General features: G+C 43.7%; 4 protein-coding genes and 1 long non-coding RNA gene across 16 annotated transcripts; 1 reads left to right on the forward strand and 4 right to left on the reverse strand.

Moving 5' to 3' along the window:
• Nucleotides 1-31824: 31824 nt before the first annotated feature.
• Nucleotides 31825-71649, reverse strand: IL1RL2 (interleukin 1 receptor like 2). 4 transcript variants are annotated; one of them, XM_073239169.1, is made up of 12 exons: nt 71275-71516; nt 70694-70763; nt 69630-69864; nt 66766-66961; nt 58002-58164; nt 54965-55039; nt 48078-48207; nt 47227-47363; nt 42583-42726; nt 34600-34761; nt 33026-33403; nt 31825-32356 (listed from the first exon to the last, which is right to left on the reverse strand). In XM_073239169.1, exons 1-12 carry the CDS (start codon nt 71464-71466, stop codon nt 32331-32333), a joined length of 1908 nt encoding a protein of 635 aa, XP_073095270.1. In that variant the 5' UTR covers nt 71467-71516; the 3' UTR covers nt 31825-32330. The 4 variants fall into 4 exon arrangements, with proteins under 4 accessions (XP_073095270.1, XP_036875926.2, XP_036875929.2 ...); XM_037020031.2 differs by having other exon boundaries at nt 33022-33403; XM_037020034.2 differs by lacking the exons at nt 66766-66961; nt 71275-71516 and having other exon boundaries at nt 33022-33403; nt 70694-70936.
• Nucleotides 71650-79481: 7832 nt separating this feature from the next.
• IL1R1 (interleukin 1 receptor type 1) lies at nt 79482-206213 on the reverse strand. 7 transcript variants are annotated; one of them, XM_017672430.3, is made up of 13 exons: nt 149833-150158; nt 146393-146663; nt 107490-107636; nt 102890-102956; nt 93428-93662; nt 93129-93318; nt 92025-92193; nt 90094-90159; nt 86427-86541; nt 85510-85658; nt 84237-84380; nt 83309-83476; nt 79482-82775 (listed from the first exon to the last, which is right to left on the reverse strand). In XM_017672430.3, exons 4-13 carry the CDS (start codon nt 102948-102950, stop codon nt 82360-82362), a joined length of 1713 nt encoding a protein of 570 aa, XP_017527919.3. In that variant the 5' UTR covers nt 102951-102956; nt 107490-107636; nt 146393-146663; nt 149833-150158; the 3' UTR covers nt 79482-82359. The 7 variants fall into 7 exon arrangements, with proteins under 7 accessions (XP_017527919.3, XP_036875931.2, XP_073095286.1 ...); XM_037020036.2 differs by lacking the exons at nt 146393-146663; nt 149833-150158 and adding exons at nt 114250-114324; nt 116659-116776; XM_073239185.1 differs by lacking the exons at nt 146393-146663; nt 149833-150158 and adding an exon at nt 206089-206213.
• LOC108404709 (uncharacterized) lies at nt 109901-146385 on the forward strand. The gene is made up of 6 exons (XM_073214948.1): nt 109901-110108; nt 114592-114691; nt 116643-117268; nt 121543-135341; nt 136028-136390; nt 137068-146385. The coding sequence occupies exons 1-4, from the start codon at nt 109901-109903 to the stop codon at nt 121554-121556; spliced, it is 948 nt and encodes a 315-aa protein (XP_073071049.1). The 3' UTR covers nt 121557-135341; nt 136028-136390; nt 137068-146385.
• Nucleotides 206214-224568: 18355 nt separating the features above from the next.
• On the reverse strand, nt 224569-258017 carry IL1R2 (interleukin 1 receptor type 2). 3 transcript variants are annotated; one of them, XM_017672434.3, is made up of 9 exons: nt 257807-258014; nt 243117-243241; nt 242285-242549; nt 235441-235621; nt 233225-233399; nt 231170-231232; nt 229163-229298; nt 227513-227655; nt 224569-225615 (listed from the first exon to the last, which is right to left on the reverse strand). In XM_017672434.3, exons 1-9 carry the CDS (start codon nt 257818-257820, stop codon nt 225440-225442), a joined length of 1278 nt encoding a protein of 425 aa, XP_017527923.3. In that variant the 5' UTR covers nt 257821-258014; the 3' UTR covers nt 224569-225439. The 3 variants fall into 3 exon arrangements, with proteins under 3 accessions (XP_017527923.3, XP_017527925.3, XP_073095317.1); XM_017672436.3 differs by lacking the exon at nt 257807-258014 and adding an exon at nt 248640-248802; XM_073239216.1 differs by lacking the exon at nt 231170-231232 and having other exon boundaries at nt 257807-258017.
• A 15599-nt stretch (nt 258018-273616) lies between these two features.
• LOC118972678 (uncharacterized) lies at nt 273617-276007 on the reverse strand. Its single transcript, XR_005061749.2, has 3 exons — nt 275859-276007; nt 275308-275403; nt 273617-273704 (listed from the first exon to the last, which is right to left on the reverse strand). It is a non-coding gene; the product is annotated as an uncharacterized lncRNA (long non-coding RNA).
• Between the last annotated feature and the right edge of the window lie 12351 nt (nt 276008-288358).

Raw genomic sequence — 288358 nt, forward strand, 5'->3', positions numbered from 1 at the left:
TCTTTTTAAGCTCCCAGGTAATTCTGTTGCATAGCCAGGTTTGAGAACCACCAATGTAAGCCAAACCCCGTGTTCTAGGTTTAGGGAAACTAAGCGCCAGAGAAGGTGCACAACTTGCTTAAGTTGACCCATGCAGGGAACAAAAATGAAAATGTATCCAAAAAATAAACGAACAGAAAATGATGCATTTGGGTGGAAAATTAAGTACCAATCATTTATAGTTAATTATTGGTCAGAGAACTGGTAGTTCCCAGCCCTTTATATTCGAAATCTCATTCTAAGTCTGTAGACTATTTAAGAACACAAAGTAGAGCTAGAACTCTAATTTTTCTCCATTCTATGGAGAAACTATTATTAAAAAATCATTTCATAATCATTTGTTCCTCTTAAAATTGGTATTTTTCAAGTTTATCCTTAAAGGAAGGAGGGAAAAATGCATAGATTCCTATAGACGAACTAGGCATGAGTTATAATAGTCATTATTTTTACAAAGCCTCTGACAAGTAAATATGGGTCAGAACACAAGAATACATTTTTAAACAAAAAAATCAATCCTGATGGTGTAAATCAAGCAAGTGTTTCTTTGTGGGGAAAAAGTGCCCTTGCAAATTAAGGCACTTCCCAGTAGCCACAGCAAAACACTGTATCTTTGTGGCTTTAAGAATCTTTAGTGAATAGCAGTGAGATGCAACTGGGTTTTGTGTTTATTTTTTATTACATTTAACCCAGGGTTAAGTAAACATGTAAACTGTGACATGTCCTTGGTCTAGACTTGAGCATATAGGGAAGAAAAATTGAGTGTGTGTGTGTGTGTGTGTGTGTGTGTGTGTGTGTGTGTGTGTGTGTTTGGTGAGGAGTCATGGAGAAGCTCAGATATCATGCCGAAGATGCAATGTCCTTCAGAGACCAGCTGAATTAGCAATTGCGACCAATGGGGGCCTCCAGTTACCACTTTACAAGAAAAAGTGATGATAGCACCTTTTTTTCTGAGAAAGGAAGTATTCTCAGAAAGGTAAGAAAAGTTTTTTGCTTTGTTATTTACTGTTCTCAGGAGTTACCCCACTTGTGGTTTTGAGAGTTCGAATTGCCTATCACTAAATCTACCTCACCACTCCCACTGGTGAAATGAAGAGTCATTTCTTCAGTATTAATCAATCAGTGAGCCACTCTTCAAATAAGCACCCACTGCTGCATTCACTGGACAAGGCCTGAGATCCCGAAGAGCTCAGAATGAGGAAAGGGGAGGGAGAGGAGGTGTGCCTTCCTGGAGCATCTCACTCTCCAGGCAAGCCTCTTACTTCATTTAACCTTCACCTAGGAGACAATTGAAGAACAGTGACATTCCTGGAAGCTATTTAGTTGTCGGCACAATTAGGCCAAAGGAAACAGCAGCCAATAGTGTTTGGAGAAACCGGAGCAGCATCATTCAGGAGACAAGCTTATCCTGTCCTAGGACAGTTTTACTGGACCTTCTGGTTTATGCTGCCCCATTTCCAAAGGGCATTTCAGAGTCGCTAGGTGGCCACCCCTGGGAACTCTCTAGGTGGTTGGGAGGGTTTCTCAACCTCAGGACTGTTGGCTTGTGGGCCTTGTAATTTTTTGTTGAGGGCTGTCTTTTACATTATAGGGTGTTAGCAGCATCTCTGACCTCTACCACTAGTTGCCAGGTGCACCCAAATCTCCCGTGACAATGAAAAATGTCTCCAGACAGGTCACATGTCCCTTGGGGTACAATCACTCCTCACCCCCAGTTGAGGACACTGCCTTAGAGAAGAGCTCTGCCCTGGAGGAGAACACACACAGGCAGGTGAGGGATGCTTCAGATATGGGGGCCTGAGCAAAGGCACAGACCAGAGAAAGGAGCATACTGTCTGCAGCATCATGAGGTATCCGGGCTGGCTGGTCACAGTGGCCAGTACCTTGATTAACATGGAGAGAGGCCTGCGGTATCATCCACATCCCCAAATATGTTAAAGGCATTACTATGCACTACAGAACCAGAAAATAAAGGCTGAACAGCATTGTTAATGTCACCTAGACACTATGTCACCAGGTTGGGATCCGAACCCCAGGTCACCCATGCTCTTTCTATTTGCTATAACAAAGAATTGAACTAATGATCAACCATGGAATTTTGAACAAAATTAGGAAAAAGAGGTCATGTTAGAAAGGGCCTTGATCACCAGGATGAAGAGGTAGCTTTCTTAAATCCAAGTGACATTTTTCTCACTGATTTTAGGCACTTTTTCATAGGCAGTGGATATTAGCTTTGAACAGGAATGCATATTGTAGGAAAAGAATGTCCAGGCATAATTAAGAAGGCACAACCAATAGCAAAGAACAGAGTAATAGCAGAGCAACTAGTTGTGGTCTGGTTAGAAGCTTAAAGCTATAAATGTGAAGCTTTGTTAGTGGTCTGTATATGGAAGAGAGAAAGTAGGAATTTAAGGAATATTACTTTTTCCATACCTAATGAATGGCCCTACAGAGGGACACCCAACCAGAAATTCAGTGTGGGTATATGTGCAGGCAATGGTCCTCTTAAATGAGAGAAGTTTCCACTAGATCATAAGGTAAGTGAGGATGAGAAATCATTTGGGACCCCCTAAGAGGGCATTTCCATTTAAGAAGTCATATCACCTTTGAATCACTGCCAGTGTCCCCTTGTAGAAGGATAGATAGGGAAAAAGAGGTCAAAAGCAATGATTTTCTTGGGGTAGAAAGAGTGACCCCACATTAGAGAATGACTCACGGCCAAAGAGACCGAGCAGTAGGTGGCTCTGATCCATAGTGTGGAGTGCACGAAAAGGACACCTGACCCCATGCCCTCTGTAGCTGCCAAGACTGTGAACGTGGCCTCCACCATGATATTCTGCATGTGCCCTCCAGCGGCAGCCTTGCTTGTGTTTGAAGCATCTTACCTCCCTGCAACTCTCTCCCTGTGTCTTTCACAAAGGAGACTGAGCCACCCACTCACCTCAGCCACCCTGTACTTACAACAGAGCCTAACACATTGGTTTTCTATAGCCCGAACACCACCATCTCATGCCCCTGACATGACAGCACCCTTACCAGTCCCTGAACAGTGAGGGGCCCAGGGGGACAGAGATTAGAGGTCAGGTCCCTTTCACATTTGCACTCTGCAACAGGTATGCTAGCTATACTTTGAACAGTGTCCCAGTTATACTTGGCTGGACAGAGTACTGTTGGCTTAATGATTGGTGAGCAGTGATTTCAGAATGGGCAAATGGTTACCAATAGAGCAATCACAGGAAAATTATCAACTTGCTTCTAATGCCAATGGAATTATAACAGTGTGTGCCAAGAGATTATTTAATACTACATTATGAATGGAAAAGAATAAACTTTCTGGCCATAATGTAATAAAGGTAGAAATAATTAACAATGTTACATGCAAACAAAATGAACCACTAGGAAAAAAGAAAGGCAACAATATTGTTCAAAATGGAAACCAAAACTTAAATATCCCCTAATTAATAAAACAATACCCAGAAGAATGTCACATCCTAAACTTGCGTAATGCAGCCGAAACTGTACTGAGGGGGCAATTCTTTAATTCTTAAAAATAAAGTACTTGAATGAAGTTATTAAATACCTTGAGAAGTAGAGAAAAATGAACAATCACAAATAAATCAGAAACAGAAAGGACTTAAAGATAAAAAATAAATCAATTGATTAGGAGAAAATGTCTGCATTAATAATTCCAAGTAGAATGGGCAGTGGAAGGTAAGAGACATTAGTGCCTAAGCAAATCACAGGAGGGTAAAATGAAAACAAAAGAAACAATGTTAGAGATGAAACAAAGAAACAACTTTAGGACATGAGATGCTTTTAGAAGGATTACATTTTATCTCTCCATGGTAATTAACTGAAAGATCCTGAGTGTCCACAACTTCTACATAATTATAAATTATTCAAAATAGAGTAAAGAAAAAAATTTTAAACCAAATTAATCAATTAATGTTATAGAAATAACAAATGTAATATAAGAATCACTAACAAAGTAGCACTGTACTCTGATGTTTCACGGGCAAAGTTTTCAAACTTACAAGAAAGAATAGTTACCAGTCCATGTAAACACTTCCAGAGTTTATTAAAAGATAGAAAGCATCATAATTCATTTTATAAAGCCAGTAAAATTTCCACAGGACAGAGAAAAATTTTAAGGATCAATTTCACTTGCAAATATAAATGAAAATCCCATGTAAAATTTGATACGTGAAATAGATTAACAAATAAGACTACACTGGGAACTCAGGAATGCAAAGATGGTTTAATACAAGGATAGCTATTAATATGTTTAATCTCATCAAAAAGGCAAAAGAGAAAAAATATATAACCATTTTAATGCATGCCAAAACTCATACAGCAAAATTCAATGTACATTCTGATACAAACTTTTCGCACATTAAGTCTGAAAGATCATTTAGCTCAAAACTATTTAAATCTAAAATAATTTTTTAATTTTAACAACAGCCAACATCACACCTAAAAGTAAGACCATAAATACATATTTACTCTCATTCTTATTATTAAACAAAACTCTAGACACTCTAAACAATTAGACAAGAAAAAGAAACTGAACATAATGGGAAAAAAAGACAGGCTGATTACTAATTTTGGTTATGGTCATCTATGTAGGAAAAATAATTGAATCTACTAAAAATACTAAAAATGAATAGCAATTTGCCAGTTACAAAGTTAAAGTATAAAAATCAGGACTATCCCATTAGCTGAGAATTAACCATTAGAAAAAAAAGAAGAAAAGATCCCAGTAACAGTGCCAAAAACAACAAAATAATGCCCAAGAAGGGACTATTTCAGAAGTTTAGGCAAAGAACTTTAAGAAAAAACAGTAAACTCTATGAAGAGACATTGAAGAAATACTGAATTGAGAGATTATTATGTTTTTAGAGATGCAGAATATTATAAATTAATGCATAAATCCAAAGCAATTCAAAAGCAATTCAAGTCAAAATAACTTTAGAAATTCACTGAAATGTGTTGAAATGCATGAAATTAGTGAAGAAATGGAGGTCAAGAAAGAGTTGAAATGAACTGTAATAATAAGGGGTGGTTTACATTTCCAGATTTAAAGTATATCATAAAGCAAGAAAATATTAATAGTGCTTGTGTCTATGTGCCAGAATTTTGATTATTCTTTCCTTGTGCTTTTTGCATTTGCAAAAATTTATTCAAATATCAGAAAAACCTTTTTAAAATGTGACATACATATAAAATTCTGAATCTTTCTCAATCTGTGCCCTGCTCAAGGCCCCCATACCCCTCTTCCCTGTCCAGGTTTTTGAGCCATCACACACGTACACACACACACACTTGCCTCTCAGCCCCACCTTCGTTCTAGACTTCATACTCCATCCTCAGGTCCACTCCCAGTCACATTTTCCAGAAAATTCTCCCTGACCTCTTGATGCCCCATCCTCATTGCTCTTCCTAATATCACCTTAAAATAATGTGTAAGAAAACTGATGAACAATGGACATACATAGATCAGAGATGGTATTTCACTGAACGGTATTCCACATATTTTACCTTATGCTGAAATTACCTCATTTCTTAATCAGATTATTTTTAAGATATGTGTCTTAGTCATGCTTTAAATATGAAAGGGAGGAAAAATAATTCTCCTGCTACCCTTCTAGGTCCTGTGGCTGAGATCCCCACAGGATATTTTAATAATAAAAGATTAACGAGAGAAAAACACGAACAGAAGTTTAACAGCATGCACATCTCCTGCATGCAGGGAGACAGCCAGGAATAGTAAAACTGGGTGAAATGGCCCAAGCCACCACCTTAAATATTATCTCCAGCTAAAGACAAAACAAAGATGTGGGAAAGAAGGGGGAGGCCCTTATGGGAGGTTAGGAAAAAAAGCATAGTAGGCAAAGGTAAGATTTAAGTAGGTGCCATCTCCATTGGTGAGTGAGTCAGTCATCTTCTCTTCCTGGTAGAGAGAGGGGGATCCAGAGATCTCTCAGGAATGCATATGCACGTTACAAAAGGACATCTTCTACTCTGTTCTCAGAGCTACTTCATAAAAACAATCAACTCAAAATAATTCTGTGCCATAGAGAATTTGGGGTGGCATATTCTGGTACCCTTCAGTCCTTAGACTTAAGACCAGTTTATTGATATCAACTCAAAATAGCTTTTAAACACAAACTGGTTATAGTACTAGGAATGTTTGTAATTTTGTTATTCAGTCAGATTTCAATTGACAGTCTGCTTGAAAATAGGCATAAAGAAACTTAAAACATAGCTTTTTCAAAGTGTTTATAAGTAGACCCTCTATTGAGATTGCTAAGGCAGAATGGATTCCCTTAAGTGGGCTTTGCTAAATTTTTTTGTTTTATTCTTCAAAGTACCATGTGTCTCCAGCCTGTTCTACTTATCTCTCGAATCAGTGATCTGCCCTTTCTGATCATCACCGGTTTCCTTTTGAACTCCCTCAGTGGGTATCTCATGATTCTTCTTTCTCCTCTGCAATGTTTGCTTTTTGGTTTTATTTTTTATTTTTCTTTTTTAGAGAAAGGCATCTTATTAGTGAGCCCAGCAGTTTTAAGTCAAGCCAATGAAAAAAATCAACTCTCCTGTTCAGGAACAACTAGGAGTCAACACTTTTACCTCTTGACATGGGAATTCACACATGGTAATGGTGGTAAGGTTGTAAGCAAATCAGGGCTTCCTGGCCAGAAGAAACAAGGGTACATTACCAGCAGAATTTGCATTTTTTTAATGGTTCTATATATTCATGTATGTATTAGGCAGCAACATCAAACAAAGGGGAAGGAAGGAATGAAGGAAGGAAGGAAGGGAGGGAGGGAGGGAGGGAGGGAGGGAGGGAGGGAGGGAGGGAGGGAGGGAGGGAAAGAAAGAGAAAAAAAGAAAGAAAAGAAGAAGGCAGGACGAGAACACTTCACTATGCACTGATAATTCCAGCTCATGGTCCCAAAAGGCCACTACCGTCAGCTCCCCTCCTTTGAACCAGAGCAAAACAACACACTAAGTCATCACCATTATCAGAATGTGATTCATTATGAGAGCCATCGTTGTGTAATGCTTTTCCTAAATCCATCTACGTGGAGTAATTTAAGTAGTAACAAGTTTTGTTACAGTGGAAAAGTAACAAGGTCTGCTCACACAGCCTTCTCAGCTACGAATTTCCTCTCTCCAGTGAGAAGGTGCCTTGTACCCAGCTTGCGCAGGGAGGGAGCCCTTCACATGGGACATTTATTTCCTGCATTCAGGGGGACAAAGGAGGGTCATGGTGTCCTTCTGGGCATAGCTGTTTCTCAAGTAACTTTAGTTCAAATTAATCACCATGCCAAAACTGGCATCCCTGGGGGTGGCATAGGCTGGTCCCCTTCAGTAGTCTTTAAACTAGGATTTAGAAACAAAAGAGAAAAAGAGAATTTTCCTCTTTACTTGGGCAAGTCATATATAGGAAGACAAACCTTCAAGCCTTAAATCCCCAGTTGTCCCAGTCGGTGCCCAGATGGGCTGTGCTCACAGTCTGGCCATTCCCCTCAAGACAGATGAAGGTAGAGAGGCATGCATGCAGTCACCCCCTTACACCAAAGTATGCCTGTGCCTGGCCCCCAGCTTTGTGGCTGCTTTTTCCTGTGAGAAAGTGTTGTGACTTGAAGCATCATTTGGACATCATGGAACCCAAACGTGCCCTTCCCCACCTGGGTATGTCCTCATGAGCCCACCAGGCCCCCAGAAGGGACCCGTTGATATCTGTTTCAAGCTACTATATAAGAAGCAGGGATCAGCCCTCATTCATTCACTTATTCCTGAAACTTGTGGGGAGGTGGTAGTGAGGGAGGGATAGAGAAGCATGCCACTATTGGTTCGACTTTAATTTCATCTTACTGACTACTGCAATCATTTGTTTGGCTAGGTTACACCAAACAGATACATGAAAAGTTGCTTCTTAGCCATTGAGCCATATTGTGATTCAAACAATGTTCATCACAGGAGCCCCAAACCTGATATGGTCTTCCGTCCCTTTTCCAGGGGGAAAACCTTAACAACATTACCCCAAAGAAAAATTTGCATTGCTTATGTTTGATATCAATTGGAAAGGAAGTCTGAGGGGAAAGACCAACATACTGAGGAGGCTCCACTTGTCAGAACTGCAAGAAACAGAAAGCCAACCTAAGCAAAAGACAGAAAGATTTAACTCCCAAGCTTGAGAATCACAAGGGATTCAGGCATGGCAGGCTCCAGGGTCACCCATAATGTCTCCCAGGGTCCTGCTTGTTCTTTCTAGCTCTGTTTTCTTCTCTGATTGCGCTTCTCTTGATAGCTTTTTGTTTTTGGCACAATTCCTTCTTGATTTTAACAATTTCTAAGATTGTAGAAAGAAAAATTGCTACTGGCAAATCTACTTCTGAAAGAGAGAGAAAGGATGAGGGAGAGATAGAAACTGTCCCCACTTATTCTATCTGAAAAGAATCTGAAAGATTCTGGCTCACCTAACCTGAGTCACAAGGCTATCTTCAAACTGTGCACAGACCTTCCTGTTTCAGGATTGGCCAAGCCTGGGTCATGGGCTACAGGACCCATGCATACATGAAAGAGTTTCCAAAATGAATCAAAAGAATAGGAAAATATATGGGCCAGACACAAAGAGTAGTCCCCCACAAGCCTGGGCCCTAGGAGCAAACTGAAATAGAAAGGAAACCATCACTTAAGGACATCATGGCATATTGAATTTTGGAGTCAGCAACCCTGGGTTCAAATACTACTGTGCATTTGGGTTCATGTATTTAATCTCTCCGAGGCTCATCTTAGGCACCTGCAAAACGCACCTCAGAAGGGTGGTGTAAGGATTTGTACATTAAGCACTAGGCACAGAGCAGATGTTCAATGAAATGTTAATCCCTCTAGTCATCAGAAGGTCCATTTTCATATAGCAAGTGCAGTTTACAAATAGAGATACCAAGTGACACACTTACATGTTTGTACAAAGCACCTACATTCAACTTTGTCATGCTTTCTCCTGGTTACAAAGAATGTGCACCACCCCCAGTGTGGTACCCACTTGTACTGCTTTCCCATAGCCCATGCTGAATGTCAATTCTTTGTTCCTTTCCTGTAACAAAGCTTCCTTATATCCCCAGTTCAGCTCAGCTTAGCCATCCCTTTGTAACCCAGTCATTGAAAGTTTCCCCTGCAGGTGTGTGAGTGAAGTTATTGAGGACATTTTCATTTTAAGAAACTATTCTTTCTGATATTGCACACACTTAACTATGTTTCCATTTCATTTTCAAAATCTCTGTAGTAGTAAAGTGATGGAGGTGTTTTGGGAGCAACATAGCACTCCAGAATCCCTAAAATGTTACTAAACAGTCAGCCACCTATATAGAAAGCCAGACCTAATTGAGACACAGCACTAAGTAACAGGCATCAAGGGCCATTCAAGTCATTGACAAGCCTTTATTTGGGACATAGAATCAAAGGTTTTTGGTGCTCAGTGACATGCTGTTTCTAAAAACTTGAGCCCAGAATGACATGTGACTATTAAAAGATCCTGTGTTAGAGCTAGAGGTAAATAAGATTATGATAAATACACAACTAAGATTACCTTCTGTTTTGTCTCATCAACATAGTACAGGAATTCAAGGACCACACAGAGTCAGACAAATTTCAAGGCATTTTTATTATGGTAAAAGAGACATATCATAAGGTTTTCCATTTTTAAGTGTAAAATTCTACAGCATGAAACACTTTCACATTGTTACACAACCATCACCACCATCCCTCCCCAGAATCTGTTCATCTTCCCCAGCTGAAACTGTGTCCCCAAACTTAGTTTAACAACAAAATGTCCATGCATGTTAAAAAAATACAGAGAATGATGTAAGGAACACAGACACACACCTACCACTCAGCTTCCCCAAATTACAGTGCAAACATTTGCTTCAGCTCTCCTCCTATTTCTCCTTTTATTTCCTTTTTTAAGAAATGAAACACTTATTGATACAACTAGGCACCTCCATGTGGCCCAGCCAGGCCTATTTCACTGTCTTCCAGCACCACTATGTTCACAATTGTATGACATTTCTGCCCAGCCATAAAGAGTACGTAGTACTGTTTTGTAAGTTATTTTACTACTTACAGCTAGCATCAACACGGTGTGCATTCTTCTGACACTTTCCAGCAATATTTGCTCTGAAGTTTACCCATGTTCATACATGCAGGTTGAACTCCTTTTTAAACTGGAAATACTAGTTAATTTGGGGGATATACCACAGCTGATCTGTTCCCCAGTCCATGGATATGTTTAGTTTGCTTCCAAATTTTCACTATTACAAACAATGCATCAGTAAGTACTTTACATGTGTGTCCCCGCTCTCCTACAGGAGGATTTCTGTAGGCTCTACTCAGACCGCCATGGGCATCTGCACACTGCAGCTATTGTCAAGGGCTCTCCTCAGGGACCTTACCCACTGCCCCATGACCTCACCAAAGCTGGCAGTTTCTTGAAACTGGCAAGTCTGATGGATCTTAAACAATACATACTTGCCTCATTAGTAGAGAGATCGAGCTTTTTTGTGTGTCTGGGTGTCCTGGTGTCCTGTCCTGCTTTGGTTTTCCTGTTTATCATTTGCCCATTTTTCTATTTGTAACCATTTCCTCCTTGATATGCAGACTTTTTTTCATATTTCAGATATTTATTCTCTGTTATTATGTATAGGTATCATCTTGAGGTCTCTGGCCTGGACTTTGAGTTTCTATATTGTATTTTGGAGCAAAGAAGTTTTACATTTTAAGATGTAGATTTATCAAGATGTCTCATTTAGAAATGTCTCCTGATCATTTTTTTTAAATATGAAACTAGGAGTTTGGAGAATCCTTTATGAATCCATTTTTTCTCTATCATGACTCTATGAAGATTATTAACACCTTTGACTGAGTATCAGATAACATGCATGTCAAATCTCATCCCCACTGGACACATTACAGCTTCACATGTATTACTGCAATGCATGCTATCTGTCCTCCCATGGCAGATGAGGAAACCAGTGTTTGCCTGCACTAAATGATTAGCCCGAGGTGACAAAACTGCTAAGTGGTGACCCAGAAGGCAGATCTGCATTTCTGATTCCATAATTTGAAAATCTGGTTATTTTCATTCACAAGCTCTCCACTTTGTCTCTTCTGAGGTGCCATCCCATTAAAGGCTGTTCCAGTCATGTCAGGGCTCTCCCCGAGGCAGGTTCTGACTCTCCTGGCCCTGCCTCTTCCTTTCCTTGTCCTTTGTCTCCCCAGCAATGAGCCACAGGTGTGTGGGGTCAGAGCTGGGTGGGTAGCAGGGGAAGAGGTGATTCAGATTAATGTCAATGCCTGATCAATGCAGGGCCTCACTGGGCGAGCACCAAGAACACTGGGTCACAGGACCTAACATGTCATGAAGTGCCAACCATGTTACCCAGAGTCTTCTGTTCTTCCTCATCTGCAGATCCAGGAAGCAGGAGCTCAGGAAGACAGAACGTGTTGATTCCCTGTAACCTAAGTGCAGACAGTGCCAGCTAAGGCCCACTGAGTGGGGTATTGGAGGGGTCTGGTCCCGTGCCCCCACCCCACCCCAGTGAACCACCACTCCACTTCTGGAGAGAGGCATGGGTCACCTTTGGCAGGAGTTTTTGGTTCACGTAAGAGCCTGTTTCTTCTCCACTGTCCCGGGGCTTTGAGGGAGGACCCCAAGAGGATTGTCCCTAAAGCTTGGAGTGCCGGCAAAAAAGGGCCTGGATTTCAGTTCCTGCAGTGTGTCTGCTTGGGTGATAGATTTCCTGAACTAGAGGAAAGCAGACATGAGAAGAGGTGGCTCGGGGGACACTGCCAGCTGGAGTGAGCATGGGCACATGCTCCCACTCCCACCTGTACGCCTACTGTCAGAGGTCCAGGTTTCTAAGAAAAAAGAAGGCTGGATCCCATGTGTGCCTGCAGACCTGCACGACCAAAAGCTGAGCTGGGAGCTTCAGATGCAAAGAGCACAGACATCACAGGTATGTGGCCCGAGGCCTCACTGCATGCCAGCATGAAAGGACAGTCAGGCGTGAGCTCCTTATAAGTAGGACATGGAGGTGCCACCACCATCTGAGGCCTGTGGGCAATGAGCTAGGACGGGGATGGAGGGGCTGCACAATGTGCCGTCAAGGATGTAGACCTCTCTTTTTCATCTCCCACTGCTCCAACTAGGGTGGGAGGGACAGAGCAAGAGGACAGGTGTGGGACAGCACCCCATGCCACTTTTACTGCAACCGCTGTGGGCTCAGCACCATCCCCCATGAGAGGCGAGAGAAGAAGGGCTTTGAATCAAAGGATTGGTGTTTTAATATAAACTGGGTCTGCATCCTACAAACCCCAGATGGCTCCTCCAGGCACCAAAAGTGGCTGCAAAACTATAAAATCGAGCCACATATTAAAATCCAACCATGTTATCATCAAGAGAGCTTCTGCCTGGCAGAAAAGGGGGTTAGCACTGTGGAGAATCTATGTTTGTACCCACTCCTTGAGCTTGTTTACCTGGCTACACCCCTTCTCTATCTGCTGCAACAGTCTGATGTTGGGAGGATACAGAGAGATTTCACTTTACACTCTCTCCCCCTCGGCAGGGCATACCTAGAAAAGTCTACAGCAAAACACTGATCCACCCAATCACATAAAAAATCTAAGGATAAGTGTTATGTTTTTAAGGGAGTTCTTGCATGTTTCTGAGATAACAAAGGATGCAGAAGCTGTGTAACAGTCCGCTCTGGCCCCCTATGACTCGTCAGCATAGATTTTTATTGCTTCGTGTCAAATCAATTCTTTTCAGAAACACTTTGAAATACAAGAAAAAGATGTCATGGCGCCCCCTGCAGGACACTTGCAGCAATCAAGGGCAACGTTTAGGGGGCCGGCGGCCTCACTGTGTTTATGGGTTTGGGAACATTCCTGCACGGGCATTTAAAGTTCCTGTTGTTGAGGCTGGACGAGTAGATACCTCCCAGGAAAGTCGGCAAGGTTCACAGAGTGGGGGTCAGACCCTCCGGAGCACAGTTAACTGCCTGAGGTGATTTGGGGCAGGGCAGGGGGCTGCAGGGGTGCTCTGGGGCAGGGAGGCCACAGCAGTCCAAGGACAAGCCCATCTTCTCCAGGTTCTGCTCTGTCAGCACCGCATGCCACCATACCCCTCCCCCACAGGGGTCCCAGGGAAACCACCCCCACCCCCACCAGGCCTTCTATGTTCATATCAGGATATTGCCCAGTGACAGTGTCCCCAAGGGCTACAGGAAAACTACTCTAAATGATTTATTATACAAACGACCTCCAAACTGGACGTGGCTGGTGGAGGGTTTAGCCTCGGGTGTAATTTAAACCAACTAGCTTGACAGAGAGCACAGCCCTGTTCTGAGATCCCAGACGGCCTCTGCCTCCTGCCCTTTCCCAGCTCAGGCCTGATGGGAGAGAGGAGCCAGCCCATCACCCACGGGGCCCTTGGCCAGAACAGCTGGGGCAGCTGCAGCCTCTTCCTTCAGCGAGATCACATCCAGGTCAGTCGCATTCCCTTGTCACAGTTACTGCTTCTAAAATATGTATAGATGGTTATAGATAAAGACACAGATATTGATGCAGATGCAGATACTGACGCAGATGCAGATACACATGCAGATGCAGACAGACTCAGATGCAGGTGTAGACGCAGATGAAGATATAGATACAGATGCAGACACAGATGTGGGTGTAGATACAGATGTACGTGCAGACAGATATACATATATAGATGCAGGAGTTAACACTCAAAATACATAAAGAACTCATATGACTCAACACTCAACACCAAAGAAAACACATAACCAGATTAAAAAATGGGCAGAGGACATGAACAGACATTTTTCCAAAGAAGAAATACAAATGGTCAACAGGCACATGAAAAGTTGCTCCATATCGCTAGTCATCAGGAAAATGCAAGTCAAAACCACAATGAGATACGACCTCACCCCAGGTGGAATGACCCACTGTCCAAGACAAGAAATAACAAGTGCTGGCTAGGATGTGGAGAAAAGGGAACCTTTCTGCAGTGTTGGTGGGAATGCCAGTTGGTGGAGCCACTGATGAAAGCAATATGGAGGTTCCTCAAAAAATAAAAATAGAAATACCATTCAACCCAGTAGTTCCACTTCTAGGAATTTACCTGAAGAAAAAAAAAATCCCTGATTTGAAAAGATATACTTACCCTTATGTTTATCACCACATTATTTACAATAGCCAAGATATGGAAGCAACCTAAGTGTCCATCAATAGATAAATGGATAAAAAAGAGGTGGTATATATATACAATTGAATATTACTCAGCCATAAAAAGAAAGATATCCTGACATTTGTGACAGTGTGGATGGGCCTAGAGGGTATTATGCTCAGTGAAATAAGCCAGGTGGAAAAAGACAAATACCATACGCTTCCTTTATTTGTGGAATCTAAAAACAAAACAAAATGAATAAAATAGCAGTAGACTCATACACATTGAGAAGTGATTTGCAGTTTTCATGGAGGAGGGGTTGGAATGGGTGGTTGGGGACGGGGAGGAGTAAAAGGGGCATAAAAATTCTCAATTGTAATATAGGTTGGTCATGAGGATGGTAGTACAGCATGGAGAATATAGTCAGTGATTCTGTGACATCTTTCTATGTTGACAGATAGTAACTGCACTAGTGGGGGTGAGGATTTAACCATGTGGGTACCTGGTGAAACACTGTGTTCTATACTTGAACCTAATGTAAGATTATCAACGATACTTCAACAAAACAAATAAATATATAGACAGATGCATGATCTCCAATCAATTCCTCCTCTCGTCCATGGTTTTCTTGTTTCCTACCTCTCTCTGCTCTGCATCCCCCTGTGCCTTCTGCCCACCTCCACCCACCTTTCTTTTTGCTCCTTCATCTGTCCCTTAGCTTGTAAAGGCCATAGGGACAGAGACTGTGCAGTTTTGCTTCTCTGTGTATCTACACAGGAGGTCCATTTGCTGAATGAATGAAAGAATGAACAATGAAAGATGATAGTAAAACAATGAAAGGCCAGTTAATGGCATTTCTCATAGCACTGCTAAATGAACACACAGTCCTCTCTTTCTGCCTCTTGAAGTGACCATAGTACAGGACCCCCACCTCTGGAAGGTGAAGGCTGGAGCAGGAGGGCTGGGGTCAGGGGAGGGAGCTTCCAGGGGCTAGGCAAAGCACATCTTTAGGTGTCTCCAGCTTAGGCCATGCACTTTAGAGGTGGGACAGGTTCTGCCCTGCCTGGGGCTCCTGCCCAACTCTAGGCTGCCCTCAGTCTCCCAGGAGCTGCACTGAATGAAGTGCTGAAGGGACGAGGCACTGCAGCCGTGGAACAGAATCTGCCACCATTTGATATTTGTCCTTTAAACTCTAATCTCAAATTGTAGATACAAATAAAATCAACAGATTATCCTCACTTTGCTTGGAGGTTTCACAGATCAAACTTGGACAGGAGGGAGACCAGAAGCCAATCTGGCCACTGCTCCTGCAGCCCACGTTGCCATTGTGCATTCACTGGGGAGCCCCCTGTACAGGGAGAGCTCTGTTGGCAGCCACGCTCAGAAAATAGCGCCCAATGCAGGGCAGCCGGAAGGCCCCGAACTTCCTAATGACAAATCATCCCACACCACTAAACTACATGCTAATTGCGCCTTGGCATAAGGACCAATGAGACCCACCAAATGGTTATGCTAATAAGGCATATGGAGCCGCACCAACCAGGTCAGAGCATGAGAACTATATAAGCAAGCCTCTCCTTCCCCTCTGGGTCCTGCCCAACTCATTTGTTTCACAAAGAGCTGAAGAATAAAGCTTTCTGCAGAAGAATCCTGCTGTTGTTGCATGCTGTTCTTGCCGGCGAGGACAGGGCACGCGACAAGTGGTGCCGAAACCCGGGAACCAGAACATCACCGGCACAGGGAGGACCCTTCAGACATCTGGAGAGGATTCAGAACTGCAGGTCAGAAGAAAGCCCGGAGGGGTAAGTTCCGAGAGGCCCCTGCCTTTTAGGATGATGGTTGATGGTTCTCTGTAAATAAGGAGGCACCATGGGGAATGCACCATCATTAGTCATGGCGCTGCAGACAGCTCTCAAAGAGCGAAACTTGAAGGTCTCCAGCAAAGTCTTAGGATCTTTTGTGAAGGAGATAGACCGTGTGGCCCCCTGGTTCATTTGTTCAGGGTCCCTCTCAATCCCGAGCTGGGACAAACTGGGGAAAGATCTTGATAGAGAGGAGGAGGAGGGTAGCCTGAGGGGAGGCACCAGGCCCCTCTGGAAACTGATCAGAGCTTGTCTGCAAGATGAGAGATGTGAAAAGGTAATAAAAGAAGGTCAGAGAGCATTGACAGATATCCAAGAGAGCATGTCAGAAACGGAACGGGAAACAGAGAGCGCGCGCGGCCGAAAAAAGGCCACAAAAACGAAGGTAAAGAAACCTCAGAGTGAGGGAGAAAGCCCGCCTAGGGCAAAAGCGAAAGAGCCCCGAGAAGCGAGTGACGATCGCCTCGGAGAAAATAGTAAATACCCCTGGAAAGAGTTGAGGGACCTCCAACTCTCCAATAGGGAATCTGAGGAGGAATTAACGTCCGCAGAGGAAGGGGAAGAAAATAAAACCGCAGAGTGCAGAAGTAAGGGAACCAGCAAAGTTGAAAAGCGGACCAAGGAAAAAATGAAAGCAGGGTGTCCCCCGACGCCCTTTGCCCCGCCACCTTACGTGAGTGGCGCACTCTCCTTTTGCCACCCAGATACTCTTCAGGCAATTAGACAAATGTTTCCTGTATTTGAGGATAATGGCGTACGCTCTCACCAGCCCCTGAGCCATAAACAAGTTAAGGAGTTAGCAGAATCCGTTCGGGCTTATGGAGTCAGTGCTAACTATACCATAGCACAAGTTGAGAGATTAACAGAGACAGCCATGACACCCGCAGACTGGCAATATGTAACTAAGGCATGCCTTTCTAGTATGGGGCAATACATAGAATGGAAGGCATTGTGGCATGATATCAGCATGACCCAGGCACGCGCAAACGCGTCCGAAGGACAGCCTGCGTGGTCATATGATATGCTGACGGGCCAAGGACAGTGGGTAGCCAACCAGACCGCCTTCCCCTTACAGGTATATGCACAAATAAACACGTGCGCCGCCAAGGCATGGAAAGCCCTCACCAACAAAGGAGAAGTATCAGGCAATTTGACAAAAATTATTCAGGGGCTGAGCGAGCCATTTTCTGACTTTGTCGCTCGTATGAAGGAGGCCGCAGGCAGAATATTTGGAGATCAGGAACAAGCAATGCCCCTAGTGGAGCAATTAGTATTTGAACAATGTACCAAGGAATGCAGACAGGCGATAACACCCTGGAAACAAAAAGGGATACATGCCTGGTTGAAAGCCTGTAGAGAAATAGGAGGGCCACTCACCAATGCGGGCCTAGCCGCAGCCATATTACAGAGCCACAAACAAGCCAGGATCACTAACAGAAGTATCAAATGCTTTCAATGCGGGAAATTAGGACATATAAAGAGAGAGTGTAGGAGCCCAGCTTCAGAACAAACAACCCAAAAGACTCCTGGGTTGTGCCCTAAGTGTAAGAAAGGCAGGCATTGGGCTAAAGAGTGCCGGTCTATTAAAGATATAGAAGGGAAACCCTTAGAACTGCCAAAAAACGCCCAGAGGGGCCCCCGTCACCAGGGCCCGCAAATATATGGGGCAACCAGCACGCAAGTGTCATTCGGGAACAACCAGGCCCCCCAAGGAGAGCCACTTCAGGTTCCGCGGGATTGGACATCCGTGCCACCACCAGAATAGTGTTGACTCCACAGATGGGAGTTCAGCCTATCCCTTCAGACTTTAAAGGCCCCCTGCCACCAAATACCATTGGGTTACTCCTAGGGCGCTCTTCTGCTGCATTGAAAGGCCTGGTAGTTCATCCTGGAGTTATAGATCAAGATTATGAAGGACAAGTAAAAATCATGTGTTCGGCTCCCAGAGGAATCTATCCTATATCCCCGGGAGACCGCATAGCCCAGCTCTTAGTTTTACCTAGTCTCCACGCCAATTATCCTGCTACCAACACGGAGAGGGGAGAAAGGGGCTTCGGCTCCTCTGACTGGGATTCAGCCTTCATAGTATTAGATTTAGCAGACAGACCAAAATTAACTCTTCAAATAGAGGGAAAGAGCTTTGAGGGAATCCTAGACACTGGAGCAGATAAAAGTATTATCTCTGCAACCTGGTGGCCCTCCAAGTGGCCTGTGACCCAATCCTCACATTCATTACAAGGTTTAGGATATGAGTCAAGCCCTTCAATTAGTGCCAAACCATTGAAATGGCGAGCCCCTGAAGGACAAGAGGGTACAGTCACCCCTTATGTACTCCCTCTACCGGTCAATTTATGGGGGAGGGATGTCATGAGAGACTTAGGCCTCAAACTCATTAATGAATACTCCACCCCCGCCCAAGGCATGATGATGGACATGGGATACATCCCTGGCAAGGGGCTGGGGAAACACCAACAGGGACACATAGAGCCCATCCTGCCCAAAGTAAAGAATGACCGTCACGGCCTGGGTTTTTCATAGGGGCCATTGAAGATGCCATGCCCATACCTTGGCTCACAGAGGAGGCCGTATGGGTTCCTCAGTGGCCCCTATCCTCTGAAAAATTAGAAGCAGCTCATTGCTTAGTGCAAGAGCAGCTCCAAGTGGGACACCTAGAACCCTCTGTGTCCCCATGGAACACACCCATATTTGTAATCAGGAAAAGGTCAGGATCATGGAGGTTGCTTCATGATCTGAGAGCAGTAAATGCTCAAATGAGAATGCTTGGACCCGTACAACGGGGACTGCCACTCCTCTCTGCCTTACCCAAAGAATGGAAAGTGCTCATAATAGATATTAAAGATTGTTTCTTTTCTATACCTCTAAGCTCCAAGGACAGGGAAAGATTTGCTTTTACTTTGCCAGCTATTAACCATGAACAACCCAATGCCAGATTTCAGTGGAAGGTCCTCCCTCAAGGAATGGCAAATAGCCCCACCATATGTCAACTGTACGTTCAGCGAGCGCTAGACCCAATTCGTAAGACCTATCCCACGCTAAAGATCATCCATTACATGGATGACATCCTTCTTTGCTCCCCACAACCAGCGGAAATAGAAGAAGCATATATAGATCTCACTAGATCCCTAGAAAATTGGAGACTGAATATAGCAAGCGAGAAGGTCCAAAAATCTAGTGTTAGCAAATTCCTAGGAGCAACCATTTACACAGATGTAATTTGCCCCCAAAAGTTTGAGATAAGACATAATCAATTGCGAAATTTGAATGACTTCCAAAAACTCCTAGGGGATATTAATTGGTTGCGCCCATACTTAAAGATACCCACCACTGAATTGACTCCACTATTTAAAACCCTAGAAGGAGACCCACAACTAACGTCACCACGCTCCCTCACACCTGAGGCATTACAAGCCATTCGCAAAGTAGAACAGGCTTTGATGACAGCACAATTAAATAGAGTGCAATCGAATGAACCCTTTGAGTTGTGTGTCCTTCCCACCCCAGAGCTGCCAACAGCAGTCTTATGGCAGCACGGCCCACTGATCTGGATTCATCCCCAAGCCTCTCAGGCTAGGACAATAGAGTACTATCCAGCAGCCGTGGCCAAACTTGCTTTGAGAGGAGTAAAAACCTCCATGACACATTTCGGAGAGGCTCCAGCTAAAATTATAACCCCTTACAGCGTAGAACAGATACAAGTATTATGTGCTATGAACGATGATTGGGCCATACTTGCTTACAGTTTCTCAGGAACCTTTGATAATCATTTCCCTAAACATCCCCTCATCAACTTCGCCAAAAATCATCTCCTAGTATTCCCTCAGGTCACTAGCCTAACCCCGCTGCCTCATGGAAAAACAGTTTACACGGACGGGTCTAAGACAGGCACAGGTGCCTATGTCCATGATGGCAAAGTTGTGACAAAAGGCTACACGCCTGACACTCCACAAATAGTGGAATGTCGCATAGTCTTAGAGGTCCTACAAATCTTTCCTGAACCTTTAAATATTGTGTCTGACTCCTGTTATGTAGTTAATGCAGTCAAATCTCTAGAAGTGGCCGGGCTAATTAAAGCGTCCAGCCCAGTAGCCACTTTGTTCAAACAGATACAATCAGCACTACTTCATAGGCAATCTCCTTTGTATATAACTCATATCAGAGCACATTCAGGCCTTCCCGGGCCTATGACCCAAGGCAACCACCTGGCAGACCTCGCAACCAGAAATATAGCTTTTCCCCTGCTAGACCCTATCACCACAGCTTCAAAATTCCATACACAATTTCATGTCACTGCCGAAACACTGCGCAAGCGGTTTAGCATAACCAGGGCCGAAGCTAGGAACATTGTCCTTAGCTGCCAACATTGCTGCAGCTTCCTTCCCACACCTCATGTTGGGATCAACCCCAGAGGTATTAGGCCTTTACAAGTTTGGCAAATGGATGTGACGCATATTTCGTCTTTTGGGAAACTGAAATATGTACATGTATCCGTGGATACTTGTTCAGGAGTCATCTTTGCCTCCCCATTGTCAGGAGAGAAAGCTTTCCATGTCATCCAGCACTGCCTTGAGGCTTGGAGCGCATGGGGGTTACCGCAGATTCTGAAAACAGACAATGGCCCAGCCTATACCTCTACAAAATTTGCTCAATTTTGTCATCACATGGGGATAAAACATATCACTGGCCTTCCCTACAACCCACAGGGTCAAGGGATTGTGGAACGCGTGAACCGCACGCTCAAATCCTATTTACTTAAACAAAAAGGGGGAATTGAAGATATACCCCCCACACCAAAAACTGCCATAGCCCTAGCACTTTTCACTATAAATTTTTTGAATCTGGATGCTCAAGGCCATACAGCAGCGGATCGCCATAATCAGTGGCCAAAAGACCCACAAGAACTAGTAAAATGGAAGGACGTGTTATCTAACCAATGGAAGGGCCCGGATCCAATCATAATCAGATCCAGGGGAGCTGTGTGTGTTTTCCCCCAGGGTGAAGAAAATCCCTTCTGGATCCCGGAGTGCCTAACGAGGAAAGTCCTAAACAAAGGAGATGACTTCGCTGTGCCTCCTGACCCTGCTCCTGACACTGGAGACCCCGACTCAGGGAGTATTGAGATGGGGAATCCTGTCTGCCTTTCCTAAGCCTATGCCTGTCCGTTTCAATGCAGCCGTTTTTCCCCGCTTTTTCACCACCAACTCTAGTATGAACTTGCCCTACCTAGAAAAGGACACCCTAACAGCTCCGTTGGGAGAAAACCGATCCTTCATAACTAATGGGTCATTATGCTTCACCACTCAGAATCTAGCTGGCTGTATCTCCCTGAAACGGAGGAAATACGGATGGTTCAGTGACATAATTCTAGAGGCCAGTAGCCTCCCCGTTATGTCAGCTAAATTTGAAGGGCCTAATAAGGAAGGGAGCCCGCCCTATAAGAACATGACTATCCACCAGATGGTTCTCTAGATCAATGGCACATTTGTACACTCTCCCAGGAACAATTCCACCGACAGGCCTCGTCAACCCAAATATGCCTCCCATTGTGTGGGCGACTATGAGGGAGAGCTGTGGCCCTGGACTGACTGTCAGTCAACTGTAGTAACGTGGGCAACTGAGAGGCAGGAGTTTACCATCTCCCCAGATATGGAGGGACGGCCAGCCAATGAGGCTTGGTGGCCAGTAAAGGTGCTCGAAGGCGAGTTTCGTCAGCAGCTGAGCATGAACCCCTTCCATAAATGGATGCTGTGTGGAGTCAATGACTCGTGTACCGACCTCTCCCCCTTTTCCGCCCTCCAGGGTGGGGGAATCGGTGTAAAAAATATCACCTTTTGGTGCGAGAATAACCACATGCGCGCACACTGGAACATGATCATGACCCATAACAACGAGAACTACACGTGTTCAGCAAAATCAGGTCCAGAGTCACCTAATTCCCTTTTTCCACCTTCTCCAGTATGCGTATACCCCCCATTTCTGTTTATCTTATCCAATAGTAGCTTTGACTCCTGCTCCAATGAAACCTGCTTTCTGTCTCAGTGTTGGGATGCGCGTAACTTTACCAATGCTTTGGTAGTCCGCATCCCCCGTTGGGTCCCTGTTCCCGTAGACGCCCCTAACACCATGACTCTGTTTCGAGAAAGGCGCGATTTCGGTGTTACAGCCGCCATAGTGCTCCTGATCTCCGCGACCGCGGTCGCAGCCACCGCCGCTGGTATAGCTTTAGACACCTCCATCAAATAGGCTACAGAGCTCAATAACCTTGCAGCCTCAGTAGCTTCTGCCCTGGACCAACAGTCCACACTTGATGGCAAACTGAAAGGAGGAATAATGATCCTCAATCAACGCATAGATCTCGTGGAGGAACAAATGGAGGTGCTCTGGCAAATGGCCCAATTGGGATGTGAGCGGAAATATCGTGCCCTCTGCATCACTAGCATTCAATATAAAAATTTTACACGGGCAGCTAATCTGTCACGAGACCTGTCCCAGTATCTTTCAGGAAACTGGTCCCAAGACGTCGATGGGACACTAGAAGAGCTGCGGCAAGAAATTATCCACATCAACTCCACCGGTCTAGATATCTCCGTAGCGGAAGGACTCTCTTCCTGGTTCCTCAGAGCTCTCTCCCACGTCAAGGAGTGGGCGGGCATGGCTGGGATGGGCGTGTTCCTGCTTGGAGGTCTCATGCTCTTACTCTGGTTGTTATGCAGACTCTGCAACCAACATAAGCAGGACAAGGTGATCCTTGCTCAAGCCCTAATGGCGATAGACGTTGGCGCCTCTCCCCAAGTGTGGCTCAACATGCTTAAGAAGGAAGCTCGGCTTTAGCTTGAGGTAGCTCTTGCACCCTGAGCCCATGTGGCACTGCACCAGGCCCGAGTACCTCAATGCTTAATCACAGCTTTCTTTAAGAAGCTCATGGTGCAAGAGGGTTGAGAAAAAGGGTCCAAACCCTTTGTACCAAGCGGTCCCAACGCCAGCCAGAGGATGAGAGCTCCAGACCAGGCAACAGCTGTACCTTCTGGAGCACATGCCAGCTATTGCAAGAACTGAGAAATGCCCATGCTTTACTTTCCTCCCGAATAAGAGAGATGGCCTGTCTATCAGCCAGTCAGTCATTTGTGGGGACTTTCAAATTGGATGTTGTTTAAAACAGAAAAGTGGGAAAACTGAGATGGGAATCTTTTTTCACACATGTGGGCTAGGATTAAATTACCAGCTATTGTCCATCCACCCTTAAGAAAGTATTTGGTATTGTTGATTTATTCCAACAAACAGATATTGAGAACCTAGGAAGAAGACCCAATGCTTTCTCAAGGCCCCAAGCCTCAGGAACATCTCAACAAACTTCTCAAGAATATCTGCACCCCATCACCTGCAGAGACAGGTGACAACACAGTAGTGCCAGGAACATCCTAAAAACCCCAAATCTTCATTTTAGAGGATCTCAACTTCTTCATAGGGGAGCAGCTCACCACCAAAGCCTGCCTGTCCACCTCTGCCCTGTCTTCTTCACCCCCTTATTCTTTCCCACTGGGTCCTAAATACAAAAGACCCCAAACCCAACACTGACCTCTGCCTGAGGGTGGGGTGGGGGAGAAAACACAGTCAGGCTTGGCTGTTGCTGTTGTTTAAGTCATGTAGTCAACCACAGTGGTGAGTGGGGAGACCAGAGCTTTGCCCCTTCACTTGGAGCCCTGGCCTTTTCCTCGCCCCTGTTTCAATCTGCCCAGTGTACAGATGGAGCAGCAGCGGGGCTCCAGCTCCCATGACAAAGCCCTGCCTGGACACACCCTGGTTGGCGTCACAAGCAGCACAATGTCGCAGGTGCGTGAGACAGGAACTACATAACCAGCCCAGGAATGGAGAAGTGTGCTGCTGGGTCCTTCAAGAGATTTCCCGCTGTCATTACCAAAATAGGAACTTAGACGTGAGCCTGAAATTCTTCACTGGGACATCTTAGAATACTTCACTTTCTGGCAACTTCAACCAATATGGTGTGAGTCACAATGAGTACAATTTTTTTGAAGGGGAATTTGTAAAGGTGCCACATGTCAACTTGGAAATTCTATTTCCAATAATTTATCCAAGGCAAATCATCAGATGAATGCACCATGTTCGCAAAAGTAACAAATTGGAAACAACTTAAACATCCAAAAATCAAGGATAGGTTAAATGAATTATAATATTTCTATCTAAAGGAATCCTATGAGCCATTCAAAATGATGTATGGTGACTACAGGTAATAATACTGTATTATGCATTTGTAAGTTTCTAAAAGAGTAGATCTTAAAAGTTCTCATGACGAGAAAACAATTTGTAATTGTGTGGTGACAGATGCTAACTAGACTCATTGTGGTGATCACTTCACAATATATACAAATATCAAATCATGATTTTGTATACCTGAAATGAATATAATGTTATATGTCAATTACACCTCAGTTTAAAAAAAGATGTAGTTCTATATTTATTAGCTTGTAATTATGTCCATAATGCATTGGTATGTTGATATATTAGTATTTTATTAGAGAACAAGTAGGTATGTATTGCAACATGAAATCTATGTTATAGGCTAATAAAAATTAGTTTTCAAAATAATTTCCTATTTTTATGAGTTTTTCCAATGAGCAAAGAGTCAGGAAAAGAAACAGCTGTTTATATTTTGAAAAGAAAACCAAATTCCTCCTCCCCAAGCTCCATCGTACTATTCAGAACACTTGTCTTTCTTTTGTCATAGGCAAATTTGCTCAAGTGTCAAAGAGTTTTTTAAAAAATCTTTTTAACCACTTTAATTTTCAAATTTATTTTAAAGAAAATGTCAAACATACATAAAAATAGAGAAAATATTTTGGATCCCGTGGACCTCCTCCACGGCCCTCTTAGCTCAACAATTCTCCTGGAGGTTTCCTCTTTCCCTGCACTGGATTATTTTAAGGCAAAGCTCAGACATTATAGGACTTCACCCATAAATGCCCCCAGCATACCCCTTCTAAAACACAAGGACTCTTTATCTTGCTACCATTATCATGCTAAAAAAAATTTAACAGTAATATTACAATATCATGAAACACATAATCAGTGATACATTTCCCTAGGGCTAATTCTTACAACTGCATTATGCTTGGGTGGGCTACCTACTCTCTTACATCTTTAATTTCTCCACTTTTAAAATGGAGAAAACATGGGGTCATTGGCAGTATTAAATGAGATAAGACACTTAATGAGATTAGCATAGACTCCGGCACATTGTAAATGTCCTTAACTAGTAGCATCAGATGTATTGTGATGTTATGCACTTTCTCATTCAATAAGCATTTGTATGAATTAGCCCTTATTTTGTAAATTTCCTGTTCATATCCTTTGGCCATTTTTTTAGTGGGCATCAAGGATATCAACTCTTATCTTTCACACTTTTGCCCACATTTTTGTAGTTTATTCTGTGCTTTTCCGTTTTACTTATAATTATGTACTAAAATATGTCAATCCTTCCTCTTTTTTGTTCTGATCCAATATAATACATATTTTCTAGTGTCACATGTTTTCATGTTTTTTATTTAGTTTATATGAACTTTGAGAATCATTCTTTTAAATGAGCCCTGTAATTCATTCTTTCCTCAAAAGCCAAAAACATAATCACTATCTAAGTTCATAAGCTTCTATTTTCCTACAGAATCAGATTTTTTCTTAAGAAGAAACTACTCTAAAATTAACTCAGTTGTATTAAGTAATCTTGGGCTTACCATTTTCACAGTTACAGGAGCACCAGTTTTCCCCGGGGTTTAAACGTGCTTTTGACATATTGCATTTAATACTTACAATCTCCCTATCAAGGAGATACTATTCTCACTTGGATTCTGGCGATGGAGCCCTGTGGCTGATGGAACAGAGCGATTGGACACCTCGAACCGAGGTTCTGCACCTCGGAAGTCTCTAATACCACACCATGCCTCTCTTTTCTCATAGGCAAAATGCAGATCCTTAGCGCTCCTACCTCATATGTCTGATAACGAGTCAATACATGTGAAACGTAGAACATCTGAAATGTTGTAAGTGACCCATAAATATTAGCTATCATCATTATCATTAAGACAGCAGTAAAAACAATAAATGCAAAATAATTATTATAGTAAAAAATAACAGTATAGTAAAAACAATATTAATTCTTATTATGCAATACAATAATAATAGTAAGATCAAATGTATATTGAGGTCTTACTACGTATCAGCAGCATTTTACTTACTAGCTATCCTACAACGTAGCTACTGTTACTATCCCCTTTTTACACATGAAGAAACTGAGACACAGTTTACAAGTTACCTAAAGGGTGATGACATCGTGTTTAGCAAGTGGATCCAATTAGTAGGTGGTGGCGTGTGACTCGAGTCCAGGTAGTCCGACGTCAGGGCCACCTTTTCGGAAGCCCAATGCATAGACCCTTGTCTTGTGGGTACATGAGAAATAGGACCTCCTGCTCCCCACTCACAGATGACCACAGTCTCAGGAATACGGTGACAAATTAGAAAATGTCGTTGTCTCAACCTTTCTCACAGCATGAGAAGAAAGATATTCCTGGCCTTAACCGTGGATACCCCTGCGCGCTCATCCAATAGATCCATTCTCTGCCTGGGTAGGTCTCAGCCTCCGGCCACCAGGTGGAAACCTGCTCCGCAAATGGACAGCATTGCCCAGTTCGCCAGCAGAGGGCACAATGCACCGCGAGAATCCCCTGACTCAATTTTTTTTTTTTTACCAAATTGAGGCATGAACTTAGGTCTCCTGTGTCTCCTGAGAGGGAATGCTTTTCTTTCTCAGGATTTTTTACCCACGGGGCTGCCTTCTTTTCCTCTTGATGTCATCCAAAAGCACAGGCAAGAAATTAAGTTAACTTAAAACTGCTGTTGAGAAGACTTCTGTGGCCCTGTGGTCATTTAATATAACAAATAAAGCCAATGACCCAGAACTTAGATAATAAAAGAAGAGCCAACATTCTTGACAGAGGCTTGTTGATTGAAGAAAGCAGAATACCAGGATGGATTGAGTGACCAGCAGCCAGGGAAAGACATAGCTATGTTTTTTCAAATTGCTTGGAAACACATAAGTTGGTCATTAAACAAGCTGGGGTGCTGTGACCCAAATTGTGAAAAATTGGATGAGAGTAGAACAAAACATAATAACATAAAACAGAATGCTTTTTCAGTCTCTGTGTAAGTGTGTATATGTATATTGAACGGCAGTGTAAACTGTATTTAGTCCTGCAGTTTGCAGTTTAAAACAGATAAAAGCCATTGGTAGTGGATGGCAGCATTTCAGTTAAAATCTGGGAGTCTAAGTTCTACACCCCTGGTCTGTCCTGCAGATGATTCATTCTGGGATGAGGAGAGAATGATAGTGTGAATTGGCCACATTTGCAGAACTGCAAGCTGCTCATATTTGATAGATACATTGAAAAATCATCCAGCACTTGCCAAGCCTCACTCCTTACCATTTCTTTTTATTTTCCAGAAAGATGCTGTGGTGGTGCAGGTGGTGATGGCTGGGGAGAGGGTGAGCAGATCCTGCTGACAACAACAAAGAGGAGGGAGGGAAGTAAGGAGAAATGAGGGCCAGAGGGGCTGGCAGGACACCAACAGCATTACAGTGAAAACTTCTGGTCTCCAAGGTTCTCCAGATCAGTTAAGGGACAACCTGAAAAAAATTTAAAAAACAGTAGATCTCAGTGATTCCAAACAGGAAATAATACATCCACTGAGTCAGAGAAAAAAATAACTTCACATCAGTCTCACATTTTTCTATAACTGTGATCACAGTCTTGGTTTTGCCCAATTTTTCAGTTGACACCACCACCGGGTAGTGTAGTGAAGGTATACATATTTAAATGACGACAAACTGGTTACTTGACTGTAATAAAAACAGGTTTCCATTTCCTAGACTGATAAAAATTTTTGTCATTTTTGCATGAGTGCTAAACAAATAAAACTATGATTTATATGTCAAAGTTAAGACTGAAATCTACCTTGTGGACTTCTGATATTTGCAAGAGTTGCAACTCAATATTTCACGGCAGACAGAAAGGGAAAGGAACACCCTCTATGCAGGCACAGTCTTCTGTGTAGGATTCAACCTGCCACAGCCCACAGTGACACCCCCACAGCTCTCCATGACTGAGCTCACCTTTGTGTCCATAATCCCAACCCACAACTCACCCTGAAGCAAAAAAAAAAAAAAATGTGGCATATAGAAGAGGCAGAATAAAACACAGAATGCTCCAGAAAACATTTTAGGGCAGCGTTTCAGCTGGCTATGAGAGTAGATTCCTACCTGCCTTGATCTCATTCCAGGCCTTAAATAGAAAGGAGGTGTTTTCTCCTCTTCTGAGGTGGGAAGAGATGGCTGAGCAGACTCCAGAAGTAGAAAAGGAAACCCTTGTCTTAGAGTCAAAATAACCTGATGTATATCCCTGTGGATTTATTCTCTTTTGTATCCTTTCTCCTCCCATAAAGCCTTTTTGGTCCTTGCAGATGTCAGCTGTGCTCCTAGGAATTAGTCAAGGATGGTTAGGCCAGAGCATCAAAGGTAGGCAGTGGCCACTGTCATTAATGAGAGCTCCGGGGAAAGGTGACTCTGCAGGACAATGGCCAGAGCCATAAGGTTCAGTTTTCCATTCCCAACTGGAAAATCTCTCTGTTTGGAGGACTAGCAGTTAACTTTATTAAGGTGATTGGCAGCATCTCTTAAGACACCACCTGGGTATGTGAGCATGGGAGCAGGGAGGGGATGTGTGCATAGGGAGTTCCCACCTCAAGGGCCCTAGAAGAAGTCCACCTGAGATCTGTGACTTCCGGCAGTTCGAACCAATGTTCTATGGCTCTGAGAGCCAGGGTCACCCCCAGGCACTAATTCCAGAGGTCATGGATTTCTCATCTATAGACTAGTCTCTATTGTAAGAAGGAAACAAGGGAGGAATTTTCCATTTTCCTAATTTTCCAGACACAGCCTTGCCTAAATGTGCCAAACAAGCGTACATTGGAGGAAAGTTTATAAATATGGAGCAGGACTGAAAGCTGAAGGAAGGTCACCTGGTTGGGACACAGCAGAAAGCCCTCTGAGTTTCTGCAGGCTCCTGGCAGGGGTGGAAGGCATGGAGGGGCTCCGGCCCCCACCCAGCTCCCGGCAGCACTGCAGAGCAGGCCAAGCACTTGGATGTGTGTGTTTTCATCTCAGATGGTTTTCTGGGGAAAGATGAGACCTTCCTGGGCGCTTTATTTGATGTGACTACCTTCAGCTGGCACTTTCTCATGGGCAGACTCGTAGTATTTGAGCGCAGACCAAAGGAAGTGGTGTGTGGCTGACAGTCCTTCCAGGAAGGTGAGCTGAAAGGTAGTTGAGAGGCTCCTCACCTGTATTTCAGCTTTTCTCTCTTCCCCTACCTCCAGGTCAGTCCTTGGCCCCTCAGGTCATAACTGGGCCCACCCCCAAGATCTGGTGATAAGGCCTCCATTACCACACCCAACCCATTTGGTGAAACAGGAGAGAGCTGATTAGTGGTGGCCTTTGGCTTTCATATAACCTGCCTTTCTGTCCATTATCCATTGAAACCTAAGTCTTTCTTAGGCAAATTTGGACATGAGCCCAGCAGCTGACAAAAGAATACTTTTGAGCCCTTAACTACTAATGCACATTTCAGGGACAAAGCCAGGCTAATTTGATTATTTGTATTTTTGCCACATTATATCCCTTTATTTCATTAAAACTAGTAGAAATGTAAAATGAAAGTGCCAAAACTATCAGTAAAGTAACTGAGAATGAGATGGGAATCACTGAGTATTCAAAATGGCAAATGAAGCACACCTCTTGATCTTAGCAGCTTAACCATGTTGTTGAATTAAAATATTAAAGAACATGTACAAAATAGTGGTAATGCACATTCTGAGAACTGCATCATGGATAAAACTGAGAAACTTCGGTGGTTAGGGGAAGATTTCCAGCACCTTTCCCCTCAAATCTCTATTAAGAATCAACCCTTTCTCTGCCATGAGTAATGAATGGTTGCTCCCTCTTAGGCAAAGGGTTTTTATACAAAAGCTACTCTAAACCCCTCTCCCCCAACCACCCCTCACAAACCAAAGGGTGCCTCTGATGCCCTGCTCCAGAAATTCCAGAAGGCCGCGAGGGAGGCAGCATCTTCATGGGGAATTGTCAAGTCTCATTTCGGGAGTGCTGGGATGAGATAGATGGCAAGACGTGAATAACCTCCAGTGCCTTACTGGGTTGCTTGGAATCATAGCTGCCAAGTGTTGAAGAGAGTTGGGAGGTGGTAGGATGGGCTGGAGGCTGGAGGAGGGTGACACAGTGCTGTACTCCGGAGGCCCGGAGAGTGATGGCACCTTCAACTGCATCTTCCCATTTCAGTGGCTTCCTTCAGCTCCTGAAATCACTCCGAAGCCTTAACTGTATACTTCTAGAAGTCAGGTTCCATATGTTAGTTCCAACCAGTGTTTGGTGTCACAGGACTAAATGGATCAGAAAAAGTTGCTGTGGTGTAAGAGTCACAGCACAGACACCAAGGACCCTGTCCTGGCTCTGCCATGAACTACTGTGTCTCTAGTTCAGTCCGTTCACCTCTCTCAGCCTCACTTTCCCCCATGGTAAAATGGGACAGACACCTGGACTAGAACCAGTGTTTCCCAATCTTTTCCACATCATGGCAGACACAGAAACAGCCCTGGAGTGAACAGATAAGGCCCACAAAAAATAGCTCAGGAATAAACCTCCGCAGAGACTTGTGACTTATTTGTGGTAGAGCAGTAGGGAGCTCTGGGCTAATGATGGAAAATTCCACGAACCTTTCTAGTCTGTATTACTTACCAGATGGTTTTTAGGAAGACCCTGAATGACTCACTTACCCAGCATGGTCATCACTGGACCTCTACATAGAATCTTACAAAATTCTGAGATCACATCCCATAAATATAGAAACAAAAGACCTTCTAACCTTCCTTAGAGCCTATGGACCTTTTTAAAGTCCCTTTGATGAGCCTGAAAAATTCTGTCAGCCTCAAATGGCAGCCAAAAGTTGGGGTGTAAGTACATTTTTTCTAGGAAAATATCTCCATCTTTCCTCAAATTATCAAAAAGGGCCACTATTTAAAAGGACAGGATTTACTGCTATAAGACAAGCCTTATCCATCTTCTAAAATATGGATCTATTTTAAAAATCCCGAATCAAAGCCCAGAGTCTGACAACAGGAGTGTATATTCAAATACACTCAGTGAGGATCACTGAGAATACAGCACAGTGTCCGAACATGTGAAGCACAATTAAATTATTTTTAAAGAGCAAATACTAAAAAGATAAAGAGTGGCCTGATGTCAACTCAGGACCTGATTATGATAAACAGATGTGTAATGCCAGGTCACCTTGGATCATAAATTTGAAAAGACCAGAGAGGGCTCCTCCTCACTTAAGAACCCACCAGACCCTCACACCACCTGTGGACTGTCTGCTCCTCCCTCCACACCAGGGCGACTGCTCTCCAGCTCGGTCCCGGTGTCCCTCCCCTAGGCCTCGCTCACATTTCCATCCTGCCCACTGGCCGAACCCCTTCCAGCCCTGACTGGCTTCTTCAGTCTATTTATGCTGTAAAGAAAAAAATACTACAGTCTTGAGGGGTTGTGAACAATAGAAATTTATTTCTCCCACTCCTGGAAGCTGGACATCTGAGATCAGGGTGCCAGCATGGTGGAATGAGGGCCCTCTTCCAGGCTGCAGACCTCTCCCCATGTCCTCACGTGGCAGGAGGGGCAGGCAGCTCTCTGGGGTCTCTTTTGTAAGAACACTCATCCCATTTGTGAGGGCTCCTTCCTCATGGCCCCCCCTAACACCTTCACATTGGGCATTAGGGCTCCAACATGTGAACTTTGGGGGATGCGAGCAGGCCACTGTTTAAGGTTGGGCATGGTGACCACAGAATGAGAGAGTTCTACTGTGTATCTAAGCTCCTTAATTCAGGATCTTCGAAAGTCAAGATAGTCTACAGCTAATTTTTAGTATCAAACATCTTTGTGACTGTTACCTCCTAAACTGATGTAGCTAACTGACAGATTACTTTGTTTTACGTGGACTAGAATTCCACCATCTCAGTGTGGTGACTCTTCTCTCACATGTTGCTCAGAATCCTGGCTGACAAAGGCCACCTGGAAAAATAAGTGAATTATTACTTATTTTGATTTGACAGGCCAAGTCTTTCAAAACCTGGGGCCCCCCAGGAGGGTGACTAATTGTGCCACAGTTGGTGTCCACTGATGAGGATGACCTCTAAGGTGCTTCCAGTATCAACGCCCTAAGACTGTGGCCACAGCCATCTGTTTGCACTAGAGAAAAGGGGCTCACAGACACAGCAAATAGGACCAGGGCCCTGTGGACACTGGCCAGGCATGCAAACATTGCCATTACCTTTGCCAGCCCTCCCCAAGCCCACAGACTGCCCGCCAGCCATCTGCTGACCACCCAGTCTCCCATACCATGGGTGCCATGCCATGTGACCAAACATCCCAACATCTGAAGCTGTCACTCTACAGCCCTCCATCTCCCCCTCCCCAGGGGCCCAAATGTTAAATCTACTCCATGTTCAGCAATCATTCAGAGCCAATAGGTTAAAGAGGGTTTTCTAGAGAGGTGATGTCGTTCCCTAAAAAAATAATTCTGATCAAAACAAGCAAACACAGGCCCATTGGCAACCAGCACACATGGGCAACTTCAGGTGGGTGGCCCAAACACAGTGCATCCTTGTCTGGCGGTGAGCCGCCCATGACAACAAACTCTCCAGCACAGGGTGACGACCCCCGAGTTGGCCTCCTACTTGCCAGCCAGGAGGTCACAGGGCACGTGCTTCAGCAGCTGGACAGCAGGCAGTGGGCGCCTTCTGGGAGGCATGTGGTATCTCACTTTCTTCCAGAACTTGGTCTTTGCGCACTGTGACCTCTCTGTGAAGTCCCCACTCCACTGGACAGCCCCGTGCTTCTGTCTGATGTACTGAATTGACTCCGGCATGGCTGTATAGTCCTTGACTTTCTCCAGTTCGATCAGAATGACCTTCATCCCGTCCTGGATGAGAGCATTGTACACTGCGATTTGTTGTTCTGACATGTTCTTTAACAGGTCGAAACTCGAGGATGTGGGACTTATGATGATGATCAGTCTCCTACACAGCCTAATGTTTTCATCAATGACGTTGGCCACAGCTGAAAATAAAGGCAATGTAGAAGAATAGTTCTTAAAATAGATAAACTTGGTCTATGGATAAAACTTGGTCCTTCTTAGAAATGAAGACCAAATTCTATATCCCCTTCATTCTTAGGATGTAAGACTAGACTGTAACCTTCCCAGGAGCAGGTTCTTGTCTTTGGTTTATTTTCATGTTTCTGGTGCCTAGAACACTACCTGACACATAGGGGGTGCTCAATAAACAACTGTGGAGTAAGTGGAAGAATGATATTCATGTGCTTATGAAATGAGAGCTCTTCCATGTGTTTATGACAAGCACTGGATCAAATTTTCACTTCCTCATGTAGGATTATTTCTTAACATGAAAAGTTCTGAGCCAAGATAGAGTTGTTGTCTCACTACAGATAGGAACAGCCTTCAAATCCAAAGTATTTAGACACCTTGTTAAATGACCCAGAATAGGCCACTAACAAATGCTACAATGTAATAATTTTGGTTTCCTGGTGACTAGAAAATATGTTTTTTTCAAATTTCAGTCCTCTATGATACAGCCTTCAAAGAAGAAGAACATGAATTAGAAGGAAGCTTTCATTTATTGACTGTCTAATATATACTAAGCTCCATACAGGTCCCTGCTCAGGTTTTAACTATACTTAATTCCTCAGCTGAGTCAGGGAAGCATTTTTATCCCCATTTGACAGATGAGACAACTGAGAAGTTAATTGCACTGCCCAAAGCTACAGTCCTATTAAATGGGAGAAGTAAATAAATAACTTCCATCTCATGTAGGTAGGGGAAGATTGGGGATTAGTTGTGGGGGGAGGGTATAAAATCAGCTTTAAACATGAGCTAATATATATATCCAAAATGACAGAAAACACTCAGCAGTTAGCCTCAAGGATGTAATGGCAAATGACTGCTTGGCTCCTTGCAGTATCTTGCCCAAGGTTGTATTATCAACCACCTATTCATATGAATGGGTTAACCATGTCCTTACTCGAACTGAAAACCATGCTATTTTAACCAGGAATTCCACTTATCCTCTTGCAGGAAGGAGCCCAAGAAGAGAAGAAAGCTTGGTCTACACTCCTTGGCTCTGGTGCACAGGCTTCAGAGGTGAAAGACTCCATGTGGTGCTGTGGTCGGAAAGCAAGCCAAGTCCCTACCGTTTGTGAAGTGAAGTTGTTGTTTTTATAACTCATTTAAAACATACCTTGTCCAGGAAATTCATCCCTGCCAAATATAAATAACTTATATCCACATTGTCTCTCCAGCACCTCGGGCAGAATCTTCAACACCAGTGTCTCCACGTCATGGCTCTGGACATCTCTGTGAGGCTTGGGGTATAAGACATATGCATCATATAGCTTCCCATCTGAAAAGGAAATGGGACAGCTCACAGACTGACTCCTACCAAATTCTCTTACATTAATGAAGTGAGAATCTGAGATGTTACCATGAGGTGCTTCTACTTGGGTTCAACGACTTTAGAGTGCCCAGTTGGCTGGCGTGGTGCCCAGCCCTGCCACACCAGGCATCCCATTCTTCCAACACTTTAAATACTCCACTCTGCTCTCTTCCTGCATGCATGGTTTCTGGGGAAAAGTTGAATATAATTCATACCTTTATTTCTCTATACATCAGGTGTTTTTTTCTCTGGCTTGTTTCAGGATTTTTTCCCCCTAATCTTTGATCTTCTATAGTTGAAAATGATTTTCTGTAGGTGTTGTTTTTTGTTTATATGCTTTGGTTTTGGTATTTATCCTATTTGGTGTTCTCTGAGCTTCCTGGATCTGTGGGTTTGTGTCTGACATTAATCTGGGAGAAATTCCCAGTTGTTAAGTGGTTCAGTATTTCTGTTCCTTTGCCTCTTTCTCTCCTTCTGGTATTTACCTTACACATACGTTACACCTTGTGTAGTTGCCCAGCAGTTATTGGAAGGTTTGTTCTGTTTTTTCCTTTTCAAACTTTGTTCCCTTTGTTTTTTGGTTTGGAAGGTTTCTATTGACATATTCTTAAGCTCATAAATTCTCTCCTCAGGCATATCTAGTCTATTAAGAAGCCCATCAAAGACATTCTTCATTTTTTGTTAGTTTTTTTTTCAATTGTTAACATTTCTTTTTGGTTCTTTCTTAGGATTTTCATCTCTCTGCTTACACTGCCCATCTGTTCTTGCATGCTACTTTGGCATTAGAGCCCTTAGCATATTAATCACAGTTTAGATTTCCAGTCTAATAATTCCAACATTTCTGCCCTCTCTGCTTCTGATGTTTGCTCTGCCTCTTCAAATTGTGTTTTTTGCCTTTTATTATGCCTTATAATTTTTCCTGATATCCGACTATGATGTTCCAGGTAAAAGGAACTGCCTTAAATAAGTCCTTAGTATTGTGGTGACGTGTGGGAAGGGGGGAAAACTTCTATAGCCCTATGATTTTGTCAGTCATTTAGTGAGCCTATGTTTCTGGACAATGACTTCACAAGTGTTTCTCAGCTTTTTCTCTCCCCATGGGCAGGCAGGATGGCTAGGGTGGGCTAGAGTTAGGTATTTCCCTTCCTCCAGGCCAGTCAGGCTCTGACAAAGCCCTAACAGGCAAGGCTCTGGTTAGCTAGTTCATCCTGGGGACATGCCTCATTAAGAACAGAGTGCTCCAGCATATTTTAGAATGGCTTTTTTTCCCTCCACTTGCTGGAAGCACAAGGAGATTTTTCTCTGATATTTACTGTCAGAACCTGGTCAGGCTCCTGGAGGTAAAACTCACAAAAGTGTGGGTTTTGATCCCTTAGGACTGTCCTGCTGAAGATCTTAAGTCTCAGATCTGTCCACACTGAGCCTCCAGCAATTTGTCAATTTTTCTACCCCATTGACATCTCTTTCTCATAAATTGGCCTTTGAGGGAGATGGTCTTATGGTCTTATCCTTATTACACAAGAATGAATCTGAGACTAGAAAGACTGCATCATTTCTCCAAGGTCACACACAGCCCCAACTCCAACCCAAGTCTCTCAGCTCTATGCCGGCCACTCCTTGTGGTGTGGCTCAAAATGAAAATGGAAAACAGGAGCCTCCATCACCATGACCCTTGACAGGTTCTCTGCCACAGAGGGCTGTCCTAAGTGCACCAGGAAAAATGGGTGGAATCTCTTGGAATTTAGACCCACCAGCGCATTCCCTCATTACAGTTGCACACCGCATCATAGAGAAACCAAGTACTGAGCCGACTCTAGGACTCTGCCGTGAGGTACTGGGAAGTCAAACACAACAGCACACGTCATCATCAACAGAGTGAGCAAGCACTGACCGAGCAATACAAGTAACAGTCACCATGCTTGCCAGTGTGCAGAGGAACAAGTCACAAGATCTAACTGGGATGCCATTCGTTGACTTAGAAATAAAAGCAACACAAGGCACTATAAGATAATGAATGGATAAAAGGATGGAAGAGACAGAAAGAAAGGAAAATCCCCCTCAGTCTGGAGCTCTAGGACAAAAATTCACAAAGGACATTGGGCAGCTTCTGGATTTGAAGTGGTAGGGAGGGTTTAGGAATAAATGAAAGGCAGGAAGGGAGGGTAAACAGGCCATTGAAGGGGAGTGGCTTTGAAGGGCCTGAAATTTATGCCCTACTCAAGGGTTATACGAATGAGGGCTGGAAGGTTTGTGGGCACCTCATTGGAAAATGTGTTTTTCAAGCTCTAGCCTATTTGGAAATTCAAAGCAAAACTAAGGGGAACTGGAGAGGGGAGCTATCCATTTTTATTCCCTTTTCCTGGAGGTTTGTTTGATGAACAGACTTGAAGAAAAGCAAAAGCAGGCAAAATCTTGTAGTCTCTCCTATTTGTTTTGTCTAAATAATAGTACAGATGGTCCCTGACTTAGAATGGTTTGTTTGACTTATGATTCTTGACTTTACAAAGGTGTGAGCAATATATACACTTTCAATAGAAACCATACTTCAAATTGTGAATTTGGACCTTTTCCTAGGCTAGTGCTGTGCAGCGGAGAGGCTGGTGATTCTGGCCAGCACCAAGATGCTGCTCCCGATTGGCTGCCTGACCCTGAGGGTGAACAGCCCACATGCTTACATCCATCCTGTACCCATACAACCATTCCGTTTTTTACTCTCAGTACAGTATTCAATAAATTAAGTGGGATATTACACACTTAATTATAAAATAGGCCTTGTGTGAGATGATTGTGCACAACTGTAGGCTGATGGGAGTTTAAGCATATTGAAGACAGACCAGGCTAAGCTACACTATTTGGTAGGTTAGGTGCATTAAATGCATTTTTGACTTAATGGTATTTCCCATTTATGATGGGTTTGTCAGGATGTAACCCCATTATAAGTGGAGGAAGATCTATAGTTAAAATGTGTACAGAACTTGGGTGTCTACATGCAGCTTTTTCTCATTCTATAGATTCTCACACCACCCACAGCCAACCTTCAGTTCTCTGCTCATCATTCCTGCGTATCCTATGGAAAAGGGTAACACACGCATGCACACACACTCACGTATGCACACACATGCACACTCTCTGTCAGTCTCCCCACCCCCTATCATGACCGGGAGCAGTGTGAGACTGGGGGTTTGTTTAGCTCCCACTTGACCCCCAGCACCCAGAACAGGACCCAGTGAAGAGGACGTCTCCATCACTACTTGCCGAATGTCCGCATGGAGCTTGATTTTACAGAGGCTCAAAGAGATTGTATCTATGTGGGGTGATAGAGAAATTCTAGATCATGAGCAGCTTTTAGGAAATTAGAGTCATAGGGCAGGTACTAGTGAGAGGATCAGTTTGTCTAGAGTTGGCAAAAACCCACCCAGCTAACACTCCTTGTAGAATGCCTTACATGTCACTTGTCAGGACCACCACTCCATAGGTGAGTATTTTTCTAGGTAAAATTTAATGTCATACATTTAACTTTCTAAAGTCAGAGAATTTTTGTATATGTATATATACATACTGGGGAAAAAAGATTTCACAAAATCCTTACATTTCTAAACCTTTTAGAAAGGAATAATTTTTTTCCATTAAAAAATATGACAGCATATGCCCTCTTATGATAAAGGGTTGGTTGGGTTCATCCTCTATTTACTACATAGTGGAGCCTCCCCAGGAAATGCGGTATTTCCTGGGCTCTGAACTACAGCCAACTCTGTCCCAGGTGGTGCCCCTGCTGTCTCTCTTCTCTCAGTCTGTTTTTCTTTTTTCCCTCTGATGAAAAGAAAGAAAGAAGAGAAAAGACAACAGAAAACCATTTTTGCTAAGCCACCTCTCTCTTTTGACAGTGTCCCCGGCTCCATGTTTTTAAGCAAGTATCTGAGGGCACAGCCACTCCTTCCTGAGCAAGATGCAGACCCAGGGACAGGAGAGATTTGGGTAGCAAGAGAATCTCATACCTTTGAAAAACTCAAAATATAAAAATGTTCCCAATTTTTTATCTCTCTTTTTCTTTCTAAGTTTTTGAGTTGAACTGTATCTCCCTGGCTTGTTCTCAAGATGCAGTGAGTTCTTGTCACTTTCAAATGACAAGTTCGTAATTTACTGATCAGTATAGCAGAAGATCAAGCAGTAGCCATCTGGCTTTGCTTCCACCCGCTGGTTTTGAAGGACCCTCTCAGGCAACCGCACGCCCACACTTCATGGCTTTGCCGCTCACAGTTAACTGTGAGGGTCGCATTTGTACCCTTGGATTTCCATAGTTGGAACCTCAAGGCTGCATGGTTTCTCCTGGCTCCCAGCTGGCAAGGGCACCATCTCCATTCAAAGCCAAGTCTACCACTCCTTTGGGGTGGCTCAGTAGACAACTGGAAGCTGGAAATTTCACAAAGCTTTTCCCTGATTAGTCTTGTGCAACTATGACGAGTTATATTTTCAAAAATTAGCTCAAGTAATTCTTCTGGTCACACGTGCTCTTGAGAGCTTTCCCATGCCTCTCCAAAGAGGGGGAATCTATTCCCACATCCTTAAAATCGAGTAGGACTCTGCAGCTGCCCTGACAAATAGAATGTGATAGAATTGATACTAGAGATTCAGCATCTGAGACATGAGAGAAAATAATGGCCTTTACTCAGCTGTCTTGCTCTTGAAACACTAGCCCTCGAAAGCTAGTCACCATTCTGTGAGGAAGCCCAAAGAGGCCCACACAGAAAGACTGCCCTTGGTAGAGGAGCTGGGGCCACCAGACAATGGCCAAAATCAACTGCCAGTCTTCCAGCAGAGACACCAGACATCACACACCTGAGACAGGCCATCCTCACCAAGGCCGTCTTACACCCTGACCCACAGATTCTATAAGCAAAATAAACAGTTGCTCCATGCTGTGAAGTTTTAAGGTAATTTGTGTCCCAGCCAGAGTAGCTAGAAGAGCAGTTGAGGAAATAACAATGCATAGCAACAAATAATGATGAGTTGCACACCCCCACCTGTTTATTTCATTTTAAAAAATGCAGAAAAGTAGACCTACTTTTGGGTTTTCTGAGAGAGCTGCCCTGTGGGCATACTAACACAAACGTATCCAGCTCAGCTCCTCTTATTTTCTAAGGAGATTCAAACCCACATTTGATGTTAAAGCATCTGCACAGGACTTTATCAGCTATTGGCAAAAATACTGTTTATTTGCATAAATTAACATCATGAAGGATTGACTGAAGATTATTCAATTCTGTACTTTCTCTCCATATTGCTATTGCTGAATTTTCAACCTGATCAAACAGGACCAGTGGAACAATCAGACAGAATCAATCTGGCCTTCGTTGTAAGAGCTTTTACTGAATCACATGAAATTTGTTCACCATGCCCATTAATAATTATATTAATAGTTATAAATAATTATAAATAAATGTATAATTAGATGCATGTAACAGATTTCCATTTTATCAGTCACTGACAGGCCTGGCTACCAGTTCTGCATATTCCCTATGAAACTACAGGAGATACTTTTGAAATTCTCCTTCCAGGTGTGCATGTGTGTACAGAACTATAAGGATCAGTTTAGAAATCTACTAAAGAGATTTGCATATACCTCATCTTGCTCCAGATTGCTTCATGGAGAATGTACTTGTAGAACAGAATGATTAAAAACAACAAGAAAGTAGGCACAGTGAAGGAAAGAAAACAAGTGTAGAACGGTAAAATAAAGCCTTTAAAACTGAGGACTCTACAAAAATTTTCCTTGGAAAACTGTCCCAGAGAAAGTCATGTGTGCCCACGAGCAACTGAAAGGCTTCTGTGAATGGTCAGCAATGAATCTTGCCATTACTTTTGCCTTCATTTCTAAAGCAAGCTCCTCGTCCTTAACAACAGTCCCAGATGCGTCATTAGCCCCACTCCCGGATTTATTTCACCATTCTACACTTGTTTTCTTTCCTTCTCTGTGTCTACTTTGTTGTTGTTTTTAATCGTTCTGTTCTACAAGTACATTCTCCATGAAGCAATCTGGAGCAAGATGAGGCATATGCAAATCTCTTTAGTAGATTTGTAAACTGATCCTTATAGTTACGCACACACACACCTGGAAGGAAAATTTTTAAAGTACCTCCTATAGTTTAATAGGGAATAGGCAGAACTTGGAGCCAGGCCTGTCAGTGACTCATAAAACTGTGGGTTGTACACATCTAACTATCAATCATGGTGTAAAGCTTAACTAATCAAGTTGGAATAAATAATTTATCCTAAGAGGGACTAATTCCTCTACTTCCTCATTTGTATCTACCACCCATTGCTCCACATGTTTCCAAATAACTCAGAAAATATCCTTAAGAGACATAAACTGGCAAGAGCATCTGGGACTAATTTTAGAGTCCCATCACTAGCTCACTGCTAAAGCCAGCCCTCAAAGGGGAATTACGGGATAGTTCTCATAGGTTGAGCTGTAGAAAATTCAATCATGAAGTGCACATGTACTCCCCCGAATTAAAACAGAAAGAGAGAACCCCTGGCTTACTGCCAGCTCCGATGTCCAAATCCCCAGCCCAGCCTCAGCAGAGGGTGGGGCTCCCTGATCTCTGGTCTGCTCAATTGATCCTGCTCAGTGTGAGTCACTGTGCCTTTTTTCTCTTCCTGCTAAACTGGGCCTTACTAACAGGCAGCTTCACTGGGGCACTCAGCACTCACGCTCTGGGAGTCCCAGTGAATCGGGAGTTACCCTCACTGAAGTCAGTGCTGTCCCGTCATCCATCAACAGAAAGCAGCCTTGCCACTCACATCACTGCGTCAGAAAGACACACGGTCATGCACTGAAGTCTCTGATCACACAGACGAGGCCGGAGCAGGGTCCCAGGCAGGCTAGGCATGCTGCACTTGCAGGGACTACAGCCCCGAATAGAAACCCCACGTCTGAGCTGATCATCGGCAGCACTAGAAGAGCTTCAAACTGCATTACACGTGCAAAGCCAGATTTCCATGGTGGAATTTATCATCAAAAAAAGAATTCCTTGCTTTCTGCATTGCTTAAAAGCTGCCGATTCTGTTTTTTTCCTTAATTTATATTTTGTATTGAAGTATAGATGATAGGCAATACTATATTGGTTTCAAGTATACAGTCTAGTGATTTGACAGTTACCTACATTATTAAGTGCTCACGCCAACTAGTGTAGTTGCTGTCAATGTAGAACTATTGACTATATTCTCTATGCTACACTTTCATCCCCATGACTAATTTATATTATGATTCAAGTTTTGTAAGGCTGCCAATTTTAAATTCGGAATTGCTTAGAATAAGATCCATGTTAGGACACTGATGTTTTACCAAACATGTGGACAACAATGTGTACCATGTTTTTTATATGCAAAGCAGACACTTAGCATAAATAATGCCCTTCTCTGTAACAGAAACTCCTAAATCATGCTTGGACACCCGTTTCACCCCACATTCCTGCTCTTGTGCACATCACAAGTCTCTGAATTTGAAAGGTAAATCTGTGCATCTCTATGCATGTGAACTGCTCCTGCTGCTTAGCAAATATTTACTCCACCACTGGTAGCCAGCCACCTTACTGGACTGAACAATGCTGGTGTCCAGGGACAAATCACTTCTCTGAAGTATGACAAGTTCCCGGAAGACTCCTTTCCCTAAATTTGCTAACAACATGAAAAGCAAGCCAGTAAAATGTGGTAAAGAATACCTACAATGGTTATACAGATTCACAGATACTAAGTATGAGGCATTTTTCAGTAGTTATCCACACTTACCTTTGAGGGTCCCAGCGGAATGGAAGGCACTTCGATACCAAAGTACAATGTCGATCTTAAAAATGTTGTAGATGCACGTGGCACACAGAGCCGCACCTGCCAAGGTGAGAAGTCCTCCTATCACATAAGCTTGCAAATTTGGAGCTAGAAAGGACAGCAAAAATAAATTTATTAATAATAATCATAAGACAAGGTCAATTATACACTTTTGTTGCATAGATCCCATTGCAAATGCTGAGTGGAAATGTACTGATGTCAGTGAGGTGACTTCTTAAGTATTTCTTTACAGTTAGATATTAGCTATGTGAGTAGAATAATCTGGTCTGGACTATGAATTTTAGGGAGCAAATGTGCTCTTGGGAACCTGGGGAGGGACATTCTGCAGAATGGTCAATGCAATGTGGCTGCACTTGCATGAGGACTGCTTTTGAAACACACCTGTCCACGGCCTACTTAGCCAGCACCAGACTCTCCAGGGCTGAAGCCCAAGCACGTTTATTGGGAAGGTTCCCCAGGTGGTTCTGCTGCACATCCTTGATTATAATACTGTTATAACTGCTTTCCCAGTTACTCACAATTGAGCAGCAGGATACCTGTCATAAATAAAGAGCCATCAGTTGCCTCCTGACAGCCACCTCTGCTGGCTCCATAAGACCACCTCATCCTCTGCACCAGCCATGTCCGGGCTGGGTACCTGCCTGCAAGACACAGTCTGAGAAAGGGTGTTGACCCCGTGCTCTGCTTTGTGAGCTCATTGCAGAGCAATTATAGCAAAGGCAGTGTGCAAGGGATGACCAGGGCACAGAACTGGTTCCTCTGGAACTCCAGGTCCCTGAAAACATGCTCCTACACATCCAAGAAGAGGAACAGATGCCTTTCTTCCTTACCACAGCCCAAGCCTGTGCTGCCAAAGAGGGAGGCTCTAGGAAGGAGAGAATTCAAAAAGGGGAAGAAGGAGAGAGGAAGAGAAATCCTTCCCATTCTTAGAATCCACCACACATACCACTTCCTTCAACAGCCACCTACCCCATCATCAGTCCCCACCAGAGGGGGAGGCAGAAGGGGAAATTGATTTTGCTTGAACACCCAGAACACTCTCATTTTAAAAAACACTCATTAAAGATCTTATCACCTGGCTCAGGCCACATGATGTTGCAAAGACATCCCTGTATACTACCGTCTGCCTTCTCATACATGGCACGGTAAAGCACAGTAACTAAAGACCCATTCTGTACAAAAAATATCAATCCATGATGAAGTTTCCGGCAGCCAGTGGATCTGCTCTGTGTGCCGGCGCCCAATCCAATACAAACCACTTGTTTGAACCTCTAGTTTCTATTAGATGGAGTCTCCCCCCACTCCACCCCCATCCTGCCCTTCTCTTTGCCCTTTGCCAGCTCGTGGAGCAACAGTGCCACCTCTCCCTTTGGGAGGACCCGTGGCTGGGAACCTTACAGCATACTTCAGAGATCTTGATATTATAATAAATAATTGTGATAAGAAGATCATGTTCACAATACTTAGGAGATTTTAAAAGCCCCTGGTAATTAGACAGGAATGATGGCCTGAAATTCTTGAGTCGATCAGTCATTGCATTCAGGAGTGCTGATAACCTCTGCTCTGCAAATGAGCTAAAAGACAATGAAATTTGAAACAGGAAATTAATGAGTAAGTTCGAAGGGAGCATAGGCTTTGAAACTGAGATAGTGTGGGCTCACTGTTGAGACACCAGGTGCCTGCTGTCGGCTGTGTTAAAGGTGGTATTCACCATTTGGGTCCACGTGGCTTCCAACAGCCTTAAACTGAGATGGTGCTGAGAGCAAGTAATTAAAAGAAATTCATAGAAAGGTGCACCCAATCTAGACAACTTGGAGGTGGCTCCAGACAAGCCAAATAAGATTCAAATCTGGAGATGTCTTCATCAAAAATAAGGAAGTCCAAAGGGGAAGCTGTAACCTTACCTCTGGCCCCAAGTAACCCACCAAGTGGCTAGGATTTAAGACAGTCATAGTCTTAGGAACTTAGGAAAAACAAAGAGCACAAGTCCAAAAATATATAGCACGTGAGATGTGAAATAAGTGTCGATAGGAACACAGATGAATTTAATAAGCACAGGTTTCTTAGCTGACCTAAAACAAGAGAAACCAACAACCTCTTCCTTGTCCCACATGACCAGCAGGTGTTAACTGATAGTAGCATTAGTTCCTCTGACTCTGGACTTTGCTTCAGAATCCTTCTGAATTCAGGGCTTCCAGATAGTCAGCACCTGTAAGTCAATCATTAGCAAGGATGGACCAGTCATCTTCAGTCTAAGTTACTAGACACAGAACTCAAACTTCTAGGTTGAGACAGATTTTCATTATAACTACTCAGGTTTTATGCAGTCTCCACGGCTTCTGTGGATAAAGTGAAGGTTCCTGTGGCCAGGATTCTCACCTGGCTCTGGTCAGCTAGCTCACTACACACATGTGGGCAATACATTGTTATTGACTCTATATAAAAAGCTCTGTCTAGTGGTCTGGATGACATGGTGGTACAGCTGCAAGGCTGCAGGAGAGCAGAGACAAGACTGCAGTGGTGGCAGCACCAAGGACAGAGACTGAGATGGCTACCAGGGTAGAAAGGCCCAGAGGCAGAGACCGGCTTGTTGCATGCAGACTTGCTCTGAGTCGGCAGGATTCTAGTGACTGACCTGCCACCCTGGAAATAAAGTTGGGTATAACCCTTTCACCCCAAGAATGTTCTACTGGCATTTCTTTGGTCACACTGAATCCATAGTGAGCTTGCCCAGGGCTGAAACCCATTGGCAAGACAGCTTCCTACAGTCAGCTTTCCCTCTTTTCTCCGAGGTGGACCCTAAGATACTCTCTCCAGCTGTTTTATTCCTAATGACATATCCCAGAGGAAAGCTTCTACATGAATACCAGGACACTCATACAGAGATTCCATTGCAGCACTGTTTGTTCAGAGTCCCAAATTGGAAGACTCAAGTGACCACATATTTAGAGTAGAATGATAACTGTGGCCTAAGTATTCAGTGGACTAGGATTCGACAATAATGAGTGAACTGCAGTTCCATGCTACATCACTAATGCATCAGTGAACCCCATACACCTAAGAAACGAAGCAAGACATAAAGAAAATATACTGTATAGTTGATTTTATAGAAAGTTCAAAATCAGTCCAGTTGACAGGTAGAAATGCAGGGCTGCCCCCTGGAGAGGGAAAATATGTCTGGAGGTGCAGAATGTACTTGCACCTGCTCAGAGATGACAGGTAAAGTCATGAGAGTGAGGAAGGTTGGTTATCAGGGATAAGAGAGCAGAAAGAGCGGCCCTGATGACCACATCTCAAGGCCACCCAAGGTGGCAGCAGGAGAGATAGATGTGCAAGACTAACTGGGGAGAAAGTGAGAGTGATTTTTCAGGACAAGGAAAAGCCACTGAGGAGGAGAAATGGACAGTGGTGGCTGATGGGCACAAGGCTCCTTCCACCTAACTCAAGTCAAGAGGACTCTCTGTGGGTCCAGAGCAAGGAAAGGACATACTGTGTGCTCACTCACAGGGAAGGCGGCTGGGGACAGACTGACCTTGGCCTCCAGGTCATGGAAGTGAGGGAGAGAATAAGCTCTCCTCGGGACTGCAGGCTGCTCTGGACATACACTATTGATCACTATTGGAAGGGAGGCGATGGACACTCAGGAAGGGGGTCAGGAACTTGGCAGGGGCCAAGGCAAATTTGCCAGCTCCACACAGCAACCACTGAACTACTGTTTTATGGCACATTCTAGAAAAACATTTCTGGTAGGACTTGAGCTAAATGCATGTAAATGCATTCCCAAATCTCCAAATTCATGAATACCATAATATATAATGTCTTCCATTATATTTAACTGATCATTAAGGGCACTGGAAAGTTCAAGCTCTCTCTCTTGCATGTAGCTAGCCAAAAACAAAATAAAAATAAGAAGTTGATATTACTAGAATAAGGGAAGAAAAAGCCGTATTGGTGAACCACACATCAACACCTGACAAGGTACTGTAAACACATCCCCTAATAGGCTAAGCATTTAAAATTGTTCTCAAAACTACGATTTCATCCTTCATTATCTACTCTCTGGCTTTATTACCTCCAATGGATGAATAATCAGCACACTCTGTACAGTAAGTGTGCCACTGGAGGGCACACATGGAGTCTGAGGTCCTCCTGTTCAGATAGCAGAATTCAGCCTCCATGGATAATTTTACAAAATTACATGATCAAATATACATCAGCATTATTTTCACATCAGATTATTTATAACAAACAGCCTAAAACCTGAAAATCATAAGTATATAATTATAAAAGTTGAGCTTTTGGGTTTAAAAAAAGGAAAACTTCTGCTTTCTAGAATTTAGTATAATTTCAATGCATAAAGTCTCCATGTACATTCATCTGGCACTTTCCAAGTACGCTGCAAGGACCTCAGGGTCTTACTCCGAGAGCATCATTAGACACTGCATCAGCTCTCTCTAGATTCCACATTGAGTTTCTCCATTTAAATCCACCCTGCTGCTTCATACTTCAGTGCCACTCCTCTTTTGTATGTGTTTCCTGGCCATCATTTTGAACACCAGAAGAGTGTGGAACCCCCTGGAGCAGCACCTGGCAGCTTTAATATAAAGTGAGCAGCAGACACTCCAGCATGGCATGTGAAAGGACGGCCGTAATCTTCCATTTTCACTTCTGAGAAGGTTATGTTCATCGTGTAAAAATTATGTCTGGGAAAAGAAATGTGGGTTCTGTAAAAGAAAAGAGCCACGCATTAATATGAGTCATAGTTAACTAACACATTTTGTACTCTCTAGTCTGGAGAATAAGGTTCTTTCCTGGAGAAAACTCCAGGCCACCATGTTACCCTAAGAAAGCTTCACCAAGCAGCCTGGGGAGGTGCATGGATTGCATAGTTCCAAATTTACGTTTTCTTCTGGACAGTGACAAGGCATGTGGTTCTGTTCATCACGGACACCATACTTGGCCCTAAAGGGCTTTCCCGAATTCTTCTCCACTTATCCTGACTTATCCACACTGTCCTCAGACTTGTTTTACACCACTAAATTTATACCACCATCAAGTGGGTTTGTACACTCAGTTACATTCAAAGATTATGCACTGTCTCCCGCAGGAGTCCCTGTATGTTGTCTGTTGTGCTATTTAGGCCTTAAAAGCTATGGTCCATGACATGACTAAATCAGAATGAGACTGGTTTTAAGTGGCAGCTTGACCTTGCTGCCTGAAGGACATACTTCAGGTTTTGCCTCATCTGTCCAACTAGGACTTCTTTGAACTGGATGCTTGGCCAGGCAGAGCACTGAGAAGATCTTTGAAGGATAAGCCAAAGGAGGGGAGAAGGAGGCAATGAGAACCATCTAGAAAAAGCAGTGCTGGCACCAAAATAATTTGAATGAAGAAATTCTTGCTTGCTTTTAGGTCAGCCAGCAAAACAAAGCACCTACTCAATTCCTTCTCTGATCCTTTTGGATTCTCCATAGTAGATATCCACCAGGGTGTTATTGACTGTCCAGCACCGCAGGTTCGTGTTCTCCCGTGTGTCTGTAATATTGCAGTCCACAATAAGAGTGGCGCCTACAGAAATCAAGTTCATAAACAGCAAATGAAAACTCTACCAAAACGACCTGCTTAACAAATACACCTTGCTTTTGAGCACTGTATTTTGATTGCCAAATATATACACCCCACTCCCCACCCCACCAAGTGGAGTCAGTAGCAATCTACTTTATTCTCTCCCTGGACAGAGCTCATAAGGGACAACTGACTGTCCAGAATGCCCATTGTAAAGAGATAGGCATATGCTGCCAAATGTCACCAGCTTCAGACCAATGTTTTCCACAATATCAGGGACACAAATAATACTTCTATTATTAGTAACCTTGGCAAAGAACTTTTCAAAGTATTCTACACACATTTTCTCCCTGTGGCTTCATTATCTTCAAAACTATGCTACAAGGAAGAAAAGGGATGGGGGTGCCTTATCCCCATTTTGCAATGAGAGCATTGAACTTCAGATAGGTTCTGAGACTTAGCCAGAGTCACACTTGGAAAGAATGAAACATGGACTCTCGTTTCTAACTTTAAACCCAGTGATATTTCTACCTCGCCAGCTGTGGCCCCTACGCTTTACCCTCTACTGCCCCTTGTCCTGCCTCCACACACATTCACAAGTAATAGTTAGTAAATGTACATTTTCACCTTATTTTGCCCCAGGAGCCTAATGAAGTTTATCTATTTACCACATGTAAAAAAGTTACTGTACTTCAAAACAGCCTGTATCAAGCTTATTTATTCTAGCCACTGCTAATTTTTTAAATAATTATTTTGTGAAATGTAACACATATACAGTAAAAAGTATGGAATATTAAGTTACTGAATTATTATAAGCAAATATCTATATCCCCTTCACCCATTTAGAAGATAGTATATTGCCAAAACCCCAGAAGCCTCCCACATGCCTCCTGCCAACTTTATATTTTATCTCTGATATCTTCACCCCTGAATGCTAGCTTCTGTTGGCCAACATTCTGTTTGTATGTTCATAGATGCTCTGCATGTAGCTATACTTCATGCAGATGATGGAATATACTAGTTCTTCCTCATTTCTTCTACTGTTGCTATATGTGCATTTGCATTGTTTCTAGTATTTGCCTTGTATGTCTAAGGCTGCTGCGAACTCCCCTCTGAGTGCCTCCAGGGGCACATGTGCACATGTTCCACATATACACATGATAACATATTAAAACACAGTGTTCTAAACATTCTCTCCTAGTCTGTCATTCATGTTTTAATATTACCATTTTTCATACATACACATTTTTTATATTAGTCTAGACATTTACATTTTTTATATTAGTCTAATTTTTTTAATCTTTCTTGGTTTCTTCCAGTGATTTTATGTTTAGAAAATAAATCATTCTGAGGGTTGATAAAAATTTACCTGTATTTTTTAATGGCACTTTTGTAGTTTTATTTTTGTTTGCATTTATTTAATTCATCAAAAATGTATTTGTGTATAGATAAGCCTCTAGCCAAACTTATTAAGAGAAAAAGAGAATCAACACAAATCAACAAAATCACAAATGAGAATGGAAAAATCACGACAGACTCCACAGAAATACAAAGAATTATTAAAGACTACTATGAAAACCTATATGCCAACAAGCTGGAACACCTAGAAGAAATGGACAACTTCCTAAAAAAATACAACCTCCCAAGACTGACCAAGGAAGAAACACAAAAGTTAAACAAACCAATTATGAGCAAAGAAATTGAAACGGTAATCAAAAAACTACCCAAGAACAAAACCCCGGGGCCGGATGGATTTACCTCGGAATTTTATCAGACACACAGAGAAGACATAATACCCATTCTCCTTAAAGTGTTCCAAAAAATAGAAGAGGAGGGAATACTCCCAAACTCATTCTATGAAGCCAACATCACCCTAATACCAAAACCAGGCAAAGACCCCACCAAAAAAAGAATATTACAGACCAATATCCCTGATGAATGTAGATGCAAAAATACTCAATAAAATATTAGGAAACAGAATTCAACAGTATATCAAAAGGATCATACACCATGACCAAGTGGGATTCATCCCAGGGATGCAAAGATGGTACAACATTCGAAAATCCATCAACATCATCCACCACATCAACAAAAAGAAAGACAAAAACCACATGATCATCTCCGTAGATGCTGAAAAAGCATTTGACAAAATTCAACATCCATTCATGATAAAAACTCTCAGCAAAATGGGAATAGAGGGCAAGTACCTCAACACAATAAAGGAATAAAGGCCATATATGATAAACCCACAGCCAACATTATACTGAACAGAGAGAAGCTGAAAGCATTTCCTCTGAGATCGGGAACTAGACAGGGATGCCCACTCTCCCTACTGTTATTTAACATAGTACTAGAGGTCCTAGCCACGGCAATCAGACAAAACAAAGAAATACAAAGAATCCAGATTGGTAAAGACGAAGTTAAACTGTCACTATTTACAGATGATATGATATTGTATATAAAAAACCCTAAAGACTCCACTCCAAAACTACTAGAACTGATATCGGAATACAGCAAAGTTGCAGGGTACAAAATTAACACACAGAAATCTGTAGCTTTCCTATACACTAACAATGAACCAATGGAAAGAGAAATCAAGAAAACAATTCCATTCACAATTGCATCAAAAAGAATAAAATACCTAGGAATAAACCTAACCAAAGAAGTGAAAGACCTATACCCTGAAAACTACAAGTCACTCTTAAGAGAAATTAATGGGGACACTAACAAATGGAAACTCATCCCATGCCCATGGCTAGGAAGAATTAATATCATCAAAATGGCCATCCTGCCAAAAGCAATATACAGATTTGATGCAATCCCTCTCAAATTACCAGCAACATTCTTCAATGAACTGGAGCAAATAATTCAAAAATTCATATGGAAACACCAAAGACTCCGAATAGCCAAAGCAATCCTGAAAAAGAAGAATAAAGTAGGGGGGATCTCACTCCCCAACTTCAAGCTCTACTACAAAGCCATAGTAATCAAGACAATTTGGTACTGGCACAAGAACAGAGCCACAGACCAGTGGAACAGATTAGAGACTCCAGAAATTAACCCAAACATATATGGTCAATTAATATTTGATAAAGGAGCCATGGACATACAATGGCGAAATGACAGTCTCTTCAACAGATGGTGCTGGCAAAACTGGACAGCTACATGTAGGAGAATGAAACTGGACCATTGTCTAACCCCATATACAAAAGTAAACTCAAAATGGATCAAAGACCTGAATGTAAGTCATGAAACCATAAAACTCTTAGAAAAAAACATAGGCAAAAACCTTTTAGACATAAACATGAGTGGCCTCTTCTTGAACATATCTCCCCAGGCAAGGAAAACAACAGCAAAAATGAACAAGTGGGACTATATTAAGCTGAAAAGCTTCTGTACAGCAAAAGACACCATCAATAGAACAAAAAGGAACCCTACAGTATGGCAGAATATATTTGTAAATGACAGATCCGATAAAGGCTTGACGTCCAAAATATATAAAGAGCTCACACGCCTCAACAAACAAAAAACAAATAATCCAATTAAAAAATGGGCAGAGGAACTGAACAGACAGTTCTCCAAAAAAGAAATACAGATGGTCAAGAGACACATGAAAAGATGCTCGACATCGCTAATTATCAGAGACATGCAAATTAAAACTACAATGAGGTATCACCTCACACCAGTAAGGATGGCTGCCATCCAAAAGACAAACAACAACAAATGTTGGCGAGGCTGTGGAGAAAGGGGAACCCTCCTACACTGCTGGTGGGAATGTAAATTAGTTCAACCATTGTAGAAAGCAGTAGGGAGGTTCATCAAAATGCTCAAAACAGACCTACCATTTGACCCAGGAATTCCACTCCTAGGAATTTACCCTAAGAACGCAGCAATCAAGTTTGAGAAAGACAGATGCACCCCTATGTTTATCGCAGCACTATTTACAATAGCCAAGAATTGGAAGCAACCTAAATGTCCATCAGTAGATGAATGGATAGAGAAGATGTGGTACATATACACAATGGAATACTACTCAGCCATAAGAAGAGGGAAAATCCTACCATTTGCAGCAACATGGATGGAGCTGGAGGGTATTATGCTCAGTAAAATAAGCCAAGTGGAGAAAGAGAAATACCAAATGATTTCACTCATCTGTGGAATATAAGAACAAAGGAAAAAAATGAAGGAACAAAACAGCAGCGAAATTACAGAACCCAAAAAAGGACTAACAGGTACCAAAGGGAAAGGGACTGGGGAGGATGGGTGGGTAGGGAGGGATAAGGAGGGGAAGAAGAAAGGGGGTATTAAGATTAGCATGCATGGGGGGGAGGGAGAAAGGGGAGGGCTGTACAACACAGAGAAGGCAAGTAGTGATTCTACAACATTTTACTATGCTGATGGACAGTGACTGTAAAGTGGTTTATAGGGGGGACCTGGTGTAGGGGAGAGCCTAGTAAACATAATATTCTTCATGTAAGTGTAGATTAAATATTTAAAAAAAAAGAAAGAAAGAAAGAAAAGTGGGTTACTCCTTGATAGGATAAAACTAATGGTAAATCAACAATTAACGCATGCTTTAAATATCCTTAATTTTGATCACTTAAAGGGTGTCAGATGATCAGCTATGGAGGTATACTTTTCTGATAATATTCCTTTCTCTTAAAAAAAAAAAAAGCAGTTCCTGTGTGGTGACCTCCAATGAGTTCTACACAATGGTATAAAGGGCATATCAAAGTGTGGGCAAAGGGTCTGTTTGTGTTTATACAGAAGATCAAAGCCTAATTTGGCTACCCAGAAAATGAACTAAGATACGATATGAAGAAGAACTTCCATCAGCACTCTCTGGAAGACTCATACCAGAAAATGATCATCAAAAAACCTCTACAAAGATCCAGGCGATGCTGCAGTTGTAGCTGCATCCATCCCACCATTTCCTGGACTTGCCATTGGAATGAAGAAGGAGATATCTAAACTGGCCTGTACATACAGTAAAACAAATTTGACTGGATCTATACTATTGGAACTCAACCAAGAATTAGGAGAAGTGCAAGTTGTAGCGCTCCAAAATCTTACGACTACAGACTATCTACGGTTAAAAGAACATATGGGATGTGAACAGTTCCCAGGAATGGGTTGTTTTAATTTGTCTGATTTCTCTCAGACTGTTCAAGTACAGTTGGACAATATCCATCATATCATAGACAAATTTTCACAAATGCCTAGGGTGCCTAACTGGTTTTCTTGGCTTCACTGGAGATGGCTGGTAACTATAGATCTGCTTTGGTTATGTAACTGTATTCCTATTATGTTAATGTGTGTGCGCTATTTAGTTAGTAGTTTAAAACCTATACATGCTTAAGTTACTCTACAAGAAGATATGTCAAAGAAATAATCAATCCTCCCATGTTTTCTTCCATCTGCTACCTCTATAGCTTTTCTTCTTCCTTCCTAATTACAACCCTTAAATAGAATTTGTGCCTCATATCGAATTTACCGAGTATCATAATTCCTCCAAGTGGTAAAGATACCTCAAGACAAATGCTGGGCATAGAAGCCACAGGGCATAAATCTGCAAAGAAGTAAAAAGCTCACCTTTTCAAACAATATGGCTTCTCTCTCACCTACCAACTTTACATCTCCCTGTATGGCCCCGGAAGATGACTGGTTAGTCAGAGATGGGTAAGATTCCTCAAGGGAGGAACAACCTAAGACAGGCACAGTCGCAGGGGGGCCATCAGGTGAGAAATTGGGGATCAACAGTGGTGAAGCTTAAAACCTCACCCCCTCTGTTTTGAGAGAAATTTTCTGCATCTGTGGATGTTTTAATGACCTTGTCTAGCTTGGATTAACACATAGTCTACAGGCACACACCTGATCATCTACAATTGCTCTCTTACAAGACTAAACTATGTTTTCTACCTTTATCTTGCGTCTACCTACCACTTCAGCATTTTACTAAAAATAAAAATAATAATAATAATAATAAAGGGAGAAATGTGGGATCCACATATAAATCAAGTATAAAAATCAAACAAATATTCGTATTTGACCTGTTTATAGTTCATATTGCGTGATCAAAACCGAAAGTTTCTGTGATGAATGCCCTTGTACTGTTCACCATGTAAGAACTTATTCACTATGTAAAAATTTGTTCACCATGTAAGAACTTGTTCGTTATGCTTCAGAAGATTGGAGACTGACGAGAATTAGGCTTGAGATGGATTAATGATTGTGCATTGAGCATTGACTCCCCTATACAGAATTTTATTGTTGTTAACAACCATTTGATCAATAAACATGAGATGGCCTCTCAAAAAAAAATGTATTTTTGTATCTGACATGAAGTGAAGAATAAACTGTATGTTCTTCAAACTTAATGAGTTTATACTAACATCACACATGTAGTATATCTCACATTCTGTATACATTTTTAAATGCCACAAATCTCTTTTACTAGATTCCTGTATATTCTAGCATGTTTATATTATTTTTGTTATGTTGCTCAGATCTATGTATTTCTATGCAAATATCAATATTTACTTATGTAGCTTTATAATATACATTAATATTTATCAGAAAAGTTCTTTTTTTTCTTCTTTTCAACTGTTTCTCTGCTAAGTCTTTCCAGCATTTTTTGACATGAATTTTTGAAATGCTTTGTCAAGTTTCAGGACATTCAGTTAAATTTAATTGGTATTATATTAAATTTGTTTATTAATTTGCCCTTAGTGATTTCAACAGCTTCAGTAACTTTACTCACCAAGTTGTACTTCAATTGAGTTGTTTTTTGGATAAACGATTTCAGGGATTCTTCCTATATATTGTAATTTTTCTGCTAAGAAATCACACCCACATGAAATTGCATTAGAACCACACATGACACATTCCCAGCTACTGTAATGCAATAATAGCAAACATAATGCAATAATGGCAATAACAGCAAAAGGAAACAAGACAGAGCAGACATTCAATAAATATTAAGTATTGGTTGAGAAAAAGCACCACTCATGGTGTAATGAACTATCACTCCATAAATGTGTATGATTAAATTGCTAAGGAGAAAACCAAAAAACTGGGCAGCCAAGAAGAGCTCACTTCACCATTATCTATTTGGTGTAAATATAAACTGATAAGACCATGTGGTAAAATTTCAGTACCTAATAATCCAAATACACTTGTTGAGCACAGGCTATAGGCAAAGCTCTGGCCTAGGCCTCATAGAGGGAGAAAGACAGACCCTGATGTCCAACCCGCTGCCTGGTCCCCCAGCCCTGATTTCCATGCTCTCTGCATCGGGCCTCTCTCTCACCCTCCAGCTGTCTGACTCCTCCCCCTGACCTGACAACTGTTTCCCTGGTATTGACCCCCATCCCTCATCTCCACTTCCTGCCTTCCCCTCGTGTCCACCAAAACTGAGCAGTCGCCTACGTAGTCCCACATTCCCCCCATGTTTGGGGTCAGATGTGGGAGAGTGACCAGCAGAGTGAGGAAAATGCAAAAATCACACGTTCTTTATGATGACAACAGTATTTGCACATTCTACAGACTATTCAAATGCAGCCTCTCACAAACAGAAGCCATCACCAGCTAACACACCACCTTCCACAAGACCGCACACATCTAAAATCTGGAAGTTATGCTAGGCGACAGCTTTTTCCTCACCCTCTTCAAAGCATCAATGATCAAGTCAAGCTCATTTTACCTCCTCACATCTCTGAGTCTGTGCCTCCTTCCTTACTTCTTAACCCTCCACTGTCTACACTCTCTCTATCCCCAGGTACTGTCATCACATCCACCTCTTTCACTACCACAAAGGCCAGTGATGCTGACAACCCTATCTCCAGAACTTTTTCTATGCTCCTGACCCATGTAGCCTGCCGAACGTATCTGCCTGGACAAAGCACTCAACTTACCCATGACCAAACTCATGATCTACTCCTAAATCCGGTTTTCCTCTAGGGTTACCTTATCTCATTGAATAGTCTGACCATCAGGTCAGTTGCATATGCCCAAAGCCTTAGCTTCCTTGACCTTGTCCCCTCCCTCACTCTGTATGCAATCCAACACCGAGACCTATGGGCTTTGCCTCCTAAAATGCCTCGAACTCATGCACACTTCTTAATCACCAATGCCACCAGGCTGTCTGTGCCTCCCTGATGTCACAGCTGCACCTGCCCTAATGGTCACTCCTACCTCTGCTGGGATCCTTCTGTCCACAGCAATCACGCTGAGCTTGCAGAAATGTGAGTCACACCATGCCACTCACCTGCTCTCAAGCCCTCTGGCTCCTCACCATCATTCTTAGAATAAAATCTACACTCCCTGCTTTGCATTGCAGCCTCCTGCCTTATCTGGCCCTGACTACTTCTCCAACCTCGTGACCTACCACCATCTCCCTCACTCAGCATTGCCCACCTGCCTACTTCCCACCCATCAGGCGTCACAGGCTGTTCACCTCTGCTGCTCTCTGAGTCTGGAAACATCTCTCCCATTCCACCACTGAGTCAATGCTTGACTATCATCAGAGAGCTTTCCCTGACACCCTGCCTTTTCAATAGGTCCTTACCAGTTTGATCCATATTTTCCTCTTCTTCACTGTATTAGCCTCCTTAGCAGGTACCCCCATCTCATTAGGGGATTATCTGTGTTGACTCTGCCTCCTCTCCCTGCTCAGACTTCCAAGCTCCATCAGAGCAGGCTGTTCTCCTCGCCCTTGTGTCCTCCCTGCCTGGCACAGGACGGGTCCCTGTTAGGCACTTAGTAAAAAGTCATTAAATCATTGCCTGGCTCCCCTGGCTCCTCCAGCCAGCTTCAGGTCATCAGCAAGCTTCTAGATATTGCATCTGCAGCCTAAATGGTCTCCAGAACTCATGACTCCCATCCATTCCTGCACAAACCTTCTCAAGACTGATCTCACCCATCACAAATGCAGCCTCGTCGCTCTGTGCGTGCATGCATCCAAGGGCTCGTGGGCGGCGGCATGGGAGAGCCTGCATACACCGCCCACCTTGACCTTGCCCCAGTTTAGCTCTATGGCCTCATCCAAAAATTTCTAAGTATCCCCCAGTGTCATGAAGTCTGGCAGAAATTATGTGTGACACAGTGACAAGCAGAAAGATCCAAGTCAGAGAAATACGCAGGTTTCTGTTCTTTCCGATTAGTTGAGCATGAGCAAATACCTAAAAATGAGTTTAAAAGAAAAAAATGCTTGTCTGGGCCCTGTTTCCAGCTTTCTAAGCTTCAATAAGTCACTCTCTTCCTGGGTCTCTAACAAGTTAATTGTTCAAGCTAAATTGTTTTTAGAGTTTCTTCTACCCCCAAGATTCTGCTTTCAAATCTCCAGGTTATACACTCAAGACCATTGGCATACCTGGGGTGAGCACTGAAATTCTATGAGCATTCAGCTCTCCTGGAAGAGGTCCAGAGACCTTGAATTCTGTAGCACCTGTGGCAGGGTAGGCCAAAGCTGGCATGGCCCACCAAAATCCACCCCAGGGAAGGCAACAATACCATCTACCATTTACTTTGCCAGGCACCCCAAAAGTCCTCTGTATACATGGTCTCACTTAACTTTTGCAAATAAACCAAGAGTTTTGAAGAATTCTGCTTTTTCAGATAAGAAAACCAAACTGCTCATGTCCTTCTGCCTCACTCTTTCTACCCGCTGATTCTAATCGTGACAAGTTGGGGAGCCTGCTCACATTCAGGAAAATCAAGATGGAGAAGCCCTTTTGCCCACAGCTAGCCGTCTCCTGCAAAGCTGAGAGGGAGTCAGGCCAAGGTGCGAGCTTACTTACAGATGTTCACGGCGATGCTGTTGACAACAATGTACTGCTTCCCCGTGCTGTGTGTCAGGGTGGCTTGACAGGCATAGCTGCCTTTGTCCTCTGTGGAAACATTGTTCACTAAAAGCTTTGTTTTCCAAGAAGTAAACCGCTCTCCTTTAATCTCTTTACAGTCCTAATAAAAAAAAATCAATTAAACTCCAAGTCTTTTGGGGTACCCATTACATTCCCAATCAGCATCATCCTGTAACCTGTGGGAAGATACAAAAAACTCTATGTGATCCCTAGACCTTAAGTAATTTATAATTTAGAACTGAAGACTATATATGTATATATATATATATATATATATGACAAAGAGTTTTTAACAGGCTGCAAGGAGTGTTATAAATATTTAGTCTAACAGGAGATGAGAGGAGAGAGGCCAATGGAGGCTGGAAGGAAGACTTCGTGGAGGAGGTTTGGGGCTGAGCCATAAAGGATTCAGTGGGAAGACATGAACAGGCAGGAATGTCCTCCACCTACAAGGCCCTGTCTGTCTCCAGGGACAACTATCTAATGGCACCAAGGCACCCTCCTGAGGCTGTAAGCCCTGACCGGTGACTGCTTCCACCAAGTTACAGGCTCAGTTAGACCTCCTCCACCTCCCGATGGACAGACTTCACATGGGTCCAAAGTCACTCTTCACCAACATTCTATTTGGAGGCCTGAGCAATAGCCAAAGTGTGCTGCCTAGGCTTAAGGGGAGCAGATGTCACCCAGCTTCTATGTCACCTCTGCTTCACCCCAACAAGGTTAGAGCCTCATACTAAAGCAACTTGAACTGGCCAGTGGCAGGATGCCTTTCTCTCTTGGCACCCTCAGCTGCCACCCCAAGGGCATGCTTCAACCTCATCTGTCCTGTCATACATTCACATTCTCATGGGAATTGCTGCTCCATCCACCTTTCAGGCCCACTTCAGACCGCCTCAAACCATTCCCCTTTCTCCAGGAAATGCCATGCTACAGAGTACTTCCTGGATAACTTGGTCCAGATACGCATTCGAACCCTTAAGTTCCTGCTGATAAAGAGCACTGTGAGAGCTCTTGCTAATGCACGAAGCAGAGGCAGTCTCTGTCCTCAGAAAGCTCACAGTCAATATGATGGAAAAGACAAACTTGGAGCCTCTGATGAAATAAAGATTTAATTGCCTAACTCTCAAGCTCTCCCTTCACTGAGTCAGCTGCAGTTCATCAGGCGACCTGATTCTCCACCACTGGAGAAGGGTGCATGGGTCCACCCTGGAAGGTGAAACCCAGTAATACCAGGATGAACATTTGTTTACCTACAATGTGAACTACAACTATATAAACAAACACGCTATATGGGAAGGCAAATTATAGTGGGACAATTGCTGACCAAATAGAATAGAAATTCTAATAAGAGTCACATGGGTAAAGACATCAGACTCTGACACTGACATGTCACCTTCTTTAGAGTAGGACAAACAAAAACCACGAGTCTTTGGACTGTGAAAGCATCTTCCCTGGTTGGGGCTTGAACAGGCACAATCTCTGGACCTCCCTTTCTCCACTTCCATTGTTGGTCAGTCCCTTTCTGGTTGACTCGTTCTTCTTTCAAGATGTCCATGTATTCAATCAGATCAAAGGTTGGCTGTGAGAGCTTAAAAGCCTTCCTGTCCCTTTATGGTCACTAGGACAGCATCCACTGTTATCTACTGGGGTATTAGTTTAGAGTTAAAATCTCAGAAGGCTTTGATTTTTATTTAAAAATTTGTGCATGACAGGGAAAGCAATATAGCATGGATAAGACAAGTACTGACTATGTAGCATCTCACTACACTGATGGACAGTGACTGCATTGGGGTGTTGGAGGGGACTTGATAATATGGGTGACTGTAGTAACCACAATGTTGCTCATGTGAAACCTTCATAAGATTGTATATCAATGATACCTTAATAAAAAAATTGTGCATGAGAGCTCACTAATGAGATTTAAAATAAAAGTAGTAATAATAATGGGAGGCAACAGTGGAATATGTTTTATCTTTAAAGCACAAAGAAAAGCATCTCTGGCTGAGCACGTGCAATAGGTCAAAGGCATCAAAGAGCTCAGGAGTCTGGGGGAAGATGCAGCAGCTATTGGAAATGATATCGATGAAACCAGTCAGGAGCCCAATCATGGAAAACCAAGGAAAGGGGATGAACATCTGAAGCTTTCTGAGCCAAGCAATGTGATTATATTATTTGCCTTTAAGAATGATCTCTCTAGTTGCTGTGTGGGAAAGAATTAAAGATGGCATAGTCCCAAAGACCAGGAAACCACTTAGGAAGTTATTTCCACAAAGACTAAACAAAGCATGAACTAGAACAGTAGTGTAGACAGCAAAAAGAGAACAAAAAAATAATGATCTTAAGCAGTTCCAATTCACAGAATTTAGTAACAAACTTGGACTATGGAGAGGGAATAGGACTTTAGTGGTCCCCACTTAGGTATGCAAACGTCGTCAGATAGAAAAGGGAAAGGAAATAACATAACAGAATAATCATCAGACTTGGGGGAAAGATAAAAAGTGGTTCTAAAAATGGTTCCATGAGCCATCCATTTGAATATAATCAAAACAATAACAAAAGATGACCGTGGCTAATAGTAGGAATCCCAAAGTCTAAGTCCTAAATATAGAGGAAGAGAATCCAGTGATGGTTACTAAGGAAGGCCAAGACCTAAGGACCAGTCAATGGCAAAGCAGCCATAACTAAGGTCACTGGATCTGAGCAGGTGGGACAGTCTCCAAACGGTCCCCTCTCCTTATACTGGCTTGCCTCCTTGCTGCCGCCTCCTAGCTTCTCAAGCCAAGTGGTTATTTTGAAAATAAAGACGCCTGAGCCCCACCCACAGATCACCTGATTCAGTTAGTAGAATGTGAGGCCAAGCATCTGCTTTTTTAAGAGAGCCAGAGTATAAAATTTGATGCCCACTTAAGTTTAATAATCACAGCTCTTAGTTCATTTCCAAATCCTACAGAAACTGAAACATATATTAAATAATGATAAATGATTGTAACACTTCCTATGCTGCTAATAATTACCCAGTTCCTCAAAGTCTGGGTCATCCTGGAATAGGAGAGAATAAATTTTATCCTCAGGTTAGTAATCTTAAGGCTTAGAGAACCTTCTGGTATCATGTAGGCCAAACCCTCATTATATAAGTGAGAAAACTAAGGCTGAACACATCTGTTTCTGACACTGAGATAATGGCAGAGTTGATTCTAAAAATCTACCTCTCTACAAATGTCCAGGGCTTTCACATCGATGACCACAACAGGCCAAGGTCAGAAGGAAAACACTGTCAGAGAATTCTCCTGTCAAGACTTAAAAGTGTCATAATACTGGTGCCAAGAGGCAACTGCTGCACAGCTGCAAGGTGGGAGACAGGATGCTCATGGAATAAGTGCAAAGGAGCCACTCGGAGGGATGTGTAACACCATGTCCTGACAAGTCCAAAGCCGGACTTGGAAAGGGGATGATTTTACAGTCAAAGCCCTGAGACTGAGCAGACCTGGCAATTGATATCCTCTGAGCAGAACAGCAACACTGTTAACAATTAAACTGTGGTCACAGCCAACGCTAACAGGAGGATAATGAAAGTATGCAAAGTACTTATTTTAAGTCCTGACACATATCAAATGAGAAGCTGCCATTGAAATTCTTTTTCATTGGCCTAAGAGTTCATAAGAAAAACAAAAAATATTGGGAGGCAAGAACTTGGAAGCCATTCATCTAGGCAGAAATTTACTGAACATTTTCTAACTGCCAGGTATTATCCTAGCAAGTAGAGAAGGCACAGGTGGCAGCTATGATGTCTATAAAGATGAACTTTCCATTAATGAAAACTAGGTGTTTAGCACTAACTATCCTAAGTGATTCCAAAAGTTATGGCTGATTGATGGATAAAATAGTGTTATGACAGATTTATGGACTTAGGGGACAAAAGTTTGAGTCAGGGCCTGCCAGTGAGGACAGCCCTGGTGAACTCTCAGGCCTTCTGTCGGGATATGAATTGATCCCATAGAGTTTAGTGGAACTTAGAACTAAAAGAACTGCACTAAAAAAGATTGAATCAGTCCTAACTTCAAATTATCTTTTGACCACTGAATGGACTCAAGTAATCAAGTATGCTCACCAGCCAGAAGCCAAGGTAAATCCTCTCTTCAGGAATATTAGAGTACACAGAGCTTCAAATGAACTGTACAGTTTTTCATATTTAATGTCTGTCATTCAAGCAAAATTAAGCATCCAATGAGAAAATAAGACCCTATGATCTAAATCTAAGAGAAATGGAAGACCCACAGGGAAAACAAATAATGGAATTATCAGATGTGGACTCTCTAATAATTGTGTTTAATTTGGTCCAGAAATCAAAAGATAAGCTTGAGATATTCAACACTGTGCCTAAACTACATAAAAGAACAAATAAAAGTTATAGAACTGAAAATTCTCAGTAACTAAAATTAAGGAACAAACTGATGAGTTTAATAGAAGGTTTGACAAGATTGAGGTAATGAACTGAAAGAAATGAATTGAAAAAAAACCTCCATTGAAGCACATATGCATGAAATAATTGAAAATAAGGAAATGCATAAGAGATATAGAAATATGTTTTTTTAAAGAGATTAAGCATTTATATTATTTTGGAGTCAGAAGATGAAAAAGAAAAGGTAAAAGCAATATTGGAAGAACTAATAAGAGAATAATCATGAAAGGAAAAAATGACATCAAGCCACAATTTCAAAAAGCACTACAAAGCTCATGCAGAAAATATAAAAGATATCCATAATTGGACTCACCATGGTACAACTACTAGAATCCAAAGACAAGAAGAACATTTTAAAAGTGTTCAGAAAAAAGACCTATGACCTTGGAGGGGGCAAAAGAGCTCCTTTCAAAATGGTAAGAGTGATGACACTGTTTGCATCTCCTGGAAATCATGGAAGCCCTACGATAATGGAACAAGATAGTAAAAATACAGAAAGAAAATAAATAACCCATCAAACATATTATACAAAAATTAAGATGAAACAAAGACTTTTTCAGACAGATATGAGATAATTCATAATAAGAAAATCCACAGTAAAGGAATTTTTGAGGGGTATTAGGCAGAAAAAATGAGTACAGGCAAATGCTTAGAAAGACAGTAGAATGAAGAGCAACGCAAAGGCTAAATATGTGAATGAATGTAAATTATTGACTGAGAATAATAATAACGTCTTACTGTGTCTAAATATGTAAGTTAGTAACTCCCATAGTATGTAATGCAAAAGACTGCTAAATGGAGTTAAAGAATTCTAAGGTAATAGTTCCGTACTTCTATTTGGAAGTGTTAAAAGTACTAGTCTGTATTAGACTTTAATAAAGTCAAGGATGAGTGCTGTGTCCAAAGTGACTAGTAAAATGATTGTTTAAAATGTGTAGTATCAAGTTAATAGAAGAAACAGTTGATTCAAATTAAGAGAAAAAAAGAATACAGAATAGGCATGATGAATAGAAAATAACTATTAAGAAGACGGATTTAAATCCAAACACATCAGTGATCATATTACACATAAATTTGGTGAGACTGGCTTTATGACCACGCACATGTTCAACTTCTGTAAATGCCCCATGTATATTCAAAAGAATGTAAATACTGTAATTTGGGTTTGTAACTGTGTTATTCAAGTCTACATAATCTATCCCCCCTTCTCTTTTTCTTTTTGTTACTTAGAAAGATATGTTAAAATCACCAGGTGTAATTTAAGTCAGAGGTGGCTTGTAAAGCAATATGCAAAGGATAGGTGAACTATAAATCCATTCGGAAAATAATAAAATTTGACCCTACCTATTACCACACACTTAAAAATTAATTGAAAAGAAAAAGAAAATTCAAAAAGATTACATAGGAAAATACTTTGTGACCTTGGGGTAAGAAAGATTCTTAAACAGACTCTTAAAAGCAAGCAATAATCATAAAGAAAAGTTAATAAATTAGGCACTTTAAAATTAGGATGTCTGAGGCCTCATTACATAAGTAAGAAGGCAAGCCACAGCCTAGAAAGATATATTTGCAACATACACATATAACCAGCAATTACTCATATCCACATATATAAAGAGCTACTACAAACTAATAAGACATAAATAAGAAAAAGGTAGCAACCTACCCTGGGGCCAAATCTGGCTCATTGCCTGTCTTTGTAAATAAAATGTTATTGGAATATAACCACACCCATTTATGTCATTTCCGTATTGTCTGTAGCTACTTTAACTACCAAAACAGAGTTGAGTAGCTGCAACAGAGGCCATCTGGCACACAATGCCTAAAATATTTAATACTTGATTCTTTACAAAAGAAGTTTGGGAACCCATGAACAGGACAAATAAATAGAAAATATATTTAATAGTCACTCTAAAAATATATACATATGTGTGTAAGTTTATATATAATATAGCCAATGACCAATAAGTAAATGCAAAGGAGAAATATTAATTGAACCCAAAATGAGATACCATTACCCAGGTATCCAAATTCAAAAGATTAATAATGCTATATATTGTCAGATAAGTGGAGCAAAAATAACCCTTACACACTGCTGCTGGGGCTGTATATTGGCAGGCCCTTTGGAAATTGGCTAGCATTTTCTATTAACTTTGGCCATATTCCCTATGACCTAACCATTTCACTCCTAGGTAAATGTCCCACTGAAATGCATGCATATGGGAACCAAAAGATATATCCAAGAATGTTCACAGCAGCTGTATTCCTAATAGCCTAAAATCGGAAACAGTTCAAAAGTCCAGTAGTAAGATTGCAACACTATTCAGCAATGAAAACAAATGTTCAAGAGCTACCTGGGACAGCACAGGTGGTTCTCACAAGTTCAGCCAAGGAAGCCAGACACAAAATAAGATATGAACATCATTCAATTTCAATAAAATTCATAAACTGGTAAAACAAATAAGTATAAGTCAGGAGAGTGATTATCTTTGGGAGTTAGGGAGGCATAATGTTTGGAAGACAGCAGAAATGGGCCTTCTGAGGTGCTGGGATGTTTTAGATCTTGACTTGGGTGGAAGGGATCTTTAGAAGGTGTGTCAGTTTGTTAATCCATCAAGTTTGTCCACTTATGATTCATGCATTTTCTATATATGTGGTATACTTCAATGAAAAGTCATAATTTATTTCAAACATTGGTACCAGGATATATAAATATATAAAAACTCCTGTAAGTAAGAAAATGAAAAAAGAAACACAGCAAAGGATATGACTAAGCAGTTCAGAAGAGGATTCAGAAACGGCCAATAAACACATGAAAAAAATTGGTCTGTCTCACTAATAATTAAGGAAAAGCAAATTAAAGCAATAATAATGTAACATTTTATACCCATGAAACTGATAAAAAAAATAAGTCTTACAATATAAAGTCCCACACAAAGTTTTACAAAATCCAGAATACCGCTCGTGAGGGTATAAACTGATATAAAATGGCTTAGAGACATTTGGCAGTATCGATACAGCTGCATACGTTATTCATGTGCTTAGTGTGCAACCTGACATTTTAAGGCTAATTGTTATGTGTACTTAAACTCGCACACTGGCAAATGGGCATTAACAGACAGGGATAAGGACATTCACTGCCAAATTCCTTGGGAGAGAGGAAAATAGAAACAAATTAAATGACATGAAACATAAAAGAGAGGGTCAAAAAGGCCAAAATTGAAAAAGTCATAGAACTGACAAATCTCTTATGAGACTAAACAAGTGAGTGAGTATGTGTGTGTGTGTGTGTGAGAGAGAGAGAAATGTTTGTAATAGGAATTAAAAAATGAAACTTACTATAGAAGCAGACATAAGAGATGGTAAACAATTTCATGCTAGAGTACCCAAAATATTTAATGAAATTGGCAATTTCCCAGAAAACAAACCTCACCAAAATTCATTCAAGAAATAAGAAATTTTTTCAATGCTACCATCATTAAAGAAATTGACTCAGTAGATGAAAACCTTCCCACAAAGAGAACTCCTGACCCAGATGGTGGTACTGGCGAGCGCGCTAGCAAGCAGTTAGCAGGACATGAGCTGCAATCTCAGATAAGTAGCCTGTGGTCCTCTGTGCCAAGGACTGTGTCTTATATGTTATCATCTGCCAGTACAGTCAAGAAAAGAGAATGTTCGAAGGTCAAGACACAAGGTGCAGAAAGGTGAGCATAGGATTCCCAGTTTGCATAAAAAAGGAAGGACCAGGATATATATAGTTTCATTTGCTTTTCTGCATTATACAAGGATCATGCAAAGAGGGCAAGGAGCTAACAATGGTTGCCATGTGTTAGGGAAGGTGTGGTGGACTCAGAGCAAATGTGGATCAGGAGTAGGAAGGGGCCTTTTGTTTAGCTGGTGACTGCTTAGTGAACTGACTCACTCCCAAGCAGTGCCCATTCAAGCAAATCACCAAATTAATCTCTTAGGAAAAAAGAATAACCAAGGATAGTCTGAAAAATAAGGACAACTCAGGGGAAGTGGTGGAATGAAGTAATTAAGTATTACACAGCTCTAATTACCATAAATTTAAAAATAAATAATTAGAAGGGTAAAATTACCAATAGCAGTTAGCTAACAAATCCCTTAGGTATACACATCTCTTTACCAATTCCGCCTTAAAACATACAATTTAAACTTTAAAGAAACAGTGGGTTTTAAGTAAGAAGAGGAAAAACATCAATAGGAAAATTATGTTTTTACCTTATACCACTTTATTGAATCTGAAAAACAGCTCTTCGGGAAGTTCAGATGACATGTGAGACTGTCATCTCTTCCAGCATGTAATATTTGTTTATACTCATCTGATAAACTTGGTTGACTGTCTCTGAGAGTATCGCAGAAGTATTTTTCAAACACAGTTAGGTTTACATTTATTCTGTGACAGGAGTTTGTATCACTGTAAGAAAATGGCAGATTGAAACCTCATAAACTCAAATGATCACAGTGTCAAATGATTCTGCGCATCTTCAAATATTTCCAGATCATCTTCAAGGTCCTGTGAAACCTTCTACCTCAAACCGGACTATATGCATCTGATAAACCATTAATTACACAAGGAAATGAAGTATTTCTATAGTGGAAACATTGGACAACACTATACCAAGCGATTAAAATAAACATCACCAGTGAGGGGGCAAATGGACAGCACATGCCTCTGAGTGTGTTGTTTAAAAAGGACACAAACTACTTATATAGTATTCCAGCCAAGAAGCCTCATCCTGAATCTAGTCATGAAGAAATGTCCTGGCAAACCCAAATTAAGGGACAGTACATCACATAATTGCTTGTGTTTCTCAAAAATGTCAACATCGTGGAAAACAGACTGAGAAACTGTTACAAGTGAAAAGAGACTTAAAATTCGTGACAACTAAGTACAGCGCATGAGCTTGGAATTGCGTCCTCTGTGGGAAAGGAAAAAGAACATACAAAGGTCATCATTAAGATGACTGATAAAAATGAACGGGTTGGGGATTAGATAGAAGTATTGCATGATGGCTCAGCTTCCTGAATGTGGTGACTGCACTGTGATTATGCAGGAGAATGTTCTTGTTGATACACATTGAAATATTAAATGGTAAAGAGCAATGACATATATACCTAAAATGATTTGGGAAAAATGATTTAAAAAGTGTCAAAAAAAGAGAAATTGTATGTGTGTAATATACAGATAGATGAAAATAGAAAGAATGATAAGGTAAACACAGCAAATGTTAAATAATGAAGACTCTAAATAAAGGGTAAATGGGAGTTCTTTATAGTATTTTTGCAAATTTTATGTGTATTTGAAATTATTTCAAAGATATACATTTTACCAAATATGAATCATACCTGTAGCTGCAATTTGTGAGAATTCATCTTTATTTTCTTCCATGACAGACATTTCTGTCTATTTTCCATGAAAGATTATTTTCCCCCATTTCATAGCTCCTGGATGTAAGTATTTTAAATCCAGCCCAGACACCCAGATGAATTTATGTGACATACGATCTCAACTCTAGTTAACTCATAACCTAGAGTAAATCAGGAGAGCAGACTTCCACAAGACATCAGCAGTTTGAGCTCCACAGTGGGTGAAATGGTGGAAAGGGGCCAGGCAAACTGGGGCTCACAACCAGTTCTGCTACCACTAAGTCATTCTGTAGCTTGAGTCGATCTGACATACAGAAATGAGGACTCTGGCAGAAATCAGAGTGGGACATGGCCACCCTGGGACACAGAAATGGGCTGACAGATAACACAGAAACAAAACAAAAGAGGGTGAATGCAACCATATTTCTCAAATACCTACTCCACACATGATCTCAGATAATTTTCCCTTCAATCCTATCAGGCCAGCATTTTTTCCATTTAACAGAAAAGAAAACCAAGACCCAGAGGTCCCAATGCATAAAGGTTATCATTGACCCAACACCCAAATCATTTGTTAAGGTCACACATGTGAGCAAAAGAGGGTAACAAAATTGGGGCTCTCAGGCAAAATCTGGTCCACAGATGTGTTTTATTTAAGCCACAGACACAAAACTTGTTGAAAAGTTACACACACAAATACACACTCTCTCTCTCTAATTTCCAGTTTCCCTCGAAAAAATGGAAAAAGAATTTGAGCTGAATTGACCTCCACCTTTGGTGGGAAATGTATCTGCTTTCCTGTTCACCACAGTCCCTACCAGGCTCAACTGCGTCTCACCAGACTTGTGTCGCTCATTTCCATTACTCTTTTACATGGGGCATTGCATGGGTTCTAAAATAGAGCTGATGCTTAGTCACTGTGAAATTCCTATGGCAGATCCCTTATAGAAGGATGCTCAAAGGAGGTTTACTGTCATCTGGATGGGTCACCTGTCAGAAAAACTTCTGGCATTCCAAGAAAGAAGGCAGCAATATAGGAAAATCAGGCTTTGTGACCTGGTCTGGCTTTTGGCATCATTTAAATAGAACAGATGCCTTTCATGTTTCAACAACTGACTTACAAATCTGTTCTGTTTTAAAAAGTGCTCAGTGGAAACCGCCTTGTAGCAATTACAAAACTATGGTTGACGTTGAACAATGCATGGGTTAGGGGCACAAACCACTCACCCCTCATCCCATTCCTTCCCCCTACACACACTCCTTATCCCCATCCTGGCAATAAAAAATCTAAGTATAACTTTGATCCCCAAAAACCTAACTACTAATAGGTCACTGCTGCCTGGAAGCCTTAGTGATTACATAAACTGTCCATTACCACACATTTTTTATGTTATATATATTATATACTGTATTCTTATAATAAAAATAGATAGAGAAAATAAAATATTATTAAGAAAATCATAAGAGAAAATACATTTATAGTACTGTACAGTATTTATGGATATAATCTTCATGTAAGTGGACCTGTGCATTTCAAACCTGTGCTACTCAAGTCATCTGTATATTTTATTCTTTTAATTGTGTTTTCTACATTTGTTAAAAGTTTACTAAGAGTTTTCCTAAATGAATTTTACACATATAGTAAAAAATATATATAATGCAATTATAAAAATATATACATAAGAGCAAGAAAGTATTTAAAATGAAGAACTTACTTTATAAAACACTGGTAGATCCCAGAGTCCCCCATTTTCAAGGGAAGAAATAAAATCCATTGTTCTTCCTGGTGAATTCTAGACTCTATGTTTTTGGATATAGGCGTTCTGCTAGGATATTTATACCATGTTACACATACTTTTCCTGATGTTATAGGAGGGTATGTGCAATTAAAAGCAAAAGGCTGGCCTATGGCAGGTGTCTCATTTTGCACACCAGTATCCTTGCATGAATCTAGGGAAAATAATAAATAATAATCATGAAAGAGAACTCTAGTGTTATATTTTATTAGTTTTAACAACTGCTTCTTTAATTTTCCAGTGAATTTGAAATTGTTTTGGAGAGTTTTCTCAGTGTGGAGGTTTCCTAAAAATAGCCTGCTGCTGTGAGAGCTTCACTGATGCAAGTCTTCAAATGTGTCCATGGACAGCGTTTACTCCATTACCTCCCACCAGTTATCTCCCCCATTTGAAATGATTTCCCTCTTTCTCTTCTATTCTAAGGCCCTTAATTTCCTCCTCCTCCTCCTTGAGAGAAAACGCTCCTGTTCTGAGCCCTCCACGTCCTGGGTTTTTCTGCCATGCCACCCAGTTATTTCACTCCATCTTGAATAAACAGTGCATCTCAACCTAAAAAAAGGATTCTTAAGTAAATACACTTACTTTAAAGTTCATTTGTACGAAACTGCTTAGTTTTTCTAAGGACAAATTTGTTCTGTGGATAGTTGATTTTACCCAGGGTCATAATGACCCTTTGTCATATAAAATAGTATTATATCCATTTAAGCATTTTACGTCAGGTCTTGACTTGCAAATCTGTCTGTCCTCCTCTGCAAAGCCCCTTTGGAGCTCAAAGGTGGTAGCTGGGGCACGAGCGAGCATCGCCCGCTTGGAACTGAAACCCAATCTCCCGGGTGTGCGGCATTGCGCCTGGCCCACTGCGGAGAGGCGGATCGCGGGCTGAGGTCCCGCGCCGTCCCCGAGGGCCGCAGGGGGCTCGTGCGGAGGGCAGGGTGATTGCGGGGGACGGTGACCTCTGGCACCCCGGGGCAAAGTGAACGTACCTGCTCCGACAAAAAGTGGAAGAGCGATGGACGCGCCGCAGAGCAGTAAGGACAGCATCCCCGCAGCGCGCTGCGAGAAAGAAGGACGAGGGTAGGGGCCCTGCCCGCTGAGCCCCGAGCCCCGAGCGCCGCGCGCCGAGCGCGCCCTCCGCCGGCACTGCGCGGCGGCCTCCGGATCGCAGAGATCCCAGCCCAGGCCACCAGCCTTCCCTTCGCAGGGGAGCCTCCGACGTCCGCCCCACGCGCTCCCGCCACGGCCGCTCCCTCCCTGCGGCTGCGGCTCCCCGCGCCCGAGCTCGGAACCCGCGCACCAGCGCCACCGGCCCGAGGGCTCGGAGGTCGGTGGGGAGGTCGCGGCAGGGGCTGCAGGGGGGTCGTCTCCTCCGGGCCGCGGTGGCAGCCCCTTCTGCCCCCCGGCCGGGGCCACACAGGCGCACGCCCCCCGCCCCCCTCGCCGCCGCGGCCCCAGCCCAGGGCGCGTCGTGGCGCCCGGTCCCCACCAGCGCGCCGCGCGCGCCTGCCTTGCGCCTCGGGAGCCGCCGGGCAGGGGGCCTGAACGGAATCCCCAGGCAGCGACTCACCGGGAGAAGCCAGCGAGGCCTACCGGGCGCGGGCCGGCGGGGCAGGAGGGAGGAAGCCGCCGCGCCCCCTGACGGACAGGTCCACGCGGGCCCCACACCTGCGCGCGAAGGCGCAGTCCGCTGCCGCAAGGTCGCCCAGCCGGTCGGGGACCTGCCGTAAGTGCCAACCTCTGGCCTCCCGGCCGCACACATTTTGCCACCCTTCCTTCTACACCTTTCCTGCCTCGGCGGCACTCCCGCGCTGGGCTCAGCCAGGGGTTCCCGTCCGGTGTCTCCCTGCCTGTCGCGGTCGGGGAGCGCAGGACCTGGTGGAGAGTGATTGGCAAGTCTGACAGACGCGACTGAACCCTGGCATAGCATTTCCCCACCAAGTATCGCCTGTCACCGTGGGACGGGTAAAGCCTACCTGCCCCAGTGGGAGCAGAGAAAGGAACGCGGCATCACACTAGGAAGTGGGTTTAAAGGCTTTTTTGCCTGATTTCTGCCAGCTAACAAGTCATTCACCACCAGTAATTATGCGTAAATCTATTTCAAATTGTCCTTTACATAAATTATTCATTCCCTTCCAAACCCCGTTTGAACAGTGATTACATGCCCTGCAGTGGGCTATAGAGAATGCCCCCCAAAATGTGTGGTTGCAAATGGCTTCCTAAGGAATATCATTTACCTGCCTGAGCCATGCCTTGCTTAACTTCTGAAAAGCAGCGGTCCCATGGTGATCCTCAAATATCTGGACTCTCTTGTCTGAAAGTTCCAAGTAGGAAAATATCGACAAGGTCTCCAGCCATCAGCAGACACCCCAGAGCTATCCCCCAGAGCACTGAGTCTTAGAAAAAAAATGTAAAATATAATCTTTATTCAACAGATTCCTGGCCGAACTATCTCTGGTGGTCTTTGTGGAGCTGGAGATGACCAGACAGCAGCACCCATAGGAGGAGCAAGGAGTGAAGTGACCACTTCATCAGCAAAGCCTTCTATGATAGGGCAGAGACCAGGGCTTTGCATATTGTGACATTCTTAAAATTCACTGAAGATTCCAAAGTGCTTCTGTTTATGTGGGTTATGTCTGCCAATACTTACTATATTGGACATCAAAATGTAGAGGGTTTCAAATGTTTATTTTCTTATTTACTCTAAATAACAATGTGGTTATTGTTTAACATTACATGTTAACATGCATATCATACATTTTATGAAAAATAACTTCCCCAAACAGATGTTTTGAGAAAGGTGATAATTGTTCTACATTTCCCTACATACTGCTAGTTAGTGTTTAGAAATCTTTCTCTCTTTTTTTCCCAATAATAAAACTTTTTTTTTTTGAAATCTCTTTAATGTCTAACTTAACAGAAGACACCTGAATTCTCATATCTGCTTCTGCATCCAATCTCTTACAGTGTAACATAACACACAGCCTCTGAAAAAAGTGATAAGAGAATAAACACTGTAGTGGTCAAAGGCAGGCTGCCCCAAAGCGCGCCACTTTGGCAAACTGATTATTTTTAATTAAAAGTCACTTAAGGCACAGCCTGTGTAAGAACACTTTGGGCCCCTCTTTATCTCCAGAAAGCAGGAAATAAAGCTCTCAGGTAAAAGGTATCCTCTCTACACCTGGAGGTAAAGAGACAACCTTATTCTATGAAGTAACAAACCTTGTCACTTTTACTATTTTGCTACCCCAACCCAAATTTTGTTTAGAATTCCTTTTAATTGAAGCTCCCAAACAGAACTTATTTTTTTTGCCCTGTCAATTCCTCATATTTTTATCACTCTGTCTAAAAAGAATAAAAACTGTCTACCATGGTCATTTCTTTAGATTTCAATGGCATTATTGAGCTTCTGAGCACACATCATGAAACTTTGTTATTTTTCTCTGTTAATCTGCCTCATGTCAGTTGCATCATTAGACCAGCTAGAAGCACCATGAAAGGTAGGGAAAAATTCCCCATCCCACAACAGAATAAAAAAGAAAAAGTCTTAATATTGATTTCACAAATGTTTGTAAAAGGTCTCAGGGCTCCCACACTCCCTCGTTAGCTATAAATGAAGATCCTTATTACTTTCCCTTAGCGCCAGTGGTAAGTAAAGTTCTTCTGTACATATACATTTTGTAAGGTTTATGCCCCCAGGCAGATCAAAACAAAAGCGTTACTACAAAAAAAGTAAAAGGACTCACATACAGAACTACTGTTATAAGCAGTGTTGAAGGTTATTTTTAAATGTCTTAAAATTTTTATTGTCTTTACAGCCTTCACCTCATGAATAGATGAATTTGTGTCCTGTCTTGTTTTTTATAGTTTGAGGATCAGTACGGGTGCCAAGTCCAATCAGGATAGTTGCTCCAAAGACTATGAAATGAAGACAGGCCATCCCAGCCCCCTGCAGGGCCTTTCTCTCATTGGACATTTATAATCTCCCACTTCCCGCCTGAGGCTACTACAGCCCTCAGACTTACACTTCCAAGGCTGGGCTAGCCCTCCACTTGGCTCTGAAGGTAGAAGTGATTTGGCGATTTTAAGTTTTTTTTTTTTTTTTTTTAGAGGGCATCTCTCATATTTATTGATCAAATGGTTGTTAACAACAATAAAATTCAGTATAGGGGGGTCAATGCTCAATGTACAATCATTAATCCATCTCAAGCCTAATTCTCGTCAGTCTCCAATCTTCTGAAGCATAACGAACAAGTTCTTACATGGTGAACGAATTCTTACAGAGTGAATAAATTCTTACATGGTGAACAGTACAAGGGCATTCATCACAGAAACTTTCGGTTTTGATCATGCAATATGCGATTTTAAGTTTTGTAATGGAAAACAAAACGTTCACTGCAGGGATAGCCTGTTGGCTAACAAGAAAGGGGAAGGAAGGAATTCAAACAGCATTTGTTTGTGGAGGTCCCTGTTGGAAAAGCTTGGGTTTGTTTTGTTTACCATGACAAACTTCCTGAATAAAATCACTTTATTTTTATTTTCATTTATGCCAAAACTCCCTGAATGCAGTCACTTTATTTTGCCTTTCTGATTTTCACATTTAAAATTTTCTTTTTAAATGTACATCATAAAATAGTGAATAGCTCGATAATCCAAAACAAGTCAAAAGTCATGTACAAGACTCAGACTCAGATAAATACTAAGTTGCCTGTATAATACATCTCTCCCACCCACCAAATTCACTATCCTAAGCTTAGTGCTTGTCAGCCTGGTATGTATGTGTGTGTTTGTTAAAGAATTTGAAGTATTCTTGACTAGCACTTATATAAAAAGTACTATGTTGTATAGATATGTAACTTGCTTTTTTACACTCAACATTATATTTGTGAGATTCAAATATTTTAAGAAGTGTAGTTCGAATTCATTCAAGGTGACTACTGTATAAGTATCCCATTGGATGAACATCCCCCAATTTATGTATCCATTTTATTTATATATTTTTGTATTTGTATACATAGTATTTATGTATCCTTTGGACATTTAGATTGTTTCATATTTATATTTTGCTCTTAAAAACAGTGCTGCAATGAAGATTATATTTTTCCTCTTGTGTGTGTTTTGAGAGGTTGTCTAGTGAGTGAAAATGCAAGACCATTGGGTAGGTACATCTTTGACTACAGTAGAAAGTAATTTTCTCCCCATTAGTATCCTTCATAGGATAAGGGTTTCATTCCTTCAGGTTCTTGCCAATATTTGGTAATGTCAGACATGGACATTTTGCCAGGTTTACCAGTCCAGTTGCTGCTGGGCATTCCTGTCTCGGAAGCTCTCTCCTTGCACACTAGGTGAAACCTCAACCTTGATTTCAGAATAGGTCAAAGGAGTGCAAGTAGGAAAGGAATTCATTAAAATGAAATTTGGTAAAAATCGCAGTATTTCCAGAACCTCTCAGTGTGGCCTTAGTCATTTTACATAATAATAGCTGTTTATGGCTGCAGCCTCTCACAGCCTCTGGGGACAAGGGCTGGAGAGAAGCTGCTCTCTCCTCTCTGTTGCACAGCTGGTCCCGTACCTGTCTGTCACCAGGGCTCACCTGTGGAGTTTTCTCCCAGAAGGGGCGGGGGGTGGGTTGGGGAGAGGCCAGTGCATGCCCTGACGGGAGAGGAATGACTAGAGAGATTAGCTGCAGGAGAGATTCAGAGTCAGGCCTTTTGTAAACAATAGAGAGCTTCTCCCATTTAGCTTTTCCCTTGACTGATTTCAGCTTCACTAGTTTCCCTGGTTTATTTGCTCAGGGCTGGGAACATGCTTTCCACCCAGAGCTATAGTTGCACAGTGCCAGGAAAAGTGGTTCTTTTATTTGTGCAGCCATTCAGGCAGTAGAAAGCAAGGCAGACCAGAGGGAGAAAAGGGAAGGTCATTGCACTCCTGCTCTGAGTAGAGCAAAACCCTTGCCAACTCCTAAAGCCCAGGTCACCCGGCATCTGATGACCACTTTATCTGCACTGTGTGGGAACTATGTCCCTATCACCCCAGAACTGGAGGAGTGGAGGAGCATTGGATGGAGTTTGTGTTCTGAGAACTTCCCAATGCAAAGAAAGGAGGCTTTTGGGGCAGGTCGGTAAAGAACCTGATGGAAGAGCTGCATTCCATCTGTGTCACCCCAGTGACCAGAACATATAAGATAAGCTGCATCCCTACTTGTCCAAAATAAAACAGAAAAATGAAAAGGCTTGTGGTAAAGACTAGAAGGTTGAATGAAATAGCAAAGTGACAAAGATTCTTAATACCAGTGGAGAATCTCTTGAGGCTGCTTTAGTTCTGGGCTCTTGTCTTTACAGGAAGAAAATCAGAAATAGCTTCCTGTGGGGAAAATGGATATTTCTGACCAGGATTCTACACCTGGCCTTAAAAGCACCCATTGTCCATATATATGACCTGTTTGCATATCTATGGGATGTTTACTGGGACTAAAGTCAGGCTGGTCAGTCACAGGAATGCTGGCCCAGGATAGGGGTGGAGGCAAAGCACCAATTCTCTCCTCTCTCCTATTCCTGGTACATAATTGGTCACATGTCTGCCAATCATCAAGGACCTGCCCACTGAGTTTCTCCCAGGGTGAGGGGCAGGGGGAGGAGACAGAGCCGAGCAAGAGGGAGTTCCCACTAGAGCTGGAGAGACCCCAGGAGTCGGGCTTCAGCGCAGTAAGGTGTGGGAGAGAGCTGAGAGAGCTACCAGTGTGAGTGAGGCCGAGCCATGAGAATAAACCCCTTTAATTCCCAGCTTTATGCTCTTGCCTATCTTCATTCTCAGCAAATTCATAGAGAACTTGGCCCAGGGGAGGAACCCCCGTGTCCTGGAGCCACGCTCCCATATTTCCTTCACACCGTTCTCTGAGGCTAGATCTAAGTGTTTTATTACTTTGTAGTTTTCTCAGTGTCTAGTATGTTAAACACATCATTAGCACTTTTAAAACAATCCAAAAGTAAACGAGAGCAAAAGTATTTCCCCTCTGTTTTGGAATCTGAGGAGCACTTGAGATCCAGTTTTAGGCAACATAAGGGTTCAGGAGTAGTTAAGTATAAGGCAGCATTATGGTTTACCACTTAATAAAGTGTTCAAACAGAGGGGTGCTGTCCACAGCCATGACAGCAAACGAGAAGTGCAGTCTGCCTCAGGCTCGGCAGGGTAATACGAAGTAAAATGGCTGAGGAGAGAAAATGAAGTGGGAGCTAGGCAGGATGGACCTTACATGGACAAAAGCAGACGTGTGTTGAGCACGCGTTACCCTCTCACTCAAGAAGTCTAAAGAACCTCGTTCTCAGGACGTGTTTAATGAAAGGAAGTAATGAACACTGTAGTCACTGATCACTGTGAATGGTATCGGTGCAGCTTGTCCCAAACCCAGAAGTATGAACTAAGTGACACTTGGGACCATTTCCAGGTCAAAGGTCCTGCAAAAAACAAGCTTCATTGACTTTCACTGTGAGTGAATTCATCCTCAACTGGTTGAGCCCAGTGCTACAGAAGTCAGCAGGATCCTGTGAGTGGTACAGGCTCAACTGGTCTAACAGGGGCAGGTCTTAGTGACAACCTCAGATGTGGGCGTCAGACCAAAGGTGAACATACAGGATGTATGTACTTTAGTCAACCAAGCCTCACGTAGAAAACACCTGAGCAACATGGTAAAATGAGCCAGTTTTTGTTTTGAAAGGTTAATAACCAGTTTAAATAGTGTCACCAGTTTCCTGTAACTCTTCCTCTCCTGAAAACCCTAAAATACACACACACACACACACACACACACACACACACACACACACCTTCATATTTTGGTTGTAAAATAAATGTTAGTATACAATGTCCCTCCTACCTGTCTCCCCAAATATATTTTTTCATGTGTAATCTATTTTTCTTATTGTTTTGAATTCCTGCTACTGCGCATTTTAGTAAAAAAGGAACCTTCCCTCTCCCAACCCCATATCATTCTTTCCCCTGCTACTACCCAAGCTCTGGCCTCCATATTAAGCCAAACTCACCACTCACAGATTCTTGCCTCAAGAGGGAAAAGATTTTCTTCTGATAAATTGAGGAAATCTCTGATTTTATAACTGTATGATTCTTATACTGAAAAGTCCTTCAGTCAATATTTGTAAAAACTACATCAAAAATATCAAGCCAGATCCTGACTTGCTCAAACTGGATTCAGTAAAAATTATTATCATTCTCAGAAATTAACACCAAGTTTGCATGTCCTCTTCTCCTTCCACACCCCAGACCCCAAAACCCCAGAATTTGAAAAAGATGTATTTTGGATAAATGAATTTTTTGTTTTATCTGTACTAATCAAGAGGTAAAGAAAATATATTTTGAGATTCTCAAATACGGACAGAGGCTTTCCACATATAAAAACCTTGGAACATAAGAAATCCTATTGTATAGAGGAGTGAAAAAGAGATTGAAAACAACCAACTGCTTTGCTCTAGTTTAAAACCTGTGACTCAGGAACTTAAACTCAGGTCTCTCTCCACCAGATGGCACCCCTATTGAGAAATCATTCCAGGGACAAAAACAAAAAAAAAGGCGAGCGGGGGAGCTATATCTGGTAAAGAAAGGAATTTTTTTTAAAAGATTTTTAAGTGGATAGCTACTAGCATTTTTTTTTTTTTTGCTAAATAATACATTAGTTGGTAAAATAATCAAAATACAGTGAAACACTCTGAATTCTACCAGCAAAAAATTCTGCTGAGGCAAGTATTTTGGATAGCTGATCCCTAAATGTTTTTAAGTTCTTTCATTTTTAATTTTTATCCAGAAATCCATGTTTTTATTTAGACCACTAAACATCCTTTAAAGTTTGAGGCTGGCAGCAAGTCAATGTGAACATCAGTCGTTGGTCCTCAGGGACAGAAACCCCCGGGGCCAAGGGCAGGGCAGGGCCCCAGGCCTCCCTATGGCACTGCTTCAGCTGGTTGTTTTAGACTGGCTATTTTTTTTTTTTATTTCTTGGCTTCCTCTTTTAGGTGCTACTTGCAGTTTATAATCCTCTCTATCCATTCTATTTGCAGATCCTAGTAAGACTTGAAATCACCAAGTTTATCTATCGAATTGCTACTAACCAAGCTGTCTTTTCCTGAGGACCTGCCATATGCTTGTTATGTGCTATGTGCTGTAGTTGTTATAATACATTTCATCTTTTTAATCCTTTTACAACACCATGAACTAGGTATTATACCCATTTTAAACATGAGGAAACTGCAGCTCAAATCGGTTGGCCTAGTTTTCACCCCTGGTGTATGTATATGGCGAAGGCAGATTTATCATGGATGCTAAGCCAGTGGCCACTTCTGCCCTTCTCCCTGGGGAACAGCGGAGCCTACAGCAGCCCCAGCTGGGCAAGAAGGAGCCTTTGATCTTCAGCATTTGTGAGCAGAAGGGTTTGCATGTGGGACACAAAGTTTGCCAATTTTGTTCATTTCTTGGGTCAAAGGAGAAAATAAATGGAAACTTTTTGTAAAATGCAGAAGTCTATACAAATGTTATCATTTTTTGGACCAATAAAGGGTTAATAATAATAAGGCATTTTAACCCATTTTAGAAGCAAGCAAACATATGGAGTACAGTCAAGGCTACAAATGGGGGTCTGGGCTCATTGGTCACCTAATGGCCTCCAAATTCCCAGGCAGAGGGTGCCTGCACCCTACATCAGACCTGGAGTATACAGGTAAGACCAGAGACAGCTGGTGAAGAAACAGATTCTAATGAGAATACTCAATACCAGGTTTGACAATTTTACTGGAAAACAAATATAGTCCATTGATCAAAGATACATGCTACACATGAATCTGGTGTTTTACTATATAAAAATATTTGGTATCTGCTCCAGAATTACACAAACAAGTTAAAAAATAAACCTTCATTATTAACCAGTAAAAATATAATTTATCAATAATGTCATTGAAAAAATTGGCTCAATACCTTTTCTTTTACTACAAATAAAACAGAGACAGGAAAAGGAAAATATAAATTCTGCTAAGCCAGTTTTAACAACTGGAAATGAAACACTTTGTGGCATTTGCAAACTTGCCTTAAACACTGAAGCTGACAAAAAAATTACCATCAAATAATGCAGTAAAATCTAATTAATGGGGAAAGTTGAAAGGAAGAGCTTGAAAGAGGTTTTGGAGAAAACAATAAAACAGAGGAAGTTCCCAGGGAGCTAGGAGTGCAGCTCCTTCCTCCAGAAGGCTCCCTTGGGAATGGGAGTGACAATGGGACATTGCACTTTCCTGTTAGGACTCCTTTTCCACCCAGGCATATCCCTTGGTTCTTGTCCCTCCCTGAATTCCAGGTTCAGTGCCACTGGTAATTCTTGGCTGTTTTCCCCAACTTCTTTACTTTCTTGTCAATTTGTTGCTAATTCTAAATTTCAGAATTGGCTTTCTGGCACTACACAGGCAAGTGTATTTTATTGATAACAGACTGAAAATGATCAGCAACATTCTATGTTTAAAGCATCCAAAAGGCCTTTTTGAGGCAGGACAGCCACCTACCTCCACCCTGCAGACTTTGCTACAGGCTGTGCACGCTGCTTAATGAACACAAGGTACTAACATAGCAGCTTCAGGACAGTGCTATCATTCAAGGTTGTCAGATCAGATCCGAGAGAAAGCAGGTGGACAGAAAACAGTCAAAGTATTAACTCTGTTTCTGTCTTGCTCTGACTACTTTTGGGGGAAAAAAAGTATACAAATGAATGTTGTGTCCACCTATATTAAATAATACAATTTAAGAAACAGAAGTCCCGTCCACATTCATATGACTTAAAACCATGCACGTGTCCTTCAAAAAGTGCATGTTTTCCAGGGATTCTCTAATTATCCCAGGGACTACGATCAGGTTTTCAAACATGTGTCTCTAACCAAAACCCAATTTGCTTTCATTCTTAATTTACTGAAAAATTTACCTTTGGAAAAAGTATATGAGATATATGAAAGTAGAAGAGTTTTTCATAAAAGCTAAACATAATTTTTGTAAATTCTAGCACTCAAAAATTCTTAATTTGGTTTCTTAAGTAAAAGCATTCCTGGACTCAGCCACCACCCTTCCTAAAAAAAAAAAAAAAAAAAAAAAGAACAACTACCATTTCTTCTCACTAAAGTGCTGGGGTGTGGTGAGGGTGATATTTACTGACCTGAAATCAAGTATTTTGAACACTGCACTAGAAGGCAGAAATGGAAAAGCCAGCAATAGGAAACAGACCTATCCTTAGGTCCGAGAGTACTAAAGTGTAATTTTTTAAAACAGGTCTCTTACTCTCCCTATAAAATTAAGATGATTGCAAAAATGAAATAAAATAATCTTTGGACATTTTTAAACATAAAGCCCTACACAAATCTATGTCCTGTGTGAAAATTACTTGAGCAGGTAGCGCAGACAAAGTGAGACACCCCACAGTCTCTCCCTCAGACAGCAGGACTCCCAGCTGGAGAGAAGACAGCCTTCGCAAAGCCATCCCCAACAGAAGAAGCATTGCCCAACCAAGAGGGCAGAGGCAGGTGTCCTAGGGCAGATGCTTAGAGAAATCCCTTGGAGAAACGTAGTCGGAATAAATTGTGAATTTCAGTAAAAATAAGGAGAAAGCGTTCTGGTCAGAGGAGACAGGAAGAAGAGGCAGAAATAGAGAATCATGCGACAGGTGTGAAGATACAGGGGTGGAGAATGGAGAAATCACACAGCAGGATGGGGAGAGGATGGCCATGTGGACAGATGGGGGTGGTGGTGGTACGGGTTGGCGGGAGAGCTTGGGCTTCAGCTCCTAAACCAGAAGGAGCCCGAGGAGGTGCTGCAGCCAGAGCAGAGAGCAGTGTTTTATGAAGGGCAGTTAACCTGTGCACCCTGTGGGGGACCGAGAGAAAAGAGGAATGACTGGGCAGTAGTCCTTCCAGAGAAGTGATGAGCCAAGCGCAATGCAGAGAGGAAGCACAGAGTGGCAGTGCCAAGGGGCAAATGAGGAGATGGATCAGTTCTCTACTACTCTTCCTTTGGGAATTCTCTCTCTCTCCCGTGGAAAGCTAAGGCTATTTCAAAACTCTGGCATGCTGAAGAATTCCTTCTTTCATTGACATGCAGTTTTAAAGGGCTATGACATGAAAATTCAATCTTTGGTAACTAATTGCTGGCTGTCGACATACATGGAAAACACAAGGCAGGTGGGAAGTTCTCCAAGAATGCACGTCTCACTTCATCTGCAGTGCTACCGAAGAGAGCAGCTCAAGTGCCAGCGAGCCTGCAGTCCCCAGACAAGGCCACAACCCCCTCGGACTGTGGACACCTTCACAAAACCATCTGCAGATGGCGAACATTTCCTGCATGTTCACTCCTCCCATTTGCTGCCTCTTCTCAGCAGTTCCAGCATTCAGATAGGCTTTCTGTGATCTTTTAAAGGACTTCCCAAGCCCTCTGCTCTGAATTGCCTTGGCCTGCTGTTGTCACCATGTCCTGCTCCCTTAACAATCCGATTCCAGGTGACCTCGGGGACAAGGGACTATACAGGTGCATCTTGACTGCACAAGTCAGTGGAAGCACGACGCAGCCCACGAAGCCACTGGACAGGAGTCAACCATGGACTCTTGGCCACAATTCTTTCTCCCTGCTACCCGAGAGGCATGTGTACTTCCCTTTGCACTTTCTCCTTAGAGTCTGGCCTTGTGGTGGGGCACAGTAACTGGGGCCCAGGGGAAGGTAGCTGCTGGACCGGCATGTGGTACCTGACATTCTTCCAGAACCTTGTCTTTGCAGACTGGGATCCCTCTCTAAAGTCCCCTGACCAGCGTATGGCTCCATGTTTCTGCTTAATGAATTTAATGGATTCTGGCATTTTCTCATAGTCCTGGATTTTCTCTAACTCAAGCAGGACAATTTTAATTCCATCCTGAATGAGAGCATTGTACATTGCTATTTGCTCTTCGGATGAACTCCCCAGCCAGCTGAATCCTGATGTTTCTCGGACCAAAATGATAATCAGTCTTCTGCTTTTCTTTACGTTTTCACTAGTGACCTCGACAATGTCTGAAAAACATGAAAACACAGCATAGTAAGGAAAATTTCCATTATAATCATCCTCTCCAGAAGCAAAGCCCACAAGGTTCTCAGCACCTAATCCCTCATGCAATTTTTTTCTTATATTAAGATTAAAGGAGTTTTCCATTTTATAGACCAGCTCAAAAACTGACCCATGGAAGTCGAGTATTTCATTTGGGACTCAGAATACTTACAGTAAAAACTTAAAAACCCTGTTAAACCATTTGCTTTCTATCACTCCTGTTTTATTGTATCAGTTGTAAAGTAACTACTGGATCTAACTAGTTGTTAAGCTTTCCAAAACTAAATTAAACTTGGTTAATTGTTGCTCCAACAAAATATGAGAAAAGTAAATACATGCACTGAGTAAATTTGAAAATCATCATCGTGCACCATTGAAGAGATCCTTAAAATTGTCAAATATGTATACCTATGCTAGCCTTTTAGAAAAATGAAACCCAGCTTCAATGATTACATTTATTTTACAACAGGACTTTTACTTTTTTCCATTACACGCATACCTTCCCCAACGTAGTCATCCCTCCCGTAAATGAACAGCTTATATCCACACTGTTTTTCCAAGACCTCAGGCAAGACTTTAAACACAAAAATATCTGAATTAGAGGTGGCTCCTTCCCCATGGGTCTTTGGATACAGTATGTATGCGTCATAGGTCTTTCCATCCGAAGCTAAAGGGGAAAATGTAATATAATATATTTAGATACAAAAGGAAAAATAAGAGATTTGGTAAAGTCAGTATCACAAACATGCATTTCAGAATGAATTACTAATTCATCTTGTACAATGGTAAAATTGAAGCAGAAATACCCAAAGCATAATACCTTTGTGAAGTAATTGATTATCTCTTACAAGTTGCTATTTATAGTGTTTTACTATGAAGTTGTTCTCATATTAATTGATAGCCTCACATTCAGGATCCTTTGACTCTCAGTGTGGGAACTATCCTTATCTCCCTGTTCTCATCTTCCTGCCCAGATGTCTCAACCCTGGATTCTATCCACTTGGCCTTTTATACATTGTAGTAGTAGTAGTGTTTTGCAAGGTTGAAACAAAAGGAAATGAACTTCCCTGATGTATAAAAATTGAGTTATTTCTTTGATTTGAAGGCAGATCATGGGGTGATCTGCATCCTACCCAGCATGGAGCAGATCCTCATCAACAGCTTCAGAATAACTGGATTTATAAACAGATGCTCTAAGTGCATGTTTATCCCACCATTATGGACACTAATGCAGTGACTTGGGAGGCAATGCCATTTGGTTTATTCCAATATTATGAAACTCTGGTTATTTATAAGAATAACTACTATCCATATATATGCCACATTTCATTTTAAAATTTAAGTAATAACCCTCTCAATTTTCTACTATATTTCTTAACTGTCCCCTCTCTGCAACCAGAAATATTGCATAAGACACAAAATTGTACCTTTTCTTGGGATAAAATCATGGCAAGAATCCCTGAACCAAAGTACTATGTCAACCTTGAAGATTTTATAGATGAAAACACAGCATGTAATTATCACTGTTAGCATCACAAATATGCCGATTACATGCTTCTGGAAGTCAGGGACTATGGCACAAAAAAAAGAAAAAATATATTAGGACCAAAAGAGTTAAACTACTGAGCATAGCAAATTAAACATTATCATCCCAGGGAAACCGTATCTGGGACTGACCTGCAATCCCAGATCCTAGACCATATTAACCCACTCATTAACACCACTTAATAATGGATACGAATGGACAAAGCAATCTAGAACAGATATTATATAAAACTAAGGTACACTGTATTAAATCTCCACCTACATAATATGCTATACAAAAACATAGGAAAAACACCAAAGGACATAGAGCAGAGCACTCCACCATAAAACAAGTCCAAGTCCTTCAAAGGCCTACAAAAGTGCTGACAGGTGGGGCCAGCTGAGGGCTGGTGGAAAGGAGAGAAGGGATTAGGGGTGTCATACAGAGGTTCACACCTCCACATTCTCTTCATGCTCTAATTATTCATCCAATGGTTGCAAAGGAGGAGGGGCCGAGGAGAAAGGTGAGGGGGAGAAGAAGGGGAGGCGGCTGGAGAAGAAAAAAGAAGAAAGCACCCTCTAAATATCAGGGGCCATGCAGGCACCCAGAAAAAGAGAATCTAAAACCTCTACTTTTCACTCTTCCAATTTAGGTCTCGGATCCATCTGATTTGGAAATGAAGTAGAAATTAAGATGTACCATTTTCCAGACCAATATCCAACTGTCCCAACTGATAGTTCATATTTACAGTCTTAATTACTACAGTTCCATAAAAGACCATCATATCTATAGATCTATTTCTTTTTATTCAAGACCATCTTGATTATTCTTTACCATTTACATTTCCGTATGACTTTTAAAATAAATCTGTCCACAACAACACACTACGCAAACAAACACACATGCACGCCTGCACAATACGAGCATATAACAAGGGCCCTGACCTCGGCTGTTCGGGCACAGGGCTGGCTTAAAAGCAGACAGCAGGACAGAAAGCTTCCTCGAAAAAGAAATCATTCAGTTGACAAGTGAAAGAAGAATAGAAATTACCCCATTTAGGAGGAATCCAAGAGTATTTTGGGCAGAAGAAATAGCAGTGCAGACCTCAAGGTAATGGAATCTCATAACAGTCGCATTTCAAAATTGCATTTCAAATAAATAGTTTCGTTGTTTACCTGGCCGTTTCAATTGGACATATGCTGCACTTTTACCATATGTATTCCTAGCTAAACAAGTAAATGGATGTAGATAAAATCTACTTTCCACTGCTGAAATATTAAGCACTGTGAGTATATTCCTTCTTTTGGTTAAAGGACTTTCCGTTCTGTTCAAAAGAGAGTAAACAAAGTTGTTTAAGTACACTGCATCAACCACAAATTAGACACACGTATACATGGTCTGTCTCTTTACTTGCTGTATACACTGTGGCAGAAATAGTCACCAGCCCTAACCACAGGCCTAACAATCAGGTGGTTAGAGGCGCTGATCTGAGATTTTCTAGCCCTAGGACCATTTTCAGTAAAAGACTCAGTACAGAGATCAAATTAAAATTACTAGATCCCAAGAAGAAAAATACGGCCATATGCATCCTAGTCTCCATGGGGCAGAGAGAATATATGAAACAAGAGGAGACTTGGGCAGATGACAAAGGATCATCTGCGGGTGATGGTGAGGAGTTGGCTTATCCCTACAGAGATAACAGGCAGCCGTTAGGGACTTGGGCAGTGGGGGGAGGCCTGGTTCTTGACACCATTTAGGAAGTCTTTTCTAAACTACTTAAAGACACAATGACATGAAGAGTAATTTAGAAAAGCTGCTTCACTGGAATGCTGCAACATATATAACTAAATTTAAGAAAAGCCTTCCAAGTGGTCCAGAATTTGCACCACAATGACATGTATTTTTGCCTTAAATGTCCAAGATCTCACAAATCCTGTTCAGCTTAGCAAAACTCAATATGGGCAGCAAAGGGTTAAGAACCAGTCAACAGCCAGTTAACCCTTGCTATCAGATTAAACCATTAAGGTTATAGATTTTGACATGGAATTTAATAGCAAAATTTCTGCCCTGCATGACTGGCTTATACACTCACGTATACTCTTCCGCCAGCACTGGATCATCTTCATCGATTGATGACCCATTCCACTTCCAGGAGACATAGGCAGTGGGATAGCCAGTGACATTGCAGATCAGTTGTAGCTGGGATCCTGCAAAGCAATGTATTTTAAACCATAACAGTAATTGATTTGTATCTGACCTGTGGATTAATAAATGGCTACTAAATAAAATTTTTAAGCTACAGGAACATACAAAGAAAAAGACAAATTGCCCTTAAACACACCACCCAGAGGTAACCACTACTAGTAACTTTATGTGTCTCATTCCTTATCTTCTCTGTATACATATACAATTTTTAAAATTACTGTCTAATGTTTGTAATTATTGTGCATTGGGAATTTCGGCTCATATGATTAGCCTTCCAAAAACAAGCTGTTTCATGGCTGCTTGGAATTCCATAATACAGATACATACTATGATTAACTTTTTTCCTGTTGCTAAATTTGCTTCTAATTTTCCATTATTATAATTTATATTCCAATGAGTGTTCCTATATATCACTATGTATATCCTATGGTACTACTTTGCATCAAAATCTGGAAGTAGAACTGAGTTAAATGAGGTACCCATTTTAAAAGCCAGCCCCCTCTCTCAGTGACACTATAGCATCATTTTCCCCTAACCCCTGAGATACCAAAAATTTTTGTTTAGTCGTTGCCAACTGAGAGAAGACAAAAAATTCCATTTATATTTTCATCTTCATTTCTTGAAATTATGGTCAATTGACATATTTTTCTTAAGTTTAGTATTCACTGGTCTTTCTTTTAAGAACTGCTTGCTATGCCTCGTGTTCATTCTCCTGTTAACCTTACTGATTATTCTGGGAGTTCTTTATTCAAAAGAGATATTAACTCTTTATCATACATGAAGACTATTCCAAACATCTTTCAGAGTGTGTTGCTTTCATTTTATTTTTGTTTATGGAAATTCCTTGGTGTAGAGATTTTTACTTCTTATATCAAATTTATAACTGTTTTCCTAATCAGTTTTTCATTATTTTATTTCTAAAAGCCCTCTCTACCACCAAATCAGGAAATTATCCATGTACATTCTCATTTAAGTATATAATGTTTTTACTGTTTCATGGTTTTAATGTTTTAGTCCTTTAACCTGCCTAAGCTATAATTAGGTGTGGTATGCGCAGTTGGGGGGGGGGAGGAAGCTTTAACTTAATGTTTTTATCCAAATAGCTGATTGATCATTCCACAACCACTTATTAAATAATAAATCTCTTCCTCCCTAATTTGAAATGCTATCTTTATCATAAAATCATATCTTACTTATTTGGGATTTTCTCAGTTGATCTGAATATGTTACTGATGCCAAAGGTACCACACTCTCAATTACTGCAGTTTCAGGGTAAATAATACCATTTAGAGTCCTTCTCAACAGTATCTTAATAATCTCATCATTTTAATCTCCTACGTGAATTTCAGAATCACTTGCCAATTTTTATTGGAATTCCATTAAACCTATAACTTACTTTTAGGAGTTGACATCTTTATAATTTCCAGTTTTTCATAGAGGGAAAGCATATATATTTCTATTGCACTTTTCCTTAAACTGGTGTTCCTCAAGACTGTTTTCACTGCAGCTCCCTTTGAGTCTTTTTAGACATTTTTATCCTAATTGCCTCCCTTGCCGTGAATTATTAATGCCATAGATATACAGTATATCTGCTGATTTAGTTTTCTTTACCCATTAAGAACCAATTTTCTATCCATTGGAGACATGATTACTACCCTCTGGGAATGTTATGTTTTGATCTCTCAAATGTTCTGCTATTTATATGCCAGGGTTTGCTTTTTCATTTGTTTATTCCTTTCTTATAAATTCCATATACTTTTTAAAAGATTTCACTAAGATATTCTGTAGATCTCTATGACACTTATTGTCATAAATACAATCTCTTCCCCATTATGCATTCTAGTTGGTTATCACTAAGCAAGTCTAATGATTCAGAATAATAATTTTGTACCTGGCCAATTCATAAAATGTTAATTCTGATTTTTTTCTCAGTAATTCTCTTTGGATTTATAGGTACATAATCATGTGATCTGAAAATAATAAATTTCTCCCTTACAGTAAGCACACCTTGGTTCTTTTACCTATGACTCCATTGGTGGGTACTTCCAGAACATTTAACTAATATTAGTTATGTGGGCACCTGTCTTGCTCTTCAGTGAGAAGGTCCAGGCCAGTAGAAGGGCTAATAACACTTAAATGTTTCACCATTAAGAATGTTGGTGACTACTGGTTTGAACTGATGCTATTTATCAAGTTAATGAAGTAAATATCCTTCAACTCTTACCTTTATAAGTCATTTTATTAGTAATTGTTAAGTCACTTTAACAGTAAAAGAGATCCTATTTACCACAATAAGTGTCATACAGATATCTACAGAATTACTAATCAAATGCCTGTTTAACAACCTTCAGGATACAACAGGGTGATGTGTGCATCTGAATGATGTGATATATTAAAGTAATTGTTTAATATGAAACTATTTTTAGATCTGGAGATCAATGCAACCTAGGTTTTAGTGGTCTGAAGTCCACATCTCTCGAGCATGCATTCCGCAGGGAGCCCGACCAACAGGGCAAAAAGTGGTTCTGGAGGTTGAGACAAGAAAATTGTAGGTATTGCAATGGTTTGTGGCCCTCCAGACTGCCAGTGTCTCAACAGATATAAGATATGTCTGTGACATTAAAATTCCAAGAAAGGGAAGAGGATTGGGGGGAAAAATGCTTTTTTAGGTTCTAAAGGAAAGCAATAATGGGAAGAAAAAATGGACTGTGAAACACTGCTGTAGATTCTATTGGCCTATATTTAATTTTGAGTTTCCACATCTTTTTCTTTATGTCACCTTTTGCCATGAATAACAACTTGGCCAAGTACAGAACTGATAGGTCACAAACTTTTACCTTCTAATCTTGCAATTGCTCATTGTCTTCACGTAGCTACTATTACACAAGAGGATTCTGGACGCCAGTCTGATTTTGATCCTCTGATATAAAAATCTGTCCTTATGTTTGGACCAGTGGTTTCCTAGAATGTTCAGTGATGGGAGAAATGCTCTATATTTCTGTTAATTTGGCATTCACTGGTCACATGTGGCTATTAAGCCTTTGAAATATAGCTAATGTAACTGAGGCACTAATTTTTAATTGAACTACATTAATTAACTGAATTTAACCACATGTGTCTTATGGCTACTGTATTGCATGGGGTAGGTCTGGATGCTTATGAGATTATGCCTTTATTCTTGAAACGAAAATGTTTCACTCACTTCTAGAATGACTATCATTTTGGCATGTTGTTACTCTTCAGCCTGAAAGATTAGTTCTGGTCATAAGAAATCCATCCCGCACAAGTCAGATAAATTACATTTCTCATTCTTAATCCTGTCGAAGTTGGCCTTTGGCTGGTGTTTGCATGGGTAATGTGTGTCCATAGGAAAATACAGGTGGGCAGACCCTCAAGGCAAGGAAGCCAAAGAACATGGGAATATATAACCTGTGTCCCTTTCCCTCTAAGTACAGGTAGAGCCAGTAAATGTCTTAGGTTATATGTAGTGAGGTTTATCTTAATCTTGAGTTTAGAATAATGATTTCAGCACATCCTGACTGGAGTGCACTTACCCACATCTACTTCTAATGTGCCATTAACTGGGCTCTCAATCACAGGCTTCATGGGTCTGTTTTCCTCTGAAAGAAAAGCATCCACAGGGCTTCTTAGTATCAGAATCTAAGCAACAGATCAGAATCTTGAGTGATATGACAAAATGGAGCAAAAGAGACTCCATGGCATCTGGCCAGACAGCCCCCCAAGTGCCCACAGCACACAGTGCAAGACGTGAAGGAATGGCTGACCCAGAGGCCGCAGCGAGACCACAACACCTGCTACAAAGCCTGGGCCCTGCTGAACCCACAGAATTTGGTGCTATAAACCCGCACACATCACCAGGGCCCCACCACTCCCAAGTGCCTCTCTTAAAAGAAATCAGGAAAAACAAGTTACTGTGGAAAGGTACTTCCCCGAACGGAGGATGATTAACCAGAAGGGCCCTCAATGCGAGATCTGCTTGTGTTAATAACCTGAGTAATGGCCCAAGAGTAGAATAGAATGCTAAGCAATTTAGCATAACTTACTAAAACTGACAGAAAAATATTAAGGAGCTCCAGAAATGAACCTGACGTTCATTTACTAGAAGTTTGGCTTCACGGGTTCATCTGTAACCAAGCCTGAGAAACTATGAGCTTGAACACCCAGTATTCTACCACAGTCCAATTAAAAAAAAAAAGAAAAGTAAGCTCCATCAGGGCAGAATATGGTCTCTTTTGTTCCTTGATGTATACCCAGAACTGTGCCTACCACAGAGTAGATGCTCAGTAAATATTTTTTAATCTGCCTTTGTCAGAAAACAAAACATGACCTCACCCCTGATTAAGTACATTATTTCTACACAGGGGATCAGAAAGGGCAATGGAGAATATTGCAAACACACTTGACCTATTTAAAACATCCCCTAGTGCCCTGTTTCCCTAAAATTCTGTCCACTGGCCTGGTTGCTGTATCTTAACATAGACAAACCAAAGTTGCACAATGATCAGAGAGAAGCAGCTAAACACTCAAGATGGTTGTGAAACAAGGGCTGTTGAAAATTACAACTTGCTGGTACATGTGGGACCTAGGTGACAAACTAATTTTGATTCAACAAAATTAATGTCTGAAAAAATAAGTTATTATAGTATTGAGAAAACTTAGCTATATGAAAGGCAATCACACTCTGGGTTTACCTGGGATAGCCCCCACCTATAACTACTGTCCCAGCCCTTTAACTTTGAAAGTCCTGGTTAAAGCAACTCCTCTTATGTTACTGAAAGCTCACAAAATCTGGTATTTACTGAAAAGGTGAGCATCCTGCCCATGCCCAGGTAATTTGTAGGAGTGCATTTTGTTGTAAAATAGGTTTTAATATGAAATATGGTTAATAGAGAATTGAAAGCCTCAGGAAAATTAACAATAATCATCATCATATACCTGTTTGTTTCTCATCTATTTTGCACCAGGCACATGCCCACAAGCTGAGCACACTTCCTCAACAACCTTCTTACAGAAGAGGAGACAGGCTTACAGAGGTTAAATAACTGGCTAACAGGAACTAACAAGACTGTAACTTATTCCAAAGCCATCGGTGTCCAGTCCATAGTGCTGGACCCTAGTGCTAGAATCCCCAGGTGAAGGCTTTCAGAACTTCCTCTTTCACCACTGGGAGGGAGCCCCTAGCTCTCTGGAAGAACCACCTTTACCCATGCTAAAGAACAAGCCTCCTAATTCAGTTGGAAAACATAACTCACGTTGCCTGTTTAATTAGCACTGCGTCTGAAGCAGGAATGCAAAACACTCATATAGTATTTAACAAGAAAATGAAACTAAAGCCACATGACCTGTGTTACATCATCAAGTTGCTCTTGGATTTAGTTCCCCCATAGGCAGTGAAGATAATAGTAGAATCCTGGTCTCTAGGCCTTCCTGGGTTCAGCCTTCTCGGATGGGAGCTATGACTCACCTAGAGTAAGAAGTTCTATAACCCGGGTAATATGATACTGCTTTCCCAAGTGTGTGTAGGATGCATGACAAGTATAGATCCCTTTATGCGCTGTGTTCACATTCGCCATGATGAGTTTATTTTTCTGTCCACTGAAGTTGATATTGTCAAGAAGAAGAGGTTTACAATCCTAGATAGCGGGAGAAAAAGGAAATATTGAAAACCAATGAAAAACTTTTCCCAGTCCACCAGCAAAAGCAACTGTGTTTTTTTCACATTGGCAAATGTTATGTGTATATATAAATACATACGCACACACACATATACATATATATATACAATACCCACATTCATATCTATTCACACATATATGAGTATATATGAACCTCTCTCTATATGAATATGTTCCTTGCATACAAGGTTTAAATTTTTTGGCAAACGTCATAATTATTTTCCCAGGATATTTTATTTTTATGCCTATGAGCCTTGTACTTTGAAGACAAGTGAAGGCAATTACTTTACAAGAAAAATATGGTTGAGGAAAGAATGCTACTACTATAGTTTTTAGTAATTCTGTACTTCCTTTCTACACTGATATATATTTTGTATTTCTTAACCTCTATAAGATGATTGCCCTTGTAAATGCCAACAAATTAGGTAGATCAAAGGTACCACAAAACATGGTGCGTTCCATGGAGTGCTAGCCAATCCAGTTACATAGTAACCACTACAGAAATCACTAAGTTATTTAAGGACCACTGATAGCTAAAAATATTTAAAAACATTAAATATTTTTAATAAGATGCAAAATAATATTTTGTAATAGTCATCTCTTTAGAATCTTAAGTTTATATTCAGCTTTATCTCTAAATATCTTCTATTTCTACTATAATTTTCTCAACAGCATCTTACTAAATTAAAGTAACAGAAAGATATCAGTTAAACTACAAATTAAATGGATGCACTCTTAAAAAATGTTTTTAAAATTTCCTATTAAGTTTCACCATTCAAAAGCAAACACTGTAACAAATGAAAAAGTACTTAGCAGATCCATCCTATTGTCTATGACAGAAAAGTATTTCATTTGCTGGAAAAGTAAAATTATCATATTTAATATAAAATTACCTTATACCATTGTATTTTGGGTAATTCATTTTTTTCATCTTTAAGGAAATCCAAAAAAGGACACACAAGTCGCCCATCTCCTGCAAGGGGCAGTTTCTGTGTAAATATGGCTTGTGCATTGTAACACAGATTAGGCTCATGTTGTACAAACTTTGCAGTTATTTTACTTTTGAGGCAGTAAGTTGAATTTCTAAAACAAATCAAAATAGGCGAATTAAGCGCTTTTAAAAGATGTTTCTGTCCTTTACTATTCCAATTACACAGAATACATGTTCGTAACATAATAATTCTTTTCTCACCTTACTGCACAATAGTAATGTCCTGTATCCTCTACCTTAGTAGGAACAAACCAAAGTTTATCTTTATGCTGATGAATCCTGGAGTCTCGTTCCATAGAAATAAGTGTCTTGCTGTCATTTTTATACCAAGTTATACTGCCTTCCCTTGCATTTGTGTTAAGAGGACATGAACGAACATCAATTTCATGTGCAGATGAAACTAAAATTATTGGTTCTTCAATTTCCTCACATTCATCTTTAAAAGGGAGACAGGGAAAATAATTTCAATAAGAAGTTTGTCAATGTTTCTTAATGTATTATCTACATATAAATACATCAATTATAAAATGCATTAATTCATGTTATATATGAGAGTTTTAATAGCCTAGGTTTCAGTGTATTATCCTAGGAGTCTGGAAGACCTGTATTCGAATCTAGTCATGCCAGTTGGGTGACCTCGGACAAGTTATTTAACTTCTCTTATCTCCACTTTATTCACTGCTCTCAATAGCCAAAATGGAAAACCTCACTAATCATGGGGTATCATGTAGAATATTCAGAAGGGTTTTAAAACTCAGTGATAATATAGCAGGAGAGATATCTGCTTCAGTACAAGATGGAGTAACAGGGTCTGGATTCACCCTCCCACTTGAGCAACTCAAAAAATGGACAAAGTGCATGAAACAACAACATTCAAGACACTGCATTATCAGGGAACAAAGGACAGAAATATTGGAAAGATGGGAGACAATGGAGATGAACCCTATTACTTTCCCAAATTACTGCCTAGAGAGAGATTCTAGCTCATAACATTGCAGGGAAGAAACAGAGGCAAAGGCCAGTGTTCAGAGTTGAGGAGATGAAGCTGGGAATTCAGGTAAACCAAGAGTGCTCAAGACAGAGATTAGAGTTGTGTATGTATGCATCTATGAGTGTGTGTGTGTATATACATACATATATACATATATATATATATATATTGTGTGTGTGTGTGTGTATACACCTCTTCATTAATGGGGCATCAGATAGAGTACCCACAAGAGTTTTGCCTCAATAAATGGAGCAAATTAGGCTTGTAATAAATCTTGTTCTGATCCTGACTTATAAAGCTTCAGAGTAACACCTGAAGGGATCAATTATTTCCAAATAACAACCCTGTGGCAGAACAAAGCTGAAGAATATTTTTAGTAATACAAAAATATCCAGCACCCAAAATGGTAAAATCTACAATGTCTAGAGTCAATCAAAAAGAGTACTAAGCATGCCACAAAGCAGGAAAATACAACCAATAATGAGAAGAAAAAAATAAGTCAATCAAAACTGATCCAGAAATGATGTAAGTGATAGAATAGTTGGGGAAATTAAAATAGTTATTACTACAGTGTTCCAGTTGTTCAAAATGCTAGATCAAACATGTTGAGTAGAGGCATGAAAGAAATTACTTAAAAAACCTAAATCAAACTTACAGAGATTAAAATTAAAATACTGACTTAAAAAAATACATCAGATATGACTAATGGCAGATATGATATTGCAGAAGAAAAGATTAGTGAACTTTAAGACACAGTGTTAGAAACTGTCCAAAATTAAACAGAGAGAAAAATGACAGAACAAAATAAACAGAGTATTAGTTAGTTGTAGGACAACTTCAATATATGTAATATGAACCCGTAAAGAAGAGGAGAGGTGGATGAAGCATAAAAAGCATTTGAAGAAATACAGGTTGAAAATTTTCAAGATTTTATTAAAATGATGTACCCACTACCCCAAAACTACAGTAAACCTCAAAGCAAAGATGAAAAAAAATTCATCAAATAAAGACAAAAATGATAAAGCCTTCTTGTCAGAAATAATACAAGCCAGAGGAAAGTAAAATAAAGATATGTACTGAAAGAAAAAAATAAAGCCTAAAAATTCTATATCCAGTGAAAATACTTTTAAAAATGGAGGCAAAATGAAGATATTTTTTCAGATTTATAAAAGCTGTAAAAACTCATCACACACAGAGGCCACACTGCCAGAAATATGTGAGGAAGTCTCTCAGAAAGAAGGAAAATAAATCAGATGAAAAATGAATCTACACAAAGAAATAGATAGTAGCAGCAGCAATGTTTACTACATGGGTAATCATAAAATATTTATTCTTATTATTTAAATCTCTTTAAGATAACTGAATGTTGAAAGCAAAATCATGTATGGTGAAATTTATAACCTATAAAGACATAAAATGTATAGAACTATAGGAGAAAGTTCAAGAAGGGAGAAGTGGATATATATTAAGTGTTTTACTTTATATATGAAATGGTTTAGTTATTTTATATATTTATATATTTCATATATTTATATATATGAAATGGTGAGTTAAAGATAGATACTATAAACACTAAAACAGTTATTTTTTTTAAATGCTATTAGTTTAAGCCAATATGGGAGGTAAAATGAATCAGGAAGATTCTCAATTAATCTAAAAGGCAGCATCAAATTGGAAAAAATAACAAAGAATTGATAGGACAAATAGAAAATAAAATAACAAGATCCTAAAATTAAATCCGAACATGTTAATAATCTTATTAAACATTTTTAATGGTCTAAACACTACAAATGAAAGGCAAGGTGGTCAGATTGGATTAAAAAAGGACCTATCTACACACTACCTAGTATACACATGTGCTCACACATACACACACTGTAAGTATAAAGACACAATTACATTAAAAGTAGAAGCAAGAAAAATATACTATGTTAATGCTAATCACAGAAAATTTGGTTATTAAGAGTACCAAAGTAGATTTACAGTAAACAATATCACCAAAGATAAAAAGGGTCATTTCATTATGAAAAAGGAATCATTCAACAAGAGATCCATAGTAAAGCTAAATGTTTATTCACCAACTAATAGTGCTTCAAAGAACGTGAAGCAGAAACTGATAGAAATGCAAGGAGAAATAGGGAATCCCATGATTACAGTCAGAGATTTTAATACACTGCTCATGGTAATTGATAAAAGAAGTAAACAACTAGACAGATAATCTGTAATGTGCTAAAAGATTTGAACAACACTATCAACATTACAGTCAATATTTATAGAAAACTCTACCCAGCACAGAATAATACACATTCTTTGTAAGGCACACAAAATGCTTACCAAGATATACCATATTCTTGCTCATAACCCAATATTCAATAAATTTAAAAGGATTCAAATTAGACAAAGTATGTTTTCTGATGACAATGGATTAAATTAGAAAATGAGTAACAGAAAGAAATCTAGGAATTCTCCAAATATTTGAAAACTAAAATACACATTTCTAAATAACCCATGAGTCAAAGAAAAAAATACACAGATTAGAAAGTGTTTTGACCTAAATAATAAGGAAAACACAACATTTAAAACCTTCTGGCATACAACTGAAGCAGTACCTACAGAAAAATTGATAGCACTAAATGCCTGCATAAGAAAAAATATCTCAAATTGATGATTTCAGTTACTACTTAAATTGGAAAAAAATTATACCCAAAGTAAGCAAGAGATAGTAAATAATATAGATCCAAGGGAAAATCAATGAAATGTAAAACAGAAAAATCAAAGATACCACAAGTTAGTTCTTTCAGGAAACTGATAAAATTAGTAAATGTCTAGCCACACTGACCAGGAAGAAAGAAAGGGGACAGCTTCTATTAAAATGATCTTAAAAGAGCAATAAGGAAATAGTATAAAGAATGTTATAACAATAAATTCAACAATTTAAATGGGCAAATTCCTTGCGAGGTACAGACTACCAATGCTCCCTCGAGAAGAAATAGATAACCTGAGTAGCCCTATTGATATTAAAGGAATTGGATTTGTCATGAAAAACCTTCCAACAAAGAAAATTTCAGGCTTAGATGACTTCATTGGTATATTCATGGGAGAAATAGCACCAATTTTACACAAAGTTTTCCAGAAAATTAAAGAGTCGGTAACACTGCTCAATTCACTCTAGGAGGTTAGCATTATTCTAATATCAAAACTGAAGACAATAGATGAGGGGGGAAAAAATCAGAATGTTTGGTATGTTGATCTGGGTAATGGTTATATGAGTATATACACATGTCAAAATTCATTGAGCTGTATACCAAGATGTCTGCATCTTAGTGTACGTACCTCAGTAAAAAAAAGTTACAAGAAAACCATAAATCAATCTTCATCACTAACATAGATGTATAATTTATTTAAAATGTTTCAGCAAGTTGAATTCTACAATACATTAAAAAAGGATAATGTATTATGATGTACATAACATCCCAGGAATGCAAAGTTGGAGTCATTAAAAAAAAGAGTTGGATTGATTTTTTTTAATCAATGAATAAACTTCCATATAACAGATTTTAAAAGAAAAAATACATAATCATCTCAACAGATGGTGAAAAAGCATTTGACAAAATCCAATAAATATTCCTGATAAAAACTGCCAGCAAATTAGGACTAGCAAGGAACTTCCTGAACCTAATTAAGGGCAGCCATGAAAAATCTATACTTATCGTATCTGGCAAGACTAGGAGCAAGGCGAGGGTGTCAGGCTGATCACTTCTATCCAGCATCACACTGGAAGATCTAGTTAGCGCATTACAGCAGGGAAAATAAATAAACGGTATTCAGATTGAAAGGGAAAGCAAAATGTCTTTATTTGCAGAGAAGAGGATCATCTATGTAGAATATGCTCTGAAATCTACAGAAGACTTAGAAGGATTGGTAAATTGTAGGATACAATATGAATATGCAAATTAAATGTGTTTGCTTCTACTAACAAAGAATAATTGAAAACTGAATTTTTAAAAGTACCATTTACAATAACACCAAAAGATATTAGTAATTAGGGATAAACCTGTAAAAGATGCATCAGACCTATCCAGTGAAAACTACAAAATACTGCTTAAGTAATTTAAACAAAATTTAAATAAATGAAGAAGCATATACTTTGTTTATGGATCAGAAGACTCAATATTGTTAAGATGTCAGTTTTCTCCAAGTTGATTTATATTCAATTCAGTCCCAATCATAATTGAAGCAGGATTTTTTGTACAAGTTGACAAGCTGATTATAAAATTCATATAGAATTATTTAAAACAACTTAGATTTTAAAAACCTTTTAAAATCTCTTTTAACAAGTTGGATATACTAATGCTAAAAAAAGAACTTCTAAGACAGGATTTCTAGATGGCAGCATGAGGGTCTCCATAAATCCATTCCTTAATAAAAACAACAAAAAGACTAGAAAATTTCCTCAAAATCAAAGGTCTGCAATAACCAGAACATTTATTTAAAAACAACAACACTGGCTGGCTCTCAGTAGAACAGCAGTGTGTGTGGCTTTGTAAGTTAAACTGCTCTGGTCCTCCCGCTTCCCAGCTACACTACAGCCTTGAAAAACCAGTGGCCTTGCAAACACAGTGGCTGTGAAAACCAGCAGGTTTGTAAGAGCAGATAAGGTTTGGAGCTCCTCAAAAAGTCCCATTTCCAGAGCACTGTTATAATTTGGCCTGACTGGCAACTCCATGGAAAAGTCATACTCACAGAATTGTGTTTTTATTGACCTGACCTAGATCTCCACCAGAAAAGCCCTATCTATCCCCAATGTGTTTTGTTTAAAAAAACAAAAATCCATCTATGACAACTGTTCAGCACTGTAGTTGACTGAAGCTGCAATAGTAGTTGGAACAAATGAGAGTCTGAGCAAAAGAAAAAGGAATCTCTGAAGAACCAAATGTCCACAGGGAGCTTTGAAAAGCTCTAACGTATTCCTGGGGAATCTAGAAGAGTGCACATGTATGCAGAACTATTTAAATGCCCAGCAAAGACTAAAGAAGGTACCAGTCTCTCAAATCTGGATGATCTTGAGGTCATGCACAAGCAGGACATAAAGACCGGGGCAGAGTTGTAAACAACCTAAGTGTTGAAGGCAAAGCCATCCCACATTAGAGCCCCTCAGCAAAAGACAGAAGACTTATTGGGTAAAATAATATAAGGAAATCTCTGAGTTGACCAAACAGAGGCCTCAGAGGCTCTACACTACAGGAAACACAGACTTTACAGAATTAGCCCAAGAAAATTATTAAACAAATGAGCATCAGCAACAAAACAATAACAGACCTTGTGTATGGGAGGGACTAGCATATCTGATTCCCAGAGTTGCCACATTATACTCCCTAAAATGTCCAATTTTCAACAAAAGATGCAAAGAAACAGTAAAGTATTTCCCATACACAGGGAAAAAAGCAGTCAACAGAAACTCCCAGAGGGGTCCAGACACTAGACTCACTAAACAAAGGCTTTAAATTGGCAATTATAAATATGTCAAAAAACTAAGAAAACATGTCTAATGAATTAAAGGAAAGTATGACTGCAATGTCTCACCAAATAAAGAACAGCAATAAAAACACAGAAACTATCAAAGAAAACCAAGTAGAAATTCTGGAGTAGAAAAGCCCAATAACTGATACAAAAAATTCACTTGGACACAACACCAGATTTGAACTGGCAGAAGAAAGAATTGGTAAACTGGAAGACAAGTCAACCATTTACTGAAAGATTATGCAGTCTGAAAAAGAATCAAGAAAACTACATAGAGCCTCAAAGACCTGTGGGCCATCATCAAGAATACCAACATATGCATAATAGAAAGAGAGGAGAAAAGAGTCAGGAAAAATATTTGAGGAAATAATGGACAAAATTTCCCAAATTTTATGAAAAGCACTAATCTACACATCCAAGATACTCAAAAAATTCTAAGTAGTATAGTCTGAGAGACACACACCTAGATACATCAGTCAAACTGCTGAAAGACAAAGACAGAGTCTTGAACACAGCAAGAGAAAACTCCTCACATATAAGGAACTTTCAATAAGATTAACAGATGGCTCTCTGAAACCATATAGGCCAGAAAGTCATGAAATGACATATTCAAAGTGCTGAGAAAAAAAGACTGTCAACCAAGAATTCTATATCTGGCAAAATTATCCTTCAAAAATGAACATGGAATGTGGGCTTTCCCCAGATAAGCAAAAACTTATCTGGGAGAGAGTTCATCAAGAATAGACTTGCCCTATGGGAAATGCTAAAGGGAGTCCTTCAGGATGAAATAGCATTAAATAAGACAACAACTCAAATCCACATGACAAAATAAATAAAGAACATTAGCAAAAGTAACTGCATAGGTAAATGTACAAGTCAGTATGAGTGTTTTGGGTTATAATTTCCTTTATTTCCTATATGATTTAAAAAATAACTATAAAATAATGTAAATCAGTTAAAAGAGGGCATAGTTCTAAATGTAAAATTTTAAAATATGAAACATCTAGAAGGAAATACAGGAGAACATTTTTATGATCTAGGGTCAAAGATTTTGTTTAGATGTAATATCAAAAACACAACTTATAAAAGAAAGAAGATTCTTAGAATGGTCTATAAGGTTTCACACAATCAACCTCCACCACTCCCCATTACCCATTACTCATCTCTTAGCATGTCCCTCACCTTTCTCTCTGCTCTCACCACACTGCTATTTTAGTTCCCGGAACATGTCAGTACTCTTGGCCTCAGGACCTTGGCACCTGCTGCCTTTGTCTCCCTGTGACTCATTGAAATTAAGAACTTCTACTTTTTTAAAAGATATCATTAAACAAATGAAAAGACAAACCAGAGACTGGGAGAAAATATTTACAAATTACTTATTTAAGAAAGGTCTTGTATACATTTAATATAAAGAACTCCAAAAACTCAATAATAAGAAACAAATAGCCCAATAAAAAATGGGCAGATTTGGAAATTTCACCAAAGAAGATTCATGAATAGCCAAAAACACATGCAAAAAACACATGAAAATAAGTTCATTATAATTAGCAAAGTGGAAATTGAAACTTCACTCAGATGTTACTCTTTTAGGATTAAAATTTAAAAGGTTGACAATACCGAGTCTTGGTGAGGGTGTGGAGAAACTAGAGTTCTCATCTTTTCTAACTATACTCACTCCCCCACATGACCCCATCTAGTCTCTAACAGCAGCTACTTCTGAGGTCGCCAGTTTTATATCTCCAGCCTAGTCCTCTCCCTCAAGCCCCAGACTGCCTAGTCAACATCGCTATGTAGACATCCAACAGACAGGTAAACCTAAAATATCCAGTCTCAACATATGATGTTCTACCATCTCATCATGGCAACTCCACCCTGCATTTGTTCAAGCCAAACCCTTAGGGTCACCTCTTTCTTTCACACCACATCCAGTCTATCTGCAAATCCTGTTGGCTCTTTCCTCAAAATATATCCAAATTTTGAAGTCTTCTCACTTCCTGCCACCCTTGAACAAGCTACCATCATTGCTTGCCTAGACTGCTGCAACAGTCTCCAAACTGCCATCTTTGTTTCTGCCTTTGTCTCCCTGTGATCTATTAATAATATATGAGCCAGAATGATCCTGTTAAAATGTAAATCATATTACCTCTCCAGTTTTGAACACAGAAGCCTGCAGTCTTTCCTTCTCACTCAGAGTCTAAGCCAAGATTCTTAGAATGGTCTACAAGGTTTCACACAATCAACCTCCACCACTCCCCATTACCCATTACTCATCTCTTAGCATGTCCCTCACCTTTCTCTCTGCTCTCACCACACTGCTATTTTAGTTCCTGGAACATGTCAGTACTCTTGGCTTCAGGACCTTGGCACCTGCTGCCTAAAATGTTTCTACACCCCCAGCCTGGTATCTATATAGCTCCCTCCTTTTCTTTCTCCTCCTCCTGGTTCGACTCAAAAGCCAACTTCTCATTGAGGCCTTTTCTGGCCACACTCTCAGCAAATTTAACCTTCTGCCTATCTCAATCCTAGAACTTCATACCTTCCTTTCCTGCCTTTTCCTCTCTATACTTATCACCATGTGGCATGATATGTATTTACTTATCTACTGTATTGTCTCTCTCCTACTGGAATGTAAACCCTATGCAGGCAAATATGTCTATCGAAATTATTCATTGTATTCTCAGGCCTAAGTGCCTGGCGCACAGGAGGGGCTAAATGCATTTGTAGTCAGGGTGGGAGAGGGGAAGAGAGAAAATGGAGAAAGAAAGCAAAAAACTCTCTCTTAATGATTTTCAGTTGTGGGTTCATAAAGACTACGTTCAACACCTCTTTTGAGTGAAAGCCAGGGTTTCCTGCATCATACTCTTCACTCGGCAATAAAATGGGAAGAGGCCAGACTCTGGAGACCTAGATTTTAACTCTTGCCTGAAACTAGCTATGTGACTTTATGCTCTTAACCTCACTGGGCCTCAGTTCCCCAATCTGTAAATAAGAGAATGAGAGTGCAAAAGCTGAAAGGACCACCCAGCAGGACAGTTCTGTGTCCTAGGATTCAAGAGAAACAGGGAAAAAAAAAAGACTTAGGAAAGGTGCTTCATTTATTCTAAAGAACAGATTGGCTTAGCAGACGAGAACACAGGAAACGCTGAACTTACCAGCCTCCAGAGAAGAAATCAGTAGCGCTATGAAACAAACAAGCCGGAGTAACACTTTCATATTCTCCTGGAGAAACAGAGAAATGGAAAAAGACAAAAAATAAAAATGTGACTAGCCTGGTCAATCTCTAAAACTAGTTACACTGACTCCCCAGCAGCCCCCACCCTCACCCACAGGTCACACTGATGGGTTAGTCTCCCTTCATCATTAAGGTGATCGTGCTTCTTTCTGGATAGAAAATGGGGTAAGAGAGATGATTTTTAATAGAACTGGAGACAAACTCAAACAACCTAAGATTAATAAATCTTCCACCATCTGCCCTAATATTCATTCCTGGCTTGAATCCCATTTAAACTTTCCCCAAATTTAATCTACACTATGTCCAAATTAGACTTTTCAAGAGACCCTAAAATAGCTCGCCTCTACTTAGGTGGGTTTGTTCCCCATCTGGCATGCACCCCACTTGCAGGGACCCACTTGCCAAAGTCACCCCATAATTCCAGGTCCAGCTCCAACACCACACCTTCATTTTATGACACTAAATCTTTGTATGAAATGATACAGCTACAGAAAAATGCACCAAAAAAGACTAAAAGAAATAATAACAATATAATAAAATCAGGGTGGTTCTTGCAGCTGGGTGGTCTCCCCATTCTCTGGCGCTTTCTATCTAAAATTTCTACAATGAGCATGTATTCATCTTATCACAAATTAAAAACAAAACCTCCACAGCTCCTCTCAGTGGTTTAGAAGGGGAGGACATCAGCCACAGCAGGCAATGGTCAGCGGCAAGGCTACATAGTAAACTGAGGTCCTAGTAAACCATGATTTCAACTACATGACACTTTGTCCACATACATGGCACAGAATGTAATCAGATTAGGCACTTGATTGATGCTTAAAGAAAAAAAATTCCATTGCTGTATCTATACTACAATGTCACTAAAATATCAACTGAATGTAAAAAAGAAAAAAAAAAACCCTCTATTTTGCCTACCTCTCTAAACTTCTCAAGCCCAAATAAAGTTCATGTTCAGTACAGGGTCTCTCCCTTTCTGAATGCTTTTAGGTGTTCCTAAATGGGGACCCTACAGCTATGTACAGTACAGTCCCATCTTGTATGCCCAGTGAAGTTTTGCACAGATCTATCTGAGGGCCCGTAAGTATCTCAAACTCAGGAGGCCACAAACCACAAACTCCTTGTCTCCCAGCAAACTTGGTCCCCTCCTCAGTGGCAGGCACAGCACTGCCCAGCACTGACCGTGCACTCACCCAACCCGAGACCCAGGCTCCATGACCCTGTCACCTCCACCCCCCAGTGCCCTCTCACTTAGCCCAATACAGGCATCAGCCCTCACCTGCCCTGTCCTCCAGCCTCAGAGCCTCTGCCTTCACCCTTCCCTGCTTCCTGCACCTGACCTCCTTCCCTGCCCAGGGAACGCCCAGACCCCTTGCCTGGCTGGGGCTCCTCCTCTGAGCCCATGTGGCAACCTGTGTTTATGCTGGTCCTAGCCCGCAGCACATCCTACTGCTGGATGAGGGCCGGCACCATGACTTGCCTACCCCTTAACCCACAGCAGCCGGCACAGCTCTTGGATCCCGGGAGCCCTTAGTAAATTCTCATGGGATGGGTGAAAAAACGAACAGAAGAAACAGCTGTCCCTTCTACCTGACCTCAGGGCCACTGTCCAGAGTCGACCATTTAGTTTCATGCTTTGAGCACATTCGTCTTTTAATTTTTACAAGATGAAATTTGCCTATATTTTTATTAGTAGCTACAAGTTAACTGCAAATACAAAATATTTTAACTAAGATATCACTAATTCAGACTCTAATAGCATGCAGTCATTTGTATATTAACTGAAAAATGTTCTATTTAAGAAATGGTATTAAAATGTGGAGAAAAAAAGACAATTGTACATCTTAAATGCACAGGAAAAAACAACTTTCTAAGCATGAGCAATACCTGTGTTCGTATTCTCCTCCTCTGCTAACTCCCATCCTGAGGACAATGGTCCCAAAGGCTGGTTCAGCCTTGAACCAGAGCAATGAAATTCCTTACTTATTCCTTATATATCCTGTAATTCTGATATTTTAGTTATTTATATAAATTAGCCTTCTACCAAATTACTCTAGCTCAATAGTGTTCTTATCATATTTATCTTTAGATGATACTCAGATTTTTAAGATAAGATAGAAGGATCTGCAGTCTTACAGCCAGGTTTATTGCCCCTTTCTGTTAACTCTGCAGAGTGTGTTTTAAGTCTCTACGATAGAGAATAAAACACAGGGTTAAAATGTTTTCTGATTACCAGCTCCAGGCCAGTCACTCATTCCCCCTCCAATGAAAAGAAAGAGAGAAAGAAGAATCCAAATGACCGCGTCTGGAAGCCCATCCCACCCCCTTTCATCTAGCCTCCTGCGTTCTAGTCTATCCAAAATAAAACAAAGTCAGCATGAAAGTGACTGAACACTGCCAGCTGTTTGTTTATTCCATTACAAGGTCTGGCTTGATTGATTTCTAGGCAGAGAGGAAGAAAAGGAAAATGCCAGACCAAAGTTAATACAGAGTGCATCTCAAGATAGAACTCCTAATTAATTACAGGGAAACCTTTAATCACAAGTCCCAGGCTGGTGGTCGGCCAGCACAGGGCAGTGTGATCTTGGACATGGCCATGCCCCGGGTCTCAGTTTCCTTGTCTGTACAAGCGTGCACTGAGTAGGATGATCTCAGACCCTTTCCTGCTCTAGTAGTCTTAATTACACGGAGCCAAGCCCCAGGGGTCTTAGCTTTACGGCACCTGCCCGGGAACTGCTCTGGGAAAAGGAGGAGTGGGACATGGCCCCTTCCACCAGCAGGGGACTCTGAAGCCATATCCAGCCCAGGACCCTAGAGCAAGGGGGCCAACTCAAGGTCATGGGAGAGCTGCTAAGAGTCACACGACCTTAAGGAGTGATGACAGTAGAAAGGAAGGAGGTAAAGATGCGCCCAAGACTAACATTCTCCTAACAAAAATCTGCACAAATTCCATTAGGCCCCCAAACAGCACAGAAATTCCAAGGGTGAAGCCAAACCTGACTAGCCTTCCTACTGCCAGTAGCTGAAAGGCTGGCTGACCAGGAAGCACCCCACCAATATGAGTTCTACTGGATGGCAGGTAGGGGGCTAGCACCAGAGACAAAAACAATGAAATAAAATAAATTTAAAAATATTAAATTTAAAAACAAGAACCTGCTCCCCAAGATGGCCACAATCTAGGCATTAGCCACATGTGATACAAGCCGTATCTCACATACCCCATTAATGGCACATCGGATAAAAGCTCAGCCTCTGTGCTTCAGTTCCCCATTGACAAAATGGGGACAATGACAATATCTGTGTTGACAGCTGTTGTGAGGATTAAATGAGTTGTCAGATGCACACAGCTCAAAACACTGTCTGTCAAATGGTCACACCCAAATGCTAGCTATTATCGCCCCTCGCCCTGATGACAAATGTAAGTTTCAGATATCCATTCATTTCGTTTTTCCTTCACTGCCCAATTCACCAACCAGACACTGAATACCTCCTACATGCCTGCATCAACACTTGGCCCTGGGAACAACATAGGAATATGACCCAGGGTCTCAGGGTGCTCATCTGCCAGCAGGGAAGGTGGGCACATCCAGAGAGGTGCCATGATGCGGGGTGTCCATGTAGAGAGAAATACCCGGGCATGAAGGAGGGGGACCTAAAGCAGCCTGGAGGAGGGTGCCAGGACGAGGTGTCACCTGAACCTCATGGGGTGGCTGGCAGGGCGTGGAAGAAGCCAGCACTGTCATGTTCTGGAGCATAAACCACAGCGGGGAGGGGAGTGTGCCAAGTGGCAAAGCCAGAGGGGGGAGGTGCTCAGAACACCAAAAGTCTCACTGAGAGGTTGGGACTGCAAATTGTAGGTTGAAAAAAAATCACTTAAAGGTTTTAAGCCACAAGGTGGTATGCAATCAGATTTTCATTTTTTACAGAAATTCTGGCACCCATGTGGAATATAAACGGGAGAGAAGAGGAGAGGTGGGAAGAGCAGGGTGCATGGAGGGGGCGTCCAGCGGAGATCACATGCAGGTGTGAGTGGAGACAGACAGAACGGGGTGCATCTGAGACCCCCTCAGAGGCAGGCAAAAGGAGGGGTGACTGAGAGGCTCTGGGATGCATTAGCTCTGCTTTACCCAGTTGGGGACAGGGAAGGTAAGGAGGGCAGGTTCCACACCCACAGAAAGCCCAAGGTGATGCCTAACAGTGTCACCCACCCTACTGCTGGGCCTAGGGCTCCTGGCACTGGGTGAGTGGTGCTGCCTCCCCCAGAAATGAAAATTCGAGTGTAGAGAGAAAGTTAAGTGAAGTGCACACAGGGCCTGAGTGTTCCAGAACTTGAGAGAGCTACGACACTGCACGGGGAGCCACCATCACACAGGCCACAGCTGCAGCCTTAGGTAAGGTGACCCTGGGAAGTGGGTGAGCAGAGGCTCTTCATGGGGTCACAGACAGGGAGCTGTCCCAAAGAAAAATGTACCAACAAAGATAAAACATTTTGTACACAGTGTGAGGTATTCCAAGACCACCTGAAACTGAGGGTGGAGACTTCAGCTGTTTATGGGACCAGGAGGCGTCTGGGAGATCCAGCCCCGTGACCTGGGAGAAGGCCTTTTCTTGTACGAAGTGGTTCTGCATCTCAGGAGGGAGTCACCATCTTTGAGGGCTGTGTCTACCTGGGGAAGCGAGAACACATATGAGTGTCAGCTTAAATGAAGAAGCTTAAAGTCACCGACCACTGCACAGATTACAAGAGGTATAAAAAAAAACCAAAAACCTAGCATACAAAAGTGAGCCATACATGTAAAGAGTACAGCTTCTACAGTCTTTTGAAACAACAGTTTCAGACACTCAAGTCACAGGGGTGAGGAATAGAGAGGTTGACAGCCACCAGCTATTTTTGATTGACTGCAGGCACTTGGCACTTTGCTAGACACAGGAGGCAGAAACGAACCAAACCACCTCTGGGGATCTCATTGCTTCATAAGCTTAGGGAATAAAGCTCAGAGGAATGTACCAGAAGCCAGGAAAAAAATGAGCAGGCCCGAACAGACACACTCTGAGTCCTTGCTCTTCCTTATACCAAGCATTTTAATAGGCTGCATTCCAAATCATATGATTAGAAATAACTTCAAAAGAGCCTGCTGTGATTGCCCCACTGTTATGTACTGAGGACATTTCACCAGTCAGTCCCTGGCTTTGCAGTTTACTTTTAGTATTTTGGAGGGTAATGTTATTTTTAAGGTCTGAATCACTTCCTTGGGTCTTTGAAAAAGCCTGTAAGCCCTAACCATAAGGACTTTTCATGCCCGATTTATAAAACAGCCTGACTAATTCAATGCTGAACACTTTACTTGGACTAAATGTACTAAATGCCACCCCATTATTCACTTTAGACTTCTGAGAAAGGACACAGCAGAACAGCAAAGTGTCCAAGGCACAGTGGCTCCTCAGCATGAATCATGACATAACATGGAATCATAGAGACGACTCCCGGATCTTCCTGTCCCCAGTCCTAGTCCTGTGCCCTCCCCACCTCTATTAGTGTTCCAGAAATGACTGCAGCTGATGGGAGCTACATGGAGGGTGTCAGGGAAGTTGGCAGAGTGAGGCAGAGAAGCGGGGCAGGCAAGAGGAATACACATACTTGGAAGGCCTGGGAAACCTGCCCAGTGGCCCACACATCCGCCTAACCACTTCACTTTCCCTCTTCCTCTTTACCCCAGAAACTTCTTAAAATTTTTATATCCTCTGCCTCCACTTCCCACACACAGTTGAACAGCATTGCCCTCTGCCTCTTAGGTTCACTGTTCCTCTGAAATGCACTGTCCTATCCATGCCACCATGAGCTTCTTGTTTCACAGTGAAAAGGGCCCCGGTGCCCACCTTCCGGGGCAGCTCTGCAGCACCTGGCCTGCCCACCGCCCCCTTCCTGAGTCCTGACTTCCTGGGAGGAGAGCCAGGCCCACCGTGCTCTCCAGCCTTCACTTCCGGCTTGCTGTGTCCCTAGCAAGTCCTTCTCCTTGCCCAGCTGGGAGCACTGTGCCATGCTGCCCCCAAGGCGCCCCTAGGGTGCTTCCCTGGACTATCACCCATTCTTCCTTTCCTAGCCAGCTGGCTTCCTCTGCACCTTTGGCTAGGTCAGAGCAGATTCTGATCAGAACCTCTCCCAGGGACCCCGGGTGACACCCCCTTCCTCCGCAGCCAGGAGCATCAAGTCGCACAGGTTCCCCAGCATGGTGCATTGCACGTGGCTGGCCTTCCCTACCTGGGCCAGGGGAGACAGGCACAGAGAAGACCCTCTCCTCTCCCATACTCCTGTGAGGGGGCCCCATCCTGCACATCCTGCATGTGGAAATAGCTCAATAAATAGAAAGAAGGAGGGAGGGAAGGAAGGAACCCCCCTACCCCACCCCCACCATCTCTGCATTAAACTGCATAGGGACAAATACCTGGCCTCAAAGTGGGGGAAAGCTGGGCTAGGGGCACAAAGTGAATCAGAGAGCAGAAACGTGAGGGCCTGTTTCCCAGCCTGGAGGTGGCCCAGGACCCTACTGAAAGCGCAGCAGAATACGACTTCAGGGGCGGCCCAAGGCCTCCTACCCTGGGCTGCGGGAGGGGCAGCAGTGGGGCAGGACCAGAGCAGAGAGTGATTCCTGCTGGAAGGAGCACTAGGTTAAGTAAGTCTCCCATGTTAAAAGGCAACTCAGAGAAGTCTGTTGTGATTTTTGAAACTTTGGTTTGTAGTACCATTTAAAATTCACTTTTAGAAAATACTGACTATAATAACAAGTCACAGATGTATTCCACCCTGTTATTCTTAAGATGAATTTTCCACATACAATAGAACAAGTAAGTAAGGGGAAAGGATGAATACCCCCAATAAATTTAGAATCTACCACACTGCTCCCCTCTCCTACCTTGGCTGCAGTGACGCTATATGCCCCGTAGGAAGTTTCTCGGTCTCACTGACACCTTCTCCCAGCAGCTCCCTGAGGTAGTGCACCACGGTGCTGATGCCCGAACAGGACAGCCTGCAGGGCATGATGCTAGTCACCCACCCCCACCAGCGCACCGTGGTGTGAAAACAGGAAGCACAGCTTTCTATGACAATCGCATGAAAAAGCCAGCCACTGTGGACTTTCCAAGTACAGTTCCCATTGCTTTTTGCTCAACAACATGACTACAGAGCACATGGAACATACATACAAAGTTATCTGTTCATAAAAGATGAAAGGAAAATGCAAATTTGAGGCATAAAGCAATTTCCCACTAGACCCAACATGAGAAACAACAGTGCGAACTCAATTACAAAAGCAGAGACTGAGCATGAGAACTAACAATGATCACAGAGGCCTCAACAGAAGCCCCTTCCAGGAAGGACTGACTTCATCTGACTGCAACGTCCTGCCACTCTGCAAGAAATTCCCTACTGAGTGCAGACTCAGGAAGAGTGACAGCTGGGGACACAGGGGCTGTCCCAAGAACCCAGGCAGCTTCCTCCAGGCCTGGGACCCAGTGAAGGGGAGGGGGCATTTGTTCCTACATGGGAGCCACATCATATCTATTAATGCCCTCTTATTCCTCAGGAATTTCCCACAAGCTTGAGGAATTTCCTTCTTATTCTTGAGAATTCCCCCACATTGTGAATCTTGCCTTCCAGGACAGATGCCAGGCACAGGAAGAGAGGTGGCACACTCACACACACACCAACATCATGAAGACCCATGTGCTGTGTGGATCCATTTCTAGGGGGAGTGGTGGTGGAGGCTCCTGGCCCTGGAGGCAGTGTCTAGCATGGCTGCACTGTCCCCGCTGCCTGCAGGGAGCAGTTACAGCATGGCTCGTGCTGTTTCTAGGAACAGAGAAGAGCCCCACCTCTGAGATTTAAAAGGAAATCCTAATCTGGTGTTTTCCACATTTGCACCTCACACCGACTCACTCTTCACACTGAGCACCTCTTCACTACACATACAGAATCATTTAATACAGATAATCCCAAACAGTAATTAACATGTGCATACATCTATATTTGACATGATGGAGAAATAGTCAGAAAATTAGGCTCCAACCATTTGACCCTGACTGACAGGCGACTGTGGCTGAGTCTCTGGAAAAAGCAAGCACAGCAGCAGCTTCTTTAGCTCATGAAAGCCTCCAGGTTCTATTGAAAACCAGTGGAAACATGGAGGGGGAATGATTTTGGTATTAAATGAAGCCCATAATCATGACCTTCACCTGCTATAAGACTTCAGTTCACTATTAAACAGTCTCATTATTAAGACCAAAAATGTCAAGGCATAAAGAAAGTTACTTATAAAGCCACAGAACCACACAACTGTGGAAGCTACTTTAGAATTCTGTACTTACACGTAAGTCCTTGTCTCTTAAACTAGAATCCCCTTCCTAATCCTCAAAGAAGAGCTGTAGACAGCCAGGGGACTCAGTCTGTCTTCCTGGGGTATGATTTTACTCTAAGACTTTCTGGGTGGAGGCAGGGGAGAGCTTTTATTTTTATATTAGAGAAAACAGCTATAGTATGAAGTGGAAAGAAAAATCTCCACAAGATAAGTTGTGAGTCATCAAAGAAACAGCCCTTACGGTGAGCTACTCTGCGTGCGGGGCTGAGCATCTGCTTCTCATTTCCCAAGAGGAGCCCTTTGGTGGTAAATTCTGAGAGGCACTGCCCTACATAAACACCCACAGTCATTTCTGTTCAGTCCCAATCACAAGAAGTGAAAGCATCAGTCACACTCATGGGGCCAGACAGAGCAACTTAATCCTAAGCCCTGAGGAGACCCTCAGGATGTGACAGGGAAGGACACAGATGTGACCACAGAGGAGTCTGGGGTCACCACAGTGTGCTCCAAATATTATGTGACTGTTTCCACTTGGCCGACACAGACATCCTAAAACCTAGCTGCAGGTCTGTGTGGCTGTCACTTAGCTTCCCCCACAGAAAGAGCCTCGCAGAAGTATGAGCAAACAAAACCACCCCCGTGACAGAGGCAACTCAGAAGGCCCAAGAAACACAAACTTTGGCAATCCTCATCTCAGCGGATGGATCTGGAAGACCAGCTCCCAGGATATTTATCCAGCACATTTATCCATACAAATGAGGCAAGGGGAGTTTTTAGTCATCAAAATATCATGCACAAGGATATGGAGATATGAAATTTAAGGTTTTCACCTGTTACAGGTACAAAGCCCTGGACTGGTGGTTTCACATAGGCTTTAAGGGAAAAGGGGAAAATAGCACAGGAGATGTGGTGACTGTCCCAGAGGGGTGTGATGACTACAAACAGGAGTGTGCCAGACCTGAACCTCTTGGCTGCAAGGCTGCAATTTAATGGCCTCTCCATTTCACCCCTACAAGCCCCCTGGGCTCCCAGACAACAGGAACCAGACCCAGCAATGGGAACAGCTCTGGTCGGCTGTCCCTTGTCCCCTTATAAACACTGTTTGCCCTTTCCCACTTCTTTCATCCCTCCAGCACAGCTCCCCAGAGGTTCAGATGCAGTCCTGCATCTCAAGGCTTGTCAAGGAGTTGACTATGAGAAAGACTGTCCCCAAGCACTGCCTTCCAGCCAGGTTAAGACAGTCTGGTTCTGAGTGGGATCTATAGGTAGTTGCTGAGGACTAGGCACTCCCTACAAAAATTTTTAATTGTTTTCACTTCTGGTTTTTTTTTTCTACTGAGACCAAAGACACATAGAGTGAAACACAGGGCAAATCTGAAGTGTACATTAACTGTGACAACCGTGTTCACCAGGAATACCCCATCAAGATGTAGCCTGTTTCCCTCCCTCCTAGAGTTCCCATGTGCCCCTGAGCAGTTACCCCCACTGCACAAGGCCCCCACAAGTCTGATTCCCAACACTGCCTCTATGATCCTTTAACTATCAACATTAGAGCCCTCTATGACCGGCTCATAACCCCTCAGGGCCCTGCCGTTTCTACGTCACTTCCTACCAAGTGATGTGGGGGAAGTAATGGTTCTCAAAGGGACCATCATGGTCCCTAAGGGGCCACTTTGGAGTTGTGGGGAAGGGGTAGTTCGGGTGTTGACAACAATGAACTTAGTAGAGGCCAGGGAAGCCAGACTTGCAGGACAACATGAGGCAATTCCACCCAGGAAAGATTTGTCCCATATCCTGTGTGACTTCCGGGAATCACACCGATAATTCATGCCAATAAAAAACATCCCTCACCATTTTTGGAACCTAACGGCTAACTCCATTTTTATCAATTGTTGGCATATTTTCATACATACTGAATTTTCCAGGAATGCAACCACAGAACCACAGTAAAAACACAGAGAACTGCCCTTTGACCACCATTTAGATCCTGACCGAAAGTCACTCATCACTTAGTGGTATTTGGCCTCACACAGGACTCCCCCATTCTGGACAGCACTTGGAGCTGTCTCGTGCTAGCCTACAGTCAGTCCACATAAACATTTGGTGACCTCATTAGGTCCTAGTTAGCCTCTGCCCAAGCATCCACACACCAAGATACATAATTTTAATACAAACCACTGTTATTCTTTGCATCTAGCTATTATACTTATTATTTGGAAATTACATTGTGGTGAGTTTACTACATCATTTCAGAATTATAAAAGGGATGTTTAAAAATATTTGCATTAAACAGAGATACTGGGTTTTGAGTGAGGTGAGAAGCACTGACCCAAAGTGACAGCATCAAACTCTTAATTTAACTCTTGATCAGGAGTCACCGGCTGTATTTTGAGGGGTCCATAATTTCTCCAGTTGGGGAAGCCAGGTGAGCAGAGCCCAGGAAGCCTAGACCACCCATCTCCAGCTGAGAGTCAGTCTTCCAACTGCACTTTCAATGAGGATCATTTTGAGAGAGCCTAAAAGCTGCTCTTTGCACTGGCTAAACAGGGACCTTGAGGGGAAATTTTCTGCTTCTCTCTGTGCTAGGAATTCTTTTGCTTCTCCTGAGCACTTCTTTTTCATCTTGAAGACACGGACCACTCTGCCCTGTGAAGCTTCCTTTCTCCTACTGCCCACAGAGAAGTATACTGTGGTGTTAACCTTAGCTACAGGTTAGAACCACCTGAGTCGGGGCAGGGGGCTTTAAAAACCCCAGCGCCTGGGCACACCCCCAGAGATGCTAGTTTGTCTGCTCTGTGGTCCAGTCTCAGTTGCTTAGGTACAGGCAGGCCTGGGCACCCAGGCTTTCCTCCGTATCTGCAGCCCCACTTGGCAGCTTTACAAATACATACTTCATCAGGGGTTACATTTTACCCATTTCAAGACTTACGGAAGGCTTCACTTCCTCTCCACTCTTGCTTTTCTTTTATCCTATTTTTCATTTACAGCATCTTGCAAATCTTTTCTGAAACAGGTAGGAGTGGAAAAAAATGTCTCCATTACTTTGCCACATACATGAAAAGAGGAAACAGCGCTGAAGCCAAACATGTGCAAGTGACCAGGGTCCTTCAGGAACCCCAGGCCCTTTCAACACTCAGCAAGAGCACTGGGGTACCAGTATCCCTCTGCATGCTCCCACTTGATGGGCATGGATGGCCAGGAGGCTGCAGCAGCCTCTTCTGGAGCCACAGTAGGCAACCAGGGGCAAATAACAAAGCTGCTGACTCCGCAGGTCCTATCAGTCCACCTGACGGCCTGCAAGAGAAGCATGCACAAACCAAGCACCTGCTGACAACAGCAGATGGGGAAATTATGGGGCCGGACCGTGGCCTGTGAGTCACAGTGCCCCCTATGACTTCTGTCCTTCAAAGTGGCACGTTCACAGTGGGTCTGTCATGTAGCATAATAACAATAATGTCTGTACTTCCTTACCCACTATGCTGTAGTAGTTTCACATTATTGTCCAGCCTTACCACTTTGATTAATTAATGCTTTAATTAATAATAATGATTAATTAATGTCTCCAGACAGACACCCACCTCCCACTGGTGCATTCCAACTCAAAGTTTTCCATCTACCCTAGTCCAGGTGCACAGCCAAGCCAGGGTGTATATCTCAGCACCCCTGCTGTTCTTCAGGGAACCCAGGATCTGTTACCCTTGTCCATCATCTTCTCATCCTCTCTACTACTGACAATGAGGGTGATCAAAGGGGCACAATTCAAAGAACCCCCTTATGCAAATAGACTGCAGATGTCCTGTGCCTTCTCCCAGGACCCAAAGCCTTCAGGGGGCAAGGATTTCATCTATCTTACTCACTATTCTATCCTCAGCACTTGGAACAGTGCCTGGCACATTCTATAAACATTGAGAAAATAAATGAATCTATTATTAACAAGTGCTTTGCCAAGAGGAGTAGAATTACTCAAAAGATGTTATGCGTTTCAAAGCCATAAAGAAGCCTGTTGTCACAATATGCCACATGGGGCTCAGCAGAGCCCGTTAGAAATGGAGGGCTTGGTTCTGGCCTGCCAAGGTCATGTGCAAAGTCAGGTCAGGTATCCTTTCTGGAACTACACAAGAGCCACCCAAGGGTGGATGGGCACAGGTGGCATCCCTCATGCAGCAGGACAGCAGCCAGGCAAATCAGTCTAAAAAGAAATTGGGGGTCCACATGCTTTTCCCCATCAAACCCCACCCCAAAGACCCCACACTTTTGTCTAGCATAATATAGGATATGAATACAAAACATAATAGAGGGAATGAATATAAAAATTAAAATGAAAACTTAAATAGGATATTAAATAAATAAATTGAAAGGAGGAAAGAGAAAAAAAGATGTCCATCAGGCACACAACTGGGTGGGAAAGGGGGTAGCAAATACCCCACCACCACCCCTGACTCTCCTCAGATCATCAATTGCCTGGAAATTCCACATTTTGCATTCACTGGCCAGGAGCTTGGCACTGAGCCAAAGGGACCCAGGCCTCGTATTCCAAAGATGGGCAGCTCTCAGCTCACCTCTTCTCCATGGTGCCAGAAATGTCCCTTACCTCAGTTTCTAGGTTGTGGAGCGAAAACCACCGGACCCAGCCGTTCTGACAGGCAGCCTCTGCCACCCGGACACACCCGGGACAGCTTCCCTGGGCAGGGTCCACCCACCCTCCTCCGCAGCCTTCCTCCCTCCGCAGTGCCCATTTAGAAACCCTGGCAGGCAGGGGCGGCTGGGAGCCATCATGGGCTAACGTGGAAGGGGAAGGGTTTGGAACCCAGAGGTTTCTCTCCTTCTGGGCACCAATCCTCCAACAAGTGGGTCGGCTCGTCTGGGCTTCTGCCTCCTCCGTGGTAAACGGAGGGTAATAAAGCATGTCTCCTACAAGACTGTTGGAAGAATACAAAAGCAGTAAGTGTAAAGGGCCCTATAAACTGTAAAACGCTGCATATGCCTTTTGTGAATCGGTGTCTTCTTCACACACACACACACACACACACACACACCTGAACAACCTTCTTTACTCCTGCAGAAGCATCGTCATGTCATTCCCTCTCCCGCCCCCCAACACACACACACACTCCTGAACAACCTTCTTTACTCCTAATTCGCACGGGAATAAAAACAAGCCGACCGACCGACCGACCCACAGCTGTCACCGCCACCACCTTCTCACACAACGAACCGACGAGGGGTAATTTAGGAAGGTCGCTTTCCGCGCGCTGCCGCGGGAAAGGTGACGCCGCGAAGGTGTCAAAGCCACAGTCGTCCCCACCGGCGACCCGCCCGCAGGCTCGGGCCTCCCTACCTGGGCGGCGCCGTCGCCGAGCTGAGCGCGGGGCCCGGGCGGGGCGGCCTCACATGCCCGTGGCTCCGGGGGCGCCCGGCACGCCGCGCTCCGGGCTCGGGCTCCTGGTCAGCTGCGGGCACGGGCACGAGCAGCGCGCGCCCTGGTTCGGGAACTGCGCGCGCGGCTCCGCGCGGCTCCGGCTCCAGCGCCGCCACTGGGCGGGGAGCGGGGAGCGGGCGGGCCGGGCCCGGCGGCGCGGGGACGCGGGCGAGCTGGCCGGGCGGCGACCCGGAGCCGCGGCGCGGCGGCCGGCCCCTTCCGGACGCCGCCCGCTGCGGGTCCCCCTGGGCGCCCGGCCCCGGCCCAGCCCCGAGGGCAGCGACACCGCCCCGCCCGGAGCGCGTGGGGGCCCCTCGACCTGACCCCGCGACCCGGCTGCCCCCCAGCCGCGGCGCCCCGCCGGGCTTGCAGGCCCCGAACCGAGGCAACGCGCTGGCGCGACCGGAGCCTGACGCCTGGACCCAGTTCTCTGCCACTGGCTCTGTGAACCTGGACACGTCGCGGATCTCTTTGTGCCTCCGTTCATCTTCCGTGAAAAGAGATCAGACAGCACTCATGTCATGGAGAGGTGGGGAAACGAAGTGAATTAGTACTGTAAACCAGGGCCAGGCACAGGATTGGCACCACACCAGCTACTTTCATTGTTACTTTAGGCGCCGGGATAACCAGCAGTTTACAGGTTTTTTTGGTCGAGCAGGTTTTCTTTAAAGCTTAAAACCCACCAACTCCCACCGGCTCATTTTGCAAGTGAGAATTTGTATTGAGAAATGCAGTGAATGTCCAAGGTCACACCCAGACCCCTGTGCAGGGAGGGAAGGACGCTGGGGTCCTGGCAGCTGCTGGCTTGGGCTCAAAGCCCAACAGCCAAGACCATGAAGCCTGCTCTTCCCTCCAGGGAGTGATTGGACCCCAGCTTGTTTTGAAGACCTAATAGGCTGTCTTCCCAGGAGACCTTGAGTAAATAACTATTGCTTCCTTCCTAACAGAACACTACCCCACCCCCACCCCTTCCTGTGTCCCTTACAGGCCGGGCAGGCTCTTGTTTCCCTAACCCATCCCTTGATAACCCCGCCCTCAGCTGCCCCAGATAATTCTGGGCAGGCAGAACGCATAAAGGAGCAAGCAGCAATAATTCACCATCCCTAATGCTGACTTGTGGCCTAATACGATGACAATTGGTCTTTTTTTTAAATCATTTTATCTGGTTCCAGAGCTTGTATGGTTCTTCTTTTTCAGTGAAACAGGATCAGATCTGGGACTGGTGACCTAATATTATGAGAATTCATCATATGTCCCATCTCTTAGTACTCCTCTTGAATGTGGTGGTTCTCGAAACCTTGACTGCAAATTAGAATCACCACGGAGATCTGAAATGCTGATGCCCGGCTGAGTCACATCAGAATCTCTGGGGCTCAGGCCCAAACATCACTGTTTAAGGCTCCCAGATGATGCCAATGTGTAACCAGGGTTGCAAACAACTGTCCCCCAAGCTCTTGTAGCGATGCCCTTACACTAAGTCCTCCACCTGAACACACGTGCCCAAGTGACAGTTAATGAACACTAAAACAGGTGGGCCTGGCTGGCTGCTGAAGAACGAGCCCAGAAGCTGTATATTGGTGATCATACATTCGTCTTGCTGTTTCTATAATGAGGACCTTTAAACAGCTTTAAGTAGAAAGTAAAATTAATTTGTGCAGTAATGTAGAAATGAAAATCACACTTTCCTTTTATTTGTATTTACATTCTAACACCTCCCACACATCCCTACCTCAACTGTCCTGCTAGACACGGGGCTGGCAGACAATCAAGTCTGCCAAATGATAAGAGTTCAGAAGTAGGAGGACAGTGAGGGAGGCACACTCCAAAAGGTGTCCCAAGGTTATGGATATTATCTGTTTCTCCTGAGTTTTTGTCAAGTACATCTGTCATCATCTTTCTGAAGCCGTATGTCTTATACTAAAGCACATGCTTGAGTTCAGAGCATTTGTGTAGTCCTGAGAGCGGAGCAGATAGTGACATACGAGAGACAGTGCCACCACCTCGTGAAGCCTCCAACCCGGGGGCAGAGAAGGCAGGCGGACACAATTACCTAGGAAAGGAAACACAGGGAGGAGAGAGGCAGGGGGAGTGTCCACACTGCTGAGTGAGGGAAGAGGGGAATCAAGGTCCCAGATGGAGTGGTGGTTACAGGTAAGAAGTGGAGGTCCCCATGGTGGGAGTGTGGGGGTGTTTAAGAGTCCCACCTGGGTCTATGGGTGTGTGTGTCCAGCAGGACAGTGGCAGTCAAATCCTCTGAGCCACCTTCCTTAAGCAAGACCATATGCCCTAAGGATTTTCAGTTTGTCCCCCCACCTGTCCAGCTGCTAAGATCATAGGCCCCCCTTTGGGAGGAATGTGTAATAATGCACATGAAACAAACTCCCATTGACCAGTACAACATGATCTGAAAAAATAAAGCATTTCCCGTGGCCTGTATGGAAGGACATTTTGAAGGTCTGTCCATTGTAAACATTAACACAGGGCTGGAAAGATTTAAAGAGGAAGGAATTTTGTGCTTCTTTCCTTAAGGACTTTGAGCACAAAGTTTACACCACCAAGTTCAGAACAATGGATGGGATGGAAAGATATTTTTTCCCACCTGTGGATAAAGTGAAGGTTCCTGTGGCCAGGATTCTCACCTGGCCCTGGTTGGCTAGCTCACTACACATGTTGTTATTGACTGTATAAAGAGCTCCGCCCAGTGCTCTGGGCGACATGGTGGCATGGCTGCAAGGCTGCAGGAGAGCAGAGACGAGACTGGAGTGGTGACAGCACCAAGGACAGAGACTGAGACGGCTGTGGGGACAGAGAGCCCTAGAGGCAGAGACTGGCTTGCTGCATGCAGACTCATTCTGAGTGGACGGGATTCTAGTGATTGACCTGTCACCATGGGAATAAAGTTGGGTATAAACTCTTTCACCCCAAGAACGTTCTACTGTCATTTCTTTGGTCACATTGAATCCATAGTGAACTTGCCCAGGGCTGAAATGGATTGGCAGGACACCACCACCCAAGGAGCAGAGTTGACCAGCAGGTGGGAAGAAGAGCAGAGGGGAGATGACTGGTGTTTCTTGACCCTCAAAGGTCTATGTGAGGTGGCCCTGCACACCCATTCTCCAATGGAACAATAGAAACCTGGCCTCTAGAGGTAGGAGATTGATGGGAATCCTGGAGAAAAGGTGCACTGCGGGGCTCCCCCGGTTGGCCCTGGACACCTCCAGTGTCTTAACAAAGTCTCACGTCTAGCATGGTCTGTGCCAAGGAGCAGCCTTGACAAGCAGAGCTGCCTGGGCCTCAGAATAGGTGCCCACAAAGTCCAGTGTGTCTCAGAGTAGTCAAAATCCCCACACGTGACCCCAGCTAAGCCCAGAAGATGATCTAGGGACCAAACCCCTCTGCAGATCCAGGACAATTCTTAAGCAGTTAATGCTTTTCATCTCCACCACCCACAAAGAACTCCAGTTACCAACCAGAGAGAAAAAGGGGTTTGGAGAGAGAAGAATTCTAAATAGACTGTGCTGTTACCGCAAAGAGACAGAGACAAGCCAGTGGAGAAAAACAAACTGAGTTGGCAGGATTTTTTTGTGTGTGTGTGGCATCCATGGAAACGAGGATTCACAAACTGTTGACTTCAACTGTGGAAAATGCAAAAAATGACATTTTAGCCTACAGAGCCTCTGTGATTCTTGCTACACCTGTTTTTTGTTGTTTATGGAACCACCAGTAACCAGTCTCAGAACCACAAGTTCCCTGAGATGATTTAAAAACCACTGTCCTAGATGGACTTCCTCCTATAGCCTGGGTTTTTTGCTCCCTTCACACATTTTCCATCCACTGACCTCCAGATAACCACTTTTTCTACTCATCTCTCCTTGCCACTCATCACTGCCACTTCTCAGTTTAACTGGCTCAGTGCCTCCCTTTCTCTAAGCAGTTGTACGTCAGCTTCTCTGATTATCTTTCAAATCAAATTCCTCTGATTACACACGAAGACTGTCACCAATCAGAGTCACATGTGAACTAGAGACGAGAGTTGATGGGAAAGTATAAATTATCCTAAGGCTGCTATGGGCAGGGAACCATTTCTTAACCTCCCTTAGATGAGGAGGATGTAAAGGTGCACATAGCAGGCAGCCTGCCAACTTTTTCATTCTAATTGCAGCTTTGGTCTTGCTCAGTGAAGGCAAGTGACTGAAAGAGGCTTCTTGTACCTGGTTTTTCTCAGGCCAACACAGAAACGGTGCCCCAAGTCCCAGAGGCTGATAACCTTGGCAACAGCTAGGAAGTGCCACGCCTAACAGAACTGGGCTGGTGGCGCCGTTTGCCGCCGGCTGGCTTTGATTGGATGATTGCTTCAACACATGCAACTGAAGCCCGGTAACCAAACCACCCACCACCACACAAAAGGCAGCCATTCCCAGCTTCCATGCGTCATCCAAGAAGGGGTCTATTGAAACCTTTGTGTCAATCTTATGCAAGACACATAACAAAAGTACTGCCTTCCTTAACTCATTTTTAAATCTCATAGTCTTCCCCTTGCCTTCCTACCTGGTCCATTCTCTGCAAGTTTCTGTAGTTCATCTCTAAGTTTGGTCACTTTCCCTTCTCCACAAGCACCCTCCAAAATCATAGATTTTCGTGTTGCAGCCTTTCAACTCTTTGTCCTTTCTGAATATAACTACCACTTATTTTCTCTGAGGGCTTTCCTTTTAATATCTCTGTAGTAGATTAAAGATGACTGCTAATTCCTCACTCTTCCTCCAATTATGAGGTAAAGTCTTATTTCCCTCTCCTTGAATCTAGGCTGGCCTCAGTGACTTACTCAACTGATTTCAACCAAAAGAATGAGGTGGAATTGACTTTCTGGGCCCTCTCAGGACAGATCATCAAAAACCTCTCACCTTCATCTCAGGCCTCTTAAAACGTTCATTCTCAATGCTCAAAGCTGCCCGGTAAGATATTACTATCCTGAGACTGACATACTATTGGAAATCCTATGCCACGTGGAGGCCACATGGAGGCACAGCAGCCCCACCTGACAGCTAAAATCACCTTCAGCCTTGAGAGGGAGCCATCTCGGCTGCAGAAGGCAGTCAGCTCTAGTCTGCTGCTCTCTGACGATGTCCGCAGGAGAGGCTCCAGGGGAGAACCAGCTAGCTGAGTCCCATCAACTCACAGGACCGCGAGAGAGAATAACGCGGGGCTGCTCTAAGGCCCTGAGTTTGCGGCTATTATTGACCAGCTAAGCAAGCAACAGCCACACTCAGGAAAGCATCATGCCTCTTCCCAACCCTCCCTGTGCCATGCAGAGTCAGCGTCACATGCAAGGCCTCTCCGTATTAAATGGCCCCTAGCCTCCCTTCTTCAGCATTGCCTCTGAACACTGCCTAGTTACAGACTTCCTTAGGATGATTGTTATGACTATCTCACCAAAAAATAAAGGAAAATGAAGGTTATGAGATAGTCAGAGAGGTTTAGCTTTAAATATACTACAGTAAAAGTAGCCATAATCTGTATTTTTCAGTACATGCTAATAATGACAAGAATGATTTAGTGGAGAGTGTTGTTATTCAATGATGTTCTAAGAAATCACACAACCCATGAGAAGTTGAGCCTCTACTACCAAAGGCCCTTGGAAGAGTAAAGAGCAAGCCACTGTTTCTGACAATAGAAGCAGAACAAAAATCTGCTCAGTCTTGGGAGTGTCATATTTGTTGAATCATTTCCCTATTGTCCAAAGATTATGTTAACACTCACCTTTTCTTCTCTCCTTTCCTCAGAACAAACAATTTGGCAACAACTCAGAGTGAACTGTTGTCCAACAATACTAACTGTTAACCCTTAACTTTCCTGAGGGAGGATGGGAGCTGGCAAAGATCTCTGCCTGGGTTCCACGGGCTGGGAGAAGAGGCTCTGTGACCACTGACTCCTTTGCTTCTTGTATCCCCATAAGGAAGTCAAGAGCCTGGATGGTGGGTGTGGAGCTGTTCCGATGCTCAGAGAGGACAGTGCCACTTGGACTTGAGTGTCCTGAGAGTGACACTGGTAGAAGCCTATGATCTCAGGAATCAGGCTGAACCAGACTTCGGACGGAGACTTAGAAGTTCCTGACTGTGACTTGTGCATGGGCTCTCAGGAGGTGGCTGCAAGGACTCCCCCTTGTATTCCTCTAGATCTGTGCTATCCAATAGATATAGCCATTTAAATTACTTCAAATTAAATAAAGGGAAAAATCCCATTCCTCAATTGCAGTCACCACATTCCAAGAACTCCAGAGCCACAGGTCACTAGAGGGGACCACAGTGAACGGCACAGCCACAGAACATCTCCATCCCAGCAAAATGTTCTGTCGGACTTTGCTGCTCTGCTGTTCAGACACGTCAGGGCCTCTGGAATGGGGGATCTTTCCTGGAAAGCAATTTTTATTCCAAAATAGGCAATATCCTGATTTTAAATCAGTATACCTGTGCAAGAGTTTTCTTCACACCTTCCCTTTTCCATCAGCCATGTCATCACCAGTCTGTCCTTCATTGCTCAGCTAATCATATCTGCTCACATGTTCCCTCTATATTTTCTGTGCTCAGTTTGTATATTATCATGCTTTACATAATGCTTTGTCATTATTGTTTCATGTCTATATTTTCATTTTTCTAGTAAAAATATATGTAGGCTCTTCAAGAATAGGAACCATGTATTTTTGGGGGTAAGAAGATTGAGGAATCTATTTCCTGTCTCAAAGTACTGATATACCACCCTGAATGTCAGAGATAGCCAACAGACCAGCTAAGGAAGAGAGTGTAGAGGGTTTTTTATGGTAAGTATCCCCACAAACTTCTCTGACTCCCCCCACAATGATTTCTAGCATAGGCAACACCACAGTCTCCAGTTACAGGGTTGTGAAATCAGCAACAGAATATTTATTACCTTTCAATTAACAACAAAAAAGAAGACCAAGGATTTGAAATGCAATTATGTTAGCAAATGAAATGGTAAAATCTTACTATAGTTTACATTTTTGTTATTCTCTAAGAAAAAATAATCATTAATGGTGTTTTCTTTTTTGATTAATACAATGAATTATATTTGTTGACTTTCCAATGCAAAGCCAACTTTCCTGGGATACAGCTTTCTTGACCATGATATGTTAGCATTTTTCTATATAGTTGGATTTGATTTAATAGTACTTTGTTCAGAATTTCTATAGCAATGTTTATGAGGAATATCGGTCTACAGATATCTTTTCTTGCAAGGTCCTGTCTGGTTTTGATATCTGAGTAATTAGCTAGCCTATTAGAGTTGGGACAAACTCATCAGTTGGGAAGTGTTTATTCCTCTTCATTTCCTGGAAGAGTTTGTGCAGAATTTATATAATTTCTTCCTCAAGTGTTTGGTAGAATTCACCAGGACAGTTGTTTGGACCTGAAGTTTTCTTTGTGGGAAGATATACAAATTCAATTTTTTAAATAGGTAAAGGACTATTTAAGTTATCACTTCCTTCTTGAGTGAAGTTGGTAGATTGTGTTTTTCAAAGAATAAATACTTCTCAGCTAATGAGTTGAATTTATCCAGTTTATCTAAATGTCAACATTTTGTTATTATCCTTTTAATATTTGTAATGTAGTACACTATCACCTAAGTACTGCTTTTGATATTTCTGTCTCCTTTCATTTATTCTTGATTATTCTAACTAGAGGTTTATCAATTTTATTACTCTTCTCCAAGAATCAGCTTTTGGGGTCATTGATTTCTCTACTATATTTCTGTTTTCTATTGAATTACTTTCTGCTTTGATCTTTATTATTTCTTGTCTTCTGTTTCCCTGATGTGTAATTTGTTCTTTTTCTAGTAACATTGATTTGACACTTTTTTGCTTTTTTAAAATAGGCATTTAGTGCTGGAAATTTCTCCATACATGATATCATTCCAACATATAAGAACTTTACTTAAAAAATAGAACTACTTCATGACCCAACAATTCTACTTATGGGTATTTATACAAAGTAAAGGAAAACACAAATGCAGAGAATATATGCATCCCATGTTCATTGCAGCATTATCACAATAGCCAAGACATGGAAGCAACCTAAGTGTCCATCAGTAGATGAATGGATAAAGAGGTGGTACATATACACAATGGAATATTATTCAGCCATAAAAAAGAATGAAATCTTGTCATTTGTAACAACATGGATGGACCTACAGGGTATTGTGTTAAGTGAAATAAGTCAGACAGAGAAAGACAGATACCGTATGTTTTCATTTATATGTGGAAGGTAAAAACTAAAACAAATAAACAAACAAAACAGAAACAAAATCAGATACAGAGAATAAACTGGTGGTTGCCAGAGGGGAAGGGGTGCAGAATCACTGAAATAAGTGAGGAAGATTAAGAGGTACTATTTCCAATTATGATATAAAGAAGTTATGGGGATGTAAAGTATGGCATAGGGATATAGTCAATAATATTGTAATAATACTAAACCTATGGAGGTGATCATTTCATAATGTATAAAATATTGAATCACTATGTGACACAGCTGTTACTAATATAATATTTTGTGTCAATTATAATTTAATTTAAAAAGAACCTTACAACACTACAGTTCCATTTCTCTCTGTCTAGCCTTTGTGCTATGGTGTCATTCATTTTAATTTATATATGTTTTAAACCTCAAACTGCACTATTATTACTTCTGTTTAAATAATTTTCTCATAAAGAAATTTAAGTAATAAGTTCATTGCCATTTCTAGTGCTCTTCATCATTCCTTTGGACAGGTCCAGATCTCTATATCATTCACCATTTTCCTTCTGCCTAGAGAATTACCTTTAATATTTTTGTAGTACAGGTCTGCTTATGATGAATTCAGCTTTTGTATATTTGAAACAGTTTCGTTTTGTCTTTGTCTTTGAAAGACATTTTCACTGTGTACAGAATTCTAGGTTGATGCTTTGTTTTTTTTCTTTCAGTACTTCAGAGATAATGCTCTGAAATCTTCTAGCTTACTTTGTTTCTGTGAGAAATCTGTCATATGCCATCCTTAATTCTCTGTAGGAGTTTTTTTCACTGACTGCTTTTAAGGTTTTTTTCTTTACCACATAAATTTGATTATGATGAAACTTTGTGTATTTTTCTTTGTTTTTCTTGGTTTCATTGAGCTTCTTGTATCTGTGGGTTTATAATTTTCACGAGATTTGAAAAGTCCTGGCCATTATTTTCAAATATTTCTAGTCACCTCCCCTCCTTCTTTTTGGGACCTTCAATTACATGTGTATCTGGCTGCTTGAAATTTTCCTACAATTCACTGATGCTCTGTTCTTTGTTTGTTTCTCCCCTCTGTGTTTCACTTTGGTAGTTTCTAATGCTGTCTTTAGATTCCTTAATCTATTCTTCTGCCATGTCTAATCTGCTGTTAATCTCATCCAGTACATTTTTCATCTCAGACATTGTAGTTTTCACCTCTAGAAGTTAGAGATGTGTCTTTTTTTGTATCTCCCATTTTTCTACTTAACCTCTTTGAACATCTGGAATACAGTTATAATAACTGTTTGAATGTCCTCCCCTGATAATTCTAACATCTGTATTGGTTTTTAGTTGGTTTGAAATGATAGCTTTTTCTCCTCCTTATTTTCTTACTTCCTTTCACATATAGTGATTGCTAAACATTGTAGATTTTAACTTGTTGGGTGCTGGATTTTTTTGTGTTCTGGGATGCATTTTAGCTCTTGGAAATACTTTATTTCCAGTCTTGCTTTTATGACTTTGTAGACAAAGCCATGGCAGCATTCAGCCTAGGACTCATTTGGTCCTACTGCTGAAACATGACCCTTTTTAGTCCCCTACCTCATGTCTGTGAATTAAGAGGTTTTCCACTCTAGCTGACAGGGAAAAAATTATTCCTGGCCCTGTGTGTTACCTACTATTTCATCTAATCCTTTAGGATGGTTCTTCTTCTGGCCTCAGATAGTTTTCCCACACACGTGCTGATGGGGAGTCTGCTGAATCCTTATGGGAGTTTGCTGCGGATCTGAAGTCCTCCCTCTTTGCAGCCTTCTCCCCTCTAACACCCTTCCTGTGAACTGTAGCCACCTTAGCCTCCCTTGGCACTCAGCTCTGTCTCGCTTTTTCCTTAGTTCTCTGAGTTATGTCTGGGTTCCCCTTCCCTGTGGAAATGGCTGGACACTCTTCCAGTGTCTCGAAGCAGTAAACAGGAGCAATTGTAGGGCTCACCTCATTTATTTCCTGTCTCTCAGGCATCACTGTCCTTCATTGGCAAGTGTACAATATCTTAAAAACGCTGGCTTCACATATTTTATTCAGTTTTTTTGTTGTCTCTGGTGGGAACATAAATCCAGACCCTAGTAATCAGTCTTGGCTCATAGCAAAATTCAGCTACATAGTTTCCAAAATTCATAAATAAGATACTTGGCCATGAACATGTCCACAATATTTACATATCTCAAAAAGTTTTCTTCTGGTTTTTGTTGGGAAGGTTTTTTAAATATTTATAAAACATAACCCAGAATTAATAAGTGTTAGCCAAGACCAAGACTTTTGAAGAAGGAAGAAAACTGTGAGTGATGTCAGATAAAGAACAGCCTGGCAACTGTCAGGTCCTAGAAGCAGAGACACCAGCTCTGAAGAACCAGCCTCAGTGGAAAAACTCCCAAGGTTGTGCCACAGTATGTGGAAAGGAAAGAACAGATGGAAAGAAGGATGGAGGGAAGGAAGGGAGATGTACGAAGTCCAAAGAAGCCAATTCTCTATCTCCAGAGTTTCCAAACCAAGAATTTTGAAGGAAGAATTATTAACAATTATGAGGGGTTGAATATGGGCATCATGAGAGAGGAGTTGAGAGAAAATTCAAAGAAATTCAAGGGTCCACAGGGTCAAACTACTTTGATAAAAATTAAAAGGTGTTTGTTACATGCCTTCTTCCCACACATTCTCTCACAAGTGTAAAGTGATTTTCCAGAGGTACATGATGTATATCTCAAAGATCAAATGCAGAAACAGATACAAAATTCATCTATCTTCTGAAAAATTAATCAGATATTAAAGAGATTTCCGGAACAATGTAAACAATGCAAAACTATGCTACTTTTCTAATTTTTTGTTTCCAAAATATAATTCTTTTCATAAAAAAGATGTAGTTAGCAAGTAATTAATTTATTTTTACTTTTAACTGATCAATGAACATTCATTTTAAAATTTGTTTTAATTTCTGATACAGTTAATATCAATTGACCTAAACATCTAAGTAAATCTCTTTAAAGTTCTCAGTAATTTTAAAGAGCATAAAGGAGTTCTTAGACCAAAAGTTTGAGAATTGCAGCCATATGGAGACCACTCTGTAGTTCACGGAAGTGTCTTCCCAGAAGCAAGGGCAAAGGGCAGATCAAGAAGTCAGAAGGGAGAATCACCCCCAACGCCAGCTGCCTCACCTATTACCCAGACTCTGAAGGGGTGTTTCACAGAACAGAAGCCCTGTGAGCCCTGCCTATGAAGAACCGAATCCTACCTCATCGCTGACGTCGGAACTGCTCTTTTAGGTAGCACAAGTCCCACCCTGAATTTTATGCAAGATCGCCAATGCTGTTCCCGATTTACTTCCCCACAACATTCCTAACTATTCATCTGGCCCATGCTGAACAGTTGGCCATGTATGTAGGATGGAAATGTGTAAGTATCAAGCACCTTTCCATGTCTGACAATGAGTCAGATGCCTTAATCGGACACCACATCTAACGCTCACCACACTGTAAACTCGTGTTGTAGACAGAAACAGGAAGCTCAGGGAACTTGCCTGAGTAACCAGGGAGTGAAATAACCAAACTGGGACTTGGCTCACTCTCCAAAGCCGATGGCTTTTCCCATCTCACTGCCGCATTTTACCACTCCATCATTTACCATGGTTGTGGTATTGTTGTTTGTAAAGTAAATACCGCCCTAAAATATGTGGGGTCTGGGAGAACCACTCTTTACCACTAGAGGGAGAATAGCCTGGCCATTATAAATGTAGAAAATGGGGCCCAACCGTCCCAGCTGGATCCCAGCTGGATCCCAGCACTACCATGTACGAGCTGTGTGGTGCTGTGCAAGTCACTTAACTTCTCTGTGTCTTAGTTTCCTTCATAGCAAAATAAGGTTGTTAATAGTCCCCACTTTATTGGGTTGTTGTGAGGACTGAATAAGTTAATATGTAAAAAGCATTTAAACATTTTCTGATATATAGTCAATGGTAGAAATGATCACTATTTGCCATACATTGATTATATTTGGATAACACACTCAGGTTCTTTGATCATATGAAATGGGTATAAACATACCGACCAGTCATACCAGAAAGTCACTGAGAAAATTACAGATAATGAATTACAGTATTTCTGAGTAATATTATGCAAATGAGCAAATATTACAGAAGCTCTGTTAGGCCTAAGTTCCTATGGAGTAGGGATTTTTCTGATAAAGAGTGGATCACTATTTCTGGCTCAAAGAGTATATACCCGAGTCACCACAGCTGATAAATTCTTCATTCCAAACCACCAACCAAAACCACATTTAAAAAGTGGGGTATTTCTGCACAAACACTCACATCTAAAGTAACCAAGTGTGAAATGTATAAATACCTTGGTCTCTGTGTGATACGACAGTGAACTTGAGTCAACATCATGAAGAACTAGCAGGCACTGAAATCTAAACAGCCCTCAAAGATAATGAAGGACTTAAAGGAAACAAAAGGTCAGTTTGCAACCAGAAGTTTCTCAACATTCCTTACGTAAATGCAGAAATTTAATTATTGCCATGCCAAATGGTTCTGCTTCTCCTCATTTTTCATTGTTAAATTTTACCCAAAGGTGAATCATTTCCTGTCTTAACAACTGCAATATCTCTTTCCCATTCTTCCTACACTACTAATTTGCCTCACCATGGACTGGCCATGAATATGCGTTCTTTAGTTACAGGACAACTTATCTGTCCTGGATCCATTGCCAAAGAAATTCCTCTCTTCATTGCCAAATAGGTATCCAAGCCATTGGCTGTCACATGCACACAGACATGCACACACATCCCTATCTTATCTGGTCTCTACTGCCACTTCATAGCATGTGTCATCGGCCAACTTGCTGTATATATTATTTGCCATCTTTTTCATTAATCATCTATCCCTACTAGAATGTAAGTACCATGAGGGTAGGGTTTCAATCTTTTTTATGCACTGTTGTATTATCATTGTCTAGAAGAAAGCTTGACATGCTGTAGGTACCTTTTAAATTATTTATTGAATGCACTTGACTCTGCACATTGGAAGTCCTTGTGTTTGGTTTCAGTATTTTTCATCCCTTCCACTTAATAATATTTTATTTTCTTTGCCCTGACTCTTTACCACATCCCGTTATAGTTCTCTCAGCCATCTCTGTTTTGCCTCACCATGGACTGGCCATGAATATGCACGTCTTTAGTTTTAGGACAACTTATGTGTTCTGGATCCTTCTAAAGGTAGGTGAGGAGTTGATTAAGACAGTGACACTTCAAAAGATGGAGACTTGGAGCAAAGTGTTTCTCACCCTCAGCCTAGTGAGGGGCCTGAACATGGGAATGAGCAGAGCCAAGAAAGTTGAGGTTCAAATCACAGATCCATCATCTCCAGAGCTGCCACACACAGGGGCCCAGAGAGGGATTCACAGAGGAGCTTAGACCAGCTGCTTCAATTCATGACTTGCCTTTGGGGCTAATAAGTGAGCTGGGAAGAGAACTGACATTAAAACCCTCTTTCTTCAAGCCCGGGTTGGACAGCCTGTGGCCCCAGATATGGGGGAGGGACCCATGAATCAGCTGGAGGGATGGCCGGACCAGTGGGCCCCACACCTGGCTGTGTCCCAGCATTCCTGGACATTCTAAAGCCCCACCTCCTGAGCAGAATCTCTACAGATGGTGCCTGTGAATCTGTGTGTGTGAAGAGCTGCTAGCTGCTCCTCAGACCAATGCTTGGTTAACGACAAGCTGAGAAGACCTCTCTGGGTCCTTCCAACCTATGACTGTGAAATGGTGGGTCTCCAGAGGGGTGGGGCCTGCCCTTGGGGAGTTTTAAATATAGGTGGAAGTACTTTGGGTTGTCTGTTTGGGAGGGTGCTTTATTTCTAGAGAGAAACTGCGATTCTAGAGGGATTGTAACAACCAGCACAGAGCTGCACAACAGAATCCCCCCCATCCTACAAAACTTCTAAGTCAGCCCAGGCCAGAATGTAGATAAAATGTGAGCCTAGAGCCTAGCTCTGTATTTCACAGAAACAAAGTATTTTTTGGTACAGTTTTAATATGTATTGATTTTTCCAGAAATGGAGCTCCCATGAAAATTGACGGGAAGTAGAACTTTTTTTTTCCTGGAACCGTAAAAAATATTTTCATAGGAGAAAATCACATCATCAAAGGCAACACCACTCATGATATTTGACTCTCCAGTGAGACACAGACAGCTTCCATCTGCATTTGCAGCTGCCACATCTGTGCGCAGCTGCAGGCTCTTGATGGTCGCTGTGTCTTCCAGCTCACTCATGCCCATGAGTGTACATATTGGACTGAATATAGAATGACTTTGATTTGTCCTTTACATTACGGTTAGGACAACATAGTTACACTTTGAATATCATGTGTTGGTAGGTTATCAATGGAGGGCTGTGTTATATGTTCTGGTTGCTAAATATGACTTAATTCTGAACTCACCTTTGTGACTGCCTTCCACCCCTGGCAGAATTGCTTCCCTTCACTTCCTGGGGAAGCCCTCGGTCCAAGAAACAATAATAAGGTTACTGGGAGTTTTGGCCAAAGGGAAAAGGAGACCTTCTTTGTGCCAGACTGAATTCCAACTCAGAATTATTCTTCACGCAGAGATGATAAAGGAAATTGCAAGAGTAAATCCTCTGCTGTGGTTTTCCTCCCAGCTTCTTTGCAGGGAGAAGATGCTAAATGACCAATGGGTGCTTGATAGTTGCAGAGTAGCTAAGGAAGAGCCTCCAAGAGTTCCTCCCACCAGTCAGCCTTGGGAGCTAGAAGCTGGCCACTCTGCCATCTCACACACAGTCACGGTCTAGCCTTTCCTAGCTCACTAGTGGGGGCAGCATCCGAGAGCTCTGCTTAGACGATCTCACCCAACAGCCCCACTGTCCTCTCCTTCTTTCCTTTTCCCTCCCTTTTCCTCTCCCTCTTATTCTCCATCTCCCTCCACAGTCTCTTACAAGTCTCATCCCTTGTTCTCCATCAACCAAGAAAGACCTATAGGAAACCCTCTACCCATATTTATATATTTTCTTGGAATTGTGTTGGTGTGCATTATTTTAACTGTAACATTTTACTGATGTGTATATGTAAAATTTTTATATAATTCAGAACTATCCCCTAGCCCTTTCATTTACCTAATATTTAAGGCAAACTTTGATTTACTCAAATCTGTTTTAAGCGTGGAATTCTGGGAATATGTCATTCCAAAAAAGCTTAATGTATTTATGAGGAAACTGAGCTTGCTTCTCAAGGGCTTCATGCTTTTCCCAATAAGATAAAAACACAACTTCATGTGAAATAAAAATAGCATGACATTGGTATACCTGTGGTTAAATGTCTTTGATTGATGAATCTTTGGCATTGTATCATTCTTTGAATCAACACACTTTGGATTGGAATGTAATGTTGCCTCAAGGAAATAGACTGAATATACTTAGATATTTAACTCAAGGCTGTGTTCCATCTTTCTCCATTAAATAGATGTCTTTGGATTGGTGTCTATTCAGTGTATAGCATATCCCTATACCTCAGGAAAGTAAACCAACTTCCCTGACCCCCCACCTCCAGTCTGTGATGTGGGCCTAGGAAGATCTTCACCATAGCTGACTGGGCCAAAGCTAGAGCATTCACTTTCTCTCTCTCAAGAATTTTGCATCAAGCCTGAAATACACAGAGCTATTTTCTATGTGTTGCAGATAGAGTCAAAACAAAGATATTGCTCTGCTTTGAATTCTTCTTGGGAGTTGCAGGTTGGCTACATTTTCCTCCATATGAACCAGAGAAGCAAAGGAAACCAGTTTTCAGAGAAAGACAAAGCAAGAGATGGAGACAAAAAAAATGAAAACATACTCCTCTGGACTCGGACAACTTCCCAGGCTGGTTCCAGCCCTTCCGGAAGTCAGGCTACATACTTGCCCTTGGGTTCCATGAGGCACTCTTAAACGGTGACTACAATTTCTTCCTTTTCCTTGAGCAAAGTTAGCTCATTCTAACAAGCCCATGGTTCATGCAATCACCAACTCCAGTTGCTTGTAATCACCAACCTTTGAGTGCCCCTTGCTCTTAGTCATAAACTTTTCCTTAGATTTAGTTGTTATTGCAAGATTTGGCCCTTCTGTATTTCCTGCCCACTTATTTATTATCACGTGTGTGTATGAGAGAGACAGACAGACAGAGAGGGAACTGACACAGGAAACTCTGACCTAAATGTAGATGCTTTAAAAGAAAAGCAAGGTGGCCTTAACCTGTGGATTCACTTGAGTCTAGGGCCTGGCTCTTACAGACTCAGGAATTCAGACTTCTCAGCGGTTGGCATTCATGATGTTCTTATGAGACAGATGCATAAGTCCAGAATAGAATTCTGACTTTTTAGTTTACGATAGACCTGCAACTGCCAAAGGGATAAGCTGCTTTTATTTATTGACAGCAGGTCCTTTTCTTCCAGGAATGGCACACTGGGAAACCAAGATATGATCTGAAGTGTTTGTAATGATCAAGGAATCAGACAAGAGGGTTTTTCCAGTATTAAATGACATCAGTCTTAAGGGCCTCCATCCCCACCCTGCACCAGGACCTCTCAGGTGGTGAGAATGACCCACAACCTGCCTGGGCACTGTCCCATTTGTATGGGAGTCCTTACATCTTGCTCCATGGCAGATGGGGCCTCTTTGAGATGGACACACATTTTTTCTTTTGCTGTATTCCTGGGTATAGAGTGGAAGTCAGTCCATTGCATTAAGGTGGCCCAATCCCATTTGTGTTGATTCAGGGGGTAATCTTGCATCCTGGGTATTCTATTTCTTGAATATATGACATATGTGTTCTCTCGGGTCACCCTTTAATTGTTTCTGGTTGCCCTCTGGCTTCAAAGCTTTGAAGGAGAGACATCCAGTACCTTGGGGAGAGGAAGAGGGAAGCTAGAACCAGGAAGGCATTGCTCACCTCCGAACCCCAGGATAGAGTCTAAGGCCATGGCCAGACAATAGCCTGAGCGAAAATGTCATGATTGTAGTAAGTGCAATAGGAAAGAATATAAGAGGCTGCCAAGTAACTGTGACCTATCATCTGTCAGATACAAGACATATCTTAAAATATGGTGAAAAAATGGGTCAGGCTTTGTTGAGAGACAAGAGATTTGTTTGGGACCCCTCAAATTTGGCTTTGCATCTCAACAGTCAGGACTCCGTAGCTGGAAGAGTAAGCAGGGCAAGACTGACACAGTGAAAGCCTTTCACTGCATGGCTGGGGACAGTGTCCTGTGGCTGATGGGAAGAGCCCCAAGCAAGAGGAAAAGGGCAGAGCAGGAGCCTAGCCCTACGGTCTGGTCTGGAAGGGGGCTTAGAAGAAGCCGATGGCTGGTGACCTTTCCCAGGAGAACCTGAGGACTTAGCAATTCCCTTAGAGAAGGCGGGTGCAGTGAGACCCGACTTCCAGCTGGCCCCAGGACAATCACAGAGCTGAGAGAGCAGCCCCCACAGGGCGAGAGAAGCGGCCATGAGCCCTTCTTAAAGCCAGCACGAAAGGAAGCCCTGAAGGACGCCTGGCCAGCCTGAGGGAGGGGCTCATGAACAGCAAGAAGGTGAAACCCTCACAGGCTCTTACCAAGAGCCACTTGGTTTCCAAATAAATGGTGACACAGACATAATGCCTGTCTTTGGTAAACACCTTGACTAGAACCAAACACACCGGAATTCATTCTTACATTTTTTCATTCAATAAATATTATTGAGCACATAGGACATACCAGGTATTCTAGGCACTTGATGCATCCAGGAACAAACCAGACAAAATTCCCAGTAGCTATGGAGCCTACATTGCTCAGGGGGACAGACAGTACACTGCAAACATAGTGAGAAGGGAATTAGCGCGTGAGAAGGCAGATGGGGAAAATGAGCATCTGCATCGAGAAGACTGAGCTGAAGAGCAAAATTGTGTTTAGTTATATAACATTTCCCAACTGAGCCCCTCCACTTCCTTTATGCCAGCGTTGCCTCCCTCTGAGTAACTCTGAAGGACAGAAAAATGAACCAGATACTCACGACCCTCAAGGAACTGACAACCCAACCTGAGTGTTTATACAGTGAGCTTCGTGGGGGACGGAATGACGTCCTTTCCTTCATTTAGCAAATATTTACCAAGTACCTGGTAAAATATACGCAACACTGGACACTCCCACACCCATACACACACGACAAACAAAACACCTACACGCTCACAAAACACGCACATCAAAGTCTCCGCGCTAGTATTTTAACGTTGAAGTCTGCATGACCGAGAGGCAGGCTGATGGGGCCAAAGAAGCCTGGGGAAGATCATTATACCAAGGTAGGAAATGAGGGCTTCAAGACCACAAAGGGAGGCTTTACAGGACTGAGCCATTGCAGGACAACAATGTTTGTCTGCCTAGTTCCCAGAGGAGCCATACAGAGGTCTGAGCAGGGATTTATGACCAGGAGACTGATTTGCAACTAAAATCCCCCTGTGCAACCAGGAGCTAAAAGTCTGCCTGAGTTAGGGAATGTCCTTGAAGACGCTCCAAACTCAGTCTGCAAGCCTGGCACCAGGTGTACCTAACAATTCTCTCAATACCTGGTCTTAAATGAACACTACAATTGGATTTTGAAATTTTGTCCCTGGGGTTTCAGCCCTAAAAGTTGATATGATTCAGTTAATAACCTTGGAGTGCATGGAATTTGCAGGGAAGTACAATTTGGTCTCCACAGTAAATATGCCGACTTCACATGAGAGTACAAAGTGTCTTGGGAGGGAAAACCCTCCTTGGATGAAGGCATATTTCTGAAGTGCAGTAAGGAGCTTATGCTTAAACTAGGCATGCTTGAATTATTGCAAGGTTCAACCTAACTTCAGCATGAAGTTGGTTCTTACCATTAACCTCCAGTAAATGCTTCCTTTTCTCCGAGAGCTGTAGGCTTATTTTGAGCAATTAAATACTTGTATATGTGTTTTCTTTTACTGATAATCTGCACCTTCTTTCCCATGATGGAGGACAGATTTTTATGGGAAATTCCCAGGAGGCAGCAGCTTTGGCGTTTCTCCGAGGTCCTTATAAATGAAGGTAACTGGGAACTCAAGTGCTCCAGAGTCAATGTTTTCTGCCCAACAGGTAATGTCTGCCTTGTACAAATGCTGTTTCCAAGAAACCCATATATTACACATCCCTGAGGGGCTGTACAGAACTGGACACACACTGAAACAAGCAACAAGCTGCCTCGAGGCCTCTCTGGAACTGAGAGTCACCTAAATAAATAAATAAACAGGAAACGTGCCAGAAGAAAGTTAGGATGGGGACTCAAAGACAGCTCTTTGAGTACAGAAGTAACTGAAAAAAATGCTGGCAACTGTGTAAGGATCTGGTAAGTGGGAGGTAACTCACAGTAATACACACAATCACTTTATTCTAGGGTGCCGAAAGAGAGCCGAGCAGCAGGCATCTGCCTGGGACTTCCACAAACAGCATCCAGTCTTAGCTAGGAGGGCCCACACTGCCTTCAGCTCTGTCTTCCAAGTTATATGTCATCCACTTCAGTTCTCCCATCTGTAGCATGGGGTAGTACAGCCCCCTTGCCAGGGTGGTGAAAACAGAGAGACAGCCCTCACTACAGTAGCTGGCACACAGTCGGTGCTTTGCACTCTTAGGGCTGGTCTCCCAAAGCCAAGTGGGGAAGGCACTACAGTTTCAAGAGTAGCATAAGGATGTCTTCCCGATCCAAAATTGGATGTGCCCAGTATTTAAAACTAAGACTGTGATATTTTATTTCCTGACTTTATCATGTATCTAAGATTCATATGTAAATAGGCAATTACATTTTTAAAGTGATTTTTTTTCCTTTCCCCCTTACCATTAGATTCTTTCAAACTGGGTCAAACACCTGTGGCAAGGGGATTGTGAATTAATATGAGAATAGTAAGAAACAGGACTGAGAAACAATAGATATGGAAGTTTTATCTAGGATAAGGTAGCCTGGTCATAAAGAAAACACTAGGACCGAGGATAGGAAACCGGCTGACACGATTTCCCTGTTTCTTCCAGCAGAGAAAGCAAACCCAAGAGGATTTTGGAACAATAGTCATCTTGCCTTTTTTTCTTTTTTGTACCTTCTAGAACAAGTGCTTAGTAAATATTTTTTGATGCTTTAAAACTAGACAAGGTGATCTCAACTCTAGGAAGACTGATTTCCTCTGGTTCCTCTTTTAAGCAGAATCATTAGGAGCACTTACAGACTTTCTTACTAATGAAGTGCCCCCAGAACACTGAAGAGGACATAGAGGCAATAAAATGAATCCAGAAACATCATTTGCAGAAGTGTCTTGGCAATTAGTGCCAAAGTCTGGCTGACCTTTTGACTCTATGTTTGTATTTTGAAAAGAAGAAGAAAAAAAAAAGCAGCCACCATATTTACTTAAGCGTTAACGTGGCCCAAAGTTAAGTGAATACCTGTGCTAACCACCAGACCTTTTCATGGCCACACTTGATCTTCTCATATCCAGTTTCACTGTTACTACTTGAGACAACAGACTGCGTGTGTGAGAAGAGGGGGAACTTTTCCAGTTCTTTCTCAGAAGGAAGACTGGGAAGAACAAAGGAGACATGAGAAGTTAGAGGAAAGGAGGTGAAAAAGGCAGCAGTCAGGGAAAGCCTGAGCCACCCCCACGCATTGCACCCATCTTGTCCATGCATCCCTGACCTGTGCAACCGTACAGGCTTCTTCTACACCTTGTCACACCAGAGGCTTGGACCAAAACACACTGTTCTTTTAAACCCAGACTAGCTGGATAAACAGTGCTAGGCAGGCCCCAACTCGCCCTTGCTTCAACCTTGGCAGTCAAAACCCACCGTGCCGGGCTCCCCTCTGCCCCCAGGATAAGGCCCCAGCCACTCCACCTCACCTTCCAGACCTGCCTTGATCTCCACGGATTCCACCTTTTTGAACACATTTCCCTCCTTGCCCAATGCTTCTAGGTTTCTGTCAAATTACATCCCAGTCTCCCTACCAGTGTCCCCAGTGGCTGCGTCTTTCCTGTCACCCAGAATGTCCTTCCTCCCCCCGCCCCAGCTCAAGTCCTCCTCCTGCTCACCCTTCCAGGCCCATTTGCAATACTGTGCACCCTTCCAGGGGCATCCTGGGTGTCCCACCCCTCCAGCCACCAAAGCAGTGACGGTCTACCCCTCCTGTGAACCTTGGCGTTGTCTCCCTGTCTGGTGGCCCTGGCATGCCAGACTCTGTATTGTGTGAGTTCTTATGGATAAAATGAAAGTTCCTGTGGCCAGGATTCTCACCTGGCCATGGTTGACTAGCTCACTGCACACCTGTGGGCAACACATGGCTGTTGACTCTATATAAAGAGCTCTGCCCAGTGCTCTGGGAGTGACATGGTGGCATGTTTGCAAGGCTGTAGGAGAGCAGAGCAGAGGCTGGAGTGGTGGCAGTGCCAAGGACAGAGGCCCAGAGGACAGCTGTGCAGGACAGATGTACAGAGAGGCCCAGAGGATGGCTGTGAGGACAGAGGGGCCCAGAGGCAGAGACCAGCTTGCTGCATGCAGACTCGCTCTGAGTGAATGGGATTCTGGTGACTGACTGCCACCTGGAAATAAAGTTGGGTATAACCCTTTCACCCCAAGAACGTTTTGCTATCATTTTCTTTGGTCACACTGAATCCATAGCCAACTTGCCTGGGGCTGAAACCCATTGGTAAGACAGTTCTGCCCTCCCTGATAGTCAGCCACTTGGTGGAAGGTAGGCTCTTTCTCCTCACTGACTACAGCTTGAACGCAGCAAATATTTCATCTTTGCCCACATGAATAAGGTGGCCCCATCTCCACCACCTGTGCCTACTGTGCCTTAGGAAAGTCAAACCACACTGACAAGATAGAGGGCCTTTGATAACTTCCAGGGACAAGGTTTTCTGGGAAATGGACTTTAATTCCCCCAGCAGGAAGGGTTTGGCAATCACTCAGGACATCCTTGTTCTAGCCAGCTTCTTGTTGGGTAATTTACTAACCTGGTGGCTCTCTACTTGCTGGGTCAGTGATTCTCAAACTGCATTATCCCATCTGCAGGTGTAGTCATCTGGCAAGTGTTTTTAAATCACTGGACAAGGCTGCCTTCCAGAGCAACCACTTCAGAACTTCTGGTGCTGGGGCCCAGGGTTCTGTATTTTTCAAGGCTCTCCAAGTGGTTCCAGTATGCAGCCAGTATTGACAACCACTGGCCTAGACCATGGAGAGGGATCCTATTCAGCAGACATTTGTTCTACTTGCAAGTAACCAAGTGGGTTTACTAACCAACAGCACCTGTTTTCTATCCTGACCCAGCAGATGGGGCCAGGCAAAGGAAGAGAGGTAAGCCTCAGGGGTTTGTTTACACATAGCAGGTTTCCCTAGGACAATGATTTATGATCCAGACATCAGTTCCAGACTAAAGTAATATTGCCAATTTCCACCATGCTCCCCCACTCGCAGCATTTTTCATATTCCTGTGGACCTAGTTTCTGCACACTAGGTCACCTTACCTTACTAAATTTCTTAAGAATTTCAACAGAGAAAAAAAGGTTAGAGCTCTGATCTTGCATTTAAATAAATCTCAGAATTTGAGGTTGATGATAAATATTCACGCAGGGTGAGTGATGCCAAGTGTAATTTCCCACATTATTACAATAGCAAAAATGTAACCTCCCTTTCTCCCTATGAGTCAGTGCAGTAACCCACTATGTTAATCTAGAGAAATCTTAAACCTTGAGGGAAGTTTATTCAAAAGAGGTAGTCATGGCAAGTGCGTATGAGATTTTAAAAACCAATTCAGTCTAAGTACACACTCTTATCACCACTGACTATAATCATATATTTTTCTCTCCAGGAAATAAATCCTGTGAATGCTTGCATATAGTTTTAGAGATTATCCTTTTTTGTTGTTATTGTTTTCCAAGCTTTGATGAAATATAACTGACATACAACATGGTGTACGTTTAAGGTGTACAACATGTTGAAGGATAGATTTATATATTGCAAAGGATTACCACCATAGTGTTAGTTAACATCTCCATCCCCAGAACATAATTTTCACTTCTTTTTTGTGGTGAGAACATTTAAGATCTACTTTCTCAGCAACTTCCAAGTTCATAATACAACATATTAGCTGCAATCACCAGGCTATTCACTAGATCCCCAAACTTGCTGATCTTATAACTGGAAGTTTTTACCCTTTAACCAGTATTTCTCCACTCCCCTTACCCCCCAGCCCTGGTAGCACCACTCTACTCTGTTTCTTTGAAATGAGGTTTTTTCAGATTCCACATATAAGTGAAATCACACAGTATTTATCTTTCTTTTTCTGACTTATTTCACTTAGCTTAATAGCCTCACATTCCATCTATATTATGGCAGATGACAGGATTTCCTTCTTTCTCACAGCTGAGTAATAGTCCATTGTATATACATACCACATCTTCTTTATCCATTCATCTGTCAACAAATACCTATGTTATTTCCACATCTTAGCTATTATGAATAATGCTGCTGAGCATGGGGGCATGCAGATATCTCCTCAAGATCCTATTTACATTTTCTTCAGATACATACCCAGAAATGGAATTACTGGGTCATACTATTTTTAATTCTATTTTTAATTTTTTGAGAAACCTCCATACTATTTCCCATAGTGGCTGTACCAATTAACATTCCCATTACAGTGCACATGGGTTCCCTTTTCTCCACACCCTTCTTGACAACACTTCCCTCTTATCTTTCTGATGTACAGATTATTCTTTAAAAGGCAGATGAAACTATTTATAAAACCAGGTTTCTCCCACCAACTTCAGGCAGGATCTGTTTAATCCAGAGAAATATCTATACTTACACTTCATTATTATATATATACTTAATTGTATTGACTTTAGCTTAAATACTATCTACTGACCATTTCAAAGGATAAAAAATAATGCTTGCACATAATGTCTTTTTAAAAATCTAGCTTACAGATAACTTGCACCAATTTAGATGATATATTTCTACCAGAGGTGATAGAAGGGAGTCATTCTTAAACATGTGCTGCATGTGAACAAATTGAAAAACTTCAGTCATACAAATTCAACTACCTCAGCTACATCTGAAGAACTAGTCCACAAACTAGTGTTTCCCTTCTTTGCACCCCCTTATTATTTTGGCACAATGAAACATAAAGATGTGGGGGAGCCCACAGACCCACGTTCAAATCCTGATTCTGTTGCTCATTTGCTACCATCTTGAGAAACTGCTTGCTATCCATGGGCTTCAGTTTTCCTTGGGACAAAATGAAAATCATAAACCCAGTAAGGAACCCATGTAGTGTCTGAATAGCACACAGACTATGTGGGAAGGAGAGACACAACTGCTAAGTCTCAGGAGCTGCCCGCGCAGGGGGGTACCTGCAAGATAGGACAGCTGGAGAGAAGAGATCAAGGGGCCAGCAAATGAAATTGCAGTAGGAAAAGGTGTAAGAAAAGGCACCCCAGGATTTCCAGTCAAGTTCTCCCTTCTCACTAACTCCGGGAATAGAATTAGCGAAGCCACATCAGTCTTTGGCGGGGGTGCTCAGGGCTTTGGAATGTGCTGGTTTTGTGGCCCATGTTGGAATATGTGGGCATAAATGACTAAGCAGCCACAGTCATTAAAAGCCACACTGCTTAGCTTGGCAGAGAAGAGACTCATCGTCTAGAGGCCCAGCATCGCATGAAAAAAGGGACCATTTATAAGCATGTTCACTGCCAAGAATTCCCCTCAAATGATTGAAAAAAGGCAAACTACCACAAAGACTCAGCCTGCCATTGCCTAGTTCTCTAGCAAAGTCATCTCTGTTCACTCATTGATTCAGGAAATGTCTAGAGGTTTTAGATATAAAACTTGCTAAAATCCAGATTGAAATTTTAGCCTTTAAAGCTAATCATACCATTGTTACAGATCTAGGAAAACCAAGAGCCTAGCCATCTATGAGTCCTAAAACAGTCATCTCAATTATGGTTAGCACAGACACCTTTCAAGTGTCACAAATACGTTTCTGGACTTTTCAAGTGTCACAAATACGAAATGCTAACTATTCCTTTAGCTGCCTCTTTTACCCAGCATTATCACTTGACAACCTCCCCTGGCCTCATGTTGCTTTCCATCGGGGATTCTGTCTGGGTTGAGCACCTGGAATTTACCTGCAGTGTCCCTTCTTCTCAGAAGCAAACCCTACAGTCCTGAACAGCTAATGGCTCACAGTCTCCCACCTCCCTCTGTCTGGCTACAAGCAGCCAGTTAAGTATAGAGAGGGGCCTGAGTGCCCAGTCCACAACACTTGGTCTAACCCCTGTGTTTCTTCTCCAGGCTGGAGCAGCTCTTGGCTTAGAGCCTTACCACTGGGCCCCGAGGCTGTGGTCCAGTGTAACCCCTTCTGCAGGGCCCTGCCAACACCACAGACTCATAAGCAGCCCCATAATAATGGAACTAGAAGGGGCCAGAATGAAAGAGGATGCATAGTAGAGAGAGATCCTCTCCTCTAGGCCTTCCCCAGATGATACAACTTGGGAATTTTGCCCTATTTCAGGGCACAGAGAGCCATGGTCTCAACATTCAGGGCACAAGCCCAGCTCCACACCAGCCCCTCAGGGGTCTTGAGGAAAGTTCTCAATTCTTCACCTCTAATGTTTGAAAGAGAATCACACCCACACCTCCAGAGAAGGACGTAACAGAAGCTCCAGCCCCAGAAGGGCTCCCCAGCACCAAGCAGGCCCCTGGGGCAGTTTTGCAAGTGGCCCACATTCCCAGGCCAAAGTTCTCATCCAGAACCCCGGAGGGACTGGGCCCTCTTTGCTGGTCCTTTCCTGCCTTCCTTTTGACTGTTGATGTTTCGTTCTGACTCAAAACTAGACTGTCAGCCACTGCTCACTTTCTTCATCTCTGTATTCTCCCTGCCACCTTCTCCTCCTCACCACCTGGCACACCCAGCACGGGGTGTAGCCCAAGGGGACACCCAGTAATAACTGATCGAAATGCTCAGTTATGTTAGTGATGCCTGAGATAATGGGTGAGAAAGCCCTTTGCTAACTGAGTTTTATTTCTGGGAGAAGCAGATTCGATTTGTGAGGAATGTCTCCACGGTCATGTTCAGGCAAAGCTTTTGTTACTCGTCACACACGCAGGACCTCAGGCGTGGTCAAGAGTGTGCAGCACCCCAGGTGACACCCAACACTGAACGTCAGCCTGCCACTATCTCTTGTAGCAAACACGACAACGTCCCCAGTGCTTGTGCTTAGGAACCATGCCTCCCTCGCACCCAGGACACATTCACAGCCTACAAGGGGAGACTTTACAGACTCTGGTACCATCCTCCCAGCCAGTGACTGAGGGCTACCTGAAGTTCAGAATAAAATCCCAATGGCTTACCAAGGCCCCTAAGGCTCACAGTGACCTGGCCTCTGCCTCTGTCCCCAAGCTCAGCCTGAACCTGTCTCCCAATCACTTGGCCAGCCATGCAGGGACCTTCCTCCACTCCTCTGGCAGGACAGTGATGCTACTGCTCCCTCGGCCCTCCACCTGCGGCCTCAGACCTCAGCCCTCCTCCACAAGGGCTCCCCGCCACCAGGCTGCCACCCAGCTGTGTTGTGTGTTCCCTGCAGGCAGCAGCCAGCACCCCCCACCACTGTGGTGTGCCATGGAGGGACACCCAGCAAGGCCTCAAAAAACAATCACTGAGTGAACCAAAAGTCATGATCAGCAGTGGTTTTAAAAACAGTGTCAATACCACCACACACCCATGAGAATGGCCAAATTCCAGAACACTGACAGTCAAATGCTCACAAGAATGTGGAGCAACAGGAACTCTCATTCTTGGTTGGTGAGAATGCAAAATGGATCAGCCACTTGGGAAGACAGTTTGACAATTTCTTACAAAACTGAATATACTCTTACCATACAATCCAGCAACTGTGCTGCTCGGTATTTACACAAGGAGTTGAAAACTTACATCTGCACAAAAATATGCACATGGATATTTATAAAATATTCATAACTGCTAACACTTGGAAGCAACTGCAATAGTAGGTGCATGGATAAACTGTAGTACATTCAGACAGTGTAATATTATTCAGCACTAAAAAGAAATGAGCTATTAAGCCATGAAAAGACATGGAGGAAACTTAAATGCATGATACTAAGTGAAAGAAGCCCATCTGAGAAGGCTACACAATCTATGACTCTAATTATGCAATATTCTAGAAAAGGCAAAACTGTTGAGATGGTAAAAAGCTCAGTGGCTGCCCAGGGTTGTGTTGTGGCAAGGGGAGAATGAGTAGGCCCATTAAAGTTCTCTGTATTGTACCATAATGATGGACACATGTCATTACAAACTTGTCTAAACCCATTGAACGCGCAACAGCAAGAGTAACTGAGTGACTTTTGGGTGATGATGTGTCACTGTAGGTTCAACACTTGCAATAAATGTGTCGCCCTGCAGGGAGTGGGGGCTGTACTGATAATGGGAGAGGCTATGCATGCATATATGGCAGGGGGACATGTGGGAAATCTCTGTACCTTCCTCTCAATTTTGCTATGAACCTAAAACTGCTCTTAAAAAAGTAAAGCCTGAAAAGAAAAACCTCAGTCATGATATGAGATACGAAAAATTTCAAAGTACACTGAGTTAACTCTGCCCCTGAAAAAACCACCAAAATGTATTATATACCCATTCACTTGCATACCTTTTTGACAAACCCACAGGCAAACATTCTTTCAACATTCCTGGCAGAAGCATTCATTGGCATAACCTGGTGGTAGTGGGTGTGCAATTGTGAAATACACATTAAAATCACAAATGCACATAGACTTTGACCTGGCAATTCTTCTTCTAGGAATTTAGCCAACAAATACACTTCCTCGCACTTCTGCAAAATGACATAAGCAAAGCTGTTACTCATTGCAACATTGCTGGTAAGAGCAGAAGATTGCAAACAATTTAAAAGTCCACCAGAAGGTTGAAAATGCAGCTCACTAGCTACAGATATGGAACTGGGTACACCATTGTGTGTGCAATGGTCAATTTTATGGGTCAACTTGATTGGGCCATGGGAGGCCCAGATAGCTGGTGAAACATTGTTTCTTGGTCTGTCTACAAGAGCAGTTGTGGGAGAGATTAGCACTTGAACTGGTGGGCTGAGAAATGCAGGATGGCCCTCCCCAGTTACTTGAGCAGCACCCAATCCCTTGGGGGCCCAAACAGAGCAAAAAGGCAAAGGACGGTTGAATTAACTCTGCCTGAATACTCAAGCTGAGACACTGATCTTCTCCGGTCCTCGGGCTCCTTGTTCTCAGGCCTGGACTGGAACCCACACCCTGACTCCAGCTCTCAGGCCTTGGAAATATACCACCTGTTTTCCTGTATCAACAGCTTGCAGACAACAGACTGGGGGACAGCTCTGCCTCCATCATCACTTGAGCCACTTCCTTATAATAAACCTCTGCACACACACATACACACACACACATATAGGGGGCTCTGGAGCCCCCTAACACTGTGTGAAAGAGGGGAAAGGAGCTATTAACAACAGGTACCTACCAGTGAGAAAGAGGGGAATTGGTGGCTGGGGAAAAAGAAGAAAGACTTTTCCAAATAATCTCAAATTGTGGGACACCTATTCAACAGAACACAAACTGTGGTATTTACTGTAAAAAAAAATAAGATTTAATTCCAAAATCTTGCTGAAAAATTTAACAGGAAAATTAGTAAAATATTATTTTATATTACATTCTTATCCCCATTTTATAACTGCAATGATTAAGCAACGAGAAGAAAGGTAAATTGCTCAAGCTGGTCCTAACCTCACTCCGTCCCAGCCCTGCTGGAAATTTTCTTTGGACATCTTTGGTACCAGTAATTCAATGGATAGAAAGTATAAGTAAGGTGTCCCTATGTATTTTAAACATTCATCATTTCTAGGCTGATATACGTTGGGTAGTCCTGCCAGAGAGCAGCCAGCCTAAAAATCAACTCTAGGCACCATTTCACATTGGCCCATGTAGATTCAGACAGATTGAGGCTGAGCATAAACCACCCCACCCCACCCCCACACACACACATACACAACCCCCAAGTGAGGGAATGACTTGGCCGGGTTTTCAGCACTTCCTAATGCAGCAGAACTTGACTCTCTACATCTTTAGTTGAAGATCTAACCAAGGATCTTTGAATGAATCTTTAGATGAACCACCACCCAGTTGTCCAGACCAATAGGCTAGGAAGCTAAACACACTTAATGTAGGTTGATGGGTCTCTCATCACTAGCTGGCACCTTCCTGAGCTTCTTAGAGTCTCAGTTTGCCCCAGAGCAGGAATAATGACACCAACCTGGCAAGGTTGTAAGGCAGATGAGAGGTAGTGGATGTAAAGAATGAAGAGCAGTTGTGTGTTCCTTAGTGGGATCTCTATAAATGGGGACTGTATATCCAAGTGAACAGCACAAGTATCACCAGTGGTCCAAAAACCTCGTGTCATGGCCTCTCAAGTTCATTCAGTCCCACCCTTGTAGCCCGTGGACTCTGAGTCATGCGTCTCGGCTGTGCACTAATTATTGATGTGATTTTCAGCAAATCACTTCTCTGGGCTTCAGTTTCTTAATCTGCAAAATTAGATAAAAACAATGACCACCTCATAGGTGTGGCACTTGGAACCCAGGTCTCACACAATGTAGGTGCTCTGTTAGGTATTAACCATCATCATTGTTTATTCAGTACCAAGTTCAAGCCATTGCTCAACACCAGTCTGGTTCTGATTTGAATGGCCTCACACTGAGCTGGGGGTCAGAGTGAAATTCTGGAAAGCTTTTCATACTCATGCCAAGTTCATGAGACTGGTGCTTACAAAAGCTATGGTCTCCATTCTCCTGGTTCTAACCTTGGCTTGTATTCATTTGCTTAATTACTTACTACTCAGAACTTTAAAGATTTACTTGCTAGAAACAGACACCAACCCAAGTGAATCTAAGCAAAAAAAATAATCAATCTGCCCCAGAAAATCCCTATTTTTTTAAATCTTCTGTAATTCCTTTCTGGAACATTCCTTTCCCTGCAGAGTTGGCTAAAAATGTTCCTCACTCCCTTCTGCTGACTCATTCAGAAAACATTTACTGAGCCCCTGCAGGGTACCAGACTCTAAATCAGGCAGAAAGACAAACACACTTAAAATGGGTTCCTGTCTTTGAGCAGCTCTCACCAAGGCTAACAGCAAACAAGCGGACAAACAGCAAGGCAATATGAGAAGAATGGCGTGTCATCTTTTCTGCAAGTGGTATGCATAAACAGCAAAATAGCACCCTTTTTTACTCTGACGTGTATATGCTAGAACACACTTAACACTGCTGCTGCATCTAAGAACCAAGATCTATGTTGTAACACATCCACCCACACACACACACACACACACTTTCCAAGTTTAGAATTAGAGACATTGTCAAAATCTTCAAAAATAATGCACTTTATAAGGTGAGAATATAAACTTCATACAAACAGCAAGAGTAACAGCACCACTTTGTATTTTTACTTTTTTCTCTATTCCAAGAACTTTCCTCTAACTTATCTCTCTACATTCCCAATACAGTCTAGTGGTGGGATGGCAAGTCAGTCTTGGTCTCCAAGTTTTATAGATAAAAAGGAGGTAAAATCATAAAGACTGAGATTTTCAAGCTAAGTTGTTCAAACAGTAAAAAGGGCAGAAGCATTCAATTCCCTACGCTCTCACCAGGTTGGCTGAGCAACATCAAATGAGGTTAAGGTCTCAGAAATTAGGTTGCCGTAAGTTCCTGTAAGAGGTGATTGCTATGATAACGAGTAACCAAAAAGACAAGAAGCTGAACCCAGGGAGGCAGAATAGGAAGCCAGAAGGTTTTACAAAGGGTTTCCTTAAAGCTGATTAGATAACAAAATAACCTCTCCTGGTTATCAGGCCAGCACATCTTTTTATAAATGGTAAAACCCAGTGTTGGTGAAAGTGTGGGGAAGTGGTGGTCACACAGTGCTAGAGGGAACCTCTACTAATAGCACGTGCCTAGATTAATTTAGTAGCTGGGATCAAGAGGATCCTTTAGCACCACAATGCACTTCCAGAAATGTGTCCCAAGGAAATAATCAGGAAGAGATGCAAAGGTTCACCACAAGCATGTTAGTTTAGGGAATGTTAATAATAGGAAGAAAACAAAAACAACAAATATCTACCAACATGATTTAATAAGTTATCTGTATAATGTGAGTAAAAAGCTTTTGTAGGAAATCAGCATGGAAAGATGCTCACAGTACATTGCTGAACAGGAAAAGCAGGTTATAAAATAGCATGCCCAGTACAAGTGTGTTTTTTCAAAATATGTTTTCAGAGCAGAGCATATCAGAATGTTAACAGTGTTTATCTCACAGTGACAGGTTTTTATTTTTCATCCTTTTTGATTATCTATACATCTTCTTTTTTTACATTTATTTTTGGCAGTGACCATGTGCTATTTGTGTGCATTTTTAAAGGAAATATTATAGAAGTGGATCTCAGCCATTCCTTGACCGTGCTCATCAAGTTTTCCCCCTAAGCTAATAGGCATGTGCCCAAAGGGTTAGGTTAAAAGATTAACAACTGCAATTGTTAAGAGTTGAGAAAGGTCATATGTATCCTTTAAATTCATCACCATATTAGGAAGATTAAATTCATCTCAAGAAGTGTTCCTGCTCTTTTCCCACCAGAGCCTCACATTTGCAGTGAACACAAATTCTCCCTCAGCCTCTCACATACACATCCTGACGTCCAGCTGCCTGTGGGTGAACACTAACTCACCCAACTAGCTGGTCACCAGCTGCGTCATCTGGAACATCCTCCCACCGTCCAGCTTATCACAGCCTCCAGGCCACAGTGCGAACAAGTGTTTCCCATTAGAGTGCAGAGCCTTAAGGTGAAGTGAAGTGAAGTGAACTGTAAACCTCATTTTGTTCTTCTTTTCCTTTTCCCTTTCCTTTCATCTTTCAGATTCTGTCCCATTTTCTTATTATGTTCTTTCCCACAACAACACTATTGATAGGAATTACGGAGGTCAAGGATGTCCAGTAAGAAATACTGGGCAATGTTTATAATCCCCTCTGAGAGTGTATAACTTTATACAGTCTTCTTTATCGCTATAGGTGTAACGCTGGTAAAACCTCTGGAAAACATGCTCATGCTTTTAAGGTTACATTCTAAGCCCTTACTGAAGGAAGCATGTACAAGTCTTACTAATACATTTACTACAATACATTATCATTTTAAATGCAATCAATGGATGTCTGTTAATAATAACGCAATGCCTTCAGTCAAATGCTGGCCAGATTATGCCCCTCTAAAACTGTAGAACCTTAACAGAATATTATAAAATAAGTTTTAATTCTAACATTAGTAACAGCATTTTTAAAAGACTATTTATGATGCCTCACTTAAACCTCATGATTTACCAAAAGTCACATCACTATTTATGGCTTATAAGCAGTATATACTTACAAAGTAGATTCCCATATACTTTAGAGTCATTCTTCCCAAGAGTAAAACACATAAAAATAGGTCACCTCCTAAGGTGGCTCACAGACACATCTTAAAGTTAAATATGTCTACAAAGCCACATAACTCCCAGAAGTCCTTAAAATCTTGTTTCAACAAACAGCATAACACTATTCATGTTATCAAATTCCATCATGCCTCCTAAATACTTCAGTGTATAAGTAAACAAAAAGAAAAGGAGAAAAAAATACAAAAACAAATCCCCAAAGTGTAATTAACCCTCTTACCGTCTCCTTCCTTCATCACTGGGGCCTCCAGGAATGCTGGCCTGCCAGGAAGTGGTAACTCTCAAGATAAGCCCACAGGGTTTCTTACCCAGATGAAGCCAGCAGAGGTGATGCTGGTTATTAAAAACAAAAGTGCATTAAAGTCAGCCCTCACTAGAGCTGCTAATTCTATTTTTCTTTTTGCAAGGAGCTCGGGGTCTGGCCTGCGCAGCGTGAAAGCAACGCCTCAATCTTGTCAGACAGCCCAGCTGGTGTGGAGGCTCAAAGAAAGGAGAAAGTGGGCTCCAGGCAACAACCGTGTCAGAGGCTGCTAGGGCTTTAATCCTCAGCTGTGACACATGTGGGGAACTATGAGCAGGAAGCGCTGAGCTGGGCAGACTGCCAGAATCATTCGGAAAACGTGCCAGACCCTTACGAAATACCAACACGCTTCACCGCATGGTCATTTCTCATGTTTCCCAAGGCTGGGTCTCTCCTCATATGACTTTGTGTTAAAAGCCTAGACAAGGCTTGTGGACAGGCTTGTGCAGCCTGTCGTGAGTTCTCGCCATCCAAGTTCTGGCAAATTAAGTCCAGGACTGGGGTCCCATGCCTCTCCCTCTTCTGCCAATTCCAGTCCTTCTTATAACAATAGCCACAGGCATGAGCCCCTAGCAATACTACAAGATCCTTAATTCAGTTCTTCCCATGTTTCAGACCCAGGGCCTCTGTATGATGTACCCACCCCTGCTGCCATGTGCCCTGGGAACATGCAGGGCTCTCTCCTCAGCGTCCTGGAGGTGGGGAAACCCGCTGATGTCCCCCTCTACCTCCCACCCCCACATCTCAGGACAGCTCTCGGACACCAGCCAGGCAGGAAGGGTGCACAGGTGGGCCTGCAGCTTCCACAGGTGGTGGCCTGACCTGTCTGGGAGAGATGGTGCTATCTGATCGCCTCTTTTATTGCTCTCTTAAGCTCCTGGTTCTCTGCATTCGGATTCATGTTCTTGACATGATACAGGGTCCAGCTTATCACAGTGCTACTCAAAAATCTGCAGCATGGCCAAACCTCTATTCAAGGTCCTCCCTCAGCTGGCCCAACATCCCCTTCTGCCTTGTTCTCACTTTGTGACAGTCTGGATGGCCCCTCACTGGCTTTAGGAGACACTGTTCGAAGCTTTGCTATCACGTGCTCTGCACCACCGTCTGGCCTCTACCTGCCCTTACCCTCTTGAACATGGCACCGTCTGCTCACACACTCCCCCTCTGCCTCACCCACCTCCCCATACTTTCAGTCTTTGCCATGCTCACTGAAGTACACCTTCACTGCATCCTAGGGTGATTCTCCCTGCTCTGAACCCATGTCTTCTCTCTATGATAATAACAGAGACAGCAAGAGAGGGCACTTGTTATGGGTCAGGCATCTTTCTAGGAAATTTAAATTCTTCAGACCTATGTTACAGATGAAGAAATGGAGGCATAGCAAAAGTAAGTTCTTTCCCCAGGGTCACCTAGCCAAGGGGCAGGAGCCCCAGCTGAGCCCAGGCTGGTGCTGCCCAGCAGGTCTTACATGGATCGCGCTGCTCACCTGGGCACAGGGCATATGACTCAGGGACAGGGCCATTTCCTCACGCTCCTTGGCAGCCTTTCCAGACAGCGTCCCAGGGTGCCTTCCCATTCTAGGTAATTACCAAGTGGCTGTGATTCATTGGTAATTGGTAGATTAATGAACTTTAATTGAGAGACCAAATGTACCCCAGTAGCCGTGGACAGGGATTCCAACAATATTAAGAGTAAGAATGGGCCTGCAGTTTAAGGCAACCTTTTTTGCAGTGGTTTTGCCCACATTTTTAGCCTATCTACACTGTAAGTGTTTAGGTCCAGGCCACCTGGTGAATCATCAGAATATTAAAGATATAACCTCATTGAAACGACAGAGAAGACCATCAAAGTTTGGGAGGAACTTTCCACCATTCCTCCAATGTACAGTAGCCAGGTGACCTGGCAGACTAACTCCCCTCCAGCCCCAGGGCAGGCCCCTCTGGCTGGAGCCAACCAGGGTCATCCCAGGCAGGGAGGGTACAGGGGTGGGGGCTGCAGCCCGAGCCTCTGGCTTCCACAGGTGGTGGCCACACCTGTCTGGGAGAGACGGTGCTATCTGATCACCTCTTCTATTGCTCTCTTAAGCTCCTGGGCTCTGCATTCAGATTCATGTTCTTGACATGTTCTCTTCATTCCAAAGAGATCGGGGATGGGTGGATTCAGGATAAAGACAGGCAGTACATAGGGCCTGCCTGACCACAGCAAGGGCTCGGGGGTGGTCCCATCAGAGCAAGACTTAGGGCTTCCCCTAGGCAATGGGGGGAAGCACCCCCAAAAGATAGCTGTACTGGGCACCCCTCTTAAGACAAGGCAGGAAACAAGTTAGTGGGTCCCACACAAACACCTCGTGAGCTCCCAGACCTGCCATCACACTGTTCAAAACATACTAGCAGCTTCCAGGGCTGCTGGCTAGGGCTATGGATGCCTCAGGGTGAATGATATTTCATTCAAGAGGTGCTTCTGGCCTCCTACCTGGGTGCAAGACCCTCTTCTAGGCTCTTGGGAAGAAAAAAAGGGAATATCAGAAAGACCCAGCCTTGCCCCAAGAAGCTGACTCTCCAGTAGATAGGTAGGCTGAGATGCAAAGCTAATGGGCTGAACCCTCCACAGGTATTTGCATCCCCAAACAGGAGTTTGTGACCCCAATTTTTTCTAATCAATTTAGCATAATATCTTTACTGAACCTCTAGTGGATAGTTGAGATTTCATTTGAAGGATTTTTCTGACCCTCTTTTCTACTCCAGACCATTTCTTTTCCCTTCGTCCTTCCTACCTCTCAGCCAGGAGCAAAATGTCAGAAATCTGCACTGTTTAGTTAATATGTGTAAACAAACACACACACACACACACACACACACACACACACACACACACACACACTCCCACCTGGGATTTGTCAGTTGTTCTCCCACAGAGTTCAGGGAAAACAAACAGTCATAGTTGGCAACAAAAACCCAATACCAGAAGCTAATGGAAAATTTCCAGAACTCCACGGTCCTCTATGTGCATAGAACTCCCTGAGCCAAGCCCAGAGCTTTTACTACTAAAGCTATAGAAGATGTCATTATGACATGATTTTATCAGAAACACCCTAGAATGTCTGTATTTATTCTTAAGAAGTCAAAAATAACTCATGTGCTTCCTGGAAGAGTTTTATGGGAAAGTTTCCACATTCAGAATTGATTTGCACTTAAGAATATCTTCAATGTGCTTATACTCATGTGTTTCCTACACATCACAACTGAGGAGAAAGAAGAAACACATACAGGGTGTGTGTGCAAGCACACACACATGCACACCTGTACGCAAGCATATACATACCTGGAATCTAACTTTGGTTCCCCCACCACATGCTGTGAATCCTTAAGAAAGGAAGGAGAGTCTCTGTGTTGGTAGGTCCAGCAGTTTTGTAATTAAACAGTCATTGACCTGGGACCCAAGGAACCTAGGTAAAAGAGCCTGCTCTAACTTCATCCATGTGGCTTTGGGAAAATCATTTCAGCTCTCTGGGCCTCAGTTTCTACATCTGAAAAAAAATACAGTATCGTCTAAATCCTTGCTTCACAAAAAGTGGCCGTGGGCCAGAAGCATCACCAGGAGAATGCTAGAAATGCAGAATCTCAGGCCCTACCCAAGATCTACTGAACAGAATCTACATCTTAATAAGATTGCCTAGGTAACTCATGTGCATGTTGAAGTTTGAGGAGCACTATTCTAAATGGTCTCTGAAGTACCTGCTAGTGAGGGATACATTCTGTTAGTGTAACTTTGTGCCTTTAAACTGGATAAATTAACATACCATGCCGGGTGACCACCTCGTAGTCACTGTGGTTAGGCCCTGGGAGAATCTGGCTTGATACTTGCTTGCTGATTTCATTCCTGTTCCTGGCAATGACATATAAACAAATCAAATCACATCCATGACTCTTCTAGACCACTAAGCCACATTCTGTCTTCCAGCTTCCTACCAAACCCCTTAAGGAGAATACCATCCCTTAACACTTCCTATCTCCAGACAGCTTCCACATCCATTACTGGTTTGAGGGATTTTGCAAGCACAGATTAGTGAACAGGAAAGATTCTAGATGAATTCTTACAGAGGTGGTGTGTTAGCACTTAATGAAGCCATGGTTACTAAGAGAAAGCATGAATTAACTAAGAACGAGCCACGTCTGGTGGACTCATCCAGTTGGTGGAGAGTATCGATGGGCAGCTTAGGCAGAACACTGGGCACTTAATGAATCAGGAGTTCATGAAACCATTTGCAAACCACTTTCTTGTGAGCAAGAGGAAGAAATGTCATTACGAGAGTTGGATAGTTTCATAAACACCGAAACTCCAAGACAAATGGATCAGTCTGAAGAGTGGTCTCCAGTGGGAAAGCTCGGGTGCTATCCTTGGTCCTTTCCAGGAGGTGGCAGCCAGGCTGGTTATGGATATGGCCATGGTCACCCTCTAGCTGTAGCACATAAAGCGTAGAAGAGGAAGGATTTTGGAAGGAATATATGTTCCCCAGAAAAAGCAAACTCAAGATTAGAAAGCAGAACTGGTATCTGAACTTAAAAAATTTATCAAGTGAGCATGAGCAAAAGAACCAGAGAGTGTGGAGTGGATCGTGGTAAGATTCCTGGAGAGCATGCATGTGGGAGAGGGGAGGGCACAGAGCCGACGCAAAGGTTGAGGAGGGGCCTGGGAGGTGCAGAGCGGGTTCCTCCACCATAAGGGCAAAGCTGGCAAACTTACCACAGGCTGGGGTCTGGGCTACAGAGCAAATCGGGGTCCCAAAAGATCCCATTAAGATGGAACCATAGGCCAAATCTAACAGTACAAAATGTAACAGAGATGAATCTACAATCTCATTCTTAACTTCCCAAAACGAAGTTTGTAAACACAGGGCAGGGTTCACGAAAAGCAAAAGCACTGGTGGAAAACAAAGCCAAACAAATGTCCGGCCATGACTGACCAAGACTTCCTCTTTGGATCCCAGGCGTGATCAGAGAGCTTGCGCTGAGCTGCCCCGGTACAAGTGTAACTAATAATAAGAGAGAGGGTTGTCCTCAGGAGTGCCCACGGTCCTCAGAAAATGATAACTGGGGCTGCTCATGGTCAGAGAAGACCAGCCAAGCTCTGCCCCTGGCCCCCAGGCCAAGGGATTGCTCTGCACCCTTGAAACCATCAGGTTCTGCTAGGGTCCAAGGTATCCTACCCCAGAGATGGAACTAGAAACAATGAGGTAGAAAGTTCCAGAGGCTGATTTTTAAAAAATCTTTGTAACAATAGAGCTCTCAGAAATGAAATGGGCCAAACCCAAAGATGGTGTGTTTGTCCATCCCTGAAGCACCCAAAGACCACCTAGGGTGGGCAGGCATCTGCATATACCAGGAATCCCTTCTACCATCTCTTCTCGGCTTTCTGCTTTTGCATTCAGTTTGAGGAATCTTTTGTTTTGTTTTGCAATCACGGCAAATCATTGCACTAGGCAGGGCATTTTCTCATTATTCACATTTTGAAATAGGAAATGGCCTAGCGGGGACAAATCTAAGACTAGAATTTAGGTCTACAAACTTTCCCATTTACTCTATCACAGTGCCTAGCTGTACATTTCTGTGAACTTTGGGTGCAGTTTTCAGGTCTTCCAGTGAATAAAGAATTCGCTGGTTTAAATAAGGTAAGATAATATAGTACTTGTACTCTTATACTCAGTGAATATGAGGCACAGCCCAAGAAACATGTCCAACTTACTGGGCGGTTAAATGGTAGGTGAAACCCTATTGTCTTCATTGTTCTTTGACACAAATTAACTGGTTACTAAATATGTAGGAAGATTCAAAAGGTTCTGACTAGTACAGATATTTTTTAATATTTTCTTTACAAGAACTAAATCTACAATTCAGAAGATAGGGAAAATAAAGACTTAAAAGTCCTTCATGACCTTGACACTGAGTTCCCATCACTGCTAGCATTTGGGAGTATTTCCATCTACTTTTTTTTATGCACATATGTCTTTGTAATCTCTTGATTCAACATTACATCACAAGCAGTTTCTTAGGCTATTACGTGGCTTCCAGAACTGCATTCTTAATGCCATGGAATGCATATCACCGCCTATTCTGACATGTGTCCCCTTCTTCACAGTCTTAACTCTCTTTCTGACTTCTGTTTTACATTTAAGAAGAAAACTATGTTATCCACACAGTATATTTGAAAAGTCTGGATGGACAGACACCTCCATGTCATTCACAGTTTTCGGGGAGGAAGGAATGGTTGATAATACAAAGTTGTTTTCATCTTCTTTTTATCTTTTCACATGTTGTAAGTATTTTACCAAAAGTACATGTTACTTCTAATACTTCTCTAAAAATCTGTAGAATATGACATGAAAAACTCAGTCACCACAGATCAAGTACTCATGTGTTCCTACCCCTTCTGTAGCTGATACTCAGTGGAACCACAAACACCATTGCTTTGAGTATAAGGAAATCAAGATGTATTAGCTTGAATCACTTAAACTTAAGAGCCATTATCATCAGTGCTTGGAGAGGTGTGTGTGTGTGTGTGTGTGTTTGTGTGTAGAGCCAGAAAATGCCATTTTCCATGTTTATTAATCTCATAACCTTTATAACTCTCATAGATGAAGATTTCATGAGCAAAAAACACATTAACTTTCCAACTGACTGCAAATGGGGGGTTTCAGGTATAGAAATCACAAAATCAAAAGGTCTAAACATTGACCTGTTGGCTAATAAAAGGCTGGTGAGACCACCTTCAGTTCTTCACCCAATTGCAAAGCCTGTAGTTGTTTTGTAACAAATAGTTCTCCTTAAGACTCAACTCAATTCCATTACTTCATCTCCAATTCCCTCAGTGTGGGTGAATCCCAACTAATCACATTCCCTAACGCTACTCTAAGTAATTCTTCCTTTAAAATTGTTCTTTCCAAATCCCTTCAATCTGCCTTCTGAGTGCTTGTTGTCTGAAGGGATGATTGTTAACAAGGTAGTGTCATGATATTCTACCCTATCGGTTGCCAAGAGAGAAAACTCTCTTACCTGGAGTGAGAAATTCAGGTTCCCCCTTGCAGTCCGTACTCCGTGGTCACAGATCCAAGTCTCTCCCCAAGTCCTGCCCCCTTGTTCCATAAACCAAGGCATGGGGTAAAATGAACCATGAGAAGTTTGGCAAAATTTGGAGACTATGGTTCATTTATTTGCAGGCCCCTAATTAGGACTGGAACTCAGTGTTCTGAGGCCAGTTCTTTACAAACAATACAGCTTTACCTTTTACTAGCTGCGTTGCCCTGAGCAAGTTTCTTCACTTCTCTGTGCCTTGGTTTTTCATCTATAAAATGTCATCATTTCTGGGTACCTCACTGTGTCATGGAGAATTTTAACTGAGATAATATATGTCAAGTACTTAGAACAGTGCCTGGCTTATGCAATCATCTAGGTTTCTATAACTTTCTTTGTTCTTTTTAAAAAAACAATGTGTCACATAAATACAATTACAACAAAACTTTCCATTGAGGGCATTTGACTAAATGAACCATCTCCCTCCACCCTGGTTTTTCTTCTACCTCTCTGAGCACATCTTCTGTATCCTGAATTCTCTTCCTCTTCCTAATATCTAACTACCAAGATTCCTCCAGAATCACTGCTGCCAAGTAGGGACTTTTCACCGCCTCATCGCCTCCAGCCATATCCCTGGGAGGATGAATGCTTACACTGTGCCTCCAGCCCCGGCTTCTGTCCTAGTTAGCAGTCCTCCAGCTCAGCCCTCAGGGCACATTTGCAAATGAGCACACTGGTGCTTGGAATTAGGCAGATGCCTTGTGTCCGCAGCAGACTGCCTTATCTAACACAGTTCTCAAAACACAGCTTGCAGGAACCCAGCCATCCAAGACAGCAGAATGTGAGCCCAGGAGAGAGAGGCATGATGGCGTTCGCAAGGGGCTGGGCGTGTCAACAGGACACCAGCTGGGCTACCTGGGCTCTCCCTTCCCTTCCCACTCACTCAAAAACAAACTGACTCCAAACCCAGGCTTCCCTTTTAACTCACAGCCCCAGGCCCACTACCAACTCCCCCTCAGCCGCCTTTTCTGGCTCCCTTCAACCCATTCATACAGACGCCATAGCTCTCTACCTTCATTTGTTCTTTCCGTTTGATTTGATTTTTTTAAGTAGCCAGTGAATATTTCCCCAGTGAATTTGGTTTTGGTCTACAAAATCTTTCTTCTAGAGAGGCAGGAAGAAGAAAGACTGTTCAGTTTTCATTACCATGTTACATGATAAAAGGTTGAAATTATATATGCAATTATAGTATATTATAAATCTATAATATAAATTATATTACATATTACATAAATTATATTTATAAACACAATGTTTACATGTTATATTTAACTGTGAGTGTATATATATCCAACTGACCCTGAACAGCATAGGTTTGAGCTGCATGGGTCCACTAATCCATGGATTTTTTCAATAAATGTACTAGAAAATGTTTGGACACTTTCAACAATTTGAAAAGACATTTTCTTTTCTCTAGCTTATTTTATTGTAAGAATACAGTACATATTACATATAACATGCAAAATATACTGTTGGTAAGGCTTCAGGTAAACAGTGGGTTGTCATCACTTTCTGGGAAGTCAGAAGTTACACGTGGAGTTTTGACTGCATGGGAGGTTGGCACCTCTAAGCCCCATATTGTTCAAGAGGCAACTGTATATGTAAGCCAAGTATTAATGTATTTAATGGTTTATATGAAAAGCCAAGGACCAGGGATTTCTACCAAATGGATTCAGGAACCCCCTCTGCTAATAAACTGAAGACAAAGATCTAAACCACACAGAATGAAGAGTGAGGTAAAAAAAATACCACACACAGAAGCAGAACTCAGAAAGGTTTAAACCTTTCTAGAAGTATAAACTAGTAAAAAAAAATTTTTTTAATTCCTAAAGGCAAATTAGCAGTGAAAATTTATTTCAACTTTATCTCTAGGTGAAGGTTGATGAGGAGATCTCCCTGATGGGAGGGCACGTGGCTCCTGGCACACCCTCACATGGGTACGGAGCCTGCCTTCACACATCTGCATGCTCTGAAAGCCCCGGAGCCAAATTAAAGTGCATTTAAGTTCCTAGCTAAGGGAAATGTCAGTAACCACCTGAGGAAGGCACTCTCAAAATAGGCCTCAAAACTTTTTCACTAATAGAATAAAGATATGTTACTAAATATTCCCAGAAGAAAAAAAGAGAGAGAGAATTAGGCTGGTTTAAAAACAAAAATACTTCAAATAGTGAATGATCAAATATAGAATATAAAGCAAATATTGTGTTTTTAGAATTTGAAAGGGAATCAAAGCATAGTAAGAACAAAATATAAAAAATGCTCAGGCAGATTTAAAAAAGCACATATGAACTATTAATTAAAATCGACCATGTATAAGGCCATAGCACAAGTTTAGAACAAACTTCAAATCATTATCAGATACAGACCCTATTTTCTTACTATAATGCAATTAAGTTAGGAAGAATGTCCAAGACACACATGTATTTGAAAATTTAAGTGTCATTTCTACCTAATTCATGGCAATAACAAAATTAGAATACACTTAAAATTAAATAACACTTTTTAAAAACTACATATCAAAACTAATAATATGTAGAGGGGGTATTTTTAGACTAAAGTGAATATATTAGAAAAGAAGCTAAAAATTAATGCATTCAACACCCTACTTGTAATATTAGGAAAAGAACACAGAAAAATTCAAAGAAAGGAAGGGAAGAAAATAATAAGTATGAGAACTGAAATGAATGACATGGAAAGCAAAAATAAAGTAAAGCAAATGAGTAATGCCCACAAAAAAAAATAAGGCTAATTAAATTGGCTATAATCATTTAATATAGGCTATAGCAATACTGATTTTTAAAAAACTATAGAATATTAGGAATGAAGGTATGAACAGGGATAGGTGGCTATAGATAAAGCAAAAATTAAATATAAGCAAATACAAAGAACTACTTTCAGCCAAAAATTTGAGAAGATATATGAAAGGAATAAATTCCAGGAAAAACATAATTTATCAAAAGCAACTAAAAGAAATAGAAAATATGACTTGTCCCATACAGTTTTAAATATATTAATCCATATTATAAACCATTCCTACAAAGGAAATACTTTACATACACAATCTTTTGGATCAGTTCTGCCAATTTTGCAAGAAATAAATAATCCCAATCTTGTACAAATTCTTTCAGAAAATAAAATTTTAAAAAGACACACATTTTAATTTATTCTATGAAGTTAGAATAATTAATACCAAAATTAGAAAAACCTAAAAAATAAAATAAAATTATATTTCAACCTAGAGGTACAAATCCTAAAATAAGATAAAATTATCAATGTATTACCAGTGGGGAATTTAAAAAAATAAGGATCTATGACCAAGTTGGTATTATCCCTGGAATGTAGAATGGTTTAATCTCTGGAATTCTATTAATAGTATTTTCCATATTGAGAGGTTAAGGGAAAAAAATCTAAATTAATAGATGCAAAAATAATTTTTCATAATATCCAGTATCCATTCTTGATACATCTCTTGGTAAGGCAGGAAGAGGCCATTCTTAACCTAATAAAAGATGCCTACCAAAAACTTACAAGTAAACCTTGTACTCTATACAGTATTAGTTCTCTTTACAGAGAATTAGGAGGTGCTAGCCAATGAAATAAGAAAAGAAACAGAAGTGAGAAACACTGCAATAAACAAAGCTGTTAATATTTGAAAATAATATGACTTATGTGAATGGTGAACCAAAGAAAAATATACCAGCTAAATATTATAATTAGTAAGAATAGCAAAACTGGTGGAGCTAAGAGTACTGTGCAAAAATTGTTTGCATTTCTATACATGTAAAATTTTTGTTAGCAACAAAAATTATAAAGATCTAGGAATAAATCTGGGAAAATACAAATAACACCTTTGTAGAAAAAAATCACAGACCCTTAAAGAAAACTTAAATAAATTGATAAGGAAACAGTAATTGCAAAGATTCCAATCCTCCCCAAACTGATTAATAGAGTTAATAATTTAATCTTAAGGAGTTTTTATGGACATTTATAGGCTGATTTTAAATAAATGGAGTAGATAGGGCTAAAATTATCTTTTTAAAAATATTGAAAAAGACAGTCACATTAGGGAAATTATACAAGCAGATATCAAAATATTATTATTATATTGTTGCTATTGATAAATCTACCTGTTATGATTAAAAATTGCATCACCAAAAGACATCATAAAACAATGAAATGTAAAGTGAAAATGGGAGATATTTGCAACACAAATAAACTATAGATAATTAGAATCCAAAACATGAAAGAATTCCTAGAATCAGTTGAGAAGAGAGAAGCAAACATTGAAAGGCACAAAAAAGACAAAACAGGCATTTCACAGCAGAGGAAACTCAAGTACCAGTCAACTAAATGAAAAGATGCCTAACTTAAAAACCCAGGTAAATTAGAAACACAATGAGATGATATTTTACATTATTAAATCAGCAAAAAAAAAATCTAAGGCTTACAAACCAAATGTGACTAACAAACAGTAACTCTATTTGATGTGATGTAAATCCTTACAACCACTTTGGAAAACAATTTGAACCTGTGTTTACCCAAAGATTCAGTTTGTACTTTGTCTAGAGACTGTCATGAATACATACTTCATGAGACAAGTACAAGAATGCTTGTAGAAACAGTTTTCATAATAGCAGAAATCCAATAAAATCCCCTAAATCAATTGATAAAAGAATGGATAAATGAATTAAAGTATATTCACACCATTCAGCTATGTGTATTGACAAGGATATAGCTTAAAAACAAAAGGCCAAATTAAAAAAGCAAGTCACAGAAGAATAATGCAATGTTCTTATGAATTAAAAAAAGAAACAAAAGAACATATTATTTTGGTAAGCAAACAGAAATGCTAAAATCACAAAAATGCTTAATTCAGGACTGCAATTATCTCCAGGGAGAGAAGATGGTGTGAGGGATGCAGAAACCCTTAAAAATGTTGATAATGTTCTATTTTTCCAATTACTTGATGGGTTCATGGGTACAGGTTTTTAACTTAAATACTGCATTTATTCCTTGTAAACTTTAAGTATTTTGTAATTTAAAATATAATCAATGCCCCTCACTTATCTTCTTGTTTCTAAAGAAAAAGAAAACAATTCTGTAGTGATCTTTATCAGTTAAAACAAAATTTATAAGCAAGTGGAATTTTTCTTCCTAACAAATAAGTCAGTTTTCTTCCCTGTTTTTTATCAGCACTGTAAGGTCTTTTTACCACAATAGAAATCGGGTTGGGTACTTTTTCCACATTATTACTACAAAAAAAATGTCATCATTACTACTTGTCTTGCAAGAGTTGTATGTATTTAACTCTTAGAGGAAATATTTGACTCATGATGTGGCAAGAAGGGACACTAGTAGAAGGAGGAGGTAACGTTCAAATGTTGAACTCTTGGGAAACAGCTGTGAAGTGGAAATTTGTTAAGTTTTAACATACAGGTAAATCTATAAAATTGTCACCACAATCAAGGTAATGAATATATCCATCATTCCCAAAATTTTCTCAAACCCTTCCCAGGCCACAGCTGATCGGCCTCTCTGTTACTATTTATTAGTTTGCATTTTCTAGAATTTTGAATGAATGGGTTATACAGTATGTGCTCTTTCTGTCTTTTTTCATTCTGCATAATAATTTTAAAATTCATCTATATTGTAGTATGTATTCCTTTTTATTGCTGAGTCTTCCATTGTATGGACATACCACTGTTTGTTTATCCATTCAATTGATGGATATTTGGGAAGTTTCCAGTTTGGGGCTATTACAAGTAAAACAATTAAGACATTTGTGTACAAGTCTCTGTGGGCTTTCATTTCTCTTAAGTTCTTTGGAGTGACATGTCTGAATCAGATAGTAGATATATTTTGAACTTCTGGGGAAACTACCAAATTATTTCCCAAAGTGGTTGCACCATTTCACATGCCCACCAGCAGTATCAGAGAGTTCTGTTTCCTCCACCTCCTCACCAATACTTGGTATGGTTAGTCTTTTTAATTTTTAGCCATTCTAACAGATATTTCTCTAAGAACTAGTGATGTAGACCATCTATTATGTTCTTATTTCCTGTCTATGTATCTTCTCTGATGAAGCATCTATTTTAATCTCTTGCCCATTTTTAAATTGGATTGTTCATTTTCTTATTACATCTTTAGAGTTCTTTACATATTCTGAATATAAGTCATTTATCTGGTATAAGATATGAAAATGTTCTGTGTGTCTTGTCTTTTTATTCTCTTGAGTGTCTTTAGAAGAACTGAAGATTTTTTATTTTGATGAAGCCCAGTTTATCAATTTTTTTCTCTTTGGTCATATATATCTTTGACTAGCCCAGTATCACCAACTTTTCTTTTATGTTTTCTTCTAGAGGCTTTAGGTTTTATGTTAGTTCTAGAAGATGTTTTGAGATAATTTTTGTAGATGGTGTGAAATAACAGTTTGCTTTTGCATGAGTGCTTTTATTTTACATGTGGATGTGCAATTGTTCCAGCACCAACTGTTTAAAACACCATCCTGTCTCCATCACCTTTTTAAACCTTGTCAGAAATCAGTTGTCTATATGTACATCTCTATTTTTTGATTCTTTATTTTGTTCAACTGATCTATTCTCTGTCTTTATACCAATATAACTGAACTTGATTACTGTTGCTTTATGATAAATCTTAAAAACAAACAGTTCATGGTATGATAATTTGAAAAGGCTGTGGTGGTGGGGAAAGATATAAAGTTCAAAGGTTAAGCTCTCAGGAAACAGCTGCTTTTTACTCCTCTCCTTAGGCTGTGTGTACGTGGGTGTGTCTGTGTGTGTGTTAGGATATCAGAGATCAGAGAATTGCTATCATTTTGCTAACTAAAGTATCTCCACTAAGAAATACCATTCTATATATCTCAGCTGTTTCTTTGAAAATCAATCAAGTATAAAAATCATGTCATCTTCATCATTTTGTTAAGTATAAATGCAGCATCTCCTCCTGCTCATATACAGTGAACTACATTCATGTGGCCAACTCACAGATTCTTATCTCTGAATGTAATGAATGGAGTTTCTTCTAGCAGAGTTTAACTTGCCTAGATTCGATGTCCAATAACAAAGAGGTTTCTAAAAATGTGGTTGAATTGGTCAATAGTTATTTTGAGTATCTGTGTGGCACACCTGGAGGCCTAAAGCATGCATTATCTATATCCAAGTAAGAACAATCAGTTTTCTGATATTCTGATACACACACACACATACACACACAGGCTAGGGAGAAGAACAAAAAGTATTTCCCTTAAGAAGTGTCTTGTGCAAGGGTTTTGTTTGTTTTATTCAGCTTTGTTAGTTTGTTTTTGCAAATGGTGTTACAGGGTTTTGCTAGCTTTCTCAATGAGTTAAATTACTGGTGTCTTTTCTGTCCCTTGAAAAGACTGATTTTTGGTTCATTTGATCGCCCACTCACTCCTGCGCTACCTAAGTACCTTTAACCACCACCTACCTTGGACGTTTGAGGCCACAGGTACCTAAATCCCCACAACGGTTTTATATTGAGTTACTTGAACCACCACCAAGTCCCTCATACCAAACATTATTTTTTATACCGACCTCTTAGAGAACAAAAAGTGGAAAACAACCAATATTCAGGTTTGCATTCCAAAACTGTGCTCATTCCAAACGGCTCTCCTTCTAAGACATATCATGTAGAGATCTATGTGCAGCTTTGGTTTAGCTGTAGAAGTATGCACATCTTGGCCTCTGAGTTTTTTTTCCAAGTGCACCTTAGCAAAATTTCACTTGATCCTGAATAAATTCCTATTGGCAAGATACTCTACATCTTGCCTGCAAAAAAAAAAATAGTACTGGAAATCAGGAGTGAAAATACTTCTTGCCCTGGACACACCAGTTCTCTTAGACATTAGCTGTGACCCGGTTAGGCCAATAAACCCCAGAGCCAATGAACAAGAGATCCACTTCTAGAGGTCCTAGTATGGCAGACCTGCTTCTTTGTGCTCTGTTCTCTGAATTCACATGTGCTGTGCCAAGCAGAATTTTCCATTTTATTTTTAGCACAGGCCTAAATGTTATTTAACTCATTAATCAGGAAATAAACAAGGAAGCCAAAAAAAAGTTGGCTTAAAGAACACTGAAAAACACGGGTTTATATAAAGTTGGGAAACAAATACCAAGATAAGACAGTCAAAAACTTCTGCTTCTGGGAAGGATGTACTAGAGAAAAGATACACCATATCTTCCCACAATAATTGGATGAATATGGATACATTTAAAAAGCTGTGTTTTTAAAAGCATCAGAGAACTGGAAGCAATAACGAGCAGGAAAAATATTTTCAGGGAGGAGAGAACAGTTAGAACATGAGCTTATTGTTGTCAGTCATTCTTTTCTCTAATGACATTTACCAACTCTCAGCAGGAGAACTGAGCTTGGCCCAGGCAGATGACCCTGCTGATAAAAACGAAAGATAAACCAGCAACGCTTTGATGGCTGTGTGGGGCAACTCTGACAGGTCAGAGACCTGAGAGATCTCACACACATGACTCATTTTCAAAATAGGACATCTGCTGAGGCCTGGGTAGGGCAGGTAGCTAGGGAAGGAGGTTGAAATCTTTTCAAATGCAGAGTGAGACCCAGAGTCTTAAAATAATTATAAACCAAAACCTGCTAGAAAGAAAGGGCCTGCCTCAGGCTCATAACCTGCTTTCCTCTCTCAAGGCATTTGCCAGATTTTTCATCTCCATGGGACTGCATACTAGAGAGCAGGGCTGTGAATCTCTGGACAGTGAATCTGGATCTCGCACAGCTTTTCAAAACTAAGGAAAAAAGAGACTCACAAGGCTCTCTATGAAAAGCCCGGAAAAGTTTCAACCATGTCACAAGGGATGATCAGAGTCTAACTTTCCTTTCTAAACCCAAATCCTGATTGGGTTGAGTTTGCCAACACCTCATTTCATCTGCCTACCAGAAATCTGTCTGATAAGGAATGCATCATCTGAAGTATCTGTGGTCCTCTTAAGCACATTTTACAGCAAAATTTATGACTTATTAAAAAGACAGTAAAGCATGACCAATAATCAAGAGAGAAAATGCAGACAATAGAATCAATTCATAGATGATCAAGAAATGATGGTTAGTAGATGAGGACTGTAAAATAACTGTGATTCATACATTCACAAAGATGGAGAAAACATGAACTAAATAGGCACAAGGATAAAGAATATCAAAAAAAGGGGAATCTATAAAAAGTAATCCAATAGGCAATCTAAAACTAAAAACTAATATTTGAAATAAAAATCAGTTGATGGATTAACATCAACTGGCTAAATGCAGCAGAGCACAGGGTTAGCAAATTGGGAGAAAATTTAACAGAAAATATCTAAACTTAAGCATAGATAGAAAAAATAATAATTAAAAAAGAGCATAAGAGACATGTGAAATGTAATTAAGAAGTCTGACATACATGTCATTAATCTTGGAAGGAAAAGAGAGAAAGAACAAGTCAGAAGCAATATTTGAAGAGGTAATGGCCAGAAAATTTCCCAAATATGATCTTGCACAGCTTTTCACATACTTGTGGAGCCTAGCAAACTCTAAGTTGATCGGAAAATAATATTTGATCTAATGAACTAGTGTTTTATTAAGTACCTCAAAGTAGAACCTTTGCAGGGGTTTAGGTTCCTGTAGCAAAAACTTCTCATGATGAGTGATAATGGTGGAGGAGGAGGGGAGAAATGAGTAGAAGACCAAACTTTTTAAAAAGCATAAACCAAAGACTACTACACCTAGACCCATTAAAGATCAAAAACAGAAAGAAAACAAAAACTTAAAAGCAGAGGAAAAAGAGACATATGACTTCTAAAGGAAAATTTAAAGCATCTTAGGAAGAGTGAGAACTACAAGGCAGTGGAGAAACATATCTGAAGTGTTAAAGGAAAATAATTGCAAAGTAGAATTCCATACTTGGCAAATATATTCTTAAAAAGTAGATCCGGATGTGGGTATAACAAGAAATCCAAGCAACTATTACAAACATGCTCAAAGAAGTATAGACAAATATGCTTATATAATTTTTTTAAATTATTGATGAATGAACAGATGTAGAATCTTGACCAAGAAGCAGAAGTAATGAAAAATTTTAAAACAAATGGAAAAAACAATAGTTGACATTTTCAGTTTTATCAGATTGCCCCTAAAGCAGATTAGATGGGAGAAGAAAGAATAAATAAATTTTAAAACACATTAATAGAAAGTACACATTGGAAAAATATTGAGTAAAAAGACTGTTAAAAATTAAACAGAACCCCAAAGACCTGTTGGACAATATCAAGCTGCCAACGTACATGTAATTAAAATCCCAGAGGAGCAGGAAAAGGGAGTAGAGAACTATTTGGAGCAGCAATGGTCAACAACTTCTCAAACTTAGTGAAAAATATTAACTTACTGATTCAACAAGCTCAACAACTTAGAACAGAATAAACAAACAAAAGCACACCTAAGGCACATCATAGGCAACCTAAAAGTCAGTAATAAAGACAAGATCTTGAAATTAGCCAGAGAAAAATGACACATTACAACAAAGAGACCGATAATGTGATTAACAACTGAAAGTACAGAGGCCACAGGAGATTGGAATAATATATTCTAAGTACCAAAAGAACACTGAACTGTCCACTAAGAATTCTATGCCTAGTGAACACCCTTCAGAAATAAATGTCGTCATTTACAGGTAATACCCTAGAATATTCAAATGCCTCTATGAAGTAATGGAATTAGTAAGTGAATTTAGCAAGGTCGTGAACAAAAGGTCAACATAAAAATCAATTTTATTTCTATCAACAAATAAGTATAAATGAAAATTTTCAAGTGATATCATGTATAACCTCATTAAAAATAGCAATCAGCAAAAAGCAAATCTAATAAATATGCAAGTCCTCTACATTGAAAAGTCATAAAAATTGCCAAAAGAAATTAAAGAGTGTATGTGGAAAAGGAGATATATACCATATTCAGCAATTAAGAGAGTCAATTTTTCAATTCTTCCCAAATCGACTTACAAATTCAATGCAATCCCAATCAAAATCAATGTACATTTTTTTTTTATTGACAGATAGTCCTAAAATTCACATGGAAACGTGAAATACAAAGAATAGCCATGGCAATTTTGAGGAAGAATAAAGCCAGTAAGAAAATAAAGTCAGTAAGATAATGCAAATGACTCAGTAGAAGTAAGAACAAAAGATTGAACAGATATTTAACAGAAGTGACAATAAATGGCAATAAATATTTTTCAGAGTGTTCAACTCCATTAACCATCAGGGAAATGAAATTAAAGTTGTAATGGGATACCAGGACACACCTACAATAAGAGTGAAAAAGAGAGAAAATACCAAATGTTTAGTAAAGATTTTAAGCAAGTAGAATTTCATACCCACATTTATGACCAATAGACAAGTATAAAAATGTTCATCAAAAAAACAAGAATATTTATAGCAACGCTATACATAACAGCCAAAAAACAGCATCTACCCAAGTGTCTATCAGCAGTGTACTGGATGAGTAAATCATAACATATTCTCAAAACTTGATTGTGAAAATTCATTGAATTGTCCATAAGCTTCCTTTTCTGTAACATCAGTGGGCTGTTTAATTTAACCACACTTCATTTAAATGGCCTTCACATGGCCTTTCTTACTTGAGCCTCATATTACAGCTACTAAATATGAGTTTTGCCAGCAAGGAAACTGAGAGTCAGGGTCTCCTCAAGGAGGCAATTGTCCCAGGCCACAAAACTGAGTGGCAAGGCCAAAATAAAAATTAATTTTCAGCTAACATATATATTAGAATTTCCATTTTTATAAAGCACTAGTCTACACTACAGTTGTTTTTTAAAAAGTGATAACTGTTGTAGCTTTAAGTACTTAAGGAAAAGGCTTAAATGATTCATCAAGTGCTCAGGTCTTTGGAACTGTGCAGAAACTTCCATCAGACTCTGGGCCAGAGCAGCTTGAAGGAGAACTCATATCTACTTGCGTCAAGGCCAGCTCATGGGTTACTCTTGATCATTCAGACCTAGCTGTTTCATTAAAAGGGAACTAATCGGATGACACACAGGAAATACTCGCTCTATCCAGGTATACCCCAGCCCTGCGGGGAACAAAGTATGCATCTGGGGAGAAGACAGCTACACGAAAGAAAAAAAAGCTTCTATTCTAGGCACCGGCAGTACAAGTCAGCCACTGATGGGTGGGAAAGTTATATCTGTTTTGCATTTTCTTTAGGAACACCCACTCAAAGAAAGTGCTCTCTAACGTGTGGAAGTGACTCATCGCATGAAATTTACTCTCCTGATGCAGCAGCGGGACGTCTTGGAGTTCAGAGCAGGACCACATGTCCTCGGAAACCAGTCAGCATTTGCCGCTGTGTGCTAGATCATGTTCCTGCCCCACGGAAGCTTCTAGTCCCATGGGGGTGGCCCATGCTAGGCCTCGTGATGCTTCTGACATCATTCCTGTTCTCTCATAAAACCGGCACAGGTCCAAACCCCAACCTTGACTACAGTTCCTGGGAGGAAGTCGTTCTTCATACGCAAAGCTTTAATTTTATAACATGGTTAGTTATTAGAAAATATTGAAAAACTCTAACAATCTCTAAAGGTACCTGACCAAACCGAATTACAGCCTGGACTACTAGCTCTCACTCACTCTCACGAAATCTCTCTCTGAAAACAGCCCGTGGATGGCATGTTCACTTGAAGCATTTAAAGAGAGAGAAGAAGCAATATTGCACGACTTCATAAGAAAGGCTAGCACTGTGCCCAGAGCAGGGTTAATGGGGACAAGCAGGGACGCTGCACATCTGTCAGCTCTGCCTTTAGCTGAGTGTGTGGACTAATCATGGCACCACTCCCCAGAAACTGCTCTTACTCTACTGTGATGCCAAAGTTTTCATATCAAGTAAATCGCTCATGTCTGAAAACTAAAAGAATGCACTTCGATCCAAAGCATTCCAAGACACAGAGCACATCCTTGTCACCAGGACACACACACACACACACACACACACACACACAATCATTGTTGAGAAGACAAAATTAATAATTTGTTTTCTAGCAAAATGGTCTACATGAAAAGAAAATGTCCAGAAGTAACATTTAAATTAAAGGATTAGATTTAACATGTATGAAGAAAAGTATAGAATGGGGAAACAAAGATAAGGATAGCTATAAAGTAAAAATAATGGAAGAAAATTTGGAGAAGAAAGAGGAGGAAAAGAAATATGTGAGCGAATGGCAAGACGGTATGGTACCTGTCCCACATCTACTGATTCAGATACTCTGGAGGTGGGACCTAGCAATCTGTGCCCTCCAGGGATTCTGAGGCAGGCTGACATTTGAAAACCACTGGACTGGAACATTTAGCTTCTTTAAAGGTGGGGCTTCATTTTCTCTCTTTTGTACACCCTCACAGCAAAGATGAGTGGCTGAAGGGGCAGGTGGTACTACTGTCACTGAGATAACCAAGAGGGATATTCAGGTTACCAAAGGAACTGTTCCTGGCCAGTGAGTGCAAACCCACTGAGGCCGTCACAGCTTCCAAGAAACACAAGGGTTCCACCTTGTTCACTGTGATTTAGACATGAGAATCATATCTAATTAACCTTTGACTTCTAATCAGGGGTGGCAAGATCTCTGGCTTTCTTCCTTGGCAGGAATCTGGATTACTCACTGGCAGCTGAGGTGCTTCCTAAGAATGGGGAAGGAACTGTTATTTCCTGTCCCTGGGTACAATTAATCTAATTCAGTCCTCAGTCTTATTCTATTGTGAAAATGTGAGCATTCATAGGGCAATAGCCGAAACCACTGGGGAGCCAGACAAATAGATGCTCTGGTATGTTGTAAATTAAAAGGTTTTATCTTTGGTTCTCAAGAGAGTGTCAGAAAGGTCATTGGATATGGTTGCAGTTCTCCCCCACCTCAGCCAGTTTCAACTAATTCAGCATATTTCTACAAGATTTTTTTAAAACCTCTGTATTTAGTAATGGGTGCTCATATATTCTTATTCTTAATTTAGTTTTATTGAGATGTAACTCACAAGCCATAGAATTCTCCCTTTTGCAAGTGTACATACAATTTGGTGGGTCTTAGCATATTCACAGAGCTGGGCATGGATCACCGCACTCAAATGTCCACACATTTTCATCCCACTGAAAAGAATCCTCAGGCACATCACAGTCACTCCCCATCCCTCTTGCCCCTGGCCTCTTGCCCAAATCCTCTGTTTCTATGGATTTGCTTATTCTAGACATTCCATATAAATGGAATCATACAATATGTGGCCTTTTGTGACTGACTTTGTTCACTTAGTATGATGATTTCAAAGTTCATCTATGTATTGGTAGTACATATTTCCCCCATTACCCAAAAGTTCTCGAATGCCACTTTGCTTTTATACAAGACTTACATTCATACCAGTTATTGCTAAGAAATCCAAATGGGATTTTCCTTTCTATGTAATGGTAATTGCTTCTTCACTTTGTGCTATTTAGATTTACAAAAGTTTCTGTAGAAACCCTCTACTTTCAGAGAACAAAGGATACCTGTATTTCATTCCTTTTCATGGCCAAATAATATTCCTTGTGTGGACATGCCACCTTTTATTTGATTTCAGTTCTCATTCAGTTTTCATTCACCAGTTAATGAACATTTGGGTGGTTTCCACTTCTTAACTATTATGAAAAATGTTGTTATGAACATTGGTTTTTGTATTGATAATTATGTTGGATATATGTATCCAGGGGTAAAATTGCTGCATCATATAGTAATACTGTGTTGAACATTTTGAAGAACGGCCAAACTCTGAACAAAATAGTCCCTCCATTTCAAATTCTTGCCAGCAAATGAATGTGTGTTCCAATTTCTCCACATCCTCATCAACACTTTTTATTACTGTATTTTTTTATTTTAGTCAACCTGTTGGATTTAAGGTGGTATCTCATAATATTTTTATTTACACTGACTAATGACTAACACTGAGCATCTTTTCATATGCTCACCAACTATTACTTCTTTGGAGAAATGGTTGTTCAAATCCTGTGTCGTTTAATTATTGACTTCCTATGTTAACTTATAAGCATGTTTCTTATATGCTATGAATACAAGTTCTTTATTATATATATAATTTTAAAATATTTTATCCCATTTTATGGCTTATATTTTCACTTTCTCAAGAGTGTACTTCAACATGAAAAGTTTTCATTCTAATGAAGCTTTATAAATTTGCTGCAATTGATTTTTCCTTTGTTGCTTGTGCTTTGGTGTCATACCTAAGAAACTATTGTCTAATCCAAGATCACAAAATTTTTACCTGTGTTTTCTTCTAAGAGTTTGATAGCTTTAGCTCATATATTAAATTCATGATCCCCTTTGAGTTAATTTTTGTATATGGTGTGAGGCAGAGATACAGCTTCTTTGTTTGCTTTGGATATCCATATGTCCCAGCACCTTTTGTTGAGATACTATTCTTTCTCCATTGAATTGTCTTGGCACTTCTGTTGAAATTAATTGATCATAAATATAAATGTTAATTTCTGGACTCTCAATTCTATTTCACTGATTTTTATGTTTAGTCTTATGATAGCACCACACTGTCTTAACTACTGTAGCATTGTAGTAATTTTTAAAATTGGAAAGTATGAGTCATTGAACTTTGGAGGTTTTTTTTCCAAGATTGTTTTGGATATTCTAGATCCCTGGTATTTCTATATGGATTTTAAGCTCAGCTTCTCAATTTCCACAATGAAGGCAATTTGGATTTTCATAGACATTGTGATAAACCTGTAGATCAATTTGGGGAGTTTTTCCATCTTAAAAATATTAAGTCTTCCTATCTATGACTATGGAATGTCTTTCCATTTATTTAGGTCTTCCTTTAATTTCTTTCAACAATGTTTTATCTTGTTAGGTATAAGTCTTGAACTTCTTTTACATGTTACTAAGTGTTTTTTTCTTTTTCATGCTTTGTAAATGAAATTGTTTCTTAATTTCATTTAAGATCATAATTGGTAAAAATACCATTAATTTTTATATATTGATCTTGTATCTTGCAATATTGGTGAACGTGTGTATTAGTTCTAATGGCCTTTGTGGCTTTTTAAAATTTTTCTATATACAAAATCATGGTATTAGTGAGTAAAAACAGTTTTACTTCTTCTTTTCCAATATGGATGCCTTTATTTTTCTCAGCTAATTACCCTGGCTAGTCCCTCTAGTAGAATGCTGAACAGAAACGCTGGGAACAGATATCCTTCTCCTGTTCCTGATTGTGGGCCGGGGGGGGGGAATTATTCATCTTTTACCATTATGTCTGTTACTTGTGAGCTTTTCCTCATGTATATCATCAGGTTAAGAATGTTCCCTTCTATTCCAAGCCTACTGATTGTGCTTTTTATCATGAAAAGGTGTTGGATTTTGTCAAATTTTGTATCTATTGAGATGATCATGCAGTTTTGTCCCTATTCCATTAATATATTGTATTACAGTACATTGATCTTTGAGTGTTGAAAAACCTTGACATTCTTAAGATAAATCCCACTTAGTCATGGTATATAATTCTTTTACACATTGCTATTTTTGGTCTTCTGGTATTTTGCTGAGGAGTTTTGTGCCTATATATATAAAAGGGATATTAGTCTTTGTTTTACTTTTCTTATCGTGTCTTTACCTGGTTTTGGCATAAGGATAATATTGGCTTCATAGAACAAATTCTCAAGTGTTACTTTCTCTTCTATTTTTTGGAGAAGTCTTTGACGGATTGGTATTAATTCTTCTTTAAATGTTTGTTAGAAATGAATACTCACTGAAACACCAGCAAAGCTATCTTGGCCTGAACTTTTCTTTGTAAAAAGTTTTCTTCATCACCAATTCAATTTCTTTACTTGTTATAGATCTATTCATGTTGACTATTTCCTGTTGAGTCCATTTGGTAATGTCTTTCTAGGAATTTGACCATGTCATCTAGGCTATTTTATTTATTGTCATGTAATTATTCATAATATCTCCTTATAATATTTTTTATGTCTGAATTCGTTCTTGTGCTTCATTCTTGATTTTAGTAATTTAAATCTTCTTTCTTTTTCTTCCCTTGGTCAACCTAACTAAAAGTTTGCCCATTTTGTTTATTTTTTCAGGAAACCAACTTTGATTTTGTTGATTTCCTTTTTTAAATTTTGTTTTTTCTGTTTCATCTGGTTCCACCCTAATTATTATTATGTCTTCCTTTTGCTTGCTTTGGATCTAGCTTTCTCTTCTCTTTTTAATTTCTTAAGGTGTAGAAATAGGTTATTCATTTAGGATCTTTTAAAATACAGTCATTTATACCTCTAAATTTCCCCTATGCCCTGCGTTAGTTGCATCCCATAAGTATATTATGTTTTTCCCATAAGTATATTAATATATTATTGCATCCCTTGGTATATTGTGTTTTCATTTTCTTTCATGTCATTTTTTAATTTCTCTTATGTCGTTGATCCATTATTTAGTAGTGTGTTGTTTAATTTCCACACTTGTAAATTTCCTAAATTTCTTTCTCTTATTTATTTTAATTTCATCCCATGTGTTTGAAGAACATATTTTGTTTGATTTTGACCCTTTTAAATGCATTAAGAATTGTTTTATGGCTTTACATATGATCTATACTAGAGAATGTTCCATATTCAATTGAGAAGAATATGTATTTTAATGTTACTGTATTGAGCATTTAATATTAGTGGATTAAATATTTGGTATATGTCCATTAGGTCTACCACACCTATGAAAAATCTACAATGTCTACCATCCAATCAAAAACTACCAAACACACAAAGAAACAGGAGAATATAACCCATAATTCAAAGAAAAATCAATCAAAACTGACCCAGAAATAACTCATAATTAAAGAATGAATCAAGGACATTAAAATATTTATTACAACTGTATTCCATGTGCTCAAGATGTTAAACATTAAACATATTGTGTAGAGTCATGAAAGAGATTTTTTTAAAGATCCAAATCACACTTGATGAGATGAAAATTATGTCTGAGACTTAAAAATGAAAAAGTGTGTGGAATTAATGGCAGATTCAACATTGAAAAAGAAAACATTAGTTAAATTCAACACACAGCTATAGAAACTACCCAAAATGAAATGAAAAAAGATGGATCAAAATAAACAGAGCATTGGTGAATTGTGGAAGAACTTAAAGTATCCAAATATGCTTGTAATTGTAGCCCCCTAAATTTGTGGCAGAGGTAAGTAATAGAAAAAAATATTTGAAGAAGTAATGGCCCAAAATTTCCCAAATATGATGGAAAGGATAAATCCATAGATCCAAGAAATTCAATGAACTCCCAGCACAAGAAACATGACAAAGATAACATCAAGGCACATCACACTCAAATTGTTTAAAATCTGTGATAAAAAGCAAAGTTTAAAAACTTCCAGAGAACAGAAGAACAAAGACAAATTGTTTAAAATCTGTGATAAAAAGCAAAGTTTAAAAACTTCCAGAGAACAGAAGAACAAAGATAAGGATAAAGCAGGTTTTGTATCAGAAACGATGCAAGGTTGGAGACCTTGGATTAATATCTTTAAAACACTAAGAGATATTACAACTGTCAATCAATAATTCATTATCCACAAAAACTCTTTCAAAATGAAGAGGAAATGAAGTTGTTCTCAGACATACAAAAGCTGAAAGAATTCAGCAGCAGCAGACCTACAGTACATGAAATGTTACAGGAAGTCTCCCAGGCAAAAGGAAAATTATACCAAATAAAAATTTGGAATCTGTACAAAGGAATGAAAAGCAGCAGAGATGGCAACTCCATGGTTACATCCATAAGATTATTTTTTTCTTTAAATTGTTTTAAAAGACAACTGTTTGAAGCCAAAATAACAGCAATGTGTTGTGGGGCTTATAACATGAGAAGAAAAATGTGTGACACCAATAGTACAAAGACCAGGTGGAGAGAAATGAAATTGTCATAAGGTTCTTATACTACACCTGAAATTAGACTGTAATCAGATTAATGCATGATAAATCCCTTCCTGACACAGATCATTAGAGAATGCCCACTGGTTCTGTTGGTTCCAAGGAGTTTGGCACTCTGGATTGGAAAGAAGTCACAGACCCAAACTGCTAAATTACAAGCCCCTGGTTGTTTCTACAAGCTGTAGCCAAAACAGAAAAGAGACCTAAGGCCTTCCACAACCTGAACAGAAATCTATCTGAAAATGGAAATGAAAGATAATCCTGAAATCTCATCTCTGGAAGAAAGACGTTGAGAATGGTAATGCTGGTACTGGTACTGGGCCGGGGGGCCCCTGGAGTCTCCATCACACTGGCAGGTGGCAGCTTTCCAGGCAGATACTGGATGCCTGCCAAGGTTTGGGATACATGTCAGACTGGGCATTGGGAGCCGAGTGGAGCAGCGAGTTACAAATTCACACTGAGCCTACTCATCTTGCAGAAGTAAATGGTGCCAGAACTTTGGGTCAGGAGAAAAGGGGAACAGGGAGAGGGAATAAGAATCAAGTGCAAACACAGTGACAACAAACATGACTTATCCTTCAGTATATTCCCTAGAAAGGTTGCTAGCAAGGAAAGAGATTCAAGTTAAGCTGTTTAGCAGTGAGTGATCACTTTTTAAAGTATGTATGAAATCCTTTTTATAAGAAGCTCTGACTTTAGAGTTCTGTGATTTCTACAAACCAGTTGCATGTCATATGTATGTGTTCATGTGTGTGTTATGTATGTTTCCATGATGTTCTGAAATTAAGGACTCAGAAATTATATATATTTTAGATAAAGAGCTCTGCAAGTGGAAATCTCCTCAGGAAGAGGTGAAACTTATGTCTTCTTTTCAAACAGATGGTGCTCATCTTTGCATTTTTGCAATATTTAAATTTGTATCTCTCTTTACAGGTATGCTTTTTAACATTTGTTGTTATTTTGTGTATCCCTTCATCTCCCTTACCAGTTCACAAACTCCTAAGGGTAGGGTCCCTGCACCAAGATTCTTTCAGTGCCTACCATAGCCGTAGCACAGAGCCAGTGCCATGACATGCTCACCACACATATCTGTTGAATGAATATATATTTCCTTGTACAATATGATTAACAGAGAAAATTTAGTGTGGAAATTTTTGCCTGAATTGGATGTGATCAGAGTTGAAGGTATTTTAGCTGGGAGCGTCCCTCAAGGTCATCTAATCAAACTCCCACCAACAGCCTATTTTACTTGCCAACCTTCAGGGAGTTGTGTGTGGTGGGGTGAGCAGGGGGGTGGAGGGGGGGTGTTGAGCAAGGTCACATGACTGGTTAAGCACAGCCCAAGGTAGTCCAGAATGACCATCCTCAAGGTCCAAATCAGAAAAGAAGTGAAAAATGTATGAAGGATATATATATATATATATATATATATATATATATATATATATATATGTATGTATGTATATAAATATGATTGTGTATATATGTATTCATGTACATATAATAATGGCAAATGGCATTGTTTTTCTGACTATAAAAATGGTGTATTGCAAAAATTCATGAAATGCAGAAATGTCTAAAGAAAATAATAAAAATCACCAAAAATGCCACCATCTGGAGCAGGCCATATTGTAAATGACACTAAATCCCTTTCTTTATTGAATGCCATTGTGACATTCGGAACATTCTTGGAGTAAAAGGGTTTATACTCAGCTTTGTTCTCCTGGCAGTAGGTTGAGCACTAGAGTCATGTCTGCATGTCTGTAATCCACCTCCATCTCTGCCTCCACCCAGAGCACTGGGCAGAGCTCTTTATATAGTGACTTAGTCAATAATAGCTTATTGACTACAGGTGTGGAAGCAGTAGCCTAGCAGTAGGCCAATTACATCAGCAAGTAGTTTAGGGTCAGGGGAGGATCCTGGCCAGAGGAACTTCCATTTTCCTCACAGAGGCCCTCTTTCTCTACATGGAGAGAGAGAGGCCCTGTCATCAGAGCATGCCATCTGAGCCCAGCCCCCCAGCTATCCTCACCAAATGCTAGCCCCATAGGAGGGAAGCATTCTGAACCTCACCAGGCCAAGCAAGCCCCCACGGGATGTCAGCCCCACAACATGTGGAGCAGAACCACCTGGCTGACTCAAGCCCACTCTCAAATCACGAGAGAAACTAAACCCACTATTGTTTTACTTTATTGGGAGTGGGGGCTGTTACACAGCAATTGATAACCAAGGCAGCTAAGAAATGCCTTAATAGTTGAGCATCTTTGAGATGTATCAAAACTAAAACCAAAAACGAAATCTCAAATTTTACTGTGAAGCTGGAGGCCATGTGCTGGTCATCACTGATGAAATGAAGGGAGCATGGAGTTTGAAGTGGCACGGCTGGGCTGAGAACTGACTAAGTCACTGAGAAACTTTTTGACCTTAAATAAGTCAGCTGACCTCTTCGCTCCTCCATCCTCTCATTGTAAAATTGAAATCGGTTGTGGGGCTTCTGAGGCCAAATGAAACCACACAGGAGAAGATGCTTTCTCCTGGGTAAGGTTGGGTTCCTCTTTCCTTCTTCTCTTCCCTTTGAGCTTAAAGATATTTGTTGACCATGAACTGTAGCTTTTCAAAAGAGAAAAACTGCTGTCGTCTACCTTGAAAGGCAAGAAGATTGTGAGCTCTAGGTTGCGGAAGGGGTAATATTTTATCCACTTGGCATCCAAGAAAGAGCCCTGAAGGTGGTCCTTCTGTGCTCCTAGTTTTAAGCTATTTCACTAAGGTCCTGTGAAAATTCAGAATAAGGGGTACCAAGGGCAGTGAAGGAGCCCACCATGAGCTTCCAAAAGGGCCACCACTCTCCCTCTGCCATCATTATCTTGCAGGAGCAGAGGATGGAAAGAAGGGAGGAGCTAACAGGGATTTTTCAGTGATGGAATCTTTGTTTCTAGTCCAATTTTTGGAGTCCATGCTCCTCCTTCCATCCCCATTTTTATCAGAATCATCAGCTCGCCTGATGAGTCTTTTGGTACCTGGGTGTGTCTGGCTTATTCGTTTCCTTATTACCTTCCTCCCCCACTAGGATGTAAGCTACATGAGAACAGAAACCTGTCTTTTGCGTCCACTGTGTTCATATTTTATCCATGGCCCTTCAAACATTGCCCTGAACAATCCTGAAATATCTGTGGAATGAATGTCTTAGCCAGTTCAGGCTTCTAGAACAAAATACCACAGACTGAGTAGTTTATGAACAACAGAAATTGATTTCTCACAGTTCTGGATGCTGGAAGCATGGGGTCAGGATGTCAGCGTGGTCAGGTGAGGGCCTTCTTCGGGGTTGCAGACTTCTTGCTGTGTCCTTCCGTGATGGAAGGGGCAGGGGACTCTCAGGGGCTCTTTTATAAAGGGCTTGAATCCCTTTCACAGGGCTTCACCCTGACGACCTCCTCACCCCCTAAAGACCCCACCTGCTAAGAACATCATCTTTGGAAGCTAAGATTTCAACATACAAGTTTGGGGAAGACACAAACATGTCTTCGGACCATAGCAGTGAATAAATACACAGTGTCTCGCACATTGTCCCCAGACCTACTACACCTGGAATGGGGCCTTGGGAATCTGCCTTTTACTGAAATTTCCAAGGGGTTGATCTTCATGCACTCGATATTGAGAACCACCAGACCTAGTCCCTGGATCAAGCAAGAATGTTTAGAAAAAGCAAGAAGTGTGACGAGATCTAAGGAGAAATGGAGTTTTATGCCCACCGCCCCAGAGGCTGCTTCCACACCGACCGACCAGCCGCTGGAGTCAGCTCAAGCTCAGAAGAGACCAGGAAGGAGCTCCTCCGGTCCCTGGGCCATGAATACATCCTCCTGACAGCTCTGTGACTCTGTCCACATCTGGGCTGTAGGACATGCCCTGGTCTTGTGCTGACCGCCTCAGGTGACGGGGTGAGTAGTATGTGTGTGGCTCTGGGATGGCCCCGTGGGAAGGCTAGGCCTGCAGGGCAGGGAGACTGCGTGCTTGGCTGAGGATGGCAGGGCCAAGGGGAGGGTGAGGCTTGAGGGTCAGACAGATAAGGCTTCTGATCTCACTCTTTACAATAAACATTTTAGATCAGAGATTGACATTAAAAACTGAAAGAGAGAACACAGGAGGGTATTTTTATAATCCTCAACAGAAGGACTTCACATGACATAAAACGCAGAGACTGTGAAGGAAAATAACCTACCATTTCAGCTTCATAAAAGTGAAAGCCTTTTATATAGAAAAGACAATGTGGGAAAAATAAAGTTTGGAAAACGAATAAAAGCTTAGGAAAATGTTGGCAATATATATTGCTGACAAAGGGTTAATGCTCATAATAAATGAACAACTCCCACAAATCCAAGCAAAACCTGGGAAAGGATATGAATATGTAGTCAAAGAAAAGCAGCCAATAAATATGAAAAATATGTTCAGGTTATTTAATAACCAATGTGGATTAACATAATAGAAAAACAACTTGTTCTGGCAGAGACTTAAAGATTTCTATAAGCCGAGTGAGTTATAAGGAACCAGGCACGGCTATTGTAAATGTAAATTGTTAAAATCATTTTGGAGGATAAAGTGTCATTATGAAGCAAAGTTTAAAACTTTCTGTTTGACCCAGCAATCTTATTTCTAGGAGGTTATCTTAAAATGATCGTGGCACAAGTAAAAAGCTCCATGTGTAAACTACAAGGCTGTTTTGTTTTTAAACAGCATTTGCAACTTTGAAAAATTTGGATTGACTCTAAGGGCCCACTGGGGAGGATGAATGGCCCAGACACTTCCAGGAAAGATGACCTCAGTCACAGGGCCTGGCATAAAATGACCAATCGGTGGTTATTGATTGTTCTTGTTGCTACTCAATTTTCTTAGAGTAAAGGGAGCCCTTCCTGATATTTCTTCCTGATGTTTCTGCCTGGAGGTCAGTGAGCCTTCCCCTGACATTACATACATTTCTTCAAACACCCTAGAAGCAGCGACAATTCTCTGAGTCCAGGGGCTGTGTTGGGCCTCGGTCACAAACAGCCCCAGGGAAGCCAGGAAGGGCCCTTTAAGGGAATCTTAGACTCTTTGATCCAACCATCTGAAAAGGAGCCTAACTCATTTTTCATATGATTACTCAAGACAAATTATAGAATTTTCCTTAAACTGGGTGTCACCTCCCATTTTCCATAAGAAAAAACACAAGTGAAGAGCTGCCAACGAGTGGAGTCTTGGCGCACATCCCCAGGATACTCTGGCCAATTTCCTTCTCCAGGGGTGGGAGAAGAGAGAAGTGGAGCCAGCCGGGCTGCAGCCTCCCCAGAAGTAAGCAGCTCAGGGTTCAAAGCACTGCTTTGGGGCCTCCTTGCAGCCCAGCTCTCAACTGTTTCACTTTGCAGTGATGAATGTTACACACACACACACACACACACACACACACACACACACACACACATTCTGATGCTCTTTAAGGGCCTTCAATAAACTTTTAAATTGTTTAAATAAATTGTTTATTATTGGTTATCATGCTAGTAATTCTTCTAAATGAAATGTTGAACAAGACTGGGCATTGAGGCTCCCCCACCTAGATCTGTGTACATCTGTGTATGTATATGCAATTTGAGAAATACTGTGAAAAGTAATTGCGGGAAGCCTCACTGACACGGCATCAGGAGGCCTGCAGGAGAAGCTCTCATGCCCCTGACTCCTTGTAAATCACAGATCCCATGGGAAGAGCCCAGGTCACAACTCCTTTAGCTTACTATACTTCACTACCCATCAGAAAGAAGGCTGCTTCCACCTTCCACTTTCCAGCTATAGCCCAGCCATTGAGAGACTGTCACAGCTCAGCTAAGGAGAAGCCACGATACATAGGACTTCCAGTTTCCTCCAATGGACTTTGTGCTTAGAAACAGCTCTCCTCATTAGGCCTCTCCTTCTGTTAAAGGGTATCCTTCTTCTTAGTTCTCTGGACATCCCCTGTGGTTCTCCTGATTCTTGTGTGTCCCAGATTGCAATTCTCTGCTACTTCCGAATAAACCTGTTTTTGTTGGTAAGATAACTGACTTATTTTGAAGGCTAACATTTCCTATGCATAAGTATGAGGCAGAGACTTGGGAAAGATATCTGATTTCTTGCAGATTTTCATTTGAGGAGACAACGTCCTATTTATTGTGTTATTTGAAAATTGTATAAAGTCTGAAAGAAACAAAAATGCGTGGTGCTCATACCTGACACACAGAGACCATGCAACCAGTATTTGTGGGATGGTTTACTTTGTTCCTGGATCTGATGCAGATCACTTGCTTTTGCTGGACCCCGTTTCCTCTCTGCAAATGCAGATAATTGCACTTACTCCATGGGATGGTGGTGCAGGCAGAGCTTAAATACTTTGTCAAGGACTATTGTGAATAGAAGACACTAGGAATGGGGGGCTGGGGTGACCTTGGCACCCAGCTGTGCCTGTCAGAAACCAGTGGGTGGTTTGAGGTAAACTTCCCAAGGAGCTGTACAGCCTCCCTCCACTCTTACCTGCCCTGGGACGCACATCCTCCCTGAAGACAGGTGGCCTTATCAGTGCTCCCAAAGGCAGGCTCAGCCCCTTGGGCTTTGGCTCCCCAGCCCTTCCGCCCCTTAGCCAGAGTCCACCTCCCTTTACAGTCCAGCCTCCAGCCTCATCTGTCCAAGAAACCTCAGACCACCTCCCAGAGCTGCCTCTCTCTCCTGTCCTGCCCTACGCCTGCCCTCTCCTGTCCCTCCAAGCATCAGGCACTTTCCCTGGGCGCCACCCCGGCACAGGGGCAGGCACAGGATTGAACCAGAGGTCGTGGCAGCCACCAAGTTGTTTTTCAAAATGCTTATCTTAAAAGCCTTGGTTTTTAAGTCTGGCCCTTAAGCAAGAAAATAATTTTGTTGTTATTTTTGCTTTTATTTGTTGGAATTTAAGAAACACACCCTTATATATCAAGAGCTGAAACTCTAGAAGCCTAGTGCATAGAGTCTGCACCATAAACCAGAGAGGTCCCGCTCAAGCAAAGCACCCATTTGAACCAGCACCTAACACAAGAAGTAATGTGGGAATAAGACTGGTTTCGGGTGCTATGGAAGACGGGGTAGGAGGGACCCGTGGGAGGGACCCTTCTATGTCTCCATTTGCAGGCAAACCTCAGATGGAAGCCCTACCTCCAACAGAGAGCCTGTGGACTGGCTGGGCGGTGGGGGGTGAGGTCCCTGGCAGGGTGGCCTGAGGGAAGCTTCAGAGTTCCAGGGAGCTATACAAATCTCTGAAATGTTCCTGGGCTGCCCCCACAAAGCAGGTACCCCCATGAGGCTAGGGGCAAGGCAGTGCCCACTACCAGGGCAGCAGGCATCCCAGGGCAGCTGCCAGGGTAGGCAGTGCTGAGAGAAGAGGGGAGAAGGGGCAGATGGAGAATCTCACATTACCCTTATATGTAAGACTGAAAGGACCTCAGCTGCCTTGAACTGGAAAGACTGACATTTTCCCACCAACCACAGAAGTAGGGATTCATGAACTAAGTTAAGGTCGGTTATAGAGAACATTCCACTTTGGGGCAATTGTGACTAAATGTCACAACTGCTAGCCTCCAGCTCCCCAAATCCCCTCCATGACCAACCATCCTAGTTTGCCCAGGCCTGTCCTGGGCTTAACACTTGAAAATCCTTTAGTGTTCCCAAGAACTTCAGTCCCAGGCAAACCAGGACAGCTGGTCACCTTAGCTGGCACTAACATCTCTGCAGGATGTCCCAGTTTGATTTTAAGTGAGCAAGGGAAGGAACAGTGCTAGTAATCAGACTGCTTATTCAGCCAGCTATGGTGAATGCAGCTGTCTCTGCATTGGAGTCTGATGGGGGAGAACTACTCTTAAATAACTAAAACACAGTGTGATATGGAGAAATGCAAATTGATGCAAGAAGATAATGCTACACACCTACCAGAGTAGCAAAAATTTAAAGGATTGGCAATAACAACATTGACAAAGATGCGGAGACGTGGAAACTCACATCCACAGCTTGTGGGAAGGTAAATGGTGCAACTACTTTGGGGAAAATGCTAACCCTTTCTTATAAAACTAAATATACATCTACCCTTTGACCCAGGGAAGCTAATCCTAGATATTTTCTCAAGAGAAATAAAAGCATGCCCACCAAAGCCCTGTACTTCATTGCAGACTTAATCATAACAGCTAAAAGTTGGGAGAAGCCCAGACTGCAGGAAAACAGGTAAACAGTTGTGACATATTTATGCAGTGGAAGAGTGCTCTTTGAGAAAAGCAGTGAGCTAGCAGTGCACACACATGGTTGGATCCCCAAAACCTCATGCCAAGTGAAAGAAGCTAGACTCAAAAGAACACATACTCTCTGCTCTGTTTGTATGAAACTGCAAGAAAGACAATGGTAATCTATAACGAGGAAAATCAGATCAGTGGTTTCACAGGGCTTGGTGAGGGGTGTTGGCCAGGCAGGGCACAGGGTAAACTTTTGGGATGCTGGTAAGATCCTCTATCTTGCGGTGGGTGTTACATGGGTTTGTACATTTTTGTCAAAACCTATCAAGCTGCACACTTAAAATGGATGCATTTTCTTACTTGCAAATTGTACCTAAAGCAATTGATTTTTAAAAATAGAATGGGAAATATAATATGATGCCATAAGTGCTGTAATAAACATGCACACAAAGTGCTGGGTGGGTGAAGAAAGCCTTCTCCATAGCACTGGGTCTGAAAAGTCACAGGAACTGAGTCAGGTGGAGAAGGAGAAATTACACCTCGGCAGAGACCACCCATGTGTGCAAGACCAGGAAGAAAGCGAAGGGGGAGCTGCGGCAATGGCACAAGAACAGGGTGGGGCCTCCTGTGAGAAAAATGAGAATTGAAAGGTAGGTCTGGGACAGTCTGGAAAGGCCTTGCGATCCCTGGAAAGGATGTTGGCTTCCACCTCTGGGCTATTGTTGCTCAATCACCATGTTTGGATTCATCACAAGAGCAGCTAGGAAGTGTGGCACAAGCAGTGAGTTACCAAGTAGGACCCCAGTCAAAGGGCTCCCTGCTCCTCACGTGCAGCCTGTTGTATTTTCTTTAGGGGGCAGGGGAGGAGGGATTGAGGAGCCAGGAGCACCCTGGGAGGGTGCTTCATCTGAGTGGGACCTTCCCTTTGCTGCTGGGCACCAAACCATGAGGGACACTACTGCTAATAATAGCTGGGAAGAGATCTGAGTTTCAGAAGGATCCTCTGGCTACAGAGTTGGGGAGGACTGCAGCAGAGTGAAACTAGAAGCAGGGAGGCAGTTAGTAGGCTGGGACAATGGTCCCCTAAGGCACGGCAGGGTTCTGGGTTAAGGCAGTGGGAACACAGGGGAGATACAACTTTAACATATGTTTTAGGAGCAGTTGCAACCACACTTTATAAAATAAAGAGCACGAGGAAGTTGGTTAATTCATGAAGTGTTGACGTGGTGAGTGGCCAGACCATCACACAGGACAGAATAGAGAAGATGGAGAAAAGCGGGCACGGTCAGGGGGTGAGTGGTCTTGCCTCCAGTGGGGAGTGGTCCTGCCTCCACTATCAACAGTAGCCCTCACTCCTGATCTCCTCTGCTCTTTACCAAAGTCACCACAAAATGCTCCTCGTGGCTCCCTGCAGGGCACATTCCCACTGTACCAGGCTTTCTGGAAGCAACACCTCTTCCCAAGTGCACCCTTTCCCTACCCACATTACCCACTCCAGACTGGAAATGAGAACTTCAGATTAGGAGAGGAAGGGGGCCCGTGGGCAAGGGAGCCTCTCACCAAGCTATCTTCACATCACCTTCTCTCTCTGCATACATGGTTGGCTCTAAATTGCCCCATTCACTCTGTGCTGCGTAAACCTAGCCTAATGCCTCTTAATTAATCCAATAAAAAGTCCCACCCCCGGTGGCAGGCAATGGGTCCAAACAATTAGAAACAAGTACCTCTGTAAGATACTAAAGCACATGGCTCCTGCTTCAGGGTTTAGGGTGTATATAAATAAAACCTGGCACTCTGCAGAATTATGTAATCAGATCCTCCCACCCAAAGTTTTCTGAAAGCCAGTTCAGAGTCCAAATAGTTGTATCACTGTTCCTACATCATTATTAGTCAGGCTTCCACTTGGAAATGTTAAGAACTGATCCAAAATTCTGGGACACTGGTCATGTATGATGTTAGTGGTGTATTTACAATAAAATAAGAGCAAAAGAGAGCTCAGCAGCAGCAGAAACACACAGTGTAAAATCAGTCTAGAAAAGTTGCAGTGGAGCATCTCATTTTTGTTTGGGTAACAGATGTTCACCCCTGCACCTGTAAACAGCTCTACAAGAGACAGGTTTGGAATTAAGAAACTATGAAGTGGAGTTGGTATTCTGAGTCCCACAACCCCAGACTGGCGGCACATGTGTCAGGCAGGCTTGGAGTGGTGATGACTCAGAACTGACCCGGCTTCTCAGAAAGCAGCAGCCCATCACCCCCTCAATGCAGCAGCCTTCTCCCCTGAGCAGCCTTCAGCCTCTGGCCTGGAGGATGTTGTCACACAGAATGCTCCTTAGCCCCTCTCCCCAGACACCCTCCCACCTTCTCTGGCTGGCAGGGAGCCCCCATCCCCGCTGAGCGTGTCCACAGACTGCAGGCACCCACCCTGGCCAGACCCCTGTGAGGGGAAAGAGGCTGCACCCCCTCAGGACCTAAGTCTCCTTCTGGAATTTGTGTGTTTCTGTCACCTTCCTTGTGACCAAATAAGAGGCAGTCAGAGACGACTCAGCACTCCTGGGGACAGATGTCTCTGCTGGGCACAGGGGACAATAGGGTTGGGAGCTGGGTTTTGAAACTTAAAGAAGAAAAGGAAGCTTCAGACTTTCTAAACTAATAGTTTTATCTGTTAAAAAAATAACACCTGGGCTTACACAGTCAAGACGAGGAGAAGAAATAACATTTCTTAGGTATCCAGGGCTTGTTTACCTCATACAATTCTTTTTAAAACTGTGCTTTCTGGTTTCGTGGACAAGAGAGCCCACTGGGATCCAGAGCCTCTGCAGGCAGTGGAGAGATGGAACCAGGAGGCAGTCTGCCAGTGACAGACCTCAGACCCAGGCCCGAGCTGCTGCCTCAGGGGGCTCTGGACAAGGCGCTCACCTGTCCATGCCTCAGTTTCCTCATCTACTAAAGAGGAGTGGTGGATGGTGGCAGAAGCTGAGACATAGGCTCTTGTGGACACTGTGTGCTCAGGCGTCCATGAGCAGTGGCTGTGTGGCTGTATGTGGTCATAGTTCTCAATGACTGTGCTAAACAGACACTGATCCCAGTACTTAGAGAGGCTAAAGGGGAAAAACAGGAGGGCGGTCAGCAGCATGGGGCCAGGACGAGGAAGAGGCCAAGCCATGCCCTGGCCCCAAACCGCAGGCAGCATGCATCCTGCGGGTCCCTAGGGCCCTGGGAGTGAGTTGAGCTTTCTGGCCTTGAGTTGTGCTCCCAGGTCATCTGGCTGCAGGTGGGGTGCAGATGGAAGATTGCTCAAGGCACGGGAAGTGCCCAGGAAAGCCCTTAATTAACTCTTAGCTACTCTTAAGAGTAATAGGAAGAGGAGGCAAAAAACCTCTAAAATGAAAACATAAATTCTCAAAGGTGTCCACAGGATGGGGCCATAGAGTGTTGTAGCAAATAGCAGGGCGCCACAGGGAAGTGCGGGTTCCCAGCTCCGGCTGCATGTGTGAAAGGCAGGGCCAGCAGGGGGTCAGACAGATTAAAACAAAAGTGCCAGTGCTGGAGCAGGAGCACCCCCAGAGGTTTTTTCAGTCGATCAAGGGTGGGCATCTGGTATTGTATTTTCAAGGCTCCCCCAGGGGACTCTAGAACCCAGACAGGGCTGAGAGCTACCACCTAGTGGGGGAAGACATTTGTTCATAACATCAGCCACCCAGTGGGAGCACAGTGTGCCCCATCACCTGCTGCCCCAGAACTAGTAATACAAATACATCGTGTAGTACTGAAATATCATGCCCATTTCACAGATGAGGAAGCAGAAACTTCAAGATTTCAATCTTCAAGATGTAAATCTCTCAGACACCACCAGTTCACCGGCTCCTTACACCGCCTTGCTGCCATAGCCGACTGTAACTGTTACTGGGTCTACTAAATTATCAGGAAAAGATTAAATATGGACCAGGAGCTCTGCTCAAGAATACAGGGCAAGTGTGGTTTATTTTAGAAAAATTAATATACAAAATAGTCACAAGTTTCCAAAGTTAGGTATTCAGACCAATGAGCTATGATTTCTGGAAAAATCCACTTACCAGCACATTCCTAAAGGATGCCCAGCAAGTAACATATATCTACTTGGTAAAGATGAGTCAGGGGAGGACAAGAGGCAGGGGGGTTTGTCAAGAATGACACAGCAGAAATTGAACTTGACAACACTTGAAAATAGAGGCATCTTCCCTAAAGCAGAGGTGAAGTTTAAGAAGAAACCTAAGTTTCCGGAGGGGAATTAGCTGAGTTACAAAGGAACCATTAAATCTGGGAGGCCACACAGGAAAGAAAATGCCGGGAAAATGGAAGCTTCTGACCACAGTGTCCTGATGCAAGACCCTGATAATTAAAAAAACGCTTTGGCGGCTGCCCCAGAGTGAGCTCACTGGGAGGGATGGGGCACAGAGCTGCCCAGTACTTCTGAGTTAAGGGTACTCCCTGGAGAAGCTGAGGGTGGGGGCCACATGCCATCAGCATGGCAGGGAATCAAGTATGATGTTCATTCTCTTCTGCTGAACTGTCATTTCAAAATCCCATTCTGCCACTTACTAGCTGTGTCACCTTGGGCAAGTTACTTAACCTTTCTTAGCCTCAATAAATGGTGGCTAATACTATCATGCATTGTTATTAAAAGTGGCTAGCTAAATGCTATAAGACTTTATAGGATTTTATAGGATTTATCTAATGCACAGCCCATCATAATGTAGCACTGGGGTGGGCAAATACTTCCTATAAAATACCAGATAGTGAAAGTTTTAGACATCATGGACCAAGAAATAAATATATGTCTGCCCTGGGTGGTGGGCACACTTTGGAGCATCTCAGGAGGAAGAGCAACCTGCTGTAGGGCGGGGCCAGAGGTGGGGGCGGAGCTTTCAGGGACTTGGCCCCTCCATTGTCAGTTTCCCTTTGTTCAACAACACCCCCCTCTCTTTCCTCCTGGAGACCCCAGCTGTTTCTCCATGGGCAGCCAACAGGAAGTGAGGCTCCCTGGTCTCCAACTCCCAGACTGGGAGCCTGAAGCACAGGGACCCACAGGGGTAGAGGGGACACCCCAGCTTGGCTCACAGTACTCACCTGTGCCCCGGGGCCATGCAGGTGCAGGTGACAGGCCATACTTGGCCTATGGGCCATAGTTGGCTGACCCTTGATGTAGTAGAACAGGCCAAGCCCAGGACGAGTCAAGGGGATGACCAGGGGCGCACCATGGCTGAATTCTCCAAGCCTAACCTTTCAGTGTGTTATGGAAATGTTTCAGTGGGTCACTATCAGCCTTTCTTAAAAAATGAAACAAAGAGAATGGAATATACCCAGGTTCCCAACTGCCTCCATATGTATATGGACGTGTGCTCTGGGGGCAACATCAAATGCATCTCTTACGAGGACTGGGCTCTAGGATTTGGTTTCTGTATACCTCAAAAGAGGTTTGCATTACAGAATCCATAAATGGACTAACAGGTACCAAAGGGAAAGGAACTGGGGAGGATGGGTGGGCAGGGAGGGATAAGGGCGGGGAAGAAGAAAGGGGGTATTAAGATTAGCATGCATGGGGGGGGAGGGAGAAAGGGGAGGGAGGGCTGTACAACACAGAGAGGACAAGTAGTGATTCTACAACATTGTGCTATGCTGATAGACAGTGACTGTAATGTGGTTTTTAGGGGGGACTTGGTATAGGGGAGAGCATAGTAAACATAGTATTCTTCATGTAAGTGTAGATTAAAGATTTTTAAAAAAAGGAAAAAAAGAAAGAAAGAAAGAAAAGGGGGATTACTCCTTGATAGGATAAAACTATTGGTAAATCAAAGATTCACGCATGCTTTAAATATCCTTAATTTTGATCACTTAAAGGGTGTCAGATGATCGGCTATGGAGGTACTCTTTTCTGATAATATTCCTTTCTCTTAATAAAAATAAAAAATAAAAATAAAAAAAAAAGCAGTTCCTGTGTGCTGACCTCCAATGAGTTCTACACAGTGGTATAGAGGGCATGTCAAAGTGTGGGCAAAGGGTCTGTTTGTTTTTATGCAGAAGATCAAGGCCTAGCTTGGCTACCCAGAAAATGAACTAAGATATGATATGAGGAGGAGCTTCCGGCATCAGCACTCTCTGGAGGACTCGTGCCGGGGGATGATCATCAAAAAGCCTCCACAGGGATCCGGGCGATGCTGCCGTTGTGGCTGCGTCCATCCCACCGTTTCCTGGACTTCCACTGGAATGAGGAGGGAGATGTCTAGGCTGGCATGTGCATACAGTGAGACAACGAATTTGAGTGGATCTTTACTGTTGGAATTCAACCAGGAGTTGGGAGGGGTACAAGTTGTAGCGCTCCAAAATCTTACAACCATAGACTATCTACGGTTAAAAGAACATATGGGATGTGAACAGATCCCAGAAATGGGTTGCTTTAATTTGTCTGATTTCTCTCAGACTGTTCAAGTACAGTTGGACAATATCCACCATATCATAGACAAATTCTCACAAATGCCTAGGGTGCCTAACTGGTTTTCTTGGCTTCACTGGAGATGGCTGGTAATTATAGATTTGCTTAGTTTATGTCACCCTATTCCTATTATGTTAATATGTGTGCACAAGGTAGTTAGTAGTTTAAAACCTATACATGCTTAAGGTACTCTACAAGAAGATATGGCAAAGAAATAATCAATCCTCCCATTTTTTCTTCCATAAGCTACCTCTATAGCTTTTCTTCTTCCTTCCTAATTACAACCCTTAAATAGAATTCGTGCCTCATATCAAATTTACCAAGCATCATAATTCCTCCAGGCAGTAAAGATACCTCGAGACAAGTGCTGGGCATAGAAGCCACAGGGCATAAATCTGCAAAGAAGTAAAAAGCTAACCTTCTCAAACAATATGGCTTCTCTCTCACTTACCAACTTTACATCTCCCTGTATGGCCCCGGAAGATGACTGGTTAGCCAGAGACGGGTAAGATTCCTCAAGGGAGGAACAACCTAAGACAGGCACAGTCGCAGGAGGGCCATCAGGTGAGAAATTGGGGATCAACAGTGGTGAGGCTTAGAACCTCACCCTCCCTGTTTTGAGAGAAATCTGCATCCGTGGATGTTTTAAGGCTCTTATCTAGCTTGGATTAACACATAGTCTACAGGCACACACCTGATCATCTACAATTGCTCTCTTACAACACTAAACTATGTTTTCTACCTTTATCTTGCATCTACCTACCACTTCAGCATTTTATTAAAAATAAAAATAATAATAATAATAAAGGGAGAAATGTGGGATCAACATATAAATCAAGTATAAAAATCAAATGAATATTCATATCTGACCTGATTGTTTATAACTCATAATGCGTGATCAAAACCGAAAGTTTCGGTGATGAATGCCCTTGTACTGTTCACCATGTAAGAACTTATTCACTATGTAAGAATTCGTTCACCATGTAAGAACTTGTTCGTTATGCTTCAGAAGATTGGAGACTGACGAGAATTAGGCTTGAGATGGATTAATGATTGTGCATTGAGCATTGACCCCCCTATACAGAATTTTATTGTTGTTAACAACCATTTGATCAATAAATATGAGAGATGCCCTTTCAAAAAAAAAAAAAGAGGTTTGCCTATCTACTCACCAAGTACTCATGGAACCCTTACTATGTAAGTTTGGGGATAAGATCTTTGAAGAAAAAGGTCAAGTCATAACCTGCTTTTACCCCGAAACCTACTGTCTTAGCAGGTGGGTAGGAAGTGAAGGGAGGCAGCTAGTCTGTGGGGAGATGCACATTCCTGGGAGGAACCTGGAGAAGGGCAGGTCTTTCCTAGCACCTCCCTCCCCCCACCAAACATGAGTCTCACACACATATAGAACCAGAGCATCTGAGAGAGCCTCCTGTCCACTGGTTCTCAGATTGTGCTCTGAGGAACCCTAGGGTTCCTTGACCTGCCTCAGCAGTGCCTGGGGGAAGAAGCTCTTACTTTCCCTCCCTGATTATAACCAGAGCAGCTTTGATTTTCATTGCTGTATTTCAACATGACATGCAAATTACTTCTGACCAAAGCACTCCAATTCTAGAACATTAAACAGCAAACTGTTCACAGGTATGTATTCATGTGTACGCAAAGCCAAGAACCACCTCCCACCAGCCTTCCAGTAATTGCTCTGTGACCCACAGTGGAGAGAAGGCCTTGTACTCACAAGTAAACAAACTTCAAAGCGCTCTTTGAAAGGAAAACCGATCATGTACATTTGAAAAGAGGTCAAAGGACATTTTATAACAGTGGGGGTGACTATCTGTTCATAAGTACCCAGGCGAGTGTGACTTAGAAGAGTTGTGCAGTGATCACAAAGACTATTCAATGGAGTACACTCTAACATCTTTTGTTAATGTGAGTCTTGACATTTTAGGATGTATGGTATGAAGTTCTGTTGATAATGGAAGGTCTGGTTTCCTAAGAGGATGTGAATACATTACCCCAAATTCACAAATGAAGCTGTGTGCAGATGAGGCTACCATTGTGAGCACCTAGAGAAGAAGCCAGGGTTCCAGGTGGACCCACACCAGCGTGTGACCTTGGCGAAGGGATACAGGTGGCGCCTTGGCTTCTCCACCTACAGTCAGCATGAGCCTGTCTGCCTCTCAAAGTGAAACAGCTCACATAGAATCATTTCAAGCCTTTCAATTTCATGTTATTCATTTTCCCCCATTTTTTTTCCCTGGTCTTTAAGGAAAATCTCACAAAAAGGGAAATTTCAATTAGTACCAAATCACTGAGCTCTCTGTGTAGCCCTGAGAAAGTGACAACTTGTTTCGGTTCTCAAGGGACTTTGCTGACAGGGAGAACTAATGAGGTGGGGACCCCACCTCCTCACCGCTGAGGAGGACAAAGAATCACTTACCACCACAGCCTCAGTCTACATTGGACAAACCTTTTGTCAAAACAAAAGCATAAGTTAAATAATGAAAATGATCATCATGAGTCATTTGAAGGGGCTGGCCCTTGATTTTGACCCATGAGAGACACACTGCAAAAGCTTTGGGATTTTTCAAGTATAAATTGCATGCTTTTCATTTCAGTCTAGCTTTCTACTTTGAGCTCTGAATGCAATAGGAGGGGACTAAAAACTCAGGGAAGGAGAAATCCCTTCATAAACCCCAAGAGGAGAAGAAGAGAGGGACCAGACTACCCTCCTTCCAGTATACCTCAAAAGAGGTTTGCCTATGGAGAGACGGCCCCCTGAGTTTATGACCAGCCAGCACCTTGTCGCCTCTGAGTGTAAGGCAGTGCTGCAGTCCCAGAAAATCAAGCACATGATGGAAAGCCATCATCAAACAAGGCACCTGCATGACAGCCTTAAGAAATAAACCAGAAGGATAGTCTCACTGTTTTTAGAAAAGAGGAAACAGTGATGCAAGGACAGAGGCACACTATTTGAGTTGTAGAATGGATGAGGACACGCCACTTGGCTTGATCAATCAGCTTATACCATGCTCACAGCCACAGTGATGAGTCCAGAGAGGATCACAGGACACAAGCTGGACAAGTGGGCCGGAAGTACCAGAGAAGCTGATCTCTTCTCGTGGGCACTGCTTGCAAATATAAGGTACACTTTGAGTACGGGTGACTGATCTGCCTGCCTCAGGAAGAGAACCCCTCCAGGAGACACAAGCATAAAGTACCCCGAGGGTCCCTGGATCCAGCCATGCCTAAAGCTCTTCTGTCCCTGGGTTTTACTTCACTGTCCTTTGAGCCAATAGTCTGTCTCTCTCTCTCTCTTTCTCTCTCTCTCCCTCATAGCTACCTTGAGATGGATGGTCACTTGCAAATAAAAAAATATTTGCTAATACACTTAGTTATAAATAGTGGGATTATGTGTAAACATATTTTTATATTTTTGTTCATCTGTATATTTCTGACCATGGCTCAGAAAAAAAAAAACTGAAAGTCACCTTCATGTAAAATGTATAAATTAGAAATCTTGAAATATTACCTTTATCAATATGTTAATGAGAGAGGGTGCCTGCTCATTTGTTCTAAATTTGAGCTTAAACCTCTGTTAAATGTAGTCAAAAGAGGGGCTTTCCAAATCAGGATGTGTAATAATAGGATTTTGAATGCTCCCCAAAGGAAACACTTCCCAAAGGACCCACTCAGCCTTTCAACTCAAGAAAAGAAGAATGTTTATTGCTGTGAAGCTCTGAAAACATTTCCAGGAAACTAAAGTCAAATGTTTTCTGGAAAATCTAATTGCTGCTTTGCACTCACTGAGATGTTTTATTAAAAAAAAAAACTCACTAAACCTTGGCTCTATGCCCTTGTCTGCTGTCCCTGCAGGGCCAGGAGTCTTATGCCTTCAGTTTACTGTGTAGAACGTTAGACTTGATCATAATGACAGACTGAAGAGCGCTGTGAGGAGACACTGTAGTAGACATAGTCCTAACTCCGACCTCGCAAGACACAGACTCTGACAGAGGAGCCCCGGGAGGGTATGTGTAATAGTTCTGTGCCTGAGATCACACAGATATTCAAGGAAGCAGCCCAGTTAGAGACCGGAATGCTGTGTTCCCAGCCCAAGTTACTGTGGGTCTCATTTGGCAGGCGTATCGGCCCCACATCACGGCCACTCTCACCTCCACACATCAGTACAGAGTCAAGGTCACATGGTCGTCCTCCAGGGCGATGTGAGATTTGGGCCATCAGGAATGATCCTTGGCCTGGGCTGACAGTGCTCAGATTCTACTACCCCATGGTTACAAGTCAGGGAGTGCTGGTTCTGCAAGGAACTCACAGGTCACTTAGGGACACTCTTATTCTACAGGAGGTGCAGGGAGAGGAAGTGATGTGTCCAGGATTACACTGGCTCTGCTCACTGACAGCTCACACCCACGCCTGGAGCTTGCTCACCCGCCAGAGCACTCCACGTGCCTGCCTCCAGTCTGGTGTCCAAGATGGCCAGGGCTAGCGGCACATGGTTAATCCTGCAGGGTGACAGACATGCAGACCTGATGGAAGTAGAAAAGCCGGGCTTTACCCGGTCCCGACTCCTCAAAACTCTGGACACATTCATTGCACTTGTAAAATAGGTATTTCCCTTTTCATAATCCTTTTGTTTTAAAAATTGGTTTTAATGTTTTGACTAATGATTCTAAAAACACCATTTGGGAAACAGAACTTGAATTACTTTTGATTTGTATGGGAATATATAAATACATGCACATCTAGTTAGATACAGATATACACATACATATGCATATATACAAATACATGCACATCAAGACAGAGAGAGAGAGTGAGCAAAGGAAGCGGCTAATAGATCATGTCCACTGTGTCCGTCTCTCTGCTCCCAGCCCCACCCTACCCCAGCTCGGGCCAACCTTTTGAGCATTGCTCACAGCCCTCTCCGTGGCTCCTGTGGGCGATGTGGTACCCTCTCTGCTCCATGCGGCTGACCTAAAAGCCCCCTGCAGGCCCAGGCAGCAGTGTGAGCCCTCAGCAGGTAAACCAGCCAAACTGACAGAATGCCGTGCAGGTTTTCTGCCCATTAACTGAATTCTTTCAAATGACACCAATTGAAAGGGGCAAATAAGGAGGGAAAGATGGGATCTCATCACAATCACAGCTTCGGGTGCAAAATTAGACAGGTCAGGATTGGAGGATCCAACCGGAAAAAAGGAATTCATCCCCATGGGAACGGCAGATACGCCCAATGCGAAATGGCGCTCCTCCTGGAGCTGTCAGGAGTGATGGCACGGGCCCTGCAACGGCCGGGGGCTCAGGGGGTCTTGAAGAATGATGTAGGGGGAGGAACAGTCCTGGCATGGTCTGGGACCATGGGTGAGGTCCCTGCTTACCGCTGGGCAGGAATCCTTCCTCACCTCGCTCTCCTAAGCGAAGAAGATTCTCACTGAGGCCCGCAGTCCTCTTGGCTGCTCGTCTATTAAAATAGGGGTATTAATACCAGCTGTGTGGGGTAGCTCAGAGGACTTGTTATAAAGAACAGTATTTGCATGGGTGCCTGGATCAGGGAGGCGCCAAGAGATGGCAGGTTTCCTAGTGTCGGTCATGAAGTCCACACACGCATCGTTGGGCAATCAACTGGCTCTAGATCGCACCAGACGCTGATCTGAAAGCCGTAAAGGCTGAAAGAGAGGGTCATGGGGAGTGGTGTGCTGCCGAAGACCTAACACATCTGAGCCTCCAATTAAGTGAAACTTTGTGGCGTGTACTGATGACGCTATCACTTCCCTTTCCCATGGATCCATTGCAAATATGGAATTAAACATATTAATTAAACAGTTCATTTGTTTTCTCCTTAGAATCAGCTCTCTTCAGGTAATTAGAATTTTTTAAAAATTGTTCTGGGGCCCCACATAAAGATGGCCTTGGGAGCTGGGTGAGAACACCTAGAAAACTCTCCTGCTTTTGGCAGGGGGAGGAGCAGTGAGTGCTCGGATGTCCTCACATCTTCAGAAAGCTCAAACTGAGGAGGAAACAAATGATCCTGGGCAAAGAGGTCACCACCCCCCTGAAACACGCACTCACCAAACCTGGCCCTCCCAGGAGAAGACTACACTACTGACCTGTCAGTTCATGATGACTTCCTGGAGCCCACATCAAGGCAGACCCTAATAATCACCCAAGAGAGAATGGCACCAATGAATGACAAACCTGGGCAGCCCTGGAGCTCTTTATCTCCCCACCTGAGCAGCTTAGCTGAGAGCTAACTGCAGAGGTCTGAATTAGCTCAAAAAAAGGACAAGGAGGCATCGCCCCTGAGTTCTGAGGGCCTACCCACTCCATCCAGGCCCTTCTTCTTTTTTTTTTTTTTATTGAGGTACATAGAGTAAAATGCACAAATCTTAGTGTACAACTAAATTCATGCAACCATCACCCAGATCAAGATTTTGAACATTCTAATTTTTCCCCCTTCGCCTATTTCACCCAAACTTCCCCTCCTTCTCCCCTATGGCAACCACCAGTCTGTTCTCTGTGTTTGAGTCAATTTCTGTTTTGTTTATTTGGTTTGTTTCTTAGATCCCACATATAAGTGAAATCATATGGTGTTTGTCTTTCTCTGTCTTATTTCACTGAGCACAATACTCAGTGAAATACTCTAGGTCCCTCCATGTTGTCGCAAATGGCTGGATTTCATTATTTTCTATGCTTAGTAAAGTTCCATTGTGTGTATGTACCACATCTTCTTTATCCATTCATCTATCAGTGGTCACTTAGGTTGCTTCCATATTTTGGCTACTGTAAATAATGCTGCAATAAACATAGGAGTGCATGTATCTTTTTGAATTAGTGATTTCCAGGGTACTTTTCTGAACAGAGAGCACCCATTTTCACATAGTCACATAGTCGCTGCCTCAGGCCTTGGGTAGAGCTTTACAAGTGTGGGGCCCTCTCTGGTATACCAGACCTTGTGCCCAGCCTCAAATTTGGGGTGACAAACATTCCAGGGATTGCTTGGACTCTATCACTTCACTTAGCCAAGCCATGTGGGGCAGCCTGCCCTGCCCCTGAGTATCCTTAGAGGGACATCCTTTCTGAGTATTTACTTCTGCTTTGTGTAGTTTTTCTGTTTCTTCAGTCTCTTTCAATGGACTCTTCACATATTGTCACACTACCTGCTTTAAGCAGCTACTTCCCCTTCAAAAAACTAATTTGAATCCTCTCTGTATTGGGAGGCCAGATATACCACTGTCAGAGGATAAACATGTTCTTGAACAGGACTAAGTTCTCTTTTGCAGAAGAGACCAAAAATTAGGAAAGGAGGAAAGTCCCACAAAGATCCTTTGAGCATCTGCAAAGATGACATTGGAACCTCAGAAACAACAGAGGAGAGAACTGCACAACTAGAAGAAAGACCTTCCCAGGGCTCCATTCAGGAGGGTCAGCCCAGAAAACATTGATCTCCACCTACAACAAGAGCCACCTCTCAAGTCTCATCCCCCCATGTGGCAGGCAGCTTCCACTGGCCCTTTCTAGAAGGATGTTTTGCAGGAGCCATTAGAAGGGCCAGCTCCCTGGGAGGAGCACCCAGCTGAAGCCCTGTGGTGTTCCACACACCGCACAATAGCCCAGGGGAGAGCGAAAGGGCCCCCACCGGCTGCCGGCATATTCTGTGCACATAGTCACGGGTGAATGAATGAAAGAATGAGGGAGGAGGGCATGAGAACACAAGTATCGAGAGCACTAGAAATACAGTTAATGGAGCACATGGGATTCTGCATTCAGACTGTCCTTTGAAGATGATCCTTGAGCAATGCAGAGAAGAAAGGCAAAATCTTTTAATTACTGAAGTGTGGGAGAGAATGGACCATGTGGGAGTCAGCCATCAAAGGTCAACCAGTGACGAGGACCAAGACAGGACAGGCACATGGTCCATAGCTCTCTCTTGAATGAAACCAGTTCTTCAACAAGGAAATACGGTAGTTAATGGCAGGACAGTGCTATGTATACACTTGTGCATTATTATGAATCGATGTGCACATTTTCATGTGGACATTTGGCCATCTGGATTTGGTTCCCGTAATCTTTCTGTGGTTATTATAAAGTCCTGAGTCCAAGGACTTCTTTAGGTATTAGTGAGAGATGTGGCTGAACCAAGTGGTGGCAACATTTATAGGCCCAGGGCACACAGAGGGCAGTCCAAAAGCAGTGTCCTCAAAAATGGGGCCTGAACAGAGCCTGCTCAGGTTATGGGTCCTGCATCTTACACGGGGATGTTCTAACATCTGCAGTGGCCAGCCCCCAAGATGACCCTCCCTCCACAAATGATGCTTGCCCTTCTAGTATTCAAACCCTTGTATTTAAACTATGAAATCAGGACTGGCCTGCAAAAATAACAGTAGGTGACTTGTCAGGCTAAGACACAAAAGACATTGGAGCCTCTACTGCACCTTTGGCATCACCTGCTCTGGAGGAAGCCAGCTGCCGTGTTGTGAAGACATTCAAGCTGCCCCTTAGGGAGTGTACTTGGCGAGGAACTGAGGTGGCTGCCGACAGCCAGCATCAATTTGCCAGCAATGTGTCATCCTGGAACCCAATCCTCCAGCCCGAGTCCAACCTTCAGATGACAGCAGCCCTGGCCAACATCTGACAGCCGCCTTATGAGAGACCTGTGCCACCGCACAGCCCAGCCACTCCTGGTGTGCTGGCCCTGAGACATTGTGAGCTAATGAATGACTGCAATCGTTCAAGAAACCAGGTGTGGGGGAAATATGTTTAACAGCAATAGATAACTAATATAGAATTTATCTTAGCCATTTAGAAGATACTTTTCACTCAATTCCAAACTCTTAGCTCTTCTGAATTGAGGGTGACAAATAAATGGCCCATGCGCCCACTACCCCAACCCTTCTCACATTTATTAAGTGCAGGAGACAATCTGGGGGGACAAAAACAGAAAACAAAACAGTATGAATGTGTATATGTATACCCTCCAGCTGGCCCTTAGCTTGAGCCCTGAGGAGAAGACAGATAAGAGAGAGCTGATGCTGGGAGGGAACCACCTGGGGCAGCAGGTGGCCACTGAGAAAGGATAGCGGGCAGCCAGGATGAGGCCTCCCTATCGGGCCTCACGATGCCATCACAGCCCAGCTCGTCCTCGGCTTCAGACCCCTGGGGATGTCCAGTGCCCGTGGCTGTGGCCATCCCTGAGGCCACCCCTTCCTCAGACCAGGGGCATCCCTCTGGCTGCTGATCTCTGGCGTGGTGCAGCCTCTCCACCAGCCTCTGGGGATCCCTGGCATGCTGCTGCCCCTGCAGGACTTGCTTATTGCCCTTGGGGTGGGACCTAGGCCTCCGCAGCTGGAGGGGAGCACGTGCCCAACCCATGGGGGAGCTCAGCTTGCAGCCCGTGGTTGGCGGAACCCCAGCCTCCGATCCTGGTACCTGGCCCCAGCCTTCTGGGACTCGGGGGCCTCTCCTGCCAAGCCCTGCACCAATGGCACCTCAGCAGTCAGGGGCTTTGACACCGAGTCGGACTTCTCTGACTTCGACCCACTGCACAGGTGTGGCTCACCTCGGAAGCAGCATGGGGAGCTGGAGCTGCTCAAAGAAGGTGACTCCAGAAGTACGGGGCACTTGGCACGGGTGGGTCAGGGTATCTCTAGTGGAGGCTGTGGGGAGCCCCCACCTGCAGCTACCCCGACCCCACGTCACCCACGAGGAAGACCCCGGAGTCATTCCAGGGACCCAGTGCTGCCCTGCTCAACCTGGACTCACTGCTGAGCCCGCCGGGCCCCTGGCCACCAGGAGCCAAGGGCTCCAAGCCCTTCCCGCTGATCGGAGGCCCGCTGCCAGCCCCTTCTTCACCAAGCCCTTCTACCCCCTCCCGCCACGATGCCCACCCTGACCAGCTGCAGCTCTGCCCTAGCACCACCTGCGCACATCTCTCCCCCTGGCGGGAGCCCTGGCCTACCTCCCAAAGTGCCCCCGGGCACACAGGCCCCATCACTGACCCCTTCCTCCTCTAGTCCAGGGCCCGGGGACTTGGCCCACCCTGCTCCCCATTTCTGCTCCCTGGGAGACCAAGGGTGTGAGTGTTTGTGAAGCAAGGGGCGTGGCTTCTTCCACCCCAGTGTCCTCCCGCTCCCGGGACCCACTCACCCTGTCCCCAGAGAGAACCTGGGTTCGGGAGTGGGGAGGGGTGCAGGCCTGAGGAGGACCTTTTCCTGGGCCATTAGAGGAGGAGGGACACCCAGGGTTCCCTGGACAGTTCCCCCTCCCTCCACCTCTCCACTGACCCCTCAGCAGTGGGTGAGCTTCCTCACCCCTTACGTGCCCCTTGGGGAATCCTGGTGATGATTTTGGCAACTTCAGGAATAAATGGCAATCCTCAAAACAAAAAACTACATATATACATACATATATATATATATATGTATGTATACATACATACATATACATACATACATACATACATATACATATATATATATGTATGTATATGCACATACACATATAAAACACATATATATGTACACATACACACAGTAACAGCACCAAACTAGAACTTTGGGAATTTTCCATTTACTTTGACCTACACAAAATGGTAAAAATTTGATGCATGAAAGGTCACTTTCAGGGAAGGACTATGCCCTGGCCAGGATAGCTCTGCCAAAGCCACCTGGGGGTTGATTACTTATCTAGAAGCCACAATGTTCAGAAGGTAAGCCAGGAAAATCGAGTGGTCCAGGAACACAGTCACCGTGAGCTCAGCCAGGCTCACTCCTTACATTGCTGAGGCTTGAAATAAAATTATAAACGGAGGTCCACGTACCATGTGTTGGGATATTTCTAAGATAAGTAATATACGACTAGGAATTCTAAGTCTGAATTCCTGTGACCAATGACCAGGTGATTCCCTGATCCTAAAACTAAAGGGAATTCCCCACCTCATCCCCACCCTCACTCTCCTGTCTCGGGACTTCTAGGCGATTCCAAAAACGTACCACCCTCCGAGCAAAAGGGAGCGAAAAAGTATAATTTTTCAGGGAAGCCAGCCCCTGCCCAGACACCCACTTTGTGTTTTGGGGAAATTTAAACAAAAGCGGCAACCTTCTCTGGATCCCGTGATCTCTCCCACACAAACTCAGTGCTCTCTGCCCAGCATCCTCTGGCTCAGAGGGGTTTAGTTTAGGTCCAGAAACTTTCTTCCATAATCCCTTTTGCTCAATGATTGGCCAAACTTTCAAAAAACTTTCTTATGAGATGGAAATTAAATTTAAAAAGAAGTCTTCAGGTTTTGGTGTTTATCTCTCTAAAGTGAGGGGCTGGGAGCAGCGGCCCTCTGCCAGATGTGAGGGCAGCTCTGACCTCAGCCATTATGGATCCCGTCACTAGAGGATGCTCTTGGATGAGGTCAGCTGTGGATTCACCGCCCTTCTCCTTGGGCAGGATGCAGCCGAGGGGCTAGAAGCAGCAGAGTGACCACTAAGATCCCTTCTGATGAAGATTCCTCTCTTCTTGATCCTTCAATGTCCTTCACAGTCAGCTAGCCCTGGGTTAGGAATTTATGTCCCTCTCTCCTCTGCAAATGAGCATATTGAATTCTCTTTCCACCCACATGAGCCCTGAGCTGCCCAAGGTTGTGGAAAAGGCACTAAAGTAAGAGTTAAGGGAATCAAACTTTGCAAACTTCACCCTATGCCCATGAGTGCCTTGGCCTCCCTACCTGCCCACTCCATCCTCCCAAAGGGGAGAGTTGTTATGTCAAGGAGAAAGAGTAAACAGACCTCTCTTTAGCTGTGAGCTCATTCAGTAACTCCACCTGGTGCTCCAATATGCCAGGGAGTCTGTAGTTGAGGGGTCAGTAGACAACAGCCCAAAACAGAATCCTGCCTACTACTTGTCTTTGTAAGTGAAGTTTTACTGGAACACAACCAAGTCCACTTGTTTACATATTGTCCATGGCTGCCTTTGTGCCATAATGACTGGACCAGGTAATCAAGAGAGCAACTATGTGGCCAGCAATGCCTGAAATACTTATGATCTGACCCTTTACAGAAAAAGTCTGCCTCCTCCAGCTCTGAATGCCAACCACACCGCTAACTCTCTCAGGGCTTGCTATTGCCAGGCTTTGTTTTAGGTACTTACCATGTACTCTTTCATTTAATCCTCACATCAAATTTTGAAATTCTCTAATTGTATCACACCAATTTCCTAGGTAAGGAAACAGAGGCAGAGATCTTAAGGACATTTCTCCAGTGGCACCAACGTAATTAAGGGCTGGGGCTCAGTCCTGGCCAGTCTGGGTCTAATGGCCATGCTATGCTGCCTAACAATTCCACTGGGCCTCTGCATTCCCAATGGCATTGATTTTCCTTCAGATCCTACTGCCTTCAGATCCCAGAGTCAGCCCCCAAGTTACCTGCTTAAGTCCCTGGGAAGGAACAGACCTACTGTAATTAACAAATTGACATTCTGGAACCCATTAGCCTCAAGTTAAGTTAGAACAAGCCTATCCCTGGCAGCCTGAACATCTCCCAGCACCAACATGATGGAGTTTCTGGCCTCGGGGTGTGAGCCTTCCCAGATTCCAGCAGCTTGCCCCACACCAAGTCAAGGGCCCTTCGGGAAGCCTTTCCTGGGCCATCAGCCAGGTCCTATGGTGTGTGCTGACTTGCTCCTCCTGGGGCTCTTGAAACAACAATCTCTGGAAGATCAAGCTTTGCTTTGGCAAGCATACCTGCAGCCCTTCTTGTAACTGACCCTGTTTTATCAGTTTGCCTCAAAAGGATGTTAACAATAACATCCAGCCTGTTAAAGTCTGCCCCTGAGTGAAGAAAGCACAGGTTATTTATTTAGGCTCCTTGGATTTGGTAAAACATGAACATTTCCATTCAAGATGTGTTTTTTGAAGAATGCCAGCCAGCCACCTTTCAACGGGGGCTTTCAAAGCCCTGCTTGTTATCAATGGCCAGCAAGAGGACAACTTCTGAAATCAAGCCCATTTGAAGAGAGATCCTAGGAGATTTCATGCATCCTGATCAAATGGGCTACTGGCTTCCTCCAGCTGTTGGCCTGAATCCCAGTTTTTGACTTAAAAGGATTTCAATAGTTCCACCCATCCACACAAACAGGAAGATCTGTTGCATCTATTGCACCTACTGGAAGTGATTCGTGATTCAACACACTCTCCCTTTCTGGCCACATTAGGAGACAGGGCGATTGACCTTAGACATCTCCATTGTCTTGGCTATCCGTGCAACAGGGATTGCTGGCTTGCAAAACACCAGGCAGACATCGTGGCCAACTTAAATATCTTAGGTGGAAAATTGTTTTGGGTACAACCAACTTCCTTAAGTGCTCTAGTCTTAAAATGAATCCTTAGAGGGTGCTAGAAAAGATGTTACAAGGTCTTTAAACTCAAATCCTTTGTTTTGAAAAAAAAAAAAAACACGAAATACAGCAACATTTTGTAATACGTGGCTGAGTTCACACAGTTATCCCCAATATAGCTAGAGAAAGTCAGTCTGTTTAACTAAATGGAAGAGGAGTATCTGCATTTGGTAAAACAAAGCTGTGAAAAGTAGTACTATTCCCATCCCAGAATGCTTGTCCTCCTCCCCAGAGAAAATGACACTTGACCCTCTTTCATACATACTTTCAGAAATATTCAAGACCAATGGCATCAGTATAGATGTAAATAAACTTCTCTTCTCATATCAGTGAGTGCATGCAATCATTCTGGCTCCAGGCCTAAATAATTGCCACTTGCATAAGTTGAGGCAAAAATGACCAGAACTATTTGTATTGGTCAGACTCGTCCAGGAGTCCCGCCCATGTCATACACTAGCTCCTCCTGAGGTGCTGACACTCCATGGCTACTCTTGCCTGCAGAGCAGAGCGGCCCCAGCTGGCAGTACATGTACCACCCACCTGAACTTGGTCTGAATGGACTTAAATGAAACCCCCAGGCCCTGGCAGTCATGAAGGGCATTTAGTGGTGCTACTCATGAGAGTGTGTCATGGCACTTGATATTTCACCAAATTGGGAAAAATCTATTTTGGCTTGGATAATATAATAATAACTATTTAGAAAGTTATTTCTCCTGCCAGGAGGAGTTGAAAACACCCCTCTGTCCTTGTGCAACAAGCCCACAGAAGCAAGATGCAGAGTCCAGGACAGGGCAGAGAACACAGAGGCGGCAGCCACCACCGGACCACCTCCTCGCCACAGTAACCAAGCAGCAGCCTGGGTTCTGCAGAGCTGAACAAAACACCCTCCTCAGCCGCACCATCGGCAAATGCTGCCAGCCACTGCCACCATAACACTAACTGGCTCCTGGAAAATGATCACAAATTGAGCTGTCTTAAGTCAAACCCCTTTCCCCCCATGGCCCAGTGTATCAGGAGTTCTGCTCCGGGAAACTCACACCATGCAATAAAACACCACCAAATTAATAACTAAATAAATAAGAATATACATCTATGCTTTTACTACTATTTAAGTCAAACCCAATTTAAAAGCAACCTAACAAATATTTCTCTCGGAGGCTGCTTCTACTGGCTGGACATACTGAGGTTTCTTTAAGTCCAGCAGCTTCTGGACTGAAGCCTCATGCTTCACCTTCTTTTCCATCGTATCTTCCTAGAGGATGCATTTCAGTTTTCATTACCTCAAGATCCTTGGAAATACATTCAAAATTTAGGTCAGCTGTCTCAGAAATTTTACTGCTATTGAAACCACCAAAAAAAAAACAAGCTTTTAATACCCTTAAATTTTTTAAATTTTAATGTTATTAAAAGTTATTCATTTTAAAACATTAATAACTTCTGTGGGGAATGGGGCCATGTCCATGACAACACCTACTTCCACTTGACCGGTCCCTCGCCCGGCCATTGCAGTTCACCACCTAAATCACCTATGGAGGTAACAAAACACTCTTGTGATCTGAGGGGCCCAGAGGACCCCTCCCAAATCACCCTCTCATGATCGCGCCACATTGTCAAAAGACCTAACAGCATTCATCAAAGACACCTGTTTCAAGGTAAATGCTCTTGACAGTGACAATCCATGAACTTCATCAGCTAGAAAATCTCAGCACACCTCAAGATGGAACTCAGGCTGAAATGCAGAGAGAGTCAGCAGGCTTTGGGGATCTTAGTACCCCTCCGTTAAACAGCTGCAATAAGAGCTGCCCTGCCTTTCCCACCAGTTAGTACAGCACTGAATTTGGTTTAAATGATGCAAGAAGAGTATGAGCTTATTTTCTTGCCCACAGCCAGACGGTAAGAAACAAGAGAAGGAAAGACCAAGAATTCAGGGGCTCACCAGGTGGACCAGGTTTCCACGAGGAAGGGTCACTCAGAGGCGGGCAAACTAGCCTGAAGCAGGCTTGCCTGTGGGGGCCCAAGGACAGGGCTGTTAGACACTGCGGGGATTGTTTTCCTTAAGAGCGACCTCAGAAGGTTCAGGATGTTCCCAGTGATTTCTGAGCTTCTCGTAGGACGCTGGCAAAATTCCCTCTTCAGTTTGTACCACCTCTGGGACAGCATGGTCCATGAGGTTACTCCCTGCCCTTCAGGGTGGAGTGGGGGGTCAGGTCACTTTGTAAGTCTTCAAGGCATCATCGGGGAGGGGGGCGATTGCTTCTCCTGCTTCAGAAACACACAGACACAATCCAATTTCACTTTCACTCATATAAAAATATATTCTTTGAATAGTTTACTGATTTGAATTCTCCAGGCTACGGAGTCCTATCCATAGGCCTGCACCCTCCCAGGTCTGTTTAGCATGTAAACCAGCATTGCCTTGCAACGGGTAACTGGGGGTGCTGCAAGCAAGACTTAGGTCTGGGCAGCACACATCAGCAACTGCTGCGAGGAGCCCTGGGCCTCCCACGGGCTCCGGACTAGGCTAAGTGCCAGGCAGATGAGGGAATGATCACTACCCAGAAGTCTGGGGAATCGCCCAGCAAACTGGGAAATCAACGTAATCTGAAAACTCTCAGAACCTGGGCTCAGAGAGACCTAGAATTGGAGATGGTCATCAATGTCATCTAATAATAACTGTAATTTAAGGAGCCTTTATTCTGTGACAGACACTCATCAAACATTACCTTATTTAATTTAATCCCCAAAGCCACTTTATTCTCTTAATTTACAGGGACTTTAAGGAACCTGCCCGTTGTCCCACAGTGAGCCAGTGCCTGAGCTGGGATTTGAACCCAGGCTGGCCAGGTGCTTAATTAGCTGCCGCATTACTACATCATCTCCTTGATCTGATGCATTCTGGAGAGGTCCAGGGAGAAGGTGGGAAAGCTAGAGGTGAAGGACAATTTTGAGGCTAAAATTGTTGGCAGGTTTTTTTTAATATAAAATGAATTAGGGTAGGAGCAGAGAAAACAGATCTCAGAGCAAAAGGTGCTATGGAGATAGAATAATCTTCTGTCCTTGGCATCCCCAACACACCTTCTCAGAGACACTCTGGTAAACCCCTCTTGGTAAGTGTTTGGTATAGAAATCACTACCAATAATAATTTTTTAATTGTTGTTTCAATTAAAATCAGTAATCGGCCCCCATGTTCTTCCAGGATTCCAGGGAGGTCCCTGGTTCAGTAAGAATGTGTAGCTTGGTTGCTTCGCTGTTGCTGAGAACCTGAAAACTGGACTCAGTTGCCCAAACCCCATTGTCCTGGGGAGGCAGGGTTCCCAGAGCCCTGGGGCAGCATGCCCTCAGAGCCATGTTCCGAGGACCCCTCAGTCAAATGCAGCCCAGTTCTAAACTCACAGGCTGAGGGTTCCCCAGGGCTTGGCAACACCAAATGGCATTATAGCCACAGCCATTAAATAGCTGATTCCAAACATTGCACTTGCATCTACATGTTTGATGTGCAAAAGTAAACACCAGAAATCGGGCGGTGGAGGGAGGTAAGGTTGTTATCCACTCCTCTGCCCAGGGTGAGCACTCTGAAAAGCACCACCTGAGTGAGTTCTTCCTGGGTTTAGTGGCTCATTGACCTTGATTTCCCTAGAAGAAAAATCTCTTCCCAGCAATGTCAGGAAGAGGGAGAACTTGAATCTCTGCTGGTGGAAATGTAAACATGTAGTACCTTCCCCAGGGTGTTCTCCTTAAAGCCCTTGAGATGCACATTCCTTGGGCTCAGCAGTTTCATTTCTGAATTACCGTAAGGAAATAACGTCAGTGAAGGTTGCAGAAGAGGCCAGGATGTGTACTGTGGCATTGTTTGTAATAATTGAAAACTAGAAATAACTTCGTGTCTTATGGCAGAGATTGGTTCTAGCATTTTCACTAAATTGACAAAAGGGAGTATCACTCATATCATTAAAAATGATCTTGTAGATATATATTGATTGATGGGATTTAAGATTAATTCAGATCCTACTTGCACCCTTTGGGATTTTAGTATGTGCCACCTTTTCATGAGCCACTTTCCTTACGTTTTCTTAATGATACTTAAAATAGCTATTTCATTATCTTTGTTCTTTAAAGCATCAAGTGGTACCCTCCATTCTTGACCTTCCTGAGTGGAAATCCCAGGTTTTGATAAACAACCTCAACTGGAAGTCATCATCTTCGCTGGACTCCTGTCTTACTTCAGACCTGCCCCAAATCTAACCTGATCACTTCACAGTACAGCCAGCAGAAGAGCAGGCATTTATCAAATCTAGACAGGAAATCTGGGGACCAAAACCAACTTTCAAGATAAATGAATACTTCTACATCTAAAATAAGGAAGCACTCAGAGAAATCTCTAACTCTGTGGATGACCCTCCATTCCTCCAGATAATAAAATGGAAAGCTGATCTCTTCAAGAAGAACTGACCAAGTATAAGTCATAGGCAGGAAACTATAGCTGTACTTCTCTAGGATTATTTTATGATTACATTTTTCCTTAAAATGACTCCCAGAAAAGTCACCTACACTGTTTTTATAAGATGAACATACCCTGCGTATCCACCATATCACTGAGGAGAGATGCAACCATTTTTTGCCGACATTCACCCACTGCCCCACCGAGTCAGAGGGCAGCCAAGACACTGCTGTCAAGAATAGGCTGCCGTCCATGTTTACTCAAAAATGAGTTTCAACTGTATTTAGGAAATTGTGTGAACTTTGGGTTACCACGTCTTTAAAAAGACAGAATGAGGCCCAAGGAAGTTCTCAGAAGCACAGACGATTGATTGTGCAGAGATGCGTGTGGTGTGGGAACAAACAATAGACGAGAAGACAGAGGACCCTTGAAGATCCATTGTGGCCACTGACCGTGGGCATGGCCCAGGCAGCCTTTCCCCTTCCAGCCTCTGGTCCCTCCAGAGCCAGGTGGATTCGATCAGGTAACATCTGTGGAAGGGCTTTTCAAAATAGCTGGAACTTCCGAAGGGCTCAGAGAAAGCCTTATTTTCCCTTCTAAGGGAGGCATACTCTGGGAAGCTGGGTGGTCCACACTGGTGAGGAACTTCAATCAGAAAAGATGAAGGCATTGGAGACATTACATCATCATAAAAGCCAGGGGAGTGTGTAGATGAGCCCACCTTCCCTAGGGCCCTGGGGAAATCAGTCAGTGCCCTCTCACAACCCCAGACGGCCAGTATTTGGTGGAAAGCACCAGAAGGACCCCAAGGCCAGCTCAGGGCAAGGCCAGAAAGCAAGGGTGGCCATTCAAAAAGGGCAGCAGCCTGGCCAGAGGCAGCCTCCACAGAGCCTTCAGGGCTTTCCCTTTCCCTCTTGCCACCCCCGACACATGAGTTCAGGGAAACAAAGAGGGTGTGAGATGACAGACCCCACCACACAAGCAAGCACACAACATTCACGCTCACACTCACAGCAGTGGGTAAAAGAAAAAGCAGATTGTGAGATTAAAGTTTTAAGGTGAACAGGACTAAGCCTTAACTACCAGAACTAGATGGTTCTAATAAACCTACATAATTGAAAAGTGATGGGCATGGGCTGAACACTCATTAAGGGGATCCCCACCCAGAAGAAAAGGGGCCCATCGGGACACAGCTGGCTTTGGTAATTGAAAAAATAAATAAAACCATGTCAGGTCTTTGTCCCCAAGAGCTGAGACACCCCCCTAAATTAGCCATACAACTGGTGAAAGATGTGTTTTTTCCAACAATGCATATAGGTCACAAGAAATAATGAAGAGGGTGTCCACAAGGCAGCTGTTAAGAGATTTCTGAGCAGCCAGCCTCCCGGGCCTCTCTGTGGCATGGGCATCCATGCTCCCCCTGGAATCCTTCCGCTGGTCTTGCCATGAACTCCGCAAACCATGTCCTCACCTCTGAGCACACATCTGGGGCTCCTCTGACTCCTGGCTTCTTTAACTGTGAGCATTTCTCCAAGTTTGCATACTACTTTCTGCTTTACTTTCTCTGCTTTCTCTGCCTCTGTTTACAAGTTGACTCTTAAGACTTATGTTCACCACTTAAAATTCAATGCTGAGAACAGGGTGTGCTTTGACCTCCTAAGGTCAGCGTCTTCAGATAATTGATCTAAAATCCCAGATATGGATCACACAGAGAAAGAGATGGCCAAACTTGCCCATGATTTCAAAATGTGAATGTATTAGAACTTGGTCCAAACAGCTAAGTTTGATCCTAGTAGTGTGGCCTACATTTAAAGATGGTACATGTCCTCCTGAGAAGGTAAGACTGCAGTGACTACAGGAAATAGAAAGTGGTGACTGTGTGATCTCTGGCTCAGTGACAAATTACTCCCAAACACAGACACTTACAATAACAAGTATGTTACCTTATCTCACAATTTTGTAGGTCAGGAATATGGGCAGCTGGGTGATTCATCTGTTCCACATGGCATCAACAAAGGTTCCTTGATGGCACTGCGCTACAAGATGGCCTGGTCTGGTGGGTTGTTAAGATGTCTGGAACCTTGGCAGGGACAGTTGGAAGTCCAGGCTCAGCCGCTACTCTCAGCCAGAACGTTGACCTGGGGCCTCTCCAGCATGGCTGCCTCAGAACTTTAGACACCTTGTATGGTGGGTTCAGGTTCCATGCAAGCAGCCAAGGGTTGTCGAGAAAATGTTTATTATGATGATGTTAAGTTGCAAGCTGCAGGGATTTCTATGCGCCAACTTTGGGAGTCCCAGAAAGTCTCTCCTGCATCATTCTATTGGGTAAATAAGTCCCTAAGACCAGACGGGGCTTAGGGGGAGGAGATTTAAAGGCCACTTCTTGACGGGCAAAGTAGCAAAGAGTTTGTGACCATCTTTTATCTGCCACCGACCCTGTTGACATCCCTTGTGCCATTTTATGCACTGGTCAAATCCTCATGGGCCAGTTCATTTGCTCTGTAGGTTACACAATGTCCTCCTTTACCACCACCCCTGGAGGGGATCCCCTACACAGGTACTATGCTAGCAGCAAAGATGTGGCACCTCTTTGAGGCCCAGAGGATTAATGACTATTAGAAAAATATTGCACCAGCACTGATATTAACACCCGTTTTAATTCATCACCTTCTTGGTATTCATGCTTTAATACATAAGGAAGAGGAGAGCAGAGTATGGTGATATGATATGCATTTTTCAGTCACAATGTCCCTCAGTTCAGATCCCTGCTCTGTCCTTTACTGGCAGTGAAAATTGAGATAAGAGGCTAAAATTTTCTGGTCCGCATCTTTAAAATGAATACAACTGCAGCAAGGGCCTTGCGACCCCTAACTCCTGATGTGTCCACTCCGTCAAGCAAAAACCCTGTGGGGGTCCTTCTACATAGAGTCCAGGAGGGCCTGAGGACTAGAGCCCCACCGGCCACAGCAGGTGACTTCCATAAATCACCCTTCACCTGGTTTTTCCCTAATTCCTGCCTCCCTCTCTGGACCCCCTCACTCCGGCCTCCTAGGAATCACTCCCCATAACAACCTGCATCCAAGTCTTTGTCTCAGATTTTACTTTCAGGGGAGCAAAACCAGGGGAAGTCTCACCAGATGGGCTCTCTCAAAGCCTAACTTCACATCAGAACCTGACAAAAACGGTGCCACGCCTGTATACAGCACCCAGCCCTGCCCGCTCTCCACCTCCCTCCCTCGGACGCCGTTCCCTTGCCCCTCCCAATGTTTGGCCAGGCCCCTGCCCCAGTGCCCCCTCCTCAGAACACCACACCTCTCTCCTTCCTTACACTTTGCACAGCTCTACGTTTTATCAGGATGTCATCTTTGTCTTCCTTCATCACGAGACTTTAGCCCCCATAGGGCAGGGGACATATCTGCTTTTCCTAGCTAAGGAAGGAAAAACAGCATTTGTTGAAGGAATGAGCTAAATGCTCTGTCTTGTGTGAAGCACGTACTGCCTCCATGGCCCTTCCGAGCAGCCTCCTGCCAGCCAGCCACCTGGGAGGTCCGCTCTGCCCTTCAGTGTTGCCGCAGCAGACTGCTGTAATCTGCATCTTCCACCTAGTGTAGTTGTTTTTCTTGTTTGATTTCTTTCTCTCCCTCCCTTCCTTCCTTCCATGAAAGTCCCAGCATACAGGCCTAGACTGTGTGCTCACCAGAGCCTCAGGCATGTCTGCTGTCATCCAGCCCAGGGATGGCCTGTCTGAGCTCCCTGGGATACCTCAATGCACGTGGAGACTAACATTCAGCCTCACCCCAAACCCACCCGCTCCCAAATCTGGGACAGCTGGCTGCCTCACCAGTAATGTGCCCACTGGAGAAAGGAGTTAGGGCACCCTAAGACAGCCTGACACGAGACCCAGTGTGGGGATCCCTGCTGAGGGCTGAGAGCAGAGGACAAGCCTGCAGGCACCCCCTCATGGCCATGCCCGCTTCCTCCAAGCCCCCCCACCCCCCCCCCGGGGGCACATTGCTATGTTCCTGGAAGCTGGGGCTGTAATAGGTGCAGAAAGAAGCCTGCTGAGAAGGCTGTCCTCCTGTAAGGTAGGCAATGGAGTGCATAAGGCTGGGCTCTCCTGAAGCCAGGGAAGCCCATTTTATTGATGAGTCATAGCAGAAGCCTGCAACGAGCTCTGGGAAGGGTTTCCAGGTAAGGGAGAGACAGGACTGGGCCTGCCCTTTCCCCTTCACCCTGCCTTGAATGTAGGCACGATGTGGCACTATGCCTTGAATGTAGATACTCCAACAGACATCTTGTGACCCTGTCTGAACCTCTAGACTTCTGGTAATGTAAGCAAAAATAAAAACCAGTTTTTGTTGAAACCACTCACAATTGGCTTTCTATTACTTCCAGTCATATGCATCCCTCCCTAACTGACATAAATCTAGGGCCAAAGACTTTTCATTGCCATTCCTGTGGCCCCATGCATCAGTGGTGCCCACTAGCTGGTGTGGCTGGCAAAGCAGATACAATCTATTTAAATGGCATGCTCTGTCTTGTTCCACAGCTCCAGAGAGCAAGCAAATGCTGTAGAATCCACTGATGCCTTTCCTCCCAAACCCTCACCCAGTACAGCAACTGCTCCCTTGTAGGTGCTTAATCTGTATTTTCTTTTTAACAATTTGCAGAAAGGAGGAGAGAATCTGCTTTGGGCTCCTGGAGAAAAAGTGCAGTTTAAGAAATGCTGGAATCAGTGCTATGGATAGCCATGGGAAGGTCTAGAGGTTCATGGCCCCCCAAGTCCCCCAGCTCACCCTCACTCTACCACCTGAGCCTGTGGGGATGGTGGAACAGAGAATGGAAAACCAAGGGCAATCTCTCCATAAAATTTTTCTTCCTTGGAAGATCGTAATTTCAAGTGTGTTACAGGAATTTTTTATTTAAGGGGGGAGTGTGTTAAAACCAAATGCACTGCCCATGAGGTATCTTGTCAGGATCCTTTATCTCCAGGACATTCTGAAACCAACCCAGGCTTTTGACTTTGAAGATAAGTCTCCTGAATTTCCTCAGGATGAGCACTTCTGGGTAACAATTGACTCAGAAAGACATGGCAGACTTCCCTGTTTACCACGAAAAGTGTACTCAGCACTTGACATAATTCCCCATGGACTGTTTTCTAAAAATATTTTTATTAGAGTCTGAAATAATTTAATCATAAGCTTCTGTTAGTCAGAGCTCAGTAAGTACCCTGTGCTCACCAGCGATATTCCCTCAGACGTTTAAACAGGAAACAGTCTGCAGAACAAAAAACATGCAGAACTGTGCCAGTGGCTCATAAAGTGACTCCCCAGCTCATGCCAAACTCCCAGCATCCCGTATTTCATTGAAAGGTTTGTTACACCTAAAACCAAAGTGGAAATGTGAGTGTTCTTTTCACAATGAGATAAATGGATCAAGGCTGAAGATGTAACTGGTAGAGCCTGACAGCATTAGCCCTTCCAGAATGAGGACGCTCTGATCTCAGAGTGCAGGAGGGAGTGATTCCTGGAACAGGACTCCAGCCTTCTCATCACAGATGAAAACCTCCTTGTGAGCGCTTGGAACATCCCACCTCTCATGAGCATCTGTTCATTCATTCATCTGATGTCTTTGACAATGGGGAATCTGTAGACCTCTTTCCAAAAAACATTTATTTTATAAAAATAGATTACTCTGAGGTGTCCAGGTATACACACAGATAAATAAACAGGCCCTTGGGGGGTAATGCCAATATGGACACTCCAGGATATAGGTGGTGAGCTTCCTGGATGGATGTGGAAGTGGGGGGACAGAGGCTGTGTTTTCCTTGATTTTGTATCCCCTTAACACTGCCCTTTGCTCATTCCTTCTCCAAGTATCTGTTGGGTCCTTAACGTGTACTGAGTCAGTAATGTGAGCAAAGCATAAATCACCAGGACAAAGCCAACATACATAAGGTAAAGGACCCTCTCAAGGAGCTTATAATCCATTAGAAAAGACAGGCACAGACAATTTCAGTGCCCTCAGAAGGATGAGTTCAAGGGCTAAGAATGTGGCACCCAGAGCTAAGTCACAGGGTTCGAACCCTGCCTCTACCCCTTACTACCATTGTGACTTAGGCAAGTTACTCAAGCGGTTGAAGCCTCAGTTTCCCCATATGTGAATTAGCACTAGTATGCATAGCTGGGTCACAAGTTTGGGAGAATGACTGAGATAAAATTCATTCTGAAAAATTACTTCAAAACAACCTGGCCTATTGGCTCAATAAAAGACAATTATTCCAACAGTGATAGCTGCCTGGCATCTGGGGGAACATAAGTGGGGCATTTTTGCCAGGTTTGGGGACCAGAAAAGGCTTCCCAGGGAAGACCTAAACAAAAAGGAGGAGCCAGCCAACTGAACAGGATGGGAAGGAATTTTTCAGAGCCAGGAAGCAGCACATGCCAAGGCCCTGACACGTGAGAGCATGGAGACGTCAGTGGAAATGTAAATGGTTCAGCATGGCCAGCACAGAGCCAGGAGAGGGGGCGGGGTGGGCAGGAGATGGAGCCAGGGAGCTGACCATTCTTCCCCTCACTCAGTACATATTTTCTGGGCACACAGCTCTTCAAGGAGCTGCAAATATAGCAATGAACAAAGCAGTACAGACCCCTGCCATGGTAGAACACACATTTTAGTAAAAGGAGAGACAGTAGACAAAATAAATGAGGCTGGAAAAGGCCTCTTAGTTTGGACTTGGCATGTGGCCAGTAGGCGGCCATTAAGAAGTTTGAAAGCGGTGGAGTGACTCAGTCAGGTCGGGGCTTCAGAAAGACTATTCTGGCCTCGCTGGAGGAGGTGGGCTGGAGGGAAGGCCAGCTGGGAGGCGGGGGACCAGTGAGGATGCCATCACATTCCTAGGGTAGGAGACTGTGCATCTGGGACGGAGCTACGGTCTAAGGGAACAGGGAGGCTGTAGCACATGTAGTTGCCCGCGGCTCCCTTAGCCCGCCTCCGTGGTTCACACGAACGCTGGGAGCCCTCTAGGGGCTGACTCTCCCTGTGGCATGTTCAAACTCCCAGGACAGAATCCGATTGGTTCAGCTAGTCTCTACTATGTCACGCTGTCCTTACTGGCATTTTCAGGCCCACTTAGTTAGCAGTTTTCTTCCTCCCAGCCTTTGCACACATCTACCACATGCTTTTTGTTCTATGACAAAACATTTGCAGGATGCTTTGGGAAGGTAAAGTCAAAGCCTGAACCTGATCCCAAATTACTCAGTCTAACAGGGATGAAAAGAGGAAAATGGAATTAACAGCCTAGAAAGTTGAAAGCACTAAATGCTACAAGAAAAGTCCACATAGAATTCAGGATGGGAAGAGAGTATTCCAGTCTTCGGAAAAGACTTTGTAGTGGAGGCAGCATTTGAACAGAGCCCTAAAGTGGTATTAGGGTTTGGAGAGGAAGAAAAGGCCTGAGCAAAGCTATTTGCAGGAAAGCCAACAGCAAATGGGCAAGCTCTTCCTTGCTTCATTCTTCTGTGTGTGAGCCACTCGTTCATTCACTTGTTCACTCAACAAGCACTCAGTGATCACCTACTATATACCAAGCTCGTCTCTGTATGTCTTTTGAATGGCTGCTGGACTATTGCACTTTAGCACAAATGTCCTTGGCAGACATCGGGTGAGGCCACATTGCACAGGAAACAAGGGCTTGGACCATAGCCTTAGAAAGCCTGTCCTGCTCTCTGGGTCTGACCGCCACTGAGACAGCCCAGTGGTACTGACTTTTTTACCATAGCGCAGCCACTCCACCTGTTTTGTCTTTCCAGGGAAGAAATTCATGAACATGAAGAATTGGACTGAAACCACAGAAGTTACAGGAGAGTTGCTAGAAATAAACAATTACTTATTTCTAGGAGGTAATACTTGGTCCCCATTCCCAAGTGGACATCCTGGACCCTTGTCCCCTTGCTAGTTGGCTACAAGGGAGCAGGTGTGAGGGACACACTGTGAGTTTCAGAGAGGAGCCGTGCATGCATTACTCAGTCAAGGTGCTCCTGTTCTTCCTTTTAGGGGCTGGACTGTGGACAGGAAGCAAGTTTACACTAGGTCCCTCCACGTCCTGAATTCTTCAGGACAGGGTCCCACCTGGAGGAGGCCTGCAGGACCACACATTTCCTGCAAGTGGGTACTGGAGTCTGTCCAGCTAAGGAGTTCAGAATCAGCTCTTTTGCGACCCACCTCTGACATACTCTCCAGTGCTAGCTCTGTCTGTAATTGGGTAACGTTTGGGTTCCCCTTCTGCTTACCTGCTTCTGCCTTCCTTTCTGTCCTGCCTCTGAAAAGGTGCAGAGAACTCAGCTGGGGAAAACAGGAGTGATAAGAAGTGGAATTTGTTGGTGAAATATACACAGAATGATGGAAACTCTGATGTGGCCCAGGGGATAACTCTGAGCTATGGTGCCCCATCAGCACTTTCCTTGGTGGCTTATGGCATCCCACATGTGGCTGTGTGACCACACAGGGTGTTTTACTGGGGGCAGGGGCCACTTGCAGTCTGTGTTATGCTTTACCTGGTGGAATCTTCCCTGGGAGGTCACTACAGCTCCCGGGGATTGGTTTGCTTGCTTTCTTGTTTGTTAGCATATGGTTTATGCTGAGGCTGTTTGAGCCTCATCCTACTGAAGGCTGGAGCAAGGAGGCAGGTCACATAGTGACCAAAGCACAGATGGGGACCTTTGGAGGCAGACAGCCACAGCCTGACCTTGAACTACATTAGCTGCAGGTGGGCATGGTAAGATTTCAGGCAAAGCTGAAAGAAGCCAGGCAAAGCCTTACCAGCCCAAGTGGTACCACCCTTGCACTGCATGGCTGCCACATGCCCATGCTGCCCACGGGCCCCAAGAGAGCCAGATCACCTGCCCCAGCTCCTGTCTCTGACTGGGCCAAGGAGACCCCGTGAAATGGAGGGAGGCATTGTTAATGAATGTGGCTTGTCCATAATCTAAGAATCTTAAAATGGTCAAAGAATTGCTGGGTGAGTTTCAGTGAGACATGGTTCTGGCTAAATAGAATTGCAAGCATGTTTGTTGAGGAACATGGCTGAAAACTGTATGCAATTAGGTCCTTAATAAAGGAACACAATGCACGGAGGCCATTAGGAAGAAGGAGTTGAGTCTGGCCTAGAGCAGATGTAGGGCTGAAGGCACATAGTTTGAGAGAGACTTGGCAACAGGGTGCGTCTGGTGAGCCCACACTTACTGACTTCATGGCTCTCACAGGGAAAACCCAGAGGAGACAAACATCTAAAGTGTGCTAGGATGAATGGGTGAATGACTGAAGAGTGACGAGTCTGGAAAGTAAAGGAAAATTAATTGCTATGGGCCCGTGGGCACTAGAAAGTGAAAGCGGTTAAACCAGGGGTGCCAGCCTGGCAGCTCCTGAGAGTCACCTGCCGGGCTTTGGGAACTCCCGGTGCCCAGACTTACCACAGGGTCCATGGCAGCTTTGCCTCAGTCTCCCCACGTGATCCCAGTATGCAGCCAAGGCTCAGAACCTCCCGCTTACCTGGTGCTCACACATTTGGGGCAAAGCCTTCCACTTCAGAAAGGAATGCTGCTCAGGGTTTTGATCATTTGAAAGCTGAGGAAAACCCAGGAACTGAGGACTGCATGGGGAGGGGGTCACCCCCATGGGACCTCAGGTCCAGGCAGGGTCGGGATCTGCTGAGGGTGACTTTACAGCCAGAGTGGAGCTGGGAGAGGGCCCTTCTCCTGAGAGAACTGCAGAGGCCTAGACAGTTCTGCAGCAGGAGGCCATGGTCACAGGTGCCCTGGCCCCAGACAGCATGTGCCTGCTGAGCACACACCCAGGGTGCAGTGCCGCTGTTCACCAGGCAGGGCCCAGGACACAGGACTCATGGGAGAAGACCCAGTAAGATATCCCAAATACGCTGGTTGGGGCCAGTGGGATGGAAGTGAGGGCCACCCCTGCAGGTGTACACTTTCTCAAGAAAGCACCAGGGACCTAGTGCTGACATGAGACGCATGGGTGGCCTTTCCCAGATGTGGTCAACGTGTTGCTATCAGTGGTGCCTGTTGGAATAGTGGGGCCTGTAGAGTTTACGTTCCCTGTTTGTGCATTCTAGACAAACTGCACTGGGACTCAAACTTTGCACATGTATCAGAATCACCTAGAGGGCTTATCAAACCCGGGACACCAGGCCCCCGGGAGCCCCTCAGAAGCAGCTCTGTCTTTGCAGTGAGTTCCTGGGGCTGCTGACACCACTAGTCTGGGGTCTGCACTGAGAGAATCATCTGCCCACCTTCCCCAAGTATCCCTGAGGCATGGCTGTGGTCACTGATGGCTCTCTGTGCCGGGTTCTAGGAGCAATATTCACCCAGGAGATCTGCTCCAGAGGCCAGGGCACAGCTTATTTTAAAATTAGGTGTGAGTGGTGTCAGAGCAGTGGCAATCTTGAGACTTTTTAAAGGGGCCGCTTGAATTCCAAGGCCCAAGGGCCATACCCTTCCCGGCAGCGGAAGAGAACCCAGGCCGCACCTCACACAGAAGCCCTCCTCCTGGGGCTGAGCTGAAGGCACTAGGTGAGTAAATGCAGACTTTCATTTCAAATTTTGGAGGCTTAGTTTCTTTATACCTGAACTTACAAGGGCTATATCATTTAATCTTTGAACTTTGATGTCTCCTTGATAATGAGGAAGGGTTTAAAATCAATGTCCTTACGTCCTTTTTGGACATTGCCAAGACCGCAAATACAAGGCTGCACTTCTATGAAGCACTCACCTTCCACTGCTGATGCTGCCAGGTTTATGGCGATTGTTTACTGGCTTGACTGTGCTAAATGAAGGATATCTGATAACCTCATTGCAAAAAGATATGACTGGGAGTGTATCTGTTTGTTGGTTCTTTCCTTTCAGCCATTTTATTTCCTTGCAGAACTTCTAACAAGCTATGTCAGACTGGGCTGGGCATAATTGTATTAACCACCTGTTACTGATACTTTGATATCCAAGCCTTGCTGAAGGGACTGTGCCTGCCTGCACCACCCCTGCCCACCCAACCCAGGGCTGGCCAGTGCCCAGAGTACTTGTTCCCAAGGCAAACCAACCTGCCCAGCGTCCCCACCCCCATTACCTCCCTTCTTGGACTTTCACACTCCAGGTCACTAGACCTTACTGAAGCTAGGCACCAGGCAGCTAGGGACAGTCTCTGTGTACCCCAGAGCCCACTTAATTTATTCAAACTAGTCAATCATAAGCCTGCCCCACTGGTTCCTTCCACAGAAACCACACTAGAGACCACACTTCCCCTCACTCCTTCTGCTCCCCACCCACCCTGTGGCTTTGCGAGGCCTGGGGTGCCCCCATATCTTGGCATCTGTGAGTAACTATCTTGCCTGAGGGTTTGTCTTGCCAATGGGTTTCAGCCCCAGGCAAGTTTGCTATGGATTCAGTGTGACCAAAGAAAATGACAGCAAAACGTTCTTGGGGTGAAAGGGTCATACCCAACTTTATTTCCAGGTGCAGGTCAGTCACTAGAATCCCATTCACTCAGAGCGAGTCTGCTTGCAGCAAGCCTGTCTGCCTCTGGGGCCTTCTGTCCACACAGCCATCCTCTGGGCCTCTCTGCACAGTCGTCCTGCACAACCGTCCTCTGGGCCTCTGTCCTCAGCGCTGCCACCACTCCAGTCTCTGCTCTGCTCTCCTGCAGCCTTGCAGCCCTGCCACCATGTCGTGCCCAGAGCACTGGGCGGAGTTCTTTATATAGAGTCAACAGCCATGTATTGCCCACAGATGTGCAGTGAGCTAGTCAACCACAGCCAGGTAAGAACCCTGGCCACAGGAACTCTCATTTTATCCACAGCGTTTTAGCCCCAAGCAAGTTTACTATGAATTCAGTGAGACTGAGAAATGACAACAGAATGTTCTTGAGTAAAAGGGTTGTTTTCCCAGCAATAGGTCGAGCACTAGAATCATGTCTGCATCCAGCACTCTGCATGTCTGTAATCCACCTCCATTTCTGCCTCTGCTCAGAGCACTGGGAAGAGCTCTTTATATAGTGACTTAGTCAATAATAGCTCATTGCCTATGGATGTGGGAGCAGTAGCTTAGCAGCAGGCCAATTACATCATCAAGTAGTTTAGGGTCAGGGGAGGATCCTGGCCATAGAAACTTCCATTTTCCCCAGAGTAACAAACCATCTCTTCAGTGACAATCATCTCCTGATGTATTAGCCTCATCATACCTGAATAATAATGAAACTTACATTTTAAAACAGTAACTTGGGGCAGGAAATACAACAAAGTGAACTATCAGGTTTTTGCAGCTGATTTAAGTCACTCACTGTTCTTAATCATTTCTGAGCCTTCTAGGGGCTAAATCTATATTGCCCACCATCAAGCCAGAAAGATTCAGAAATGTACCCACACTTACTGGACTAACAGCTCCTCAGAGAGGCTGAATGGGACAGTGCTGATGGAATGCCATCTCCTTTGCTTTGAGACCTAGCAACATCCTGGTCCCAAAGGCCAAGAGAACAAACCCTGGGGAGTCCTATAGGGGAGAGGGGCACTTGGGACCCATTGCTAGGGCTTCCTTTCCCTCGGAGGAACCCCCAGTAGAGTCCCTTGTGTCCCCCCCCCACAGATTCCAGATGTATCTGGTGAGTTTGAAGAGGAGCTGGAATGTTCAGCTGAGTTCTCTTCAGGAGCCTGGCTGCTCCCACAGAAGCAAGTTTGCTCCACTTCTTCCCATATTCTTGCAAAGACCTCACCCCAAATTGGGGCCAGCTGTTCTCCAGCTGTGTTGAGCTCTAGGATTCGGTATTTAAGCCCTTTGTTGCTGCATATGTAAGCCACACTTGTGATGTCATAGTTAAACTAAATGAGCCTGGGGTCCCTCATCTCTAAAATGCAGGTTATAATATCTGCCTTGTAGATTTTTTTAAAGCATTAAATTGAGTAAAGCATAGCATCTTGCATTGTAGACAGTTAAATGTGGGTTTCCTCTTCTTTGTTCTTGCTTTTTGTCCCCCACGTCTAATGCTCTTTCTGCCCTAGACCTTGGAGCTGGCCCGGTAGCTCTTGGCCCCACATAGCTGGGCTCCTTAGCCTCCCTCAGGGGCCTGGCAACTGTAGGCTGGGCTGTTTCTGAAGACCCAATAGGTAGATTCTTTGCAGAAGCTTTGCTGAGCTTTACTTTGTGCAAAGAAGAACAAGGAAGTGGTTTCTGCCTGCACCCGGGGAGGAGGCAAGCCCACTCCCAGGCCGAGCACCCTGGGAGAGGAGCTGCAGGCCCACCCCCACCACTGTAGGCTGACTGACCACAGGAGCCACAGAACAGGGAGCTTCTGAGAGCACACAGGGAGGCTCCTGGCACCACGGCGGACAGAGCTCTGCAGACCGGGGTGCAGGGACTCCCTGTCCCGGGAAACCACCCTCTTTGGGGTGGTGGGGCTTGCCTGGAGGCCAGTGGCAGTAAGAAGGAGCCCTGCAGAGGGGGCATGGGTGGCAGACAGGTACAACAAGAACAGGAAAACAACCACAAACACACGAGGCCCATGAATGTGTCCAAGTGAGCTACTGGTACCACTCTCCTTTCAAAAATGTCACAATTCCTGAGTCACACTTACATCATCCTTGATATCATAAATGCAGTGTCCAGAATTCCCCACTGTCTCCTCCTTTTTCTGTTAGCACACCCCACACTTCTGGGTCCTGGAGCGGGAAATGTGTGGCTCCTGTGGCCACAGTGGGGTCTAGAAAGTCGTTAGTGGTTCTTTTCTGGCTGCAGTCAGCTTCTTTTCTGGGTTATTGCTGAAGCTGCCAAAATCTGCAGGTGGGGAACTCCGAAGAGCCCCAGAAGAGGGGTCCCAGGCCAGAGGAGGCAGGGAAGCCTCGGCACCGAGGCCTGACACCAGGCCTGACGCCCGGGCCAACCAGAGCGGAAGGCCCCCGAGCAGCAGGGAGTGAAGCCCTCGCCCTCCTTCCCTCACAGACCTGGTTTGAGGACCTGGTTTCCACCTCCTTCACGCTGAAGGTCACGATGCCACCAGGCCCTCTGCCTGCCCCTCCTCACCTCCTGCTCCTCCTCCTATGCTTTAAAGAACAGGCGAGGGAGGGGACAGAGCATAGTAACAGAGGAATACAAAAGCTTGGGTCACACTCTGCCCGTGATTTGCTTGGTCTAAACCAGTGGGCAGCAAGCTTCTGTTAAGGAGCAGATAGAGCCCCTTTCAGACTTTGCTGTCCCCATTCGACTCTGTCCTCAAAGAGCAAAAAGCAGCCACACCTAACAGAGGGGCATCTCTTTGTCCTAAAAAAACTTAATTTGCAGAAACAGAGCACAGGCAGGATTTGGCCAGAAGGTTGTAATGTGTCAACCTTGGTTTAATCAATGCAACTATTTTTATTCCTGTATATTCCCCTATGTTTCTAATTATTGAATACTAGCATTCCAAGGCAGTTCTTGTCATTGTCCCCATTTTTCATAAGAGCAGACTGACTTAATGTAAAATTAAAGGACTTGCCCCAGATCACAGAGATGCCACAGGGTAAAGCTTGAATTGAACCCAAGAAACCTGTCTTCAAACCTTCATTCCTTCTTTTTCTAGCCGCAAACATATTCTAATATTGTAACCATGTAAATTGCATAAAACAATGCACAATTTTTCTTTAACGTCACATATTTCAGTCGTATGTTCTTGATAATTATAATTTATAATTGATGAATAATTCTTCATCATTGGGGTAGTAAATTTCACTGAACTATTTTGTGTATCTGATCATTTCCTTTCACCGAATTATTTCTAAGATAAATCCCCAAGAGCAGCCTATGGGCATCTCTATGACCCCTGCAGTGGGAGGCCAGAGAGAGGAAGGCTGAGCTGATGTGCCTATGGTGTCAATACTCCCACAGTAGCCAATTTTAAGCTACCAACATGCCATCACTGTTTTGTTTGACTTTCCACAAAAATTCAACCGAATTTCCATCTAATTTTAGATTCTACATATAAGTGAAATCATATGGTATTTCTTTCTTACACTGGTTTTTGCCATAGGGAGATGGGTAAAATTTGGTAGGGGGGACGAAGAGGTACAAACTCTCAGTTTTAAAATAAGTAAGTCACAGGGATAAAAAGTCAGCAGAGGGAATATAGTCGCTAGTCATATCGTAATAGCTTTGTATGGTGACAGGTGGTATCATGGTGACCATTTTGTAACATATGTAATTGCTTATGTTGAACTCCTGAAACTAATATGACATTGTACATCCACTATCCTTTAATTTAAAAAACAAAAAAACAACATGATGTTACTGAACAGCATCGGGAAGAGAGCCACGCTCAGCTCTTACAAGTAGGTGCAAGCTAGACCCGGCACCCACTGGCTGCACACATTGCCTTTTTACGTCTAGTACCAAATTATAAACGCACTTACAGGGAGTGAGCAACTGTTTTGAAATGATTTTAAGATCCACTTTTAGAACTTGATAGTTTGTGAGTGCTTTGGTATCTCAGTGTGGCTTCTGATTGATTTTTTACTGAGACAGATCATTTTTCCACAGCTCCTTTATATGTGTTTCTTCTGAAAATTCTCTACTCATGCTATCTCATCTATTAGGGTCATGATGCCTTTCTGGAAACTCTGAATAACTCTATGCGTTATTATTAATTCTTGGAACTAGCCTGACATGATTTCTTTACATTTTGCTTTATTATCTTGCTATATGGAAATTATAATGTACTGAAGCCTATCAATCTGTCCTCTGGCAATTCATTTATTGGTAGTGAACACAAGAAATTTCATCCTATTTTCGTCTATTGTATACATATTTATTAAATGCACAGGATATGGTAGGCATAAGTCAAGGTAGCAGAGATACAGCCATGACCAAAATGACATCTCTGCCCTGGTGGAGCTCCCATTCCAGTGGGAAAATAGACATAAAATAAACAAGCAAGTATATAACAGAAGGTCTGGTGGTGATAAGAGCTTTAATGACACGAAACCAAGTGAGGGGACAGAGAGAGATGGAAAGAGGGGCTTATCCAGTGTTGGATGTAAAGGAATAAACTTTACATCTGAGAAGGTCAGATTTGAACAAAGACTTGTGTAGGTGAATGCTAATTTTCCTGCAATTTGTTTTTTTTTAATTTAACGCACACATTTAACTGGAATTTATTTTTGGTATGTGACAAAGAGGAGAATTTTTTCTAATATGTATGCAGTTACCTCAATACCTTTCCTTTCTTCTTATTTTTGGAAGCTTAGTTATGAAGTTGAGTCCAGTCATCAGCTCACTAACATGAGTATTCTCATGTGTGTTTCCTGAAGGCTTATTCTAATTGCTATTTAATCATCCATTTGAAAAGCTTTCACCAATTCTTGCTGACTCTTCTTCTTTGGCATTTCTAATGGATCCTTTCCAATCTCAAAAAGAAATTCCATCTTCTTGAAAAGGCAAACTATGTCTTAACCATCTTTGTATCTGTAACACCTCCCATGGTGCAAAGTCAAAATAGACTAGTAATACATTTTTGTAAATGATTAATGGATGAATTTTGAATACCTCATTTAGATGTTTTCAACTCTTATGTGGGCCTAAAGGTGCCTCACTCTTTTAAATAGGTCATAGGGAACAGAGATACCCCATATACCCATGTGCACACTTGTGCCTGTCATTCAGTATCAAAATAAACTTTACAGAGTTCTTCAGCCCATTACTACAAACCCGCTATAAACATAGCAGGTTTGTTAAACAACTGGGGAAAAGAAAGAGTCCCTCAAAAAGGCAGAGCCACTTCCATAGGAAAAGACACCCTGGTGTCTGAATTATTTTATTTCCTTTACTTTACTCCTTTACTCGGGTAGGATGGGAAACCTTGCTGTCCAGTCTTTAATGCCGTCAGACCATATGCTTTTCCAACTCTGCGTTTCCATCGTCTGTGCATCCAAATTCCCCCCAAAACCAGGAAGACCAGCAAAAGGGGGGCCAGTGCAATCCCCCAGGAGAATGTGGCAGCTGTAGAAAGAACAGAGTCACACCGTGGGTCGAACGTTCTCTCACCACCCAGTGGGACAGTGAACTGAAGGTTACAGAGAAGGAAAGGATTGGCGTCTGTTGGTTCTTCCTAATAAATAGGCATTGATTTTCAGAAAGTATGTTCCTCACACCACGAGCAAAGTTACCTGGGAATGGTTAACGGCCGCACTAGGGTAACAACAAGGGAGAATCAAAACCCATCAGACAGAAGCAACACAGGGTGGGAGCTGTCCCACCCACTGAAGAGTGTGCAATAAGGTGCCATCTGTTCGAGTTTTAACTAGCCAACTGTGGCTTGGCCAGGGTACAATGTGCTCTTTTCCAATGAGTACAGATGTCATGAGGTTTGAATAAAATAACAAAGAAAACAAACTTTGAATAAAGGAGCATTAAGGGTCAAGATGACTGTTTGGGAACAGCTATTTTATATTCTACTCCTTGGCATCCCTGGGTTAGGAAAACATAGGAAGAGACTATGAAAAAAAGGTTAAGTAGTAAACACAAGAACGTGTTATTAGACACATTGACAATGAGGCTGGAATTCTGGAAATCTACATTTTTAGGCCACTGTTTATCATAGTCTAGCTAGATGTCCAAGAATCAGCCAGTCTCAGGCTACTTCTCCAGAGAATTCTTATACTTTAAAATCCTACAAGGCTTAGAATGAGCAAAGCTTTAATAATCCGAGCAGCCATGTGGATGCTTAGCTGGGGTAAGGCCTTCAGCTGTGCCCTCTGCAATCAGCTGTGGCCAACCCAGTGAAGGCCGTGCTGCATGGGGCTTGTGTTACAGAAGTGTTTAAAAGTTCCCAGCATCAGGACAGGACAAACCACAGGTCCCTTTGGGTCACTAATCTGAACCCCAGCAGTAGGTTCCATGTGCTGTGGAGTCCTCCACTTCCAAGCCTGTACCATCACCAACTCCCTCATGGAAATGATCAGAAGCACCGTCCTTTGCATATACACCCTAGGACAGTGGTTCTCAAACTTCAAACGAAAGGAGCTTGTTGAACTGCTGCTTTGGCCTCACACCACAGCCCAGAGGGGATGCTGGTGGTGGCCAGATCACAGCTAGAGAAAAGTTGTGTTGTGTTGCCATTCTCTGCCCTGGGTCCTAACCAAATCCTCAGCTTTCTGATTAGAAGTGTGTCTGCTGCTGCCCCACAGCAAATACAGAGAATGCGGAGCAGGCCATGTTTATCTGGCATCTGCGGACTGCCCAGAGGCATGACAGATTCCAGCCGGGGTTACTTCGGCTTGTCCCTTGTCATCCTCTAGGGCTATCGACAGACTACATCACCTGCAGCTCCCTTTCCTGTTCAGTGCCTAAACACTGAGAAGAAGTCAGTTTGGTCAAAATAAAAACATGGATTTTTCTTTTCTTTTTCCTTAAACACCCTTAAATGACACCAGATTGAGTTGGCTGTTGTCTTGCACTTCATTTCCTGTTAATTGATGACTTTAACTCTAAGCTGCCCTGAGCCCTGGGTATCTCCTGTCTCCTAGCTCTTGGAGAATGAAGTTTCTCAACTTCAGGATAAAGACACATTTCTCAAGGTATCATGAGAGGCCAGTTGGTCCTGCTGGCCAGGGCAGAACAACACAGTGATTTTTTAAAGTTTATCACAGAATTCTTTTATCTTTTTTCCAAAAATCAGCTTACTATTTAAGTAAGTACTATTTTTGAGTTTAATCTCCCAAAGCCAGCCTCCACCCTGCCAAAAAAGGTCATAAAAAATGAGAGATTTGCTATCAGTGGTCAAGTAACCGGAAACACAAGGGACTTCCTAAGTAATCATCTTGAAGAACTAGCAGCTTGTCTAGCACCCAGAGAATATTTAACAAATTGTCCCCTTTAATGTCTGCAAGATACATACCTTCTTTGACTGTGGTACGTAGCATCTGAAAACTCAGTGTATTATGGACAACACATTTAAAATCCGTGTTCAAATCCTCTCTTATGACTGGATCAAAAATCAATGGCACTTCAATGTAGTTCTCATTATTTTCTGAGTATTCCCTGTGTGAAAAAACATCTCCTTAAAGATGACGTATCAAATACAAGCTCAACTTGACAGCCTAGACATGCAAACATTCTCAACTGGAGGGTTCCTTGGCGCCTAAATCAACGTCCAGATCCATGAAGTCGGGAGGCCCTGCCATCATCCTGGTCACTTACACGGGAGAAGTTCTAAGCCTGTTCCCCACAATAGGTGTGACAGTGATGATGCTGGTCACTGTACAAGGACACATGCTACAAGAACTTACAGAGCCAGTTTACTTTGGATAATGGAAAAATTCATTTGTTAAGGCCTTTGACGAACAAAGTATCAGTAATGGGAATAGAAATGTGTAGTTTTGGGAAACCCGACTGCACAATAGCAAATCATTTGCATATTGAAGGGAATTTCCAGGAATCCAGGCCTCGGAGATGTCTCCTCCTCTCATCTTCACTGCCAACTCTCACCCTAGAAACTCAAGTTCAGAGCAGAGGGCTGCAGTTAGGCCGGGGGAATGGCTGTAGTCAGTACAACCACCACTTGGAAGGTGACAGGAATCTGAAGATTCTTTAGTACTATTAGTGTGAATAAATAAAAATACTGCTAGTGTGGTACTACTAAGACTTTTTTGATTAATCTGTGGAGGAAAACTAGGCTCCTGGAAGTAAATGGTTAGGATGAGTAAGCTAACATGGGGCATGTGAGCAGTGCCCACACTTTTCGCAACAAAGACTTGCAAGCAACAATTCTCCTAACCACACAGAATTTGTGTCTGCTACATTGCATCCAGAAAGACCTTTTCAGATAAGTCTTCCAAAAAAGACAAAAACCTGGCAGGCAAAAGTTCAGGCTAATTCAGAATATTGAAACTATAATTGAAAAAATATTTTATAATTGGTAACATTAAATGTTCTCCCTTTCTCAAACTACAAATCGTTCCCATTTGCAAGGTCTGATTATTCTCCTTGCAGAGTGAGGAAACATTTTCCAGAGAGGAATGCTCATCAGAACAGAATTTTCTTTCTTTTAATGTTAGCCTCCCTCAGAGACTGTGGCAACTCCCAGTCCCCTGAGAAAGAGAGGAGGCTCTCAGACACTATCTGACACTTTTTAAAGGTTTGTGAAAATGTTTGACACTTGGGTTACAGAGTGGGGAATGGAAAGGTATTGACTGCAAAGTATTTTTTTTATAACTGCAAAACCAAGAAATAAATATAGAATGAAACAGCCGAAAAATGCAACCTCAATTCCTAGGAGTCAATTGCAGTGCAACTCCTATACAGTCATCCAGAAAGTGGGATTCTCAAAAAACAAATTGGTAATTCTTTGCAAAACTCAATTGTTTTAATTCTAAAACTCTGACAGTTTAGAATCCAAAAATACATATTTTTAATGTGTTATGTGTATAATACTGATAGGTTGGATACGACATCATCTCTAGAAGCAAGAGTGAAGCCTGCAGACGTCTCACAACAGCTCTGCCCGGAAGAGACTTCTGTGCCGACAGAGAAGGCCCTGCCCACTCACTGGCGCAGCCCCTCGCTCACACGGCCACCATGGTAGGCGCGGTCTATGTTCGTGCTGTTGGCCATCCACCACAGCGTGGTAGTCGACTGTGTGCCGGCTCCGAGAAACACCTTACACGGGATTGTCAGTCTTGACCCTAGGGATTGCAAGACACAGCACATCCAGTGTCAGAACCCAGCTGGGGAACAGGGTCACCCCAGTTCCGTGTGTCCATCAGCAAGTCTGAGTGGTGGGCCCATCCCCTTCCAGGGCCTCAAACACTCCTCACCGCCAGGTCTTTCCTTAGACTGAAACCTGGTTCCCTAAAGCGATTCCATCATGTTTAGCATCTGGATCTACCAAGCGTCCCTAGTCCCTCTGACTGGTCATTGCAAATGAAAACCCAAAGGCACGTGGCTTCCCCAAGGCCACTCAGCTCCTACAGGGCACCCTGAACTCAAGGGTTACCTTCTTCCACAAAAATCCAGGTGAGTGTGTGCATTCTTTCTTTCTCCCTGCTCATTGCTGGTCTCAGCTCTCATGTTCCCCCTGGGAACTCTCCATTCCCAGATCATGTTCATTTAGGATTAACCCTCACTTATTAGCCACGTATTTATGTGAGTGATGCCTTCTGCAGTCATCTATTGCAATGGACTGGGTCCTCCTGCCTCATCACTAGTGATTGTATTTTTTGAGTCCAAGAAGGAGAGGAAGGAAAGGAAATGAGCAGATCCTTCCCATTTGTCTTGTCCTCAAATGGGGGAGACATGTCACTCGTCCACGGGTGACATGCCTCCCTGTGCTGTGTCTTTTAAAGCACCTGCCCCGCTTCAGGCTCAGAATTCCAGCTCTTATCCTTCCTTCACCACCCCTGGTGACCTTCAAGATTCCTTAGCCAAAAGCAACCTATTGTTTGTGGCTTCTATGTGCCTCTGCCATGCACACCAGGGCATTCAAGCAATGGCGTGGGAAACCCAGTTGCTCTCAGCCAGGGAACACCAAGGAGCCAGGGAGCTGCACCCCAGTCAACACTAACCCATGTGCCCAGGTGGTCATGCTGAGAGCCCAGGCAGCTGCCGGGAGCTGCAAGCCCCACGTCAGGCAGCAACCCCAGGTCTTCCCCAAAGCACCCTCCTCTACGGTCACCAATTAAAATTTAAAATACCAATACCAAACAGACGAAATGATCGATTGATAGATAGAGATGATAAAGATAGAAAAGGAGGTAGAGAGACAGAACTTTGCAGCCAGGGTTTAATAAATGAACATAAGACCTAAAAACAAAGACACAGGTTTCACAGACACACACGACTGAGTCTGAACCCAAGCCTGACCCGAGTGTGGCTTTTTGACTTTCACTGAGCCACCATGACCCTGAGCAGCTTTTCCTTCTGGAAAATGGGAGAAGTAAGATCTTCCTACAAGGCAGAAGTCATGATTGACTGGGACCTGTTAGACACAGTAATGGCCAATAGGGAAGTGTGTGCTGGCCCAGACAGCCTGCGCCAAAACAGGGTGAAAGATGGAAAACTGTCAATCATTTTCATCACCCCACTCGACCAGCTATTTTGGCAACAGGAAACCATCTCTGAGGGGCCAGCAGTGGCAGGTCAGCCTCACCTCACAAATGGAGTCTCAGGGAAAGGATGTGCATCAGCCAAATTTTGGTAAAGTGAGCTATTTGAAATATCCTACAGGTACCAGTCTTGTGAGGGAATCACATTGTTAATCCTCTCATGCAGGTAATAACTGCTGTCAAATTTCAGATTTTTATGTTGAGATTTTTGTAGGAGGGGTTTTCCTGAAACAAAGGATACCTGTTTCCTAACAATGCTATTTCTAGCAGTCTCGACAAAGGGAAATGTCTGCTCACATTCATTATCTCAACCCCTCACAGGAAGGTCCTAGAGTCCCCCCCAAGCATGCTGCACACCAAAGGGGCCAGTGCAGTCAGCAGACACAAGGCGGGACCCCAGGGTCTGGGGTTACAGGCACCCCTGTGGGTTATGAAGTCTTTTCGGGCCTTACCCAGTGAAGCTAATATGGTCTGGTGGGGGGAGATAATCACAGGAATTGTCTCCTCTTCTTTTTCTGAGAAAGATAGGAGGAAAAGAGATTCAATCAGGAAAGCCTTCATTGCAAGCTAAATTCACGTCCCATTGTTTAGCAAATTAAATAGGTTATCTTTTACAGTATGGCCAGCCATTGTGAGATTCAGCCTTTGTGTGGCAAAGGAAACAGGCTCTCCACAACATTGAGCATCTTTGGCCACTGCCTTTCCCAGAAGAGAGATTACTGTAAGAGGTCACAATTAAATACCCAGCCCGCTGACACATGGTCTTTGCTCTGGGGTAAATGATTAACCATCCCCTCCCTGGTCTCCCCACTGAATTCTTCATAGTAACATTCAGGATGGCCTCAGAAAAGGGTTTACCCTGAAATCTACTTGCCCTAAAATATCTCCCTCCACTCAGTCCCTGTCTCCTGAGTGCCTGCCACAGAATACTGAAGTTATGATTTTTTTTTAAAGGCAGAGGGTCAGGGAACGACATGTGTGTAATGCTAATCCTACACTGAGTGACAGAGTCACCCAGCATCAGCCACTGTGTCTTGTTCACCGAGGCAGAGGTGGCTGTCCAGGAATGGGATCCCAGCTCTCCAAGAGGCAGGACTCCCAGCAGCCTGAAGAGACTGGGCTCCTGAACTGGCGCAAAAAGGGCAGCTGGAAGGTGGGAGTAGGGGGGCTGGCAGTCCCCCAGCTGATCCCCTCTCTTTCACTAAAGGGAAGTAAATCCTCAGCTGAGTAATCACTAGTCAGCATCACCGTAGAGCTCAAGGAGCAGGGGGCTTCTGGACCGCACCACCTGCCCTCCGTGGCACGGCTGCTGCCGGGAGGCGGGAGCACCCGAGAGAGAGAGCCAGAAGCCTCGGGGACTAGATGCCCACCCGTGCTTCTCAAACGTGAGGATGCATCAGCTTGGCAGGGGGCTCCTCCAACACAGACTGCTGCGCCCCCCTACCTCCCATTTCCCAGACGGGGATCACTGCATGTGCGATGCGCACCCAGGCGACGCCGCCGCCGGCCCAGAACCACCTTTTGGGACCGCTGAGACCTGGCGCGATCACAACACGCGGCGATGTAGGCTTGCCGCCCCCTAGTGTTGCTGTGCAGTATCGCACAAACTGGAGAGTAATGTCCCTTCAAAGGGACAGGAAATCCCATGATTCGCCTATGGGGGAGCGAGGAGCTGGCCTGCACGAATTCTCCGGCAAGGCAATAAAAGAAATACAATTGAAACATTTCAGTTCATGGGAAACACGAACTACCACTTCCCTGTAGTAAACCTGAATCCCAGGATTCTCTGTGTGAAAAGCCTTTTCCCCTTATAAACCAATTATTTGACCTTAATATATTTCCAATGCTCCCTAAATGCCCTTAAAACACTTCAATTGTGTAGTTATTCAATATATAAAGCAAAGAAAAGCGGTCTCCTCTGCAAGGTAGAGTCCAGAATTTAATCCCTCCTATGCCTCCTGCAGCATTGCTGTCCATGGAGTAAACGTTGAACGCATTTTAAATATTGATCCACGCAGCTCATGAAACTATTTTCAAGTAGAATTCATTTAAACCAATGGGAGCCCTCACTATTCGAAATCCTGGTTTCAAGGGCAACTAGACATGCCTTGGGGAAGACCCAAAAAGGGCAATTTCCACTAGATATGCCAATGTAAAACCCGAAAAAGCCAATAAAATCTTGGTATCCTAGAATTATACAGAAAAGCACGGTGACCGTGTTCTTGCGGGGCCTCCAAACGGGGCTTTCCGGAGGGATGAGTTTTGGGCTCCCTCTAGTGGTGTGATGTAGCCTCAGCCGTGGAACCCTACCAACTGACCCGGGATTCGCTTTTCCTCCTTAACAGCCCTGCTTGCTCCCTTTCAAAGGGCCCCAAACACGTCTCATTAGCCTGATGCTTCAGGAGAGGGGACATACCTGTACTTCTTTCATACCAAAGACATTCAAGGAATTCTATGCGAGGACTAATTCGTTCTTTGCGTGCCTGCTATTGAACCAGAGCACTTACTGTTCACCTGGAGTCTGATATTCCTAGTGATGTTGTATTGTGCGCCGTTGTGGACAAACGTCATGGCGCAGCTGTAGTAGCCGGCGTCCTCTACAGACACATTGTATATGAGCAAGCGAGCCGTTCCCTTCACACTGAGAAACTTCTCGTTGTCCTGATCCAAAAGGACAGAATCCTGAAGGGAAAATTTTTTTTAGAGTTACACTACATACCCACTTGCAGCTCAGAAGCTATGGACAGCATCAGGGTGATCGGTCAGTGTTGAGTTTGCAACCCAAGAATCACTGTAGTGCTCACTTTGCAAGTATTATACTTTGGGCATACTTTGCACTGTATTTTTAGGGAAGGAAATTTGTTAACATATAAAGCAAAGTTGTGGGATTTGCTTAGCCATGAAGTTTAAAGCACATTTGCTGAAATACAATAGGAGAAAAAGAAAGTATCCCTTCTTTGAAAAAGTAAGCCATTTAAAATACAAATGTATTTATGGCCTTACTGCTGCCTATAGACCTTGGAAATGGCCAGGTAAGAGCATCATATAGTCACAATGATTTGTAAAGCAATGTTTAGAAGAGATTATGTTTCTGTAACTTTAAGAATCATTTCAATTTTAGGGATCAGTAGAGTAGAGATGGAGGGATTTTTTTAAGAAAACGCTGTATTTAAGAAATGAGGCCACTCTTTGCATATGGACAGAAGGTGCTATGGGTGCTGCACAACAGAACCCACCAGAGCAAGACCCCCAGTAACATAGAAGATGTTGGATGGGGTTTTAAAAACACCCTAATGATCACAAAATGTTCCCAGGAACATGTCTTTCATGACCATGATGATCAAAAGCTTGCAATAGTCAAATATAACCTTGAGTCATTTCAGAATCTTACTCTAAATGGGAACACAGACATAATTGGAACGGTGTGTCAGCCACATAACTCATAAAGTATTATTTTACAATGTATTTAATTACAAGACGAGATTGTATTGTTCCTCACATGAGAGGTCAAATATAAAAATCCAAACAGGCCCACAACACAGTTTTCCCAAGACCCGTGAGCCACCAGCAGGATATGAGCTCTGGTCTCCCAGGTTAGAGTTCTGGCTCACCAGCCACCAGCTGTGCAACCATGGGCAAGCTCCTTACATTTCTGTAAATCCATTTCCTACTCTGTACAATGGAGACATGAACAGGCCCTACTCCACAGGGTTACATGTCAGGGTGTAGACTTGTGCATGGTACGTGCTCGGTAGGGATTAGCATTACTAGGAAGTAACAACGATTATGAAGCACCACTATGAGTTTCTTGTCCACCCACATTTATTGAGCACCATCTGCATGCCAAGCATTGAGTAGGTGCTTCGTACACAGAACTCCATTTAATCGTCAAAACAACCCCAGGACTGGGAATGATGAATTGTCATCTTGCAGAGGTAACAGGTACGAAAGGTGAGATAGCATGGCCAGGACTGCACGACAGGTGAATGAGGGGACAGGGTCTTAAACCCAAGGTGGGTCAGCTGCAGAACCTGTGCTCTGTCCTCTACAGGTAAACCTGTCACTTATCCTCTTTGTGCTCTTCCTAAACCAAGAGAAAATTCATTTCATCATTGGGCTGGCTAATTCATAGAAGCTGGCTACTTTCCTCTACTTTCAGAAAAACCATTTCAAAGTTTCTGATATTAAATTGATATCCCGTAACTATCTTGTAGTTACAATACAGTCAACTGCTTAAGTAATTCTTGATTGAAGGATAAATTTCTATCAAGTTTTAAACAAATAACTGTACTTTTTAGTATCAATTCATGGTCTATATCAGGGGGGTCAGTAAATTTTTTCTGTAAAAGACCAGATATTAAATTCTTCAGGCCTACAGTCTACATGCTCTCTGTCCAACTGCTCAGCTCTGCGGTTAATGTGTATAAAAGTTGTTAAATAAAGTAAGTGTTTTTTCTAAGTTTTTATAGACAAACAATAGGGTGAAAAGCTATTTTCTTCAGCTGTTATTAATTTTGCAATCGTTTTACATTCAATCTTCTCAAATCACTATTCTGAGACTCTTACCCAAGCCTCATAAAGACTAACAGAACATACTAATCCCAACTCTTTCAAAAATAACTGGATTTAAAAGTGAATGTGCTGTCTTCAGAATGAGTATTTTATATATTTCCTATGGCCAGTAAAACACATTTTAATTAAATGGCAATTTTTAAAGATATACCTTGTACCATTGAAGCTTCATGTCAGTTTTATTATGGGTGAATTCACTCAGCTCAGGGCAAACTAATGGCCCTGAGGTTGACAAGGTTAGAATTTGCGGGTATGAGATGAAAGGCAGGGAAGCTTCTGTCTTCTCAAAAACTCTGAGCTCAACGGACATTTCATCACAGTAAGAGGCATTTCTGGTTTAAAAGGGGAAAAAAGGGATAATAAATGGCAAGGCAAAATAAAAGTTAAACTCAATGAAATTAACGATCATTTCCCCAGTTCCATTAAATTCTGCATTCTGCATTTTCTTGATTAGTACTGCAATACTACTGTCCCTATCCTTTTAAATCCTTGGATGACAAAAAAAAAAACTCCCACATTATAATTGTTGTGTAAGAATGGTGATGTGTTTTGCATGTTTCCCAAAGGGCCTTCTGCAAGACTGATTTCAACGCCGTCAAGGGTCACTAAGAAATCCCCAGACACTCTTCAAGAAGGCATAAACCCTCCTGGGTTCTGATGGGTCATTGAGCACAGCCCCAATTTGCACCACATTCCTGGTCCAAGAACCATATCCAAACACAGAGACTGTTTCCTAAGAGCCACTGTTTCCATATAATGGCTATTACTTCTCATAGGAATCATTTATCAACTGAAGTCAAATTTCAGAAAACTGCTGAGAATTTTGTGTAATATCTATATAGGCTTTTTGCAGTACTGCATAGGGAACATTAACTTGTTAAGTTTGTTTAGTTTAAAAAAAATTTTTTTTTTTACTGTGATCTCAATATCATAACTCTTTCAAGACTCTAGAATTCAGGAAAGGGCAGAGACAAAACAATGATAGAAACATGGAGGAAATGAGGGAAGGACAGAGGATATTAATTAAAACTGTTTTTCTAAGTACAAAAACGTAAAAATATAATCCTCTCAGCTAAGTTCCTGGCTGCCTAAGAAACAAACATCAATAGAGACAGAGAGAATGTGTGTGGTATGAGGAGGGCCTTGCACAGCAAAACGTAAAGCAATCTACATCCAAAGAAAGATCAAAACATGAAAAATACATATGAAAGAAACAAATGATAATAACTTACTACCTGAAGTAAAAAGAATTAATTCATATATGTAAGGCCAATATTTATGTTTCATATCTAGTTTTAAAAAAAGGAAAAAGAGGAACAAACCTTTATGCACAAAGAAAGGTAGAAAGTTAACTATCACCCTGAAACGTGCATGATCTCACTGCCAGCTGAAGAAAAGCAAATGAGAATGTTTAAAGAACAGAGCATACCTGAAAACTGTCATATTTTTAGATGAGAAAAATTAGGTTTACAGAAACTAAGTCATTTCCTAAGGCTGCATAGCTATGAAGAGGTCAAATCAGGGTTTGAAGCCTGGAAAAACCCGTAATTTAGAGCAATAGCTCCAGAAACCAAGCCTACTAGACATACTGAGAGTTGCAAACCTGTTCTCGTTATTGATCTGGTAATTCCCTTTAGGCAAGACACTCTTTGAAGATAAGTCAGAAGGAAGATGGGCGGGAGAATAATTTGATCAAGACTCATGTTCTCCATGTGGGTATCCCCACTGCAAATGGGTGGTGCTCATTAGTACTCTTCACCAAATATGTCCACCTGCCTCCATCCTGAGCACACAGTGGGATTACACACTCTGCTCCCCCATGGGTGGGTATGATTACATGCCTACCTTGTTTTATTGTGCTTCACTCCATTGCACCTTGCAGATTCTGTATCTTTCACGAATTGAGGGTGTGAGGCAACCCTGCACTGGAGAAGTCTGTCAGCACCATTTTTCCAACAGCATTTGCTCACTTCATGTCTGTGCCACATTCTTGCAGCATTTCAAATTTTTCATATTAAAATTGTATTTGTTTTGGATTACCTGTGATCAGCGATCTCTGATGTTACTATGTAATTGTTGTGGTGCACCACAAACCAGGCCCATATAAGATGGCAAGCTTAATAAACGTTGTGGGTGCCCTGACTGCTCCGCTTAGACAGGCTGCTCCCCTATCTCTCTCCCTCTCATGAGGCCTCCCTATACCTGAGACACAATAATACTGAAATTAGGCCAATCAATAACTGCACAATGGCCTCTAGTGTTCAAGTGAATGGAAGAGTCATACATCTCTTGCTTAAAATTAAAGCTAGAAATAATTAAGCCTAGTGAGGAAGGCATGTCAAAAGCCAAGAAAAGTCGAAAGCCAGGCCTCTCACACCAAACAGACAGCCAAGTTGAAATGCAAAGGAAATTAAAAATGCCACTCCAATGGAACACATGAATGATAAAAAAGTGAGATAAGAAATTTGCCTTTTTGCTGATATGGAGGAAGTTTCAGTGTTCTGGATAGAAGATCGAATAAGCCACAACATTCCCTTAAGCCAAAACTTAATCCAGAGCAAAACCCTAACTCTCTTCAATTCTATGAAGGATAAGAGGGGTGAGGAATGTTCATGGAAACAAACAGAGGTTGGTTCATGAGGTTTAAGGAAAGAAGCCATCTCCATAACGTCAAAGACAAGGTGAAGCAGCAAGTGCTGAAGTAGAAACTGCAGCAAGTTATCCAGAAGGTCTAGCTAAAATCACTAATGAAGGTAGCTACACTAAACAACAGATTTTCAATGTAGGCAAAACAGCTTTCTACTGGAAGAAGACACCATCTAGGACTTTCACAGCTAGAGAGGAGAAGTCAATGCGTAACTTTATCAGATGGGCTTATTAGGAGCTAATATAGGTGGTGACTTTAAATTAAAGCCAATTCTCATTTACCATTCTGAAAATCTTAGGACCCTTCAGAATTATGCTCAGTCTACTCTGCCTGTGCTCTATAAATGGAAAAACAAAGCCTAGATGACAGCACATCTGTTTACCACATGGCTTACTGAATATTTTAAGCCCACTGGTGAGATCTACTGCTCAGAAAAAAAGATTCCTTTTAAAAGATTACTACTCATCAGTAATGCAACTAGTCACCCAAGAGATAAAGATGTGCCATGCGATGAATGCTGTTTTCATGCCTGCTAACCCAACATCCATTCTGCAGCCTATGAATAAAAGAGTCATTTTGACATTCAAGTCTTTTAATTTAAGAAATACATTTTTTAAGGCTACAGTTACCTTGAAAAGTGAGTCTGTGCAAAGTAAGCTGAAAACTTTCTAGAAAGGATTCTAGATGCCATTAAGAACATTCATGATTCATAGGAAGAGATCAAAATGTCAACATTTGGAAGAAGTTGATTCCAACCCTCATGGATGACTTTGAGAGGCTCAAGACTTCAGTGGAAGAAGTCACTACAGATGTGATGGAAATAACAAAAGAACTAGAAGTAGAAGTGGAGCCTGAAGGTATAGTAAAATTTGAGCAAATGAGGAGTTACTTCTTATGGGTGAACAAAGAAAGTGGTTTCCTGAGATGGACTCTGCTCCTGGTGAAGATGCTGTGAAGATGGGTGAAATGACAACAAAGGATTTAGAATATTACATAAATCCAGAATATTACATATTCCAATAGAATATTACATAATCCATTACATATGCTTATTAGTTGAAAAAACAATGGCAGGGTTTGAGAGTATTGACTCTAGTTTTGAAAGAAGTTCTATGGTGGGTAAAATGCTGTCAAACAGCATTACATCCTACAGAGAAATCATTTGGGAAAGGAAGAGTCAGTTGATGTGGCAAACTTCCTTGTTGTCTTATTTTAAGAAATTGCCAGCCTTCAACAGCCACCACCCTGATCGATCAGCAGCCATCAACATCAAGGCAAGACGCTCCACCAGGACAGATTTCAACTCACTGAAAGCTCAGATGATGGTTAAGATTTTTTAAGCAATAAGGTGTTTTTTAATTAGGCATGTACATTGTTTTTTAGACATAATGCTATTGCATACTAATAGGCTATAGCATAGTATAAATATAACTTTTATATGCACTGGAAAACCAAAAAATGTCATTTGACTCATTTTATTGCAGTGGTCTTGAACTGAATGCACAATATTGCTGAGGTGTGCTGTATATGACTCTTTCTAGTCAATGAGTTTTATGGGTGTCACTTCTATACCCAAAGTTTAACAGCCACAAGAAACCCTCCAGCACATGTTTCCTTTTGGTACAGTGGCCAAAAAGACAGAAAGAGCATTTCTGTGTATATACTGACCACCTCTATGGTTCTCCTCATACTAGTAGCTTCATATGCTGTGATTTCACAGAAATCTCCCAACAAATCTCTTTTCAGATGGGAAAACTGAAGCCTATAAATGTCAACTAACAAGAGCAAAGTCCTACCAGATAGAAAATGAAAGTGCTGAGATTCACATCCATATCCTTCTGAAACCAAATTCCATTCTTTTTCTTTTAAATTTTCCAAGAAAAAAAAACTTTTTTCCTTAGAAAAAAATTCAAGATTTTATACCTGTTTGGGAGAAATGAAAACTATGTATTTATAACTACTGTAAAACCAGACATACACACACATTGCCCTGATACAAAAAGAAGAGATTGCTTGCCTGCTTCCTAGTCAGGAAGGGTTGACAGAATTGACCACACACACACATACCATCTAGGACTGAGGCTGATGTTGTCTGAAATTCTCCCATCACCACTAATTCCTATGTGCTCATGTCACTTTCTCTGGTTCTCTTTTTAAATGCAAAATATTCATGAGTATGGTTTCTCCTTCAGTCAATGAGTTTCTGAAATCTGAAGAGACTCTAAGGCTGGCTGATAGGAGTGAGTAGTCTTAAGGAAGGATAGAGGCATCTTCTGAAGACAGAAGTCCAGAAACACTATTTCCCAATGAGGCCAACAGCCTGCCCTAATCCCTTCAGAAAACCTAAGCCAAGAAATTTTAAAGATCAACAATAGGAGGCCTATAACTTTCTCCTTCAAGAAGCTGCAAGATAGGCCAAAACCATTCAATGGATAAGGACAGTCTTTTCAACAAAAGGTATTAAGAGTACTGGATAACCACATGCAAAAAAATGAAGCTGAAATAGTCCATATCCAGTACCCATATACAAAATTTAACTCAAAATGATTAAAGACCTAAACATGAGAGCTAAAACTATAAATATTCTTAGGAGAAAATACAGGGGAAAAACTTCACAACATTAGATGTGGCAATGATTTGTGGCTACAACATCAAAAGCACAGGCACCCAAGGAAAATAAATAAATAAACTGAACTTCATCAAAATGTAAAATTTCTGTGCATCAAAGGACATCATAAACAGAATAAAAAAGCAACCTATGAAATGGGAGAAATATTTACAAATTATATATCTGCTAAGAGATTGATATCCAGAATATATAAAGAATTTCTACAACTAAGAAAAACAAATAAACAACCATTAACAACCATTCAATTTAAAAATTGGCAAAGGACTTGAAAAGACATTTCTTCAAAGAACATAAATAGTTGGCCAATAAACAGAAAGATGCTCAACATCACTAATCATTAAAGAAAAGCAAGTCAAAACCACAATGAGATACCCCTTCATATCCATTAGGATAGCTATTATCATGGCCCGACCCCCCAGGAAAAAAGAAAAAAAAGCAGAAAATAAAAACTGTTGATGAGGATGTGGAGAAATTGGAACCCTTGCATATTGGTAGCAATGGAAAATAGAGCAGCCAGTATGGACAACCATAGGAAGGTTCCTCAAAAAATTAAACATAGAATTACCCTATGATCCACCAACTAGGTATATGTCCACAAGAATTAAACGCAGGGACTCAAGTAAACTTCTGTGCACTTACCATGTTCACAGCAGTACTATTCACAATAAAACAAAAAAGGCAGAAGCAATCTAAGTGTTCATTGATAGATAAATAGAATAACCAAAATGTGGTCTATTCATACAATGGAATATTATTCAGTCTTAAAAAGGAAGGAAGTTCTGACACCTGCCACCACATGGATGAAACTTGAGGACATTATGCTGTGTGAAAAAGCCAGTCACGAAAGGCCAAATATTGTGTGATTCTACTCATGTGAGGGACCTAGAGTGGTCAGATTTATAGAGACAGAAAGTAGAGTGGAGGTGGTGAGGAGAGGGCAATGGGGACTCAGTATGTAATGGGTACCAAGTTTCAGTTCTTGCAAGAGGAAAGGAACTCCAGAGATGCGCAGTGGTGATGGCAGTACAACCATGTGCACAAACAACACAAATGACAGAGGTACTTAAAAAGGGTTAAAATGGCCAATTTGATGTTACACATATTACTATAATTAAAGAAAAAGCAACAGGACAAAGAGGGAGGAGGACTAGACCCCAGGTTAGGAGCAGTGGGTTCCAGTCTCAGCTCCACACCCACCACTGGGGAGAACTTTCTAACAGAGCTTGCTTCCCCTACATGTATAAGCAGCCAGACTGACTCATTCCTAAAGTCTTGTCCAGGTCTCAGATCCTGTTCAGTGCTCTGTATTTATTTCCTGTGTCCATGTGGACTCAGCAGTGAACGAATAAACCAAGTCCCTGTCCTCCTGGCGTTTACATTCCAATGGGGTAAATAAACATTCAATCATAAACACAAATGTGGGTCAGATGAAGGAAAATGGCCGGATGAGGAGAGTGGCAGGGGTGCTGTTTCAAACAATGGCTAGGAAAGTCCTCTCCAAAGAGGTGACATTTGAGCAAAGACTTAAACGGAGGCAGAGGGAGCCATGAGGAATCCAGAGCGAGGCTCCTGGGAAGGAGGTGTTCCAGGAACACCTGAGGACATAAAGTGAATTCGAGCCCAAGGACTGGATTTTAAAATCCAGATCTTGCAGAAGAACCGTACAAAAGCCCGCTCACATGGAGCCCCACTCCTCCACCTCGTCCCCAAGGGGCTCACCTGGCTGTACAGATGTAGGTGCCTGAGTCCCTGCGAAAGGCTGGCAAAATCCACAGAGCATCATCCCGGACCCACACTCGCCTCTCTTCTTCCTCTGGGACTAGCCCGGCAGAATCGTTTCTACGCCAGGTCAGATTGACATCAGGGGTGGCAGAGGCCAACAACCAAGACCGCATCTGGGGGCACCTCAGGACCACAGGCTCCCCTTCCACCCTGAAGTCGGTTTTGAAATGCTTGCCACGAAACTGGCAGTTTCCTGCAGCCACTGAAGGACAGAGAGACCACAGTCAGGCCTCAGCTCAAAACCCCACTTGGATGGGCTTGTCCCTGGAAGCTGTGAGCCCCTAACAGCAGCCAGCCCAGGGGACCCCATGAACCCTTCTTGTTGTGATGATTTTCAAACTTTCAAGTAACAAATTTAGGGCTTCTATCAATTTTGTGGAAAATTTAATCAAGTTCATATGGTGATGAAAACAGCGATTAAAGTGTGGCCATGCTTTTCAGTTGTTCAGTCCTTATCATTACAAGTAGATCTTGGCTAAGTTCAGAGAGAAAGAGCTAAGTTCAGATAGGACAAGTGGTTTAAATCCTAAGGCACCTTTTCCAAAGGGCAAAAATACCACTTCTTCATTTCCCTCCTCTGGCAGGAAGGACCCGTGCCCAGAGCCAGCACTGAGCAGCAGACGAGGGAGCAAAGGAAGCATTTGCCACTCACCAGGCCACGAACACTCCCCTTGCCTTTTGATTACAGCAAAACCTCCCGAGGTAAATGACTGCTGTCCCCAGGGAAGCTGCAGGCAAGGCCTGCCCTAGTCAAAGATTCACTTCTTACCTGTGCGTTCCTTGGGCTGAGTGGCCAAGGCAGAAACACCCATCAACACGTACAAGATGAGCATGGTCCCCAGCACCCTCTGGGGCACACAGGAGGTGGAGAGCTCTGATCCAGTACCCTGCAGCCTAGAGGAGGAGACAGAGGGTCACCAGGAGCCACCGACAACCAAAGAGAGAATTTATCTGAGGATGGTTCCAGGGACATATTCTGGAGGCTCCACCTGATGAAGGAAACTTTTTCACCTAGATTTTTTTAACAAGAAAACTCAAAATGTTTGGATTCACTTCTCTATGGCTATATTCATTGAATACACCTGATATCAAATCCCCAGAGCCCTTAAAAACTGTCTTGGAATAGGGGTTCCATAAGCTGCGTGTCTGTCCACCTCCTGAAGGACGCCTCAGCTCCCTGCCCTGCAGCCTAAGCTGCCGCCTCCTCAGCTGAGGCCACTGCTCAGGTCCGCTCCTTCTTCCGGTCTTGGCTCCAACATCACCCTGCATGAGGCCTTCCCTGGCCTTCCTGCATAAAACTGCAGCATCCTCTGCCCTGGTACCCATATTTCCTTTCCTGCTGCGTTGCTCTCCGAGGCATTCATCACCTGCCACGTCTCCTTGCTCGAGAATGTAAGTTCCATATGTAACCTCAAGGATCCTACTTTATTCAAGCCACCATTATACTTGCAGAATGAATCTCTAGAAGTCAAAAGGCCCTCATATTTTATTCATCAGAGAACTTTTTCTATAGTCCTTATGGCTTAACTTTTATTTTACATAAAATTCTGATGTATGCTGAGGGTTTCCATATACTGTTAAGTCTCCTATCTAGAGCGTTCCAGAGAAAAGAGCAAAACAAGGTCCCTAAAGGGAACAATTTACATAGTTCACGAACATTCCTCCCCATAAGCCTCCCCAAGACCCAAGTATCCGATGCCTCTGTATCTCCCTGACATCTTTTCATGCTGTGTCACAACTGCCTGTTGTATCAGTAAACCAACGCCTCAGCAATACTGCTAACAAGCCACCCAAAACTGAATGGTGTAAAACAATTGTTTATTCTTGCTCACAAGTCTTTGGGTCGGATGGAGGTTGGCCGACCTAGGTGAGGCTGGGTTAGGCTTGCTCCAAGCTACAAAGGGATCCAAATCCACTCCATGTGTCTCTCATCCTCCTTGGACCAGTGACTTCCTGGGAGATGATCTTATGCGATGGCAAAAATACAGTGTGGGCAAAAGCACTCAAGGCCTTGCCCTGAATGAGCTCACTCTTGTCTGCCCACATTCCACTGGCCAAAGCAAGCCATGTGGCCAAGCCTGCCATCAGCCGGGAAGCCCCTCCACCTCTCGCGGGAGGAGCTGCAGAGTTAGACCAGGAAGGGAAGGAAGAGGCAGCAAGCACGCCATCTGCCCACCTGTTCCTATCTGGCTCCCAGGGCAGGGAAGGCCTGGGGACTGCAGTCTGATCTTCTTCTTGGCCCTCACAGCCTATAGGGTACCAAGTCCCAGGAAGTACCAGGGAATATTTATGACCGAAAGTTCACCAGAGAGTTGGGAGTGCTGAGAAAATCTGGGGGAAAAACTTCCTACCACTGCCCGCCTGCCGACTCCCGCCATGTTCTTGGAGGAGGTTGACTTGTTCCCTGTGGTTGGAACTAATACCATTCTGAATGGCTCATAGAAAACCCAGTGGCTCTCACCTGGCCAGGACCTTTGCACTCTAGAAACCCTCCCTCATCAGCTGGGGCCCATTGGAAGGCATGGGCTCAGAGTTGCAGCCTCAGTCCCCTCGAGCGATGAGGAGCCAGGTGGGTAGTGAAGGGCTGAGGTCTTCCCCTTAGCTGGTGGCTGTCTGGGGCTGTTTGTTCTAAGCTCTCCTGCTTCTACGTGGCTCAGTCCTTCACATGCTTCTGAAATGTGAATGCTTCCTTAACTTGACCTCTAACCCACCCTCAGTTTCACCAGGCCACTTGGTTAGCATAAAGGTCCCACCAGCACTGACCAAGTTGCTCCGTCCTCTTTGGACGCTCACTAGCTTATCACCTCCCCAGCTGTCCTGGCCCCAGCCAGACTCACTAGTTCCCTGGTGAGGATAGGAAAGAAGTGGAGTTCAATACAGCATGTATACCCAACACGGCATCTCCAAATAGTGAGTGAAGTCACAGATGTTCATGCAGGGAGTGATGTACTGGTGACAGTCACTGTGCTGAGTTCTGACATTCCTTCTTCACTTTACCCCTGAGATGCACAGTCATGCCAATTTTATAGATGATACAATAGAAGAGGTGAAAGAAGTTAAGTAGCTTGGCCAACATGTTACAGCCTGCAAGCCTACAGGGCTGAACTTTTAACCCAGGGCTAGTTATTCCAAAGCCTTTACTCTTCAAAAATATCATTTTTGTGGCAGATGCTACTAGCTTCCTCCCTGATATCTGTCCTGCTTCCCCAGTAACAGGGCCCCCGACCCCTCACTACATTTCCCAACTCCCCTTGCAACTACGAGAGGCCATGTGATGAAACGGAGCTGGTGAAATGTAAGTGGGAATGCATGCTCCTTCTGGGAAGTCTACCTCCACATCTCCCTCGTCTCCCTCCCTGCAGGCTCAGCGTGTGTGCAGTGCATGTGGCAGCTGCACCACAGCCCCCTTCTTGGGCCACAAGGTGCAGACCACTTGTTGGAAGCCATGGGGCAACAAGAGAGAAACATGAGTCCTTCGTGACTCAGTGGAGCTGCCCCCCAGCCCCAGACTCCCTCTTCTATCTATTTGGGCTTCCTGTCACACACAGTCAGACCTAACATCAACTTTCCAGTTCATGAAGGGGCCCCCAGGGACGGAGCACTGCCAAGTCCTGAGTTCTCACGGGCCTTCCTGGCATTCAGCTGTTTCAATGAGCAGTTTCTGCTGAGTGACTCTATGAAGTCAGCTCACCTGAGAGGCAGGAGAAGCTGGGCTGGTCCCCCCTCAAGTGAAAGTGCCCCAAGACTCAGTCTCAGGCTTAGCCTCAGATTAGGTGAAGGTTTGTCACCAGGCTCAAAGTTACTTCTATGCCAGAGAGTCAGGCCAAGTACCTACAGTGGTAGGTGTTAGCTGCAGCTTCACAGGGCTGCAGGGCTGGGGTCCTACATAAATCTAGTCCTAGCACTTCCTTGGTCAGGTGAGAGCAATTGACTATTAAGCCTCTTCTCCCAATCACATGTCTGGTCAGGGTAAGAAGGAGAGATCTTCACTGTGGAGCAGAATCCTTACATGTCCTCCTCGAGTAACGGCCACTCCCCGCCGGCCCCTCAGCCCCTACCCCCAGGTCCCCAGCCAATGGAACTGTCTTGTTTTCTCTTCTTTGATTTTGTCAAAATTGCTGCATTACTGTGACCTCTGCAAGAAGCAGCTTTAGACAATTAATCCACAAACACATAGTGGTGATGATGCTCAGTCATCAGACCCTCAGAGAAAGGCTGGAACCAAAACTGCCACAGTGTGGGAAACAGCTAAGTCTTTGGCAGCCCCGGAGGAAAAAGAATTCGTTTTGCAGAGGTTTACAACAAAATACTATTCTCCTGCCCTATTTTCTTTAAATGTGTCTTTAAATTGCAGACAGTCTGACATTTCTGTTGAATCTCAGTTGACCTTTTTACTGGAAGAAAGAACTAAGAAAGGCAGCTCATTCCTAGTATTTGAGTCGCAATCCTATCCTTTGTTGTAAAATGACCATGTTTCACCACACTTAGCATCAGAAAACAGAGGAATAGGATGAAAAGCAGGGCCAGGTATATGACGCAAGCAGCATCTGCCTGGTCTTCACAGCACCCAGGTGACCACTCACTGCCCCGGGCATCTCCTCCTGCACACGGATGGTACGTATGACCTGAGATTTTATAGCTGTTTACTTCACCTTTTAATGTAACTTTGAAAAATTCCAACAGACTAAAAAGTTGAAAGTCTAATATAACACCAGTATGCACTTCACAAAGATGGACTGATTAACATTTTGCTTTAATCTCATTCTCTTTCAGTAGATTGATAATAGGTAGATGATCATTAAACAGACATATATATATGCACATACACATTTTCCCCTGAAAAGCTGAAAGTTGCAGACATCATCAAACTTTACCCCTAAGTACTTCAGAATGCATGTAGGAACATATTTTATTAGCAGATTGAGAACAAACAGGTAAATAAGTGATAGCTCCACAGATACATCTTTATGCATTTAAAAGGAGTTAAATTTCACTCTTTAATACATTTGAATATGTCACTTAATTCACGCAGAAGATTAACCTTTTCTTTAATTCTACCTTCACCTTGTTCCCAAAAGTTTTTGGGCAACTGTCCATCTGTGAGTCAGGCAGTACAGTCATCCAAAACACAAAAGCAAGGAGACACCTTGAATAGTAACAAATCCAGTAGCTATCAGGCCTTACTCACATGACTTAGTCACCTCCAGTTTTGAACATAAATTCCTAAAAACCCAAACACGTTGCTTCGGGCATGCAGCGTAAAACCTTCTGAAACCCATGAGAAAATAAATATTTACATGAACATTTTTACAACTCAAAGCTGAAACAAAATAAAAAGTATTTTGAACTAAATCTCTGGGAAGCACATCATGTTAAGACTTTGGGGGATAATAAAACAGACCCTCTAGTTTCACATACAAAGAAATATACAACCAGGTTTGGGGCAACTTCTGAAGAACCCTTGCTGGGTTCCCCACAAATTGCTTTTGTCCTGCAGAAAGGAGAGAGGCTGGTTCTTCCCCCTCCTTCTGAATTAAGGACATTCAGAGCAGCTCACTGGGACTGTTCCTGGTCTGCGTGCCTGCGTCAAAATGACAGCACCTTGATGCCCTTGACCCTCATGGTGCCTGGAGAGACGGAATGGCTTACTGGAGACCACAGTGCAGGAAGACCCACCTGTGGTGGGACCAGGCAATGGGTCACGGGTGGGTTGAGTCCCAAAGGGGAAAACCTGGAGAGTAAGACTTGGCTCGACCCAGGCTACACACGCCCTTTGTATTTCACCTTCTGCCAATAAGGATCTCTGCTCTCCAAAACCATCCTTTCCCTCTCAACCCTTTTGAACTTGACCAACTTCAGCCCCAAGAACCACTGCCCAAGAGATTCAGTAAATCCACCCAACTCCCTTCTGACTCATTCAAACCCACTGCTCACACTGTGTGTTCCCAGCAAGGCTGAGTCACTCAGAGCCCCCAGTGAGCTGGCCCATCAACCAAAGATACGTCCTTCACCTTCTTCCTGCATCAGGCTAACCCCCAACAAGACCACCCTTCTAGCCAAACATAGTTGCCATATCCCTCCTAAACAACCCACGTGAAAGCTCATGGGGCCCTCAGCACCCACAGTAAAAGTCTGCCAAGCTTTAGACTCCCCACCACTCAGTGTTTGTGTAAAAGGGATTTGCTGCTCTGAACAACTTCAGAGGGCAAAACTGGGGAGTCTGGTGGAGCACATCATCCCCATTATAAGCATGAGGCAATGGAAACGGACTCAGGTACATTAAGGAACTTACCCAAGGCCAAAGAGCTAATGGGATGATAAAGTAGGATGTAAACTGAGTCTACGCAGTCCTCAGTCTTGGTGCTCATTCTCTGTCCTGTGGAAGCATCAGAACCTGGAGCTGGAGAGGGCTCCAGAAGCCACTACGCTTAGCAGGCCATCCAGACAGTGTTCCCAAACCCAGCGTCCTCCATGGATGGCCAAGCTCACCCCTCATGAGATGGACACTTCTAGCCTTAGGAAGCACTCACAATTAGAAATGTCTCTGTCATTTCAGAATGCAAATTTGCCTCCTGCTAAATACCACTCATTAGTCAGATTCCACCCTAGGTGGGGTGCTCAGAAGTCTGTTTGCATCTCCTAGTAATCCAGGCAATTAGGGAATCATAAGGAGAGCACTGTGGGAAGCAGACTTTACAGGCTCACAGAGCAAGTGTGCATCCTGCCTTCCTCGTGTGCCAGCTGGGTAGTTCAGTGCCCATATAAACAGGTTACAGTGCCTGTGTGAGGCTCAGGCTGCTCATCTGTAAAATGCCATAGCCTGGTGTGCATCACGGAGAATCTGATGGCACATGTCATGTAAAACGGACAGCCCAGAGCTGGCAAAGAGAAAGCACTCAACAAGTGGTCACTCTCACAGCATTTTACAGAAGACCAGAACTCAGTGAAGTAAGTAACACGCCCATGGGGACACAACTAGCCCACCAGAGTGAGAAGTCAGGGCTTCCACTGCCTACATTCCATCTTCTGCTGAGGGTCTGTCATACAGCCTGAAAACTTGCTGGTATCACAGTCAATAACTTAGCTGACACTAGTCACTGTATTAGAAGGGTGTGCAGCTTTGTCTGAAGGAAGCAATAGACTATGTGCTTAAATCCATATTACCGAAGTGTATTTAACATGTAAACACCCCATCATAAATATACACACATGGTCAAGGCGTCCCAGGGAACCCCAATGCTTTCATTCAGACTGACATCTTAGCAGTAGAGTCTTTAAGCACACAGGATGGGAGATTGAAGTTGGGTTCTCTACCGTGAACTAGCTGTGTGATCTTAGGCAAGGCACTAAGCCATTTACCCAATCTGGGTCACAGTTTCTTCATCTCTAAAATATAAGGGTTGGGCTGCCGAGTGCTCCCAGGTCCCTGCCCAGTGTAAAAGCCTGGGGTTCTAAATTTGCATTTAGGCTTCAGTCTTGGGCATAGATTCTATTTCTAAAGCGCCAAGTTAGGGGCTTAATCAGAGAACCACTGAATCATAGTAGCTCACATGCTGAAGTCTCATGGCCAGCAAGTAGCAGAGCCAGAACTCCAGACCTCTGAGTTCCCCTGGGGACTGGAACTGCAGCTCTGCTGGGCTGCTCACCGGTACTGTTAACTAGTCACTGCATGCCCTGTGCTGGCATGGGAAGGGGGTGGTTACTAGCAGATGCTCACTCTTTAAACTTAATGCTCCTTTCAACCTCTTGTAATTGGTGTGAGGCAAACACCTCAGATATTTGGATTATCAGTCATCAAGATAACCTGCCCATCCAAACCATAACTCAGATAGAAGAAACGGGACAAAAAGATCTGAACAGCGGCAAGGTAGCCATAGGTTGCTGGCAACAAAGGCATGAGTATTTTACTCAAAGAGGAAGCTGTGAAGGCCTCTTTCAGGACCTCCTTCTCTTTATTTACACAAGCATGGCTATTGTTCCTTAGTTTGGCAAACCGTATTCTCTCAAGATGGCCACAACGTCCCCCAACCCATGGGGTCCTGATTATGTGACGGCACCACTCTGCCATCTGCCATCAAAAGGCCGAGGCCAACTCACCTCCCTTGAATGTGGGCCAGCCTGTGACTCGAGTCTTACCAACAGGACGATGCGGGATGAACTCCAAAACTAGGTCAGAAAAGGCCAGGCAGCATCCACCTGGCTTCCTTGGGACACTCGCTCTGAGGGCAGCCAGCCACCATGTAAACTGTCCAGCTACCTTGAGACCACCTTGTAAGGGAGGCCACAAGCAGGGGGGTCCAGTCAACAGTCGCAGCTATTCCCAACCTCTCAGGAATCCCTTCAAAGGCAATAGCCATGTAAGTGAAATCATTTTAGGATCCCTGGACAAGTCCATTCACCAGAGAAGTACCACACTTTGAACTCAACCACACCACTTGGAGTATCAGAACCACCCAGCTGGGCCCCTCTCACTCTGATTCATGACCTGCAGAGTATGTGAGATACAGTCAAAAAAGCAGCTGCTGGTTGCACAATAACAGAGGACACAGGAAATCTATTAAGACAGATAAATGCAAGGGCCAAAGAGTACAGCAATCAGGGCCTTTAAGAATAGAACAAATAGTCCCCTCCACCTCACTGCACCCTACTGCAAGTAGCAGGTGACATTCATGTGACATTCATGATGATTTTCCTGAACCATGAAGAACAGTTTAAGTTGTGTTCAGAATCCTCTCTCTCTAGGAGGGGACAGTGCATAACATATGCAATGAGAATCATGTTTCAATTGTCTCCCAATGTATTTCCTTTCTTGCTATCTCCAATTCTTCTGCCACTGTGGCCCCAGGAAAGGGGAAGAGCAAAGTCCCCCTCAGAGAGGAGGGAAGGAAGTGGATATGATATAAAGGAAGTAGAAGAAAAAGGTCCTTTGGGCTCCAGGATAAAAGGAGGGAAACCACAAGCAGAAGCAGGCAGAAGGTGCTGCTCCATATTCGGGTTCAAACCAGAGAGCAGAGAACAAGACATAGACGAGAGGGGACTGCTGGAAGCAGAGGGACTATGGCTCTGCTTGCAGATGGGGTCCTGAGAGGAATCCCACTGTGGGAAAGCAAGGCTCCCGTAGCAGCCTGAGGGCACCAGTGGGGAATGGAAAGTGACTGAGGTCTGGGCTCATATAGGGCTGCAGGACAAGGTGACTTTGAGCTAAGGCTGCAGGATATTCTGTCCATAAGGAGCAGCATGGCCAAACATGGAAACATGTCCTTACCAACTGGCAGGACCACTGAGTTAAGCCCTCCACCCTCTGTGACCCCAGCATTCCTGCTGCTCCCCAGACACCCTCATGGTCCAGGCAACTGATACCACAGCGTCTGTCCCGAGCTGTTGGTGCTCGTGCCATGCTGCTTGTTAGATGTGGAGTGTCACCTGCACCAGTGGCGAGTTGAAGCCGGGAGAAGCAAGGCCCTGGCAAGGACAGGAGGACCTGTGGGGCCAGCAAGAGGCATCCCAGGCCCGAGCTGGCCGGGGCATTCGCCGTGACTCGGCCGCAAGGCCAGCACAGAGTTTCCCAGACATCAACCTCAGCTATCAACTCAGCAGTACACCCTTGGCTGGGCCGGTCCAGAGACACCTTCACGCAAGCTAGTGAGACCTCTAGGCCGGCAGGTGCGGACTCGCCAACCTGCCCTGAGGACACAGCTTTCCTTATTCTCATCTCTTTCCCAGCTAGAAGAAGGTGGTGAAGTGGGAAACTCTGAAAGGCTGAGCATCTACCCAAAAGGGGACGGATCGATCCAAGAGAGGCAGAGGTGAGCCCGTGAGGCGGAGTGACATGTGCTGGTAGGTCTAAGGCACTTCCCTAAGGAAAAGGGGCTTCAGGAGACAAACGGGATACTTGGAAGATTATTAAAGATACATTTTTGGCATCAATCAGCAGTGAGTACAAATTTCCACCATGCTACATATGATATAGAAATACTTCCTTCCCAAATTGTTAAGTTGCCAAAACAGATGGAATTTTCTCTTTATGCTTTGATGGACCTCTTCCACTCTCTGGAAAATGTGCCCACCAAGAGTTTGTCCTCAGGGTCACAGAAGGTGGCAGCTCTCTCTGGCCCTGTGTCCAGCACACCCATGAGAGCAGGCAAAAGTCAAGCAAAAACAGACAATTGAAAACCCAGGCTTTTTGCATCTATACCATGCAGGGAAATCCCTTGCCACAAGAAAACCCAGTCCTTGGTGTGAAGACAGCCCAGACTTACTGGGTTTTCCACAGACTCAAAAAGTGCCACCAAGAAATCCTTTGCTCTACTCTGGGGCTACCTACACTTACCCCCTCTGACTTCCCTAAGCTCCCTGATGCCCAGCCAACTTGTCTCTGGTGGTGAGAGGTATGCTGTGAAGCTGGGCGATCTGAAATGCGACACTTCCTCCATGCCAGTCCCACCGACCTAACTGAGTAACACAGTGTGGTAGACAGACTCATGGTTACCAATGTCTGGTACTTTCCTACTTTGAGGTACACACAGGATTTCACTTCTTCATAACCTTGACATTAGGCATGGCCTCCAGACTATCCCCAGGAAAAGCAGGAAGGATACTTCCATGCCTACGCATTTCATTTCTGGCGCCCTGCCCTCCATCCCTCTCAACTCTTGCAACTGTGAACGCTGATCCCTTGTTTACTGATAGCAGCCACAAAAGATGACCAGGTTATCTTGCTAGGAGGCTGAGCAGTCAGCTTCCCTCCATGGATCCACTCATTTGTGTCTGCGTATCTATTTCCCCTTCTGTTAAATCGGAGAAATGCCTATTTCCCAGCCCAGCACTTGTGCCAAAACAATCTGAGTCCAACAGATGGTCCTCATAAGTTCTCTTTTGAAAATGTCAAGTGGCTACGATGAGCCACCACTGTCTGACATAATGACAGTGATTTAGCATGAGCACAAGAAACTTGTGTTATATTAAGCTACTGAGGCGTTTGGGGGTATTATTGCAAAATGGCTTGGACTGGTATGTATGGCAATCAAATAAAAGAATTAGCATGTTGTATTCATTTTCTATTTCTGTGTAACAAACTACCACAAACTCGGTGACTTCAGACAACACCCATTTATTAGCTCACACTGCTGTGAGTCGGATGTCTGATCTCAGCTTGAATGGAGTTTCTGCTCAGGGGCTCCCAGACTGATACCAAAGCTCAGGATCTGGTTCCAAGCACATGTGGCTGTGAGTAGAATTCACTTCCTCATGGCTGGATAACTGAGGTAACACTTTCTTGCTGACTGTTAGCCAAGAACACTCTCAGCAACTAGAGACCACCACATGGGGCAGGACCCCATGGCCCTCTTCGCAGCATGACGGTTTGTTTCTCCAAGGCCAACAGAACAACATTAGATGCTATTTTACACTTCTCTGACCTCTTGACTATGACCCCTAGACCTTCTTTTAAAGAGCCCATCTGGTCGTGTCAGGCACAGCCAGGATGGTTTTCCTTTTGATTAACTTCATGTTAACTGGTTGGGGACCTAAATCATATCTGCAAAATGCCTTCACTTTGCTGCATAAAGTAGCCTAATCGTGGAAAGGCTATCCCCATTAGAGTCGTATAGCCAGCTCTCATTAAGGGGAAGGGATTATCCAAGGGCATGCTTCAGTGGAGCTCATCTTAGACTTCTGCTTACCACAGACCTTGAAGACATTCTGATAAATATTAGCTCTAGAAAATTCAGGACCTACCCGAAGCTCTCCATCAACTTCTTCCTTGCTCCCAAATAAGAAAACCTTGTCCCAAATATTCTAAGCTTTGCTACTCAAAGTATGGTCTGTGGACCAGCAGCAGGGGCATCACAGTCTCAGGCCCTATGTGAGACCTAGGGAATCAGAATCTGGGCATTTAACAAGATTGCCCAACCGCTTTGAGAAGCACTGATCTCCGGGACTGGTTTGTCCTTTAAATAAAGGTGGAGTGACAGCAGAGATGACATTAAATCCTCGTGTCTGGTCACTCCAGCCCACTCTGAGTGGTTTTTGAAATGGTGCTGTCAGAATTTCACAATCTGATGTTGATGACAAGGATAAGGATGATGATGAGACTGAAGGTGGTGATGTTAGCTCACACTGAACACCCACCATGGGCCAGGCAGTCGGCAAAGTTCCGACATGTATTATTTCTTTTAATTTTCCCAACACTGTATGAAAGACATACTATTATTCTTGTTTTAGAAGTGAAGACATTGAGGTTAAGTAAGTCCTCCAAGGAAATACTAACAGAATTGGTACTAGTATTCACCCTTTAACTTAACAGTTATGTGATCATATTTTCAGAAGTTGTCAAAGCTGTTGTGAAAATCACAGACTGGGGGTCTAGGTGTAACTTGTGAGTGTGCATGATTTAGCCAGAATGTTGGTCTTTCCGAGGATGAGCGCACGTCAGTTAGCCATAGACCCCACACTCACAGCCTCAAAGATTTGACTTGCCCCATGGTCCCTGAATACATTCAAGGTCATGATCCCCAATTAAGTCCATGTATTCTTCAATTTCCTCTTGACATTTCATGAAAAATTTGGGCAATATAATATCCAGAAATTCTTAAAAACAGCAAAGAACCTGTTCTCTAACCAATCCCTGTCACCTGACAATTGAAACTGACATCCAGAAACATGAAGTTATATGTCTAAGCCACACACCAAGATAATATCCAGGTTTTAAAATGGGCTCCTTGGGCCCATATTCAAGTGCCACAATCAAATGATTGTGTTTAGGAAATTATTTATGCTTAACATGAAACAGAGGTTCTTTATCAAGGTAGTCAGAAACATTTCAAAGCTTCAGAAACACTGGGATGGAGGTTAATACAGATTCTCAGACTTCTCCCCTGTTCGCTCCTGGTGAGTCAAATGCCCATGTACCTGATGAAAATCATCAGACAAATTACAGCTTCAGAACACAGGTTTTGAAGGAAAAAATAAGAAGGCCCTGAACAGCTTAGAAAAGGTGAGAGAGTAAGGAGCTTGGGAGATGAAATAGGGCAGGGGGTCCCAGCCTTGGCTGTACCTCAGAAGTGCCTGGGAAGCTTGAGAGATGACTGATGCCTGGACCCCAGCCCCCAGAGTTCCTCGTGTAGCTGGTCCCGGGTACAGGGATTCTTTAAAGCTCCTCAGGTGATTCGAATGCTCAGCCAGGGTGAGAACCCCCAGAGCAGAGGCTCTGAGATACTACAAGATCAGCACCAACACCATCACTGTTTTCTTGGGGCCCCGGTGCCCCAGCAGCTGGCCTGGGAGCTTCCATGCGCCTGTTGCCTTTCGCCGCCCCCTCCCCTGCTGCTGTAAGCTGCGCTCCTGCATGGGTGGGGAACTGTATTGACAGGAGACTGAGATCATGGGTTAGACACTCATTGATCCCGGCTGTGCTGAGTTCTCTGTCAGCTAAGTAGACCAACCCCTATTTAAAACCACCCCACCCAGCACTCACGTCAAACCCAGCAGAGGGGCTCTGTTTTGAAAACGATCACAAAAGCCTCTTATCCTGAAACCCTACTGGATGTGAGGCCTTCTCTTATCACCTAAGAAAGTGGTTCTCAAAGTGGGGTCCCCAGATGAGCAGCACTGGGGAACTTAGTAGAAATGCAAGTCCTCACCCCACCCAACCCTACTGAATCAGAAATTCTGCGTGGGCTCACCAGTCTGTGTGTGAATAAGCCCCCCAGGCTTAGAGGGATGCTGGTGCAGGCACAAGTTTGAGACCCACTGGCAGAAAGCACTGTCATGATCAAGTGGCCCCTATAGCAAGAGCAGGTGATGGTGACATAAATGACAGCCCAGCACACACCACTTATACTAGTTGTGTTGTCACTAAAGCTCTGCTATCCCAAGGGAGGGAAGGAGGGATCGGGAGGTGGATCTTGATCAGCAGGTTTATTATCAAGAAAGTGGGCTTTGAGGTCTGAGTGGACCAAGGATTCTGGCAAGGGGCAAGAGGGGCTCCCAGGCCAGCTGTGAGCAAACAGGGCAGACACTATGCCCACGGCAACCCCTCCCCTAGCCAAGCTTCCTTCTGGCCTCTTTGGATAGCCACGGAGGCTAAAGAGTGAAAGACAGCATGGAAATGGACAAGACTGTAATGAGACTGGAAGGCAGGTGCCACTTCCGCCCATGCACGTGGGAGGGAACCCGCTGCCCTCTCAGGAAGGCAGTGCTCAGAGAAACGGGCCAGAAGAGAGGGAGCTTGGCAGGCTGGCACGGACGGCAGCGAGGGAAGCAGCGGCCCACGGCACACACTGCTGGGAGGGCTGGTCACTGACTGCTTCAGTTCACGGAGGAGGACTCATGATGGGCCTTGGCCAAGCTCACACCGCATTAGAGGCACAGCTGGGGGCCAGGTGGTGGGGACCCCTGGGGGCCTGGGTCCCAAGAAGAGGAAAGGCATCGGAAGGGGAGCGGGACTCCAGAAGGAGCAGTCCGGGTGGGAGCAGACACGCAGGGGGCCCCCAGGGGTGTCAGGTGCTGCTCTGATGTATCCGGGGCTCAGGTTTTGAGTCTCCACCACCCTCATCCTCATCCTCGTCAAGATCGCTATTGACGGGTGGGGAAACTGAGGCACTGAATGGGCAGAAACAAATGGTGCAATTCATCTCATTATAAGTGAGGGCAAACATTTTGTTTTGTGGGGCTTTTTTACTTTTAAGAATCGTGCCCAGTTTTGTTTTTTCCTGATGAAGCAGGTGGTAAAGGTAAGCTCAGCCCACCCCTGCTTGAGGACAGGCGAGCTGCCGGACCCTGGGTGGTGGCCTCTAGTCAAACGCCACTTGTCATCCAGCAGGGTGCAGAGCTTTGAAAAGACAGTGAGGCCATGACCACAGGGAGCTGCTAAGAGGCACAGTCAGCACCTGCTCCCAGCCCCTCCCCTCAGGGCCCGGGTGGGCGGAAGTCCACCCACAGAAGAGCACCTGCCACCAGACTCCCCGAGCCAGCCTTCTGGGGACACCCCGGGAGGCCTGTCCGCCCTCCTCTCCCTCTCACCGACCCCAGGGCACTTGCGCTTCCAGTTGTAGGAGTCCTTAGAGCCCTCTTGACCCAGCCCCTTTCTGGACAGAGAAACTAGAACCCAAAGAGGTCAAAGTCACCTTCACACAGGAGAAGGACACAGATGAGGAAGGCCGCCGAGAGGAGGCGCCTCGGCTGCACAGACGCCAAGAGACCCGCCTGCGCTTCACTTGGAAACTGGACAGTGTCCCGACCGCCTGAGCCCCGCCCTCCCTCCCTCCCTCATCCTCTCTGTCCCTCTCCCTCTCTCTCCCTCTCTGCTTCTCTCTCACACATCCTCTCCCTCTGTCCCTCTCTTCATATCTCTTTCCCCACCTCCCTCATTCCCTTTTCCTCTCTTCTCTACCCTTCCTTCCCTCTCTCTGTCTCTTTCTCTCTCCCTCCCCCCCTCCCCCTCTCTCAGGAGCCTCTTACCTGCAGCTCTGCATTCCTTCACCTGTGTCTGTCCCCTGGGGAGGGAGGGCTGCCAGCCTGACTTTCACCTGCAGTGCAAGCTCTGAGGTCGGGCAGGGATTTATACCCTCATCCTCCAGGGATTTCCTAATCGGGCTTGTGTCACCCTCTCCGACTGGGTGACTGCAGACACACCTTTTCCCTCCTCACAGGGAGCACCCTCCCGGCTGTAGTACTGGTACACGATCACTCAGATGGGGAAGTGGCCAAGGAAACTCTGCGTAAGTTTCCTATTTTTTTTGTGACTCTAAGACTTACGTACTTCCAGCTGAGAGGTGGTTTTAGAGTGATGTGTATTCGGCTGGGCCATGGCTCTATCAAAAAGAAAAGGAGACCTTTTGGTCTTTAACCCTCATAGAACCCTTCTAGATCAAAGGAAAGTTAATCTTGAGTCCCCCTGCTGCCAGTCTCATAAGAATTTTAAGTGTTAAGTCAAGGAAGGGGGTGATTTTTCCAAATCTTTATTATTTTGTGGAACTCGCCTAATGAATAGCTTGTACACTGGAAATGGAGCCATATCTATACAAAGTGAATGTTTCCTACCCAACCCCAACAGGCCGCATGGTGATGTCGATGGCTCCTCTCCCCTTCACTAGCAGCCCCCGTGCAGTTAGAGAGGCTGGAGCGGAGGTGGAGGAGCCTTCCCAGGGCCCACTGGGACCCCTTGCCAGCCCCACAGATGCAATTTCAGCCCTGCTCCACCTCATATTCAAACTCCTGCTGTCTGGCTTGGATGGGGCTTTAAAGACTTCCCAGTCCAATGCTCTCCCCCACATGGACAGGAAGCCATGTGCAGGAGGGTAAGGACTGGACCGGGACCAAGAAGGCACGAGCTGGGACTTGAGCCTTCTGGGTCCCAGGAGACTGGTTGTTGAACTGAGTTGCATAGTTTAGGCAGAGGTGGGGAGGCAAGGATCCCCCAGTTGGTGGATGGAAAAGAGAAACACTTTTCCAAACGTCCTTAAAAATACATTAGTAACCCTAATGGCACTTCCTGTCTGATCTATTCAGATACTGAGGTTCTTAAGATGAAAAGGGAGATACTAAAAGATTTCTAGAGAAATCTTAGGAATTTCATACACAGAACAAATGGCTCAAAGTCAAAAGGGTCTTTTGGCCCTAGTTGTATTCTTTTGCGAATGAGGAAGGTACTCTTGGGGGTTACAACTCAAATTGGGTAAATAAAATCTGAGAAAAGTACAATGTTGGTGCTAGATGGAAACATACAGGCAGTCAAATTTATCCTCCAGTTGAAAGAAGAGCAAATTGAGATCTACGCACTCAGGGGATCCCAGATGAGTAAGCTATGTTAATTTAAGGATGTATATAATTGTGTGGTGGGAGTGTTCTTGTGGAAGCTGTGAATAACCCCAAAATGGAGTTGGTTGGGTCAAGGGTAAATATTACATTGTATCCATGTTTATTCTTTTGTCAAGGACCAGTTGAAAGGGTAATACTTGTTTTCATTCTATAATTTTGACATGGTGAGATTGAGGAATGAGCTATAAATTTTCAGTCAAGCCAAGTACATTTCAAGGGTGTGAATTCATACCAGCAGGAAAATCTCACCAAATACCATTATCATCCCAGGATGAAGGGCATACAAATAACTGAGTCCTTTCTATACTGTCTCTGTGATCAAACACATCAGTCCCAGCTGACCTAACCTAGTTGGGATCCTATTCACTAACAGCACAGGGAAGCCCACCGCTTAATACAGCAGAGAGAGGAAGTAGAATCATGCAGCCTGCTTTTGGCCTCGCTGAAGTGGAACTGCCAATCCAGTGATCCGTAAAGAGTAATTTACATAACCTCACTTCTTTCTATGGGAAAACTCGATCATGGAGTCACGGGGATTCCTTGAAAAGCCCTTTCAAGAACGAATGCTTCAGACCCCACTGTCACCCAGAAGGCCCCAGGCCTGCAGTAGTGGCCGCAGGACAGTGGCTACACTTCCCTTGTCCCTCCACTCCCCATCCATAGTCCTTCTGCCCAGGCTTTGCTGCTAGCAGTGCATCTGGTTGAACTTCTCCACTGACTGATGGGAAACAGATGAGGCACAGAATGTTCTGAAGTGTCTTGAAACCCTCTGAGGTTTGAAGTGAAAGTCACCCAGGATGTTTATTGCAAGGATTGAAGCAATGAGTCTTCATTTTTTTAGACCCAGGAGGCCTTTCCAAAGTCTCTTCTGGTTCAGAAATCAACAGTGCCCTCTGGAAACCCTGTGGCAAGGTTCTGAGCCCCATTGCTTCCTTGAGATGTGGAGGCCAGAGGGTGGGGGAAAGTAGAGAGGGCTTAAGGGACAGGAGGGCCTGTGTTGGCTACCACATCACATATTACCACAGGGACTCTTTGTCCCTGGTTTTATGTGACAGTCTCGTCATGTTAATCCCATAAATTCACTCATTCTTACCAGATCAGAGTCCTTAATTTTGATCCAAGAAAATACAATCAATGAACCCTAAGGATCAATTTAGCAATCAAGCCCCTTAAAACTGAAAATTCTAAGGCCTGCTGTGGTCAGCTGGACAATACAGAAAATAACTGTTTCTTATTCATAGAAGCAGGAGGAAAGTCATTCTCTTCACATAAATAATTTAAAAACCAACAAACTAAAAATGAGAACATTGACTACAAATGGGCTCCAACCTCCTCATCTGTAAAGAGAGAGGGCTGAGGTCATGAGTTCTACACTAGTGTCCCACTGCTGCTGTAGAAAGTCACTGCAAACAGTGGCTAAGACAACACCGATTAATTCTCTTACAGTTCTGGAGGTGCACGGTCTGACATGGGTCTCAGTGGGCTAAAATCAAGGTGTTGGCAATGCCGAGTGGCCTCTGAAGGCCTCAGGGCAAAACCCACATTCTGACCTTTTCTAGCTTCTAGCAGTTGTCCTCATTTGGGACTGCGGCCCCAGCACATGGCTTTTTCTTCCTGGCTTCCCTTGGCACCTGGACTTCCTCTTCCTGTGACCTCTTGCCTCCCTCTTATAAGGACCCTTGTGACTATATCTGGGGCCCACCCAAATAATCCTGAATAATCTCTGCACCTCAAAATCCTTAAGTGAATCCCACTGGTAAAATTCCACTTGCCATATAAGGTAACATAACCATTGGTTTCAGGGATTAGGACTCAGGCATGTTTAGGGGACCATTATTCAGCCTCCACAGACTAGAAGATTCTGCCAGTTCTCACACACTCCTACTTATGACTAAGAACAGAAGCATGGAAAGTGGCTCCATGTAAGCAGGGAGTGGAATGCCACAATCCCCCTCACACGAAAGGACCATCAGTGATCATCTACAGAATGCAGAGTTTGCATAGAGCTTTTGAGATCTGCGGGAGAGATGCTGTTTGGCTATTCGGAGGGAATGTCTGCTCTCTCTCATGGGATGGCTTTTTTTCCTAGCTGTTCCTTTTGCTTCTTTCTCCCCTCCTTGGTGATCAGTGAGAGACTCTGGGAAGGACTGAGAATACCCCCAATTCTCCTGGCAAACTGCCCAAAGAACCCCAAGCATGGGTGGGAGGGGAGCTGGGAGCTGGTCCCATTTCATGCCTGCTCTCCATTCAAGGCGCCCAGGCCAGACCCAGGCCGGAGGGCCCAGACAGGAGCCTGCGCACCTGCCCCTCCGTCCACACAAGCAAGCCTGCCCCCTGTTGTGGGGCGCGGGTCCTGGCAGGCGCCACGTACTCTGGAGGCCCGCCTTCTCCCTCGCACGTCATGGAAGGAAGTCCCTGCTTCCCTCTGCACCTCCCCTCCGCGTTCTGGGCGCGGGACATGACCACTCTGGGGATGTGACCTGGCCAGGAGAAAGCTCCTAGAAGCTGACCGCATGGGGCACGGACGGGCCACTCACAGAGTGGAGCCATGCTCTCTGCTCTGTGGGAGAGGTGAAGAAAATTTTCCTTTTCACGGAACAAGAAAGGGTGCCGATTTCCTCACAGAGAGGTTTGCTCCCAGTAATAAGCACCACAGTGATTCTTCAGCGGCTGGGAGGCAGCTCGAGCTGTCACCCTCGGAGGGCAGGTGAAAGACTTGACTTGTGAGCAGTCTCCATCTGAAAGGTCCAAACTGAAGGAACCCAAGTCATGATGACCTCTCGGACGCAATCGAGTTGGGGCACTGTCGTTACTGTGCCCCTGGAGCTGAGAGGTGCTGCCATCCGCGACCGCCACCATCATGCCGGACCACCCCCAGCTCCGCGCCTATGCCTGGGAGGCTCGGGGACCTGCCGGACGACAGCTGGAGGTTTCCTGCCCCCGGGCTGGGTGGGCAGAGATGGTAAAAAGCCATCGGACAGCCACGGTCAGGTTCCTGCCAGTAACACTACCAGCAGGCGCCCCGGCACACGGCCTCGTCGCCTCAGCCTCCACTGCCCGCCAACCCCACCCGCCGTGCTAATCGATATCCCACTGGCTCCTCCCAGCTACAGTTAGGAGGAGAAATTACAAATAACTAAGTCATTATAGACTCATACTAAATGGTGGGGGCAGGGCCGGGAGGGGAGTCAGGGAAGGGCGGGGGGTGCTGGCTTGTGTATTTGGTTTTGTGTTTTCCTCTTGACCTCCATTCTAGCCTCCCCAGAGCCCACCTCCCACCGCTGCTGCTCACCCAGTGATTACAGCTTCCAGCTAGTGCCTGCAGGGCTCCAGCAGGGAAGGAGATAGACCCCAGCCACTGCAAAAAAATTGAAAATATTCAGAAGACGCTGTCAGTATATTATAAATTAAAGATCCGTGCCTACTGAGTAACAGGCATCAGGTTCTATTGTAAGTTTACATCTAGAGCAGAAGTTCTTCAGGGCTCACACAAACCTCAATGACTACAGCTATAACTCACTTGGACATACAGCTTTGAAGTCACCTTCTGCAGCCTTTTGTGACAGCGACTCTCAGGTCTCCCCATCTTTCTGGGCACCCTCGCCCACCCCACAGCCCTCACACCCTAATGTTTCCCTCAGCTTCCATAAAATCTTCCAGTTTCCAGGCAGTGCTTCTTTTGAGTCATGAGACTCCTCTATGCTTTCCAATAATCTCTCAGTAACATACAGAAAATTTTGCCTTACTCATCTGACGTCTGAGCACTGGCCACGCCTCTGGGGAGCAGGGATAGTGCCTGACTCATCCTGCAGTGCCCCAAACGCACCCACTGCCTTCTCATCTGTGTGTAATGTTGTTTAAGATACAACCCCACAGAAACCCACCTGCACGAGAGTAACCTGCTAGCCGCCGTGACGGCCCTGTGAGCTTCATGCAGAGCCCTGAGTCATCCGTCCTCTTCAAAACACTCATGAGCCCCCAGGCAGGCAGTCACTTGGCCATTCGGGCAGCTCAGAGGAGGGCCTAGCTGAAATTAATCACCAAGGAGAATGCACCTTCTTCAGTGTCCCGTCACCGGGCTGGCACTCCAGCCCACAGGAAGCGACATTCGGCGTGTTTGCCACATCATCCCACTTTGCCTAGCACTGCCAGAGGTTCACACACCATGACCAAGGGACACTCCAGAGGGGAAAAGGAAGGTGATGGTCACACCTCTAACCTGGCAAGGAGAGACAGCCGAGCTTGGACGACCAGGGACAGTTCCATCCCAATGCATGTGTGACGGACCACACAGAGCTTTTAAGCAAGAGACTTTAATGTGGTCCTACGGTGAACACTGTTTCGGTCTCTGTCAGCTCCCAGCCAACCACTGCCCATTTCTCTGTGAACCACCATGCATCAACCACGTCTTTTACTAAGCCTGGCCTGTGTTCTGATGGTTTGACATCCCTCTGAGGGCCAGCCAGTTCCTAGAGAGAGCAAACAATGTGCCCATAGGTAGGCCTCTCAAATGCAATGCAGCCAGTGCAGGGCCCACACCCCCGCCACCTCAAATGGGTCCTCAGTTTCTCTGTGCACTTAGTTCCCCACTTGGGCAGCCCCTTTCCCCCTCAGAAATCCTTCTGAAGCATTCCAACCTCCTTAGGGTTGAGAAAAGTATATGAGAACAATTTTTTTCTACACTGTGTCAGGGAGAGCCCAGAGCTCAGCCAAGGGCAGGCTGAGAGCAGTCAGAGAGCAGGGTGAGGCAGGACAGGAGAGGCTGTGGGCAGGAAACCCTGGGGTCAGGGAGAAGCAGGGGCAGCCACCATCCTAGGAGCCAGCTAGAAATAGTCTCTGAGCCCCACCTCAGACGACTGAATCAGAAACTCGGGGAGGGACAGAACAACTGGGGCTTCAGAAACCCCCCAGGTGGTTCTGGCATTGACAGAATTTTGAGATGTGCTGCTCCAGTGGTTCTCAACTCGTTGCACAGGAGACCCCTTTAACAAATACTGAGGCCCAGGCGCACTCACACCGATGAGTCCAGGGCCAGGGTTGGGCCCGACAGTACTTCATAAGCCCCCCCCCAGGGGTTCTGAGGTGTTGCCTGCCAGGGCGGAAACGCTGCCCAAGGAGCTGCCCCGCTCACATTCTCCACAGCTGTACATTTGGCTGCTACAGGAAGAAAAAGCAAATGAGCAAAAAAAATTCCAAGGCTGACTCATAGAGAACAGTTAATCAGAAAGATAGAGGTGAAGCTAAGGTTGCTGGGCTCAAGGAAATTGGCCTCCCAGATCAGCTGGGTTTCCAGGGCTCCCAGTCAGGGCAGCTGGGGTGCTCAGACCCCCATTCCCACTCACCACGCTCAGACAAGACCAAGGTCTGGGTGAGCATCCCCAGTCACTCATTTCACAAATATGTTTTTAAGTACCTGCTCCAAGCCCAGCATTGTTCTAGGCTCAAAGAACTCCCCTTCTAGTGGAAGGAAAAGATGAAAATAGAGATGTAACCAAAAACGAGTGTCAAGGTATAACCAGTGAGATTCTGGTTAAGCAATAACCCATTCTGAGGTCCTCTACACAGAAAATTCTCTCCACAAAGCAGAGCCATTCACACGTACCTTCTCCCTGGGTCTGGGCTCAGCAGTCAGCATTCTCACCCACAGAGTGTGCCACGCGTCCCCCTTGGACGTCTAAGCCTTGATCTTACTACCCTAACCCGGTACAAGTAGGGGTATCAATAATGCTGACACTTTTGGGAGAGGACTTGGGTGAAATTTATTCTGATCCCATCTCTATTAATAAGGGTTGCTAAGTAAGAAACAAACAAAATGATAGCCAGTACACACGACCTAAATACTTGTGAAAAAGAGTCACACAGCATAAAGTGATGATAACAGTGACAACAGAGAGTAACTATTTGTCCTACGTGTCTCTGTTCAGAATGTTCTGTTAGCCCGCATTCACTTCTAAGGTGTACTTGACACATTCCCAACTGCTTTTTAAGATACGTACCTTCCCCGAACAATTCACACTGACCTGCTTCTCAAAGCAATAGCTGAGAATCAACTAGGGTAGTGAATGGTCCCTTACTGGAATCATGGGCTCATGCCGTTCTTGGAAGCCTATGAATGGAGATGCAACAGCCCCTACCCTGATTCCCAGGAAGCACCCCTCACCCCATCCATGCCTCAGGAGGGTGAATGACCCAACCAGCAGTCGTCCTGGCCACTCTTCCAGTAACCAAGATGAGCAAGAAGGCAATGTCACACTCTTATGCAGCCCTGGTCGAGGGTGGATTCTCTAGAATTCAGTCAACCCAGCTGTTAACCCTCTTCGGATGTTAGAATCCCACAAGCTGCCAGCCCCAAGCTCTGGCTCCTCAGGACGCCCAAGACAGAAGGAGCCAGCTGGCCCTCTCTAACTAACTGCAGTGAGCTGTCCAGGCTTTTTGGCCAGCTTGGGCCAAATAATAGTAGAACTAAGCAAAATACCAGATGGGGCTTGTTTAGTCAGACCATGGTGTGTTTTGTCCTCTTACTTAGAGACCCACAGACTGTAGGGGCAGGAAGGGGCTTGGAGCCACCCTTCCCCTTAGATGAGGGAGCCGCAGGCAGTAGGATTTCACCCCAGTTGACTGAGAGCTGAAGCCATCCCCTACTCCCTGATGAGCTTTCGGGCCTCACTGGCTTTGGCAATTCTTTGAAAAAAATCAGTGGGGAAAATCACTTTCATATGAGGCTCTGTGCTCTCCAGGTACAGCTGGCTTCTTCGACGACACAGAGCCAGGCCTTGCAGTGCGATGCTGGTGGCCTATCCTGGAGCTGTCTCTGGGTCCAGACAGACTTGGGTGCCTAATCCAGCTTCAAACCCTCAGCAACCGCAAGGGTCTTAACCTCCCAGAGGCCACATTTCTGCAACTGTAAAAGGAGGGTCATGGGAATAGGGGCTCTCACTCACAGAGTGGGCACTAAGCACCTGACTGGTCCAAGTATTCCATTCACATAACTTATTTAATCATCCTGAGGCCCCTGTGAGGTTAGTATTAGGATGTATTAGCAGCTCCATTTTGCAAGTAAAGAAACTGAGGTATTCAGATGTTAAATAACTTGTCAAAGGTAACACAGTGTAATGGATTGAATTGTGTTCCCCACCAAAAAAAGATATGTTGGAGTCCTAACCTCCAAGACCTCAGAATGTGACCTTGTTTGGAAATCAGGTCTTTATGGAGGCAATCAAGTTCAACTGAGGTCACCGGGTCTGAGCCAGTACAACCGGTGTCCTTATTAAAAGGGAAAACTCAGACACAGAGACAGACACACACGGAGCGGAGATGGTGTGGAGGCAGGTGGAGACAGCTGTGTGCGTGGGGTGATGCAGCCACAAGCCCAGAGGACCCCAGAGTGAGGCAAAGGGTCGTCCCCATCAGAGGGAGCTGGGGCTGCTGACGCCTCAGTCTGGGACTTCTAGTCTCCAGAGCTGTGAGCTGCAAATTGCTCTTGTTCTAAAGTACCCAGTGTGTAGTTGCTAATGCCCCTGGGTAGTTTGTGGTGGAGCTGAGATTCCAACCAGGCCCCCTGGTCCAGGGCCCATGCTCTTCCTCACCTCCCATGGGGCGGGACACCAAGGCCAGCTGTCCACTCAGTGCCAGGACCTGGTGTGGCTCACACGTGGTGGGGGTGGAGGTGGTTAGCTAAGCATGCCAAGAAGATGGGATAGGCAACATTTGTGGGTTGGCCATCCACATTCTCAGAAGAGTAAAACACACAAAGAAAGATGGCAAACATCTCCAACAAGACTGAAGCCATCCACTAACTCCCCAGCGTGTAGCGACAAAACAGTTCAATCCAGCACGTCATGCCCCTGCAGAGCTGGGAAGGGTGGGTTTGCCATAGTCTCTTTCTAATGGGTATTTTGCTCTGGAGGTTGAGCCTATCACATTCCATTGAGAAGATAATTACTCTGCTGTTCTTGCCATGTGGAATGAGGCCAGGGCAAAATGCCTTCCCAGGCAGGCCCATAAGAGGCCCTGTCCACACCCGCCCCCTGAAGCTGTCACACCCCAGGGACAACACCGCATGACCCCAACCTGGGTGCCGTGTGCTGGACAGAAGCACAGCCCCAGCACAGCCCAGTCTGTACTACTGATCTTGAACAGCCACCCTAAAAGGGGAAGCGCAGGTAAGCAAGAGTCAGGGAACCCTCAGAAATCAGTTACCAGTTCCATCAAGCCAACAGGTTTTATGAAGCAGACTCCAGTTCAAGGAGGTAAAGTGCAAAAGTGAATATGATTCTCTACTAGTTGGGGGCCTCAGCCATGCGTCTTAACCTCAATGCCTCTGTTTTCTCGTCTACACAGCAAGGACAGAAATAGTCTCTATTTGGGTTGTTTTACCATTGAACTAGCATGTAGGAAAGTGCCCGGATGTGGAGAGCCAGTGGCACAAGGTACCAAGAAAGGTTGCCCCAGGGAGGTGAGCACCACCTAGAAATAGCTCTCTGCTTCTCCAAGGGTGGAGGAATGGCCTACCATGCTCCCAGCCCTGGCTGCCAGGGCCTTTGGCCCCTACACCTGTGCACAGCTGCACCCTGAGTGCTGAGACCCACCTGCTGCAATCATAGGGAATTTAGAGAGCTGTGGGCTGCTGGCTCAGTGTTGAGTCAGCCTGGCCAGGCCTCTGACCTTGTTTCTGCCAGGTCCCTCTCCCAGGTCAGGCCAGGACCTGCAGGAGTGGCTTCCTGGCTGTACACAGACACGTAGGGCCAGACATCTGGTGGGAAGAATAGTCAGAGGCCAGGAAGCTGGTCCAGGGGCTTAGAAGCCAGTGACCTCTGTGGAAGGTGGGTGGGGTGGGTGGTAAGATAGGAGGTTGGTGGGTGGGAACAGGAGTGAAGCCCAACCTGGTGATATGGGCTCCATTTTTCTTCCAGAGATACTCTTGGGCATCTGCTGGTGTGGTCCCTGTGCCTGGCCTGGCCTCGGGGGATGGACCCCTAAGCAAACCCGCAGTCTCCAGGCCTCCCTGGTTCTGATGACTGAGCTCTCAGCTCCTCCCTCGCAATCGGCTGCACCACACACTCCAGCCCCCAAGAACGGAGACAAAGGGAAATTGATGTTTATGAAGCGCATTCTACACTCCAGGCACTTGGTTCATGACATAACACACATCTTTCCATTTAATGTCCCCACCCTCCACGCACTGCGCCAAATCAGATAACTTTCCCCAGGTGATAAGGAAACTGAGAGGGAGGGAGCCTCAGGCACACAGCTCCTAAGGAAGAGACCCGAGAAGGGCCTCTGAATGACCCTGTCCCCACTCCCAGATCCTGGAGGCGGCACAAAGCCCTCCTGCCAGGCATGCCCCATCGCCCCCACCCCTGGTGTGGAGTAGGATGGAGACCCCTTGCCTGGCCTCTCTCCTGACCATGTCTAGGCCCCTTCCCTGTTACCAGAGGGTGGAGGGCCCATCTGAGTGATGCCCCTGCCCCATCTGGTCAGTTCTGCACTCCTCAGAGCCTTGGCTCTCACAGTGATGCACTTCTAATACCTGCATGCTCAGGTTGGGTTTTATGCTGAGTCCAAGCAGTAGAGCTCCGAAGAATTCCTGGGCTCAGGGTAACAGCTGGGAAATGGTCCCTCGGTCACTCACAAGGCTCTGACACATACACACACACACCGAGACTGCTCCGTCAGGGACTCAGGGCGGCCTCTTCTGAGTTGACAGCACTTCTCATCTTCCAGAGAAGCTCTTGGCCACTCAAGCCTCCTGAACACACTCAACTACCCAGCCAGCACCATAGCTGGGGTTGCACCTGAACTTGGGCCTGGTCTGGTGGTAAGAGGAGTCCATGGTGGTCTCTTTAATAGACAAAATCAGGATGGCCTTGTGGCCTCAGGACCCACCCCAAACCACTGTCAGCCTGCCGTTCAACCCCAGGCCCAGCCCTCACTCAGGGCCTTGATCCTGCAGACACCCACCTACCCCATTAGCACCAGGCTCCCACTCTGCATGCAGGGCTGACCCTCTTGTTCCCCGTCCCAGAGCAGCCCCTCCTGCCTCTTCAAACAAAGCCGGTGCAGGTTAACCATTCTCAGGGCCACACTCCCATAGGAGTCATAACTGGCTCCTGTCCCTGCACCGTGGAAGTTGTTAACCCTGGAGCAGGGAGCCAGAACTTCAACACCAACGCCCGCCGGCCTCCCCTGAAGAAGTGAAGGAGCCAACCGCTCCTCTGGGAACAGTGCTGTGTTTGTTCTTTCAGGCCCTCCTACTGCTCTGGTAACCACACAGAATATAGTATCTGGCTAGCCTTTCCTTGGAAAATAGTCAGGCTGGCATGGAGACATTAGTTCCCTTCCCAGTGCCCAGAAAGGAGGAGGGCGGAATGGCACTGAGGCCCCTCAAGTGCATGAGGACTGTTCCCACTTCAAATCTCCACCAGCCTTCTTTGCTAGAATGCCTCCTCCCTCCAGTGTCCACACCTGGATGGACTTCCCCAAGATGGTAAGAGGGAGGAAGAAGGAGTAGCCCAAAAGTGATGGGGTGGGCGTGGCAGCCATGGCACAGCCAGCTCCCTGCCTGACTGGCACCCAGCCCAGGAGGGCATTCCAGGCTCTTCCAGAGCCCCTCATGGGTCCTGCTCTTGGAGGGGCAGGAGGGTAGGTCCCCGCTCCCCAATCCCCTGCAGGACCAGGCATCTCCTCTGGTAGTTCTCAACCAGGGCCAGTGGAGCTTTAAAAAATCCTGATGCCCAGGCCCTATCCTCAGACATTCTGATTTCATGGGTTTGAAGTGTGTCCTGGGCATCAGGATTTGTAAGAGGCCCAGGGGAATGCCAGTGTCAAGCCAAATGGAAAAAGAGCAGCTTTCTGTTCCAAGCAGGACTTTCTTTTGGCAGCTGTGTGTCCCATCTGCACATGCAGGATGGCCTGAGACATCGGATTCTCTCTCATGCAAAGACAAGACAGGGGCTCTTGGGCTTTCTTAAACTCTCAGGACTGGACTGAAGGAATTTTTTTGGTGCAAACTGGCCTGATAGATAACATCAGCTGGGGAAGAAGTCTGCAGAGTTTGCGGCTGGCACCTCCACACCACGACCTTGCCACCAGGTTACAAGGAATGCAAGTCCAAGACCAACCCTTCCTCATACACAAGCAGACACTTTTGAACAAGACTCGTTTGTTAGCAAGCAAAGAGAAAAAACGTTCATGCAACCTATTCGGTGGGCTCAAGTCAAGTTCCAGTTCTCCATTCTTATAAGTACTCTGTTGACTAACACCTGGCATGAAATATTCAAGTCAAAAGCCAACCCAGAATTAGGCTGCTACAACCCACCAGTGGCCTGGGCTGTCTGCAGGAGAAGCCAGGCATTATCCCAAGGCAGGGTTCTTGTGTCCTACTTATGCAAGAATGGAAAACTCTCTGCAAGATATTGTAAACATCTATGTCAAACACCTTTCACCTCAGCAATGAGAATCCATTTCTGAATGCACACTACAGCTCCCTGTTTTCACCAAAAAACAAAAACCCCTGCAGTCTCCAGTTGGTGGCTGATTGAAATAGAGACAACAGGAAGCCTCCTCTTGGGTGTGGACGCACCTTGGCCTGAGATCCCTTGAGCAGAATACTTGCAGCACCTGGGGCATAGTTTAATCTCAGAACTACACATGAAGTCACATGTAGATGCCCACATGGTTTCAAAGTCAGTCACGTAAGGCACGGAGAGGGGCTCAGCCTCCCCTCCAGGTTTCTGCCGAAAGGGCAAACCTGAATCTGATCACAATCAAACACCAGACAGAAAGGAGGAGCCTTCTATAGAATCTTCAACCATGCTCTCTAAAAGCACCGATGTCCTGGAATGCAGAGAACTGCTCTGACCTGTTCCCACTTACCAAGTGTATAGTAGAGATTCTGTTGATCCATAAGATAAAATTCACTAAAAGCATTGGTGAATCCTAAAAGCATTGGTGGCTTGTTGTACGTATATATTTATCAGTAAACAAACACCCCAAACACCATTACTGCCGTTGCTGTTATCAAGTAGGAAACTGAAGCTCTGTTGATTGACATAGCTACTGCCAGCCTCTGAGCCCGCACCCAGGACCTGGGGATCACAGGCTTAACCTAGCCTGACCCAGGCCCAGGCAACTACCCCTCTGGGCTCAGTTCCCTTTGCCTTTACTGGGACAGGAATGAGCTGTCCCCTGGTCCAGGCCCAACCCTGTCACTTCCCAACCCACAGCCCTTGAACAAATCGCAGCCTCACTGAGTCTCCTTCCTCAAATAAAATGCAGCCACACTCTTACTGCCCAGCTCACCAGGCTGATGCAGGAATCAAATCACATGGGGTTTGTAAATGTTCTTTGAAAACAGTTGAAAAATAAACCTCCAAACATGCAAGTAAATAAATAAAACCAAAGCCATGCACATAAAAGATACTACTGCCTAGGAAATGCTACCTTCCTTCTTGCCCAGATTCTTCTGAAGGGAGTTGGGAGTGAGGGAAGCAGCCGTTACCACAGCATTTGAATTTTATGACACTATTTATCAGTTCCAGAGGAAAAAGAATCAGAGGAAGGGATTAATTTGGGTAACCCAGCCCCATTACTGATAGCTGGGTGATGTGGGCACTTGATTTGGCCACTAGGAGCTTCTGTTTCCTACTCAGTAGATTAAGAGGTGATAGTATTTGCTTATAAATTGTTGGGAGGATTAAAGGAGATAATTCACAGATAACCACTTTTATGCCTGTAGTATTTATAGTAAGTTCTCAGTAATTTATTTTACTATTATTATTATTTAAAAATAAAATTCATATTATTAGGTCCCTACAGGGCAAGATCTGAGAAAACCAGGGTACTAAAAACTCTTCAATTCAACAAGAATTTATTGACTGTCAACCTAGCATTGTGCCAAGCATTGTATATAAATGAGAATGTTCAACTCAGCCTCATTGAGTCTAGAATCCCACCGGGAAGATCTGCACATCCATGAAGACAGAACCCATGAGTGTCTGATTATGTATTTTCCCTCCTTGTATCATGTAAGCTTCTCACTGGGACACAGAGAACTTGAAGCACTGACCTCGATGGCGCCCCTCGTGGAGGAAGTGGACGCGGCGCCCTCCTTCCCGGGCAAAGTGCAGATGACATCATTAGGTAGCAGGTGGGTAGAGCATGCGCAGACCGGGGGAAGAGGGGTCTGGCCCAGGCCTCGTGCTCTTCCCCAAGCAGAGCAGGGTGGTCCTGGCCAGTGAGGCAAGTGCGCTTGATGCTTTAAGAGGCCTTGGTATTTTCCAAACACGAGGATGCTGAAAGGCCTGAAAGACTGCCGAGTAGTAATAGCACTACTTCTGCCACTGGCCCTTCCCAGCGTGAAGACTTCATGCGCGCTTTTCCACATAACCCTCCCCGGCGTGCTTGGACAGAGAGAGGTTAGGCGGTTTGCCAAGGCTACTCGGCAGTAAGGGGCAGTCCTGACTTCCTGAATCATATGGCAGGCCCCCTCCCCAGGCTCCCGACAGTACACAGGCACCGGGAATCTGGCTGGCAGTGCAGGTTCTGGGCCCACCCCCACCCCCACCCCCAGAGCTTCCAGGTCTGGAAGGGCACAGGGCCCAAGAATCTGCATTTTTAACCTACCTCAGTGAGCCTGATATTGGTCAATCTTGGACTATATGTGAGCAAAAATATAAGACTATCCTGGATCCCCGGGAAAACCACTGCATGACTCTGCCTCCCGCCCTTACTCTCCGGTTCTCTCTCTGATTCTGTGTGTGTCCCTCTTTATAAGAAACCTACGTGAAGGAAGTAAGGATCTGAGGAAAACAGTCCATGAATGCTTCTTTTCTGTAAGGAAGCAGAAACGTTGCCTGAGGGCAGAGAAGAGACTGTAAGAATAGAGACTTAGAAATCAAAAGCAGGCTTCTCTCCCGCTGCTCCCAGAGGCCAGCCAGGCCCACGACACCGGCAATGTTCAGAAGCTTGAGGAGACCAGATGGCCTGCGTGGAGGGCCTGAGGCCGCTGAGGAGACTGAGCCAGGCCTAGTGCATGCTGGGTGCACGCTGGTGTCCTTCAGTGAAAGACTCAGGCTCGCGGGATCCTTCAGGCTGGGCTGTGAGCACTGTCTTCCCATATGGGTCTAAGAACATTACCCACTGAGCACCTATGTCAAACATAGGCTTTGTCCAAATCCCCCTTGCTATGGGGTTTCAACCTGTGACAGGCAGGCTTAAAATGGAAAGCAGCTGTCTGAGTTGGCTCTCTGACTGTAGAAATGTTAATACTGAGTTTTCAGCAACCCAGTTTAGCTACCATTTCAGCCTTAGTCCCATACCTCCCTAGCCTCAGCCACTTCGTTAGCCACGGAGTACCCCAGGGGAGACTGAGTCCGCTGAATCCAGCCGGCCGCCCCTTGGCACAGCCCTGCCTTCCCTCGGCTGCCCACCTACTGTAGTCTGAATCACACCAAGGTTCTCTTGGCATGCAACAGAAAAGACGAGTTAGCTGGATGATGGCAACCTTCATCTTGAACTTGATACTATTCCCACTTAGGAGCTGTAAGGCAAACACATATTAAAAATGAAAGACTGAATTCTCCTTGTCAGAAATAAGGGAAAAGACTTTGTTCCCCTCCCTTTTCTTAGAGCACTGACTTCAGAAAACTTGGGAAGTTCTTTCTCTGTCTCTTTGAAATGTATATAAATCTTTTTTAGAACCTAAATGAGCTTTTTGCCACCTTTATGACCCAGGCAGATCTTTCTCAAGAGCCCTGGAGCCATTTCTTTGAAATTGAAACATCAAGGGGATAGCACATCTGCCAGATTTTATTGGAGGCCAGGAGCTTAACTTCAGCAAGCAGGTGCCTGGCTCCAAGTTGCAAGACTACTTCATGCCGTAAGGATAGGAGATCATCTGTCCTTTGCATACGGTCAATGAACTAACACAGAGAGAGACCCCAATTACCAGATAAATTTAGGATGAACCATGTGTGACAAGTGGTGATGACAAGTTCTCATATTTGGTAACTAGTCATTATTTATCTTAAGGCTATATAAGCAGTGGGTTGAGTCTGCTTGGCAGTATGAGCCGTGAGCTCCCCTTCTGCCTGTGCAGTGTCTTGGCGGATTGCCTGGGCTGTGCATTGTATTCTCATTCAATGCTTAGTTAATAATAAAATTGTTTTCTTTCTCTTCTACCTTGTGGAGAGATTCTTTTGGGTTGGGAGATTTTGTTTTTAATTCTATTTCCCCGGTAGAGCTAACTAGCCTCCCACCACCTTCTCCAGGGAGTGGGGCACCCCCAAACCTTGGACATCCTGATATTAGTCCAGCTATGGCTCCCTCACGGCTCCTCACCCCTGGGCAGTACTTGGAATGGACAGATGTGGGACCCCAAGCACTGCTGCTCACCCCCTAACTTTGGTTAGCAAGGAGGGTGAGGCCTTGCTGGATGCTCACCAGTGCGACCCAGTCAGGGACAGGGTGGTTGCTCAGAAGCCCACCTCGTGACAGAGAGCAGGGCTTCAGGATGGTGGCTTCTGTTGGGTTGGGCTGCCACGCCTGGATAAGCCTTAGGGGAGGGAGCGGGGGTGACATGAAGCCACAAGCTAAACATGCTTTATTTTCCTAGAGTGCCAAATACACAACTGATCAGTAATTTAAAACACTATTGTAATGAAAACAAATGGGGATTATATTACGCAGCTGGATTCCAAATTTCAGACTTGTTCCTAAGCTAACATGAGAGAAGACAAATACTTCCATGCCTCTCCCCTCGGCCTCCCCACCCCAGCCCCTGGAAGAGGTGCTTAGCTGGCAAATCTGAGAAGTTCTGCTCTTCTGCTGACAGGCCCACCCTGTGAGGTAGGCAGGGCAGGCTCTATCTCCCATTTTCAGGAGTAGCTCAGAGCAGTTCTGGGGGAGTGTGATCTTTCCATGCATGTGCACATGTGCACACACACACAAGGGGACACATGCTGTCCTGCTCTGGCCTGGCAAATGAGCCCCATCATGCACCACACTTCAGGGCCCTAGCAGGTAGCCAGAGGACAGAGGAGACTGGGAGAGCACCCTCTCCCATCATGACTCTCTATCCTGGTCGCTAGTGTAAGTCTCACGTGGAAGCACCAGGGAATTGTCAGAAAACACCCTTTACTCACCTTGCCCAACACAGCGGTAGGACAGCTGCCAGCCTCTGACTGCCCCAACACCCTGGTGGTCCCCCTACTGTACCAACACCTTGGAAGGTAGCCCTCCTGTAGAAACACAAGGGCAAATCCTGTTCCTGGTGGGACCCTGGCTGATACAGCCAGAAATAACCCTGTCCAAGCCTTCTCTTAGCATGTCACCACAAGGCCTCTGAACTACCCAGGTGAATGCCTGCATCCTGGAATAGTTCTCCCTAAGGAGAGGCAGTGGCAGTGTGAACAATCCCCCGTTCCTCCTGTGGATTGATCTCAGCTGGTTTACAGTCGACTCCTTGTGCGGCACAACCCCCCTCCCCACCCCAACCCAGGACCTTACACGGTGGCCAAGTCTGCATGGCTGTTGCTAAAACCTGAGTGAGTTATTCTCCTTGTAGGGTTCCGTGGGGCCAGGGCCTGGGAACTCACATGGCTGGGGTGGAGAGGTAAAACAGGGAGCAGGCAGTTGGGCGGTTCAAAGATCATTTCATCTAGTTTTCTAATATTCATCAAGTTGTGCGCTTTACCTTTTTAAAGGTGTGGAAACTGAGACCCAGAGGCTGTGAGGTGATCTGACCGAGGCCCCCCACCAGTGGAGTGGCCTGTTTTCTCTCCCTTGACATCTATCAGCATCAAAATCAGGATGGTCCGCGCTGACCGTATGTGACGCCCTGAGTCTTCGGACAAAAGCCAGAATTCGAAAAGCCAGACCCCGGTTTGTTTTAGAAGCTACACTGTTTCAACATAGGGGGTTGCGCAACAGCATTTTGCTTGCAAAGAAGCGACGCCAGAACTTCTCTGCCTGGTTGAGAAACCGCATGCGGTTTACTCTATGCAAAGCAGAAACACATTATGAAATGCCACTAACCAGAGCCCAGGTGGCGGCCATGAGTTCCTAGCTCCAGGGAAGAGGCTGTAGGAGGGAGTCCTGGGAAATATTGCTTTAGGCCAAGCCATTGAGTAACCTTTGGCTCAGAGGCTCCTAAATTTCTTAGACTCTGAAGTCAGCTCACAGTCCCTTCTCCCAACCCAGGATACTGGGAAAAAGGCTCATGGCCCAGGGCTTCCAAAGAAAATACTGGCTACCTTTTAGGAAGCTTTGCATTCAGAGGATCTGTGAGCAGGCCCCGTGACCAGGGAGAGGGGGCCGCAGCCCGGAATCTGTGCACTGCCTGTTCTTGTGTTCACTGCACGTTCTCAGACAGATCACTCAGCCTCCTGGATTCTCACCTCCTCACCTGCAAAAGGCACAGCCAGCAATTTCTACCATCGAAGATATCAAGGGGCCAGGATCCTTAGGTATGTCTGGTAGATCAGTACTACCTCAAGGCACACAGCACCCCAGGTCATAGCATCTGCTTTTACAAACTGACCTAAAAAAAAAAGCCATCTCATCAGCTGAAAGCAAGATTCTTTCAGTCCTGGCATTGAGGGAAAAGAGGGGAGAATATAAAGAATCAGAAGCCTTGAGTTCTAGCTGTTGCTCTTCAGAACTCAGTAAATGACTTTGGACATGCCATGGATCTCTCTACCTCAGTTTCTCCCCCTGTCAAACGAGGTGCATGGGTGGGGTCACCTTTGAGATGACCTCAGAGACAGCTCTCCATTCTCTAAGTTCCTGGGAGGTCGCAGCTGCCTCCACCTGCTGACCTCATGCCTGAGGAAAGCCAGCCTTCAAACGGGTGGCAGAAGGGCCGCCTGAACACCCTGGTGGCCCCTCTCCTGTCCTTTGCCCAGTGGCTGACCCCACTGGAGACCATCTCAGAAAGAACAGCCCCTCCAGGGGCCCCACTGATTCCTTGATAATTTGACCCTGAGTATATCAATCTCTGCCCATCAAGGTGGGCAAAGGAGGAAAACCACCATGTAGCCAAGGGTCACTGATCACATAAACCCTGACTGTGGTTTGCCAAGACTCACCTTCCCACCTGGATGCCGGCCTTTCCAGGGAAGCTGAGCTTTAAGGAGTGCGGAGGTGCGAGGGCAGGGGCCGCTGCCCTAGGCAGAGGGAAGAGTACGGCACGTTGGAGGAAACTCTGACATGTGGTCGGTTCCTTCTCCTGAACAAATGCTCCAAAGCTCCAGCCAGGGCGCATTACCAACATGAGGTGCCCTGCCACTCCACAGTTAGCACCCAATACAGTTGCCGCGAATTCTAGAGGTACAGTCTCTCTGTCCCTGAGTAAGACTTTCAGGCAGGAATTTTACTCTCCACAAACAACAAACTAACCCGTTGTTCAAGACCCCTGCAATACCCAGCAACAAAGAGTGCCTTGGCATTCTGCTTAGGAATCAGCCCAGAGAAATCACTGTCACCATCTAGGTTATGGTCATAAATATGCTTTTAAGCTGAAGGGGTAATGCAAGAAACATTGTTAATGGGATCCCAGAGGCCAGCACCAATCCCATTATTTATAAGACATGTAGAAGATACAGTGAGATAGCAGTTGGTGCCCATTTGGTACCCAGCCCTCTACTGCAGAGGAACATCCTTGCTGCTAGGGTTCTAGAAACAAACTAGGTCCCATCTATTAGATGCATTTCTTTGTGGTTCCAGAAGCTGAAGGGTATTGTAGCCATTGTCTGGTAGCTTCTGCTATTGCACTGGTGAGCATGACCACAGAGACACCAGGGTTTTCCATGGAGCGGTCCAAGGGCCACTCACCCATGCTGAGGGTGCTGGAAGCTAGTTGAGTCGGGGCAGGGGCAGCTTCCCAATCCCCACGTCAGGCTGTGTGACAGGCCATTAAGTCAACATTTCCAGGGGTGGTCTCCTGATATCCCACCTGCATGGCCATGGCAGAGGCAGCAGCTCCCTGGTGGGCCAGTTCTGCAGAGCTGTTCCGAGAGTCAGTCCTGGACGCCTCTCCCAGAGCCTGCTCCAATCCATCTGATGTGAGCACCCAGCCGGGCCCAGGCTGCACACCACAGCAACACAAGAAGAAGCTGGTGACCCAGGTGGGGAATACATGCAAAGAGACTGCCACACCTCCCCTCCCTCCATTCGGCCCTGCCTGCCCTGTCTCTGTCTGTTGAGATCCAACTCACCCTTCAAAACTCAACCAGACTTGACTGTGAGTGTGGAGTCTCAAATGCCCACACTTTACAGGAAACCTTCCCAACAGCATGCCGGCAGCACTCCTCTCTGCAACTCCTACAGCTTCGTGCTTGTTTCTTCCCTCTAACAGACAGGACATCCATGTGCTGTTGTGGCTGTTTGCATGCTGTTATTCTTCCTTTTAAGATACTCACCTCCCTGAGGCAGGGACCTTGTCTTTTCGTTTTGGTCTCTCCCAACACTTGACCTAATGTTTGATACCTGGAATAATCCCGTAATGCCCTGACTGAATGACACTCGTTGAGGAGACAAGACACAGAGCCCCTGGAGAACAGCACACAGCAGGAGATATAAGGGCTGAATGAGGGCTACTAACCAAGAATGGCAGGTCCCTTCTCCACTCCAAGAGCAAGGGACTACCCTTCTCCATACGCCCAACCCAGCCCAACATTCTCGGAGCAAATTGAACCACAGAGACACCACGTTTTAGGAAAAATTCAGGGCCAAACACTGGAGGAATGAATTTTAATCTGATCCATGCAAAATGCTATTTCCAGAATTCTCTTAGCCAGGTCTATGTCACCCTCACCACAAGAAATCAGATGGTTTGTGAGAAAGTGAACACATCTCAAATGCCCAGATAAAACATTTCCAGATTTGAGATCTCCCAGAGAAAAGCCAACCAGCCATCTCGTCACCCTGATGGAGCTCCAGTCGACAAGGGCTGCACAGGATACAAGGCTTCTAATTGCCATCTCATGCCCCATTGTTAAACATGAAAGAATGGTAGTGATGAATCATCAGACATTTCAGGAAAGTGCGCAGCTTGAAAGAGAGGAACCAAGAAAGACAAACAAATTCACAGAAAACTAAAGGGAAAAGAAATAGGAACAGGAAAAAAACAAACTCTAGACTGTCCCTGGATTAATAAGAGAAATAAGAATTAATATACCTAGCAGTATAAAAACAGGATATTAAGAGAAAGAAATGAGAGAACAAGAAAGATATCCTGGTAAACCAGAAGAATTTATCCATCTACCAAAGTACTGGACAAAACCTCCCTCACTTCTCATACAAATGGCATGTTTGAGGGATTCACCAAATCATTCTCAGGTACTATAATTCACTAAAAGGACTTGGAACTCACCAAAAGTGAGTAAACTCACAGTTATAGTTTATTACAGAAAAAGCTACAGATTAACATCAGCCCAAGGAAGAAGTAAATCAGGACCATCCAGGGAAAGTCCAAAACAGAGCATCTGTCATCATATCCCCATGAAGACAGGGTGCATTGCTTTCCTAGTGATGATATGTGATGATTCACATGAAGATTTGCTAACCTGAGAGTCTCACCTGAGTCTCTCTGGCCAGAGGTCTTGTGGGGACCCCATCACATAGGCATAGGTGAACATAGACTGAGCACAGGCTCTTATCTCCCATCACTGCTGACATGACACAAAATCACTGTTGGTCTCTCTGGCATGGCCAGTGCCTATGCTAAGACTACTGGGAGTGCCAGCCCCACACTAAATCATACTGTTGGTTGTCAGTGAAAGACACAGGGGCCTCAGCTGAGCCAGCCCAGACCGAAGAACCACCCAACTAACCCATGAACTCATAAGAAATAACCACTCTGTTGTTTGCAGCACTAGTTTGGAGGAGGTTCGTTACCCAGTAAAAGCTAGTGGATAAACATGTGATCCCGAGGCGGCATATCTCAAGAAAGCTACATAGAAAAGAAGGCCCATGACAGCCTCTCAGCCTACTCTTGACACTGCAGGGCCCAAGCCAAGATGACAAATGGAGGCCTACATTAAATCTAAGGGTTTACAAACTAGGACTCAAGCAACAAAACCCTTCAATGGAATATGTATATTCCTACCTCAGCAAATTCTCCCGTGTCCCAGTGTGGAAGGGCGAGGGAGCTTGGACTCCTGCTTGGAGACCTGTGGAGAGCCAGTCCCAGCCCCGCTTCCCCCTCACCTCAAGCTCTCCAGCTCCACAGGGACCTCACATGCAAGGACAGAGCCCCAGGCCCCCAGCTGGCAAGCTCTACCCACTCTCTAGCCCATCAGCCTGTGTTCCCACCCCTATGAGATGCCCTGGCCATCCCTTAGGCCAAGGAGTACACACGTACATGCACGCACGCACACACACACACACACACACACAGAGCAAGTTCTGCTCTCAGGGTAACAGACCCAAAGAAGAAACTCCCACAGGCCCTGGACACAGACTCAGGGCAACACGATCAGCAAATCCCAGTCCCCAGGGTCCCCTGGGTGTGGTCTGGAAGGAGGGACACGGGTTCTGGCTGGCCTGACCCCTTGAGGTCACAGACTCCTTGCTCTGTGGGGAGGGAAGTGCCTGAGGGAAGGCTTTCTAAACACTGGGCTTGGGTCCGGGGCCCCTCTTCCTCAGTCTGAGGATGGTGATGATGACGTAGGAGGCCTAGAAAGCCAATAGCCCCAACTGGAGTGGGAGACTGGAGAATCCCAAGATTCTCGGAAAAAAACAAATGGATTTGATGAGTTATTTCATGTTTTGCCATCTGGAATATGAGCTGGATCTTTTAACAAAAGAAAGAAATACCAATGGTAAGCCCATAGACATCAAAGCAAATGAATACAAGAGGCAGTAACTAACCTGAGGAAAGTCAGAGAGCATGCGTGAAGCAAACCGTCGCGCACTATGGGCCCAGCTGTGGTTTCAGCCCCACACTGCTGTGTGCCCACAGGAGGCCAAACCGGGTCCCAGCCACTTTACAGACAGCACAACCACGTTGAAGGAAAGGGGAGACAGGTTCAGAGTTGTGGATCCTTGAAGAAGAGAAAAATGCATTGAAAACATTCTGGCCACAGTGACAAAATGGAGAGGTCCAGATTCCCATCAGAGTCGATCCTGGAAATTACATACTCATCGATAATGGTCCTGGAGACAAGAAAGGAATGAAGAACAGTAGCAGCCAAAAGAGTGGGGTGGGGGGGGAAAGACCATAAGAAAGGGAAGAAAACAGGCGGCTGCCACTCAGAGCGCCATGATCCACGTAGCTTGAATAATACTCATTTCCTCTCTAGCTCCTGAGGCCAGGACCTCTGAGATCCGGGTTTCCTCGGGGTGCATTTCTAGTGAGAACTATCTTCCAGGCTTGCAGACAGCCGCCTTCTCGCTCTGTGCTCACTTGGCCTCATTTTTGTGCACCTACAGAGAGAGACAAGAGATGGAGACAGACAGACAGAAATCTCTTACAAGGACACCAGCCCTATCAGATAACACTCCACCCTTAGGACCTCATTTAACCTTAATCACCTCCTAAAATCCTTATCTCTAGATTCAGTCACCTTGGAGATCAGGTTTCAACATATGAATTTGGGGGCACACAACTCAGACCATAACAGTGGTCTGAAGCCCCACCTGCTGCCTCGTATCCATGGGGCCGCCTGGCTTGGTGCCACCTGTTAAGGGGTCATTCCAGACCAGGCACCAGCAGAGCACAACTGTGTCAGCCCAACACTGTGGCACTTCAAACAGCAGGCTGCTGATAATGCTGGGTGTACATCAGAAGCAAGGACGTCCAGGCCATGGTGCTTTCTGAGTCTCCCCAAAGCACCTAGTCAGACTGAGGCACAATGCGGGGAGTCCGCCTGTGCTCCGCCTGTGGGACCGCAGACCATGGGAGGCTGTCAGGCCATCCCCAGGAGCTCATCTCGTCCAGTGCCTGCTCCCATCACAGCCTTGTCTTCTCTTCTGGGCCGTCCTGAGCAGCAGCCTCCCAGCTAAGTACGCTGGGAACTACTTGGGCTTTTGTAACTAGGTTGTGCATTAGAGAAAGAGTAGTTCCAAGTCTGTAACTGAATCTGAGTCTTAGTATCTCTGAGCTGGAACAGGCCTTCAGAACAACAGAGTCAAAGATGTCTTCTCTCGCCATCTCTTATATGAAAGAATAGTACAAGCTCCCAACTTCCAGCAAGAAGGAGTTGTGATAGAAGCTGGTGATGGCACCAAGACACGGGAAACACCAGGGGTTGCCAACAGTCACGTGTGCTGGCAGGTAGGCAGGGCACTGAGTAGGGGGGTCAGCATCAGGGTGTGGAGAAGAAAATGACAAATAACTAGAGGGTCTGAGACATTACCTCAAATTCTCTTAATTTTTTACAATTAAAAGAATTTTGCTGATCATTTAAATGGTGTAAATATAATACACTGAAAAAATTATAAACTACATAAAATTAAAAATTTTCCATTTGCATTTAAACATCATTAACTTTTTAGAGATCCCCTCGTGTATCTGTACACAAATGCACACACATACATATAAAATTTTACATACATGGAATATATTCATTTTTTTTTGTAAGTACCTTTTATAAATACAGTCTTAATTTTCACTTGTGTGAACACACTCCACCAACAGATGCCAGTAACTCGTGTGCATCCCTGTATCCCTCTCTTGGAGCTCATTTCTCTACAAACAAATATATGTAGGGATTTTGGGTTATTGTATTATAAAAGTAGGTTCCTATTATGTACCTTCCTCTGTGTCTTACTTTTATTACTTAAGAATACATCATTTGTGAAGATTAATTTTGTGTATCAAATTGGCTGGGCCAGAGGGTGCCCAGAGAGTTGATCACACATTATTCAAGGTGTGTTTCTGTGAGGGTGTTTTGGGATGAGATTAACATTTAAATAAATGGATTTGAGTAAAGCAGATGGCACTCCATTGTGCTGGTGGGCCTCATGCAATCAGTTGAAGGCCTGACTAAAATACCAACCTCCCCAAGCAAGAGAGCTCTCCAGCTGACTTCTTCAGACTTCCTCTGCACCATCAGCCCTCCTGCATCTCCAGTCTGCCAGCTCACACTGCAGATTTAAACTTGCAAGTCTCCATAATTGTATGAGCCAACTCCTAACAAATCGCTTTTTCTATATATTCACATCTGTATTCTGGTTCTGTTTTTCTGGGGTACTCTGACTAATACAATCATTTAAAATACAGAATTATCATATGACCCAGCCATTCCACTCTTGGGTGTATACCTAAGATAAATGAAAACATATGTCCACACAAAAACTTGCACACAAGTTTTTACAGCAGCATTACTGACAATAGCCAAAAAGTGGAAATAACTCAAATTTCTATTAGTAGATGAATGGATAAATAAAATGTGACATATTCAATGGATACTGTTGAACTGAAAAATGGCAGAAAGTATTGATACGTGGATGGACCTTCACAACATTATGCTAAGTTAAAGAAGCTGGACACACAGAGGACCACATGTTATATGACTTTTGTTTACATGAAATATTCAGAATAAGCAAATCCACAGGGACAGAAAATAGATTAGTGGATATTCAGAGTGAAGCCAAGAAGTGATTCATGGGTGGTGGCTAAAGAATATGGGGTTTCTTATTGGGTTGATGAAAATGTTTTAAAATTAGGTAGTAATGATGGTTGCACACCTTTGTGAATGGATTAAAAAGCTATGTAATACATCATGGAACTCGGAAGGGTTAGCACTCCATTTGTGATTCCTGTCAACACCTGCATCTAATCATGAGAAAATATCAGAAGCCCAAACTGAGGGCATTCTACAAAACAGCCGGGCTGTTCTCTTCAAACACGTCAAGGTCATGTGAGACAATGGAAGACTGAGGAAGTGTCCCAGATTGAAGATTGAAGAGACATGGCAAGGGAATGCAATGTGGATCCGGAATTGGGTTGATCTTGGATCCTGGGTTGTATCCTAGGGACCTTTTTCTTTTTTCTTTTCGTTCTAAAGGACATCAGTGGAACAACTGACAGCAAAATAAAAAATAGTATTACACCATGTTGTTTGCTTGACTTTGCTGTTTACACTGTGATTATGTGAGAGCATGTTCTCATTTTTTAAAAAACACATACAGAAATATGTAGGCAAAAAGAAGAATCATGAAAAATTATATCTACCTGGAGAAAGAGAGAAAGTAAATGTGGTAAGAAGTTACCAACTGGGATATCTGAGTGAAAAAGATATAGAAATTCCTTGCATTACTTTCGCAAGTTTCCAGAAGGTCTGCAATTATTTCAAAAGAAAAAGGGGACAAAAAAAGAACACATCATGACTCTCTATCCTGGTCGCTAGTGTAAATCTGACCCATGCTTTCAGTGTCTGCATAATATTTTTTATACAGATGAATAACATTCATTTAAGGATTCTCCAACTGATGGCCCTTGGTCTTGGGTCCAGGGTTTGGCACAATAATTTACTTACATAAATCCTTATATGATGGTGCCTTATTTCCATAAGATAGAGTCCTGGGAGCAAGAATAATGGGTGGAAGTATAATGTCATACTTTTAATTTCAGTAGTTATGGCTAGATTGATTTCCTGAAAGACTACATAGGATATGAAATCTTTCTTCCAATGCTTGTCGATAGCAGATGTCACTCTTCTCTATTTTTGATCATGTTATTCCAATTTGCATTTCCCTAACTACCAATAGAGTTTTACATCTTTCTATGTAGAATCAGCCTTTTAGTTTGCTTTCCTATGAATTTCTTATTCACATCTTGCCTGTTTCTCTACTTGTTCACTAGTTTTTCCCGAAATTAATTTTTTTTAGCACCCTTTCAATATGCATTGAAAATACCACCCCCTCCCCAGTTTGGTCATTACCCTGTCAACTTCACTTACAGTGTAATTTGTCATTTGGAAAATTTTATATAATCGAATATGTCTTTTCTAATATGCCTTTCAGATTTACTGCCTTGGCTTTAAAAGCCTCCCCCATCCTAAGAGTAAAACAGAATTGCTTAAATTCTTTTTCATGATTTCTGATTTAATTATTTTTATATTTAGCATTTAATTTATCTAGAGTTTCTTTTTGGATATGGAGTAAGGAAAGAGATTAACTTAATTTTCTTCAAATGAGTAACTTGTTCCAGCAGCATATAGCACAGAAATCCCAAGAAAAACCCCAGAAGGACAGCATGGTGCAGTGCTTAAAATCCTAACTGCCTGATCTGGGATCCCCACCCTGCCAACACTGGCTGTGGGACCTTGAGAAAATCACTGAACTTCTCTGTCTCTCCTTGTGAACTTCCCTCCTTTGTGAAATGGGATCATAATAGAATCAGACCATAACTGACCTCATGTAAGTGCGTGGCGCAGTAGGTTCCTGGGCTGTGGTTAGAGTGGGATTTAGTACTAGTATTTTTCAGCTGAAAAGCCTCTTGCCCTACAGGTCTCAGGGATACAGGCATCTCAAGTGACTAATCTACTCCAGGTGGGACTCTGGGGACAGAGTGGCTGACAGTCCTCCCCCAGCCTCATGCAGCCGGCTCTGCCCCTCCGGGAGACCCAGGGTTTCCACCCACCAACCCCTCCTGGTGCCAGGGCTCTGAGCTCTTGCCCCCCAGACTCTAACCCTGCACAGTGGGGTGTAACCCTGGGGGCCCAAAGCCTGGCCCACCCCCAGAACCCCAGCCACCAGCCAGCCCTGTGGCTATTCGATTTAGGAGAGGAAGTAGGTGGTTGGTGGGAATCCGTGGGAAGGGCACTGGGGTCATCCTCCAAAACCCCCTGGCCTTCCAAATCTCCTCGGCTCTTTCCTGGTTACGAAGGCGACCTTGGCCAAGGACCGGGGGAAAGGGCAGGGTGCGGAAGTCATCTGAGGCCATAAAACTTGGCACCTGTCTTCTTTGTGTTAGTTTATGAGGCTGTGGGAGTGTGCACCCGAACACATGCTTTCTGTCTACGATAAACCTTTGAACAGTTCTTTGAGACTGTCGTGCCCTATGAAAAGATCAGCTTATGGGATTAAGGTTAACAATGAACCAAATATATTCCCTATAAATATTCGTATAAAGTAAAGCAGCAATGCTTGGGGTGGGGGACATAGCAATCTTCTTTCCCTGAGCTCATGTATCCAGGTGAAAGACTTCTGCTCCAGAAACAGCCCTTCCACACTCCCTGCACCTCCATGGAGCCACATGGGGAAGGCAGCACCATTGGCACACAGCTCTCGTGGGGTGGAGAGAACCTGAGCGATGGCTTCGAGTCCTGGAAACCGGTTTCCACCTTTCACCCTAGTTCAGTGCCAGAAAGTAATCTTGAGTGACTATGTTAGCTTTGCAGATTCCAACTTCTTCCCAGAGGCCTAGAGCATGAAAATGAGAACGAGGGAATGGTGTTACTGTTCCTAAAGCCATGTTGTCCCTGCAGAGTTGGGGGAATAAAGTCAACAACAGAAAGGAAGAGGCCTGGATCACCTGTCTCCAGCCTCCACCCAGTCTTCCAGTCACAGCACCCAAGTGGCTAGAAGAATGTCCCCTTCCCTCCCCGGCCTCACAAACATGAAAAGAACCCAGCTCTTCTCATCTCTGACTGCACCCCAGAGTGCACTGAACTCAGGCAAGCACACTTTTTTAAGCCATCCAAGGTTGTGTGAAAGACTGGATATCCCAAGAAGGAGAAGGATTTGGGGCCCCCTCCCCTCCTGGTGCCCTGCTGCGGGTTCTCCTCTCTGCAGCCTGAACACATTGGAATCTGGCTGCTGGGAATTGTTGGGAGACATATGGCTCATTGAACCTCTGCATTTGCTTCCTGGTCACTGAACTCAGCCTCAAGCCACCTGGGAGAGCCTGGGGTTGGTCCCAGAGAAAGGACCCATCCACATCCCGCAGCCCACAGATACACATGCAATCTGCCTTCTTAACAAGCAAGTAAACCATTCCCTGCGAGATGCAAGCTATCCCATGGGTGGCACCAGCTTAAACAGAAGGTTCTACCCATGACCCGGCCCCCCCACCGTGTCACCTACCCAGTCTCGCCTTGTACTCTGTGGTTGAAAGTTAGGGACTTTTGCTCCCCCCAGAAGGCCATGCAGCAGAACCAGCTTCCAGGTCAGGTAACTGGGCCCATGGGAAAGTCCCAGCTCCCTGGGCTTGCCCTTTGAAATCCGCCTTTCATAAACCCCTGAAAAGTCTGGTCAAAGTGGTCTAGCTGTTCCTGGCTCCGCAGCACCACTTCCCAGATACTGAAGGCTGTTAATACACAGGGAATTCCCTTCTAGATGGGAGTGGCCTGCTGGTAGAGGAATTATGGGAAATAGTAAGGAAAGAAAGAAAAAACTCACACAGTAAAAATTCATTTGTCAATGAGCATGACCTCATAGTTCTGAGAAATGTAGATACTTCAAGACTTAACTTTCCTTTCCCGGAGAGAGAGGGAAGAAGTATTTTACCCCCAAACTCTATTTCCTGGATTCAGAAAATGCATTCCACTCAACTGGAGCATTTGCGTGGAGGTGTTAATTTAATTTGAGCTCCTAGTTTTTCTTGCTGGTAAAGCAGAGCACCCAGCACTTGTCAGTTTTGCTCTCCACCTTGGTCACTTGAAATCTTCCCCTGAAAACTGTCCAGTGCAACCCAGACACTGACACTGTGGCCCCTCACCAAGTGCTCCCAAGGCCTAGATCAGAGGCACCAAGAGTGACCCAGTCAGGAATGCTGTCTAGCCCAGAAATTTTCAAAACGTTCTTTCTTGTTCAAATTAAACCATCAGGCACCCAGGTGGGTTAAGCACTGTGCTGATCTCAGGCCTTTTCAGAATTTGGTGGCAAAATTGAGTTGCAGACAATACTAGGAGAGTTCCAGGACTGAGCTCTCTATTGTAAGCCATGGTCCAGCTTCTACTGAAGGGGAAGTTTCCTGCTGTGGATGACTAGGCCAAAAGTGGGAAGTGAGCAGGGAGAAGTGAGGGGAGATGTAGTATGCATGCCAATGCCAGGTAGCAGTTAAGGGCCCATGAGGTCTGTGGACAGAATTTAGAGGGACACCAGTCAGCCTGGATATGTGTTTCTTCTGCAATTATGGTCCAATGCACAGGTGCAAGGGTCCGGGAGTGGGGGTAGTGCTCATATAACCAGACTTGTGATTTTGCAAAGCAAGTTAAAGATGAGAGAAGGCAGGGGAATGGAAGG

This window comes from Manis javanica, chromosome 1 (assembly GCF_040802235.1).
Source record: "Manis javanica isolate MJ-LG chromosome 1, MJ_LKY, whole genome shotgun sequence".
NCBI classification, from domain to species: Eukaryota; Metazoa; Chordata; class Mammalia; order Pholidota; family Manidae; genus Manis; species Manis javanica.

What these genes read in the sequence shown, in the direction of transcription:
- IL1R2 (XM_017672434.3), bottom strand. An exon ending in TGAAGCTTCAATGGTACAAG is followed by an intron (nt 233,400 to 235,440) that starts GTATATCTTTAA and finishes TTTTCCCTTCAG; the next exon opens with GATTCTGTCCTTTTGGATCA. An exon ending in ACGTACCACAGTCAAAGAAG is followed by an intron (nt 225,616 to 227,512) that starts GTATGTATCTTG and finishes TTCTTTCTACAG; the next exon opens with CTGCCACATTCTCCTGGGGG.
- IL1RL2 (XM_037020031.2), bottom strand. Translation starts at nt 71,466, where the DNA reads ATGTGTGCGGCCGGGAGGCCAGAGGTTGGCACTTACGGCAGGTCCCCG. An exon ending in GGCCTCGCTGGCTTCTCCCG is followed by an intron (nt 70,764 to 71,274) that starts GTGAGTCGCTGC and finishes TCTTTCTCGCAG; the next exon opens with CGCGCTGCGGGGATGCTGTC. An exon ending in CAGCATCGCCGTGAACATCT is followed by an intron (nt 55,040 to 58,001) that starts GTAAGTAAGCTC and finishes GTGATTTCTTAG; the next exon opens with CAGAAAAATTACAATATATA.
- LOC108404709 (XM_073214948.1), top strand. Translation starts at nt 109,901, where the DNA reads ATGCCCCGTAGGAAGTTTCTCGGTCTCACTGACACCTTCTCCCAGCAG. An exon ending in AGCCACTGTGGACTTTCCAA is followed by an intron (nt 110,109 to 114,591) that starts GTACAGTTCCCA and finishes CTGACTCCGCAG; the next exon opens with GTCCTATCAGTCCACCTGAC. An exon ending in ATGGGGCCGGACCGTGGCCT is followed by an intron (nt 114,692 to 116,642) that starts GTGAGTCACAGT and finishes ACCCGCCCGCAG; the next exon opens with GCTCGGGCCTCCCTACCTGG.
- IL1R1 (XM_073239185.1), bottom strand. Translation starts at nt 102,950, where the DNA reads ATGAAAGTGTTACTCCGGCTTGTTTGTTTCATAGCGCTACTGATTTCT. An exon ending in CACATTAGAAGTAGATGTGG is followed by an intron (nt 86,542 to 90,093) that starts GTAAGTGCACTC and finishes ATTGCTTTGCAG; the next exon opens with GATCCCAGCTACAACTGATC. An exon ending in GTGCTGGCGGAAGAGTATAC is followed by an intron (nt 85,659 to 86,426) that starts GTGAGTGTATAA and finishes TCTTTTGAACAG; the next exon opens with AACGGAAAGTCCTTTAACCA.